At 42.0% G+C, this 288,358-nt stretch overlaps 5 protein-coding genes across 6 annotated transcripts in view; 3 read left to right on the plus strand and 2 right to left on the minus strand.

Annotated features, from left to right (window-relative positions):
• The first annotated feature begins 25,754 nt into the window (after positions 1–25,754).
• On the plus strand, positions 25,755–43,246 carry LOC117455145 (TGF-beta receptor type-2-like). Its single transcript, XM_034094533.2, has 7 exons — positions 25,755–26,084; positions 28,809–28,950; positions 30,100–30,290; positions 34,138–34,910; positions 35,627–35,768; positions 41,258–41,382; positions 42,110–43,246. Exons 1-7 carry the CDS (start codon positions 26,012–26,014, stop codon positions 42,287–42,289), a joined length of 1,626 nt encoding a protein of 541 aa, XP_033950424.1. The 5' UTR covers positions 25,755–26,011; the 3' UTR covers positions 42,290–43,246.
• A 28,306-nt stretch (positions 43,247–71,552) lies between these two features.
• LOC117454916 (dolichyl-diphosphooligosaccharide--protein glycosyltransferase subunit STT3B-like) lies at positions 71,553–174,029 on the plus strand. The gene is made up of 16 exons (XM_034094190.1): positions 71,553–72,074; positions 116,801–116,909; positions 136,224–136,511; positions 145,388–145,453; positions 153,685–153,784; positions 155,213–155,311; positions 158,790–158,936; positions 162,124–162,172; positions 162,776–162,930; positions 163,979–164,190; positions 165,375–165,562; positions 166,327–166,498; positions 166,941–167,114; positions 168,867–168,980; positions 170,586–170,792; positions 171,407–174,029. Exons 1-16 carry the CDS (start codon positions 71,809–71,811, stop codon positions 171,479–171,481), a joined length of 2,421 nt encoding a protein of 806 aa, XP_033950081.1. The 5' UTR covers positions 71,553–71,808; the 3' UTR covers positions 171,482–174,029.
• Positions 174,030–175,071: 1,042 nt separating this feature from the next.
• LOC117455185 (oxysterol-binding protein-related protein 10) lies at positions 175,072–243,457 on the minus strand. Of its 2 annotated transcripts, XM_034094582.2 has the most exons (13): positions 242,862–243,457; positions 232,196–232,371; positions 220,116–220,195; positions 217,595–217,663; positions 209,278–209,475; positions 200,623–200,854; positions 195,948–196,078; positions 186,097–186,246; positions 185,474–185,972; positions 180,754–180,940; positions 178,824–179,006; positions 178,061–178,214; positions 175,072–176,765 (listed from the first exon to the last, which is right to left on the minus strand). In XM_034094582.2, the coding sequence occupies exons 1-13, from the start codon at positions 243,110–243,112 to the stop codon at positions 176,721–176,723; spliced, it is 2,355 nt and encodes a 784-aa protein (XP_033950473.1). In that variant the 5' UTR covers positions 243,113–243,457; the 3' UTR covers positions 175,072–176,720. The 2 variants fall into 2 exon arrangements, with proteins under 2 accessions (XP_033950473.1, XP_033950474.1); XM_034094583.2 differs by lacking the exon at positions 209,278–209,475.
• Positions 243,458–279,745: 36,288 nt separating this feature from the next.
• Positions 279,746–284,097, plus strand: LOC117454725 (transmembrane protein 42). Its single transcript, XM_034093863.2, has 3 exons — positions 279,746–280,118; positions 280,695–280,841; positions 281,101–284,097. Exons 1-3 carry the CDS (start codon positions 279,942–279,944, stop codon positions 281,242–281,244), a joined length of 468 nt encoding a protein of 155 aa, XP_033949754.1. The 5' UTR covers positions 279,746–279,941; the 3' UTR covers positions 281,245–284,097.
• A 1,220-nt stretch (positions 284,098–285,317) lies between these two features.
• The window catches only part of LOC117454724 (palmitoyltransferase ZDHHC3-like), a 10,653-nt gene continuing 7,612 nt past the window's right edge, over positions 285,318–288,358 (minus strand). The window contains exon 7 of the mRNA XM_034093862.1: positions 285,318–287,852. Coding sequence (XP_033949753.1) covers positions 287,694–287,852 — 159 coding nt within the window. The 3' untranslated portion in view covers positions 285,318–287,693. The remainder of the gene's footprint in view (positions 287,853–288,358) is intronic.

A 288,358-nucleotide genomic window follows, 5' to 3' on the forward strand; every position in this document is an offset into this window, starting at 1 on the left:
TCGGTCCTCGGTCCTCGGTGTGCATTTAGAGAAATGAGACGTCCTTCAAAATGGCGCGCTGAAATTCATTTCCGGGTCACTACCGGAGGACCGAGAAGTCGAGGAGTCGAGGAGGGGAAATTTGAGTATTGAGAAGCCTCTTTATACCACGTGAAGACACGTTACGCTCGTGTTGTGTTCATGAACCTGTCCTTGGCCAGGAAAAACAGGTACTCGCTTGTTTAATTATTTTTGCGGTCTAGATTTCTTCTTCTTTTTTGAAGTGAGAAGTTGTCCGTCTGTCGGACTGACTCCCTCCCCCCCACCCCCAAAACGAAAACTCTTCGGTTCTCCACGAATTACACAAGTCACCCAAATCAGCGTTAAAAAAGCGGGAGGCGCCGAAAAATCCCCTATTAATGTATTGATTATAGCTCCGGGTCCGTATAGGTCGGCGTCTGGGTCCGGATCCGGACCGCGGTCCGCCTGTTGCCGACCCCTGTTGTAGAGCTAACACCAACACCAGGATTCGATAACCTAGCTGACGCTCTCGGGATACCGGGAGTGTCGAGAAGTCTAGAGGCTTGTCTGAGCCGGCGTGTTGCGCTGGTCTCGCGACATCCTCACGAGGAGGAGGAGGAGGAGGAGGAGCCACAATTTCTGGCTTCTCCCCGGACACAGCTTCATCGGAAAACACAGGCACAATCATAGACTCAGATAATGAGACATCAGGAACACTTTTACTCGCCTGTGCACGGGTATGGGTGATCAGGCCAATACCGTTTGGCGGAGACATATTCTGCCGCTGTTCTTTACGCTTCAGAGCTGCGCAGTTGGCGATGACATGTCCAAACTGATGGCAAGAGTAGCACTCTCAGTAGATGGTGCGGCTGTTACACGGCGCGATCTCTCAGTAGAGACCGGGGAAAACACAGATTTATGCGTCAGCACATACTCATCGGCTAACACAGCAGCAGCGGAGAGAGAGTTAACCTTTTGTTCATTTACGTACTCAGCAATGCGGTCAGGCAAACATTTCTTGAATTCCTCCAACATAATCAATTCCCTCAGAGAAGAATAATCAGTAGCTTTATCAATCAATCAATGTTTATTTATATAGCCCAATATCACAAATGTTACATTTGTCTCAGTGGTCTTCACAGTGTGTATAGAATATCAGTATGACAATACGACACCCTCTGTCCTTAGAAAACCCACAGTTTAAAGGGAAAAATGGGAGAAACCTCATGGAGAGCAACAGAGGAGGGATCCCTCTTCCAGGACGGACAGACGTGCAATAGATGCCGTGTGTAAATTGAAAAGATAATACATTTGCAACATAGGTAGTCCAAATGTTTGGAAATACATGTGTGTATAATAGGAAGATGAATCCACGAGGATATCCATCCAGGACCACAGCCACGACTCGCGATCCAGGGCTCGCGATCCAGGACACAGGACCGCAGGATCATCCATGAATCCGGATCCCGGCAGTAGTTATACTAATGCCGCTTTCATCACATTAGTATGCATAGAAAGTGACATGTGGACACGCCCCCAATTATGCAAATGAGCTAAGTCAGCCTCCCATTGGCCAATGAGCTAAGTCCCACCTCCCATTGTCCCGCCCCCCATTCTTTGATGTGTGTGTTATCAGATTGGAGTGAAAAGCCCCCGGCGTAGTTCTTTGATGTACTGTATAAGTGCTCTCTTTAAAGTTAAGTTATGTGACCCTTGCCCCTGAGAGTTGAGTAATTAGCCTTGTAATCAGATATGAGTGAAAAGCCCCAGGCAGTCCCTTTTGTTGTCTAGTTCTTTCATGTATTGATTAAGCCAGTCTCTTTAAAGTTATTTGACCCCTGCCCCTCAGAGTTGTGTAATTAGCCTTCTGATGTATGCCCTTTGATGTTAATCTCTGTCTAAGTGCCTACCCTCCCCCCTCCCTCCTTTGCCCCCCCCCCCCTCCTGAGGCTATGAGCCAGCAGAGGAGTGTATCGAGATATGCTCAAACTAAATAAAAAAAAAAGACAGACAATTCCGCTTACCTTTTTTTTTTTTTTTTTTTTTACCGCTCACCTTTTTCAAAAAAGAAAAATGGCTGAGAGACGTCTCGATAAGGGTTTAATCATCGAGAGGCCTGTGTAACAACTTACCACCATCCGTCTGAAGCGCCAGTCAAGAAACGAATGCAGCATCTGCGAGGGGTTCAGACGCCTACCTGCCTGTCAGCCTGTGCACAAACTTATCTCGTGCCCTCTTTTGGTCATGGACGCGTTCGTGGGGGTTGGAGGAGGGGCTCAGGGAGGAAGGGGCAGACTTTCCCCCGGTTGTGTACTTTCAAATTCTAGCTCACTCGAGATGGTTTCTCCAAAATGACCTACCCCCTACCTTTAAGAACAATTAACACACACACACACACACACACACACACACACACACACACACACAAACACACACACACACACACACACACACAAACACACACACACACACACACACACACACACACACACACACACACACACACACACACACACACACACACACGTTGGAGCTGGCCTTTTGATGTGGGGTAGAGATAAGCATGGAATGTATGCTGATTTAGGACACTATCTGTGAGATGAGAAGGAAGAGGGACGGGGGAGGAAAATTCAGAGGATGAAGAAGCAGAAAACATAACTTGTTTGTAAAACGGACAGCACGTCAGTTTCAAGAAAGATGACACCGTGTTTATGCATGACATGCAAAATATCTTGAAGCCCTATACATTTTTTTTTTAAAAAGGTACAAGTATATTGTGTTGAAAATATCGCAAAAGTCGTAATATTGTATAATGTATTAGTTGCATGTTGTATTTTTCTAGAAATCACGAGGTCGTTTTTTCAAAAAATATAATGGAAAAAAGGAGAGAATGTATGTTGAAAAAATATGAAAAAAGTAATGTTGTGTTTAAAATAACATGAAAGAAATCAAAGTAACGCCTTTAAAAAACATATATTTAGAAAAGTCATGTTAGTCATGTAAAGTTATCAAGACTGCTGTGTTTCATCGAAACAGTGTTAAATTCACAAACTTGCCTTTTAGAGAGACATAAAGAAAACGAATTCCTAATGAATATTTTACCCGGTTAAAAAGGTTTGCATCCATTAAAGTGTAACTAAAAGTATCTTAGTAACACAAGAAAAGAGAATAAAGCATTGATGTCAACAAAACTGGATTGCTCCAATGAAATAATAAATAAATAATTTCAAAAAAGTGCTTTTAAAGAAAATGTATTCAGATAAAGTATTTTATTTTCAGAAATGTTTTAAGGTTTTTGCATACATAAAAAGTGTATCTTACAGTTCCTTTGTGAGAGAATTACACACAAATCTGCAGAGTGTCACTAAAAAGTTTTACACAGTGAATGACATTCTGTATGGGGGGGGGGTTCACACCTGAGCTGCTGCAGGGGGAGGGTGTTGAAAAGGGGGTGAGTATGTTTGGCTCTCGGGGGAATGGTGTGTTAAGAGTCAGATTCTTAACGAAATCTTTACACATAAATCTGCCTTAAAAAAAAGTCTTAAAATCAAAGAACTTGCTTTTTAGAGTCAGAATCCTAACAAAATCTACGGACACAAAGTCTACTTCATTATCTACTTTTTCAGCTTTTTAAACACAAAAGTGTATCTTTCAGTAACTTTCTCAGAGAATTAAAGCATAAATCTGTCAAATGTTTCAAAACAGCCTTGTTTCACTGAAAAAGCCTCAAAATGACAAACTGCCATTAAGAGTCAGATGCTTGACGAAATCTACTAACACAGAGTACTTTCGTGGTAGTGGTCAGCTTTTAAACACAAAAGTGTATCTTTTCAGTAACTTTCTGAGAGAATTAAGCATAAATCTGTCAAATGTTCAAAACAGCCTTGTTTCACTGAAATAGCCTCAAAATGACAAACTGCCATTAAGAGTCAGATGCTTGACAAAATCTACTGACACAGAATACTTTCATGGTAGTGGTCAGCTTTTAAACACAAAAGTGTATCTTTCGGTAACTTTCTGAGAGAATTAAGCATAAATCTGTCAAATGTTCAAAACTGCCTTGTTTCACTGACATAGCCTCTAAAATCACAAACTGCCATTAAGAGTCAGATGCTTGACGAAATCTACGGACACAAAGTCTACTTTATTATCTACTTTTCAGCTTTTATACACAATAGTGTATATGCTTGACGAAATATACTAAAACAAAGTACTTCATGCTAGTGGTCAGCTTTTATACACAATAGTGTATCTTTCAGTAACTTTCTCAGAGAATTTAAGCATAAATCTGTCAAATGTTCAAAACAGCCTTGTTTCACTGACATAGCCTCTAAAATCACAAACTGCCATTAAGAGTCAGAATCTTAACGGAATCCAATAAAACAGAGTACTTTCATGGTAGTGGTCAGCTTTTAAAAAAGAAAAGTGTATCTTTCAGTAACTTTTTGAGAGAGTTAAGCATAAATCTGTCAAATGTTTCAAAACAGCCTTGTTTTACTGACATAGCTTCAAAATCACAAATTGCCATTAAGAGTCAGATGCTTGACGAAATCTACTAATACAAAGTACTTCATGCTAGTGGTCAGCTTTTATACACAATAGTGTATCCTTCAGTAACTTTCTCAGAGAATTAAGCATAAATCTGTCAAATGTTCAAAACAGCCTTGTTTCACTGAAATAGCCTCAAAATGACAAACTGCCATTAAGAGTCAGATGCTTGACAAAATCTACTGACACAGAATACTTTCATGGTAGTGGTCAGCTTTTAAACACAAAAGTGTATCTTTCGGTAACTTTCTGAGAGAATTAAGCATAAATCTGTCAAATGTTCAAAACAGCCTTGTTTCACTGACATAGCCTCTAAAATCATCACAAACTGCCATTAAGAGTCAGATGCTTGACGAAATCTACGGACACAAAGTTTACTTTATTATCTACTTTTCAGCTTTTATACACAATAGTGTATATGCTTGACGAAATATACTAAAACAAAGTACTTCATGCTAGTAGTCAGCTTTTATACACAATAGTGTATCTTTCAGTAACTTTCTCAGAGAATTTAAGCATAAATCTGTCAAATGTTCAAAACAGCCTTGTTTCACTGACATAGCCTCTAAAATCACAAACTGCCATTAAGAGTCAGAATCTTAACGGAATCCAATAAAACAGAGTACTTTCATGGTAGTGGTCAGCTTTTAAAAAAGAAAAGTGTATCTTTCAGTAACTTTTTGAGAGAGTTAAGCATAAATCTGTCAAATGTTTCAAAACAGCCTTGTTTTACTGACATAGCCTCAAAATCACAAATTGCCATTAAGAGTCAGATGCTTGACGAAATCTACTAATACAAAGTACTTCATGCTAGTGGTCAGCTTATATACACAATAGTGTATCCTTCAGTAACTTTCTCAGAGAATTTAAGCATAAATCTGTCAAATGTTCAAAACAGCCATGTTTTACTGACATAGCCTCAAAATCACAAATTGCCATTAAGAGTCAGATGCTTGACGAAATCTACGGACACAAAGTCTACTTCATTATCTACTTTTCAGCATTTGAATACAAAAGTGTATATGCTTGACGAAATCTACTAAAACAAAGTACTTCATGCTAGTGGTCAGCTTTTATACACAATAGTGTATCTTTCAGTAACTTTCTCAGAGAATTTAAGCATAAATCTGTCAAATGTTCAAAACAGCCTTGTTTCACTGACATAGCCTCTAAAATCACAAACTGCCATTAAGAGTCATATAGGCGTATATAGAAACCAAAAAGAAAGACATTTGGGGAAGCTGGGTTAATCGGAACATGAGAGTACACAGGTATAGACAGAGAGAAGGAAGAAGTAAGATGTCCCCTGACAAACTAAGCCTATATCAGCAAAACTAGGGGCTGAATCTAATCAGCCCTAACTATAAGCTTTATACAGGAACAACCAACAACCCTGCATTCTTGGAACACAATGCCCTAGTAGGACAGTAGGGTATAATGAGTTCTTTAAGGTAAGATGGCGCCTGCCCATTAAGGGCTTTGTAGGCGAGAAGAAGAATTTTAAATTCTATCCTGTGTTTTATAGGGAGCCAGTGTAAGGCAGCCAGAACAGGAGTAATGTGGTCCCTTTTCCTAACTCTGGTTAGTACACGAGCTGCAGCATTTTGAATCAGCTGAAGCGACTTGACTGACTTCTTGGTACTTCCTGATAATAAAGAGTTACAATAATCCAGCCTAGAAGTAACAAATGCATGGACTAGTTTCTCTGCATCGTTTTGAGGCAAGATATGCCTGATTTTTGCAATGTTACGTAGATGGAAGTAGGCGGTCCTTGAAATTGATTTTATGTGGGCGTTAAAGGATAAATCTTGATCAAATATAACACCAAGATTCCTTACAGTCTCACTGGAGGCCAAATTAATGCCATCCATAGTTAGTATATCTTTAGATAATTTGTTTCGTAGATTCTTCGGGACAAGTACAATAACTTCAGTTTTCGTCGTGTTTAACATCAAAAAGTTCAAGGTCATCCACGTTTTTAAGTCCTTAAGGCAGTCTTGAATTTTATTTAGATGATTAATTTCATCAGGCTTGATTGATAAATATAGTTGAGTATCATCTGCATAACAATGAAAGTTTACAGAATGATTCCTTATAATATTGCCTAACGGAAGCATATATAATGTGAACAAAGTAGGTCCGAGCACTGAGCCCTGTGGCACTCCATGGCTAACTTTGGTTTGCGTGGAAGATTCATCGTTAACACGTACAAACTGAGAGCGTTCAGATAGATAGGACCTAAACCAGCCTAAAGCAGTTCTCTGTATGCCAACTAAGTGCTCTAGTCTTTGCAATAGGATATCATGGTCGATAGTATCAAATGCAGCACTGAGATCGAGCAAAACAAGAATAGAGACAAGTCCCTTGTCTGAGGCTATTATAATGTCATTTGTGACTTTAACCAGAGCTGTCTCTGTGCTATGATGTGTTCTAAAGCCAGACTGAAAATCTTCAAATAAATCATTGTTTTTTAAGTAATCACACAACTGTTTTGCGACCGCTTTCTCAAGAATTTTTGAGAGGAACGGAAGATTAGAAATAGGTCTATAGTTGGCTAAAACCTCTGAATCGAGGTTGTGCTTTTTAAGAAGCGGTTTTATTACTGCAGCTTTAAATGATTGTGGAACTTAGCCTGATAATAAAGACATATTCATAATATTTAATAAAGAAGTGCTAATTAATGGAAACACTTCCTTCAACAGCTTAGTTGGAATTGGGTCTAACATGCACGTTGATGGTTTAGAAGAGAGAATCATTGAATTTAATTGTTCAAGGTTTATGGCTGAAAAGCATTCTAGTTTACTATCTAGTGTAATATTAGAACTTACGTTTCCGGGAGTTGTTGATAACACTATACTGGTCAAAGGCAAGAGGTCATTAATTTGGTTTCTAAGAGTAACAATTTTATCGTTAAAAAAGCACATAAAATCATTTCAAACCGGAGAGACGTGATGTAAGAATTACATATTTATTGTTTACACGTCATATGAATGAAATGATTGCCATGATAATACAACAGGAGAATGTAATGGTGTTTGGCGATTAGGCCCCGGTTTGCAGGATAATCATTTAGGAGGGAAAGCACCGCTCCGATGAAATCCCCGGGGTCTGGTGGTGGTGCTGAGTAGGTGAGACCGGTCTGAAGAAGGAAGGTTTAGCTTTGTCCTGGAGGAGACTGGAGGCGAGAGGGGTGGAGGCGGGTTGCGGTCATCTGCAAATGACAACTGACAGGGAGGAAGAGCAGGCATTTAAGGAATTTAGCATGTGCAGCTATTGGCTGCTGAAGGGTGACGCCCTCATATTTAATGAGGGGGGAAGGGAGCCATCGAGTGACGTGTAAGTGACTCGTGTTAGGTCTTCCTTATTGATCTTGCGCTAAGCTTCATTTCAAACCGGAGAGACGTGATGTAAGAATTACATATTTATTGTTTACACGTCATATGAATGAAATGATTGCCATGATAATACAACAGGAGAATGTAATGGTGTTTGGCGATTAGGCCCCGGTTTGCAGGATAATCATTTAGGAGGGAAAGCACCGCTCCGATGAAATCCCCAAAACCAGTGAAGTATGAAATACTGAGATGAACTGAGTTGCTTACCTTGTGGGGTGACTGGTGATCTGGGAAGGAAAGATAATAGATTAACACGTATATGAGCGACATAGTGCCGGAATCACTGCCGGAGCTTACGGGTCATGCTGAGACTCTGACTGCCGAAATCAGTGCCGGTCTTACCTGAAAACGACCTACGGGTCGCATGCCTGGCCAGCAGGGCTTGACTACGCCGAGGAGCGAGCGGTTTCGTTTTGTAACGGTGGCCTTCCGCCACGACACCGAAGTGTACGGTGGCCTTCCGCCACGCCTGACTTCGCAGGCTATATACATCTTTTTCTTTACTCTTTTCTCTTTCTTTCGTAACTGACACCGAAGTGTACGGTGGCCTTCCGCCACGCCTGACTTCGCAGGCTATATATATATATATATATCAGGGTTTCCGTTAGCCGGTAATTACCGGTTTTTAGCTGGTAACATTTATAAAAAACCGGTAAATTCAAAACCTGACGGTCAAAATGTCTGGTAATAATTAGGGAGGCTCCGATCGATCGGCCGCCGGTCATTATCGGCCGATATTCACTCTTAATAGTTTGATCGGTGCTCTCTATAAAGGCCGATCAGGAGAGCTGGATCTGATCGATATGGACATAAACGCGAGTGAAGTTTAACCGGACGCGAGAGAGAGATCAGATCAGCTGCTGAGTCTGACCGAGACACGCAGCTCTGTATAATCACCTGAAGCCCCGCCCTCTGTTTAGCGGGCTGCAGGAGCTGCATGAGAAACTGACGTGCTGTCAGGAGAGAGAGAGGGAGGGAGAGGGGAAAAGAGAGGCTCCGTTTCTACGTGTTATTATTCAAAGTTGATGTAAACTTCTGAATAATGTACGTTATCTACTACAAGTAGTTTGTTTGAATGTAATAATTATGTTGTTTGTTGTTTGTGGAATAATTTATTGAAAAATGTATCTGAATTTTTTCGATCTGTTACGATTATAAACTGAAGCAATATAAAAATGAGCCCCGTGAACTGAGTTTTAAACATCAGCATATCCGCTCATAGTCCGGTAAATTACCTGCTTACGGAAACTCTGCTACACAACTCTTATCATTATTATTGAAATATGACCGGTAAGTTTCAAATTTGTCCGGTAAAATAAATTCTGCCCGGACATTTGACCGGCGAGAAAAAATCCTAGCGGAAACCCTGATATATATATCTTTTTCTTACTCTTTTCTCTTTCTTTCTTTCCTTTGTTTTGTAACTGACATGGGGGTGTACGGTGGCCCGAGTCCACGCCTGACTGCAGGAAATACATTTTACACTGATACGTTTGAGCAAGGCCTGGGAATGAAATACCTGTGTGCCGGAGATGAAGCCCGTTACATGTAGTTGCAGCGTGAGACGAGACATTATTCCCTGTGGGCGGGGCCCGCGGAATTAGGACAGGAATGCAGTTTGAATATCAGGTACCTTAGTGAGACATGTATACTTGTGAATGTGTATATGAGCCACCACCAGTTATATGCATAGATACCATAGTTAGGGTCTGAGAGATCTTTGGGAAGCCGGTACGGCGCTGATGTCTGGGCGAATGTAGGTTGTGAAGGCGGAGGAGGACCACCGTCCTAGTTGTTGTAGGGATGAGGTAGAGAGACCTTGATTAGCAGCAGAGGTGGCTGCACCTATCCTGAAGGAATGTCCCGGGTATGATATAGGTGATAGGCCGGATTTAATGAGAACTTGCTTGAGGTAGAAATTGACGGGGGCCATGACCCTGCGAACCACTCTCCCTGGAAGAAACCCCCAAAACCCACGGATGGGGCGGCATCCGTGAAGAACCTCATTGAGTCAGAGGAACGCACGAGGTCATCGTAAAAGAAAGTAACTCCGTTCCAGTGGGCGAGCAGGAGGGACCAGAAACGTAGGTCTGAGCGGCAGCCTTCGTCTAAGAAAACGCAGTCATGGAGTTTGTCGACCGCTGATGCTGCGTCCAGGAGGCGGGAGATGAACGAGCGCCCCTGGGGGATGACATGCATGGCGAAGTTGAGGTGTCCGAGAAGGAAGAGCAACTGTTGTTTTGTGATAACGTGTTGCTCGCAGTATGACTTGGTGATGTCCCGGATGCGCTGCAATTTGTCGGAGGGGAGAGACGCCTTCATGTCTATGGAGTCGAGGATGATGCCTAAGAACTCTAAGCGTGTGTCGGGACCTAACATTTTCTCTTTGGAGAGAGGGACACCTAACTCCTGAAGCAGTGTTTAAGCTTGGCCAGTGAGATCCCTGAGCTGTCCTGTGGCGGGTCTATGGGGAAGAGTCGTCCAGTAGGTGAAGGACGGAGGGGATTCTGACGATGTTCAGCGGGATTCAGCAGGATCCAGCAGAGCGCTTCCGAGAAGGAATTGAAGATGCAGGGGCTGCTTCTGCGAAAATAGAGTTTGAACTCCCGAACGAATTCCACTGAGACAGATGAATGGGGATGATGTTGAAGGCATCGGTAATGTCCGCTTTGGAGAGCCGAGCTCCGTGCCTTGTGAACTTGATCATCTTTATTGCATTATCCACTGAGGCATGGTGAAGGGAGAACTGATCAATCAATCAATCAATCAATCAATCAATGTTTATTTATATAGCCCAATATCACAAATGTTACATTTGTCTCAGTGGTCTTCACAGTGTGTACAGAATATCAGTATGACAATACGACACCCTCTGTCCTTAGACCCTCACATCGTACAAGGAAAAACTTCCAAAGAAAACCCAGTTTAAAGGGAAAAATGGGAGAAACCTCAGGGAGAGCAACAGAGGAGGGATCCCTCTCCCAGGACGGACAGACGTGCAATAGATGCCGTGTGTAAATTGAAAAGATAATACATTTGCAACATAGGTAGTCCAAATGTTTGGAAATGCATGTGTGTAATAGGAAGATGAATCCACGAGGATATCCATCCAGGACCGATGATCCAGGACCACAGCCACGACTCAAGATCCAGCGCTCGCGATCCAGGACACAGGACCGCAGGATCATCCATGACTCCGGATCCCGGCGTATATAGACACCAAAAAGAAAGACATTTGGGGAAGCTGGGTTAATCGGAACATGAGAGTACACAGGTATAGACAGAGAGAAGGAAGAAGTAAGATGTCCCCCGACAAACTAAGCCTATATCAGCAAAACTAGGGGCTGAATCTAATCAGCCCTAACTATAAGCTTTATCAAAAAGGAAGTTCTTAAGCGCACTCTTAAAAACGGATAGGGTGTCTGCCGCCCGAACACAAACTGGAAGCTGATTCCACAAATGTGGAGCTTGATAAGAAAAGGCTCTGGCTCCCATTGTACTTTTAGAGATTCTAGGAACAACCAACAACCCTGCATTCTTGGAACGCAATGCCCTAGTAGGACAGTAGGGTATAATGAGTTATTTAAGGTAAGATGGCGCCTGCCCATTAAGGGCTTTGTAGGCGAGAAGAAGAATTTTAAATGCTATCCTGTGTTCTATAGGGAGCCAGTGTAAGGCAGCCAGAACAGGAGTAATGTGGTACCTTTTCCTAACTCTGGTTAGTACACGAGCCGCAGCATTTTGAATTAGCTGAAGCGACTTGATTGACTTCTTGGTACTCCCTGATAATAAAGAGTTACAATAATCCAGCCTAGAAGTAACAAATGCATGGACTAGTTTCTCTGCATCGTTTTGAGGCAAGATATGCCTGATTTTTGCAATGTTACGTAGATGGAAGTAGGCGGTCCTTGAAATTGATTTTATGTGGGCATTAAAGGATAAATCCTGATCAAATATAACACCAAGATTCCTTATAGTCTCACTGGAGGCCAAATTAATGCCATCCATAGTTAGTATATCTTTAGATAATTTGTTTCGTAGATTCTTCGGGCCAAGTACAATAACTTCAGTTTTGGTCGTGTTTAACATCAAAAAGTTTAAGGTCATCCACGTTTTTAAGTCCTTAAGGCAGTCTTGAATTTTATTTAGATGATTCATTTCATCAGGCTTGATTGATAATTATCATGATCTGGAGGGATGATGCTATTGACGCTGCTGAATGGCCGGAGCGGGGAGTGGACAGATCGAAAATCAGCCTTTTATTTACGTGTGGCTTATTCCGATGGGATTTGAACGGAACACTGAGGAGGGGGAGGAGCTAAAAGGGCAGATTATATATCCTTTGAGAAGTTCTTTGTCGATGAGCTGGGAAACTATGTTGGGTTCTTTAGCGGCTGACTGTAAGTTTCTTGCTACGAAAGTCACTGTGGGAGATGGGAGGACCCCTACCCTGAAGCCTTGGGAGAGCCCTGACAGAGATAGTCAACGAACGCGGAATCTGGGTGAGTAGATAGCGCAGCTGCTAGCTGAGGGATGATAATGGGAGTGGAGGGGTGATATTCCAATTATTATTATTATTATTATTATTATTTTTTTTTTTTCTTCCTCCACGAGGTTTCTGGCGCAGAGCTACTGTGACGGCCCGTCCACACGGTGGCGCGCGTTAAAGCTTCCAACGCTTCTGCCCATTCATTTTGAATAGGGTGACGTCACTTTTAGCAGGACTGTATTTTGGGAAGCGACGTGGAGCGTTGCTGGCGTTGCTCGCTTCAAAAGTTGAGCAATGTTCAATTTTGTTGGCGCCTCGGCAGAAGCGTCAGCCAATGAAATCCCGTTTATGCAAATCTGCCAGTACGAGCGCTAGCCAGTCGGACCGCGTGTATGCTGGGAGAGACTACGCAGGTCATTACCTCATATTCCAAAAAATGGAGGGAAAAATCATTATAGCGGTAGTGAATCACCCGGTGCTGAAAGATCGGTCTCTGTTCATCTACCGGGATACAAACCAGAGGAGCGAGGCATGGAGGGAGGGGGCAGAGACAGTGGGTGAAACTGGTAGGTTTTCGCCTGTTGGAGTTTTTTTTAGTTTTTTTCAGTTTACTTCGTTTTAACATTGCTATTGCTTTGTATCTCGGGGGCAAGAGATTCATGTGATTGGTTGTTGGTCACGTTGCTCTAAAAAAAAAACAGTAGCGTAGGCAGACATGTACTTTAGGGTGGGCCTGTAAAAATATAGGGTGGGCCAGATTTTTGGCAGATTACTTTTAGAATACTTCCGGGTTCCTTTCTTCTTCTTCTTCTTCTTCTTCTTCTTCTTCTTCTTCTTCTTCTTCTTCTTCTTCTTCTTCGGAATACTTTCTTTTTCATGACAGATGGGTATGTTTTGGTGAACGGGAGACACGTATTTTACTGTTTTATCAAGAGCACAACAAGACATCTTAGTGTCATTCTGGACAGCTCTCATCTGCACCACACGTAAAACTCACCCATACTGCATTCTTGTACAGTCTTAAAACCTTTCCTTGGAATATGTTATGCATTGTAAGGTGTCCTTGGGTGCTTTGAAAGGCGCCCCTAAATAGAATGAATTATCATTATTATTTATTATCTGAAACGATGTAAATAACTTCTTCTTTTTTTTTTCAGTCACTTGCCCTATACATTCGCAGGCCATTCACTTTGATTTGATCCCGTTATAAATGTCATAATTTCGACAATAAATAAATGCTACATAAACGTTATCTTCCACGTTTTATCTAACCATCTCCGTTTCTACCTTTCAATATATTTTGAAAGAGAACTCTCTCTCTCTCTCTCTCTCATCTGCGTGCGGGGGCGGGGCCTCAAGGACACGCTGCATCTCTCGTTTACAGACACGCTGCGGCGCTGTGCAGTGTGCACACGGTTCTGCTGGTAATGAATATTACATTTTGTGAGGAAACTTCTCAACCAATAGTTCCAATAAGTATTCACTTCAGGTTTACGAAAGTAACTGACTCAGATTACTCGTTTTTCAAATGTAACGCCCGCTGAATATAGGCTACATGATTTTTTGTATTTCTGATTACGTAACGCCGTTACATCTATTCCGTTACAACCCGACCCTGTGTGGGTGAGTGCAAACATTTTCGTTAACACTAGTACCTGACCTGAGTGCCACGGAAGTCGAAGCTCCTGTGACGAGTCTTCCAGCGCCTGGAGGCGAGCATCGATAGCTATCATGGAGCTAGCCGGGGATTGCAGGGAGCCGGCCACGCTACTCTCCATGAGGGGTGTTGAAGAGTTTATCGCCGGCCACAAGAGGGCAGCGTCACTGCTGTCGCTGCCCGGATATGCCGTGCTTTGACCCGGTAGTGCCTAGCGGCCATTTTAGTTCACATGTTGTTCATTCACTCCGCCTCGAGTTGAGACGTTCATCCACTCACTCATGTAAGACTGTTTCCACTACTGTTTAGTGTGTCTTTAATATATGTAATTTAATATATGTGTATTGGTCATGACATGCATGTATGTAATACTTTGTCAGCTTATCCTGCGGCATTGCTCTGTTTCAGGGTGTCGTCATCTTTGTCAATAAAGTACCAAGACTGACATTGAGGAGTGTGTTTCTTCATGACGACACCATGGTCATTGTTGGATGCCCTGTCCCCGGCTGCGAGTTCGAATCCCAAGACTTGTCTGAAGCACTCGTCATTGCTATATTGACGATTCATGGATTTAGCCACCAGCACGCAGCGCCTGTCATGGCCGCGCCAGCCCAGGCCCCAGCCCCTCACGGCCCGAGACTCGATCGGCCCAAAGTTGATGTGGGCGTGTCGATAGAGGAATGGAACGTGTTCATCCGCCGATGGGACGTATTCCGCGCCGGCTCAGGCATAGGGGATGCCCAGGCCCCCTTCCAGCTGTTTCAGTGCGCTGGACCTGTACTTGGAGACAGCCTGTTGAAAGCCGCTCCCGACACCGCTTCTGGACCCTTGCCAGACCTAATCACCGTCATGCGTTCCCTAGCTGTCATCCCAGTCGCTACATGCGTCCTGCGCACCGAGCTACTTCAGCTCCGCCAGGAACGCGATGAGACATTCCGTGCATTCGCTGCCAGAGTGCGGGGTAAAGCAGAGACATGTGCATATAATGCGGTATGCGAGTGTGGTAAGGATGTGGACTATACCGACCACATCATCCGTGATGTTCTGCTCAATGGCATTTATGACTCGGACATACGCCGCGAGACGCTGGGGACACCTGACGTCCTGGTTAAGCCAGTTAATGACGTAATTGCACTCGTCGAGAACAGAGAGATGGCCCGTAACGCTCTCCCGTCGTCCTCCCTATCAGCCATGTCGTCATTCCGGCACCTGAAGACGACTCCACAGACGAGCCCCGCCCCAAGCCCTGCGGACGGGGCTAAACGTGCCTCGTGCCCGGAATGTAAGAGCGTCTTTAACGTCTTCACGGAGGGGCCTCGCGGGTGGAATCCTAAGCCTCACCAGGTGTGTATCGGCTGCTATAGGGCCCGCCGACGACAGAGGCATCAACAGCCGTCGTCCGACAGTCAACAGGCCGCCATGGGGTCGGAGCCGGTCTCCCAGGTCTCATCGGTGCAAGCTGGGGCCCGCCCTGGCCGACGTCAAAGGAGCCATCGCCGACGCCGCGCCCCGACGTCGCATGGATGTGTCAACAGACAAGCACCTATCAGACTCGAGCACCACATCTTCTCCAAGGGCGAATGGAGACGGGCCAACCGCTCCCCTATATCCATCGAGGGGGCGTTCTTCTCTAGGCTCTCGACAACCTGCAGTGGGAGGCGTGTCACATCCTGCCGTTCCATGGTATATGTGAGCAGCTCGGTCCGGGCCATGTACCTCTCCTACGAGTCGTTGCTCAACCTCGGCCTCTTGCCCGCGAACTTCCCATCGGACGACGTTGCAGGGGGGCCCAAGGAAAGGCGTAGCCCTGACACGGCTGACACGCCAGACCAGCCCTTGTCCGTCAATGCGACTAGGTCAGCCAACGGCGGCTGTGTGGGGCCAGTTGACCCCCGGGACGCCCAGTGCACATGTCCTCAGCGCACGGTCCCCCCGGCGCGCCCCGTAGCACTGCCGTTCCCTTGTAAGCCAGAGAACAATAACAGGATGAAAGATTGGCTACTCGGGAGATATGCCTCGTCAACGTTCAATACTTGCCCCCATCGAGCACTACCATGCATGGAGGGGCCACCTATCGAGATGCACGTGGACCCCGCAGCTACGCCTAGGGCATGTCACACCGCGGCTACAGTGCCTCTACACTGGCAGCGGAGGGTCCACGATGACCTACTGCGGGACGAAGCCCTTGGGGTCATTGAACGTGTGCCATACGGTGAGCCTGTGACGTGGTGCCATCGTATGGTAGTCACTCGGAAGCACGACGGCTCCCCACGCAGGACCGTGGACCTCTCCCCCCTTAACAAGTTCTGCCAACGTGAGACCTTCGCCACTGAGTCCCCGTTCCACCTTGCACTTCCACTATGACACCGACCTGGAGCAACACTGGTGGAGGACCATCGACTTCCTGACGCGTGTCGGCCGGTCAGGAATCGTGTTAAACTCAGACAAGTTTCAGTTCGCGGAGAGGTGCGTCGATTTTGCTGGCTTCAGGGTGTCGGAATCTACCATCGAACCGCTCCCGAAATACTTGGACGCCATCCGGGACTTCCCCACCCCTAGCTCCACGACGGACATCAGGAGTTGGTTCGGCCTTGTCAACCAGGTGGCCAACTACGCCCAGTTGCGTGACACGATGGCTCCATTTAAGCCGTTCCTCAGCCCACGCTGTGTGTTCCTATGGTCCCCCATTCTGGAGGAGGCCTTCCAGGCGTCCAAGCAAGCCATAATGGAGGCCATCCGTGAGGGCGTGGAGATCTACGACATGCAGAAGCGTACCTGCCTCCGCCCTGACTGGTCCATGCATGGCATTGGCTACTTCCTGCTCCAGCAACATTGTCACTGTGCCTCGGGCATACCGGACTGCTGTCCAGGTGGATGGAGGATCACCCTCGCGGGCTCGCGTTTCCTGTCCCCTGCGGAGCAGCGCCATGCGGCCGTCGAGGGAGAGGCCCTAGCTGTGGCCTGGGGTCTAGAACAGACGCGATACTTCACACAGGGGTCCGACAACCTCGTCGTGGTCACCGACCATAAGCCGTTGGTGAAGATCTTTGGCGACCGTACGCTGGATGAGATCACAAACTCGCGTCTGTTTAGACTCAAGCAGCGCACCCTCCCATGGCGCTTTGACATTGTGCATCTGCCTGGCAAGAGCAACTATGCCGCTGATGCCACGTCGAGGCATCCTTCCCCCTCGGGCTCAGCGAACGGCCTCTCATTGGGGCTGCCGAGCGGGCCTGACGCCGTGGAGTCAACACTCATGGCCTCCATCCGCGACGACGCACGGGAGCTCGGAGCCGTCTCTTGGCCCCTCCTCGCACGGGAGACAGCAGCTGACGGATGCCTCGGCCACCTCCTCCAACTCATCGAGCAGGAGGGTGGGATTGACGTAAATGACCCTGCCCTGGCGAGTCTGTCATCGGTCTGTGAGTCCATCTACGCACAGGACGGCGTCTTGCTCTATCGGGACCGCATCGTGGTCCCCCCATCCCTCCGTGGGAGAGTCCTTCAGCATCTCCATGCCGCCCACCAGGGAACCTCAGCGATGGGGCAGCATGCCCGAGCCATAGTTTACTGGCCCGGGATGTCCGGGGACATTCAGGCCACCAGGGACGGATGTGCAGATTGCAACCGCAATGCTCCGTCACAGGCGGCTACACAACCCCTGCCGTCCTCACCCCCGTCCACGCCATTCGAGGCGGTGTTCGCTGACTTCTTCGACTATGGGGGCCGCCACTACCTAGTTGTCGGGGACCGTCTCTCAGGCTGGGTAGAGGTCCTGAGCTCTACGGCGGGTACTGCCCTGGCGGGCTCAGCTGGCCTGGTCCAACACCTCCGTTCATTCTTCGCCACCTTCGGCGTACCGGAAGAGCTCTCGAGCGACGGTGGTCCGGAATTCAAGGCGAGCCACACTGAGGACTTCCTCCGCTTATGGCACGTCAAACACCGTGTGTCGTCCGTTAGCTTCCCGCAGTCGAATGGGAGGGCAGAAGTTGCGGTTAAGACCGCTAAGCGCCTCCTGATGTCCAACACCGGCCCGTCGGGCGGCCTTGATCAGGACCGCTTCCTGCGTGCTATGCTGCAGCTGCGAAACACGCCTGACCCTGACTGCAACCTCTCGCCAGCGCAGATCATCTTTGGCCGCCCCCTTCGTGGCTCGCTCTCCTTCGTGAACCGCCTCGAGAAGTTCTCGAACCCGCACATCCGCCTGCTATGGCGCGAGGCATGGGCGGCGAAGGAGGACGCTCTTCGGACCCGTATGTCCCTTACCACCGAGTCTCTGGGGACTCACTCAAGACCGCTCCGCCCATTGGCACTCGCCAGCGAGTTTTAGTTCACATGTTGTTCATTCACTCCGCCTCGAGTTGAGACGTTCATCCACTCACTCATGTAAGACTGTTTCCACTACTGTTTAGTGTGTCTTTAATATATGTAATTTAATATATGTGTATTGGTCATGACATGCATGTATGTAATACTTTGTCAGCTTATCCTGCGGCATTGCTCTGTTTCAGGGTGTCGTCATCTTTGTCAATAAAGTACCAAGACTGACATTGAGGAGTGTGTTTCTTCATGACGACACCATTTCTTCAGGTGTGTTAGTGACGCTCCCGGACTGGCGAGCCTCCGCGGCTGCGGCAGCGTCCTCGCCCTGCTCTCTGGGGAGCTGACTGGAGCTGCTGCCCCGGACTGGGGAGCTGTGCTGGAGACCTGATCCGAGAGCTCTCGGAGCTGCGAGAGAGTGAGGCCTGGAGCTGTGGGGATGTCCTGCTGCAGGAGCCGGGCGATGAGGAAGTCTGCCTCTGGTGATAGGCCGCTGTGGGGAGCCGAACCGGGATCGAATAATTCCATATCAGGTTCGTGATCTGAATTGTCTGAGTTGGACATCTTGAGCTAGTTTTTCTAGTGCTTTTTTTTTTTCTTTTCTTTTTTCTCACGAGGAGGAGTATTTGTGGTACTGCTATTGTTTGCGGTCATCTGCAAATGACAACTGACAGGGAGGAAGAGCAGGCATTTAAGGAATTTAGCATGTGCAGCTATTGGCTGCTGAAGGGTGACGCCCTCATATTTAGTGAGGGGGGAAGGGAGCCATCGAGTGACGTGTAAGTGACTCGTGTTAGGTCTTCCTTATTGAACTTGCGCTAAGCTTCATTACTACTGAGTGCTATGGGAATAGAAGGCTCAATCGAGCTATGGCTCTCTGTCAGCCTGGCTATAGTGCTGAAAAGAAATCTTGCATTATTCTTATTCTCATCTATTAATGAAGAGTAGTAGGCTGCTCTCGCTTTACGCAGTGCTTTCTTATATTCATTGAGAATAATATGCCAAATTAAACGAGATTCTTCAAGTTTAGTGGAACGCCATATCCTTTCAAGTTGTCTAGACTTTTGCTTTATTTTGCGGGTTTCGGCATTATGCCATGGAGCTAATCTATGTTGTTTTATTTTCTTCTTTTTCAAAGGAGCAACAGAGTCTAATTTTATTCGCAGCGCATCTGTAGCACTATCAACAACATGATCAATTTGGGGTGGTGTACATTTTGTATAAGTTTCCTCCCTTACATGCAGACATGCTATCGAGTTAAGTATTGGTGGAATCTCTTCCTTAAATTTGGCTATAGCACTAACAGATAGGTTTCTGCTGCAAGAGCTTTTGACTAATGCTTTGTAGTCTAGTAACAGTACTTCAAAAGTTACTAAGAAATTGTCGGATAAAGCAGGATTATGCGGTTCGACTAATAGTTGCTCAATTTCAATACCATAAGTCAGAACAAGGTCGAGAGTGTGATTATAGCAGTGGGTTGGTTTATTTACACTCTGACAGAAACCAACATAATCTAATATAGAGTTAAATGCAACAGTAAGGCTATTTTTATCATTGTCAACATGAATATTAAAGTCACCTACGATAATTACTTTATCTGTTTTAAGTACCAAAGTTGATAAAAACTCAGAGAATTCTGATAAGAATTCTGAATAAGGACCTGGTGCACGGTACACTGTAACAAATAAGATTGGCTGCAAAGTTTTCCAGGTCGGATGCGTAAGACTAAAAACGAGGTTTTCAAAGGAGGTATAATTTAATTTTGGTTTAGTATTGATAAGTAAACTTGAGTCAAAGATTGCTGCAACTCCACCTCCTCGGCCCGTGCCTCGAGCAATATGAGTGTTGATATGGCTGGGTGGAGTGGCCTCATTTATGCTGACATATTCTTCATGTCTCAACCAAGTTTCAGTGAGACAGCATATATCAATATTATAATCTGATATTAAATAATTTACCAATATTGCTTTAGATGCTAGAGATCTTATGTTTAAGAGACCACATTTAATCTTCCTGTTTTGTTGCACTGTAGTAGTTGTTACATTTACTTTTATTAGGTTATTATGTATGACACCCCTATTAGGTTTTACCTTAAATTGTCCTTGGGCAGACACACACACCGTTAATATTGGGTATTTTATTGGGTTCGGGATTCCTATGGATGACTGCCTAGGAGAGAGCGCAGAGAAGCGTGTAAGACTGCGACTCCGCCTCCTGGTCTCAACTCCAGTTTGTCATGGATTAAGTCCACAAAGACTGCCGAAATTAGATCTGCACCTTCCAAAGTAGGATGAATGCCGTCTCTCTTAATCAGACCAGGTTTTCCCCAGAAGGCTGTCCAATTATTTACGAAGCCCACATTGTTTGCTGGGCACCACCAAGACAACCAGCGCAGAAATGATGACATGCAGCTATACATGTCATCATTGATCAGATTGGGGAGGGGACCAGAGAAGATTACGGTGTCCGACATTGTTTTAGCATAACTACACACCGACTCCACATTAAGTTTGGTGCATTCTGATTGGCGTAAACGAACATCATTACCACCGACATGAAAAGCAATCCTACTGTATTTACGTTTATTTTTAGCCAGCAGTTTAAGATGCGCCTCAACGTCGCCCGCTCTGGCCCCCGGAATGCATGTGACTGTGGAGGCTTCGGTCTCTAAATTCACGTGTCTCATAAATAGAGCTACCAATAACCAGAGTTGGCTTCTCAGCGGGTGTCTCGCTGAGTGGGGAATATCTGTTAGATACGTGAACGGGTTGGTGGGGACCTGCGGGTTTCGCGTTATGCCCCTTCTGAACAGTCACCCAGTCTCCCTGCTGCTCGGGAGTTGCCGGGGGACGGCTAAGAGGAGCTACCTTTTGCCGGTCCGCACTGGCTAACATGGGCTTTACTGTAGCTGAGTTACTTTCTAAGATGCGGAGCCGGGCTTCTATGGCTATGATTCCCGCCTCCAACCTAACAACTATACTACATTTAACACATGTATCGGTACCAGTAAAGGAGGTAGGGAAGTAACCAAACATGAGACAGGAAGAGCAGGAAATAACACCCGAGGGTGGGGAAAGAGCCATGGCTAGCTATCAAGCTAAAGTAGCTACCGTTAGCAAACCCGAAAGAGTGTAGGCAACTGTGGAGTTACAGTCGCTAAGAGAAGGAGAGTTGTGAGTGCTTAAGCTGTAGTAACGTGTGATTACAACGTCAGGCAGTTGCCGTGATCAAGAGTTTTTAAAACGATCGATTAAGTTAAGATAATAAGCTATCAGCAACAGAAAAGGCACACGGGATACCCGGAGATGACAACAACAACCGGAAGTTACAACATGCTTACCGCAATAGTGGTCCATGTAGAAACAGTCTCAGCAGGAGAGACTGCTTTACATGAGGCAATCCACTTATCAAACCACATCCCTTTTACTCTGGCCAACTCCACCTGAGTTTGGTGAGGATCCTTCCTAAGGTGTCTAAACTTTTGCCGGTAAGCTTCGGGAACGAGTTCGTATACTCTGAGAATGGCAACCTTCACCAAGGCATAATCTAGACTGTCCTCCAACGTAAGAGCCGCAACTGCTCCTTGAGCTTTTCCAAATAATTTGCACGTGACCATCAGAGCCCAAACTTCAGCCGGCCACCGCAATGCGGTCGCAATGCGCTCAAATAGGCATCCACCTCAGTCTCAGTGAAGGTTGGCACTAGCGAAATGTTGTTACTCACATAAAAGGCAGGTGAATGAGAAGGAGATGATAGGCTTCCTCCGACATGGCCAACAGCATCGGATGCGCGCAGCTCGGAGTCTAGCTCCAGCTGACGCATTCTGACTTCCTTGTTGATTTCCAGCATTCCAACTGAAACTGATACTGCCTGTCTTGCTCCTTGTCCTTTGCCTCTAACTGAAGTCGTGCTAGACGGACTTTGAGTTTACACCCTTCCAGAGAGTCTGAGCTGCCAGGAGACGGTGGACTATAGCGATGCGGCGCGGGCGGTGCTTTACACTGCTCGCTCCCCTTGCTGTCCCTACCCTCTCCTTTAGGAAGGACATTAGGCACAGTGAGCTCAGCTTGTGCAGGCAGCACCAGGAAACCCCTTTCCACCAACTCATCCACCACCAGAGCCTTTAATTCTTTTTTGTACTAACTGTTTTGCCACTGTGAGACCGAAATGTTGTGCAATTTCAAATAAGTCGTCTTTACGACACTGATCCAACTGCTCATATGAAGGACAGACTAAAAACTACTCCAAACCAAAAGTTGCCATACTCGGCTAAAACTGCACACCTTACCAAATTGTTTTTAGCTGTACAAAACCACTTATAACCCCCGGAAAGTATTTAAGGTATCCCGGACGACCCCCCACGTGTTACACTCCCTATTGGGCTAGGGGAACTAAAGGGAAGAAACACAACCAGATTGGTATTGGTATAATTATAAGTGATTTATTTTAAGTAGCAGTGGTAAACAAAATGGCAGGCAGGCAGCCTGAAACAAACAATAGAGCCAAAAGGGCACAGATTGACAAATAACCAAACAAAGGGAGGACTCTTAAAAAGGAGTCTGTTTACATACAAAGAAATAACACTCACACTAAATAAGGAACTAAACAAAACCTCACTTTAAAAGTGGTACAGACTAACACAGGGAATTTATACAAAACACACAGCTAAACTAAAGGCAACAGTCACAAAAACCTAAGCTACTCTAAGCACTATGCAAACTACTCTAGGCACTACTAACACACAAAATCACACTAGTTAACCACTGGTTACACATTTGCACACAAACGAGAGCAACAAGGGAGAGGCCTCCGCTCACACAGCAGAGCCTCCAGAGTGGTGATAGTCCGGGGCCTTTGTACTCCTCCCCAGCAGGTGTGCGCCGGCTGTGCGCTGCAATTGGACGACGTCAATCCGATCACCATCTTCAGAGGCGGACCAGGAGATCGGCAGCCAATGATGTTGGCGCAACCACACAGCTCATTTACATAAACACACACACAGCTGAAAACACTCACAGGCAGATTGATGAGCAGACAAACATCAACCGTAACACAGAAAGACAGACAGACAAAAGAATCACTGTCAGTGAGAGAAAAACGTGTCCTATTCCGGTTGCATAGGGAGATGATCATGTGCAATGTTACAAGAGAAGGCACTGATTTAAAGTACCTGATTGTTCTGTGCCACAATTCTCTCAGGCGATTTACAAGTTCTATTACATTTCTCTCTGCTGTGCAAACACACAGGCTCCTGGGACTCAAGAGCAGTGTTTAAAGTGTTTTTGTTCTTGGCACGAGCTGTTTTTGTGCATGTTATCCTGTATCAATGTCTTTATTGAAAGTGGTTTACAAAGACAGACGGAGTGTGGTGGCTGGCTGGCAGTGGGTGCAGTGATCCAGCAGCTGGCCTGCTCTTACAGCCAGTGGACCAATCATGGGCTAATCAGTGATCAACCCTTCTCTCGTGAGGGGGGAGTGCATCTGTTCAGAAAACTGTTAAAAAAGTGGGTAAGTGGGTAAAGTGTATAGTTATCAAGTTGCCTTCTGTGGACAGACAGACACTATTTACCTACGTAGCTCAACAACGGTATACTAATCATACCTGCCTTTAAGACTATGTTTGCTAATCTGTACGGACACAATGCGCTGAATTCACTATATTTAACAGAAATCAGCATCTTTCTAACTTTACAATACTTGTCTGGCCACAGCTTAGTATTCACTGATCAGTATTCTTGTGGGCCCTCTCCTTTTGTGGTATACCTCCAGTTGGAACCTAGTGCGGGGGAGAGATCTAATAAGAAATGTGCAAACAATATACAGTATGTATATAATCCTGTGTGTGGGAGAGATACTGCAGTTGTGTTACCACTTCTTTCTACAAAGATGCCGAGAAAAGTGCAAAGAAACTGACATCCCCTTTGTAATGTGCTGCACACAGCGCTTGTTTGCCACCCGCGTTATCTGAAGGCATGCGTCCAGAGATTTGTCATCAGGTTGCTCTGTTTACCTTTCCACTCGACCCGAGCACTTTACTGTAACGCCAAGCCCCTGCTATTGAGCATCACACCACTCAGGATGTTTGCCTGCCGCTTGTTTATCTGTGTGTGTTCGATGAGGTAAGGGGTAAAAATCGTTCAAAGGCAAAGGAACATTTAGAAACTTGTCTGGGGGAAGCTAAAAGAAACAGAGGCAGGTGAAGTGACACTAAAAAGATAATGTCTACAGTAAATGAGCCTGGGCACACAGGAGTGTTGTGTGTGTCCTGCTGAAATGAAGCAGAAGTTATACAGGAGTTTGTTTGGCTGTTGCGGTTAGCGAGCAGGATGTTGTGACCCTCTGGGAGCCAAAATGGGCTGAGGTCAGCAGGTAACGGCTGTTTTGGGTTCAGAGCGCTGTCGGATCTCCACCTTGTGGCTTGGACCCCATCTTGCAGTGCTGAACGACTGGTAGGGTTGAAAAAACAAAACAACTACCGAGAGCCAAAAGTAAAATAGGGTCAAACAAATGGGTTAAACAAAAACGTTCACAAACATGTAGAGACCAGGGTTTTTCAAAAGAAGCCTATATTTATCAACTTTTTTTAGCAGCATCAAAAATATACCCAGACGGTTTATATTAGTTCCTAAAGATGCACAAATAGATACACTGACAATTATCACGGTCTTACTTTTATATTAAAGACAACTTAAATACGTTATCTCAGGCAAGTCATAAAGTCATAGGGAGTGTCTTTTTCCACTCCAAACTCTGCCTACACTAAAACATGCTCACTAAAATCAATACAAGAGCTGTTAATAAAGCTCAGCGAGCCGGTGGTGTAAGAAGGAGTAGACGTCCTGTGAGGAGAGTTATAAGCTCCGGGGTCACAGGGTCAGGACTGAAACCTGACATCACGGCTTAAGTATGCAGAACAAAAACACATGTCTGCAAAGCCCCGGCAATAGTCCGGTAATTTATGGGTGTTATAGTGGACTTGACCTCTGTGTGTCTTCAATAAAATCCAACACAAGAGATAGTAGTGACTATCTCCACTTCTTATGTCATCTTTGATTAACTGTATGCCTGGAACCCTTCCAGAAAAAAATGAATTTAATTTAGTGACTTGGAATGGACACAACTAAATGAGTTAAGTGTGAAAAATATAAATTAAATGAGCAGAACCCAGAAGTTCTCTGTTGAGATCTGACAGCTCTAAATAAGATCTGAAAGGTGTGAATACTTTGAAGTAAATAAGGGTGTTTGCATAATGCTTGTAGCCTCCAGTAGGTGAAACTTCTGGTTAAGCTATTTTGGAGCATGTCATTTTCAAGTCTGCTGGGTTACAGCCTTTTAATGACATGGTTCAAGAAGAAGAAGAAGAAGAAAAAACTGTCCAACCCCTCTGAAGATTTCCTGTTTCATGAAAACTGCACATAGTGTGTGAGTCATATAGGGCAAGTCCTGCCTGGTGTGTTTACTCTGCTCCTTCTACCCGGAGCTGTGAAGGCGTTTTGGGGGAGCAACAGGCGGACCGAACAAAGTCCGCGGAGTGTGGATACTTACCCGCTAAAGGCTTCGGCTAATTAATGAAAAAGAGGGGAGGATATAGTTCGTTTCTAAATGGAGCTACTTCGGTTTTCCGCTTTTTGGTGTGGAGCGATACTCTTCGGTAGTTTTCAGCTCGAGGAGGCGGGTGAGTTGAGCTTTATACTTTGAGAAAAGTTTCTAAAGCTGCTAATGCGTTTTGTCACAGCTGCGGAGTGATTTCAGGAGCATGAAGCGTAAACTTGCACTACTAAATGCCTCATTTTCTCCGAAAATAATATGTTTGTCTCATTTTTGTTTACACAGGTGTTTTACACCGACCAATAGTACATTAACAAATCGCTTTTCATCATACAAATTTAAATGTATTAAAATATCCAAAACTCCTCAAGTGCGCAGGTTATTCTGCGTTATATTGTTGTCTTTTGGGGTTTTGTCTTGCTACCACTTTTAGGCTACTTTGTAATACGCATCCTGAAATTGAGCCTAATTTAATATCTGTTTACACTGCTAACCTTCAACCATTCACTTTGAATCCTTTTGGGAGTACATCACCTGTTGTAGGCCTAAGCCAGACCCCCCCCCCCCCCCCCTCCTCCCCCTCCTCCTCCCCCTCTGATGGGTTATCTCCATCTTTGGTGTGCAGACACTCTGCAACAGGTACCCCCTGAGGAAGACACTGTTTTACCTTCATCTGTGTCAGACTCAGTCCCAGCGGCACCAAATGGCTTTGGCTGCTCCTAATCCTCTTCCCCCCTCTCTGCAATTATATCTAGCCCTGGGTGACAATTACTACCATTCATCCCTTCCATAGCCCGCCTCCTAGGTTTAAATGACATGCTCTTTCAGAGGAGTTGCTCTAATGATATAATTACTTCGGCTCAACCACCTTCCCACCACTAGCACTCAGGCATGGACTATCCCCTCAGTGCTGATTTACTTCAAAACACCTCAACAGACCCTCCGGGCAGAGTTTTAAATTGCTCTTCCAAGTAGATTAGTTTGAAGTTTAAGTGTAATATTTTGATGATTTTATTTTGTGTGGGTGTCTCATTTAAGACAAGGCAACAAAGCAATAACCATCCCTAATATCCTGCTAGCTTCCTGTGAAAGTAACTCACTGGCACAGGAAGAAGAGGCCATCGACTCACGCTGCAGGTTGTAGCCTACAGTATTTCTGCTGCTGCAAGCTGCAGGTCTAACCCGAGCCTGCAGATTGGGTGAACAGCACAGTAGACTTTTTGTGCAATGTTAAGAGCAAACACACACGGCAACCTTTCCTCAAGTCAGTGTGAAGTCAGAGGCGAGGGAATACTGAACAGACTTCTTCACTGTCTCATGTCAAGACATTTGCTTTCACTTGCACTTCCTAGTCGAAAACATCTCACATTTTGGTCATGTGATCATAGACTTCAGTTCCATCTTTAGACAACGAGCTACCGATTCAGACACATTACACATGTTTGTTTACAATGCTTCTTCTGGAGGTTATATTTCACTACATGTAAACCTTAACCCACATTCTCTCTTGGTCTGGTTACTACTGTATAGTTGCAAGCATGCATGGGAACAGGTTCCACTTCCTGTGCAATGTCAGAAGTCAGCATACAGTAAAAGCGTGGTTATGTGATTTTACTGAAGCAGCAATGTCAAATGTTTTCCTCCATGGTGGCTATTTTGATTTCAGTTTATTTTTCAGTTTTTATTATTTCTCAACATACACTCTCAAGATCCTGAAAGACTGCTGTCTTCATCGTTTCTCTTTCACCCTCAACCTCTCCGTGTTTTTAATAGACTCACAGCGAGTGGCCAAACTTCATTGAGCCACTATAATGTGGACACACTCATCATGTATCAACAACATCATGTGTGATTGTACACGAGACACATTTCTTCTAGATGATTCTTCAACCACTGGTGCTAGAAGAAAAATGGATTATCCTCTGTGGGGGCCTTTCCCAAATCTTAAAACCGCAAAATCCACTTTCCACTTTCATGTGGTGGAGACTACTCTCTAGGAAAAGTAAAACCAGGTGACAGGTGATTTGTCACCTTCCTTGTTGCTCCATCTCTCCTTTCTGAGGCAGACAAAGGCAGGCTTCCTGGCTGGTGTTGTTTATCATTAATAGCCTCTCAATGCAAGGACAGACTGCGGTCGGAGAATTTCTATACAAATATAAACACTCAGCAACAAACACACAAGCACATTTATTTCTCTTTCAAATCTTTTACAGACACTGAAACTTAATGTCCTTCGTTTTTTTGATATTCATGAACAGAGTTGGAACAACACCTTTCTAGATGGGGAGCCAACTCATTGACTTGACAAATTAGAGACTCCTCAGCATCTCAGGAGATGCATCCGTGTTTCCTTTGTTTGTTGTTCTTGCCTGTCTGGCAGTTGTCTCCTCAGATGATTATCCAACCCACAGGCACTCATCACACAATCCTGTCTGTCTCCCTGATATGGGTTTGCCTCCCGGCAAAGTCAAGTCTGAACAAGACCAAAGGAGCTGGATTCCACTGCGCACTGCTCTTATTGTTCAGACTTCACAGAGAAAAAACTGTCCACCCCTCTAGCACGAAGTGGTTATGTTTAATATCTGTTTCTACTTATAGCCAGATACCAAAAGACTCACACCCTTTAATTACATTTTAGGTTTATCTTGCTTTTCATGCTAATAAATATCATGTGTAGTCATGTTACACTGTCATCTGTTATGGCTGTGTGTGTTCCCCCAGGAGTCTTTCGGAGCCAAAATGCATATACGTAAATGGGGATGTGTTGGTTTTATGTTTTTACAGAGTAGACTCACTTTTTTTTGTAAACTCAACTCAACATCTTTTTCCCCCTCACTTATTTTTCTTCCAGAGGCCTACACGCTAAAACTATCAAGGTTGTGCAAGTTCTGTGATGTCCAGCCCACCGCCTGCACGGGTAAAGGGAGCTGCAAGGTGGAGTGTGATATCACTGCCATCTGCCCCAGCAATGAAGATGTGTGTGTCAGTATCTGGTAAGTGTCCCTTAACAAACATATGTATGAAGAAATACAGGGTTATGATTAGATAAACAAACATTTAATTTAATTGACACAAAAACGTATATATGTACCAATCAACAGAAAGAAAATAGGCCAACAATGTGTTTAATCAATGTATCTTTCTAGTAAACGTTCATGCAAAAATAGCAGAAAAAGTTTCAGCCTCTGAAATACAGAGATTCCATATTTTATTTTAATTGTTATTATTATAAACTTAATATATTTAGGTTTTGGGCTGACAGAATAGTGGTTAAAATAAATAACTGTAGATTCACTTTGGGATTTACATTCTTTACTATTGTCTGATAGTGTGATAGTAAGACCGAATGTTTAATCAATGAATCTATGAATTGGTCCATATTGAAAATAATTGTTATGTGTTATGATGCTAAAGGGTTAAGTAGAGAATAGTAAGGACAAATAGCTTTTTATTTTATTACATTCACCTCCCAGGTGAATTTACAAACAAAGAATTGAGGAAATGAGGGCAGAAAAAGGTTACTCTTTTATTATTCAGATATGGCTTGATTATCTCCCAGTAGTCCTAGAAACTCTTCCTTGCATTGACCTTTACTTTGACCACTATGTGAGTCAGCAATCTGTTGAAAGCTGGATCATGTTGACACAAGAGCGCTTAAACATCAAATCTGACTCTGAATGTGAGAAGCAGCAGGAAGCAGATTTGTGTTGGTGTTAAAAGCTTAAGGCTGTGCTGCTGTTTCTCATTATATTAGCAATGTTGCAGGCAAGTTCTGAGCTGAGATCAGCAGAAAGCTAATGGCACATGGACAGCGGCACCTCTTTAAAATATTCCTCACATCTGCACAGCGGAGAAGCAACATTTAAATATGTATATTTGTGCAGGTTCAGGGTTTTCCTGTTGAATCGCTGTTTAGTGAATATGACCCTTGTATTGCAGTCATTTACATAATGCTGAGACTGTGGACTGAAAAAGACAAATATCCCATTTACAGTAACCACTTTATCACTGTTCAGCTTTAAAAATGTATTACTTGCAACTGAAGACCTGCCACCATTGCCTTGTTACATGATAATAGAGATCTCTGAAAAGAAAGTCAAACTTTATCCATTAAGTAACAGTATTTTCTATGTCTTTCAAAGGAGGAGGAAAGATGACAATTTCACCTTTGACACAGTCTGTCATAACCGGTATCTGAAGCTGGACGGCCTGGTCCTGGAGGATTACAACAACAGCAAGTGTGAGATGAAAGAAAGAAAGGGCATGGGCTCAGAGTTCTTCATCTGCTCCTGCTCTGAGGACGAATGCAATGAGCAAATCTTCTTTAACTCCAGTAAGTAGAGACACAAGTATTTCGCCTATCCTTCCCTCTCTTGAACTTAGTGATTTTCTTCAACCAAAAATACCACATGTTTATTAATGTTGCCTAAATTGCAATGACAATAAACTCTTGTCTTCCCGAAATTAAAGGAAAAGCCCAACATTTTGAGACATGAGCTTATTGGCTTTGCTGCAAAAGATGATAAATACCATCAATTATATCATTTATATGTGGAAGCAAATTGGCATACAGGCAGGACTATGTGAAACAGCTAGCTATTTTATTTGTTCCAGAGCAAGGCTAGCTGTTTCCCCTTTTTTCAGTATACTAAGTTAGGCTAAATGATTGCTAGCGAGCCTGACATTGAATAGACATACAGGAAGTCCTCATTGCATGGGTAGTGTGACAACCCCTGCCTCACTCCTTTCTGTAATGTTGCATCTAACGATTGTGTCTTGAAGGTAGCATTGTTTACCTGGTCGCTGCACTGCAGAGAGTAAAAGCCCTGCTCCAGTGTGTCTCCAGCTCGCTTACTGGCAGAACTCCTTCCTGAGAGCAACTACCTGTTATCTCATTTGTTTGGCATCGTCTTTGGTTTTGACATACATAAATGACAGTAGAAAATACTGTCAAAAACATATAAAACAACTGTCAGTCGCAACCTGTTGGTCCTTTTAAAAACACGTTGCCATGTAAATCAAAGGCATTTTAATCATGCAAAACCCTACAGTGTTGATCTGATTAATTTCGAAAGGAGACTAGCATTGTATGTTTGCGACCACATTCCACCCATGCAATTATTTCTTTATATGAGTATTTACAAAGTAGCATAAGTTATGTATCAGTCCATCTCACTTGCATTCTTTCAGAGTGAAGCAATAGTCCTGTTACACTGTTGTATGCATGTAGAAATGGGACTGTTTGGTTCTTACGTCTGCATAACATGATAACGTCATAGTATGGGTCGGCCCTAATATTAATAAAGCGGTTTCTATCAGTTTGTCATGTAAGGCGTCGTGCATGAATGCTAACATGTGTGCACTGTAATGCTCTCCAGATACATGATTACAAACAGGTTTTGGAGACATTAGCTTTTAGACTCCAGTTACAACATTGGCCCTGGATTCAGATGTATTTTGACTACAGCATCCCGGCAATAATAACAGAAGTACATTTCTGGGACCTGGCTCTGAACATAGACACAAATTGAAAGCATCTGCACAGTGCAACCCACGTAGTGGAAATACTTTTGCCTGATGTTGAGAATGTCTGTGCACTGTCTGTAAATCCTCAGTGACTAACATTGTTGCAATGAAGGCGCTCCAGCTCAAACCCCCAAGGCTACAATACCAGTAAATCTCGGTGAATCCACCTCTTCCTCTGCTAGCTAGGGACCAGAGTCTCATTGTGCAATAGCATTTTCTGTGATTGAGCTTTCACTTACAGTAATACTTTTCTCATACTTTTAGGACACTGCGAAAAAAACTTCTCAAAGCCATTGCTTCACTTACGGGCAACTTAAGTTGTGTGTCAGATAGAAGCTGAAATACCTCAGAGTCACCATGGTAACAGTAAACCTACTTTCCACAGACATCTACTGCCCCCCTGACAAGCAGGCTAATAGTGTTTTTTACTAAGTTCAGAAAAATATTCACACAGACTTTGGGAAATGCCAAGAAGAATACAAAAGGACACTTAACTTAAGAACAAGAAGCTTATGATGATTGAGAAATAAACAAAAGAGCAATGATGTTGAATATATTAACTAATCTACTTTGTATTACAACTAAAAGATGAAGTTATGCCATTCGTTCTGAAAGTTAGATATAAAATATAACTGCAGCTAGGAGGTGGTTAGCATAAAGACAGGGAAAGGGGAAAGGCTAGTCTGACTCTGTGTACAAACCTGAAATAAGAGTTGCTCTAAGGGGATTTATGCCAGATCTACTCATGTAATCATTTACTCGAGCCTCCGCTGACTCCAGGAAGTCACTGAGCTTTGTTTTGTTGCAGATTTTTCATCTACTGTATCTCAGTGAAATATCTGGAAAATGCACCTGTTTGCTTTCTTGCCCCACATTTCACTAAACTATTCCTTCTAAGGAATGTTCCTCCTCATCTCCTAGATTTACTGTACCTTTAACAGTTGATACAATCGTTTTAAAATTCACAGAATCTCCTTTAAAGTGAGGGTTTTGGCCAAAGCGGAGCAATTCCCCGAGGCACAGTGACAGGTTTGTTGTGAGAAATAGCTTCTCACTGCGAAAATAAAAACAAACCGGCTGGGGCCGTGTAGAGGATTTCAGACATGTGGTTTCCTGTTTAGAAAAAAGAAATGGGAGAGAACCAGAGGGCTGGACTGAGTAGTCTGCTGGATGCCTTCACCATTAGTTTCCCTTATTTAAACCAGACTCTCTACTCACAGCTTCACTTGACTCGGAAATGAGTTTCTTATCAGTTCCTAAGCAAAATGGAAAAGAAAGTGAGCATCATTCTGCTTTGACTGTTGCTATCCTATATTTTGCAACCAAAATAAGGTATTCAATAGATGATAACAAATCTTGTAAAGTTTTGTTTATTGACATATACTAGTATAACAGATATGAAATATACATGTTCATTCAGAATATTGAAAACACAATTAAGGGAAAAACAATCCGTGTGATCCTCTTACTAGGAAAACAAAAAGCTTTATAGGCGTGTGTGTGTGTGTGTGTGTGTGTGTGTGTGTGTGTGTGTGTGTGTGTGTGTGTGTGTGTGTGTGTGTGTGTGTGTGTGTGTGTGTGTGTGTGTGTGTGTGTGTGTGTGTGTGTGTGTGTGTGTGTGTGTGTGTGTGTGTGTGTGTGTGTGTGTGTGTGTGTGTGTGTGTGTGTGTTAGACAAGACAATGTATAAATGATTACATTTAGAACTCATCAATTTGGGTTTCCCTGTTCTGTATGTTGTGTCTGGTGATACAGATTTTATAGGTCTGTTTATGACTGCAGCTTAAAACACTGGGGCATAAACTTTCACTGTTTCGCTAAAACCGTACCAGACACAGCACCACCTAAATTATAAGAATACTATAAAGAGACACAATATGTGGCTGACTGACTCAGGGTTTGGAGCTCTTTGCATTTGTGGCCTAGACGCTAACTTTAACTGTCTGAGGCTCGTAGACATTCCTCAGGGAAGGCTCAGGTTCCTCTGCTGCTCTGACAATATTATTTTACTTGAGTTGAGTTTTTTTCATTTTCTTTTTTGGAAAACAAATTGTTTTATGACAATGCTCATTCCTTAAAAAGCACACGTGTTCAACACATTGCAAATCATATTGATACAAAGAAGAGACAATAATCAACTCTCCCACTTTCTGAAAGTATTTTGAATACTAAAGTGGCCGGCAAAATAAACTCCATTTAGTTGCTGTTGTTGATCTTAAAACATCTCAGTGGTCATGACATTTTTCAAATTACTTTTTCACATATGAAAACGGATGTAATGATCAAAAGATCCAAATGTAACCGAACATAATTTTATATTTAGTTTATTTTTGTATGTGTCTGTTTGCAAGGTCAAGAATAAACTCTAAAACCTACATATTATTATTATTTCTGGATATTGGAAGCAGAATGACTGATTGAAAACCACACTGTCATAATAGTACTTGTGTAGCACATGTGTGTTTACACAACCAGAGGCTCTGTACAGCTGAGAAGTAATTCAGGGTAAGGGGATAATACACTGTGGGATTGTCAATACCAGTATTTCTTTTCCATTGTTAAGGTAAAAATGTAATGGATTAGACTGGCTTTAAACTCAAGTATATAAATATGTGCATTTTCGTCCTCCTAATCCTTCGGCTTCTGTTCCCTCAGACTCAGATTCCCAGGTGGTGGCGGTCATCCTGGTGAGCCTGGTGCCTCTGCTGGTCATGGCTGTTCTCGTCATCACGTCCTTTTACTGTTACCGGGTCTACCGCCAGCGGCAAGCCAGCTCCAGACGCAAGAAGGGTCTTCCGATGGATTTCAGTGACGGTCGGGCCATCATGGATGATGACGGTTCAGACAGTAGCTCCACGCACGCCAACAACCTCAACCACAACACGGAGCTGCTGCCCATTGAACTGGATGTCCAGGTCGGGAAGGGACGCTTTGCAGAGGTTTACAAAGCCAAGCTCAAGCAGGGCTCCTCAGTCAGCGAGGAGCAAGGCTTTGAGACTGTGGCCATTAAAATTTTCCAATACGAGGAGTACGCCTCTTGGAAGAACGAGAAGGACATTTTCTCAGACGCAGACTTGAGACATGAGAACGTGCTTCACTTCCTGACAGCAGAGGATAGGAAGGCGCAGAGACAGTGCTGGCTGATCACAGCCTACCATCCAAGAGGGAACCTCCAGGAGTTCTTGATCCACCACATCGTCAGCTGGCAGGACCTGTGGACGCTGGGTTTTTCACTAGCTGAGGGAGTGGCTCATCTTCACAGCGACCTCTTGCCCGGTGGTCGCTACAAGGTGCCGATCGCTCACAGGGACATTAAGAGCTCCAACATACTCGTGAAAGACGACCTGACCTGCTGCCTGTGTGACTTTGGACTGGCCCTCCGCCTGGACAATGCTCTGTCTGTGGATGAGCTGGCCAACAGTGGGCAGGTAACGCCCTCTAATCTGCAATTTTGCTTTTAATCCCCTCAGAGATAAAACAAAAATATCTCCTGTAAGAATTTGCCTTTTCAAGTTCTGCCCTACATTTCTTTAAATATATTTATCAGACCTAGAACAGAGGCATGCTATCAATCAAACTGTTCATGTCTTATCCTGATCACGCAAGGAAACCATCTCCACATTTGTGGCATCGTCAATATTGGTCCCTCTTGAATAATACTGAGGTTTTAAAAGTCCTGAGGTGATCATTTTCTTAAGAAAAACAGGCTTGATTGATTCTTAATGGACGTTGATGTAATAGGCCAAAGTCAAACTAGACTCTGTTATGAAAATGACTCACTCATAAGAACGCCTCACCCTTAGCTTCCTAGCACCCGTTGTAATGCCCTAATGCATTCAGAGGAAGTGCCGGTGAACACATTTTCCAAGGTGGTAATTATAGCGAAGACAAGCTATGTGTTGTTGTGCTGGGAGCTGCCTTTGTTTTTCCAATTATTTTACGCATCAAACATGTTTTGATTTGGATGAATGTGATGCGGCAGCTTTCTACAGCACACAATGACCACCTGTCGTATGATTAATGCAGGTCAATAACTCGTACTCTAAGATGGTCTGCTTAGAAGGCTCTTTCAGCTGAACAACTCCTTTTAGGTTTTATGGACTTAAATAACATAGACATCTTTTTCACCCTGTTTTTTTCTCAGGTGGGTACAGCCAGGTACATGGCCCCAGAGGTCCTGGAGTCCAGAATCAACTTAGAAAACATTGAGTCCTTCAAACAGGCTGATGTTTACTCCATGGCTCTTGTACTGTGGGAGATCATCTCCAGATGTAGCGCAATTGGAGGTAAGATGTGATAATAAGACACATATAATTGCAAGATGAAATGCTGATATTGTCTCCAAGTCTCTACAAGAAAGCAAATGAGCATGAACAATGCCAAACTATTCCTTTAATTCTTTCCACTTTGCTGCCTTTGTGTGTTTATAATGATCAATTGGGTTGTTTAAACATGAGCATTGTGCCCTTGCTGTACTCAAAGTCAACATCACATGTGAGTGACCTTTAGTTAATAATAGAGATAACCGCCTCTTCTTTGGTAAATGAGAGATTAGCCTGGGCCCTTGAGTGGAAAGGAAATCAATAGATGCACTGATGACATTCCCTTTGGGGCCTGTGTGAATATTCTCAGAAATACTGTAAAAATACAAATTGCCTGCACAACTCGCCTGACCTCTGAGGAATACGAGCACATTGAGGGCTTTACCAATTAGGAGCGCAGTGACCAGCTTCACCTTGAGTTCACTTACTAGATGTGTTACACTGTGCCACACCGTGTGTCTTCCACGACCCATTTATCACGCTGGGAACAGAATCTTAGTGTCGAACACACAATCCATCTTATGGACGTGTCAAGGATCAGCGCTCACTTAACTAATGTACCATTACTTGTGTTGTCATTCTGTTGCAAAAACAAGGCCAGGATATGTGAAATAATAGAAATGGGTGATTATCTGAAGGCAAACTGTGCGGCAGTATTTCATGGCGACACTCAGTCATTTGTTTTCACTTCCCTTTAGTGTCTCTGTGGTCCAGTTTGCTGCTCCTGTCTCCATTGTGTCAGAAAAGTGATTGAAGGCCGGGTTCGAGCATGAACGCTTCTACTTTGGCGTTTTCCTGTTTTGCCCCCATGATCACCCCTGGGAGCCCTCCTCAAAGTGTATCGCTCAGTTACACTGCCCAGGAGTCTTCTGAAAAAAATCATGGCAGACTGACCCATAATCCCCCCTGCTTTTCTTTCCCATCAGCAAGAATATGTTCACCCTGTGGGTACACCTTTGAAAAGAAAATAGACTATTTCCTGTTTTGCAAAGAACACAGTACCCAAGACACACTGTTCTTAGTCTTAAGTATGGCCCCTTATGAGGATGTTTTGCGGCGTATGTCCCCTGAGAGCAGAGCAGACAGGATATATGTTGGTAGCGAGTTAGTCTTCTTGTTGTTTCCACTGGAGGGATTTAAGGGACAACAGCTTTATTCATCCCACTCATCCTCCTCCATGCATTTCATTCCTCTCCAAGTATTTCACTCCCTTACTGTACATGTGTTTAGATCTCGGCAAAAAGAACATTTGTACTCAGCAGCTAACATTCCTTTAAACCAGATAAAACACGTTTCTGCACTGAAACATCTGAACTTGACTCTTCCAGCTCAGTTTCTTAACATTCTTCTGCCCCTGTCTTCCCACCCTAAGGCAGGTGAGAGAACAGTTAATCACTCTCCCACTGCACTGAGACACTGCAGACAGCCATTGGGCTTTACTCGTGCCTGCAGAGACAGACTTGGAGGACAGGCTAGCGTAGATTTACTGGAAGGAGGGACGAACAGAGGGGGTTCCTGTCCCTCCCCTGGACCCGAACAGAGACGAAAGATAGAAGCAGCTGGAATAGTTCACGTGTTTTTCTGTGTATGTCTATCCACTTTTTCCAGACTTGGCATCTCTCCGAGACAAGCACAGGGGTGGAATCTGTAGTTCATTAGGGCCAAAACCCAAGGAGAGTCTCTAATGCGAAAAGGTTTGAACGTTGTGAAAACACAGTCAGCCTTCTACCTTGGTAGACCCGAAGAAAAGGTATAATTAATAAGTAGCTTAAATGAGATGCAGTCATTTGATTTTGCTCCATTGGCAGCTAAAACATGTCCTTGTTGGGTTGTATGCTGGCAGAGATCTACACCATGAGAGTAAAACTGACGTGTTTACAGAGCGCACTTAAAGAGTTTCATGCTTCCACGCTGCTGGCCGCCTGCTTTCCCCAAAGTTGCCAAGCTGTCAGTGTCCCTGGAGGTCGGTGAGTCACTAATGACACCCTGAGAACTCACCTCCATTGGACACAGAATATGAACACAGACATTCAGACACATCCCAGGGCATCATCGCAATGGCTCGGGTGCAGCCCTGGTTTTCTCTGACCGGGCCACCTGCCTGTGTGTGTCTGTGGCAGACAGATGTCTGATCAGCGCTCTGCGTCTCAGCGGCAGGCAGCCACACAGCCGCGCTGTCACAGTTCCTGGGGCCGCGGTCTGATCTGAGATCCGCCAGGCGAGAAGAACACAGCCGTCTGTTCGACAGCGCCAGTCAGCCAGCCATGAGCCATCACTTTGCTTTCTTTATCTTCCAAGACTACGAGGAGATAGAGTGAGAGATCAACACACCTCGGAGAAAAGGAAAAGCCAGATTCCAGGCTCAGGACTTTTTATCTCTCTCTCTGTTCCCTATAATGTCTCTGCTGTATAATTTAGCTGGTCTGGATTTAGGCCTTGGAAAAGACTACGAGGGCGTTTCTCAGGCGGGTGGGGCGATGTAGGGCGATAATAGTGGAGTGGTGTTGAATGTGTAGCTGCAGATGGAGAAATGCCTTCAGTCCCTAGAGGGAGAGGTTGGGCTAGACTGGAGAGGAGTGGATGTTAGGGCAGCTGCTGTCCAGATGTCAGAACATCAACTCCTCCAGAACTGGAGGGCCTGATGGTCCTATGTGTGTGTGTGGGGGGGGGGGGGGGGGAGGGATCTGCCATTTAGGGACACATTTAATTATTGATGTTGATGGATTAGGGAGAAAGTGTTTGTGCCCATTTTGGTTTTATTGAAAATGCATCCAGTGTGAGCAAAAAATAGTTTTTGGGTCGTCTTTACTGGGGTGAGGTGAAGGTTAGGGCATGTTTATCAGCTAGAGTTAATGGTAGGGTAAGCCTCCAGGGTAAGCCAATGCCATATGTACAAACGTCAACTCTGCTAATGTGTACTGCACATGCATACATCTGTACTAAATGACTTAACAACCTGTGAGGAACACAAAACAAGTGTCACAGCCACCGCAGCTAATGAAAAGCAGCAGAGGCTGGGAGTAGATTAATCAGACTGTGTTGTTGCAGACAGACTTTTGGAAACAGACGATGTGATTGCATTAGCCATTTATTTTCAAACACATGTTTGAAACTCTTGTGTGTTTTCTGCATTATTTATGTATTGAGGTGACAGGATTTCAGAGGTTTCCCCCCCACCCATTATTTATGCTTTGTTGTGCTTGATTAGACAAAAATGTTAACTTGAATAGACAGCATAACAAGAATATCAAACAAAATATCAAATGCTGGTATGGATAATGCTTGCTCTCATAATTTAGTCTGCTTTCTCTTTCTTGTTGTTTTGGTTCTGTTTGGCTTTGCTTCTGACTAGAGTTTGACTATTAATATCTAAACATATACGTCTATGTGCTAGGGCCATATACAAAACAGTAGCATGTGGTAAGTCCCTGAAAGACATGTCTTGGATGTTTATCACAAAGCTCCTTAAGAGTGACCTTCACTTAGAAGTTTCCCCAGTCTGCCATTGTGGCTAAATGTAACAGATTTTTTTGGGCTACAAATTTCCAGATACTTTTTACACGCATGTCTGACTCCTGGCATGGAACATAGGCATTAAGGAGGAGATATGTGCGAGCATGGCAAAATCCCCATCACTTCATGTCAGCTGTCGTAGGAGACAGTGTAACTTCCTCATTGTTAGTGTGCCGAACTTGTTATATTGCTCAGTACAAATCTTGTCAATATGCAGTGTGTGAGTTTTGCACACCGCAGCATTCCTCCCCCCTTGCACTGTGTTGTGTTTTTCAATAGCTTCTGCTAGTTTAGACTTTAATTTAAGGGTTGCCTGGCATAACAAGAACACATTTCCTTTTAGAGCAGGGTTGGCAAATCTTTCCATCCTGAAATACACACTTTTGTTTATACTGCAAAGTGCTCAGTAGTATATATTTTGGACCCATTGTTTGGAGATGAAGACATACACATGTGTGCCCAATAGTTTAAAATGTGGGTTTTTTGTCCAGACAACGGTCATACACTCCCTCCGACCTGTCAAAACAAAAATAAACATCTGTCTCCGTTTTTTGACTGACATTGACTGATGGTTGGGTGGGGTTGTGTTTAAACTTAAAACCAAGGCAGAGCAAACAAAAAAAAGTTGATGGAAGAGTCTTCTGTTGCATTAGTGTCCCCCCCAGGAGCCTCTGATTCCTGTCTGAGGGAATCATAACTTCCTGTGAGCAGCTTTTTAACTGTCATTTGGTTTATTTGTACGAACCGATACTGACAGGTGCAGTAGTTTACCGCAGTTTTCATTTATAACAATTTGACATATATCATGAGTCTGTAAACAGGATGTGTCCGTTCATTTGCAGATACAACATGCTAGTTACTCAAGAACTGGCATACTTTGGTACTGCTTTGTTTTAAGTGATATCAACTCCATGGGACATTTCACTTATGTTTGCTGTCTCTGTTGTAGCAGACTACAGTAATTGCCAAATGCCTTGTTGTATAGCTTTTAATGATATTGATAGCAGCTACAGTGTTTTTGTAAGAGATATAACTGTAACCCTATCTTTGTTTTTGAGCCCTTATCATTGTTAGTCATCACGTTTCCGACTTCTTGAATTACTTTTCCCATTATTGCGCAAGAACACATACTCTAAGTTTGACTCAATCAGGTTCAAGCTCATAGCTGAGGTAGCAATGAACTCTATTTACTTTAGAAATGTTTTCTCATCTTGTGGTCATCTTTAATTATTAAACACATTGAACTTTTCTCTTCAACATTCTTCACACAGTCATGTGCCTCATCAGGTTTCTCGATGGGTTCTCTGAATCTTGTTTCCTTAACACAAGCCATTTACGCTTCAAAGCAATTTGGAATTTGATTGTTTTTATACTCTAAGGACACATTCATTCATGTTAAGATCAATTGTCTTTGGAAATGTAACCTACTGTTTCTGGGCTATATTCTGCAGGCCAATGTTTTGCAGTCGTGCTCTGGGAAAACTGGCAAATTGCCTTTGACAAGCACTCTGGATTTGATAGTGTAAGAGAGCTGACACAAAGCTAGTGCTGCATTGGTGAGATACTTTAAGCCCACTGACGCTGAGGGTAAAAATGTGATAATAATAAGTGTGTCTCTTCAGCAAATCTCTCCCTCGGCCCCTCTATCAGCAGAGCAGGATTCTTTAGTTGTTTGTGCTGCTTCAGTGCTATTTAAAGTTTGCATCCTGCAGTTTTAATCTGGAGTGCACAGTGAATCCTTTGAGAGGTGTTGTTGATGAGTACGCTGAGGGGCACTGCCATCTGATCTCACCGTTCTATTCAACGGAGCTGTATCTTTCAGGAGATGGGAATCTGTTTCAAAGTGTAACGCTTGTAAAACATGACCAAAGCTCACCTGTTTGATGAGGTCACATGTTAATCCTTTCTGTACTTCCTCTTTTTTGTGTGTGTGCCCGCAGAGGTGAAAGAGTACCAACCACCCTTTGGGAACTTGAGGGAACACCCATGTGTGGAGAGCATGAAGGACAGCATTCTGCGGGACAGAGGAAGACCTGAGGTCCCCGACAGCTGGATCAGCCATCCAGTAAGAGGCACCACACACACATAAATAAATAAAGTCCTGTTGGACAACCTACAAAATGCATCATATAACATTTCTCAGCCAAGCTGTTTCAGGAATCATAGAACCAGAGAAACTTCAAAAGCAAAACTAGGAACTGAAAGCGCCCTTTTCACCTTCCCGTTTCTGGAAAAAGAATTAGACAAGTAGCTTCACGTGCATGTGGACACACATGCACACAGGTGACACTATACACTTTCCTGCCAATTATGTAATACACAGCAAGAAAGAAGAAGACTGTGTGTGAACATAGATGTAAACAATGCACATCCTTAAATACTTAAAGAATAGGCTTTGTTAAAGTTTCATGAGGTAGGAAATGCACTCAACAGTCTTATTATACATCAAGGATACACACAATGGCTTTTGTATTTACACTTAATGCAAATGTGAACACTAGAAATCTCCACAAGAACCTTAATACTTAGATACTTAGTGCTATTTCAGCTTTAAAGTGCAAAACCTCATTATTTCTATTTAGACTAATTTAATATAAAATAGGCTTTTTAACATGAAGGGAAGCTGCATTTCAGGGCTGCTGTACTGTGTCTGCTGCTACACAAATTGAAACTCATAAATGCACATGACATATTTTGTTTCAGCTTGAGTTGATGACATTTTGTCTCAGTCAGACCTGCCCCCAGTCTGGATTATTGACTGATTATATCTGTGCTCCTCTGCTACCCTACAGGGCATCCAGATGGTGTGTGCCTCCATAGACGAGTGCTGGGACCACGACCCGGAAGCCCGTCTGACAGCCCAGTGTGTGGCTGAGCGCTTCGACGAAATGGAGTACCTGGACAAGTTGTCGGTGCGCTCTGACTCAGAGGAGAAGATCCCTGAGGAAATCCTAATGGTGGATGAGAAGTAGAGCTCAACACAAACAGCGCCCCCACCAGGGCGGCAGGAGATTTACAACCAATGCTGCTGGGAGAGAATTCCAGTGGATGCATTAATTGCTATGGGTTGGTCACAAATGTGTGACAGAGGAGCAAATCATGGAGATGAAACAGAACTGGTACCAGAGATGGACACATGCAGAACACCAAAAATATAAGAAAAAGTGACCGGCTTGGTTTTCATCAACATGCTTTAAAGACTCAATCAAATCATAAACAAACAGGGAAATTACATTATAAAGCTTTTTTTAACCAAATACTATTTGCACTTTATCAATATATGCACACATCAAATGATATATATTCACTGTCTTTTTATCCTGACAGTACAATTCAGGTATAGGAAATAATGGGACAGTTTTAGAAAAGAGGTTAAAAGGGCGCAATGTAATATATTATGATGGTTAATAACACTAATACCCCCCTTATAGTTTATTTGATTGTAAACGTTTAAATGTTTGTCTTGGTGGTTGTGGATATTTGTCTTTGGGACCGGATTGAAGGTGCAAGTATCATTTCTTGAGGTAGGAAATGGAAATTGCAGTGAGGTAAAAAATGAAAATCCATCCAAGGCAGTAATCTACAGGGACAGCTGATATCATATCTAAAGGACCAAGAGCTTTGAAACAAATACAGCAAATTAAGCCTGAAAGGAAAAAAAGGGAACAGATATATATACTGTGTTTGTGTGTGTATACACATGTATTACTCAGAGGACTCAAATCTGTTTAATCAGACCAAGATAACAAAGGGAATAGAGATATGTATAAACACTCGCTGCCTATGTATATGCTTTAAAAGCTGAACTAGACTTGTTGTTACAGAAAAGGGAATTCTGAGACAGCAGTCAGACATTTTGTATATCAAAGTAATTTTGTATAAAAGTGTGTTTTTATATCAAAACTATAATTAAAAGTGTTACGATCTAAGTGTGTCACTTTGGTGTTTTTGAAGCTATCATGTGTACTTTGTCCGTATGTTCCACTTTGTTTCTCTAAGAGTGTGTTATGAGATGATTGGCAGTCACTGTTGATGCACATTGTGAACCACTTTCAAGAAAATCTGAACTGCTCAACCCCCGAAAAAATGGTTTTCAACTCCATTACAACAAAAAGAAGCACACTACTATCCAGCATCCTACAGTATGAAGGATTTACCAAAAACCCATTATTTTTTCTAAATTGAATCAAATGACACCTTTTATTTTGCAAAGCTGTATACTGTTGATTCTGTGAAGGATCAAAAGGTCTATGCAGCTTTGTACTACCAAAGTTCCTGCAGATTGATCAATTCCCCCATATCAAATGTGGTTTTTCATTGCAGTCATAAATATTGAGAACGATTGACAGCGGTGGAAGCTCATGTGGAAGAGGCATGGATGTATAATAAGAACATGCGAAGCCCCTCCCTTACCGGTTTCCAAGAGCGAGAGATTTTTTTCTCCAGTTGAATACAGTCTATGTTTGGAACTGTTATGCCTGCTGTGACGTTAAGTTGCCTCTTGTAATTATGCCATTACAAGCTTAAAAGTTGTTTTTATCATCTGAATTTGGCGAAACAAGTTTAATATTCTTAAAACCAAGACTTTGTTTATTTGAAATCAGATGAAAACAAACTGTCACGGACCCTGCCATGTTATCTATGATTACTACGCTTTTCATTCATAATTTCAGCGGGAGGGAGGGGGAGTGGTGCTGAGGAACAGCAGAGTGCGGGCTGACAGGTGTCTGTGTCGACATTCCCCTTATTGTGGAATAAGGGGAATGCAGAGACTGGCTACAAGTGTTTTAGGTTCAAGTTAGACAACTAATGTCTGGGTTAGTGTTCATAACTTCATGTGTATGTCATCTAATGGTTAATCTCAATACACACACATTTTCCGTGCTTTCCAATAGTTTAAAATAGTTGTATTCCACTGTTTAATAACCTGTTCAATACAAACATGCCACTTGTAAAAATGAAATAATATTTCTGTGAACTGATATTTGTTTTGTGAGCTTATTAGAGGATGTTGCCATTTTTTGGGGATGTTCCCTTTGATTGTAAAATGTCAATGAAGATGTCAGACTTAGTATATTTGTTAATAATTACATACAACACATGGAATTTGTGTGTGAGTGTTCCAAGTGAATCTGCGGCCCCCTGGTGGCCAGTACATCAATGATGTGGCCCCCACCACCATCAAAGTTGCCCATCCCTGCCATAGACTGTAGGATTCATGCATTTCTATATAGCCTACTGTCTATGATTCATACTCAACAGACCGTACTCATCATAAACAAACCAGTTTTTATTTGACTTGCTGTTGCTTTAACCCTCTATGGTGGTTCCCAAACTTTTTCTGTCCGGCCCCCCCTTTGGAGAAAAAAAGAAGTCGGGCTCCCCCCCAACACAAGTTAGGCTCAGTAGCGGCGCCAGAGATTTATTTTGGGGGTGCTGTGGGGTAGCTTGACGTTTCATAGAGGGTGCTCAAACATTTAGGCTTTCCCATTAATGTACCGGTCGCTACAGTGGAATGTTCTACTGCAACAATCCCCACGCAAATACACGGTGTGAAGGCTCGATAATCAGCTCACGGCAGGGGTAAAGTTTTATTTTTATAGGTAGTGTGTGGACCTTACATAGGGGGGTCTGGGGGCAAGCTCCCCCGGGAAGATTTATTTTTAAATATTGAAGTTAAAAGCATCAATCTGGTGCACTTTGAGAGCAAAATGAAGAGATCTATGGATACCTCTCTCAACACCCATATGAAACAGAACTGTAAACAGATTTTCTTTTTCTTTATGGATTTTACAAATCACCCTTTTAAACTTTTTTTTTTTTTTTTACTGTTGTAGTGCCAGGAAAAGGGAGTCGGAGGCGGTGTATTAAGAACAGAGTTCCAATCTTTATTAGCCATTAATAACAGAGAGGTTATCACATCAACTGCTCTGCTTGACGAGCTAGCAGGAATGGAAGCTAACGCTACATGTGTTCCCACTAAAGGGTCCGTGTGGCAACACAATACGAGAGGTGAATTATGTCCAATAACGTGTCACCAACCAAGCCCCCCCAGAATTCACGTGTAAACAAAATCCGTATAGGCGGGGAGGAACAATCCGCCTGCCCCCACGAGACCTGCGCACCGGAGTCGGTACAGCGACCTCCGCCCGTGTGGCCCCTGACAGAGGAGGGACCGGAACAACAGGTCCACACTCCCTGACAGGAATCAAAGCCGGGGGTCGGCCCCGTCTCGGCCGCCGAGCCAGCACCACCGGCCGGTCCACGTCCAAGTGAGCAGCCTTCACCCGGTCAACCGAGACGTGCTCAGCCTTACCGCCCATGTCGACCACCAGGTGTTTTTCACCGTGTTCCATAACCCGGAAAGGTCCATCGTAAGGGGGCTGCAGGGGGCCTCTGTGTGCGTCGTGACGAATGAAGACGTGCCCAGCCGAGCGTAGCTCCGCGGGAACTTGAGACCCTGGCGCACCGTGCTGAGTAGTCGGGACTGGAGCGAAAGCCTCCACTGCGTCACGCAGAAAAACTCGCTGGGCCGTGGCAGACCAGGGAGCTGATGCATTTGGGAGGAAATCCCCCGGAACTCTCAGCGGCTGACCGTAGACCATCTCCGCTGTAGAACACTGCAGATCTTCCTTAGGTGCGGTCCTCAGGCCCAGCATCACCCAGGGCAGCTTGTCGACCCAGTTACTTGAGGGCCGCCGGCCTTGAGGGCCAAATTCATGGAGCGATGAAAGCGCTCGCAGAGGCCGTTAGCCTGAGGGTGGTAAGCGGTAGTCCTGTGCAGCTTAACCCCCAAACCGCCTGCCACAGCGTTCCAGAGCTCGGACGTGAACTGAGAGCCCCTGTCTGAGGAAATGTCTGACGGGGTGCCAAAACGACACACCCACGTTGCAATGAAGGCCCGGGCAACGTCTGCGGCTGATGTCAAAACGAGCGGAACCGCCTCCGGCCAACGGGTCGTTCTTACCACCATGGTGAGGAGGTAGGAAAACCCCTGAGAGGAAGGCAACGGACCAACCAGGTCAATGTTGTTGACGTGATCAAACCTCCTCTCAGGCACCAGGAAACGCTCCAACGGGGCCTTCGTGTGGCGGTGCACCTTAGCGCGTTGACAAGCCACGCACTCCCTGGCCCAAGTCCTCACGTCCCTTTTCAGTCCTTGCCAAACAAACCTCGCCGCTACCAAACGTACCAAAGGTTTAACGCCGGGGCGTGACAGGCCGTGCACAGCCTCGAACACAGGACGCCTCCAGCTGGCAGGGACGACAGGCTGCGCCAGGCTCGTAGAGACGTCACACAGGAAAGTAATGCCCGCGTCGCCGAACACCACGTCCTCCAAGCGCAGCCCCGCGCTCTCCACCTTCAGAGCCTGGACGCCGGGATCTGTGACCTGGTCCGCCGCCATGCAAGTATAGTCCAGGCCCAACTGGACGGCACCGATGACGACCCTGGAGAGGCAATCAGCAACCAGGTTCGACTTGCCAGCCACGTGCTTAATGTCCGTAGTGAACTCCGATATGTAGGACAGCTGCCGCTGCTGACGTGCCAACCAAGGCTCCGCCACTTTTTACATGACGAAGGTGAGCGGCTTGTGGTCGACAAACGCCGTAAATTCACGGCCTTCCAGCATGAATCGGAAGTGCCGGACAGCCAAATAAAGTCCGAGGAGCTCCCGGTCAAAGGTGCTGTATTTGCGTTCTCTAGGCGTCAACTGGCGGCTGAAAAAGGCGAGCGGCTGCCAAGCGCCCTCCACCCACTGCTCGTGCACTGCGCCGACCGCGTAGTCCGACGCGTCCGTGGTGATGGAGATGGGAGCCGTAGATGATGGGTGTGCCAGCAAAGCCGCCTGAGCCAACGCGGTCTTGACCTCAGCAAAAGCGCCGTCCGCCTCTGCTGTCCAGTCGATCTCCTGGACGGGGGTCTTGCCTTTCAACGCTTCATACAGCGGCCGCATGATGTGTGCGGCCCGGGCGATGAAACGGTGGTAGAAAGTCACCATCCCCAGAAACTCACGGAGCGACCGGGCTGTGAGCGGGCGAGGAAAAGCCGCAACAGCCTCCACCTTCGCTGGCAGAGGAGTCTCACCGCACTTGGTGACGCGGTGCCCCAGGAAATCGATGTCCGACACCCCGAACTGGCACTTTGCAGGATTGATGATTAATCCGTGTTCGTTGAGCCGTGTGAAAAGGACTCAGAGGTGGGACAGGTGCTCCTGCACTGAAGCGCTGGCGACGAGTATGTCGTCGAGGTAGACAAACACAAACGGCAGGTCCCACAGCACCAAATCCATCAGTCGCTGGAACGTCTGAGCGGCATTCTTGAGTCCAAAAGGCATCCGCAGGAACTCAAAAAGTCCAAAAGGCGTTATCACTGCTGTCTTGGGAATATTCAGGGTGTGCATGGGCACCTCGTGGTATCCACTGCAGGTCTTTCAAGGTCTCCCTTGAAAAAGAGATCTATGATCTCAATGGGACCAATCTGGTTAAATAAAGGTTTGAAATGAAATGAAAAATCCACGCACCAGGTCCACCTTGGAAAACACTCCTGTACCGCCCAGATGCGCCGAAAAGTCCTGAATGTGCGGCACCGGATAGCGGTCAGGCGTAGTGGCGTCGTTGAGTCGGCGGTAATCCCCGCACGGCCGGAACCCGCCGTTCGGTTTGGGAACGACGTGCAGGGGGGAAGCCCAAGGACTGTCGGAGCGGCGGACAATGCTCAGGCGCTCCATGGTTGCGAACTCCGCCCTCGCTACAGCCAGCTTAGAAGGGTTCAACCCCCGGGCCCTGGCGTAGACAGGAGGCCCCCCGGTAGTGACGTGGTGTTCCACGCCATGCTTAGTGGTAAGCGCAGAGAAGGTGGGTAGCGACAGGTCTGGAAACTCGGCCAACAGTCTGAGAAACGTGTCTGCCCCTGACAGCGAGCCTGACAGCCCCGTTGTACGCTGCGCTGCCAAGTGTGCACACGAGGGAAGAAAACGTTAACGCATCAACCAAACGCCTATTCTTAACGTCCACTAAGAGTCCATGAGCACACAAAAAATCCGCTCCGAGGAGGGGAAAATAAATGTCCGCTGTCACGAAATCCCAGCTGAAACGCTGTCCTCCGATGCACAGACACATAGGCCTCACGCCGTACGTGTGAATGGGACCGCCGTTAGCCGTCGTCAATCGCGGTCCGTGCCCCCCACGGGCGACGTCTTCACTCGACGCTGGAACTACGCTCCGTTGAGCGCCCGTGTCACACAGAAACAGGCTCCCCGAAACGCTGTCGCTGACGAAGAGGAGCCTGCACGTGCCGCCGACGCTCAGAGCCACTACTGAGCGCCGGCCCCTCCGTTTCCCGGGGGTTTGTAGCTGCACGGAGCGATGCATCTCTTCGCCCTTGTCCCGAAACGTGCGTGGTAAACGCACTGTCCGGCGTCTCCACGCCGGCTCGCCACAGCCGTGTCCAGCCTCCGCCACGCTTTCTTGACTGCAGGTGGGCCGCTGAGCGTCGCGGCTAACGTCTCTGCACCGGGCTGTTGTGTAGCCAGGAAAAAACTATCTGCTTCCTCAGCCAAAGCACGGGGCTCCGTGACAGGCGTGTTGGCCAGCGCCGTCTGGACCCGGGGAGGCAAGTGATGCAGGAAAATCTCCGTGAATAAAATCCGGGGATCTTCCCCCCCTAGCAGATTTAGCATTTTCTCCATTAGCTGGGATGGCTTGCTGTCTCCTAGACCTTGAATGTCAAGTATCTGGCGGTCCCTCTCCTTAGCAGATAAGCTAAATGTCTTAAGGAGAAGGGCCTTAATCGCCTCATATTTACCATGATGTGGGGGGGCTGCGATGAATCCCACCAACCTGGACGACGCAGAGCTGCCCAGCGCTGCTACCACATTTCAGGTCCCCGTCACGAACCTGTCGGCAGGCGAAGTGCGCCTCCACATGTGCGAACCATGCCTCCGCGGCGTGCTCCCAGAATTCCGGCAGCTTTACGAACACATCGCGTTCAGCCATGCTCGTTAATTTCCCGGAAACTTTCTCGGAGACGTCAAGGTCACCAGTGTAGTGCCAGGAAAAGGGAGTCGGAGGCGGTGTATTAAGAACAGAGTTCCAATCTTTATTAGCCATTAATAACAGAGAGGTTATCACATCAACTGCTCTGCTTGACGAGCTAGCAGGAATGGAAGCTAACGCTACAGGTGTTCCCACTAAAGGGTCCGTGTGGCAACACAATACGAGAGGTGAATTATGTCCAATAACGTGTCACCACACTGTCATATATTTCATACCTGTTTTTCATTTATTCTCTTATTTTTTTATAATGATCATATAAACGTGTGCCTCGGAAATAATTGTTTACATTAATGGTGACCAAAACGTTTGAGACCCACTGAGATAAGTCCTTTAGTTCACTGAGCCTCTCAGTCTGACAGGAGAGGACTCTCCTCCACTTTGTTGTTGAAAAAACTCCTTATATCCGTTAGCGTAGCTCGCTAGCACCAGAAGCTAACAACAACAATCTTCGGTACCGGTGCGCCCTCTTTCGCTCGCGCAAGCACACAAAATGGCTCGTTTCACACACACACACACACACACACACACACACACACACACACACACACACACACACACACACAGAGCCGAGCTTTAATGAAACACAGAGACCCAGACGTAATAGTACTGTACTGTATCATATTATTTTCGAAACAATACTTTTTCAAATTATGATTTATTTTATTTTAATCTTTTTTTGTTGTTTTTTCTTAACCATTTTTCCTCCTGGTCTCTCGCGCCCCCGCCTGTCATGCCTCTGCGCCCCCCAGGGGCAGTGACATTGAGGACAGTGAAGGTCAAGATAGGGTTAGGCACACAGACACACACACATAGACACACAAAGACAGACACACCCACACACACACACACACACACACACACACACACACACCAACACGTTCTCACTCCCATCCCGTCACATATTGACGGACGGTCAGGGCCCCTCCCCGTCGCTATATTACGTACAGGGTACCCCTTGCCCGTCAGGCTTCTACGGGCATGGCGTCCCATAGACCTTCATTGCGGACAGCGGACCCCTTGACCGTCAGGCTTCTACGGGCAGGGCGTCCCATAGACCTTCATAGACCACGTGATCAACAACGATGGCCAACCTCCCTGTTATTCTCGGTGGAAAATGCCTATTTTAAGGTTCATTTGGCCATTAAAATGCGTTTTGATGTCATTTTATGCGAGTAATGAGTTTTTATTTCTGATTATTTGTGCAGTACATGTACATGATGTTTAGTTTGCTAGTTATGACGAAGATTACTTCATGAATGTGTACACATTCATGGTTGCTAAGGTGGTTGCTATGGACGCTGCAACAGCTCCCAGACCACGTGATCAACAACAATGGCCGTCCTTCGTGTTATTCTCGGTGGAAAATGCCTATTTTAAGGTTCATTTGGCCATAAAAATGCGTTTTGATGTCATTTTATGCGAGTAATGAGTTTTTATTTCTGATTATTTGTGTAGTACATGATGTTTAGTTTGCTAGTTATGACGCAGATTACTTCATGCATGCTAACGTTTTTTTGGTGGAAATGTGTTTTTTCACAGCAGTCACCCTCTGTACTTGGACTTATTGGGAGAATCTAAAGACAAGAACATTCCAAATATTCATTTAGGTCTTTATTTTAGACCTTTAGTGTTGCCGTCTGTGAGGAAAATACATGGGGCTCAGAGCCTCGTATTTTTAAAATCTTTTTTTCCTTCTAATTTGTTATTCTTTTCAAAATAACACACTGTTATTTACTCATCAATAACACACAATTATCCTTGCTTTTATTTATTGGTTTAATTCCATAATCTCGGTCTTTTTTGGCGTTCGTCAGGAACTGAATTTCAAAATAAAAATAACCGGAAACAGACGTCGGCATTTCGAGCGATTACCCAAGATCCTCAGCTACGCTGATTGGATGTTTTAGCCGCAATGCATGCTGGGATTTGGTGTTTATATTATATGAAATCCGGAAAACATTTTAAAAGAATAAAATAATACTTAATTCCGAGTGCTCTTGCTTTTCTCTTTGAAAGTCATCACATAACGGCATTGTAATACACGGTTCGGCTGCATTAAATATTACAGATCTGCCGTAGTTCTTTATGTATAGAGCCCTGATGAGAAGACCTTTGGAAAAACTGAAGAAATGCCGCCGAAACTGAATACTTGACGTGGATCATAAATATATCAACAATTAAAAAACATCTTCAATTTCTCTTCACACAATACGTCTCCTTGCAGTATCAACACTAATTCGGCTGACTTTTACATTTGATATAATTCATAGATAGTTATATTTACACCATAACGGTGCACAGCTGATATAAAAGGACTTGTAGTTTTTGAAAGATATTACTGATTTGAATTGGATTGAATTTTGAATGTAAGAATGTAAATACTGAGTCTGAACTATAGCAATATGCTGTAAAATTATGTGAAAGCATGAATAAAACTACACATCTTCAGATGTTGTACATACAAGTGTCTGTGTGTACCTTGTGTGCACCGCCTAGTGGTTAAAGCACGTTATTGAATTATTGTTTTTATGTGTTATATTTGATTAAAAAAATATTAAGAGTACATATACTTTCATAGGGGGAAAGTAGAAGGTCTGTGATAGAAATATAGAATATAAAAAATCAAGAAGATACTATAAGTGATCTCTACAATAAAACAGTTTAGTGCAGGATGTATAAATATATTAATAGGAGGTGCAAAACAGAAAAACGAATTAACCTTTATTTAAACATTAAATAACAGATTAATATCTTCTTTTAAATAAGAAAAAAACTTTGGGGGTATCTATCTACAGATAAATATTAAGCCTGAAAACGTGAACTTAACGTCTAATATATTGCTTTCCTGCAATGTTAACTATGTTGAAGCACTTATTTTAACTGATATTATACATATGGATTATACTCTTATGTATGTAGATAGAATAAGAAATGTGCAGAATATGACAGTTTAATGGTGGAGGTATACACATATTGATAGATGTCTTGTAATGCACTGTTGAGGGAACTGTGACCCAAGTTTTTCATTCATTGCATAACTACACCATAGTTCAATCAGGAGAGACATGATGTATGGAATACATATTTATTATCGGTCACATTATATCAATGGAACATAATGATGACAGTTCATCACAAATGAATGAATGTTGTTTTGGCGATTAGGCCCAGGTTTTAGTAGGATATCAATCGGGAAGGGAAGAACCATTTCCGATGAACCCCCCTGGGTCTAGACACTGGTGGTGGTGATAAGTGGTTAGGTCCGGTTGGAAGGGAGGAGGATAAGCTTGGCACTGAGTTGGAAGCAGGAGGCGAAGGGGTGGAGGAGGGTTGCGCGTTGACACCTGGAAGACAGCTGATAGAACAGGGGAGCGCATATATAGAGGGGTTAACAGGTGCGATGATTAGCCTTGTAAATGGAGGGGCGTGATAGGTTTAGCTGAGGAGAGGCGCTCCCTGTCATTTAGATGCAGGGAGCAAGTATTGCCATGACGCGCAATACGGAGTGTTAGGTCTTCCTGTCTGAACTTGCGTTAAGCTTCATTTCAATCAGGAGAGACATGATGTATGGAATACATATTTATTATCGGTCACATTATATCAATGGAACATAATGACGACAGTTCATCACAAATGAATGAATGTTGTTTTGGCGATTAGGCCCAGGTTTTAGTAGGATATCAATCGGGAAGGGAAGAACCATTTCCGATGAACCCCCAAAAGAATGAAGTATGAAGTACTGAATGTGAATCTTACCTTGCGGGATGCAGCGGAAATCTATGGATGAAAAGGAGAGGTTAATACATGTGAGGATTTAAGCGACTGATGCCTCCCGGGCATCCTTCCTGGACGTACAGGGCTTCCCGGCCGTACGGGGCATCCCGGACGTACGGGGCATCCCGGAGGGGGCATCCTGGCCGTACAGGGCGTCCCGGACGTACGGGGCATCCCGGGTGAGCGGGGACTACCCGGACGCACCGAGCGACCCGACCAGTGCCCCGGGTGCCCGGAACGTGCGAGGCTTCCCGAACATTTTGCGGGGCAACCTGCTTTAGCAGGGACACATTATACAAACCCGAAGGTTTTACAGCCTGGACATGCAGGTTTAAATATGCAGAATTGAACATGAGCCGTGGGGCAACATACGTGCTGACATGCTAAGAACCACCACCAGTTATATGCATACGTACCAATTTGTTTAAGGTTGGAGAGACCTTTGGATAGCCAGCACGGCATTGAGGTCAGGGCGAATGTAGGATGAGAAAGCGGAGGAGGACCACCGTCCGAGTTGTTGCAGGGATGAGGACGAGACGCCTTGATTGGCAGCGGAAGTAGCTGCACCTATTCTGAAGGAGTGCCCCGTGTGTAGAAGGGGTGATAACCCGGATTTAATGAGGACTTGTTTTAAATAGACATTGAACTGTCGTTGCGTTTAAAGGAAAATTCCCTGAGATAAGGAATAATGGTGAGAGAGGATTAGAGGTAGGTCTAAGCCGTAGGAACTTGATCATGGCCTTATAAGGGCAGAACTGGGAGTCGATGCGGGCGGCGATGACGGAGCAGGCGCCGCCATATTTGGAGTGTTTAAAGATATAAACTAAAGTGGCTAGCGTGAAAGGATATGTCAGAAAGCTGACGTCTCGATTGGAATCGAAAGTAAGGGAAGCTGTGGTAAATTCGCCTGGTCTGAGAAAGGCATAAAAAGCTAGGAGAAATAGAGCATCGAGTAGTGCATCGATATAAGGGGAGAATAACCCACTTCTAAGTTTGGAGAGCATGAGGCGTAAAGTGGAAAGCGTAATAGGGCGTCTCCGGTCTAAGACGGGGGAAAAGTTTTAATGAGACCTTTGAGGATGAGTTTGACTGACTGGTTTGCGAACAGGCTGGGAAAGCCGAGATCGGAACGCGAACGTTAAACTGAACTCCTGCTAAGAGGCCCCGGATGTATTGGGGTTTGAGGTGGCGATCAGTGGCGCAGTAGCACATGAAGGCACACACGGTGGAGATGAGAACAGGTTTAAGTGTGATGCCTACGGAAAAGCAAAATGTCGCAAACGTTCTCCAAGTGAATCATATGTTTTGAGGGTGGACGCGCTAAACCCTTCCTCATAGACCTGCTGATTCGAGGTGCCTTTCTAGGGGGCTTCTATTTAAGAGAGAGAGGAGATGCAGGGGAGGAATCCTGACGGGTTGAGTGCTGGCTCCTGGGCAGAGGTTCCGGAACGTCTTGTGGGCTGACTGCGGTAATCTATGGATGAAATGAGAGATTAACATGTGGATTAAACGATCTGCCGGAATCACTGCCGGGCTTACTGTACATCATAAGATGCTGACCCGAAGGTCGACGGCCGGAATCAGCGCCGGACTTACGAGAACGCTACCACTAAACAACGGCCGGAATCGCTGCCGGGCTTACTGTTCTCTGCTGGGCTTACTGTACATCATAAGATGCTTGACCCGAGAGGCACCGGCCGGAATCAGGCCGGGCTTACGTACTACCACTAAACAACGTCCGGAATCACTGCCGGGCTTACTGTACATCATAGGATGCTGACTCGGAAGTCGACGGCCGGAATCAGCGCCGGGCTTACGTGAACACTACCACTAAACCTTGCCGACACGATGGTCGATGACCTGCGATGCAGGGTTAAAATGCACAGATGAACACTACCACTAAATGTATAAATACCAGGAAAGAGAGATCTTGGATGGCCGTCTGGTTGTTGTAGGGATGAGGAATAATTACCTTGATTGCGGCAGGGTTGCTGCACCTATCCTGGACGAAGCCCTGGAATGCTATTAAGACACCACCACCAGTTATATGCATGTTTACCATAGGTAAACAGAGATCTAGGATTGCCGGCACGAGTCGATGTCCGGGGGAAGAGGGAGATGTAGACAATGTAATGCAGCTGTTAGCTTGAGTACAATGAGACATGAATGTTATACCCTGGCTTATCGTAAGCCATGTGAGCATGAACCAATATAAATGAGACAATATGCGCAGCATAAAATGATGTATGCCTAGGTAAATACTGAACCATGACCCATGATATGGGACTAGCTTAATTAGCAGTTTAATTACGCCACGGTGAGACATAGATGCACTTGATTGGGTGATTAGACTGTCTTCCATCATATTACGTGAGCTTCTCTTTCTCCCTGAAGAAACTCCCCAAAAACCCCACGGATGGGCAGCATCCGTGAATAAAAACGAAGACTCATTGAGTGTCTGAGTGAGTAGATACGGCCACTGCTAATGTGTGGCGTTAATGCGGGTGGGGGGGGGGGGGGGGGGTTGAAAGATTATTTTCCATGTGGTTCCTGGCGCGAGGTACTGGCAAAGCTGCGGTTGCGCCTGGGGCATACAGACCTTGGATGAGCGTCCTTGCAGGACTGCAGATGTGGAGGAATGTACGATATGGGTGGTAGCAGACGTTTTCGTTAAAGTTATGATAAATCTCTCGTCTTGCCTATGCTGCACCTGACGGCTTTGACTATTATTCCCGGAAAACAGCCCAACAAAATAAAATACTCAGTTACCTCTAATCATTAACCCATGTTTGTATAATTTAGTGAACTCTGTGTGTTGCTGCTAGCATACATGACACCTAACGTGAAAACGTTACTCGTGGATGGGGCTACAGAGCTGCTAGACAGTCGAAAACGGTGCATTCCTTTGTCTGAATGTGCTGCACTTTTGATAAATATTTAGACAAAAGCTAAACTCTTATTGCACTTAGGCACGAGCATTCTCCACGTCGAGACGGGTAAAGTTTAACCACACCTCGGAGCGCGTTCTCTCCGCCACCTCCGCAGAGTGCTCCGCTGCATGGAGCAGCTGCGTGGGTGTAAACTGCCCCGCCCCCTCGCACGCAGACCGGGGAGAGAGATCTCGTCTGATCGAAAATACATCATAGACGCATTTGTTTGTCTTTTGCATATTAGAAATGAGTTGGCGCCATTCATTTCAGGTAACGCTGTGTTGAAGCTTGAAACTGCGTTAGTTACTGAGCATTGTAATGGGTAGTAATTACCCGACTGCCTTGGTAATGCAAGTAATACGTTACTGAAACTCCATACTGTAACACGTTACACCCAACACTGCCTGGAAACTCACCTTACCCTGAACTAAAGGTAGCAATGCATCGTATTGAACTTCCTGTCGGCTCCCAGACCGTAGTCGAGGAAAGCACACGCTTCGGGTTCAATAACCCATTTTTTCGGAAAGACTGGAGAGAGGCGAGCTCTTCTTGGGAGGTCGTTGCATTTATTTAGCTCTTCTGTTTCGTAAGATCACAGAAATTCCTTTTTCTGCTGCCTTGTTTACTTCTAGAAAACATGAATCCCGCTCGCTCTACCATACCATGCCCAGCACACCTGCACGCGCCACACCCCTCTCTTAAAGGGGTAGTGATCTCGCTCTGCATGCCCCGAATGTCATGACAATATAACGAAACATCTCGTGAATTTGCTGCAACTGCCTCTTGCCAGCGCTACCCTGACGCCTGTTTTAGAGGTGATGCGCAGGAGGAAGTAGCTCCAATGGGATGTAGCTTGAGCCCTGCCTGCCTGCAGGAGGGGTTGTGGTTGAAGCCAGAATGGGTAAAGCTTCGCATGCGATGAGGACCCGTTCCGCGTGAAGCCGGAAGCGCCGCATTTGAGCGGCCATGAAGCCATTGATACCCTCTTGAGAGACTGAAGGCGTACGTCAATTGTTTGGGTGAAGTAGCCCGTTTCCATTAAGCTGGAGGAACTTCCGTGGAGCCCGATTTCCTTGTCTTTTCCTCCCACGTCCGGGTTTGCGGGGCGGCCGGCTGGAACCGCTAGCCGACTGGGGAATGCCGCCTGTAGCTTAATCCGCCAGACTGCGGAGCTGATGAATAATGCCTGGAGCTGGGACGAAACCCTGCTGCTGCTTGCGCGTTGACACCTGGAAGACAGCTGATAGAACAGGGGAGAGCATATATAGAGGGGTTAACAGGTGCGATGATTAGCCTTGTAAATGGAGGGGCGTGATAGGTTTAGCTGAGGAGAGGCGCTCCCTGTCATTTAGATGCAGGGAGCAAGTATTGCCATGACGCGCAATACGGAGTGTTAGGTCTTCCTGTCTGAACTTGCGCTAAGCTTCATTTGTGTATATGATATGTCAATAAACCTTTAAAATCTTGAAATCTTGAAAGGGATGTGCAAAATAGCCATAATATACAGTCTTTAATTAACTATTAGTAGAGAATAACGAGTAATTAATATACTTTATTACTCGTTTCCATTAATGTCAATTGCAGATACATGTTTAGTCTTCTCAAGCACCAACTATCAAATATCTCTCCTGATTGTTGGCACTTGACGATCACCTTCCCTGAATTTTACTCAGGTGTAACTAAAGTCTGATTTAAGGGTTGTTTATATTTCACATCATTAATCAGAATCTGCAAAGTAACTCAAATAAGTGTAGTGGAGTAAAAATACCAGGTTAACCTCTGAATTGTAGTGGAGTAGAATTACAAAGTATCAATGAGCTGTTATGTGGGTATATTAATGCTATATATTGATGCTGCGCATTATGGACAGCGATTTTCACCCATTTATTAATTATATGTTTTACCAATGTGTTTAATACTGGCAACTTCTAATTGTGGGAAAAACGAAAACGTTCAGTAGAGACATCCCATAGAACATTTTGCGAAACACAATAGTGTAGTCGTGTGTAGTTCTGGGGGGGCGTTCGATTCCAGTTTTGGATAGTCTGGCGTGGTTTCGTTCCATTTCACACAGCTGTTTGACGCTCTGCGTAAGGACTGTAGTCCTAAACGATAGCTGGGGATTATGGGTAGTGTAGTGTCTTCGGCCATCCTAAACTCAGAAATGTTGCCCATCGCAATGATGCTCGAAATGTCCCCTACGTCTGTTTCCGGTTATTTTTATTTTGAAATTCAGTTCCTGACGAACGCCAAAAAAGACCGAGATTATGGAATTAAACCAATAAATAAAAGCAAGGATAATTGTGTGTTATTGGTGAGTAAATAACAGTGTGTTATTTTGAAAAGAATAACAAATTAGAAGGGAAAAAAGATTTTAAAAATACGAGGCTCTGAGCCCCATGTATTTTCCTCACAGACGGCAACACTAAAGGTCTAAAATAAAGACCTAAATGAATATTTGGGATGTTTTTGCCTTTAGATTCTCCCAATAAGTCCAAGTACAGAGGGTGACTTTGCTGTGAAAAAACACATTTCCACCAAAAAAACGTTAGCATTCATGAAGTAATCTTCGTCATAACTAGCAAACTAAACATCATGTACATGTACTGCACAAATAATCAGAAATAAAAACTCATTACTCGCATAAAATGACATCAAAACGCATTTTAATGGCCAAATGAACCTTAAAATAGGCATTATGAAGGTCTATGGGACGCCCTTCCCTTAGAAGCCTGACGGTCAAGGGGTCCGCTGTCCGCAATGAAGGTCTATGGGACGCCCTGCCCGTAGAAGCCTGACGGGCAAGGGGTACCCTGTACGTAATATAGCGACGGGGAGGGGCCCTGACCGTCCGTCAATATATGACGGGATGGGAGTGAGAACGTGTTGCACACACACACACACACACACACACACACACACACACACACACACACACACACACTCACTCACTCAACCTCTGGTTGAGGGGTGTGGGCGGGTCACATTTTATAATTGATATAATATCAGGGACCCCTAAGCTCCTAAAACACATGGTGAAACATTTTTCAACGTTGTTGTTGTTGTTGTTGTTGTTGTTGTTCGCATCTGGTGCTAGCTAGCTGCGCTAACGGATATAAGGAGCTGTTTAAATGAAAACAGAGGAGCGCTCTATCCACACAACTGCGCCGAGCACTTGACTTTATGCAGGAAGCAGACAGCGGGACATTGTACGAGAAGTCAGCACACTCATGATTGCAGCAACATGATTGCAGCGTCCAGGCAGGCAGCTCCCGTTCGAGCATATGCCTTGAGTTGCACATAGCTCCAACGATCCAACGATCCAACACACACACACACACACACACACACACACACACACACACACACACACACACACACACACACACACACACACACACACACACACACACACACACACACACACACACACACACACACACACACTCAACCTCTGGTTGAGGGGTGTGGGCGGGTCACATTTTATAATTGATATAATATCAGGGACCCCTAAGCTCCTAAAACACATGGTGAAACATTTTTCCTCCCAAAATAAAAAGTCATGCCATAGAGGCAGGGGCGGCAGGTGCTGTAGGCTAGGGAAGGCTAAACCTTCCCAAATATTTTTGTCACTGCATCCTGGTAAAATAAAAGTATAGTTTGTGTCTTTGACATTAGCACTGCTATGCAGCCTCCTGTGCCCTGTACTACGAAGCCAGTTCAAACCCTGGATATGTTTGAGTGATCTAAATGAACCCTAACAAACGAGATCTCGGCTGGTTAATATCAACTCGGTAAATCAAGGCCAGGGCTTCTCTCACCAGCTGAGAGCGCGTTCACGTGAAAGGGGTGGGGTCAGCAACATTTGACCAATCACAAACAGGGACAAGTGTACTGACAGCCCAGCGTCATACTTCATTAATGAAAAGTAAACGTTCATATTTGTCTAATATTAGTCATCCATGACTTAAACATAATAATCCAGGATACAAGCCACCTGCAAGGTGAATACAGAACAACTGGTTAAAAAATAAATAAACTACCGAGTGTTTGAAAGCGTAACAGTTTTATGATATCACTGCCCCATCTAAAACACGAGTGGATCTGACTTTAATTACATTTGAGTTGAGTGTTTCGTCACCCTAATGTGTTGCTTAAAATAATGCTTCTGCATACAGTATATGACACTGTGAGTGTTGCACGGCCAGATACGGCTCAGTTGACTCAAATAAGGAGATAATATGCTATGATATTATATGATCGATGATCTGATTGAATGTGATATGAATGATAAGTGCGACACGTCGGCGTCTTCTCTGCATACAGCAGTTTAAACTGTATTTCCTTTATCCTGTAATATGACTTGATAGATTTAAACTCCGCACACTGAGCTCTGATTTTTCAGCAGGCGGTGCTTTCACTGAGTTGATCTCTTTTCTATAGACGCCGGAGGCGGGCAGCGTCAGGTAAAAAAAAGTGATTTAGCCTTCCCAAACCTGAGCCTCACGCGCCCCCTATGCATAGAGGGTTAATTGGGTAGTTAAGATGGTAAGATAAAGATATGTTGACAGGAAATGATGAGGGAGGTGACAAGTATAGGCATCTGATACAACAATGTAAAAGTGTAAACAAGTTCTTAATTTTAACCTACATGTATATAAGACTAGTGAATATTGGGCTGGATGTGTTTTTGTACTCTCCTGTGATTGAGAATGTCTATTGAACATTAATGTAAAAAACACAAGCAGCCTACTATGTGATTTAAAAAGTACACATTTTAAAACACTTAATGCACAGAAAATATGCTTTTAGCTTGAAGCGATATAACCTTTATTCATCATTAGGGAAATCTGCGCCTGCTGGATGACAAGCTCACTTAAATCATGATTGTGATAGCCCATCAGTTGCTCCCAGGCTTAGAGTAGGGAGTTTGTGTTTCAAACTTGGCAGGTTGACACTAACTTAAATCATTTCAGTGGGAGTCATGCATGCATATTCCTGTGCATCATTCTGGCATGTAACCTGCGTATCGTCATGCATAATGCATACACAAGACATTTGCATGCTCATGTTGGCACGCACACATCCCCTCACCATGCATCATCATTCATTCATGATTACACTAAGGCCTCCAAGATGCTTTACATTTCAGTCTATGCAAAAATATGACAAATCTCTGAGAATTCTTCACACATCTTAATAATGGCAGCTGTCCATTGATTGACACACAGTTATATTGAGTGTGTTTGTGCTTGATGAAGTTCAGGTAAGAGGTACAGCCGGTCCACAGAGTGTTTGGCACAGAGTGTGTCTGCAGTGTGTGATGCCGACAGTCCTGAGCCCAGGGCGGACTCAGGCATGTCCGCCTACCTGTCATGCCACTATCTGCTGCTTTTAATTCATACACTGGCTCCCAGAATCTATTTTGCAATGCTGTTAAAAAAGGCTCCACTAGGCAAAGTCTGACGAAACTGTAAATCAGTGTTTCAGTGGGATTAGAATGTTGTGAAGGGTGGTAATATATTGATTTGATATCAATATCGGATATGAGACGGTCTTCTGACTGATTCTGAAGAGCTGTCTTTTCTTGGTTGTAAAGACTGCATTACAATACAAGGATTACATTTTTCCGAATACACCAGCTGCTCTATCATTGGTAGCATAGTTGTGTACAGTTGTGTACAGTAAGTATTCATGTTAGCATGTCTGTGTTACATGTTATTAACCTGGTCTGAAGCTGTAAAGGAGCACCACTGAAAATGCATAAACGCTCTCGGGAACAGTGGGAAAGTGATTTATCAGCCACAGTGGGATGACTTGTTTTCTTGTAGGGAAGATTATCATTGCCCTTTCTACAGTTTTCATGCTCTCTAGATAAATAAACTGCCATGGGCTAACTCGGTGTGCGCTGCACTACAGATACATTGGACACTGCCTCAGGCTATGTATACTAATGATGAATGTTTTTTTTATTTTACATCATAAATGGATTAACGCAGGGCTGTCAAAAGGAACATTTTAATTCATTTTTTCAAAGGACAAAATGCATTTAAGAAAGTTCATTTGCTTGATTGCAGCTTTGCATTGCAGCAGCCGCAGAGTAAAGGTTTACACAGTGCAGTTTGGTAAAACCAGAAGTCAACAATAATCCTGTTCTGTTATGCACATTTCTTTTGCTGTACCTTGCGATTTAATTCACTTCATTTTGGATTTAGCTATTGGGGTCCTAACAATAATGACAAACAAATTACATTGTAGGTTGTGTCTTTCAGTTTGAGTTTGTTTATTAAACTTTATACCCTCAGTCAATTATGAATACTCCTGTCTGTGATACCATCCCAATTTGTGTTTTAATTAAGGCATCCTGGGAGCTTGTGCACACGTATTTACTTATCTGCCAGGCACCAACACTACAGTAGAATATTGCCTTGAATTAACCGAACACCTGCAGTTTGTCTTTTGACCAGTAGAGGGCGTAATGGTTCTACTGGATGCTGCATACAAAGACATCATGTGTGCTTTCTGGAGCCAACAGGGTGCTGAAGAGCAGGATCCAGAGAGCTAGCAACTATGCTTTGAGGGTAAAACAAAATGGAAAGGCTGGCATGTGAAAATGAAGGGGCTGAGCTCAAGATTTGACAGGTCTTTCCATTACTGAGAGTCAAGGCGCTAACCAGTATTCCAAAACTGGAGTCATTTTCTTGATGGGACCCTAATTGCATTTAAATCGCTGCTGTTGGCGAGCCTAACTTCACAAAATGTTCCCTCTCTGATTCTCTCACTCTGTTGATTTTCCCTTTTCATTTTTCACATTTTTCTCCATCACTCGCCTGTCAAAATGTATCACAGAGTATAAACTCAAGACACAACTACAGCTCTGTAAGAACTGGTTAAACTCCATCCCGGCGGCGTCATGGATTCTTGTCAGCTGCTCAATCTTGACACTTCTTAACTTGATTTAACCCTTCGAGTGGAAGGCGACATTATGAACAGCCTGTCATTGCCTACACGTTCACAAACAAAGAGGCAAACACTCACAACCAACCTTGAGGTGGTCTCAATAATCCGGAAGGAGATACTCTCCTGCCAAAATCACTCATCATTCCCACATGCTGGTTGCCATGGTGACGCCTCATACATCAATCAAAGTGGCTGAGGAGTGCGTTGGTTGGTGAGAGCTATAAACAATCTTTTTGAGCTGCAGTAAGGAGATGACATGAAGACAAATTGCTTTGAAATCACCTCCACGTCAGAGGCCATTTCACTCACCATCCCAGTCGTTTACAGACCTGTTTTCTTATTCCAAATACTCATATGATTTAGATGTTAGCTTGGCATGATAGCTTTGTTATTGGCAGTGATGGTTGCACCAGCAGGAGTCACATTCTCTGAGAAACTTTAAGGCCCTGAGCAACAATTGCATGCAGAAATTGTCCAGGGGATGATGTGCCTGTTAAGATAAGAGCAGCAGGAAGCCCAGGCCCAGAGATGGAATGAAACTGCTTCTGTAATAGGAGAAATCACCCCTGCTGTCCTCTCTCACATTTGTATCTGATGGCAGTGAACTTGATGATTCCGGTGTCACTTTAATCTCCGTATCTCTGATGGAGCAATTGTGTCATTATATTCTCCGCAAGTCACTCAGACTATCATGGACAAACAGATGTGTCACGAATGGCAGTTTGTTTGACCTGAAGTTTGTTTGTCTAGGGAGGGCATTCAGAGAGTTGTTTGCTTACATTTAATAAGACCAGTGCTTGGCAGTTTCATTGCGATTTCCCCTCCAGCAACAAGCTGGAATGATTTGATCATTTGGGCCAACAAGGGTGATGCCATTCCCCTTAATTCCCTACATCAATCACAGCCTCCTTGCATGCAGCGTGTGATGATGATGTGGGACTAATTTGGCTCAGTATATCCTTTAATCTGTGTTCCATATTAATTTGTCTATTAAGAAATCATTTACGGATTGCCTTCCTGTTCCAGTTAATGTTCATGAGAGACTGTGGCGAGCCTGATGTGATGATGATGTTAATCTCTGCTGCGGCACTGTACAAACCTCTTCGGACTTTATGAAGAGCTCATTATTAACTAATGTACAGACATGTTATCCTCAAAGGTGAACCAAAGTCACACTATAACAATGCACTTTCCTCCTTTTCATTAGCACATGTTAGATGCAGGATAACTTGTAATGTGAATGAATAACATCACAGATGGCTGCATTCCATTTCCAGGCTCTGGTGCATTGTCCTTCAATGACATGGCTTACCGGTTTGGGGATGAAGTTGACATTACTGTTATCAATTACTCCTGATTGGACTAAAAGTCTGCTGGAAGAATAGTCCCCTGTATTTAACTCCACCCACATTGTGTAGCGTGCAAATAACTAGGAACATAGAGACAGACAGTAGGAGTTACATTTCTTTAAAACAGTAAGGCAAGTTAACATATTCTAGAAATTCAAAATAAGTATGCACTTTAATTGAGCCTCTCATGTCAGTTAAATATAAACCTTAAACAAAGAGGAAGTAAATGAAGCTAGCTTAGCTTAGCATGAAGAGTAAAAACAGTTAGTCTGATATCTCTACGGTGTAATAAATATAGAATCGGAGGACGAAACCCTCGTTATTTGTCCCACACAACACACAGTGAGATGTGGCCTCTGCTTTTAACCCACTTGGAGCAGTTGGCAATATCAATCCCACCTGGGCTTTGCTAGGCTAAATTGTGTGCATCGACTAACAACATTACGTCATAGTTAACAGAAATAGCAAAGATTAGTTGGGTGGTGATGTGTAAGTGTGTGTACTCTATCCTTTTTCGAGGAGGCATGGTCAGCAATGTCACCCCCTCCCTCTGTCCCTTTTCTCATCCTGCGCCCCCCTCCCCCTCCTTCCACCACATCCCATCTCCCCATATTCATTGGAGAGTCGTGCTACGTTTAACTTTATTTTGTAGGCATGAATTGTGTTCTGTCAGATGACCAATGGAGGGCAACCAGGAGGATAATCGATTGGACACGGGGCTGAGCACAGAGATGCATAGTCCTGACCGAGGGGCCATTTGGTATTGAACCACCTTTAGAAAGTGCTATTAAGTCAGAAAATAGACCTGTGTTGGCCTTTAAGTTAATGTAGTCAAACATATAGCACAGCATCTTAAAACAGATTTAAGTTTGAGTAAATACAAGATGAGAGTGAGGCAAATGCAGTAAGAAGCTGTCTTGGAAATCAGCCCAAATATATACATGACAGGCATCTTCATACATTCAAAAGCTCTGTGTTAACCTTCTAAAAATGGGAAGGAAAAATGTATGACAACATTGTTGCTCATGTCTGCTCCCTTGTTTGGGATGCCTCTGCTGTAGTTGTTGTGCCATAGAAGTTCCAGAGCTGTCATTGAAGCAATATCACATACATCTGTCGTCTTCTGAATTGAGACAGCCCATGGGCTACTCATGGAGGTGAAAGAAGGGACCATTTGTCAAGCTGAGGCAGCTGGGAAATTGGGAAGCATACTTCGATTTACAACAAGTGAGTCATATTTTTTTTCTCCCTGCAGGATAATGTCAGACCAAGTTCCACTGTTGTTTGCGCACCTATATTTTTTTATATCTTAATGGAAATCCCCTTCAAAAGACACCGCGCAGAGGATGTTCGACCCATACCGCAACCAGGGAATGTTGATGAGGCAGCTGTTATTCTGAAGAGAAATGCATGCCAACCTTTCAGAAAATGACATTCTGCTGATAGCTCTGTTGAGCTCAGGTTAGCATCACTCTCCTTCTTATTTTCCCTATCTCTCTGGCTCTATCAGTTAAACTTTACCAACTTTTTATGCAGCCTGCCAATAGGATATGAAGCATCACTGCAGGCACTTTGAGCTGTGTCGACAGAATCAATCTTGATGCATGTGTTGAACTGTGAATGTTTATAGGCAGTTTTTCTATGCTGATGTGGTTTTGAGAGCTTTTCTCAGCCAAACAAAGTGTTATTTTCTTTATTAAAATGTAAACTCTGCTTTATGCACTCAGATGCACAATGATTGTCATTTCAATTGCTTAATTGGATCATTATTGTACAATTTTTAAGGCATCATTATTGTTATTAAAAGCCTGATTAAAAATCTGAACGAAATTATAATTTTTTTAATTATAATTTCGAGGTACAGTATAATGAAGTTCTTAAATCGGCAACTTACTCATTTGGTATTTCAATTGTCAAATAATTGAAGCTGTCATTGACAAGATTATTTATTGATTGCTTTGTTCCCGTCTTGGAGATGTGTTAGATGAAATTATTTTTGTAATCAAATGAAAAGAGATTTTCAATCAAAAACCGTCATTGTCTCTGCACCTCGCAGCCTCTTATGGAGAAATAACTTTTCGTATGCTTTGGAAAATGACAGATGAATGCAATAGCATCCCGCGGCAGGTGCAGCCTTATAAATTGAGCAAGAGTTCTTTGATCTCCGGGATGATAGATCACGCCTCACTCTTTTTCAAAATACAGAAATGTATCATACTCTTCCATATTCCAACACAACAAGCAATTTTCTTTACAGAAGCAGCCTGAGCGTGGGTTTGCATATAAATAGATAAGTAACGCAGCACTATAGATAATCATTGTATTGCCCATGACATTATCAAGATGAACTGTCCTATCACACAAGGTGAAACGCATGCCTGCACGCCTTCCATCAAAATCGAGATTAAGATGTTGTACAGTTGCAGAGTATCATCCGCTTGTGTTGCCTGGGTCTGAGTGGGTCATTGCCTGTTGCAGAAATGGGGGCTGCTCAGGGGGAAATGGTGTGTCACTGATGAGGCCACACAGGTAACCCAGTGGAAAGACCCCACTTCACCAAGAGAAGATTTCCCCCTAATAACACAGCACAATTTGCACATTTGAAACACACTTTCCTCATTGTATTTACGTTTTAATTAAAAAAATCCTGTAACTATTGCTCACTTGTCTAATAGGGTATGTTTTTATTTTAGTAATAGTAGTTTGAGCTATTATAGTGTATTTATTTTTTATTTTATATGTGTATTCTAAAGATATAACATATCGTTCTACTTTATCCATCTACTATATCCATCTATCTATGTACTCTAGTGTTTTAATGTTGTCTTCCAAATCTCTCACTAACTTGCACTTAAGATGACATTACACTGTGTTGTCATAGAAACCTCTTAAAACCTGAATACATCATTTTCAAAATTAAATAAGGATGCATCCATGCAAACAAAATAAAACTTGACCTTGAAAATTATTATGATGCCGGGCAGCTTCTTAGAGACTGTTAAAACAGGCTACCTCTCGTTGCCTACAGGTAAACAGATAGGTCATAACAGTTGGACGTCGCGCCTCATCAGGATGCTAAATGCTTTTCTTCTAAGTGCTCTCATTGCTGTTAATGATTGCGGTGCAGATGCGCTTGCACAGTGGCGAATCATTCTGTAACACTGGATCACACAGACAGACTCTGTGGAGTCTTTAGAACTTGCTGCGCTCACAATGAACAGACACCCTGTTCTGCCAGGCTTTTTGATTGAACTTACAGAACAGATTTCCCCCTGTTGGGTTGGACATGTAAATGATGCACAAGGTAGTTAAAGGGGAGCAAAAGCAAGTAAAATATTAGATTACATTTCATTTAGCTGACGCTTTTATCCAAAGCGACTTACAATAAGTGCATTCGACCAAGAAGATACAAACTTGAAGATTAGGTTTCATAGAGCCAAACCATTTTAAGTGCTACTCAACTGGCTTTAGATAAGCCAGTCCTTTGTTAGGATATAAGTGCTTTGTTGGTATGTAAGTGCTAAGTTAGTATATGAGTGCTTTTTATTTAGTTTTTTGTTTTGTTTTTTGTTAGAGGATAATAACAACTTAACTTTGTGCAAAACAAACCAATGATCATTTCAAATGTATTTTCTGTGCATAGATTGCAAGCCAGACATCTGGGGAATTCAATACTTTTCATAGATGTGAATGTGTTTGACTCTGTGTGATTCCCTGTCATGGATTGGCAATCAATGCAGTGTTTTCTTGCTTTCTACCCATTGCATGCTGGGAAAGAGTCAAGATTCAAGGCGTTATTGTCATGTGCACATTAGCTATACAGTATATGGAAATGAAAAACTGAAGTCACAGGCTCCTCCAACATTGCAACGTGAATATAGGACATAAAACAAATAAAACAGATACAATAGTGAAAGTCAAAGGGTCCCGTCCTCACTAATGAACCATAAGGAAAAGTATGTATAGTTAAAACAAGGCATTGCTTCCATTGCACAGCTGCAACTGCTGTGTTGCAGGGATGTCAGGAATATGGGGCGATGATGTGCCAGCTTCTCAGACATCCTCCACACTGCAGGCTGTGACGAAAAACAAATAACAACATCAGATTTCTTTCCCCTGTGCACTTCACTTGCCTACTGCATTATATAGTTTTCCTTTAAAACAATCCAGCAATTTAGCTTTCATCCGAAATAGCGTATTCACAGAGGATGCTGTGCTATCTCCAACATGCTTACTGTGCACAATTGACTGATATTCTTGAGATTATTATACATCTTGAGACAAATGACTGAAATCACTGAACACAGCAACCATTTTTTTAATTGTTCAGGATCCGCCAGTTGCACCAATTTCAAGGAGATTATTTCATGCAAAAATGTATCAAATGTGCTTTGCTAATAATTATAATCTCCTTGACCGGTTGTGACACCTCTCTCTTTCTCTTTCTATTGCTCTCTCACACATGCATTTATAGCAGAGAGAGATGACAGAGGTGCAAAGAATGTTTCATTCCTGGCATCTTAAACTTTTCTGCACGATTGGCCTTTGGCGAAGTAAAGAAGTGACACCTAAGAATGCCAAGCATAAACTCAGCGACTCTGTAATGTTCGAGGGAGAAAAAAGCAGAGAAGAAAGACAAAGCAAACACAAACATTCAAGCCTCTGGAGACGGAGGAAAACAAAGCTGCCTTGCCTGGCAACAGCACTCATTTTGGTTGGCTTTCATTTGGGCTTGGCCTTTTGACAACAGAAGCAATCTTCACAGCATGCATTATTATTTGTCTCAAAGGTCACTCATTCAGAATGTTGAGTTATAGGGGGAAGATGTGAAGGGGTAATGTGCTCATCCTGGTAATATACAGTATATAGAAATGTTATTCATTGGGATGAACCCCTTGAGATGCACCATCTCGTTTTCAAGGGGGTCCCGACAATAGAAAACAGCAGGACTTGATGAATGATAGAGGAACTGTGTACATAAAGATGTATTCATCAGTATGCATGTGCTGCATGTGGGATTACATGTGTTTGCCTGCACTGTATCTTTGCACGCCCGGTTGCCTGTGAGTGGTTGTGCATGAATTCGGCTCTGAATTTTAACAGCAGCGTATGCGTGCCTTACTGTCTGTTCTCTGTGATGTCTTCATGAACTCAAAACTTGTATCCACGTCTGCCACTCCATCTACTCTCCATGATGACCCCCATCAATTTCCATAATCATCCTTTTACTCTCCTTTATTATCGGTCTTCCATCTTCCCCGTCTCTCCAGCACTTTCTCATCTCCCTCTTATCTCCTCCTCGTCTCTCCAGAAGATCGCCTCAATGCACATTGCAGCAAAGCCGGCTCAAACTTCAGTCCAATTCTTCTACATGAATATTTCATTTACTTTTTGTAAATAGTTTTTTTTAGCTGTAAACAAAGTTCATGCAAAGTAATAATTGGAATTTGGCCTAATTTGTGAAGTTCACAAACTAGCTAATTGGTTACTCTCAAATCACAGGGGCTAAAACTGGACATGATGAACAACTTGTTTTATACTTTCAACAGAAAAAACATGAATTCCCTTTAAAACCAATACGTTCTGATTAGTAACATGCAACATCTGTTTAAACATTCCCATAAATTACCCAAAGCGATGGGTATTGAAATTGGTTGTGATACATTAACACAAACAAATTCTAATTGGAATTCATGATTTTGAAAGTCAGTAATTAAATCACATTGCTGCTTGTTTACAAACCGGTCCTCTGATTGTGCACTGCTCCAGGGGTAACCTTTATGGAAGATGAAGCAGCGTGCAGTGGGATAGGTTAATGCAAAAACAACAATTAGTATGAATATTAATCAGACAAGGAGCAATACAGTTTTGGAAAGCACTGAGCATAGTCAATATTATTTTTGTCTGGTGGATTTAAAGGTGGTTAAAAGGAGTGTCTCTGAGTCAAAACCTAGAGATAAAATCCTCTACATGCTTGCTTAAAACTGTTTTCATATACCTGTCAGAATTATTTAATATTGTAAAACACTCTTTGTTCACAGCTACTTTACCTCAGCTAAAGTAATATGGATCGGTCCGTTCTTAGTAACTACCGATATATAACCTCTCCATAGTTAAGATCAAATAAAAAGTTGTTCTTGAACAAGGTAATACTTTCGTCAAAAATCTATTATATTTTTGAGACTTCACAATCCGAGACCAACACAAAATAAAGAATAAGTGTTGAATGATATAAGAAATAACTCATTCAATTAAGCTTTCAGTCCTTTTTTTCTTTGACTTCTTATTAGTGAGTTCCAGTATTGGTTTCAGGTGTTCTGTTCTAATTCTGATGTATGTGAAAGTGTTAGGCCTACTATATATGCAGAAAATGTAAGAGGGGATGAGGAAAATATATTCTCTTCACTGTGACTTGTAACAATGTTCTTTCTATCTACACTTTTACAGCTGTTGCACTTTTGTTTTTCTACCTTTGGGAACTGAGATAAGTCAATAACACTTCCTACCGCTGCCTTATTGTTATATGTGCAAGCCCAAAATTGATGTATACTATAAATCTAAAACTAGAGCATTTGTTTGAAATGTTAAAACAAAGTTGTATTATTCCAGTATAGGCTTTCAAGGCTTCGGGGGAAGTTGGGAAAGTACATCCTGAGTTTAAGAGAATGATGAATGCTGTGTTCTTGTCTTTGCTGGGGGACACAATAATGATGAGACACATCAATCTTTATTACCTCCCAGTCCAGAACATCCAAGGGCAACATAAATGTTGCACTCACAGAGAACATTTATCTTCACACACCTGAGTATAGCTTAAGTTCTCTTTTAGGTTTTGAACTATGTGCACGTTTTTTTTGCTTTGTTATTCTTTATGGGAATCATTCTATATGAAGCCTACTTTAATCCGAGTAATTAAGGTTTTATTTATAGCGAGCAATAGAATGACTCAATCTTCATACAGAACAGGGGATAATCCTTATTTCAATCAGTAGCACATCATTTACTATGGTAACATTGGTGGACTCATCCGTCTATCTAGTCAGAGTTGAGCTGTGATTGGCTTAAAGACGTAAACCACCGCCCCTTCGTACCTGTCGATCTGTGACAGGTCGCTGAAGCTCTCTGACGCCCCGCCCACCGCGTCCCTCCCGCCCCTTTCCACCGGCGTTCAATCGTGAAGCGAATTGACTGTTGCAGGCTCGGTATGTGGCGCATGAGTATGCGTTTCGGGATGTAACGGCTGTTTCTCGGAGTACTCTCACTGAATTAAAACATATTTATATACCAGGGTGGCTCAGAAGATAGGAAACCTAAGAAGAGCGGACACAAACTAAGGGAGTTTACGACAGCGCGGAGTGGAGGGAGACACGGGAGCGTGGCAGGAGGGACGACCTAGCAAATCCAACCGACACCGCACGCAGAAATGGCGGAGCACCACGCAGCAGGCGACGGCAAGCACAAAGCGTCCACCAATGCCGGTGGCTCGGTGCACGGGAACAGCCGACCCGGCGCCGCGGGTGGAGGAGGAGGAGGGGGGAAAGTAGGCCTTTCTGGTGGACTCACACAGCCGGCAGGGTGGCAGTCTTTACTCTCCTTTAGCATTCTCTTCCTGGCCTGCCTGGCCGGATTCAGCTCAAGACTTTTCGCGGTGATCCGGTTCGAGAGCATCATCCACGAGTTTGATCCATGGTAAGCTAGCTCACGTCTGTCAGGTTGTTCAGGTTTCCTGGTTACAATTGCTTACAGTGACAAGCTAAGACAGAGGGGGATGTGTACATCTCTGTAAAGGGGGGGTCATTCAAAATTGCATATGTTTTTCTTTTGTTGTACTGTTTAAAAGTAATCAGCGAGTGTTTTGATCACCGATTTTAACTACTGTTTAGATGCCTGTTTAGATGCCTGTGATCGTTAGCTCCTCGAGAATGGTACGACCACTTTTGTTAAACGATGCTCCCGTCAAAAACGCTGAATAATAGCTGTAGTGAGCGGTATAAGTAGACTACAACTGCAGGGACAACTTTGTTTAGGTTGTAGGGAATCATTTATAAGTAATGTATGATTTATCTGTCCTCTGCGTGATTTAATTCATTGAAAATCCTGTGTGAGTGGGGGAAGTTGAAATGATCGTTGTTCCTTAAATGAAGATTATCGCTTCAGCGGTTGTCGATATGATGGATTGACTGTTTTTCCTGCAGGAAAAAAATCCTCTCAGAGTTTAACCCAATTTGCTGAGTTAGTAGACAACATGCACACTGGATTGTAAGGTTCTCCTGCAAATTACAGCCAGTGCACATCATAACAGGGGTCTGTTTATAACCCGGAAACCAAATGATCCGGTCTGGTGTGCCTGTCATCACAATGAGGATTATTCCGCTTTGTAACTGTGTCACATGGGCTCTCAAGTGTCCGCCGTCTGGTTGCAAAGCATCCCCTCGCTGCTGTCCTATACTCTAGTGTTGTCACGATACCAACATTTTGGTTTCGATACCGATACCAAGTCAAGAATTGCGATTCCGATTCTTTTTCGATACTTTTCTTAAAAAAATGGAAATATGGAATATCGGCTTTAAAATTAGGAATAACAGATGATTTTAGCAGTCAGAACAACTAAAGCAGCAGTGTTACTAAGAACAGAAACGCCAAAGAGTCACATCTAATATAAATATATATATAAAAGCATTTATTTTAATTGTGTAGCAGTGAGTTTAACATTTTGGCAGCACTGTTGAGCATTTTGAAAATGTATTTTCATGCCTCTGTGCAAGGCTTAGTCTTTCTATCTTTATAGCCACTGGTGTAAAGTAACTAAGTTCATAAGCTCAAGTACTACTTGGGTACAATTTTGAGATACTTGTACTTTATTTAAGTATTTCAATGTTTCTTTTGCTACTTTGTACTTCTAATCCACTACAGTTCAGAGGTACATGGTGTACTTTTACTCCACTACAGTTCAGAGGTACATGGTGTACTTTTACTCCACTACAGTTCAGAGGTACATGGTGTACTTCTAATCCACTACAGTTCAGAGGTACATGGTGTACTTCAACTCCACTACATGTATTGAATCCCTTTAGTTACTTCACAGATCTGGATGAATGATGTGAAATCTAACCAAGTGTTGAATCAGACTTTAGTTCCACCTGGAGTAAATCCACCAGCTACCCTGCAGTCTACAAAGTACTTCAAACTAGCTGCACCTTTACCAGCTTTGAGAACACTTTCATGATCAATCATTATAAAACATATCATATATATTATTCTGAAATGGACCAATCTGCACCATGACTACTTTTACTGTCGCTACTTTAATACTTTTACTTGAGGAACATTTTGAATGCAGTACTTTTACTGTAACAGAGTATTCCTACACTCTGGTGCTTCTAGTACAAGACCTGAGTACTTCTACTTTTACTGTCGCTACTTTAACTATATTTTGATGAGAATACTTTTGTACTTTTATTTGAGGAACATTTTGATTTCAGGATTATTCCTACATTCTGGTACTTCTACTTTAACTCAAGTACAAGACCTGGGTACTTCTACTTTTACTCAAGTACAAGATATATACTTATACCACCTCCGTTTATAGCCTATGAAAAAAAAACTAATAGAAAACGAAGGCTAAAGCTAACGTTAGCAGATAGTGATGCTAGTTTGCTAGTTAAGTTTGCTCAACGATAATATTGCGACAGAAAAACTTTTCAGTGCACATCACGCTCTGCCGCTCCGACAGGGAGCTCTGCTCTGAACGGCCCGTTCACAGACTTCTGGCGTCTTTTTTGTTAACAAGCCGAGGCGCAGCGGCAGTTGCACTCCCACGTGCAGCCATGCTTCTCGTTTTCTCACATGCTCTGGCAGCTCGCACGTGGCCACGTGCACGAGAGAGGGGAGGTACTTAGAGCGTGCTTGAGAGGAGCGGGACTGCAGGCACGGCTGCAGTGCAGGGAGTGGAAGCAGAGCGCTGAACACACACGGCTCTTATTAAAAACGGCGCTTCTTCTTTCGTATAACGTTAGATGTCCAACTCGGTGTCGTGTAGCCATTCCCGCATCTCTGGTCCTAGGTCGAAGAGGCTGGCTTCCGAGGGTGGTCTATATAAGGGGCAGATGGTGATTATTATTATATGGAAAAATTGCGCTTTTTCACGGGAGTACTTTTCCCCGTCATTCTTAAAGTACCGATACTAATGAAACTGAGGAATCGTACCGTTTTTAACGGCAGGGTATCGCGGTACCTTTCAAGTATCGGTACACCGTGCAACACTACTATACTCTGTGGCATCCAACCAGGCGGCACGACTGATGCATTCATTTATTAATTTCCAAGGACAGGTGCTCCATCTCGCTCAGGGTGATACTTGCCACTTCAATTATGTTGATAACTTTATTGCATTTACAGCCAAGGGCCAAGGCTTCCTCTTAGGAGAGGGTCCACACGGTTCAGAGGAAATTGATCCTGATTTAAGACTGGAATTTGCACAAGGACCTGACTGTTGATGAGGGGTCCCAAGTGTCACATATTCTTGTTTGCTTACAGCTTTTCTATTACTTATTAACAACCTGGTCAGACACTATTATTTATGGTATCCTTCTTACAATCAACTCTGAATTCGTTTTGCCATCAGTTCAAACTGCAGTTCTTTGGCTAGCTAGATGTCAATGAAAAGATAGAAAAGGGGATTTTTTTTCTCTCACAAAAAACCTTTCAGCTAAGTCTACAATCTACATCTGTTGTTCTAAAAAAAAGAAGGTGTAATGTAGTTTACGTTTTAGTGTGGTTCACTTGGTTATCAGAAGGAGCATCAGATACTGAATTACATGATGGGAAATATATTTATCCCTATCTTGCAACATCCAAACCCCCTCTTTTGACCCCATGTGTAACCCTGAGCTGCTAGCTGAGAGTCCCTACGTGTATTTTACAATCATTAACACTCTCAGGAATTCTAAAGTGTTTATAGCTGTGGATAACATTAGTTTTTGCATAGATTAACACATAAACCTGACTCCAGTTGATAATGTGTTTCCCAAGAATGTTAAACATGCTGCTATTCAAAGATGTATTCTGGTACCTTTTGTTGACTCTTAAATGCAAGATTGGTCTGCATCGCTCTAAAAAGCAGGTTTTTTATGATTATGCTGCATCACATATTATAATTTCCTCACCTTTTTTGACAGTGAGAAAAGAAAAACAGATTTTGTACAACTCCAGGCACACAGGATCCTGATTGGTAGTGGCCCTCACTCCCAGACACACATGATTACGGCTGTTGTCGTCTGGATGCTCTTATTGATTTTCCTCTGCACAGAGCTTGAAATCTTCTCCAGCTAACCATTACGTTAAATAAACTAGCAATTCGAAGAATGAAAATTGGATTTCAAAGCACCAAAATGTCAAGCTTATTTTGCAATATGCAAACACAAATATGTAGGCGAGCCCCCTGATATGACTTGCCTGTTATGGGCAAAAAAGTATTTAGTCAGCCACCAATTGTGCAAGTTCTCCCACTTAAAAAGATGAGAGAGGCCTGTAATTTTCATCCTAGGTACACTTCAACTATGAGAGACAGAATGGGGGGAAAGAATCCAGGAAATCACATTGTAGGATTTTTAATGAATTAATTGATTAATTCCTCGGTAAAATAAGTATTTGGTCACCTACAAACAAACAAGATTTCTGGCTCTCACAGACCTGTAACTTATTCTTTAAGAGCCTCCTCTGTCCTCCACTCATTAACTGTATTAATGGCACTTGTTTGAACTCGTTATCAGTATAAAAGACACCTGTCCACAACCTCAAACAGTCACACTCCAAACTCCACTATGGCCAAAACCAAAGAGCTGTCAAAGGACAACAGAAACAAAATTGTAGACCTGCACCATGCTGGGAAGACAGAATCTGCAATAGGTAAGCAGCTTGGTGTGAAGAAATAAACTGTGGGAGCAATTATTAGAAAATGGAAGACATACAAGACCACTGATAATCTCCCTCGATCTGGGGCTCCACGCAAGATCTCACCCTGTGGGGTCAAAATGATCACAAGAACGGTGAGCAAAAAACCCAGAACCACACGGGGGGGACCTAGTCAATGACCTGCAGAGAGCTGGGACCAAAGTAACAAAGGCTACCATCAGTAACGCACTACGCCGCCAGGGACTCAAATCCTGCAGTGCCAGACGTGTCCCCCTGCTTAAGCCAGTACATGTCCAGGCCCGTCTGAAGTTTGCTAGAGAGCATTTAGATGATCCAGAAGAGGATTGGGAGAATGTCATATGGTCAGATGAAACCAAAATAGAACTTTTTGGTAAAAACTCAACTAGACGTGTTTGGAGGAGAAAGAATGCTGAGTTGCATCCAAAGAACACCATACCTACTGTGAAACATGGGGGTGGAAACATCATGCTTTGGGGCTGTTTTTCTGCAAAGGGACCAGGACGACTGATCCGTGTAAAGTAAAGAATGAATGGGGCCATGTATCGTGAGATTTTGAGTGACAACCTCCTTCCATCAGCAAGGGCATTGAAGATGAAACGTGGCTGGGTTTTTCAGCATGACAATGATCCCAAACACACCGCCCGGGCAACGAAGGAGTGGCTTCGTAAGAAGCATTTCAAGGTCCTGGAGTGGCCTAGCCTGTCGCCAGATCTCAACCCCATAGAAAAAAACAGGGGAATGATGAGTCAATTTTCCCCCCCATCTCAGTTATGTCAAGCAATGCAGCTTGTTCTGACAGTACGATTTGACTGCACGATTTGGACACAATGAGCGGTGGAGCACGCGCGTGAACTGCGAGCCTTGCAGCGGCAAAACTGAGGCTCCGTGGTAAACTGTAGTAACAAGAGCCGGCTCTTAGTTGAGCCAAATGATCCGGCTCACTAAAAAGAGCCGTAATTCCCATCACTAATGTAAAGAAATATTATCTATAAGGGACAGCTCAATTCAAAATTGAAGTCACGTGACACAACGTGATGTCACAACCATATGCATATGTTATAGGGGTGTTGAAAATAATCGGTTCTACGATGCATTGCGATGCGGACGTGGACGATTCGGTATCGATGCAGTGACGGAAGATAATCGGTTATAGTGTAGTAACGTTGCTTCCTGATTTTTCGGCCGCGGCTTTACTACAACTTATTTTTTTCTGTCACTTTAATATCAAATCGGTCGGTGATGCAGAGATCAGGGAACAGACGTGACAGCGGCACAGCAACACCAAACACGTAGCAGTCTGCTTTATCCACCAACACAACACCACCAGTCCAGAACCAACAGCAGAAGGACCCGCTCTGAATCACTCCGTGTCGCTGCAGCTCAGAGACACAGGGATTTATGTTTTTCATAAATAATCGCGTTACAATCATGTCAGGTTTTTGGTGGATTTAATTAAGTCTTTGATTGCAAAGTATGAATGTCCTCTAGCAATTTTCAGACGATATATATACGTGTGTAAAGTTTGTGAAGGCAGAAGGAAAAAAGCTTCCACGATCACAGTCTCCTCTCCGTTCCTCCAAACCTCGCCCCCTCCCTGAAAATAATGAGTGACAGGCTGATAGTGACCCGATAGAAACTTTATTATTCACTTAATCACTGAGATATAATGAAACTAATTTAATCTCATACATTCATGGGATTTATGTAAGACAGAGAATGTAAGTGTGCACCCACATGCAGTATTTTTGTTTGTATATGCTATTGTAAATACTCCTGTTGTCTGCTGTGTTCAGACTCAAGTCCTGTGTGTGATGCCACATTCAGGACATTCAGTGTCCTTTCTTTAACAGAAGGCCGTTGCTAGAAGCTGCAGCTAGACTGCAGAAGCATTATTTTTTAGTTTTTGAGGATGGAACAACTTCACACACAGATATAGGGAGGCTAGACCTATACAATTCATTTATTTTGGTTTATAAATTAATGTCAAGACATTTATGTTGTTGATTTCTGAAGCACTTTCTAAATAATAAAAAGAGAGTTCATATGTATTCACTGCATGTATGCATTGATGAAAAATAAGCCATGTGCAGTAATATAGAAAATTGAGGATGCAACACATTGGTATGAATCGTGATGCATCGGGATATTGAATCGAATCGTTGACAGGATAATCGTAATCGAATCATGAGACCAGTGAAGATGCACAGCCCTAATATGTTATAGGGCTGTATCCGAATATTCGTTCGTTGGAGTACTATTCGGGTTTCAATTTCGTTATACGGATATTCGTTTTTTTATTTATTGAAATCTCCAATATCAACGTAAGAGCTTGTGCCTCTTTGGGGGGTACTAACACTTAACCATAAACGTTATTGTTTACTTTCTCTGGTTGCGTTCCGATAATCCAAAAATCAGCTCCTAAATTCTAACCCTATCTCCTATTCCTTGACCTCTGAGTGAAACGTTAAGGGATAGTGGATAGGAGAATTCAAAAGGACTTAGGAGAAGAGACTGCGGTACTTTAGAGAATCCGAATGCACTTTCACTATGCGACGTGTTTATGATGCGTCAGTGGACGTCATGAATGTGCGTCTGCTGCTGTGGGGAAACTATGGAAACTACAGTTTTCTATAGCGGACTACAACATGAATGTATAATAAGAAGGAGGGACTACTGTAAACTCATCTAGAGACTCTGCACTGTGCTCTGATGCTGTTGCTTTTTGCTTTATGAACGTGGACAACAGAGAAACATATTCTTCATGACCAAAGTTGGAATTGAAATAAAAAAGGAAAGTGAAACTTATGCTCGTCACCCTCTCCCTCCCGTCCACATTAATACAAATGATCCCAATACGTATGATTGTATGAACTATGAAAATATCTTAAAATCAATACAAATGTATTTATTATAAACGTTAGTCCTTAACATCTATCACTGTGTTTATCACCATTCAAACATCTTTTAAAAGTTGAACAAACTCCACACAGCTCAGTAAAGACTGTGAAATGTTGACTTTTTTATTATTTATTATTTTATCATTTCAGTGAAAACTAACGTTCATATTTCTCTTTTTGATTATAATACTGACGAACGTTCAGAACAAAGCACTTTGGCAACTTACCACATACGTTTTAAAATGCTTAATAAGCACCGTAACGTTCATGATATAATTTCTCGGTCATAATCGGTTGTTTCCGTGAACGGCCGACTGTTGTGTCACGGCAAATGCTGCGGCTGCAATGCATTGTGGGGCAGCATTTTCTCCTCTCCTTTCGTCAAGGGAGGTCCAGTGGTTCCTAAGCTAAAGGAGGTTATAAAGGAAGTTTGAAACCTCCTTTCCTTTTCATTTGGAGAATTGGAACGGCACTTAACATGGCTGCCACTGACATACTTCCGGGTCATTTCACTTGGTTAGGAACGTTCCTAAGCTAAATGGACTATTGGAACGCAACCTCTGTCTTTATATGTACACAACAACTTCCTGTCAACTGCACTAACTCTCCATAAAATAAAAGCATGTCCATACAAAATAGAAAGGCAAGCCAAATTACACTTAAGACATATACAACTGCAACAAAAGTAACAAACACAATGCAATATCCTTTTCCATTTCAAAGAACACAAATTGGGTTGTATACATTAACAAATAACTATAAAACAACAATACTGTAGAATAACAAAAAGAATGCCGTGAATAAACCGAAATACACGTGTCGAAGCGGTTCGCTGCTGATTACTACTACAACAAAAACATGCAGAGACTTCCCATAATGGCACTAAGTGGCCATTACTATTTTAATTGGTGTATATTTGTGATTTTACGGCTTTGGCTAACCAAAGTCCGACCAGGTGCACCAGGTTTGCAGTTTTCTACAGAATCAATGATCCAAATAACTTGACCCTCAGCACTGCACTTTATCTCGTCGTCAGCTACACACTCACCAAGCATGAAGAAGATCTTATAGAGGGTTGGAGAGATAATCGAAACTCGGATAAATACAAACATGGTTAATAAATTGCTTTGGTCAAATAAGTGATTGTCTTTTTATACAATATTAGACATCCATATATGTCTTGAAGTTGTTTTGGTCAGATACAAAATATATTTTGAGTTTAAGGTAAGAGACAGATGTGATTGTAGTATTTGTGCCATGCCATCTGCTTCTGTAGCATTTCTGTGCCATCTGCGTGCAAACTCACGACGGCGGCATTACCAGGTTAATAGAAGGTTTAGCCCAAGAGCCATTGGAAAACTGCCTAATGTGCTCTGAAATTATCGAAACACATTGCTTCGTTCCTCCTTTCTCTTTGAGCTGCTCCTGCTGCTTGCATTCATGCTCCCTTTTTACCTCTCCTCCTACCTCTTGTACTCTGCAAAATATGGGTGCTGCAGTTTTAAATATTCATTATGAACTTGTACAACCCACTTTCATTGGCTCTGTCAATCCCCCGATCATCCCAGGAACCTCCATCACTTGCAGCTCCAATGGCACCACCGATGAACGTGATAACAATTTTATTTTGGTGGCAGTGTCATGAATTCATGTAGGACACAAAGAAAAACATCCAGGAATATTCAACAGCTTTTGATTGTTAATCAGAAGACAAAAGATGTGTGATTTAGTATCTGAAATATCAGTTGTTTCAAGGCTACAATCTTCCACTATCTCAAACAACATTTTAATATCAGTTAAGGCCTCAGAAAATACTTGTATGTGTTTTTGACCTCTTTTATAACAGTCTTTGCTGCTGAAAGTGCTTTGTTATGAATTCAACCCACAATGCGTGCTATCAAATTGGCTTTTTAGTACCAGCTATTATGTGTGTGTTTTCTCCCCCCCTGCTTTTGACACACACAAATGATGACATGTATCTAAAAGTAGATTGGGCCCTACCAAAGGCTGCTGCTGGCACAGCACCACCTGAGCTAGTGCAGTAGTGTGGGAAAACTGAGAATAAGTCATGATTGATCTTCCTACCAGACATTTGGCTGCAGCTGTGATCCCTGCCTAAACTCCCTTGCCGACTGTCCAACAGCTTATGAAATATTCAGTGTTCGGACAGTGTCCAGTTACCTGCAGCCGAAAAGGTTCGAGTGGGTGCCCATCCTCGGTTAATATAGAACGGTTGCCTAGAATTACATTATTTTGTTTAATAGTTTAGAGTTACCACAGCAACGTATAAGCCATTTCACAGCAGTGCCAAAGGTAATGACTATTTTGGCTCCGGTTCTTTAGTCTCCACTCGAGCCTTGCAGGTCAGGACTCCTTCCACTCAAACTATATCACAACACTTACAGGACACGGGAAAGCTAACAGCCTAACACCCTAAAATATTTGTATTCACCATCGCAGAGTGTTTTTATCTAGGCTGGGCCTCCCTGCAGACTAGTGTCCGGCATAGTAGGGGAGTCTGTGAATTGAAGGTGTGTATAAGACTGATTTCTTTAGAAGTTTAGATGCGTTGAGATGGGATGGAGCATACAGCGCTAGGAGACAGATTATTACAAAGGAAACAACCCTATGTCATACTAGATTCAGACCCCATTTACACGGGAACATTTGCGTTTACGCACCGTATGCGTTTTCAAAAAAGTCTTCCGTCCACACGCATTCGGCTCAATTAACGTGTTCGTTCACACGAAACCGCTCGACTCGCTGGAAACACTGTAGTACATATGCCGGGCGTGTAAGTGGCGCTGCTGCTGCCACAAAATGGGGTCCGTTCAAAACTGCAGATAGGGGTCCGTTTCTATCGTTTTGTTACGGCCTCGTGTAAACGAAAGGGCTATACGCAATAGGGGTGCAACAACTAATCGACTTAATCGATTAAAATCTATTACCAAATTAGTTGCCAACTAATTCAGTCGTCGATTCGTTGACGTCATCACGTGTGTTTTACGCACCGTTAAACTCCAAAGTTATTGGTCTTTTTATCGGTACTGGAGACATTTAAAAAATATATGTCATGTATTATTGCTACAAAAACATTATATCGCAGTCATAGTGTCGCCAACTCGTTTCTAATGTGCAAAAAGACAAACAAATGCGTCTATGATGTATTTTCGATCAGACGAGATCTCTCTCCCCCGTCAGGGGGCGGGGCAGTTTACACACACGCAGCTGCTAAATGCAGCAACACACGGAGGAGATGGCGGAGAGAACGCGCTCCGAGGTGTGGTTAAACTTTACCCGTCTCGATGTGGACAATGCTCGTTGCCAAAAGTGCAATAAGAGTTTAGTTTGTAAGGGCGGTAACACGAGCAATTTGTCTAAACATTTAGCAAAACTGCACCACATTCAGACGGAGGAATGCACCGGGTTCGACTGTCTTTCTAGTAGCTCTGTAGCCCCATCCACGAGTAACGTTTCCACGTCAGGTGTTATGTATGCTAGCAGCAACACACGGAGTTAACTCAATTATACAAACATGGGTTAATGATTAGAGGAAACAGAGTTATTTATTTAGTTAAAGTTTCAGCTATTCTGTTTACAGTTCTGTCATCAGATTATTTTATACGATTTGTTAAAACACTGTTTATTTTGATGTGAAATATTATTTATTTAATTTAAATAAAAAGCAATGTTAATTTTGTTCAAAATGTGTTTAGTTAATTTAATAATATATGTATTTTTGAATCAAGTATTCATCTTTATTGTCTTCATTGTTAGTTTCCACATGCCTAAAACAACCTCAAGCTAAATCTAAAAGTTGATGGCTAAATAAGAGCGTTTGAGAAATTGTGCAAGGCATAATAGTCCGAATAGTCGATTAATGGTTTCATTAATCGATAGATTAATCGATTATCAAATTAGTCGTTTGTTGCAGCCCTAATACGCAAGATAAACTATGCGGATACAACCCATATCGTCCTCGTGTAAACGGGGTCTCAGTAGTAACCCCTATTTGTTCTAAAGGGGACTGGGTTAAATGTAATTTATCTTTAAGACGATATCCAATACAGTTCTTAAGGTTTGCTAATTCACACGACTACTCAGTTGACTGTCCTCCTCAGGTCTGGCTGTGAATTATGTGTAATTTTGGGCTGTTCAGCTTTTCGCATGCTCCAGGCTGCCGTTTCAGGACATAATAAAGGGCAATATACTGTACCACATAAATGTGAAGAGCACCGGTCGATTCATTCACACTGACTGGTAACTGATGCCCTAGTTTCTATCCCACAATTTGCCTGTCAGCTAATTTGGTGAGCCCATTCTCAAAGTGCTGGCAAGATTGCCACCTAACAAGAGGTGCTTGTCAGCAGCCCGGAGGGCATGAGAGTCACAGGCGCCTTGATGGAGGATAATGACACTGAGAGGTAGGCCAATATGTTTGCGTGATGAATTGCCTCTGCTGAGCATTCACTGCAATATTTGCGCTTGTGTGCTCACCCGCACATTATAAGCTTCACAGGTGTTCGGAGCCAGTGTAAGTGTTTGTTTAATATAACACTTAATTACATGGGGTGGGAGAGGTCCAGCGTAGCCTGCTGTTTGCACAAGCTACAGGACATTGTAGCGTTGGCTATTTTTCATTTCAAATGACCTTGAGGTGGTCCTTTGCCCCACCCTTAGCTCAACCACAGGCCTTTTGCTAGTTTTGGCAGCCATTGCTAATAAGATTTTAAGAGCATTGTCCTCTGATGGTGTTCAGGATTGTGTTCCAACTCTTTATTTGTTATTGGAGGCTAAATAATCTTATTGTGTACTACTATACTACTTTGAAACATGGCAGCAGTGCAACACAAGCCACCGATTACACCCAACCCTGCTTCTTACATCTCTGCGTTTAGCATGTAGACGGCAGTGCTTCCTGAACTCTACATTCCCTAAACAGCAGGCTTCCACAGTTAATTAGATTACTCTTTAACGCTGTTTCCACATTATTGAAATTTGGATGCCAACAGAGCAGATCACACTGAGAAGAGCACTGATGTGGATGAAAAAGTTAATGAAACTGACTAAAAAGAAATGTTGCTTTTGCCGTAGTAATAAGGAAGATAAAGCAGGTGTATTAAAAGATCTCAAGTTCTACACATTTCTACATTTTGACAAGCGCTCTCAACAAAATTCAGATACATACTCAAATTGTAAAAAACCAAAACAGACATTTGAGTATAAAAACTCATATTTCATTGTAATGAGGAAAACATTTATCACCACTGCACTAGGGTTGCCAGAAACTGACCATGATCAAAATCGATTATTCGGCAGCCCTGGCGAATAATAATCGATTATTCGAAAACCTACCAGTTTCCCCCACTGTCTCTGCCACCTCCCTCCATGCCTGGTTCCTCCGGTTTGTATCCCGGTAGGTGAAGAGGGTCTGGTCATACAAAACCGGGTGATTTGCTACGGCGATAGTTAGTTTCTCCTCCGACTTTTTTTGAAATATAGAAATGAACGGCGGGATATCTCTCCCAGCTTAGACGCGGTTTGATTGGCTACGGCTTCAGCTGTCAGATTTTGGGAAACGGGATTTGATTGGCTGGCGCTGGCTACTCCGGCGTCAGAAGTTGAACATTGTTCAACTTCTGTCGCCTGAGACGGACCGCTCTGCTACCCACAATTCAGTTCGGCGAAAAAGCGCGGCTACGTGACGTCACCCCATTGAAAGTGAATGGGCAGATTGGAGCTTTCGACGCTGTCGACGCTGTAGTGTAGACGGGCCGTAACAGGATCTAGTGATATCCAACAGAGCTTCATTTAGCATGAAAGAAGTATTGCACTGTGTGTATATATACACACACAGTGCAATAAGCTTCTTAGTACAATAATAAGCTACAGGGACGTTAATCTAACGTCGGTAATATTAACTTTATTTAATACAACATTTACGGTACAAGATTTAATCATACAGCCCATGTAGTATAATAATTTACAAATGATGAATTACAGCAAACATGTGCAATATATCCATTATCACAGCTCCGTGGGATGGCAGTAAGGCGATATGGGTCCGTTCTTATTGTGCATCCATGGGTAAAGATAAACGCATGTAGTGCTGAACACGTAACATGAACGTGCCGGGCGGTGCGGTCCCGTGGGTCATTTTTACAACTTGAAGAACGAATGTTTTTAATAAGGGCAAAACAAGTGTTCATACTGGGTTGTTTATTTAGTTTAAAAAAAATTATCCAACGAGTTACAGACCACTCTTTCCCAATGTAAGTCAATGGGAAAAAGTGTTTCTGGGCCCAGCAACCTAAAGGAAGTGTAGTACCGCCGTTTGGCCACACCTAATACACTCATCAGACTCCGGCGTACTTCCTGGGGGCTTGGTTTTGACACTGGAGTTTTCTTCAGATTGTTCAGCTTTGAAAATGCTATACTTCAAAGGTAGGAAAAATGCTGACAAAGGAAAAATAAGACTGAAATAAATTGACTATGCAAGTTGTTTTATGTTGAATTTCAAGGTGTGCTTTAGAAGGTAAACACTGACATTGTGGTATCACAGCCTGTATTGTTGCTCTTTTTTATAAAAGTGTTAAATGAAATAGCATTCTGTCTTTATACTGTATCCTCCACTGGAACTGATATTGGAGTGAGTCCAGGAACAAACCTCGATAGCAGAACTAAGGTTATCCCTCGTGATCTCATCTACAGAAAATGCTTCAGGAAACAGCGGACAAACTTCACTCAAACATCTGTGTGGAGATGTGCGGTTGATGCTGCTTTTGTCAAGCTGTTAGTTCTGTGTTGTCATGGGCGCTTTGATGTGATTGTTGTTCCATGACCAACCCGGCCCGCAGAACCCATCCGACTGGGGGTAAACCGAAGGAGCGACGCGTCCTCTTGACAAATGCAATCTCTGTAATTGACGACACTCCCTTTGAATGCGAGTGTGTTTTCCTAAAGCGAATGTTCAGTGCATCAGAAGTAGAAATGTGTGACCAGTCGGCTGTCAGTCATTATGCTTTGAGTTTCATCCAAAGACAGCTTTACACTCTTCCGCCTCTTTGAAACGGACTAGTAATATTGGCCCACGTTTACAGGATCTTTAGAAAAATGCTTTGTGAAGATATCCTTGCATGTTTTCACCCAGAATGTCGAGCTCTGTAAAAGAACAAACATTAAAAGACTGGCATGTGTAAATGATGCATGTGCACAGTGGAGTCAGTAGGGCTTTTCCTGAGGGGAAACATGTGAAACCCAATATGTACTTGTTATGAGAGTCTTGGTCTGTGCTTACTGAAGAGTATTGTTAGTCAGAATTGTCGAATATTGGATCTCTCTCTGGATGGCCGTGAGGCAGAGGGAACAGAGGGGATCTGTGCTTATCATACATCCCCTTCTCTTACTGACAGGAGTCAGCGTATAGCTCTGTGGGCGAGCGCACCTGCATACAGAGGAGAAGAAGGAGAGAGAAACTGTGGTCGGATGGTAGGAGGCGGAGAGGAAGAGAAGAAATTACTGCCTGCCAGGCATCCAATCTGAGGGAGGTTTTAGTGGTGGAGCCAAAGAGATTTCATTGTTCCAAGAACTGCCTCATCAGTTTGTTTGGGTGTGCATGTTTACGTGTAATGTTGGTGCTTAATGTTTTTTTATGCAGGAAGGATAGGGTTGATTTGTGTTTTTGTCTGCCTTTCGGCCTCAGGTTAAATTGAATGTCTTCTGTAGCTAATAGTCTACTTACAACAGAGCCCATTTAATAAGATATGCTGCTCAAAGCATCTCTAAAGCATTACTGAATAATTCAACTGGCTCAACGCAGCTTATTCTTGAGTAATTTCCCCCCTTTATATTAATCCCTTCCTCCAACATTTAGCAGGAACTCCCTAGGAATCCAATGTTTAGCGTGCACAGCTAACCCAGGTAGATAGCTAAGAGCTGGACTAATCGGATGATTCCTAAAGCGGGAGTTATTATGAAAGTGAGGCAGTTGTAGCCACTCTGAGCTGTTTTGTGAAGTTACCACTGCATGGTTCAGTTCTGTCTGTACATGGTGTCCCCTGGGATTACATGGATTTAATAGGGTGCTCTGGTTCCCTCTCCTCCTACACCAATAGAGAAGTATTACAAATGAGAGAAACCATGCTATGGCCCTTAACAAAAATATCTCATAGCTTTTACAAAATTAAGACAAACCAGATGCAGAGGATGACTCTAATTGAAACTATGTAACTTGGACTCATTTTCTAAGGGTAGTTGATATGTCTTGGGCTGCAACTAATGAAGCTTTTCATTATTGATTTATCTGCCGTATGTTTGTTTGATTAATCGTTATATATGCCAGAAAATGGTCCATAACAATTTCCAAGAAGCCAGGTGACTTATAAGAAGTTCTATTTTGTTTGACCAACCCAAGAGCCAAATATATCAAGTTTACCAAAAAGGCCAGCAAATATTTACATTTTAAAAACTCCAACCAGTAAATCTGAATTAAAATAGAACCTGTTAGGCCCCAAGCCTGTTTTTCAGGTCTCAGGCTCGAAAATGACATTCCCAGCACAAATGACCATATCTTCCCTTCTAAAAGGGTTAAATTAATAATCTTTTTTCTCAAAGTAATGATAAACCTGTGAGTTGGATGTAGAAAAGTCAGAATCAATATAGATGTTTTTTATTTTAAGGAAAATTCAGATTGAACATGGTAAAAAACTGTAAATTATAGTGTCCGTCCAAAAAATATGTTGTACTTATAGTGAAAACTAACCTTGGATGATGGGTTAGTAGACTAAAAGCTTTAGGAATCCAAAGTACAACATATAATAACTACCCTGTATCAAGATTGATGCAAAACAAGTGATATTTGACCTTTTTAAAGACAGATTTAGCAAAAAAAACCCTCTTCTGGGGCCATTTGGATGGATTTTCCATATCTCTGGCCCCCCTTGTTCGATTTTGACATGTGACATCTCTTTCTGACCGTTAGAGCCAATAGAATCCAAGGGAAATTGTCCCGCACACACTCATGTTAAAAAAGAATGGTGGTCTCTGCGCATGCTAGCTTGCAGGAGAGGGGAGAAATATCGCTGCTCTGATATCAAGCAACGGAAAAGCTGTTTTATTGCTTATGGATTATCAGAACATTTCAAAGGGGACGCAGTTACATTGGATTAACCTATGGATTAACTACACCATCGTTTTTTATCGTTTTAATGCCATTGAAGACCAGTTTAGATCAGACAAAGACGAAGGTAAGCCATGTTAGCGTTGTGGGCTACCTAGCGCCACTTGTTTTGATGTACGTTTTTGTTGATAACGTCGCAAGTTTGTATCTTTCAGTGTTGAGGTGGGCACCGTTAGATTCTGTGTCTCCTTGCGATCATAAACGATGTGTTGGATGTGCACCTAGGATAAGTAATAAGGGAGCTAGGAGTGATTATCGGTGCAGTAATAGGTTAGCATTTTTCGCTCGGGTCATTTAGATGCTTCTTATGAGACTTGTTTTGGTAAAAATGGTTTGTATCGTCAGTTAGCTGAGATTATTCCCGTTAATCTGGTATAACACATTAATAGGTTGTTAAATATTAAGATCCCCTGAGACACAGTGTCCTGAAAAAAAAACTAAAGTACCCGCCGGCGGGGACTTTCGGGCTTAACATGTTAAAATAGTTAATATCTTTAAGCCCACATAGAGTTACAAGTAGCTTGCAACGAGAGGGCCATGTTCAATTTATTACTGGATCAGTGCGCTCCATGAGATACTGACTGGCTGTCAGGAGAGGGAGAGAGGGGGGGAGAGAGAGAGGGAGAGAGGAAAAGAGAGCGCTTCCGCTCATTTCTCCCGTGTTATTATTATCCAAAGTGAATGTTAACTTGAATAATGTACATCATTTGAATGTAATAATTAAGTTGATTGTTGTTTGTGGAAGCTCCGTGAATGAGCCCCATTAACTGAGTTTAAACATCACTTTAAATGGAAGATTTAAAGTGATGTTTAAATCTTCCATTTAGGCCCCGCCCACTCGATCGGATCGGCGATCGGTATAGGCCGATACTGATTCCAGCGATTGGCGAACGGCCCCGAAATTGGCGATCGGAGCATCCCTATTTGAAACCTTCCTCTGCCCTTGCACGTCTGCCAAAGGGACATCTGGGCTCTCGTTCCTGGTGCAGATGTGTCCTTTGTTCAGCTGTTAGTGTTCATTCTCACTGGTCCATTGAGAGGGGATGACTTTATTGTCACTGCAGAGCCACTGGCAAGCCCATCTGGTGTGACATTACGGAGCATTATGTTCCGAAGCCACAGCTTTGTTATAGGTTATCAGTAAAGCTGACTTCCAGGCAAGGACACAACTGCCCAGGGTGATGCTCTTTTGTTGCAGAGCGCAGAATAATGGAGGTGTAGTTGAATGGAGGAATGGGTGGGTTGACGAGGCCTCAGGGCAGGGGGAAAGAAATGAAAGATTGGCAAAATGGAGTGGTGTCGAGCAGGACTGAGTGGCAGCTGGAATAGGTTGTCAATCTGTGAGCGGCCGAGAAAGACGAGCCCATCATGCAGCTTTTATATCATTGTTCTTATCAAGACTGGTAGGTAGACTGGAGAGCAGCTGTGGAGCAAGGGGTCTAGGTTGGACCTGTTCAGAGGAGGGAAATGGCCCTCAGACTAAGATTACGGTGGACAGCAATGACTTGCTATCCTCCCCACTATAGTTGGTCTTCAAGCCACGATGAATCTTACAAGCAATAACCAATTAAATTATTTCACAACAGATAATTACAAACTCAACATTTTAAACTTTTTTATTATTGGCACATATAAACTGCATTTCATCGTCCTAGTATACAGATGTTACCTATGTTACGGTTGACTTCTAAAAACAGGTGACAGTTTTGGATCTCTGCTTTTCAAAGGTGACATTCCTGCTGGTTAGGAAAAGGAAGGGATATTGAGATTAAAATTAATCATCTGCAACAATTTAATCATGAAAGTTAAAAGCCCCTAAAAATCCATTATAACAGTTTTATATTCAATGTGAGTGTTAACCCCTGCAAGGATAGACCTGGAGGTGTTTGCTAAAGCTGTAGTTGAAGAAGTTCAGCCAGAACTTTCTGAAAAATACATTGAGACATAGTATTACTGCGAACTACAATGTCATAACCACTTATATGTGGAGAGGTATTGTTGCTCTCCTATTTTGACATTGGATTTGCTTATATATTTATTCATGAGGAAGTACCGCACAGATATCCTTGGGGTTCCTTTTTATTTCACCTGAATCCTCCAGGTTGGTGTCTTTATTCAAACAGCTGCCTCCCACCATCATCTCAATGCCGGTCAGAGTTGCAGAAGGCCCAATGTAATGTGATCGCTTGCTGAGCACATGGAAACTGTAGGCATTGTTGGCATGCAGCTAACCTGCTGCTATAAAAAGTCCAAGGAGTGCTTTGAGAATAGCATGACTCAAGCAACCAACACAGCAGGCATCAGTGCACTTACAGGCCGGCAGATCAACTGTTTATTTCTGCCTTAAGACATCTCTGGGAAGAAAAACAAGCTTTAATCTTTCAAATTCTAATAAATGATTATAGGAATTGCTGCATTTCCTTGTTAAAAGCGAGATGAAACGCCCCCCATGAAATAATTGTTGCCCATATGGCTTAAAATCTCACAAATGCAACAAGATGATGTCAGTATTAAATGTTTTCTAATTCCACTTGTAGTCTCATCTTGCAGCATTTCAGCCTGCAGAGACTCAACTCTGTCTACTTGCTTTGCTTTTTATGAGGCCTCCTCCTGATCTAACAGATATTCTGAAAGAAAGACATATTTACCCCCCCACCCCCTCATCCAACTCTTCAATTGAATGTGTCCTTGAGACATGTAGCACCACAGGAGTAAAATGGTGTTTCTTTCCAAATGCTTATCATTGTCCCGAGTGCCTTCTTCATTTCCCGACCCTGATGGACTGACCCAATTGATTTATAGGCTGAAGTTGCCCTCACATTGCACCTGCGAGTAAGTTTAGGACTGCACGTTGGGGGCAAGTGCTTATACCCTATGCATATTTGAGCCCCTTCACATATTGCAACGATTGGAGGCAAGTAACTGCCTCACCATGTAAAAGCCCCATCTGTCCTTTGCCTTCTGCCGGTATCCTGGTCATTTGCTGCGATTCTTTGAAGCTCCTGGTTCCATTGTTCAACATTTTGTCAAACTGTTTTTGCTTGGTGGGGGAGATGTAAAACAAGCATTTTTCGACTCGGTTGTTATTGAGTCACAGTGGCAGTGTGGCAGTCTAAATGCAATACTTTTCTCCGCATTGAGCCACCATACAGATGTCATGGTGATGCCAACATTTCCCTTGTATCTTTCTCTTATTTTGTGTGGGGAAATGCACTGTCTGTGTAGGTTGTATACACTCTGAACAGACTTGGACAGCACACAAGCATACTGCTTTGTTTTTGATACATGATTCATGCATGGGCAAACATTTTGAGCCACATGTGAATAGTCTGAACAGATATGGGCAAATGACAAAGTGTACGTCAAGGATTATGCTCTCTTCCACTGGCTATGAATTTTGCTGTTATACTCATTTGTCAACCGAAAAATTGGTTGACTCCCAAAAATACTAACTATAAAAGGGAGTCTGATGTTAAAAGCTCTTCAATTATTTCTGCAAAAACATGATTAGTGGCTATTTTTTAGTATGGAGCCATATAAAGTAAGATAAGAGGTCAGTGAGAGGAATCCAAAAAGCTGCATAAGGAATAGAAAAGAGGCATATCTCTTTACATAATTGTGCTGATGTTTTATATGGCCTAGTTTGACCACCCTAGATAGCTAAGCTATCACTGCCTCCTTTTAAAACGCAATGTACCAATAGTCTTAAAGTCAGTTTAAGAATCACTTTCATGAAAAGCTTTTTGGTCACATCCACCTTGGGTGCAACATTTGAGTGGTTTTCCCCTACTATCCCATTCTACCGAGGCAGTGCTTGAGTGAAAACCAATATCTGCTACTTTGTTGAAGGGCTTCCTGTAGCATGAAATATGAGATGATGGATGCTTTTTTGAGGGTACTCTTTTAGAGTGCATGTCTTGTAAAGCACCCCCCTGCTTTCCTCCGTGTCATTCAAAATATAGCTTTAGGTATTTATCCGGATTGGTTTTTACCTTTTTAACTAAACTATATAGTCAAATTAAGCCAGTGCTCTGGAATTAAATGAAATTTCAACTTAATGCAAATGTCTACGCCACATATCCTTCAATAGATGTATTATTAATGGTAGTGTTTTTACTTTTAAGTACTTCCAACCTGCTTTTTCCTCATTAGTCCTTTTCATGTGACATATACTGTGAAGTAAATGTTGCCTGTGATGGGTTCATCTTCTTTCCCGGGGTTTTTCATCTCAACCTGTGACCTTCAAGGCATGTCTCCTTTTTAAGAGGGTGCACCCTAGTTAGTGAGATCAAGGAGGATATTTCGACACTTAAGGAATTAATCCAGCTCTGATGGTGGCACACCATAGGGCTGCACGATTTTGGGAAAAAATGTAATTGCGATTTTTCTGACAAATATTGCGATTGAGATTCGAATTGCGATATTTATTTTTAAGCGACCCAACGGAAGTTTATTGTAAAATGCGGCCATAACTCTGGCTAGGAAGGTCGTATCAACATACTCCCGTCTCTAGTAGGGCTGTAGCGATACACTAATCTCACGATACGATACGATACACGATATTCAGCCAACGATACGATATATATCACGATATTCAGCCAACGATTCGATATAATTCGATACACTTATATCATTTTCTGAAAGATTTTAAAGGGACAGTGTGATTTTGGTGACATCTTGTGAGTGTTCCATTGACTTGGATTGAATTAATTCAACTGAAAACTGAAAGCATCAATTATACAATATATGGCTCTGACAGAGAGTCTACAGCTTGCAAATGCTGGACAAAATGAATCAAAAGATGTGGTGAGTGAAGTATCACAATGGACAATGGAGAATTAAAAGGTGCTGCAGGTGGCGGAACACGGGGGATTTGAATGGGACTTGTTAGAAATTAAAATCAATGTTTTGATGGCATAAAGTACCATAAACATACCGTCAGTTTAAATGCTGTTTTATACTGAAAAACCAGAAGTTCTTGTGCACAACCAGTTGTTAAGCTTTTATTCTGCAAATCCTTCATCTCCGGTTAGCATTTAGCATGTGGCTAATATACCATTCCCTATAGAGGTGAATTTAGTAGCGATATGACACGGAGTGTTGCACACCGAAACCTACTGATTTCAACACTACAACTATAGACGTCGAGATATTATTATTGCTGAATATTAAATGAAGGTACAGTTTATTTGAATACGTTTGTTTACAGACGTGGGTAGCATGAGACAACATCCGGAAATGATACCAGCCGTGAGGTATTTTTGGAGTATTGATTATAGCGTTTAAAATGTATTAAATGAAAAGTCATGAAAGAGATAAGGAGGAGAAAAGGCGTGTTTAGTTATATATTTAATGTGCAATGTCTGAATCCTCTGTAATGCGCAACAACGAACATTGGAGACGTGGAGGGCCGGTCCCCAGCAGCGCCAACCGGCCCACAGGGAGGAGCCAGCAGAGGATATTTAACAGCTGGAAAGGTGGAGCTCGCTCTCTTCCCTTTGCTCACGAGAGCCAGAACACAGCTGTTTTTCTGACTGAACCATCTTCTGCTTGTAACATTACCGCGCTTTTTATTAATTAAAGTATACATTTGAACATTCTCAGAGACTCAATTAGTCTCCTTTTTAAAGCTTCTCTCCTGGACGCGAGGATAACGAACACAGTTATCAGACTTAATGTATCGATACCCGCGGCTGAAATATCGATACTTTCTCGGAAAACTAAATATCGATATATATCGCATAGGGGTGTAACAGTTCACAAACATTTCGGTTCGGTACGTACCTCGGTTTTTAGGTCTCGGTTCGGTACGTTTTTGGTACAGCAGAAAAAATTATCACAAAACATAACATATCTTTTTTTAATTATTATTAAACTGTGAATAAATATTAAAACTCAAATAAATACAAAATATAATAAAATAAACATTAAGGTGCAGCATTTCGATGAACTGAAATAATCTGTATTTGAACTGTACTGTTCTAGTACTCACAAAACATAAACTATTAGTTTTGGGTTTTTAATTATTATTAAATTATGAATATTCACTCAAATAAATGCAAAATATAATAAAATAAACATTAAGGTGCAGCATTTCGATGAACTGAAATAATCTGTATTTGAACTTTACTGTACTAGTACCTAAGCAGCCAGCTTGACATTATGACTTGCTTGTCATTGTATTTTCATGTTTTTTTAAAGAAAAATGTACTTGTCCACATTGCTTGCCGAAAGGGCAGATCTGCTGGCACTAGCAATGTCTCCTGCTGTGGAGAAAACCCTCTCGCTAGGGACAGAGGTAGCAGATACAGCCAGGTAGCGCTTTGCTAACATGGCAACATAAGGATATTTGCCGTTTGTAATAGCTTTGGCTCGGTCTGAAGTTTTTGCGAGTGGTGGAGGCTTAAATGCTAGCGGGAGTTGGGTTTGCACTTCAGTCTTTTGGTACCGGTGATATTCACGTTCGAGTGATGCCTTTTCAAATGAGTGTGCAAGTTTGATGTATTGCCAGCTGCGTAACCAATTTTAGTTGAACAATGCCGACAAACAGCTTTGGTTCGGTCCACCTGTCTTTGTCCGTCATCCTTGTACGTAACTGCGAAACCAAAATGTTCCCAAACCGGAGACTTCAATGATGCTGGAGGATTTTCGAGCTCAACTTTATCTGCGTTCGCCATTTCGACAGTTCCTCAAATTACTGACTACATTTGAACGCATCCCTCTGACCAGCTCGTCCAATGAATTGACTTGCTCGCTCTATGCGTTGAACACAATGGGAGCAAATTACTCTGAATGCTGCGACGCAGCACCTGAGATTACTTCCAAGAAGTTGTTCACGTTCTCAATTTTTTACGTTTAACGTTATATTAGTTCGGTACACTTCGGTACACACGTGTACCGAACCGAAGGGCCCGTACCGAATAATTTCGGTACGTGTACCGTTACACCCCTAATATCGCAGGATCGATTAAATTGCACAGCCCTAGTCTCTAGCACCCCCGCAGCCCGAGCTACGAGTGAAATAACTAAACTTACATGAAACTTCCGTTGGGTTGCTTTAAAGTCAAGCTTCAGTTAAAGATTCACCCTGTAATAGATGTAGAACATGTGATGGAGCATTACTAACCTGACTCAGATGGTTTGTTTCACCAAACTATCTAGGAAAGCTCCATTGGAAGCCATTTGGAAAGGGCAGGCACTTTCAAAAGCACTTGGCAGGTGATTGGATCAATCTGTCTATCACCTTGTATCATGGGCCACTTCTGATTGATTAACAATGGCTGGTACATGTGGAGCACAGCACTTCTGATTGGTGTGGATGACTGACACACAAGAATAAGAAAAAAAATATATATATATTGTAAAAAAAAAAAAAGGTTAAAAAAAATCGCAGGCTTTGCGATTTGATAATCGCATCATCTCGAATCGCGATTTCGATTTAAAATCGATTGATCGTTCAGCCCTAGCACACCACCATTAGAAATTCTGCCAAAGCTCCATTGGAATATTTGAATGAGATCATTAGGCAATAGGCAGTTGATATGATTTCACTCAGGAGAGATGAGTGACCTCAGACTTTTCCCCCGACATTTCCCTTTTCAATATAGCTCCAGCAATTTGTCAATTACCACAGTCATTAGTATTTCATTTACCATGACTGCTTATCTTGACCTTGAAACACACTTTTTCAATCCAAGATGCTAACTGACATGGTACTCTCCTCTCTGTCATTTACGGTTTCTTATTCACTCGTTTCTTAACGTGTTCTCTGTACTCTCCGCAAGAGCGTGTAACTTAGCAAGCAACTCTTGTTCTCAAACTGTGATCTAACTCCCATCTGCTCCTCCCAGCCACCCGTAGTTTCATTTTAATATAAGAAGAACTTGTAGAAGCCCTGCAAAGCTGTCACTAGGGATGTCCCGATCACCTTTTTTTGCTCCCGATCCGATTCCGATCATTTGATTTTGACAATTTGCCGATACCGATTTTTCCCGATCCGATCTTTATGCAATGCATTAAGAAAAAAAAAAGGTAACAGATAACGGCTGGTCCTCCAATGCGATGAATTCAGCTATCTAGTTATTTGTTTGGCCTTTTCACTGTTCTGGGGCAGTTTCTCTTTCCTTTTAAAAGTCTCTGAAAGTGTCGGTTGTTTCAGTGCCGTTACCTGAGTGGCCGCTGTGTACTCGCCGTGTTGTTGTTGGTGTTTGTTTCTCAGGTAGCGTATTAGATTGGTCATGTTGAACGTAGCTCTGTTCTTTCCACCACGCGGAACCTCCGCCTTGCAAACATTGCATCTGGCTGTTACACTGCCTTCGCTTTCAATTTTATAATACTTCCAAACTCCTGACATTTTCTCTGTCCCGACTCCCGAGTCACCAGCTGAACGTAGTCTCTCGTTAGCTTACTGCTACTATTAGACACTGCGCCCACTCTGTTGCCAGATTTCAGAGAAATAAGCAACCAGGTCTATGAAAACAAGCCCAAAGAAAGCAACACATACATGATGTTGTGTAATTTTAAACCAAAACTAAGTCCTCAGGATGACTTTAAGACGTGAACATGGTAATTTTAGTTTTGTAACATTAAATAATAAAAAAAAAAATTATATAAAAAAAAAAAAAAAAAAATCCCGATCCCCGATTTTTTTCTCCCGATCCCCGATCTTTTGAAAATCACGTGATCGGCTCCGATCCCCGATCACGTGATCGGATCGGGACATCTCTAGCTGTCACCTGTCATCCTGGTAGCTTCAAAGGTGACATAAATGTGAACCCCTCTGTGTTTTACACTGTACACAGTGCAGTTTCGTTCAAGTTTGAGTCCATTTCATTCCAACTTTGATTGCTTACCCCCCACAGTCAGTCAGTGCGTCAGTGAGGTTAAGAAATATAATGTTTTGATAATGCTTTGGGATTTGACAACAGCAAATTGGACTTTTTAAAAACCTTTAAAACAACAGGTAATTTGTTTATTATCAAGCTAACATGCTAATACACACTTAAAGAATACAATTTGACTGCTTTTTTTGAAAAATTAAGCATCGTAGTCACTCATTTTGACGGGCATAGTTCACCATTTTCTGAAGCTGAACCTCTTATTTATTTTGGATACACACAACACTGAAGGCTTTTCTCACTTGCGAAGATGTTTTCGCCCTATTCTCTACTGACTGACGGTGATAGACAGATGGTTCATCCAATCCCCTGCCAAGTATTGTTTTTGAAAGAACCTGCCCTTTTCCAAACAGTTTCAAATGACAGCTCCTCAGATGGTTCTATGTAACCATCTGGTGCGTTATCATTCCACTGCAGGCAAAATAAATTACAGCCAAAGAGGGACTCAATTGCATTTTCTTTTTTTAAAGCACTGTGTGCTTATTTTTTATGTGAGTAGGGTTTAACTACATTTGTTCAGACATAGACCTTGATTTATGACCATGTAATACAATTGTTAATAATAAATGTGGCACGGGTGCATGGGTGTGCATTTGGATGAGGTCATGGTTTAGGCCAGTAGTTAGCCATTAGTCAGATGGAAGGGTATGCCTTAGAGGGGATGTTTGGGGACAAGTCTGTCTGCTGTAGCCCGGCTGAGGGGGTTATAACTTCATTACATTCAGACTCAGTGTAAATGAGCCTCATCTACAGAGCTGTTGCTGGAGGTACAATGTTTAAGGCGAGACACGGCAGGCAAAAACATCGTTTTTCAAGTACCGGTCAATTTTGAGATTTTGTGCTATTTTCATTCTATAACCTGTTTTCTTTCAGGCTTTTGGAAGGAAAACGTACAAAATACACATTTAAGTGTTTATTTTACTATAGTTTGTCTATTTGCGTCTGTAGATTTCTCCTAAATTCACCAAAAGTTAGCATTCTAACGTAACATAAAGTACCGCGACCGCTGTGTGCACCATGTCAACAGAGATATCGTTGGAAAGCTGTGTCTCTCCTGCACAATCTCATCAGATCCAAATATGGTCATTTCCTTTGTATCAGCAACCAATCGTGAAAGCACAAAGGGGTCTTAAACCAAGAAACGAAATCTCATTGGCTGGTGTCAATTTCTGACAACGTGATTCGTTCAGATGCGTCACGTGGTGTGCTAAAACACTTCCTGGTTAGCTTTCCGCTAGAAATTGAAATCTCAAAATGGCAAAAGAACGGCGAAAAAAACGTTCACAGAGAAGACGACAACAATTGTCACTTGCACGAAGCAAGATTATACAAAAAACAAATGACCCCGAACATGAAATACCTTCACGGAGTGCGTCGATGCACAAGCTATCATCCAAAGAACAGGAGGGTTTAGCTAGCGCCTCACTGCAATCTTTAAAGGTTGTTTTCTCAAAATGAGTTTTTTCTCCTACTCTGAGTTCGAAATTTCAACTTTAGTAGCACGTACATACACCAAACCTTCCAGTTATATTCCTATCAATATTATGAAGGCTTTTACAGAAGGGTTTGTTCATATATCATTCATAGCCTGAATTATACAACATTGTATACCTAAAAACATGGCGAAAATTGATATTTTAGGGCTGTTGACAGTATTTTCTGATTTATGGAGTGATAAAAAGAGATATCCAATATCCCTTTTGTAAAAGCCTTAGATGCTAATATGACTACAAAATGAAACCAGAATTTTGAACCTGGCTTTATCCAAAGTTCAGATTTCGATTCCTGTAATGTGTTAAAATTAGGGCTGTCAAGTTAACGCGTTAATAACGCGTTAACGCAAACAAAAATTAACGCCACAAATTATTTTAACGCGATTAACGCATGTGTATTTTTTTTCCTCTGCCGCCCCGTAGTTTCAGAGCGCATCGAGTTTAAAATATCATCTACAAACTGATGCTGCTGACAGCCCCGCTCCTGCCGCCCGCTTGTGTCAGACCACACTTCCACGCTCACCCGCAGGCACCGACTGGCCATCGGGAGGACCGGGAAGGTGTGTGTGTTTGTGTGGCCCGAGCGAGCGAGAGAGAGACCTTACGTGCATTGTTGTTGTTGTTGTTGTTCGCATCTGGTGCTAGCTAGCTGCGCTAACGGATATAAGGAGCTGTTTAAATGAAAACAGAGGAGCGCTCTATCCACACAACTGCGCCGAGCACTTGACTTTTTGCAGGAAGCAGACAGCGGGACATTGTACGAGAAGTCAGCACACTCATGATTGCAGCAACATGATTGCAGCGTCCAGGCAGGCAGCTCCCGTTCGAGCATATGCCTTGAGTTGCACATAGCTCCAACGATCCAACACACACACACACACACACACACACACACACACACACACACACACACACACACACACACACACACACACACACACACACACACACACACACACACACACACACACACACACACACACACACACACACACACACACACACACACACACACACACACACACACACACACACACACACACACACACACACACACACACACACACACACACACACACACACCATTTGTATTGTATGAGAGAGGTTCCAGGTTGAATTGAGGCGAATATTTGTAATGTTCAGAGGTTGTTGTGTTTAATATTCATGAGAATATTTGTCATTGTTCAAATGATAATAAACATTAGCATAAAGCATATTTGTCCACTCATATGTTGATAAGAGTATTACAAACTTGAAAAATATTCCTCTAAGGTACATTTAGAACAGATCAAAAATGTGCGATTAATTTGTGATTAATCGCGATTAACTATGGACAATCATGCGATTAATCGCGATTAAATATTTTAATTGACTGACAGCCCTAGTTCAAATGTGTGCATATTTAATGAGATAATGGATCATTTGCATATTTAAACATGCTATTTCAGAAAACTTGTAATACAAAAAACAATTGCCTTATTGCAAGTAATTAACTGGAGAAATTTCTAGCTGATACCTTTAAGTTACCCTATTCACCTGGGGTGTCTAGCCTTAGCTGAATACTACTGTACCATACTACAGCTAGGAATATTGGAAAAAGATGAATACTCACATTGTTCCACTAAGATGTCTCTCTCCTTGACTTTATAGGGGGTGCATGTCTCTTTTAGAAGTGCTGGCTGTACAGCTTGTGACATTAGTCTTGCTGTCTGCATCAGCATCATTCACTTGCAGAGGGAAATCAGAGGGACGATTCCCCCTTCTGCATTTCTGGGCTGCAGTTCAAACGGGAGTCAGGCTGAGAGAGTCATCTGTCTTTTTTCTCTTTGTCCTTCTCCATCAGCCTCTCTCTTTATCCAGCGTGCACACATACACCCACCCCCTACCTGCATTGGCTGCAGCTAGAGCTGGCGTAATGTCATTATGGCACTCACAGCGAAGGTTGGGCCCTGTTTGATGTGGCCTGCTAAACAAAAGCTGAATTTGGCTGCGAACGAACTGCAGTCCAGTCTTTCAGGCTCCCTGTAATATGGTGCTGGATCTGTTTCCCCCTCTGGCTGGGATTTGGAGATTTGCTACCCAGACAAGCGAGCGAGAGGAAGCCTTTGCGGAGTTCCCACTCAGGATGAGCTCGTTGTTGCCTTTTATGTGTTGTCTTTGCCCCGAGCACCGTTTTCTACTAAGATGCTATCGCTGTGCATTTCACACAGGTGCATTATCTGTGAGTGCTTGTCCTGCTTGATTTTTGTCATAGCTGAAGTTTCAAAGTGAGATTATGGCGACTGTGTTTTTTCAGTGAGGAATAAGTGATTACATTTCTTTCGATATGGAGTTGGTACAGACTATGTTCAATCCATACATGGCAGTGCTGACTGCTTGCCTTTTAAGTAAGTTGTATCAATGTTGACGAGTATACTTTTTATGTTTTAGGGACAACCCGAGGCAGTAAAAAAAAAAAAAAAAGAGGGAATGGAGACGCACACTGAAAGGCATCAAATGTATCCATATGGCTGCCGCAGTGTAAGATTTCCACTACCAGATCATCTTGGCCAAAACATCTCATTGTACCAATACCATACATATATTAAATAGTAATGAGTTCAGTCTAATTCATTTAACTTTGTTTTTTTTGCATTTGTTTTTTCACCAATATACTAATGGATCATTTTATCCTTTCCCAAGTCGGTGTAAACTGCCAAAAAAGATAAATCAGTTGTCACTTATTTTCATGCATAGAGGGAATGGTATAAAAGCCTATTTTTGGATGATTATAAAATGAATTAAAGTCTTTTTATTTGAACATTTGCTTTGATTAAAGACAACGTATGCATAAGTAATTTGAATTAGGAATTATGAAGCTACAGCTGCATTATTCTACATTTAGCCGAGAGCTACATCCTTGGCGCTGAAGCCCTAAAGTGTGGGAGCTTCACCATGTCTTGGGTGACTTTTAATTGGAGAAATAACAAAAGGCTCATTGTCTGTCCTCGACTAGAAATTACAGCAGCCATTGTGCCCCCTGCTAAACAAATCAATGTTCTCTTCAGTGCCGTTATGAATGCAGAGTCACAGTTATGACGGATTAGCTTTTCCAGTGTATTACAAAGTTGGGAAGCCTCCCATGGTGAAATCTGTATTCAACATGGCTGCTCATTATACGGCATGAATCATTAAGGGCTGCTACATCAAACACGCTCTCTTAGGGTTGCATACTCTGAGCTCAGATGCCTGTGTTGTCTATGCTCCTCTCCTTTGTCTTCTACAAAGGACACCCGATATGTTAATAGATATTCGAGGCAGTCTTGTATTTGATCTGTTTTGTGTATATTCGTATAAATTGGCAATTAATATGACTTCAAAGTAATACGTGATTTGTTTTTAAAGCCTACGATGCCTAACAGTACCTTCAACTGTTTATCAGTCTATCGAACGGACTGATTAAACCACCTTTAATTGCTGAAATGGTTGTTTACACAGAGTCACTCAACCAAATCACTGAAGATCTTTTGTAAGCTTGAGCAATGTACTCTGTCACACTAGTTTACTCAGGTTAAATCACATTTAAGTAAAAGTTATTGTGGTCTCAGTGTGAATGGTATGGTCTCAAAACCTCCACTGTTTCTCTAAACATAATTCAATAGCGCATACATAAATGCAAACATACTGTCAATGTTTATTAAAGTAATATAGAATGCACATTTAGTGTCTATATAAGAACTTTGCATTTACAGCTAGGTTGCTTTCATTGTGCTACAGATAACTAAGCAACGTACCTGCCCTGGAAATCTTAAAGAGTGCTTTGGTTTGCTAGCTTGGTTAGGGAGCCAAGTTAAAACACTAAAATGTGCCAATTATTGTTGGGAAATGAGGGACTAAAAAGTGTTGCTAGATAGTTAATATTTGTCTACGGTTACCTTTTTGTTTGTCTCTGGCGGCTGTCTGGCAATCACTGTTAATCATCGAGATAATGGAGGAGTTGCTATTATTGCTTCAACATTTTTCAAGCTGAGGAGCCCTAGCTGAAAGAAAGACGGAGTAGGGACCCTAACAAGGAAATTAAACAAGGCCTGGCTGCCATACAATGAAGTGCGGCCTTAAGTGCCATGAATAATCATACCCTTTCAATGTGCATACACTAAACCATTAAAAGAATAATATGCAGTGAACTAGTTCATTGATAAAGACCCGGTTCTGGCTTTAGCACAGTTTTTTTTAGCAAAACGGGTACAACGAGCGGATGGGGCGGTGGTGGCGAAGTCGATAGGGACTTGGCTTGGCAACTGGAAGGTCACCAGTTCAAGTCCCGGCAAGACCAAGTGCTACCGAGGTGTCCTTGAGCAAGGCACCGTTCCCCACACTGCTCCCCGGGCGCTGTTCAGAAATGGCAGCCCACTGCTCCTAACACTAGGATGGGTCAAATGCAGAGAAACAATTTCCCCACGGGGATTAATAAAGTATATCAAATCAAATCAAATCAAATCAAAAATAAAAAAAATACAGATTTGCTGCCGATCTGATGTCAAATCGGCAGCGGACCCACAGAAAATTGCTATCGGAAACATTGCCTGACGTGTTTTGGATATAATCTCGTCTTTGTTTACATTAGCAAGCCTCGCTAACACTCAGAGCTAACCTGTGCTGAAGAGCAATAATAAAAAAAGAACTCACCTTGTCATAAACCTGCACTCCTCTTCAATGGCTTCAGTGCGAAGTTGCTGGATATTGGCAGGAACGGGAACACACTGTCGTATACGCCGATCCAGAGCATCCCAAACATGCTCAATGGGTGACATGTCCGGTGAGTATGCTGGCCATGCAAGAACTGGGATGTGTTCAGCAACATGAGGTGATGGTCGTGGATGAATGGCACAACAATGGGCCTCAGGATCTCGTCACGGTATCTCTGTGCATTCACAATGCCATCAATAAAATGCACCTGTGTTCGTCGTCCATAACATACGCCTGCCCATACCATAACCCCACCACCACTGTGGGCCACTCGATTCACAACATTGACATCAGAAAACCGCTCACCCACACGACGCCACACACGCTGTCTGCCATCTGCCCTGAACAGTGAAAACCGGGATTCATCCGTGAAGAGAACACCTCTCCACCGTGCCAGACGCCATCGAATGTGAGCATGTGCCCACTCAAGTCGGTTACGACGACGAACCGGAGTCAGGTCGAGACCCCGATGAGGACGACGAGCATGCAGATGAGCTTCCCTGAGACGGTTTCTGACAGTTTGTGCAGAAATTCTTTGGTTATGCAAACCGATTGTTGCAGCAGCTGTCCGAGTGGCTGGTCTCAGACGATCTTGGAGGTGAACATGCTGGATGTGGAGGTCCTGGGCTGGTGTGGTCTGCGGTTGTGAGGCCGGTTGGATGTACTGCCAAATTAACCCTTTGGAGACGGCTTATGGTAGAGAAATGAACATTCAATTCACGGGCAACAGCTCTGGTGGACATTCCTGCTGTCAGCATGCCAATTGCTTGCTCCCTCAAAACTTGCGACATCTGTGGCATTGTGCTGTGTGATAAAACTGAATATTTCAGAGTGGCCTTTTATTGTGGCCAGCCTAAGGCACACCTGTGCTATAATCATGCTGTCTAATCAGCATCTTGATATGCCACACCTGTGAGGTGGGATGGATTATCTCGACAAAGGAGAAGTGCTCACTATCACAGATTTGTTCAGATTTGTGAACAATATTTGAGAGAAATGGTTATTTTGTGTACATAGAAAATGTTTTAGATCTTTGAGTTCATCTCATGAAAAATGGGAGCAAAAACAAAAGTGTTGCATTTATATTTTTGTTCAGTGTAGCATAATAGGTCACATGTCATGGCCATTTCCACTGATCATAATTCCATTGTTGTGGTCTACTAGAATAGATTTATACTGTGCAATTTTCCAAACTCACATTGGTTTCGCATACAGCATCTCTGTAAAGTATGCGTAGAGTATTCACTCTCTCCACTAAACGGCTCGTTGCAGCTCTTGCCCCCCCCCCTCCCTGTGAGCACAGTGTGCTCCGATTGGTCGGGACCAGTCGGGACGTGGAGGTGTGATTTCCTTGTTTAGCGAAACACAGCCAAACTCACCCTGAGCACACACAAAGTCACAGCCGAAGTAAAAACAATAAGTGTGGCTTGATATTGAGTAAGAAAAAGGTTGAGAATGGGTCTGCAGAGAGAATTTCGCCGCGATCCCAACTGTCTGTCATCAGCCTGCAGCCAGGGAGGAGAAATCAGCAGAGCTGCATGCACTGAGTGTGTGAGGAAGTCCGTGGATTGGTCAATTTGGACCAATCAGCGGGGGCTTAACGTAACGGCTCCGCGGACGTAACGTAACGGCTCCACGGATTGGTTCATTTCGTTCCGGGGACGACATGACATCATGATGTGCCCGGAAGAATCAAATGGACAGTGACGTATCTCCAACGAGGCGTTTTGGGGAGGTATTTTCTGTTTTAGAGTTTTACTCCCTACATGGTGTACTTTGAGGGTTTTGACTCTGCAGACCGTTTACATGCATAAAAACCTTCATAACACACAAGGGGACGGGCAATAACCGGAAAAGCATGACATGTCACCTATAAGTGTTTTTTGTTTTATTACAAAAAGGCCCTTTTATCTTTGCTAGAAATATGTTAGCAAAGTAAAAAAAGATGAAGTGTCTTTACCTGAAAGCCAAAACTTAGGTAAGCAGGTTTTTGCTGGTGTTAACACCATCACTTCATTTGCATGCAAGCTAGCTAGTGGGTTGGACAGCTACAACAGGAAACACAGACTTCATGTGTCACTGCTCTCTGTGCACTGAAGAGGCTGTGAGATTTGGGAGTTTACATCCCCAGAAAGACTCCCCTGTGGAAAAATGAAACATTGTTTGTCACCACTGTAGGAAAAGAGAGCAGGAGAGAAGCACTCCCCCTGTTCTCTTCCATTATCTCACAGCCATAGATATGAAACAGCAGATGCAGCTATGTGCTGTGAAATAATGATGAAGGGACCACAGTGGTACAGGAGACAGTGTATAATTACTAAGCCCTGGCAGTACATTTCGACCCCTCAGGATTTCGGAACCACTATGGCAAGCCCATTCATGCAGATACGGCAGCTTTGAGGCAGCAATAACTTGTGTTATGATGTAGGCGCACTGTATTAATGATTGTTGAGTTTGCAGAGAGGGGTGGTGTAAAGTGCTCAGAATGGTTTTGACTGGAGTGTTATTAAGCGCCTTGCACCGATGTGTAAGCCAATGAGGTGTACGTGTCTTACCAGCTTTCTCGTCTGTCTCTGAGTGACTGTACAGCTCATAGCAAAACAATAATGCATAAAGGCAGAGCAATAACAACTTTTTGTGATGTAGACCTTATTGTCCACAGCTGTGTTTTTAACATCCAGGTTAATGGTCTAACCCTCAGTTTACCCTTACTGCAGGATTTTCAGCCTAGAGCCTCACAGTGGGAGGGATTTAATTTTGTGTGTAGCCCTAAAAGGTGCTGGACGCTGTAAGCACTACAGCCTTGCAGTTTTGTTGCTTTACATCCATGATGAGACTATTTTAAGGGTGTGTACAAGTTAGTGTTGTCACGATACCAACATTTTGGTTTCGATACCGATACCAAGTCAAGAATTGCGATTCCGATTCTTTTTCGATACTTTTCTTAAAAAAAGGGAAACTCGGAATATCGGCTTTAAAATTAGGAATAACAGATGATTTTAGCAGTCGGAACAACTAAAGCAGCAGTGTTACTAAGAACAGAAACCCCAAAGAGTCACATCTAATATAAATATATATAAAAGCATTTATTTTAATTGTGTAGCAGTGAGTTTAACATTTTGGCAGCACTGTTGAGCATTTTGAAAATGTATTTTCATGCCTCTGTGCAAGGCTTAGTCTTTCTATCTGTATAGCCACTGGTGTAAAGTAACGAAGTTCATAAACTCAAGTACTACTTGGGTACAATTTTGAGATACTTGTACTTTATTTAAGTATTTCAATGTTTCTTTTACTACTTTGTACTTCTAATCCACTACAGTTCAGAGGTACATGGTGTACTTTTACTCCACTACATGTATTAATCCCTTTAGTTACTTCACAGATGTGGATGAATGATGTGAAATATAATCAAGTGTTAAATCAGACTTTAGTTCCACCTGGAGTAAATCCACAAGATTCAAACTAGCTGCACCTTTACCAGCTTTGAGAACACTTTCATGATCAATCATTATAAAACACATCATATATATTATTCTGAAATGGACCAATCTGCACAATGACTACTTTTACTGTCGCTACTTTAATACTTTTACTTGAGGAACATTTTGAATGCAGTACTTTTACTGTAACAGAGTATTCCTACACTCTGGTGCTTCTAGTACAAGACCTGAGTACTTCTACTTTTACTGTCGCTACTTTAACTATATTTTGATGATAATACTTTTGTACTTTTATTTGAGGAACATTTTGATTGCAGGATTGTTCGTACATTCTGGTACTTCTACTTTAACTCAAGTACAAGACCCGGGTACTTCTACTTTTACTCAAGTACAAGATATATACTTATACCACCTCCGTTTATAGCCTATGAAAAAAACTAATAGAAAACGAAGGCTAAAGCTAACGTTAGCAGATAGTGATGCTAGTTTGCTAGTTAAGTTTGCTCAACGATAATATTGCGACAAACACTTTTCAGTGCACATCACGCTCTGCCGCTCCCACAGGGAGCTCTGCTCTGAACACCTGAACGGCCCGTTCACAGACTTCTGGCGTCTTTTTTGTCAACAAGCCGAGGCGCAGCGGCAGTTGCACTCCCACTTGCAGCCATGCTTCTCGTTTTCTCACATGCTCTGGCAGCTAGCGCGTGGCCGCGTGCACGAGAGAGGGGAGGGACTGCAGGCACGGCTGCAGTGCAGGGAGTGGAAGCAGAGCGCTGAACACACAGCGCTGAACACACACGGCTCTTATTAAAACGGCGCTTTTTCACGGGAGTACTTTTCCCCGTCATTCTTAAAGTACCGATACTAATGAAACGGAGGAATCGTACCGTTTTTAACGAAAGGGTATCGCGGTACCTTTCAAGTATCGGTACACCGTGCAACACTAGTACAAGTACATCATTGTTGTACATGTATGTTAATTGACTCCCTCATTACACCATGTCAATATTTACTCTAGAAACCTCAGGGTGCTGTTATTTTATCCAAACATGAAGTGTTCAGAGTTCTTATGAGAATGCCTTTTAATAGAGATCTCAACATGCGATGATTAGCCCCGTCATTATTGCTGCTGTTTGTCCTTAGTGTTTGTGGTATCCAATTGATTAGCCGCCCGTTATGACAGCAAAGCTCTCCGTGAGCCAGTAATGACTCCCTATCTCTGGAATTCACTGCAGCCTGCTGGTCCTGCCCGGCTCTCCCAATGCGTTCCCTATTTTTGGTCGATGGTTACAGTGGGTTTTGATAAAAGGGAAGCCTCTGCCCCAGTGGACTCCTTGGCTGAATGTGGAATTGGCGTGCCTTTCATCCACTCCCTTTGATTCACATACTGCAGTTTAAAATTCAGTGACTATGTGCTGTTGGGAAACATCACATGTCTTAACCTCCTTCTTGCCTACTAAATGATGTACTCCTGTTCTGTAGATGTTAAACACAATTTTAAATCCTGGACTGTGTGAAGCTTCACCTTTTGCCCCCTCTAAAGAGTTTAGACATGAGACGGTATGAACATTTCAAACAAGAAGCAGGAAGTACAACAGTTTCTGCAGGAGGTGAACTCTGATAGTTTGCCTTTCTCTGTCAATAGCACACAAATGTGTTGCGCCAATCTGCTAACTTCATAGTCACCTTTTAACACGCTATAAAGACAAAAGAGATGATGACTAATCTCTTTAGGTTCATCACTTCGACCGCCCCCTTGCACAATGTCGTATACCTTTCACATTTTCCTTTTATTGCACGGTTATAAAACAATTATTATTATTGCCCCCTTTAGGAGTCGAAGCATGCCTGACATTTAAATTTCAGTGACAAAAATCATATTTGACTTTATTTCTCTCTTATGTCTTTACGTCGTCTGGGTTTGTGGTGTTTGATATTAAGCTAAGCATGCAGATGAGCATATTTGATGTTGGTTTCTGCTAACGGTTATTTAGCATTTAGTGGGATCTGGATACCGCTTTTGCCTGCAGCAATTTTTAATTGTATCCATTTTTCATTATACGTTTAGTTTACCCATAAATTAGTTCAACAGTGAAAATCATCACCTCCACTTTTAAAGGGCCATGGCGAATGTAAACATGTATACATGAAAGGGTCTCCCTGTTTTCACCTCCCTTTTCACAGGTTCACCATGGAGCTGCTTCCGTTTGTTCTCTCAGTGGAAGGCATTCGACGGTGGCTTAGTAAAGTGCTGTGAACTTTCAGGCTGTTTTTAGATGTAATTATTATAGGTTTTTGGAATTTACAGTGTGAACCCCTCGGGTGTGTTTTTCTCTACATTTTCATTGTATGGGGTAACAGCTATATAACATTGATCCATGTTGTAGGCACCCACGGTTTCCATATTGCAGTTAGTGGCACTCATCTCTGAGCACACTCCTAATCTCCAGCGCTAAGAACCACACTTCTAATTTTCCATCTGCTGTCCATGTAGTGTGCAGAGACCGTCACAGAAACATCTGTTACAATTAAAGTCCGCTCATTTATTGTCAGCCCAATATATTCATCACTCCGGATTTTCAGAGGCCAGAATTTGAGACCCTGACAAATGGGGACAGGCTTCAAATGAAATATTCATCAATTGGTAAACTGCTGACATTATTTGTTGGGGTTGTTACTGTAATGTGTGCTTGTGTACATGCTTAAAACTAGATGAAACTATACTAATAGTTGTTGTGGTATATGATATTTCAGTTGCAAGTAGAACAGTCAACAGCAACCTACTTCTGAATCTTGCCTTTTACTGAGGTGAACACAAAGATGACCCAAATACGTTTAGTAAATTAGCATGAGAATGTATTTCTGGAAGTACGTTTATCATTAATTTTTGACCATCCTTTGTGGGATTCATGTGAGAAAGCTTTCCTTATGTAACTACGGCTTTGTACAAATTTCATGTCCTGTCGAGGTTCATTTAGGGACATTCTCGTGAGCTGGGAAGCTAAGCCTTTTGGGTAATGCTCAGTATTGCAGCCCACACCAAGAGAGGCTTAATCCTTTTTAAAAGACGATCAGTTTGTTTTGAACACCGACTGACATTCAGCTGCATTTCTTCAATCACGCATTGAAATTTCAAAAGTATGATGGGAGCTAATTAAAGACAGATCAAGGGAACATCAGTGAAACCTTCTCTTTAAGCCAAGTTGTAGTTTACATTTTGCTCACTATGTACTTATTACGGTATAAGGGTGTTAGGAAGGCTGCCTCATCTTGTTATACGCATACCCCCATCTCGCCTGAGCATGCATTCTGCACAGTCATTGCTGTGGTGTTGAACCGATACTTGTTGTGCTTCAGATTCTCATCAATCTTCTGTAATTACTAATCAATTCTAACCTAGCTCCAGTTGGTTAATTGTATGCCACATGGCCACCTCTGTATAGTGTTATTGAACACACACGGCACAGTGGCCTAATGGTTTTGTCTTACTCATTTATGAATTCCCTGCACGTCTGCCTATAGTTTTTGCAAATGCTGATTATCTCTTGACCCCTGCCTTTAATGCTTGCCCCCCCAATCTCAGTTTAGTCCCTTTTTGTTATTACAGCATCTATTTCAGAGCTTAACGGTCTCCCTCCATGCTCTTTAACATATTGTGAGAAATAATTATTTGCACTCGGAATAATGAATGAAACACACCTTTGTGAAAAGTAAGTACCTGCCATGTTTAATTCTTCTACGGCTGGAAAGGACATGGCAAATTCTCAGGTGTGAGTTTGTGGTGGACTATTTTATGTTTTGCCCACCTCCATTTACATATAAATTCAGAGACACTTACTTCTTTCCTTTCTAAATTCACGTCCCCCACTGCATTACTAACACAATAAATATACATTCGATCAATCCTACATTTAGCTGCTGTGTATTACTCTTTGTGTTTTTACTCTGACGTAAATCATACATTAGTTATGACTGCAATATGAAGAGGCAGTGTGGAGTGTTTCCTCAGGCAAGGTTGCACAGTTAACCAAGGTTATTTCCAAATATATACTCGGGTGTAAATCCCATGTAGGAAGTGGGAGTGTTCCTGTTGTCAGAGCATCTCAGTTGTCCTCCTTGGACTCAGTTACCAGGCACATTGTTCTTCACCACCCTATCATGGCAAGCAGTTAGATCACACTGAGCGACTCCTTTGTTTAGATCAGTAATCTGCTTGTAGTTGTTTATTTCAAAATGTAGGAAGCTGTTGGAGTGTGAAACAATTCGGTGTACCTAATAGACCTCCCCTGCCCTTTGCCCTTAGCTGGGTGCAGCAAGACTCCATCTAATGCAAGAAGATTAAACTTACTCCACATTTTCTCTTTCTTCCAAGTTTTGTACACATCGTTTTAAAGTTGTCATTTGCTGCTGAGAAACCACTATAGTGCAGTTTCCAGTAGAGCTTGCCTAGCCAGTATCTTAGCGTTTTCCTTTTAATTGGAACAGTATGGCTGTGCTCTGTAGACCTACAACTATGGGTGTACTTACATTGATACAGCATTAATAATCTGAATTATCCCTGCCATTGGTATAAGATGACCCAAAGTAGGATTTTCATTAACAGAATTTAATTGATCATGCATTAAATTAAATGGCAAAGATAATGCCAAATATGTTTTTTTTGTATTTTGAAGACCAGTTTATGAAAACAGTATTTGTTGCATCTTTTTAAAACCTACATTTCATGTGATAATCACTCCTGGCCTATCATTAGTAAGCAGCAACAATTCATTTGTTTAATGGTACAAAACAAAGAAAATGCTTGCGTAAGCATCTTGTCTAGCTTGGCTAAGAAAATAGCCTAATTGTAGATTGATTGTTTCATTAGACCCACAGGCCATTTAAAGTCTGTGTCATTGTGATAGATATTGCTAACCTGTTCTCATACAGGTGTGAATAAGAGTGTGTGTGACTGTTAGAAAAGATAATTAGGATGTCAATGGGCATTGACTCTGCTTTCCAAAAATCTGGTGTCAGTATAATGTAGAGCTCATTGGCTAATTGCCTTTGAATAACTCAGAGTGAGTATTTTTAAAACAAAGAAGGACATTCTTGAACAAACTTCAATCCACAGGCTGCTTTACTCTGGTGCTAGTACACTCATTGACACATTCACAGAATAGCTCCTAGGCAAAGACACGTCTTTATCTGACTGTACCCCATTTCAGAATGTAATAACTCTGCTCATAACAGCCTTTTTTTAAAACCCCAACAGCTTTACGTGGACCTCTTCTTTATCTAGGCTGTCAAAATGTGAGGCTGGAGCAGATAAACAATGCCAGTTTATGGCTGTTGTGTGTCTGTCGGGTATGCCGAGTTAAAGGTGGAGCACAGTGATGTGTCATGAAATATTTTCCCTCTGGCAATCAATATTTATGCCATTATGTTCCTTTAGCCCGAGATGCATCTCATTTTTAAACTTGTATTCATTAGTCTACTCCCAACAGGCATTAGTTTGTCTCTTTGCTAAAACAGAAACCATCTGCTTGTGTTACCCTTGCCATCTGGTTCATTCAGAAAAGCTTAGATTAGGGCTACTTTTTGGTGTAAATCCAACGCCAAGCACCGGTCCAAATACAATTAGAAAATTCAGTGTTGAAATGTTTGTTGGATGTTTTTGCCAGGCTCTCACCTTCCCACTAAGTTTGAGTGCCACTGCCACTGCAGTCAGCATGTCCTTGTGTCCCTGGGCAAGACACTTCACCCCAAATTGATCCTGTGGGGATTGCCCACAGTATTGAGTATGTAGGTCGCTTTGGATAAAAGCGTCTAACAAGTAACATGTAATGTAATGGAATAATTATCTTGTTTTGCCTGTTCAGAATATTTGGAAGTGATAAAATAATAACTGAATGTTTGGGATTTATCTCCCACTGATACTGTTGGTGTGTTTTTGCTGCTCATATTTCAATAAACAATTCTACATCAACTGAGACAGGGCCGTATTGAACCTACTGCGTAAACTGCCAGGCTAGTAATTACATCCTATATTTAATTTCAGATTAACTAGGTGATGTCTTGTACCGTGTGCACAATATTGCTTTCACACATCCCCAGAATGCAATTACCTGACTGGGTCAATGAGCAAGCAGGAACACAGTCAGACACACACCACCCTTCGATTAAAGTGATACAGCCGCTACACGATACGCCAGGATGCCTCACCTTGCCAGATGGCAGGCATGCAGGACACTCGGCACTATTAAAGCTTTGTGACCCTTACTGCCAGCTTGGAGGTGTTGGTTTTTGGGGCAAGATGAGAAAGTGTGCAATGTAATGATAATTTACTATCCTGCAATTGTCAGGTAATCCAACACAGAAATCCTATTTGGGGATTATATCAGGTACAATTCTGTAAAGTGCAAAGCTGTAATCCTTTTCAAGTTATGAAAAACAGTAAAAGGCTTCTCTAGGAAGCTAATCAGAGAAGCACATCTATAGCTGGTGTCGTGGAATAGACTGCTTTTCCTATGTGATGTTGGTTTGCTGTAATGTCCCGTAAATGGACCCTGAATCTACTATCTACTTCCGCTACACTTTACTGCCTAATAAACAGTGAGCTTAGTTGTAGCTTGGTTTTTGTTTTGGTCATGCTGTCTTTCATACATTATTACTTGTATCAATTTCCCCTTCCCACAGAAATATCCTTTTTATATATAGTATTCTTTGCATTAGCCTTACTTTAATTGTGTGTTTGTTCCTGATATAGTGATATTGACCTGATCCATCAAGGACCCCTTCTTAAATGGCAAACCCTTTAAAAATGTCATTTGTTCTGCTCCTTTTCATTATTCCCCCAAGGCTGACACTATTACAATTGACAAGAAAATAACACCTCGCCATTGCTCAAACATGGCCCCCTGATGGCTGTCTTCTTGTGTGATGCTTATGTAGTGTCTGCTAACTTGTCTTCCGAGTCCTCAATCAGTTTATCATTTGTTTGTTAACCATACAGAGGTGCCTACTCTGTCATGGTGGTGATTACACCCCTGCGACCAAAAGTCTATTTAGACATTCACCATATCGCCAACCAGTGGGGAAATAGCCAGTGATGGATCTGATTATGTAGTCGATACTGAATGAGGCATTACTGGCTTATAAACATCAATGAAGCCCACTTAGTCATGCTGATGATGGCCCTGTCTCAACAGGAAACTGGTAATCAGTGAAACGGACCTTGATTAAAAATAATTACGATGCCTCTAGGGGGCCCTGTGCGATCTAGAGTGCACAATATGCCACTCTTAATTTAAATTTTTGATTTGAGATATTATCTGAGGGGTTGATATGGGGGCCCTTTTCCCCCATTCGTCCCCCCTAGCTATCCATCTAATTCATTTTTTCTGGTATTAAAATGTGTTGCTCATTTGCTGATGCTTGGAAATGTTGCAGTGGAATCACTAGTCATCATGTGCTCTGTGTCCTGAGACCATATTGGCAGCTATGCATTAAATTGCTAATGTGCCTGGAAGAGCTACATTACCTGCCCCATCAAAGTGACAAGGGCAAAGATAAAGCACTTCGCTCGACTGCCCCTGAGATCATTGGAAAATGGGTTTCGTGAATATGGCTTGGCAGAGCGCAAAGTTGTCTTTTATAATGCTTTCTTTGAATTGGTTGTGATTCTGCTTCGCTGGTTTGACAGCTGCAGAACAATGAGGCAAAAGTGTTCGACCAGCTCCACCTGCATTCAGAGTGGTAAAAACCTCACACACCGCTGGCTCTGCACATTTGTAACATTATGTTTCTTTGCAAACCCTTGTATTTACGAAAATAGTCTCACAGAATGGAAGAACGGTATATGGCCAGACCACACGCTGATTTTAAAGAACAGTGTTGTTGGCCACTGCAGATTGTATGCATGTATTGCATGCAGTAAAATAAGCCTGGGTGGATGGAAGTACTAAGCTCAGATGGAAAAGATTGAATGAATAAGAATACAACAACTGAGATACAACTTAGTTGAGTGTATTCTCTTCTGTGTGACTCTCAGATGGAAAATAATGTTTGTTGTTACCAAGTTCAGGGCCCTTGTCCTAAGGTCTAATAATTTGATTCAAGGGATAGACAATATTGCACATCTAATTTACAATCATGTTACTCCCATTGAGTAACTGCTTTTATAAAGACATTGAACAATCTCTCTATTGAAAGATTGCTTTATATTCCTGGACAATCTATAAAGAACATCATCTCATTGAATTGTGTGGGTTTTCAGGTCAAGTTATCATTTCTGTTGAACTTGACTGCTTCAGAATTCAAAACACTTTTTGACATGTATGTCAGACACACAGTTGTTGGGTTGTTTACAGCGGAGTCAGTTATTGTAAAAGTTGGATCTTTTAGGATGCATGGTGCTCAAGTTGAACACAAGACACACGGTTTCAGCATTTGGTGTTAAAATGACTAATGTCTTGCAACTGCACACTCATTCTGGAAACAAGGGCTGACATGGGGGGGGGGGGGGGGGGAGCTCTGGCTTCAGGTGCGATGTGAAGGAAGGGAGAGCTCCGCGCACTGTGTGATGATTAATGAGTCGCACCTCACGCCAGCACACTGTCTGTTCATGAGAGTAGTGGTCCACACTCCAGCAGCTTTGCAACAACTCTGCTGTTGCATCTCCCTAGCACAGAGACACACAAACGCACACACACACTACTGCCCACTGAATCTCAAGCTGTTGAGAAGATTGAAGTGAACTGAAATGCTGTTGATTTGACCAATTTATTGTATTAACTATTTCATGTGCATGATAAAGAAATGTGGTACTTACTTGATTTTGATTGTCTTCTTGTGCACTTTGATACAGATCCACATAGTAATCTATACAAATATTTACACATTACATGTTGCTTGAAATGTGCAAATGTTATACACAATTGTACATTTGGGTTACTATATGTATGATTTTAAGATGTATGTGAATGTGAGCAATTGAATAGAATGTTCAGTTCCTCACTGCAACCTTTCTATCTTTCTTCACTATAGATATTTTTTACCTCTCTCGTGTGTAAAAGAGCTGATTAGCCTGCTAGATGATCGCCTATCCTCTCTGCTATACGTCTGACATCACCAGAACAGCTAATTGTCCGTTAGCAAACTGCTCTGCCTTGCTATAGGGTCTATATGCATGAGGCGTCTTACATGAGGTATATGGCCCTCTGAACATATTAGGAAGCAACCTACATTAATGAGCTGTGCAGCGAGGAAGGTGTGCAGAGCACTGGCAGCAGTCTTCTTTATGGTGTCAGCTCTTCGGCAGCTTGACAGTGTTCCAACCCTCTCGGCTCACCACAGCTACAGTGTGAATCCTGGCATGTTTTCTGGGATATTCCCTATATTTATTTTCACAGGCTCTTTTTTCTCTCTCCTTATTTCTTTATTCCAACCCTATTCCAAAGGTACGCCTTTGTCACTTCAGCACATGGCAAGGGTTACGGTTAGAAATGATCCGTGCAATAAGCAGGCTTTTGTTCAGAAAAATGCCACAGTATGTGCGAGCACCCTTCATCTCCATTATTTAACCAAGGGCTGACCTGAGAGTTGTTGGCATAAGCACAAACACGCACATAGTGAATGAAGGCATTATTTTCTCCTTTTCTAACAAGGCAAATTCTCTGCAGCTTACCCAATCAGACCGCCTTCAGAAAACCTGGAAATGAAATAACTAAAGTGTTTTTGGTCTGTCAATGGGTATAAAATGTTTGCAAAATATGGTCTTCAAATGGAAATGGATATCTCTTTGTGTAATGCTGTTATTTTGTGCTATACTCAACTCGCCCTCTTCTATTTTTCTTCTGTCATTTTAGGTTCAATTACAGATCAACACACCATCTCACCACAAATGGATTCTACGAGTTCCTCAACTGGTTCGATGAAAGGGCTTGGTACCCCCTGGGCAGGATCGTTGGTGGCACCGTGAGTTTCTCCTCAAATAGATGCTTTTAAACATCTTCTCTTTTTGTTTCATTGTTCAGCAACTCAACGCTAAATTTAGAGGAATACACCCTTACTCGGGTTCTTGTGAAGTGAAGGAAAATGCATGATTGAAATAAGATGAGACAGTGAGAGGTGGTTTGCATTCTAAAAACAGTGAGAAAGATGTGCTCCAGCTCTCGGTGTATCACACAGCTCAGCCGCTCCAGGAGGTCTTATTTAAGGGTTCTGGAAAGGACGCTCCAGGCGATTGATGAACCACAGTTTGAGGAATGGCAGCGCGGCTTCCGCCCTGGTCATGGAACCTCTTAAATCTCTTTAATCTTGGAAGAATACTGGTGTCGTCACAGAGCTTGCCCATCAATGTGTGTTTTTTGTATGTGGAGATTCCTTAAAAGCATGCCCTGCAGTGTCGTGTGTGTGTGAGGAAGAGATATAGGAGATGCCTGGGCAACTGATGCAAGACTAGCATGCCAGAACCAGAGCTGTGTACGGATCCACAGCAATAAGTCAACAATATTTTCAGAAGATGCCCTTCTCTGCCAAGGTTTTTCCCTAATGATTTGTTATGGTAGAATCTAAAAGCACAGCTGAGGTTCCACTTGGTTTAGGACTGTGTTCCCACATTTTGCTGATGATGTAGCGTCTTTGGCTTAATCAGACTTTAACCTCTGGTGTGAACTATCTTGCTTTCCATCAGGCTATAAAACGGGAAGAGAGTCAGCAACTCTCAGTCTTAAGCCATGCCACTCTGCTAAATTGCCCCTTTAAGGTTTTGAGCAAGTTGCTGGCTTCGGTGGGGGGGGTACATTGATATATTTTTTCATCAGTGAGGGTCAGTGCTTGAATTGGGCCGGTACTCACCGGTACGCAGTACCGGCACTTCTAATTTTTACCCATGTGGTACCGGCACTTCTTACTGAGTACCGGCAAGGTGCCTCGAAAAAAGCGATACTGAAAATGTTTCCAATAAATGAATAAAATGATTTTTGACCACTTTGTTGTTCACATATTTGTAACTAAATGATACATTAATTGAAAGAAAACACAGTATAAACTGAGGAGTGACTCTCGTGAGTTTCATGTATTTTCTTCACTCCGCTGGGAAACTGCTCTCATGTCAAGAAGCATCAGATCAGTGCATGCGCTGCATCGTCCAATCAGTGAGCGATACACAGTAAGGGGGCGGGGCGAGTGTCTGAGGATTTCATCGGAGGATGGTCTGGTGGTTCCTCGGTTCCTCCATTATCGCTCCTCGCTCCTCCGGCAGAAATAAGCGCCATGGGACGCTACTCAAGATGGCGCAGACAAATCAACTTCCGGTGATACCAACGACCGAGGAAATGAAAATAGTCGACCTGAGACGCATCTATGAGGCGCCGCAGCGATAGACTAGAGCAGAAAAGACATCACATAACGTTAGCATTTCGAAAATGTTAGCGTGGCTTAATAATAGTGCGAAAAGACAGCGATTATCGCCGGACAAGGATTCCCTCTCTCCTTTCCTGCTGAAAGATGGTGAGTGTACTCAGGGACACCAGGTGGCTGGTTAAATGACTTTCTTTTATATCCATAAAGACAAACTTTCTTTTATATCCATAAAGACAAAGTAAATCTGTTTACAGTTGTTTCATATGGATGTTGAGAGGTATCCATATATCTCTTCATTTTGCTCTCAAAGTGCACCAGATTGATGCATCTAACTTCAATATTAAAAAATAATAATAATAATCTTCCCGGGTGTACATGCCCCCGGACCCCCCTAGTAGGTGTCAGGTCCACTCCCCACTTATAAAAATAGTACTTTACCACTGCACCCCCTCTAATCTCAGATGCACCCCGAGTCATTTTGTCTAAGTACAGTGAGCCTTTTCTAACTATATGACTTTGAGCCAAATACTTGTTTTTGGGCTGTATAAATAAATTGACTTGAAACAGTTGCTGATTTAGAGTACTGGCACCTTTTTTATTCCAATTCAAGCACTGGTGAGGGTAGTATGGATCCTTAGATCCACTGGCAAATTGGTACCGAATTCCCAATGTTTTGGCTGTTGTACTTTACACAGATCAGAGCTAAGCCTGAAGGCAAAGCTCTGGATTTACTAGTTGATCTCTGGCCTGTGGTCATGAGCTCTAGGAAGTGACTGGAAGAATGCAAACACATATTCAAACTACTTTATCAATCAATCAATCAATCAATGTTTATTTATATAGCCCAATATCACAAATGATACATTTGTCTCAGTGGTCTTCACAGTGTGTACAGAATATCAGTATGACAATACGACACCCTCTGTCCTTAGACCCTCACATCGTACAAGGAAAAACTTCCAAAGAAAACCCAGTTTAAAGGGAAAAATGGGAGAAACCTCAGGGAGAGCAACAGAGGAGGGATCCCTCTCCCAGGACGGACAGACGTGCAATAGATGCCGTGTGTAAATTGAAAAGATAATACATTTGCAACATAGGTAGTCCAAATGTTTGGAAATGCATGTGTGTATAATAGGAAGATGAATCCACGAGGATATCCATCCAGGACCTATGATCCAGGACCACAGCCACGACTCAAGATCCAGCGCTCGCGATCCAGGACACAGGACCGCAGGATCATCCATGACTCCGGATCCCAGCGTATATAGACACCAAAAAGAAAGACATTTGGGGAGGCTGGGTTAATCGGAACATGAGTGTACACGGGTATAGACAGAGAGAAGGAAGAAGTAAGATGTCCCCCGACAAACTGAGCCTATATCAGCAAAACTAGGGGCTGAATCTAATCAGCCCTAACTATAAGCTTTATCAAAAAGGAAGGTCTTAAGCGCACTCTTAAAAACGGATAGGGTGTCTGCCGCCCGAACACAAACTGGAAGCTGATTCCACAAATGTGGAGCTTGATAAGAAAAGGCTCTGGCTCCCATTGTACTTTTAAAGATTCTAGGAACAACCAACAACCCTGCATTCTTGGAACGCAATGCCCTAGTAGGACAGTAGGGTATAATGAGTTCTTTAAGGTAAGATGGCGCCTGCCCATTAAGGGCTTTGTAGGCGAGAAGAAGAATTTTAAATTCTATCCTGTGTTCTATAGGGAGCCAGTGTAAGGCAGCCAGAACAGGAGTAATGTGGTCCCTTTTCCTAACTCTGGTTAGTACACGAGCCGCAGCATTTTGAATCAGCTGAAGCGACTTGATTGACTTCTTGGTACTCCCTGATAATAAAGAGTTACAATAATCCAGCCTAGAAGTAACAAATGCATGGACTAGTTTCTCTGCATCGTTTTGAGGCAAGATATGCCTGATTTTTGCAATGTTACGTAGATGGAAGTAGGCGGTCCTTGAAATTGATTTTATGTGGGCGTTAAAGGATAAATCCTGATCAAATATAACACCAAGATTCCTTACAGTCTCACTGGAGGCCAAATTAATGCCATCCATAGTTAGTATGTCTTTAGATAATTTGTTTCGTAGATTCTTCGGGCCAAGTACAATAACTTCAGTTTTGGTCGTGTTTAACATCAAAAAGTTTAAGGTCATCCACGTTTTTAAGTCCTTAAGGCAGTCTTGAATTTTATTTAGATGATTAATTTCATCAGGCTTGATTGATAAATATAGTTGAGTATCATCCGCATAACAATGAAAGTTTACAGAATGATTCCTTATAATATTGCCTAACGGAAGCATATATAATGTGAACAAAATAGGTCCGAGCACTGAGCCCTGTGGCACTCCATGGCTAACTTTGGTTTGCGTGGAAGATTCATCGTTAACACGTACAAACTGAGAGCGTTCAGATAGATAGGACCTAAACCAGCCTAAAGCAGTTCCCTGTATGCCAACTAAGTGCTCTAGTCTTTGCAATAGGATATCATGGTCGATAGTATCAAATGCAGCACTAAGATCGAGCAAAACAAGAATAGAGACAAGTCCCTTGTCTGAGGCTATTAGAATATCATTTGTGACTTTAACCAGAGCTGTCTCTGTGCTATGATGTGTTCTAAAGCCAGACTGAAAATCTTCAAATAAATCATTGTTTTTTAAGTAATCACACAGCTGTTTTGCGACCGCTTTCTCAAGAATTTTTGAGAGGAACGGAAGATTAGAAATAGGTCTATAGTTGGCTAAAACCTCTCGATCGAGGTTGTGCTTTTTAAGAAGCGGTTTTATCACTGCTACTTTGAATGATTGTGGAACATAGCCTGATAATAAAGACATATTCATAATATTTAATAAAGAAGTGCTAATTAATGGAAAAACTTCCTTCAACAGCTTAGTTGGAATTGGGTCTAACATGCACGTTGATGGTTTAGAAGAGAGAATCATTGAATGTAATTGTTCAAGGTTAATGGCTGAAAAGCATTCTAGTTTACTATCTAGTGTAATATTAGAACTTACGATTCCGGGAGCTGTTGATAACACTATACTGGTCGAAGGCAAGAGGTCATTAATTTTGTTTCTAAGAGTAACAATTTTATCGTTAAAAAAGCACATAAAATCATTACTACTGAGTGCTAAGGGAATAGAAGGCTCAATCGAGCTGTGGCTCTCTGTCAGCCTGGCTACAGTGCTGAAAAGAAATCTTGCATTATTCTTATTCTCATCTATTAATGAAGAGTAGTAGGCTGCTCTCGCTTTACGCAGTGCTTTCTTATATTCATTGAGAGTAATATGCCAAATTAAACGAGATTCTTCAAGTTTAGTGGAACGCCATATCCTTTCAAGTTGTCTAGACTTTTGCTTTATTTTGCGGGTTTCGGCATTATGCCATGGAGCTAATCTATGTTGTTTTATTTTCTTCTTTTTCAAAGGAGCAACAGAGTCTAATTTTATTCGCAGCGCATCTATAGCACTATCAACAACATGATCAATTTGGGGTGGTGTACATTTTGTATAAGTTTCCTCCCCTACATGCAGACATGCTATCGAGTTAAGTATTGGTGGAATCTCTTCCTTAAATGTGGCTATAGCACTAACAGATAGGTTTCTGCTGCAAGAGCTTTTGACTAATGCTTTGTAGTCTAGTAACAGTACTTCAAAAGTTACTAAGAAATGGTCGGATAAAGCAGGATTATGCGGTTCGACTAATAGTTGCTCAATTTCAATACCATAAGTCAGAACAAGGTCGAGAGTGTGATTATAGCAGTGGGTTGGTTTATTTACACTCTGACAGAAACCAACAGAATCTAATATAGAGTTAAATGCAACAGTAAGGCTATTTTTATCATCGTCAACATGAATATTAAAGTCACCTACGATAATTACTTTATCTGTTTTAAGAACCAAAGTTGATAAAAACTCAGAGAATTCTGATAAGAATTCTGAATAAGGACCTGGTGCACGATACACTGTAACAAATAAGATTGGCTGCAAAGTTTTCCAGGTCGGATGCGTAAGACTAATAACGAGACTTTCAAAAGAGGTATAATTACATTTTGGTTTAGTATTGATAAGTAAACTTGAGTCAAAGATTGCTGCAACTCCACCTCCTCGGCCTGTGCCTCGAGCAATATGAGTGTTGACATGGCTGGGTGGAGTGGCCTCATTTATGCTGACATATTCTTCATGTCTCAACCAAGTTTCAGTGAGACAGCATATATCAATATTATAATCTGATATTAAATCATTTACCAATATTGCTTTAGATGCTAGAGATCTTATGTTTAAGAGACCACATTTAATCTTCCTGTTTTGTTGCACTGTAGTAGTTGTTACATTTACTTTTATTAGGTTATTATGTATGACACCTCTTTTAGGTTTTACCTTAAATTGTCCTTGGGCAGACACACACACCGCTAATATTGGGTATTTTATTGGGTTCGGGATTCCTATGGGTGACTGCCTAGGAGAGAGCGCAGAGAAGCGTGTAAGACTGCGACTCTGCCTCCTGGTCTCAACTCCAGTTTGTCATGGATTACGTCCACAAAGCCCTGAAATGTTTGCCGAAATGAGATCTGCACCTTTCAAAGTAGGGTGAATGCCGTCTCTCTTAATCAGACCAGGTTTTCCCCAGAAGGCTGTCCAATTATTTACGAAGCCCACATTGTTTGCTGGGCACCACCAAGACAACCAGCGCTGAAATGATGACATGCGGCTATACATGTCATCATTGATCAGATTGGGGAGGGGACCAGAGAAGATTACGGTGTCCGACATTGTTTTAGCATAACTACACACCGACTCCACATTAAGTTTGGTGCATTCTGATTGGCGTAAACGAACATCATTACCACCGACGTGAATAACAATCCTACTGTATTTACGTTTATCTTTAGCCAGCAGTTTAAGATGCGCCTCAACGTCGCCCGCTCTGGCCCCCGGAATGCATGTGACTGTGGAGGCTTCGGTCTCTAAATTCACGTGTCTCATAATAGAGCTACCAATAACCAGAGTTGGCTTCTCAGCGGGTGTCTCGCTGAGTGGGGAATATCTGTTAGATACGTGAACGGGTTGGTGGGGACCTGCGGGTTTCGCGTTATGCCCCTTCTGAACAGTCACCCAGCCTCCCTGCTGCTCGGGAGTTGCCGGGGGACGGCTAAGAGGAGCTTCCTTTTGCCGGTCCGCACATGCTAACATGGGCTTTACTTTAGCTGAGTTACTTTCTAAGATGCGGAGCCGGGCTTCTATGGCTATGATTCCCGCCTCCAACCTAACAACTATACTACATTTAACACATGTATCCTTACCAGTAAGGGAGGCCGGGAAGTAACCAAACATGAGACAGGAAGAGCAGGAAATAGCACCAGAAGGTGGGGAAAGAGCCATGGCTAGCTATCAAGCTAAAGTAGCTACCGTTAGCAAACCCGAAAAGAGTGTAGGCAACTGTGGAGTTACAGTCGCTAAGAGAAGTAGAGTTGTGAGTGCTTAAGCTGTAGTAACGTGTGATTACAACGTCAGGCAGTTGCCGTGATCAAGAGTTTTAAAACGATCGATTAAGTTTAAGTTAATAAGCTATCAGCAACAGAACAGGCACACGGGATACCCGGAGATGACAACAACAACCGGAAGTTACAACGTGCAACGTGCTCACCGCAATAGGTTCCTCCTGTGGTTAGGTCCGGTTGGAAGGGAGGAGGCATACAGCTGTTAATGACGTGTTCACTTATTCTTTGGGAATCTGATAATGAATGGTCCTGCATACCTCTCTATGGAGAACGTCCAAGACTGTGCACATGGGAAAGGATCCAAAGCAGACCCAAAACATTTTGAAGGGATTACACATCCCACATGGCTGGTTATGCTTTGGGAGATGCTGGCTGGGAAAAGGAAGTCTGGGCTTCTTTGCTAAGCAAGCTGCCATTGTGAATTTGACCTACTTAAAGAGCCTGTGACACGGTTTTCCCCCATCATCCAAACCCATCAATTTGAGTACATATTGTCCCCTTGAAAACCGTTACTGAACTGATTTTGGATATTTGTACTTTGATAACCATTAATCTGCCCTTCAATGTTGACAATTTTCTGGATCTTCTCGCGGATTCTTCAAGTCCCGCCAAATGATGGGTGACGTCATTGCGGGCACAGCGCTCCAGCTGCACCGTCCAGGATCCCAGCTTCTGCATGTAAACCTTTATTTATATATATATATATATATATACAGTCAGATGTAAACGCACGACGGTGCACACAGCAGCAAGCTCAGACAGCGATGACAGGTTAATGTTGAACGTGTCTGAGAGCTCATATGAGGCTGAAGGATCGGTTTATGTTGTATCTGTTAGAAGTTTAGGAATGAGGTGCGTCAATATGGGCGATCATACGGTCATGTAGCCAGTGGTGGAATGGGACTAAAAATCATCCCGGGACTCTCGACCGGCCCACTTCGGTACCGCTAGTAAATTGTCAACGGGGGGAGTGGGGGATGTCAGGGGCGGCGGGTGCTGTAGATAGTAAATGTAAATATGTAAATATTTGTGTCACTGCATCCTGGTAAAATACAAATATAATGTATAATGTCTGTGTCTTTGACATTAGCGCTGCTAGCCACCTGTGCCCTGTAGCCTACTACGAAGCCAGTTAAACAGACCCTGGATATGTTTGAGTAACAAACAAACTAACAACAACAAACTAACAAACGAGATCTCGCTAAGCGGTCCTACGACGCTGGTTATCAACTCGGTAAATCAAGCCAGGGTTTCTCTCTCCAGCTGAGAGCGCGTTCACGTCTAAGACACGAGTGGATCTGACTTTAATTACATTTGTCTCGAGTGTTTCGTCAACATAATGTGTTAAATAATACTTCTGCATACAGTCTGTGACACTGAGTGTTGCACGGCCAGATGAGGCTGGAGAAGCTGACTCAGATAAGGAAATATATGATATTATATGATCGATGATCTGATTGATGATGTAATATGAATGATAAGTGCGACACGTCGGCGTCTTCTCTGCATACGGCAGTTTAAACTGTATTTCCTTTATCCTGTAATATGACTTGAGAGATTTAAACTCAGCACACTGAGTTGATCTCTTTTCTATAGACGCCGGAGGCGGGCAGCGTCAGGTAAAAGAAGTTATTTAGCCTTCTCAAACCTGAGCCTCACGCGCCGCCTATGGGGGATGTGCTAGTTACTTATCCGACCGGCCCACTTCGGTACCGGCCCATCGGGATTCGTCCCGATGGCCAGTCCGCCACTGCACCCAGCCCACGTAAACTGTCAACGGGGGGAGCCTCGCTGCGGGGAAACGGTGGACCTAGTGTCCCGATCGGAGTGGGAATAATAATAATAATCCGTGCATTTTATCCATTCATTTCCCCAACATTGTGGTAAAAAAACCACACGTTTAATCCATGTTGGTGTACTACAACTACAAAAAGCATCGGTTTGTTTTCTCATCAGGAAATGCAGACCGGCTCAAACAAACGATTTTTAATCATCATCCTCACGATCATTTAATGTGTTCATATGTTCGCCGAATTGACATGAAAGCACTAATAAATGTAGTTTCATCCACTTGAGTTTACAACTACAAAAATAATCGATTTGTTTTTATATCACATCTGACGGGAGGAAATTCAGCAGCTCTCACTCCCGATTTTTAATCCTAATGTAATCATCTTCACCACGATCATTTATGTTTATGTTCGCCGAATTGACATGAAAGCACTGACAAATATGAATATACTGTAGTCAACTTCATTAAAACGTTATTAACGTGCCTAATCTCAGTAATTCACCATTTCTACGCATGACAACACACTTTGTCCGTGTTTGGCTCTCTCGCCGCACAGTGAAGCGTTCCCGCATTTACGTCACTTCCGGCTTCCCCCAAAACTTCAAAATGAGTCGAAGGAATTTCCCGCGATGTTCGAAATTATTGATATTTAACGGAACGGTATCGCTTTTTCTTTTTTAAACTGACTGTTCGAGATTACTAGTAGCCCAATATTTCATTGCACAACAGTTGTTGGGATGCTGTCACAGGCTCTTTAAGTGGCAGAAGCTGATAGATTGAGTCTTATTTTAGCCACGGTAGGAACTTTTGGGGGAATTTTCTTAATATTCTGTCTCAATCCCTCCTCATATGAAATGATTATTATAGCACCAAAATGGCCCCAATTCATCAGTAGAGTCACGCGCGTGCGCTGAAGGGGCTGCACAGTGAGGACAGGGTGTCCTGGAGGGGGTGGGACACATTGTCCAGCAGGGAGGACAGCTTGGCTGCCATTCTCCTGTCTCCCACCACCTCCACAGTGTCCAGAGGACCAGGGCTCTCGACTAACTTTTTTCCCCATCCTCCCGGAACCGTCCCGAAATACAATCTAAGCCGTCCCGAAATTAATGTGGACCGTCCCGAATTTAAAATGTTAGTTTTTCTACATTATCATTAGTTAAAATCATTCAAAGTGACCTTTAACATAAATAAAACATCATACAAATCATTAGATGATAATTCATCAACCTTTTTATTTGAGTAAATCATTCAATCACATAAACAAAGGCCAAATATATTTAATCAAACACACAAACGAGAAAATTACTCTAATATTGAATCCAATCAAGTCCCATCCAATTAACAAAAAAATCCAACACTGTCCCAGAGTAACTACTAACCAGGATGACTGTCTGTAACACAGTCAGGAGACCTTTACAAACTGCCCCGCCCCCTCGCACACAGACTGGAGAGAGAGATCTCGTCTGGATTGGAAAGCTCGAAAATACATCATAGACGCATGTTGTAGTCTTAGATATATTAGAAACGGAGTTGGCGAAACTAAAACTGTGATATAATGTTTGTGTAGCAATAATACATATGACATATATTTTTTAATGTAATGTCTCCAGTACCGATAAAAAGTCCGATAACGTCGGAGCTTAACGTTACCACTGTCTTTAATAATTCCGGCCCGCGGCCCGTTTAATACCGGGGCTCGGTACCCATCCCTACATAGGGAGAGCTGCAGCATATTGATAAGGACTAAATACGATGGAGGGTTCTCTTCCTTATAACTCATAGGGAATGAAGAGGAGTAAGTAAATAAAGAGGCCGGCGCTCCAGGGTCAGGTTCTGCTGTGCGTATTTGTGATGTAACGGTAAAACATTTCAGAATTCCTCCACGGGATGCCATTGTTCATCACTCAACCCACAAAATACACACACTCAGTACATAGCTAGACCCGCAAATTTGCGGGCCAGGAATTCTCGGGCACAGCCAGCTGGGCGGCTGACTGACAGCCAGCGGCACAGCTGGAGCTACATGTGTGTGTATTTCGTGGGTTTCTAAATGTTTTTCTAAATGTTTTTCGATTTCATTTTCATCGCCGTTTGTAGTAGAGTTAGCTGGGTATTTTTATTTTAACTCTCGTCCCAAATTCGTCCCAAAATTATTTGTTATCCCCCCCGACACTATTTTCTTCGGCCCCGGGACGACAGGACGTCCTTAAGCTCGAGCCTTCCTTACCAGTCTGTTGTTCATTCTCTTCCATATCTCTTCCATATCGACATGTAAGCAATTCTACAGTTCACATGTCAGATACATTGTAAAAGTAATACAATTTGCCTATACCTGTTGTTGTTTTTATTCATAAGCACATCAAGATTACTCATCGACATTGAGTAATATCTAATGTAGTCAGTATGTATGTCCTCAATAGTGGTTCATGCAAATAACTAAAGTAGGTATTGAGTCTGTTGTCATTGGTATTCTCAGTACTGTATGTTTGTGTTTGTGTGGGGTGGGGGGGTAGGCTGGGGTTATCTGGGTTTAGGCAGCAAGGTGATGCAAAGATACCATAAGCCTCCACCAGGCAGCATGGATTTAAGTCACAATCCAGTGGCAACAGTGAGCTGTGAACCTGACCGATTCCCCAGGCTGCTACTGTCTCCCTGTTACCAGCAGCAAGAGCAGTTGTGAAGCATTGACCCTTTTCAGTGAATAATGTGCCAATTCCACAAAATCCATCTCCCATTTCCCATTTCCCACGCCCCCTGAATATAGTATGAACTACTGCACCAAAGACGCTACAAATTGGAATTACAAAACCCCTCCCTCAACATGTATCTGTCATGACTTAACTAATTGTAATTGTACATGACAGGCCTTGATTGTAATAATGAATGGGCTGGTTCTGTCACAGTACATGAATACTTGGGTTGTGCCCTTTACCCAATGGGTGGAGGCTGAAACTCATGATTAGACTGGTAATCGAAATTGGAAGGCGAATAGTTTGAAATTAATTTGTATGACATTTAAAAGATCCCTGGGCTGCACAATTCTTTGTCTTCTGCATGCAAATAAACGTACAAGGCTTTCCTCTGTTAATTTCTATTTGCATTTCATGAATATAGGCGGACAATGAAACAAAGGAAAATGCATTGTTATTCATACATACTGTTCATTTGATTAAGTTTAATGTTGAGTTGTGCTGATTTCTACTCAATTTAACTTTCACTTGCAAGTTATTTCATGTTCCAGTCCATTACTATAATTGTTTTAATTTGCTTAGCAGTAGGGATATAACCTATATAACCCTATATCGTATCTATTTATATATTATAACTACGGCTGTCAAACGATTACAATTTTTAATCAGATTAATCACAGCTTAAAAATTAATTAATCATGATTAATCACCATTCGAACTATGTCCAAAATATGCCATTTATTTATGTATATTGTTGTGGGAATGGAAAGATAAATGAAAGAAGGCGGATATATCCATTTAACATACAGTATCTATGTTTATTATAACATTTTTCTGCATGTCAAAATGAAAGACAACCCACACACCTATCAATCATCAAACCGTGGGGTCTTAATTCATTACGTGTTGATTTCTATCAACGGGGGAGTACTTCAGGAAAGTCGACAGAGAGAGGGGGGGGGCGCGCTAGTGGAGTACTTCGTGACCACAGAGTGTGAACGTTGTGATCAGCTGTTTTAGCGCAGTTCTCCAGTGAAGGGGGGAGTCTCCCTCCGCAGCCGGTTGGCGTAGTTTTAGCACAGTTCCGTTGTACAGACCGACGTTAACTGTCGTCCGGTGATCTAACCGCCTTATGGAAAAGCTTCACAAGTACGTCGGTACGCAAATGCGCTTTGTGACACAAGTGACGGTACGCATTTCAGATTACGCACATAACCTGCGTACCAGTTATGTGCACCCCTGTACCAGAGCCATATTATTACTATTATATGGCTCTGTCCTGTACTACAGCAAAAGTTGTCTCCGTAGGGACTTCCTGCAACAACACCACGCCGTTATCAAAGATGTTCTATTGAGAAGACGATCACTACGTGACAAAAGTTTTCAAAACCGTGGCTACTGAAATCAATCTTACTAACTGCTGTGTGTGCAATTTACTCCGCGAGTTGGCAGACTTTATTTTGCTTACTTTAACATAATTTTTCATGGTGGGGCTAAGCCATTTCTTGGTATGGGTGTAGCCTACCCCAGCCATACCCTGGCGCTGCCACTGGTGGCACGTATGAGGCGGGCCATTCTGCACATGCGTTAAATGCGTTAAATATTTTAACGCAATTAATTCAAAAAATTAATTACCGCCGTTAACGCGATAATTTTGACAGCACTAATTATAACGTTATTATGAGGTGTTAAAATTAGGGATGCTCCGATCGCCAATTTCGGGGCCGGAATCAGTATCGGCCGATGCCGATCCGATCGAGTGGGCGGGGCCTAAATGGAAGATTTAAACATCACTTTACATCTTCCATTTCTAGTGATGTTTAAACTCAGTTAATGGGGCTCATTCACGGAGCTTCCACAAACAACAATCAACTTAATTATTACATTGAAATGATGTACATTATTCAAGTTTACATTCACTTTGGATAATAACACGGGAGAAATGAGCGGAAGCTCTCTCTTTTCCTCTCTCCCTCTCTCTCTCCCCCCCCTCTCTCGGGGGATCCCTAGTTAAAATGTAGTCTTTGCGAGAAACTTGAATAAATGCAGTAGTTTGAGGATGTTTTTACAGCAATATAAAATAGATGTTAGAACGTTTTAATTTTCCTAGTAAAACACTAGTGTATGTTGTACATGGGATATATTTAAAGGGGACTTATCATGCAAAATGCACTTTTTGATGTCTTTTATACATAAATGTGTCCCCGGTGTGTCAGGGAAGTCACGCAGCGTCAGAAAATAAAACCCTCTCTCTTTTCCTCCGTACCCAAATCTCTAAAAACGGGGGTACAACGGAGCTGATCCAGATTTGCGGCGATTTTACGTCATATCGGAAATGTGGACCCACGGCACTATCAGAAAGTTGCTATCAGAAACAATGCCTGACTGTTTTGGACGTAATATGGTCGGTGTTCACATTAGCATCGCTAACACTCAGAGCTAACCTATACTGGAGCGCATGTGTGTGAAGAAGCGGGAAATAAAAAGGAACTCACCTTGTTGTATAACCGGCAAGAGAGCAAGCCTTTGAGCTCCATACTGTTTCAGAAATAATCCATGATATGGTGTTTCATCACGGCAGTATTTAGTTTAGACAGTAGCTGCCGGGTCCCGCATGAGCTCAGCCCCCCCCCCCTTTTTTTTTTTTTTTTTTTTAAATAGAGGGATATGAAGCACTAATATAGCCTCAAGTTAGACCCACATGCAAATAAAGGACGAGAGCTTCTGCTTTATCAGAGCAAGAGTTTTGTTTTTACAATAGATGCTGTGATGAGCAGTTACGCCATTGTATTCCTTCCTCTTTAGCAGAACTGTCTCCAAAAAAGTGTTGAGTGTGAGTCATTTCAGTGGGTAGCATTTGTGAGGAGATTGCCTGGTCAGGATATGTCCTGCAATGCAATTACCAAGCCATTACGGTAGTAATGTTGTCCCTGCATTTGGTGTTATTATTTTGTCGCTGGATGATTGCATTCACACTTCTGCTGCTATAGGGATGACATTGTTCTTATTGGAATCAATAAATGTAGTATACTGGAACCAATGGGTTGCTTTACATGTCAATTTGCCAAACTAATTGAAGTGATTTGACTGTCCTGAAGTAGGGCTGCAACAAACGACTAATTTGATAATCGATTAATCTATCGATTAATGAAACGATTAATCGACTATTCGGACTATTCCTGTATGCCTTGCACAATTTCTCAAACACTCTTATTTAGCCATCAACTTTTAGATTTAGCTTGAGGTTGTTTTAGGCATGTGGAAACTAACAATGAAGACAATAAAGATGAATACTTGATTCCAAAATACATATATTATTGAAATAACTTAAATTGTGAACAAAACTAACATTGCTTTTTATTCAAATTTAAATAAATAATATTTCACATCAAAAGAAACAACAGTGTTTTAACAAATCGTATTAAATAATCTGATGACAGAACTGTAAACCGAATAGCTGAAACTTTAACAAACTAAATAATAATAATATATAATATTTTTATAGCGCCTTTCAGGAAACCCAAGGTCGCTTTACAAGTCGGGTAGGGGGGGGGGGGGAGCAGGGGAAAAAAGGCAGACAGGTTAAGGGGGTGGGGGGGGAAGTAGCGGACAAATAAACCTATTAAACTAACTATACAGTGGGGAAAGCCTTGGTAAGAAGGTGCGTTTTGAGGGCTTTTTTGAAAAAGTCCAGGGTTGGGGCGCTGCGGATTTAGGGGGGGGAGAGAGTTCCAGAGGGTGGGGGATGCCACACTGAAGGCTCTGTCACCAAAAGTCCGCAAATAACTGTTACCTCTAATCATTATGTTTGTATAATGTAGTTAGCTCCGTGTGTTGCTGCTAGCATACATAACACCTGACGTGGAAACGTTACTCATGGACGGGGCTACAGAGCTGCTAGAAAGACAGTCGAACCAGGTGCATTCGTCCGTCTGGATGTGGAGCACTTTTGCTAAATGTTTAGACAAATAGCTCGTGTTACCGCCCTCACATGCTAAACTCTTATTCCACTTTTGGCAACGAGCATTCTCCACATCGAGACGGGTAAAGTTTAACCACCTCGGAGCGCGTTCTCTCCGCCATCTCCCACGTGTGTGTGTGTGTGTTGCTGCATGTTGCAGCTGCCCGTGTGTAAACTGCCCCGCCCCCTCGCAAGCAGGCGGGGGAGAGAAAGATCGAAAATACATCATAGACGCATTTGTTTGTCTTTTTGCATATTAGAAACGAGTTGGCGATACTAAGACTGCGATATAATGTCTTTGTAGCAATAATACATGACATATATATTTTAAATGTCTCCAGTACCGATACAAAGACCAATAAAGTTAGAGCTTAACGGGGCGTAAAACACACGTGTTGACGTCACCAACGAATCGACGACTGAATTAGTTGGCAACTAATTTGGTAATCGATTAAGTCGATTAGTTGTTGCACCCCTATCCTGAAGTCAGATGCACTACAGCAGAATGATTGGGGATGTTGTTAAAGGATGTTAAAGGCTGGTGAACACGAACAATGAACTGAGCCTAGTAAGTTTTACCGGTATTGTGTAGCTGAAGCTTGTTTTAGTGTATTTCACTGTGCCATTCTTGTCCAAAAACTACTTAAATATGGTATTTAGCAGCACTTTAGCACAGTATGACTTATTGTATGTTTTACTCCCAATTGAGTAACATGTGCTAGAAACTGCACTGATAGTCTCTCTCAGGAAATAACTGTAAATGTGTGTTTTTCTCCCCCCTTTTTCTTTATCTTCTTAAGCTTTACATTTTCAATTGGCACCAATGGGCTTGTATACAGTTTGCCAGCGCTGTCCTTTTAACAGGCTACTTCTGCTTTCAAACTACATTTGACTTGGATGAAGTTTAATCCCAGATGGTCAGCCGGTCACATTCAAACGGCCAGCTGCATTCTGCCTCTCAGGAATTCTGATAGCAGGTGGACGGGTCATTCGGTTGGCCATGCTCAATGAAAATGAATCCATATAACATGCAAATCTATGCAAAGTGGATCAAGATCTAGGAACTGCTCCTCGGACATCTGACAGAGCTAGAGCACAGGTTCAATACATTTCAGACTTTCACCGGCTGTTATTTCTATATAAGAGGCTGAGATGGGATCGTTTGCTGGAACAATCTGGTTCCTTTTTTCAAGGGCACCGTGATGGCAGTTGCTGGAGTAACAGAAAGCCACTCACTCATTTGTAGGCTAATTGTCAAAATCCCACTTGTTTGCACGACTGAGCTGGTTCTTTTTCTGAACATAGACAGGCTCCAGGGAAGAAGGGCATTTATTTTACTCCCACACTGCATTCGGTATCATAAAACAAATGTGTGCGAGCGCTTATTTGCATCAAACATATGCTTGTAAAACAGGGAGGGGTGTGGAGAGAAACTGGTTTTGATCTCAGATTACTGCATTGTGCCTCTTTCTTAGCCCATAGTGCAGCCACAATCCATGGCTTTTGTAGGAAAAACAAAGTTATATTCCCTCCTACACCTGTCTTGGCATTATAAAAACGTCAGTCTCCTTTCTCATAAGGAGATATGTTTCTGACCCTTCAAGCTGGAGATGGGATTCATAAAACCACCGTTGCTCTAACACTAAGTAACAAGACTTGGATTTTTTTCCGTTGCATGAAACCTTTGCTTATGCCTGCACTCTCTTCGACATACCCTGGCCGTTTCTCAATGTCGAGTAAACCTGCTGCAGAGCCACTATTTAAAGTATACTACGTCATCGAGTGGCGCCGAAGGACTGTTTAAATGCATGTTAAATGCCCAGCATTCGGCGCCACTCGATGACGTAGTATACTTGAAATAGTGGCTCTGCGGCAGGTATACTCGACATTGAAAAACGGCCCCTGTCTTTCCTTTCATTCTCTATAGTTCATTTTTCCTCTTTTTTCTCCCAACCTCTCTGCTCCTTTATCTTTCATCTAGCCTCCTGTACTGTCTGCATCTGTCTTTCTTTAAGTGTCTGGCTGTCTTTTCTCACCTCCATTGTGCCTAGTTTATTTTGCCCTTTCTTTCCTTACCCTTATCCTGTCCCCTCCCCCACCGCATTTTTTTACATTCAAAATCAGACCGATGATCGTGACAGTCCTCATTAATTGTGTATAATAGCGTTAAGTCTCTGAGCACTCGGATGGGTCACACCGTTTGGAAGATGGACGAGCCAATATCAGTGAATGTGACAGTTCAGTGCCTTTCTGCATAGACCAGTCCAGCTGCCCTCACCCTTTTTATTCCCCTTCACACTCCCAGCCACCCTCCCAAAGCTGTCAGTTGCTCTTTCTCCTGAGCTGTAGATAAGGAAGAAAGGCTTCTCTAATGTGACGGTGCATAACAACAGCGGCCTGTCAAGCCAATAAACAACTCTTTGTTGCCATAAGGACAATGACTCAAGTGCATTTTTCGTAACAACTTTTGTCAGCCCTAGTCGATATTTTCATAACGAACAAGCGATGTGATGCATTTGGAATCCCAATTTAGCAAGAAGTGCTGGTAAATTATGCGCAAAGGTGTTATAGCCATCCAATGCGCGCTGTAATGAACATTCCCAATCATCTATGTAATGTTTTCAGGACCCGGACCCTCCCACAGAGTTTAGAGTGGCTAATTATTACAAGACTAGTTTTGTAAATGAGAGGAAACGGCTCCATTATACAGAATCCAATCCTCAGAGGCAAGACATGCTTGCTTTTCATTGAAGAAGATTGGTTGATACCTTGCCTACCAGACCCCAGCTTCCACTAAGTGGAGTTTTAAAATGTGTTTGTCAAAGAAAATTATAAATGGCTATTAGGGCTGCACGATTTTGGGAAAAAATCTAATTGCGATTTTTCTGACAAATATTGCGATTGTGATTCGATTTGCGATATTTGTTTTTAAGCGACCCAACGGAAGTTTATTGTAAAATGCGGCCATATCTCCAGCTAGGAAGGTCGCATCAACATGCTCCCGTCTCTAGCACCCCCGCAGCCCGAGCTACGAGTGAAAATACTAAACTTACATGAAACTTCCGTTGGGTTGCTTTAAAGTCAAGCTTCAGTTTAAGATTCACCCTGTAATAGATGTAAAACATGTGATGGAGCATTACTAACCTGACTCAGAAACCATCTAAAGCTCCATTGGAAGCCATTTGGAAAGGGCAGGCACTTTCAGAAGCACTTGGCAGGTGATTGGATCAATCTGTCTATCACCTTCTATCATGGGCCACTTCTGATTGGTTAACAATGGCTGGTACATTTGGAGCACAGCACTTCTGATTGGTGTGGATGACTGATACACAAGAAGAACAAAAAAATGTTAAAAAAAATCGCAGGCTTTGCGATTTGATAATCGCATCATTTAAAATCGCGATTTCGATTTAAAATCGATTAATCGTTCAGCCCTAATGGCTATATTGTTTTGAAATAATAGAATGTCATTTGAAAAATATCAAACGTGTTAGTTCCAGATTTCCATGAGCTGCTTTCTTTGGATCAGGGGAATTGTGATTTTTCAACCATTCACTTACATTTAATCAACAACAAGTTTACAACAGCTCTAGATGACTTGAGTTTTATCATACACAGTAGGAACTGCTTGAGCCTTGGAGCAGGACATATTAAGCCTTTTTATACAATGTAATCTATAAGCTCCAAAGGACTGTTTCTCAATCAATCAAATGTCTTAATGATAATGCAGCTTGTCATTTTCTCATGTAAGTTATCCTCAGAATTGTCGTCATCTCTGTTTATGTCTCGGGCTGCCTCAATAAAAAAAAAATGGTTGCCAATACATTTTCTGTAGCAGGCTTATTGTAGCATGATATACTTTATTACTTTATTAATCCCCGTGGGGATTGCATGCATCTCTCATTGCGTGTCAGTTTAACATCCCTCCCATCCATTATTTTGCTCAACCTGTCTCTCTCTGCCCCCCCCCCCCTCTCAGGTTTACCCCGGGTTAATGGTGACTGCCGGCCTCATCCACTACGTGCTTAACCTGCTCCACATCACCGTCCACATCCGTGACGTATGTGTCTTTTTGGCACCGGTGTTCAGCGGTCTGACCGCCATCTCCACCTTCCTGCTGACGAAGGAGCTGTGGAACCATGGTGCAGGGCTGCTGGCAGCCTGCTTCATCGCCATCGTCCCTGGCTATATCTCCCGCTCGGTTGCAGGCTCTTTCGACAATGAGGGCATCGCCATCTTCGCCCTGCAATTCACCTACTACCTCTGGGTATGTACACTCTTCATTTGATGGAAAGATGCAATAGGAGCGTATAGCTCAAAAAATAAAAATGTAATCCAGGCCAACATGTCATTTCTATTGTGGATGTACACCTTCTGTGAATAGTGTTTCAGGTGTTAGGAATCAGAATAAAACCTGATACATGTCCTCTTAAAGCTTCTAAACCTGAAAGATATGTCAACATTTCTACCGCAACAGTAAGGGCTTTATGTAGCCCTATTTTCAATCTTATTTGGTCTCACCTTAGATGTTGAATTATTTATCCAGAGGATGAAAGGCACACTGGGCATCTTTGCAGAGCATGTGGAGCCCAGGGAATGGTATGCTCCACAGTAAAACCTTCACAATAGGATGACCTTTAAGAGCAGACTAGAAAATGTTGTGGTTTAAAAGGTTGAATAACCCCCCTCCCAATTTACCTTCCTTTTTAAAATACACAAAGTAAACACAGCCTGCAGGCCAGCTGACCTTGTTGAGTTTGCACCATCATAGTTCTCAACAAGAATCTGTAATATTTTTCCTTTAGATAATCAAAAGACAATTTGTCAAGTAGTAGACCTTGACCGCATAAATAAATTCCACTGATGGAGAGAAAGTGTTTTCAATGCAGCTTGGATGTTTGCACGAACCACAGAGTAATGGTCTGATCAATGTTCTTCCACAAAAGATGGAAGATGTCTGAAACAGCCATTGTTAGCTGCCTTACAGCCCTGCAGATAGTCTTACCATGAATGCCTCTTGTGTGTGTTTGTATTCCTGTGTGAAAATGAAGAGATCTGCTTGGCAAACATCCCCCCCTCCCCCCCACTCATTCTTCTTTTTTTTCTGTATTGAACTGTACCAGTTGAGTAATACCCGCTTTTTCTTTACATTTATAAACTTGGAATAAGAATGATGAACAGGATTTAGAAAACATTGAAAGGACATTTAACATAGAACATATTTCCAGCCAACCAGTTAAAATAGAAGTATTCCGTTCCTACTTCTGCTAAACTGTTGATCTAAAGACATCTACCGATTTAAGAGGAGTGAACCATCCATGAATTGCCAATACAAAACTTGCTTTCAATTAATTCCCTGCACCATCCCTTGCAAAGGAGACAAAGCAAATGTTGTGTGTGTTTCCTTAATAGGAGGCAACGTGCCAACAATCCCAGATTAAGTAGAACAAAGAGGACCCTTTGAACATTAGAGCCTCAACCATCAGTCGGACATTCAATCTGAAATTAGATGCTACAAAGTAATAAACAACTGGGATCTTTAAAGACCGAAAGGGATTTGGAGTTTGAGTAAGCTGTTACAAACCAAGGTGACATACAAGATAAACACTTGGATTCAACATTCTTGACTAGCAGTGACAGCAGGACCTTTGTCATTCATTGTTGCATCCCAGTGGAGAAGATGTCTGATACACTTGAGAATTCAGGTAGGTGACTGCCAGGCTAGTTGCTACTCTTAAGGGAATCATTAGTGGCTTCAACTTAATGCAAGTGGAAACAGGGCGCTAGTGGAGACTAATGATACATGAATTGTAATTTGTTGCTGTTAATGCTGTAGCCCTGGACTTGATAGACATAGACTTCTAACAAATGTCTTCTCCTGTCGTGCAGAATATGCTTTTAAATGAACAGCTGTGGGCGGTACATGATGTCATGACGTAACGGTTAAAGTAGTCATGTTTCTGCTACTGAGGTACGGGGCATTGCTGGATGAAAACTCTAAATGCATGGTTATTACTGTGTATAATTAGAACGCCTTGGGCATATTTCTGAGTACAACATTATCCTGTCATCTCATGGAGTCTATAAAATGATTTTTTTTCAGCAAAATGGCCACATGTGTCTGTTGATTGCAATGATGGAATATAAAAGTAAGAGTTGAGGGAAGCAATTACAGTCATCCCTGTGAAAACATTTCACACCAGCACAGTAAACCTGAGCAGGTGTTGAATGAATATGGATGTCAAATTCCAATGTAATTGTCAATGTATGAATGTAAAAGAGATCAAGCAGCTAATTTAGGTGATATTAAGGAGTTGACAGATTTGATAGGACTGAACTAACAAGAAGCCAGCTGTGTTCCCCTGTAAGGCATTCAATCTCCCCAACATGCATGCAGCATGGTTGGGGACAACATAAGTCCCTGGGATTATGATCTTTATCATTGCTTTTACAAATATTAGGAATAACCAAAGAAATACCCTCACTTACTACTGTTTCCTTTGTAATGCTTCTTTGTGTCTATTCATGTAACGTAAACCTGAGCTGCAGGCGTAATGCAAGTATATAAATATATTATTTTCAAATGCTTTTTTTTTTCTAACTCGGAAGCTTTTGGTATTATCTTAAAAACAGTATGCCATGATAGGATGGCGCTATCTTATTGGAAGTTAATGCAAATAAGCCAAATGCCTATTGACCAACCACAAAGTAGCTGTCTAATTTGAGATAAATAGGTCATTTATGGCTCTTTCACATCACCCAGTTACAGAGATGAGGCAGGCGAATCAAACTCCACTTCATTGCTTCATACCTGCATCGTTCAAACACAACTGCCTGCAGCTGCTAAAGGGTATCATCATAGCATGAGACTGAGCAAGACCCACAGGACTTCCACATTATTGCAGACATTTGAAAGGCCATATTACCTTACACTTCAGCAGCATTCATTGAAAATATTCTGTCTTACCTGTGTCATGCTAAAACGACTCATGTCATCTAATGGTGCCAGAGGCAGCAATACTTTAGAATGAACCAATTAAAAGCTGTTTCTAACCACCTTAAATCAAGACACACTTGTGAAAAATTACTGTGGATCATCACAGCTGATAGTTTCAAATACTGCAAAGCACACAGTTACATATTCAAGGCCTTCCACATGCCAAATATAAGGTCATGTTTTTATCTTCACAAATGTGTATTTCTTCAATGGAAATTGAGGTTTTTGCACTTGGTGTTGTGCAAATGATCTGTGTTTGCAAAATAATTGTCTCTTTCTAAGGGGATAAAGTGAAACATAACATTGTTGTTGTAGATGCTGCCAAACTCTTGATCTGCATTGGCAATTATACGAATAGAAACATCAGTTGTAAAAAGGCATCAACCTTTAAAAATGTACTTTATTCTCGTTTTCTTTTTTATCATTTTTCTTTTGAGTTATTTTGAATAAAACTGCATGTTGCAAGGTTCACTTTAGATGTATTATTTAATTTTCATTTAACTCATTGAAAACTACAGAGTCAGTTCCTACACACACAGATTTGTATAATAGTTGCCAATGTTAGACAGGCAAACTGGAACTGTAAGTGCCTAACAGTCCTCATCCAAGTGGTTTCACTGAGTGAACAGCTTACATGTTGCTTGCCAAAGGCAATGAATGGTACTATGAGTAGCTAGTAGGCTATTTATCCAATTTTTATTTGTGCTTCACGGCATTGATTTCCCTTTATGCTCAAGCGTAAAGACATGCTGCAGAGTGAAGCCTTTCATCCAGGTAGTGATGCAGGTATTTCCTCATGCCATGCCTCAGCACTGTTTGTCACTCAGTAACACGCTTGGAAGTAAAGTTGCCGCAGGGTTGAAAGGGAGCTTTTATCTGTTCAAGCATTCAGCCATCCCAGTTTATGTCACTTTGACAAATTGTGCATGGGTGCATGTCTACGTGTGGTTCGGTTTCATGGTGGTATTGGTCACTATGCATCCAGCTTGCAGACAATTATCTAACTGTTGCTGACCTGGCAACGACGTACACTTTGGTGTCCAGGTGGCTGGCTGAGCATGCCAGGTGTGTTTACAGTTGTTGTCCTGGAATACATCTGGCTTTGTGCCTTGTGTGAGACAGTCTAACCCAGGGGTCGGCAACCCGCGGCCCTTTAAGCCCTCTGCTCTGGCTCCCTTGAGCTTAGACAAAAATAAGAAGGATATAAAATAAAAGTATTTGTAGGACTATTTATATTTTGTTGCATGGTTGAAAATGTTTCGTATCTTGTATTTTGAGGTGATACTGTGACACATAAATAAAAAACAAAACGGTTTTAATTAGGTCAACTAAAATATGCGTCACATCCTGCTACAGTCCCGCGCGAGCGCCTTTTCTTGGAGGCGAATAACCCCCGGCTCGATGAGCGAACTATGGATAAATCAAAGAAAAGTACCGGAGGAACACAGGATTTAATTCTGTGTGGACAGAGTTATATGCTTTCACAGCAAACGATGCTGGTTTACCGGTATGTTTGATATGTAGAGAGAAGTTGTCAACGGTGGTGCAGCCTTTACGTATCGAGGAACAACAAGGGAGAGGAAGACAGCTGACGATCTTCAGTCATAATTCAATGGGGTATGTAATTTCTTTCAGAAAACACTTTTTGTTATATTCCATGGAATGCTCTTAACGTCCCGATAGCAATGAATATATTAAATGCTTTGACAATAAATACAAAAATTAATCTGTGGAAGCCGTAGCGCTGTAAAAAGCACGACCAATCATCTGAGCCGGCCCGGTTAAAGTAACTGGATGGCCTACCTGCCTGTCAGCCTTCCATCTGTGCACAAACTGATCTCGTGCCCTCATTGGTCATGTGCGCCTTCGTGTGTGTTGGAGGAGGGGCTCTGTAAGAAAGTCTGAAGGACGAGGCATATTTTTTCCGGTTTTGTACTTTCAAATTCTAGCGCACTCGAGCTGGTTTCTCCATTCTTACCTACCCTACCTTTAACTCTTTTTAGGGTGCAGCTATATGTTTTATTTATTTCAAAGTGGGCCCATTTTAATAATATTTTTTTTTCCTTCAAATGTGCAGAGGACTCCCCAAGTGCTGTGTTTAATTTATTTTAAAGTAGGCCTGTGTATTATTTTTTTAATTCTCCTTATAAGAGTTCTTTGTTTCTTATTAGAGGTTAACAGTTTTATATCATGTAATAAATAGCCTAATAAATGCAAAAAAAATGTAGTTTTTGTCTGATATAACAATAAAAAAACTATGAAATATGTTTTGCGGCTCCAGACAAAAAAATGTTTTGGAAAAAGGAGCAATATGGCTCTTTTGGTCAAAAAGGTTGCAGACCCCTAGTAACAGGTTATGGTGTCAATGGGACAGTTTACAACCTCAAACATGCAGTGCATATTTGGAAGCCAAACACAATTAGGAAATGTGTATTATGCTCATCTGTATATACTGGCTTTTACATGTGAAACATTCAAACCATACATCATTTAAAATCACTGGCATTGCAGAGACTTCTAAATAATATTTGAATCAAACCGTTTTATCTTTATTTAGTTTTAGATTTGAATACACCCTCAGATTACTGACACCAACAAAGAAGTACACCCAACATTTAACAGCTGTTTCCACCACCATATAAAATGTTTGAGAGCAGTATGTAACTTTGCAACGCTAGAAAACTCATGTTTGAGTTGACAATACTAAAAATATTCAAATGTCTGCATATAGAGCAAATGAATAAAGAGATGTCAGTCATTTTAGCTGAGGTGAGACATATTATGGGAGTCGGGCAACACATACTGAAAGCTCTGTAGAACAAGTGAAAAGTGTAAAGGGTGAAATGAAGGTCTCTTCACTGAAATCTGGATGAACTGCTTTATACAATAATGATGAACTAATGCGCTCTAATCCCAAAGTTTCATTTCTTATAAATGTTTGAAATAGTATAAATATCACTGAGTAAATCATGAAAAGGATCACACCTAAATTATAAAGGTTATCTTCCCAACAATCATAATGTTTGTCTGCCTCTTTTTATAGACAGGTAGACTTTCCTTATGTTTACAGCAGGTATTACAAAGACATAGTATAGGGAATATGGCACATGTAAACATTAAACAAAGAGCAAATGTGTTGTTTAACTTCTAAGACATATCATATAAGATTTTCCCACTTGTTTACCTCATCATTTTTTACTTTGAACGATCCCCCGAACCTCACCTTTTAAGTTTTGAAGACCAATCTGAAAACTGCCACCGGTACTATTAGATTTAGGAACAGGAATTGTGTGTTAGGGACATCTGTCACTACGCTGTTCTAATGGCTTCTTGTCACCCTGTGTGTACGGACATTACATCTCGAAGTGAGGCAGGTGTTCCTTGCAGCAGCCATCACTGCCTCTCAAGGTGATGTGTCATCAGCCAAGCAGTGCCATCAAAAAAATCCCCCTCCACTCACCGACCACCTCTCGTGTCTTCTGTTCTACTTGGCAAGGGCCCTGAAAAACAATCATCGCGGCCATGCACCACTGCTTCCCATTATCAGTCTCATTTACCCACATTTGTCTTTGCGTTTGCTTTCCTACCCTCCGTGTTTTTTTTCCATCTCATCTCCCTTTAATTGTCTCCTTTTGTCCCTCCCATTGTTTTGTTATAGCTGCGTTCGGCTTTTTCTTTCTTGTTCTTTCTTCCTGTATCTCATTATTGCTCGTTCTTTCTTCCCCCCTCCTTCTTTACACCTCGTTCTTTTCTCCATGTGGCAAAAATGCACATTCTTTTAAATCCAAGTCCAATCTTCATTACCCGACTCCTTCAATTCACCCGCTAATAACCCATTCAACTCAACTCGCTTAATCTGTGTTTACCCAATCCCAACACACACACACACACACACACACACACACACACACACACACACACACACACACACACACACACACACACACACACACACACACACACACACACACACACACACACACACACACACACACACACACACACTCACACTTGCAAACCCTCCCATAATCTATAATTGAATCCCCCTCACACCCAAGAGAGATGCTTTTTTTAACATCACAGCTCTTCTTTACATGAACACATACACACAGTCACACTGCCTTGCTCCAGCCCCATGCCTACATTGTTGCAGCAGTAATTCCACTCTTTCTTTCAGGCTCACATTTAATTAGCTGGACAGGCACCACGCTGTGTGACTGTGTGTCTTGACAAAGAGAGTGGAGACTGGGGGGCTGGGGCAGTTGGAAAAGGAGGTTAAGGCACCAGTTGCCACATGCCTCTGAAAGGGCAACGCTGCACGCTAGCTTTGGCTCAGCTTGAGTGGGAATATTGTCTGAAGAGAACACATCAGCTTGCACAGAAACTATTGTCATCCTTATCACGCTTGTTTTCACTCTCAAACAATAGAAGCAAAGACTGAACATGGAGCTATTTATGGGAAAAGTGTAATGGGGGTTGTGCCTTTGGCAATGTATACTCAATTTGCCAGTTAACACCTTGCTTAAGCTAATTTAGTCTAATAATACAGCCTTCCAATTTAGCATCCGGTCTGTTTGATATTGTGTCTTTCGAAGGCCAAGGAGATTTGGAGAGAGGATTGCTGGTGTTGTTATAGTGTGTAGTGGTACAGAAAGCGTTAGCTAAAAGATTGTCAATGTCACGGCTGAATGTTTAGCGGATTTCAACAATGGGAATGAGGCCGTACCCTCTTGACATTTTAAAACAAACTTTCTCCTTGAGCGAGACTAGGTTATACACAATGACAAACAGACCGAATTAAGGGAAAGTAGATAAAAAAACATTTTATTTCTCTGTAGGGTCCTTTCCATAATATTGTCAGAGACTTACAACAACAATGTAAGCCCGTCAGTGGCAAAGAAGACAAGTATATTTGTGGAAATTGCCCAACAAGATTACATTCTGAAAATATCGTCTCGGTTGAAAAATACTGAAGTTACCCTATATACAGTAAATATAGCTTTGTATAAATCCCAGATACACTTACAAAGAGTGTCTCTATACTGAAGTCACAGGACCAGTACATGTTCTGCAAAACAGTAGGGAGTTGGAGCTGTAAAGGTTTCTGGGATGTGACAAAATATGATTTATATGCTCTAGATTTAATTAAAATGATTGACCTTTGCTTGTAATATTAAAACAACCCACTTCTCGCATAGAAAAATAAATCTCATAGTTTTAGTACTGTTGACCTAAACAGAGCAAAGAGGCCATAAAACAACCAGAGCTGCACCTTGGTACAGGAGAGAATGATAATCAGGTCACCACTGACCTACTTACTGTGGCCACTGCGTAAGGACGTTTTAGTTTGTCATCGTGTAGTGAATTGATCGGTCTGTCAGTGACGCTCTGCTGGGTATTCAGGCTAGTCGAGACTATCTTGGCCCACGATCATTGATCCACCCCCATCAGAAGATCTCAGGCCTTGTTGGATATGATTATGCTACATGACACCCTCCCCTCCTCCACCTGACTGGAAAGAGCACCATTTAAATGTGTATCTGTGTGCGTGTGCGCTTGCAACTTTTTCATTATCTCAGTGTGTTTCTTTTTGTAAATGTTAATGTGTACTCTTGCCTGCTTTATCGGCCTGTGGCGGGAAAGAAAGCTTGTTTACAAGATGTTTTTGTTGGCTTAGACTGAGCTTCTCTCCCCTCATCCGCTCTCTCCCCAGAGATGAATGTTCTACACCCTCCATGATCATTAAACTGTGATCAATAAACTGCTTTTGAAAGACTAACACAATGTGAATGTAGCACACTCGCTCCATCTTATGTGTAAGTTTGTTGTACACACACACACACACACACACACACACACACACACACACACACACACACACACACACACACACACACACATTTCATTTCACGTTAGTTTCCGAATGTCGTGACTCACTCAAATCTGTTGAATCACAATGTAAATACAGCTTTCAATGGGATAATGACTTGGAAAACAAAAGTAGATCCAGATTTTTAGAAAAACAAACATCATGTTATGATAAGGTTCATCCTAGGGTGCTTTAGTTTCTAATGTCCCTACACTTTGAGTCTACATGAAGCATCTTTAGATATATTTAAAGCATATTCTCTTTTTTTCTCTTGTAGGTAAAGTCGGTGAAGACGGGATCTGTATTCTGGGCTATTGGCTGTTGTCTCTCATACTTCTATATGGTGAGTGATTTCAACTTGTATTGCCATTTTACCAATTTATTTGTAAATATATGACTTGTTTGTGTGATTTGTGTTTATTTTGCTTTTGTTTGTTTCACTGCTGTGCAACAAAACCACCCTTGTGGAACTGAAACAGGGATTGTCTGCCTGAGCCACTGTTTTGGTTTTTTACCTTTTCAATCAATTGTTGTTTTCAGCTTTTATCAACTTCTCTTTCTTTTCTATGATTTGAGCGAGAAATAAAAAAGCTTGGTGTAAAAAAGGTGCAACGTCATAAACATCTGTTCACCATAAGCAACACGGGATTTGGTGTTATTCGTTTTCAGTAAAAATGTCTCTGGTAAACTAGATTTAAAAAGCATGTTTCTCCAAACAATCCAACTTTATATGTATTAAGAGCTAGTTTCAAATTCAGATCTGGTTCTTTATAATTAACTGTGCTTCCGTGACGGTAGTATTGGGGGGGGGGGGGGGAGAGAGGGTTTCTCTGTCCAGGAAGCACATGGCAAGGATTGTAAAAATAGGAGGAGCGACTCTTGTCTGCATTATTTATGATTTCAGGCAGAAACCCATCAGGGGATTGATGAGAGGGTTGAGATAAAAAGACGATCCGTGCGCATTGCCTCAGCGCCAGATTGTTTGCGTGCGTGTGTGTCTGAGGGAGCCCGAGATCCAATGAAAACCTCCAGCTTCTTGCTCATTCCAGGCTTAATCTCAGTGGCCGGCTTCCAGACAGATATCAAATAAAACAGATTACCGAAATCCAGCTTTATCGATCACACTGGGCCACAGAACGCGAGGGGCGTGGAGAGGAGGTGGGCGATATAGGAGTTGTGGAAAGATGAATAGAATTGGAGACAAAACAGAAAATGGAGAAAAGGCACAGACAAAAGGATAAAGAGAGGTGTGGAAAGATAAGGGGGAACAGGACATGGTGGACAGAGAGATGGGAAGACATGTGAGATGTGATGCGTAACTTCCTCACTTGCAATGGGAACATTAAGTCTCCAAGCTTCATTCTCCGTAATACCACTTCGTCTCCCTGACACCCTCTCTCTCCCTTCCTCTGTGATTTGATGTTTCTCTGAACTGTATCTGCAGCCCACCCACTGAAGCAGATGAGTCCTCTGGCAGTGAGCCGCAAACTAGTCTTGTATGTCCATCTTAAACGCCTCCACTGTCCCCTTTGGTCCCACACACCAAGCACTGCATCCACTTGTTGACCCGTCCTTTCTTTATCACCTTACACCCTCATTTTAATCAGGATGAAGCCAAGGCTACCTTTCCTGTTAGGAATTAATTGAATGCGACACTTGTAAAGCAGATATGGAGACGGAGAGGGACAGATCCCCCTGCCTGGATATTAGCACTATCAGCAGGGACAGGACAGAGGGGGACAGGATTAAGACAGGGTTCCAGCACAGTAGGACCTCACTGATGGACAGAAGCCACAGGAACCATTCGGGCAGCTGCAAAGCATCCTCCTTTCATCCCTCCAGGGGTGAGGGTGGAGTGAGGGGTAAACAAAGGACAGAGCAAAAGCAGATGCACTGCACTCATTCCAAAAGCTTTGGCTTACTTTCCTCTAAAGCCTTCAAAGTTCCCTCGAGCAGAACAACCTGTAACACCAAAAGCTCCTTTGCTTAATGAAGTATTGATTAAATGCCCAGAACAGAAGACTCCTCTGGTGATTAAAAAGATGTCCCTTTGTTTAAAAATGTAAAATACTTATTTTACTTTGTAGTGCTTAGCTGAAAGTACAGCGAGAAAGATCTCCTAGCATGGCTGTTGACTTTAAGGTGCTACGTTTTTGACAGATTTATCCCCGATTAACCCCTCCTGACAATTGGAGTGCAAATCTGATTTGAAATCGAAAAATCAGTTAGGATTAGAGTTCCATTGTGAGCAGGAAACTGGCCTATTCCCAAGAAGCTATCACTACCTGACTCGTATGTAAGAATACATACACACAGATTCACTGAGCCGTCTGTGTAGTAACCTCTTTGTTCATCCTCTATCATTAAGGGTCTTTTATTCTCAATGTCATCTTAAAGTGTTTCTAATGATCCAGAGAGTCACTGTTGGTGTTGTAGAGGGTGGCGTTAGTAAATGAGCGCACAAGAATAAATCGCATGAGGCTACAAACACTTGCACACACACACACACACACACACACACACACACCAACACACGAGCAGAGTAAAACCCTTCTTCTTGTTGCATGCTGTGTTCTCTATATCGTCTTCAGAGTGGCCTTGCGGTCATCAGATAAGACCGGTTTAAAATACAGAGTGATAACCGCCCCAAACATTTTCTAAATCCTGCCCTCAGCTGATGGCCTGTGGCTCGGGCAAAGGCCTGGCAGTTTGAGCCATCATTTGAAATAGTGCTTGTTCTTGCACACTCACACACAGCCTTGCTTTTCTGTCTTGAGCATTCATCTTTGTGTAGTCTTGTAATATGTCCAGATGGCAGGTTTTTCTTTTGGTTGATTGTACTGGCATGGTCCCAAAACTGGAGGTAAATCTGCTCTCAGGTTGCATTGTAGAGTTTCCTGAATCAAAGATACCGTTGTCATATCACGGTACATATTGATATCTGACTTTAAAAAAGTGTACATTGCATGTTAACGCGCTGAATTGAGAAGGGTAACATGTATGCAATATTAATGTGAACATTCTACTATGTTAATCTTAAGTTATAGCACCACTGTACTATATGTTCAAGCTGCTGCTAAATACAATACATCACAAAAAGAAATTGATACATTTTCACATCTAAAGCCATATTTTGACCGCTATAATACCATTTTTGTAAGTGAGCTATGCCCCCATGACAAGCCCGGTTTTATTTTTCCTAAACCCTTGGAAATAGTAACCATGTGAATATTTTTGATCACTATCTTCCATTTCTCCACCATGGCATTAAACCTCTAAACCCAGTTCAGTGTTTCCCCTAGGATGGAGTCATAGCAGCGGTGCTAAGGCACGTGGGCCCAGCATAATGTGAGCGTGGAGCGCGTGGATTTTTTTAGTGTGTGCACGTGCGAAGTGCGCCCCGCCAATTTGTTTCTATGTGTCAGCACAAGAAAGGCTCTTGAGGCCTAGTACCAGGGCCGGTTCTAGCCAATTTGCTGCCCTAGGCGAGATTTTATATATAAAGAATAAATGAAAAATCTCTACAAAAGGCAAATACACTACAAAAACAGAAACTTATTGACATAGGTCATATACTTCAAAATAGCTTCAAATGTATTCCTTATTGTATGAACATGTTTGAATTGGAGGGTGGTCACATCCTCTAGGGGGTCTGGGGGTATGCCTCCCGGGATTTTTTTTTGTTGAACATTTTAAAGTAAAATGCTTCAATCTGGTGCACTTTGAGCACACAATTACTAGAGACCTGATCTAGGGGAACTCTAAAACACCCATATGAAAAAGATCGGTTTACATTTTAATAATCAAATAAGTATATGAACATAACCAATAACCTACCATAGCCAATAACAAATAAATGTAGCTTATTTGATTTTTGTTGTTCATTCATATCTTATTTGACCTAGTTAACTTATTTTACTTAATTTATTTATTTATGCATATTTTTCTCTCCAACTTTAAACGATATTTTTGGATTACTGTCCTATAGTATACATTGGAATGATTTCAAACCTGTTTTTATTTATCCGAATAATTATAAAGGAGTGCCTTGGAAATAGTGCTGCACGATTCTTGCTCAAATGTGAATCACGATTTTCCTCCATAAGAATTGAGATCACGATTCTCACACGATTCTCATCGTTTCAATGAAAATATTTATTGCACTCTTACACGTCACGTGAGTACAATGAATTTAAACAGACAACATTTGTCTCTCTTGTAACAAAAACATAACTTTGTCTTTAGTCTGTAGTTGCTGAATACTGAACAAACATTACTACATTCAAAATGTGGCACCTGGAGCCAACTATTGTGGCTTTAAACAGACACCATCAACATCAAAGTGCTGGACTTAAATCCAAGTCTCAGTTTCTTGTAGCAAAAACATGGAGTAACTAAAATGAATTTGACAGCCAACTACTGTGGCTTTAAACAAAGTGCTTGACTTAAACTCAAGTCTCTCTGGTAACAAAACATACAGTAACTAAAATAAAGATATTGCTGCTGCTTGAGTGCTGAACATAAAAAATAGAATTGTTGCAGCTTTATAATAACAAAATGTAAACTTTGCAGTAGCACCTGTCCACAGTGACAGGACACCCAACTACTGTACAACAACACCAACCTGTTTGTTACAGGGAGGAATGCACTTCAGTTACTCAAAATACCTCACCACAGTGCTGAATATAAAAACAAAACATTCACAGCTTTAGAATAATAATATAAAAAAAGCCTAGCCGGCTAGCACCCAGTTCAACTACTGCACTTAAAGGTTCTTGTACTGAAAAAAACATAAACTTAAACAAAGTGCTAGACTCCACTGACTAGTAATGTCACTGAATCAAAAGGATTAACTTAAATACTGCAGTCAGTACTGAATATAAAAACGGAACAGAACATAAAGTTACAGCTTCAGAATAAATGTAAATAAAGCCTAGCTGCCTAGCTACTAGCACAGTCCATCTACTTTTTTCGGCACAAGCACAACTTCCCTCTCACTCTCGCCAGAGTCGCCACCGGGATTTTCATCGGTGTTGTTGTCATTGTCCTCGACCTCCTCGTCACTCATTTCTGTATCACTCATTTCTGTTTTTCTTGTACTACTAGTAACTCTCGTCACTCTTTGCTAATCAGTGCTAATGCTAACGCTTCTGTAAACATACTGCCGGCTCCTGCCCTCACGTGCTGCAGTCAGTGAGTGTTGCCAGGTATACTTATTATAAGCCACATTGGGCTTATCTTTCTGTAAAGTTGCTTGGTAGTAAGTAATAATGGTTGTTGCGGTTGTGTGTAGATAGGTTATTTTCAAATAGCCGACCCGACGTATATAGGTTTAAAGTGCTCATGTTCTTTTGCGCTTGTTTTCATATACCTGGTTGCTTATTCCTTCCGCAAAAACTGGCAACACTAGTGGCTGCAGCGTTAACACTGCATGAGAGGAGGAGAGACGGACAGAACACTACCATTTGGATGCGATCATGGTACTTTAATGTTAAATGTATAGAATATATTTGCTTTACATCGTTTAAGTATGATTGACATTGCAAGTTGGTATTATTCAGAAGCAAAATAATAAAAAAAATCCCCAAAAAAATCAGCTTGACGTCATAGGATCGCCGTAATTTAGAAATGAGATCGCATAGGTGTCTGAATCGAGATCACGATCTTTTTTCGATTAATCGTGCAGCACTACTTGGAAATATGTGTTTACATAATTTGTGGTCAAAACGTTTGAGACCCACTGAGATAACTTAGACTAAAATTAACTTATCTAAACACTCAGAGAGTCCTTTACCTCACTGAGCCTCTCAGTCTGACAGGAGAGCTCTCCTCCACCCTGGTTGTAGAAACATCTACTTCTTATATCCGTTAGCGCTACGAGCACTAGATTCTAATAACAACAGCGCCGGTACCGGTGCTCCCTCTCCCTCGCTCGCTCCCACACTCGCACTTTGGCTGTGAGCTGCGGGCGCCTGATAAGCCAACATCCCCAACTTTCATCACTTACAGCGCCCATCATACAGGGCAAATGAAAAGTGTAACCGGGATGAAAAGGGTGTTACATTTACTTAATTATGAATGTTGTTACATCAAGGCCGAAAATTTGGATGAGCGCCAACGGTCAATGTTTTTTCCCTCCCAGAGCTACCAGCGCATCGCCCCCCAGATCAGGCACCCAAGGCGACCGCCTGTTAATACCAAAAATCGGACCTGCCTAGTACATACAGTGGCAATGTCTCAACATTTAGCAAAAATACACCTTTATTGAACATACAGTAACAAAAATACTACAAATCCACATAACAAACAATCAAAAATGAAAAAGGGTCGCCACTTATTATTTTAATTTAAAAAAAAAAAAATTACATGGCTGGTGCCCCCTAGCAGCGGCGTACATATTTCAGCGCTGCGCTGCCACTATTTGTATATAGAGGAAACACTGCAGTTATACCCCAAGGGAAAACAAGCCTTACATGTAATGTTGACTAAGTCAATAATGCCCCTTAATGACGCCAGAGAGTCTAACTCAATATTTTTAAAACATTCGGTTGGAATGTTTTTTGTGACATGTCAAACTTGTCTTTGTGCCTGCAGCCAGTTTTGATCAAATGCAGAGGAAGAGGGGGTTGAATTGCAGTTTCCTCTTTCCTCTTTCTGTATCATTACATACTCACTAGAAATTGAAAAGTGTTATGGTTTTGCATCCACAGTGGCGCTGCACACTGCGTTTCCACTTTTCTATTTGTAGTCAGCTCCAAGTCAGTCAGCTCCAAAGACTGGATCAGTCTGTGAGTCTGTAGTTCAAGTCATTTCTGGTTTTCATTGGAGATACTGCCCCATGTCACTAATTGGCTGTCACCATCTGAGAGAAAAGATGCTCACCACTGCCAACATAGAATTGCTTCTAATCGTTGAGCTTGGAACTTATTTAGACTGCAGGAGTCTAAATGCTCCTTATGAATGCTCCTCATCGTACTGAGCAGGTGCAATGTGGCTCTTTCTGACGAGCTGTTCAAAACAAACGTTGCTCTCATGCAATCCCTTTTCCTGTCTAATGCATTCTCTGCTGTCTCTCCCTCTTTCTCGGTTGCACTTTCTAATGCTTTTCAACTGTCTTATCCCTTTGTCTTTCTTTCTCTATCTCAACACCCCTTTTCTAAGCTCTCCTCTCTGCCTGTATAGTGCTCTCACACTTAACATTTGCCTTTTTACTGGTACTTGAAAACTTGTCTGATGTTTTTTGTAGAGCTCTTGAACTGTCCGAAAACCAGCGTTGTGATATTTAGCGTTGCTCAAAAACAGTTTAGGTATCATTTTAGCCGAGCCTATATCGGTCCATCCTGCATGAAGAGTACGATTGCATTTTTATAGATTCTTTATACGTCAGGTTTTAATTAATGTGAGCATAAGCAGTACAATGGCTGATCTGGGATCATGCTATTCAAGGCCTTTTCATTCTTTTCTTTTTTGCAGGGGTCACTTGTGTTTTATATCCGTACTTACTCTCTATTTGATTAGAATGATGTTTGAGAATGGAATTCATTACAATTTTTGAATTGAGCTTCTCTTATCCTAGCAGACACATAAAAGTGATTCATAACATAAGCCAGTCCTCACCCATTCACACACTTGCACAGTATAAGGTGCCACCCGCTTATCAGGAGTGATGAACATTGACACACACACCCACTGAGGTTCAGTGTCTTGCCCAAGGACACTTTGACATGTACCAAACTTCTGTTAAGTGTAGGATCCTCGGCCACAGCTGCACGGAACAAATACATGTTACAAAGACTTTCTGGTTTCCTTCCCAAACAATTTCAACATATTGTGGCAGCTCTGTGATAACCGTTTATCTTCAGGTCTGCTTTCAGTTTTGAGGTTTCCAGGCAAACCTTTCATTTTTCCTGCAAAGCTGATACAGGGGGTCCGCGGGGTCTTAAAAAGTATTAAAAGTTGATAAATCCATTTAGCGAAAATTAAGGCTATTAAAAAGTATTAAACGGCATTTTCCAAGGTATTACATTTTGTAGCTTGTTTTCAATAAGTATATAAATGGTCAGCATAAGAGGTTGTATTCTACAGTCTGCCTGAAAGTAATCATTGCGTAGGTGTGTAGTGTGATTCTGTGTCGTTTATTTATGGCATCCCGTTGGATTTGACGTCATCTGAGCAGGACATGGCACGCTCACTGCTTGATAGCGCGCGAAGGTCCGTTTACGCCGGTTGTTAAACAACATCGTTGTGGGGAAATGCAAGTTTGCGTCCAAATGGTTGGAAGATAAGGAGGAAGGACAATCAATACTGTATATAGTACATGTGGGGTAAAGTGTGTCGCCAATGTAACCGGTTAAAACTGGAAGTAGCGATGAGGTCTTAAAATGTATGGAAAGGGTCTTAAAAGGTCTTACATTTGACTTCAGGATTCCTGCATGTACCCTGTGATAAGTAACCGAATAACTCGAAAGCCTCAACTCAGCTTGGTGACCTTGTTTGAAATAAATAAATGAAGAATGTTTGATCATATGAAATTCAGCAGTCTGACTGACATTACTACTTGAATGTGTGTTCCAGGTGTCCGCATGGGGAGGTTATGTGTTCATTATCAACCTGATTCCTCTGCACGTGTTTGTGCTGATGCTGATGCAACGCTACAGCAAAAGAGTCTACATCGGTAAGTTACGCACACACATTAACTTGAAGTACTTGATGTTTAAAGCACCCCCACAAACTGTTGTTGAAATTGAAACTGACATTCTTTTCAGATCCTCTTCCATTAGAATAGAATTGTATGAAATAAACAGAACAAAAACCACTACTCCTTCAGTTGTGTTTCCCAGCATCGTTGCCGAAGCATTTGACCCTGAAACAAGCTCAAATGCTTGTGCTCATCTTTCACAACCGTAAGCGTTCCATCATCTGCAGTGCAGACGTGATCCACACACCCACACACCACTTAACAGTAAACGCAGCCACCTGCTACCTGATCTATTCGTTTTTGTGTGTGCAAATACGAGAGGCAGAACGCTGGTGAAGAGGGTAGGCTTATGATTCCAGCGAACATCCCAGTGTCACAGCACACCGACCAGCCTTGGCACATTATGTGTTGGCTCAGAGAATCACCACACATTCGTCCTCAGCTTGAATACGAGCTCGCGACAGGCACTTCTGTTGTGATCAAGAAAAAAACCACGGTGTAAAGTATATTTTTCACATGATTATATGTTGTATCTATTGTAACTGCAAATCGTGGTCCTTTGAAAATAAATGACGGTCTCTCCACAGTGAGATGGTTTTTACCAACCTCTGCTCTATCTCCAAACCATTATTCAGCCATGACATTGTACTTGGCGATGCGGCGCGGTTATATGAAGTGGAAAATATCCCTTCTTTGTCCCTCAAAGATGTCTGCAGCAGAAATATCATCCTGCAACTTCATGCACCTTTTGGTAGCTAATGAGAGATGGAGAAATATGTCGACACGAGGTGACGGAAAAGACATTAGGTCCTTATCACATTGCTCACCTTCTCTCCTCTTTACATATTGCAGCTCCCCTCTTTAGAGTCAGGAGTCTCTCTCACTAAGAGGAAACATGAAAAAAAATCCCGGTTTAATAAAATGCCTCGCGGTCTATGTTCCCTCGCATTTCATCTCTCCCTGTCTTGAGTCAATAGCAGATGTGTGAGTAAGAGTTAGCTGAGGGCGACCACAACCTCTTCAAAAAGCAGGCACACTCTTCAGGAAGAGTATGAAATCTTAATTAAGATGGTGCGTCTGCGAATCGGTTCCCCCCCCAGCTACAAAGGTGGGAGGGAGTCGCACTGTTCTCAGCACCGTCGTCACACTCCAGGCCTCCCGTCACACCGCACAGAGCCAGCTGCCGTTTTCACAGTAAATGACATTAGATCAGGTATTTTGTATTTACTCACTTACTTTACTCGCGGTAAGGCCGCGGAAATCAATAGACTTTAAATACTTCTGTTGAGGTTGATTTCCCTTAGAAGCATCCAAACTGCAGTAGTGGAACAAAATGGAAGGTTCAAAGTGCAATATGTTATTTTGATTGCTTTATTTCTCATTGTGTCTCTTCTCTGTTTACAGCTTACAGCACTTTCTACATTGTGGGTCTTGTACTGTCGATGCAGATCCCCTTTGTGGGCTTCCAGCCAATCAGGACCAGCGAGCACATGGCTGCTGCCGGTAAGTCTCACTCTATCTCCTTCCAGAGTAGCTGATCCGGCGTTTCTTCTTTGATGAAGAAGTTCACTTCTGGAAAGTTTTAAGATGAGTGTCGTTCAGAGTGCACTGATGAAGTCAGCGTTTCTTGGAAAATATCACTGCCTTATTTTTTCCAAGTTATGACTCAATAATACCGTTATCACCAAATGTCAGAGCTTCTCACAAGTAAGACACATAGCAGCCATCAACTTTACTGTTATTTTCGTCCTCGTCCTCCTGTATCCTACGATCTAGTGTATGATTACATTCACAAATATTTTCCTCAGGAGTTGGAGGGTATTTATTTGATCTCAATAAATGCTAAAATCGCTCCAGTCAGTTACATTTTCAGAAAAACAGTTTACTATACTAACTTTATTAGATAATATGTTGGTGTTTTCAACACAATCTATTCATTCAGGTTTGATGGCATATTTTTATTTTCTAAAAGATAGTTGTTTCAATGCTTATCTTGAATAACATCAAACATGTTTTGACATTATATGGAACAATCCTATTCCAAGTTACATAGGTTTCTGAACTGAGTGAATTCTTTATCCAAGGACACATAGTCACAATACAGAGATTGTATTCATGTTCACTTCTTCCACTCTCCTGATGTATGGTGCAACACAAGAGAGGTTAACCCCTAGTTTCCACCGGGTCCGTCTGCGTCGCGTTATGGCTGCGCCGTGGTTTTGATCCGACATCCTCTAGCGTCATAACCCACCGGGCGCATTTCAGAAGCGGAGCGTCTTGACTGCCGTTGTTGATTTGGGCATATTTCCTGGACAGGCTACTTTGTACAGACAAAGTTAATAATAATAATAATATTCCAGTTCTAAACGACATTAATCAAAGATGTGTTGCTGTATTTTAGTGGTACAAAAATGCATTCATCATCATAATTATTCTATATATATAATTTACACAGTGCCTGTAAACCGGAGGAGAACGCTGGCATTTCTTACTCCTACTTGAAAGACTACGGAGGGATAGGGTCTGCAAAATAAATGTGTGTGTATATATATATATATATATATATATATATATGCTCTGAGCGTTCCACTTCCTGCCTGCCCGACATTACCTTACGGCTGCGTCGCGTCAAAAATAGGATTCATCCTAATTTTCGAGTTTCCCTGCGCCGAGACGCTCCTGGGACGCTTCTGAGCCGCGTGTGGTGGAATAGCACCCATTGACTAGAGTGGCCGCGATCTTTGCGAACGGCGCGGCCGTAACGCGACGCAGGCGGACCCGGTGGACATTAGGGGGTTATGGCTGACTGCTGTAACTCGCGTATTAAAGGTGACGTTACATAAGCCACTAGCTTGTTAGACCCTCCAGAAAAACGCGGGCAAAAATCCTTGATTATGCGATCAAACATGCGGGGTTTTATGTGATTTTATGCGGTGAAATTGCGGGAAGTTGCAAAATATGCGGAAAGTTGCGAAATATGCGGAAAAAAATCAATATTGGGCTGTCTTATTTATTTATTCTCTCTCACACACAACCTGCCACTAACGTTAAACCCCATTACTATTCAATTAAACACATTCAATGTTTATTTATTGTAAAAGCAATTGGGCTATTTTAATCACACTCTCTCTCTCTCACACACACACACACACACACACACACACACACACTTCTCCGCCTCATTCTGTTTTCATTTACTCGTTCGTTATCTGACCAGCTTCAATCTTGTAGGCTACTCACTTCGTTTCTTGTAGCCCTCGAAAGGGTTTTGGAGGCCGATGCCTCGGTGAACGTGAGTTGTTTGGATTTCTTGTCCGCAGCAGCAGAAAGCATTTTCGAATCTTTGAATGAATCAAAGTGGGTCGTCACCGTGGATTTTCTCTTATGCTCCAACACACAGTTGCACGGGGTGCAGAATAGTTTCCCCCCACTGTCATGCAAGACATCGGGGTACTGCTTTGCCCGGTCTTTAGCAGAAATGTTCGTCGGTAAATGAGATGGATTCGATTTTTTCATCGTGTGAGCTCCACACGTTCACTCTACGGTGTTGTTTACCTTCTGTGATGCGCGAGCTGATGACGTCGCGCATCATCATCACTTCACGTCAAGATGAGGTAACTTTTTTTTTCAACTTTGTGTGGAAAAATGCGGGGATTATGCGGCCTTTTGATAAATATGCGGCTTTTTAAAAATCTGCGCCATTTTGCTGATTATGCGGAAAATTCTGCGATCGCAGAATCGCGTTTTTCTGGAGGGTCTAGCTTGTTATCTAAAGCACCTCACACTACCATGGATGCACACACTTTAAGATTGTTTGGCTGCGGCAGAGGCTTTGAATCCCCTAGTGCTGACAGTGTTAGTCATGCTCTCTGTGGAGAACAAACACAAGACCTCCTCGGAATATATTTACAAAATAGAAATAAGTAAGCCGCTTCACAAGCCACCCATATGGGTTTAGCACTTTAAGTACTTTTCATTTTTGGCTTGTGGGTAGTTTATTAAAGCTTGTTCAGTTTCGCCACTCAACAGTGGGCCCATCTGCTGCATGGAGGCACGAGTGGGTGCGTTTGTATGTGCATGGTTTGTGTGTTTATTTCCATCCAGATTGTGAGAGGACTGTCGTTGGCAGCTTTAGGAGCCGAGCAGCACCTTTTTGGAGAATTCTCTTAATACGGCAGCAGGCTGACGATGAAGTGTCCCTGTTTTCTGGTGTTTGTACAACACAAACCGCATTATGAGAGGCACTTAAAACATGCACCATCAAAAATCTCCTCTGCCTCTCTCAGTTTTCGGCTCCCTGCTCTCTTTGAGTGTTTTTCTATGTCATTTGGGTAGCAGCTGCTCTGAACATCTGGTGGGAGCACAGTGGGAGACAGGAAGAGAGTGACAGAGCTGTGGACCTGTCGATAGCGTTGAGAATGTCACTCCCTGAGGCGGGGGGGGCAGAGACTGACAAACGTGTTGGCACCACCCGGCTCTCCAGGAGACAGGCAGCACTTTAACCTTAGAAATGGGTGAGACCTCCTGTGGGGGGTGTTGAGTGAGGCGATTTCGTGATGTTTTGTCATAGAATGGGAGGTGACGAAAGAAGGAGAAACCGGACTCTTTTAAATGTTTTATATCGAATTCACCAGACAAGCAGAGAAATGTTTAGGAGGAATTGGCTCTGAGAAAGTGTCAGAGCAAAGGAACAACGTGTAACCAAAGGGGTCAGCTGAAAAGAAAGCAAGGCGAGGGAAAGAGAAGAGCTTATTCACACAATCTGTCTCATGCATTCGAAATATGTTGTCCCGCAGTATTTGCCTTTCACATCTGCATGAACTGCCAAAGGGGCTTTTCCAAACTGCTTTGTAGAGGATTCTGCCAAACTGACAGCAGCACTTCTTATCCACGTAAACCTGCTCCCATGACGACATGAATCAGATTGAGCTTCTTCTTGTACGTTTGCTCATTCTTTTGTTTCTGTGTGTCTTCTTCTCAGGTGTGTTTGCACTTCTCCAAGCCTATGCCTTTCTGCAGTACCTGAAAGACAGGCTGACCCGACAGGAGTTCCAGACGCTCTTCCTCCTCGGAGTGTCTCTTGCCGCCGGCGTGGTCTTCCTCACCGTCATCTATCTCACTTACACAGGTCTGTATGTCTGCTCACATGCTGTCACCGTTCATATCATGTAGACCATCTCATTTGTTGGCCTTGCCTTTTAAGTAGAGCAGAAATAAATAATGTGTCACTCGTAACAATGTTTAAAGTGAATTATGTACTAAAAATATCAAACAATTAAGGTTTCAGCCTATCAACTTGAGTGTTTGCTACTTTCTTCTGTTTTGTGTCATACATTGTTTTCAGGTTAGTCTGACAAAACAGACAAATGAAAGAAACATTCTTGTCCAATTTGAATTCAAATGAAGTCGATAGATTCATGTATAAAAGAGATAATTATTAGTTGGAGCCCTCTTTGGAAACGATTAATAATGGTTGCAACCAATAAACAAAGCAGCCAATCCATCAAGGTTAGAGAATACAAAATGAACAAATCAATCCTTTATTAATTAATGCTGAACCACAGAATGTTTTTCATTAACTATAATGTCTTTATAGTTTACCTGGCTGTGTGCTTTCAGTGAATGTTTCCATGTAACCGGCCTGCCCAGTCCAGAGAACAAAACATTTGAGTCTCCCAAATGTAGCCAGAACGTTTATGTCAATGTCAACACGAGGAAATTAAACAAAAATGGCGATGAGCAGATCATCTTTCATGATACGTCAAGCTACAACAAATGAATGTGTCTCTCACTCCCTGGCTTTATTTCCTGCTAAATATTATTGCGAAGATAGCTCATCGTGATATAATATCTCTTTTTAATGATAGTTTCATTGGCTAAACAAATAGTGGTTTTGTTTTGAGCCCTGTCTTTTTATTCTTACAAATGGAAGCAGTTAGCTTTGATTTGGCTGGGATTGTATGGAGCAATAGCATTTTGTGCAAGGATCAGTTGACTAGATTTAATGATGCTGATCCAGATCTGGGATATCAGCCATTTCAAATTGTGTTTTCCTTATTTAGCCAGAAGTTACATTATGTTTATACACTATCCCCCATTGGTCTGATCTGCAGGCCTCCCCAGTGGGCCGCTAATCAGTGTTTGGTTCGTCAGAAAATGAAACCCGGAAGGCACATGATAAGCAAATAGAAACAGATAGGGATGCTGCAGCCTCGCAAGTTGTAGGACTGTGGAGCAGTAGTGGAAGATCGTGCTCTTTCCAGGGCCTTTTTCTGGAGTTGAATGTTGTTTTTGACTGGCCTGGTTGAACCCCGATGCGCACAGCAAGCCAGTTGAACTTTGCCCTCAGTCAATGTTTTCTCCATTATTTTCAGCTCGGCCTGCGTTTGTGGCCACAAGGTTACAGACCTTTGAAATGTTGCCTCCTTGCTATTTATTAATTCTATTAGTCTCCTGCTGAAGTGTTCAGATTCAAGTTGACATGGTATACCATCTTTTGGTTCTTTAAACACTAGATTTGCTCTCCCTATCTACAGTAGTGGTTCATTACCTCAGTCTGGTCCCAGGAAAGCTAATATGTGAAGGAAAAAGAGCGCTCTCGTATCCCCTTAGGCTGTGTATGCACACGTTTTCTGCAGTCTGTAATGAGCCTAAATAAAGCATGTGGCTTTTTTTAACCCAACATGAGAAATTGGTTTTCTCACCTTAATTAAGGCAACAAATTATTTACTAGCCTTAAACAGCAATCTGACATTCTGTCACTCCAGATCATGTGAAAGCCAGGCCTTTTGTGCAAAACGATGGTGTCACATTACATCTATGGTTATATTTGGCGTCCTCAGATATTCCGCCTGCCTGCTTTAGAGCTCATTGGCCACTCATGCGTGCGCAGAAGTCTCGTGAGAGATCCTGGACGTCTGGTAACCGCTGTGATGTGTCAGCCATCTGAATTGAGCAGTGGGAGTCAGTGACTGTTTGGGGATATGCCAGTTTCCTAGCGAAGCTGCGCATGTGATTCTCTGGTCTATTAGACTTTTTCATCTCTTAAAAATCTCTGCAACTCAGTAGCCGGGTGGGTTTCCTCATTATATTGAACTCAGAGCCAAGTATTGATTGCTTAAATCAGTGTCATCCTTTAAATAACTCTCAAAATATATTCCCATTTCAATTGTATTACTTTTTCATGCCTGCTTCGGTTCTGACATCTTATTTAAAGAGTTTTTTCTGATGGTAGTGGTGCTTATTTCATCATAAATGCTTAAGAAAGGATCTCTCCAAAGAGCTTCAAAGGACAGGATACGGCTACATGTTGGTGCAAACCTGCCACAAAATGTGTAATGTGGGGCTCAGGCTTTTGTTTATGTTAGTGTCTGTGCACACATGTGAGTGTGTGTGTGAGAGCCCCTAGGCAACAGTTCAGAGCTGAAATGTATTCCACATCAAAGCCTTACCAAAATAAGACATTTGAATGCTCACATAAAATGCCCTGTGCGGTCTAATTTGCAGCTTAAATGGTTTCAGTTACATTTATAAACAAGTCAATTTCAGTAGTTAAGTACCATCAATAGAATACATTTAAAGCATCGACATGTTCTGCATCAGAGTTCTCTTGGCAGAAAAGGTTGGTTAATACAGAGCCGTTGCTTGGCTATATAGGTTGTTTGTAAAAAACTATTTTCTCTGGTAATTTCAATCAGATTAGTTTATAAGCGACGACAGGATGTAAATCGTGCTGCCTTGCACTCGTACATGTGTATCTTCTTGCATCTGCACATAAATAACAGATTGAAAGACCACATTTTTACTGCAATGTGTTGCAGGGGTGCATTTCAACTTTTAAATAAATAAAAAGTAAGGGTATTTCCTTCCTCACTTTACCTTTTATTGTTGATTATTTTGTCATTATAAGAGAAATTGGTAAGATCGCAAACCAAGTTCAAGCTGCGCATTCCCACAATATACAGTAGTTCAGTTTGGTTTCACACAGTGAATAGTAACTGTATTGCAGACATCCATTGTTTTGTCCTCAGGCAAACTTTGCAACTCGTATACATTTTCTAGGCCTTTGGGTCAGATAGTGTTTTCCATTTTTATTTATTCAAAGCTGCACAGTTGGGTAGAGTTTGCTTTATAAATAATTGCGTTTGGTTGTAGCAAAGGACATTCTAATGAGAGTATTTGTACGTTGTTTTAAATGATTGTTCCTTTCATTCGGTCTTTATTCTGGTCTACACCTTATTCATCTTCCTGCCCCCCTAACAGCAGACGCTATATTCAGATGCTCGAATTAATAAACAAATCCTTTCTTTCCTCAGGACACATTGCTCCGTGGAGTGGTCGTTTCTACTCTCTCTGGGACACCGGGTAAGATCTGCTGACCTTCACACTCTCACCGTCGATGGAAAACATGTTCAATCAAGTGTGTGTTTTCAAATCCGACTATAAACCCCACCTGCACCGTCCCAGAGGGGAAACTGTGCAGCTCAGGCTCGGTGTTGAACTATTGTCTTCCTGCCAAACAGCACCAGGCACCCTGTGTTCTCCAAATGCACTACAACATGTTTGATATTCCAGCACACCCAATCCACCCCCCCCTTTTGTTTGCTGACTGGAGCAGTATGGGATAGTTTTCCCCCTCTGGAAGCTGATACTAATTCCTTAATGTGTTGTGTGTTTTCTCTTTCCCAGCCGTAATCACTAAGCACTTTAGAGAAGTATTAGAAACGTGTAGAAACTGCTGTGTAGAAGCCTGTAATGAATAAAAAGGGAACACACAGCTTGGGGAAAAAAAGTACTCTTTCAGTTCTAAATGTGTCCATTTTTTTATCATAAGCATGCAGGGAGGTACATTATCTTCTTTCCTCATAACTGGAGTTAATCAGAAGGATCTATTGTACCATTTGTCTCAACGCTCAGCCCAACATGAATTACATTCTGTCCGTCCCTTCCCCTCCCCTCTGTTTCCAGCTATGCTAAGATCCACATCCCCATCATAGCGTCAGTGTCGGAGCACCAGCCCACCACCTGGGTCTCCTTCTTCTTCGACCTCCACATCCTGGTCTGCACCTTCCCAGCAGGCCTCTGGTTCTGCATCAAGAACATCAACGATGAACGAGTGTTTGGTAGGAACACTTTATTAAAAGCTCTACAGTTTATGAGCTTGGACATTCTCTGACATTTATTTTCACCTCAGCATGAATTGGAAAGACGGCAAATAATTGAGTCATTTATCCGCTCAATAAACAGTAGGCTACGTTAACATGCATGATTTGTAAATGGTACATCATACGTGGTCGTGTTGACACATTTACTGAAAAGACTTACCTTTACATGTTCTAGCCAGGAGTCCACGCTTAGCCTGAGATACTTTCAGAGCAACTCTGAGCAAGGAAGATTTTAAAAGCTGTGATTGGCTGATTAAGAAAAAATGCACTCCTGGCAACAAATCGACCGTGACTTGATGGGTTTCATCATAGATTTTATTCTTTTAGACATAGTGTGAATACAAATATGAACATATCTGTTGAATACGGTTTAAGCCATAATTAGAAGTAGCCTACAAAATGTTAAAAACCATACTGCCTACTTGTGCAGTAGCCCATTCACGTGCTAAAACGTATCGATTCATTTGCTCACGTTTATTTATCATGCTGAAAATTGCATGAAGTTATATTTTTGGTTCAGTTTATATTCGTAGCCGGGTTGGGTGGCATGTCGAGCTAGGAACCAGCGAAAGAAAAGCACCAAGGGGGACTTAAAAAAAACCCAATCATCTTAAACAAACGTTTCTGTTTACAGAGAGAGAGACAGCCAAGATCAAGGGCAGAAAACCTTACCGCTCAGATTCCGCCCTCCAGCAGCCCGACCTGTTTCTCCCTCAGACTTAATCAGCCAATTACAGCTATTGATTAGCCATGCACCTGTTGAGCCGGGTGTTCACTCTTCAAGGACGGAAAGCAGCCGGCGCCCTCTCTGTTTAGGGTTTCAACTCTGCAGAGCTGCTGATTATGCTGCATTACAACTCATTTTCTCTTTTTCATGTCCTTATCTCCGTCTCACACACTCGGCCCAATTCCCTCTGTCCTTTACTTTCACACCGTCTTTCTCCTTGACTGACCTTTCTATATGTTGTGCTCCCTCTCTCTCTCTCGCCCACCTGTCCCCTTGCAGTGGCCCTGTATGCCATCAGCGCGGTGTACTTTGCCGGTGTGATGGTGCGCCTGATGCTGACACTGACTCCGGTGGTGTGCATGCTGTCTGCCGTGGCTTTCTCCAGCGTCTTTGAGCATTACATGGGAGACGACACGAAGAGAGAGAAACCCCCCGCTGAAGACAGCAGCGACGAGGACGACAAGAGGAATTCTGGGAACCTTTATGACAAGGTCAGGACAGGAGAGAATGATCCAAATGTACATGAAACGCATAAAGGCAACCGTGAGCTCCTTATTGACTTTACACCTTTGGATGTATCATTCTCATGTTTGTCAGCTTTCCTCACTCCTCAACAGTTTAGCTTGCCAGTTTGGGTAACGTGTGATTCAACTGTGATTCAGCTGCAACTGTTGGATGCCGTTGCCATCATTGTAGCTGTCTCACTTTGTCGAATGTTGATCCCACGGCTGTCACTTGCTGAGCCAAACTGGCTTTGTCTATTCAGGTCCACCTTGGCATCACATCACTTCATGCATCACCCACAGATATCCATCCTTAAGGAGAAAGCTATGTTGGGCATCTGCATATGGTGACAGATTGCTCCACATCATTGCTGCTCTGTATCGGTGGAGAAATGCAGTGATGGACATTTTGGCTATGCTTGGAAGCTTTGATGTTAATACAAGCTGCATAACAACAAATATGGAATACACTTTGAATTATTTGTTGCCAACATAGAGGAATAATAGAACAGAAGAAACTGATGAAAATAATCTAGCTTTCAAAACAAAAGGCTTTAAAATAATGATATATACAATGTTTACAATGAAAACAACAGATACAGTTAAGACAGGCATTCAACCTTTTTATATGTATTCAAGCATACAATTGATCATTGTGTATCAACCTATGTCCACTTTTTGTCTAAATATAAATGATTGATAGTTGATTTATCAATACAGGAAGTCAATCTAAGATCACGAGAACACATCTGAAAACAAGACAAGACAAGACAACTTTACACATCCACTCATTAAAAACAAGTAAAACTGTACAGTCCTTCCGTTGTTGAGCTCACTTTAGGCCCGATGTCATGTTTTATCTACATCTCTCCTCGCTCACTTCAAGCCACAGTTAAGGTGTGAGAGCAAGTAGTTGGAGGTGTTAGTAAAGACAAATGTTCCCATTATGCAGATTTCCTCCTCTCCAGAGTTTGTATTGCCTGCTGGTGTGAAGTGATATTAACTCATCACAAGGTCCATCTCACAATCCTTAGTGACTGAAAGCACGAGGCTGCTGTAAGATACTTTGCTCAATTACTTTATTCAATCATTTGTTCCGCTCAATAATTCATCTCCCTGGAATGCTACAGACTCTGCCGTCCATCATAGAAAGTGTTTGTCTCCCCCTGCAGGCGGGTAAGGTGCGTAAACATGTGTCGGAGCAGGAGAAGGCAGAGGAGGGTCTGGGTCCAAACATCAAGTCCATCGTCACCATGCTCATGCTGATGCTGCTCATGATGTTCGCCGTCCACTGCACATGGGTCACCAGCAACGCCTACTCCAGCCCCAGCGTGGTGCTCGCCTCCTACAACAACGACGGGTACGGATCAAACATGCGCACAGTACACTTCAGCTCTTCTTATGTTAACCACCAAGTCATTTTTTTAAAGTCATTTCAAAAATACAGAAAAGATTGGATTGCTCCACCTTGCATTCAAATGAGCACACGTGTGTGTGTGCACGAACACAGAGCAGCAGGATAGAGGAAACACATTCATATTTCATGTTGTGGAAATATTGATATGTGCACCTATGAGCTTTAATATGATTGCTTTACTTCGTGTTTCTGGGTCACAGAAAAACATCTGTGGACCGTCTCTGAATCTACAGAAAAAAGCTGATATATTATTCTCTCTGAGGTTCTTTACAGGCATGATTATTCTCCTAAGCATCAGGGAGGAAATATTGAAGGCCAACACTAAGTGGTGGTTGCAAGTCCTCATGCCTATATTAATGCTACCACGGCAGTTCTCAGACAATGGTTTTAGCTGTGCTACTGGGAGCAGCATAGCTGTCACTCGGCTCTGTTCTCGCGCACACACACCTACACAGTCACACCTAAAAGCGCGCACGCACACATGCATAAGAAATGATTACCATACCTAAAGTTAATTGGTTGTTTGGCTTTACGTCTGCTCCTCGAGGTCAATTTAGGACATTAGTGTTCAGAGTGTGAGCTGTTTTTTAACCCTCGTTTTATTATGCATGGCTGGTCTAAGTCTTGACTGAATTATTAATTGCCTCCGCTGCTTCATGTATATACCTGTCAACGCTGTGACCTGTCAACCTTACTCTCTTTGTTAGGACCCGCAACATCCTGGATGACTTCAGGGAGGCGTACTATTGGCTGAGGCAGAACACAGAAGAGAACGCTCGCGTCATGTCGTGGTGGGACTACGGATACCAGATAGCGGGAATGGCCAACAGGACCACACTAGTAGATAATAACACGTGGAACAACAGCCACATAGCCCTGGTGATCACTTGCTTTCTTTCTGTTTTGATTCATTCGCATGCATAAAAACCTGCAGCAGTCGAGATGATTAACAAGCTCCAGTGATTTATTTATTTGTATGTAGCATAAAACCGCTCCTTCCAACAAGCCAGATAATCTTGTTTGCTCCAACTATTCCCATTGAATCTACACTGTGGGGGAATTGCACTTAGTTGTTGTCAGACGCGGCAGGTTTGATTTATGTTTTGTGTCTCTCTGCTGCCAAATGTAGTGGAATCATTTTGTCTTTAAGTCTGCGAAGGCTCTGTAGCTTTGTTCTCTCTTGCTTCCTACTCCGGCATCTGTCCACAGAAAACAAGATTGATGTCTCTTTAATAAATCCTTATTTTCCTTTCCTATTGCTGTATTGAAGCATCCTGTTTGTAAACTCCAATTAAAGTAGGACTTCTTTGCTGTTTTTTAGGTGGGGAAAGCCATGTCTTCCAACGAGAGCGCAGCCTACCAGATCATGAGGTCGCTGGATGTGGACTACGTGCTGATCATTTTCGGAGGTGTAATCGGTTACTCAGGTGACGACATAAACAAGTTCCTGTGGATGGTGAGGATAGCAGAGGGAGAGCACCCCAAGGACATCAGGGTGAGTTTCTGACCCGCCTGTCACTGCAGCTTTTCTCCAGGAACTCACAGCAGTGAAATCTCAATGTAGCCCTCTTCACTCTTACACACTCGCTCTCTATAATCATCCCCACAACAGACTCCGTTGAGACCACGGTCGTGCATTCCTGACTTGTTTTCCGGGACTTAAAGGCTAACACTGAATTGCTACTTTTCTTATCATTGTGAGAAAATACCACTTTTCAAGTTTGTCCCCATTTTAGTTTGTTTTCTGTCTTGAAATAACAGCATACAACCAGTGGCGTTTCTATATGTGCAAAAGTGGTGGGGCACAAAACACTTAGATGTCTATAAGCTTCTGCAGTGAGGTTCATGGCTGGCGAGGCACTGGCACTGACTCTTCAGGTTTACAGATATTATATTTTGACCTAAATCAAAAATATTATTTTCAAAAGCTTTTTTTGTCTGATGCTTCAATTAATTTTAACAGACAGTTCAACAGAAGGATACCCAACACAATTTAATTGTATCATTTAAATATTGAATTGTTCTCTCTCAGTAAGATCCCATTTTCAATAAAATGCTGGTCTTACCTTGACTTGAAGGTGAAGTCCATTTGCCTATCCTTCTGGACAAAAATCTCTATTACTTTTTGTAAAAGTCCTCCTTATGTTCTTGTAGTTTCAAAAGTCGATCATAAATCTAATCGATAGATTTATGATTCCAAAATGATAAAAGTGGTATATTATCCGGCTGAACAAAACGTGCATTTATCTAACAGGTTTGTTTCCCACAGATCTTATTTTGAGCTATTTTCTAAAATCCTATGGAGAAATCTCATTGCTTTTTTTGTGGAGGGAAGCCATGCGCAGCTTACTTCCTGGTTTCTCCTCCTCTTCACACACCACACTTTTCGCGGCACACGTACTTACAGTCAATCAGCTCTGAATTATGTGAGATGACGTATGGTGGGGATGGCAGCACTTTGCCCCTATGGTCATTATTTTTTGCCACACACATTAAATAGGACAATACTCTGAGCATGCGCAGTGTAGTTTTTGCAGTCACCGTTCACTTAGACAGAGAGAGGGAGGGGCAGGATCGGGTTTTGTCCCACATGGCTCTAAACAGCTCAATAGGCACACACTGTAGACACTAATTAGAAGAACACATACTAAAACAGCAATGTACAGACGAATCAGATGATTAAACATGATCTTAAAATATATTTTAATTTATTTTTTGCATTTTGTTGTAATCATTATTTTAATACTTTCTGCTGACACTAGGTGGGGCTGTCCCCTACCCCTAATGACCAGTCGCCACTGCATACAACTCAAGTAGGAGTCACGAAACCATTTCTCCATGCAGTGGAGACACGGGTTTTTCAGAGAAACAAGAACACGTTGCTACTCACAAATCCACCATTATGTACCATCCATCATCTCTAAAGATCATTCATTATTTATCAGTGATACAAAAACCAAATAACAAAAGTACCTGCACAAACACTGGTTGAGGAGAAGCTGGATTTACATACTTTCCGATGAATGTTGTGAATAGCAGCTGTAGCACTACATCACACAACAAACTGTGGACTATTATCTTTCTCCGTGAAGGGCAGTAAACTCTAGAACACATAAACAGCAGGACAACACAAGTGCTGGTACCTGAGCTGTACCCACTGTTAGTCAATGACCAAGGTGTATTCGTGAACTTTGTGGGTTTATGACACTGACCTTATCCTCCCATACTGTCTTCTCGTCCCCTTCAGGAGAGCGACTACTTCACCCCTCAGGGAGAGTTCAGAGTGGACAAAGCCGGTTCACCAATTCTGCTCAACTGCCTCATGTACAAGATGTCCTATTACCGATTTGGTGAAATGCAGGTTAGAAGAGACTCTCTCGTCTAAGATTCTTCACATGGCAAAGAAAGATTTGCAACAACTGTGCAGGTCTTTGATCATTTCTCATCTCCAGGTCAGGGAGAAACTCTGAATTCAAAAATATGTTATGGGGATCCACTTCACAGGCATCGATAACTTTGTGCAGAGATCAGAAAGTAACAAGCCGCTGCAATTGGCAAAGAATTAAAAAGCACTACTGCTAGATATTTCTTTGCAGCCTGTGGCTTGAACACAGAATAACAAGCACCACCAAAGGTGTAAAGATTCTTGCAACTGTATCTTAAAAGCGGAGCCTGCTGACAGACAGGCGGAAGAGGATTTAAGGAAATGCCTTGGGGAGCTCCTGAGGTTGGGAGAGGTGGGTGTTTTGGGGTAAATGAGATGGAGGCAGAGTATGAAGGATTGGTGGAAGCTTTCAAATGTGCCTCGGCTACTTCTGGAAGGCAGCAGAGGAGAGATGAGAGGGATCCTTCTCTCCAGGTGCTTGCATCCCGCTGCAGATGAGGCCCAGCCAACAGCTCAGCAGAGACGGGAGAATCAGTGCAGCCACTATCCAGAGACAGACTGCCAGAGCTGTGTGCGGCTCACAGCTCTGTTACGGGGGGACATAGGTGGAGAGACTGAGGCACAGAAGGAGATGAAGGACAGGAGGGAGGGGAAAAGAAATGGGAGAGTAGGAGGGATAGATTAGGTTCACGGAAACAGGATGTGACGAGGGGAAACGGACGCTTAGATGACAACAGGAACAAGACAATAATAGATGGTTGTGGATGCTGCTTGTAGCAGGGAGAGGAGATTAAAGGATTATACTGACAGTGTATAATACAGTACGTATTATTAAAGTATGTCACAAATACAACCAGGCTGTGGACATGGTATTGCCAAAAAACATCTAATAATGTGTATATATTTTCCCTGACAATGAAATGACTAGTTGAACAGCAAGACATGCAGCTATTGTGACTAAGATGGTGTCGTATTTCCCACTCTGTGTCCTCTAGCAGCCTGAAGGCATACACCAAATGCCAAGGTGTCCTGTAGATGGGAACGTGGCACACAAAGGGAGAGTGAGAGTGAATACTAAAAGAACAAATAACAACAGAAGAAGGTAGAGGGTAGCTTTGAGAGTAGATCTGTGGGAAATGAAAAGTAAGAAGGACACAGTAAGGACTGTTAGAGCAGAATAACAGGAACAACATGCGGTGAGTGTGATGTCATGGTGGCCTGTTATCATGAGGCTTGTTGTTTTCTTTGGTACATTTTAGTCGATTATGAAGTTTGAATTGTGTGTAACTTATAACGCTACTTAAGTATCAGGTTAAATATGAGTTGAGCTTAGCATTTGGACAGAAGACAAGCTGTCCAAAGGTAGAGCACACTAAATAAACGTTATATCTTGTTTCTTTAATCCCAATAAAACCTGAAATGTAAATGGACAAATTGTGCCACACTATTTAGATTTCTGTAGACAGGGCTAGCTTGGTTAACTGTTTTAACTTAAATTGCAATAGTTATTTCTTGAAAACAAAAATATTTAGCATGCAGCTCTGTAATATGAGTCAAATGACGTGCTTCTCCGTCTCCCAGCTGGACTTCCGGACGCCTCCCGGCTTCGACCGGACACGTAACGCCGAGATCGGCAACAAGGACATCAAGTTCAAGCACCTGGAGGAGGCGTTCACCTCGGAGCACTGGCTGGTGAGGATCTACAAGGTGAAGAAGCTGGAGAACCGGGAGCCGCTGGAGCACAAGCTGCGCAGCGTGGTGTCCAGGCAGAAGTTCACCTCCAAAAAGGTAACTGGGCACTTCCTGTTTTGAATACAGAATTCATGCCTTCCAGTTTTAGAAAGATGCAATTATGCTGCCCTGAATTTCCCTGGTTATTTTGCTCTAGAGGACAAGATGACCTCAAGAGCAAAATAAAAATGCAATCAAATGGTTTTCCTCGGAGAAAGGCAGAACATTTGTTTTGAAACTCTTCTAATTCTTCTTCTAATTGTCATCCCGACCGATAATAAGGCACGCGGGTCTCTTGGGGCCCCACTTAAGTTGAATTATGTAAAATACATTTTGAAAGAAACTAACCAAAGGATATTTCTTTGATCTAATGGTTGTAGTTGGTCCCAAGTGGACTTTTTCGCTAGTTTTATTAAACATTTAAGGTGCTGTTAATGTATTATCTTCCTCACCTTTCCACATTGTTGTTCTGTACACATATGTGGTAATATTCGTAATAACCCCTTACCATGGTAAATTGTATATTTTTAATTGGGAGGGACCCCGACTCCCCCTTTCACAAACGTAGGGAAATGTTGCTCTTTAATGAATATATATATATAATAATGAAAGCTCTCCAAAGGTTTGTCATTAGATTTCACTTCTTTCTTTTCTTCTGCCCCTTTACCCAGACGGCCAAGAGGAAGCGTGGACACATCAAGAACAAGCTTGCCCTGAGGAAAGGCAAGAAACTGCAAAAAAAATAATGGTGACGATGAACTCTTCTAGGAAAACAAACAACTGCGAAGAAACCTCCAACAACCAATGAAGAAGAACACAGGGGCCACTTATCTGGACCTTGGTCTCCAGCACTTCTCATTAGAGCGCCCCCGTGTGTTGAGGAAGTGTAACCTCTGGCTAGCTCCAGAACTGTTGTCCGTTTTATCCTGAGGATCTTTTCCCCCCCGTTTAGTTCTTTCTTCTTTTTGTTTTATTGCTTTGTACTTGAATGTGTGGCGAGGCATAGGGCTGCTCTGCTTGGGTCGGCGTCGATTATTTTTTGTGGTACGTTTAATTAACTGCTTATCAGTGCGGGGATCGGGGGTGTGAAGGGGAAACGAGAGAAGACTGGGAACATTTGCACCAAAGACCCATCGACCTTGCTCCATGGCACATGTGAACTCATTACTGAGAGTGAGGACGCCCGGGGGGGAAGCTGAGGACTTGTTCCTGACACGTGTACAGAGGACAGTATGCGGATGGAGGAACGCCACTGTCTGTAATATGAACCTTTTTATCATCGTCCTCTCCTTTACGTCTGCCTGGCTCCCCGACCTTCTTTTTCAACAAATTCTTTAGAAAACAAATTGGCCTAATGTGTACATATGTTATGTAAAGAATAAGTCTAAAAAGGATGATAATATATTGGATTATTGTGGTGATTTTTAAATATGCAGTTGTCAGTTTTTCTCTTAAGTTCTTAATGTGATTGTTCTGTTGATTCCTTTTTGTTTTGTATGACAGCAAATAGAACCGTGAATGCAATAATTCTTGTACAAAGGGGCTTGAGATTTTGTTGGAAGAATGAATGTGAATTTTTACAATGTTCCCCCTTCACATCTCCCTGTTTTCATGAATTGCATAGATTGTACATTTCTGCTGCTAGGGTTTTTAAAGACGGAAGCAAGCAACTGTGTAAAAAGTAGTGATAATGAATTAGGCTTCGCTTCCTGCAGAGGGAGCTCTCTAGTTGAACGTGCAGAGCCTAGTGCCTCATCGCCGGTCACATCGCCTCGGTCCTCTGGGACTCTGTTAGTTTTTCTTTCAGCTCATCATATCTCTTTCACCAGACTGAGGCAGTGACTGGTGAACTGTGCAGGGGTTAGTTAGTTGGTTAGTTAGTTAGTACACAGGCACTGAGACTAGAGAAGGGCAGAGGTCAGGAGACGCTTCATCACCTTCTGTGACTGCGTGGCCCTTTAGAGCTGTGTCCTCATGTCCATGCTGCACACAAGTCTAAACAGGTTTGGTTAATTCACACTATAGTCAACCATTATTCTCAAATGATCCAATAAACAATTGGGCTGCAACCAAGGATTATTTCCATCATTGTATCTGCTGATCATTTTTTCTCAATTAGTTTTTTTGTACATAAAGTGTTAATTTCTCAGAGCCCAATGGGATTTCACTCTACTGTATTTTTTTCTTGACCAACTGCCATAACCTCTAAAATCATTTTAAATTAGAAAAACAGAGAAAGGTTGAAATAAGTAGCTTTTTGCTTGAGAAATGATTGAAAGATGCATCCTACAATTCCCATGATGCACCCCGAACGCTTTTTATGAATAGACTTCTCATCCACAATCTGTAACACAAATTTGGAGTGAGAAAAATGAAATGAAATCTGATAATACAATTGCTTCATGTGTTAAATTAGCGCAACTGACTAATTACAATTCTAGCAATCATGTGATGCATTCATCTGAATAGTGCAGGTGGTGTATATTATGTAATGAGTATGGAGTGCAAACCATCATTTTAATTGGTTGATTATGTTCTTAATAAATCTTCACATGATAGAAAGAAATGCCCAATTTTCACATCTGACATATCGTCAAATAAATGACAAAGTAAACCAAATAAATAATTTACAAAGATGCAGCTACTTGTGCTTTAAAATAATAACTTGAACACTATTCCAATATAAAAAAGATGTTACATTTTCTTTCAGTTGACATATTCGTTAAATAGTTCCAGCCATATAAGGTGCTTTGGACACAGCTCTAAGGAGCGTAACCTTTGACCTGTTGTTCTGCGGGCACTGCAGGTGTTTATGTATGTGCACGCTTCAGTAACTTTCATTTTTTATCAAGTGACTAACACATCATTGTTCTGTCACTTTCACAGAAAGGTGATTTTATTAGTATACGCTGTTTTTTTTACACTTTTTGAAAAAATGTCTGAATCGCTTTGTTCTTTTCTTTGATCATCTCTGAAACTTGAGTGTCACCATTTCAGACTTTTGACACAATGCCACATTTTTATTCAGTCACACGAACGCCTAAAACTGAGTCCTGTCCTTCCTGTTTCTCATTTGTCGAGAGCTCAGACCAAGCCTTAATGTGATGTACCGTTTTTCGCCCTCTTATGTTTTCATTTTGTGTGGATTAGCAGCGGCAGAGCGGTTCTTCCTCGCTAAGTTTACTCGTTTCTTAGTAGCTCAGTGCCGTCTGTCCTAACACCGTTTGTTTAATGAAAGTTTACATCTCTACATGTTTCTGTTCAGCCATCTTTAAATATACACTCTAATGAAAACATGTGTGTGCGTTGTTATTGAGGTGTTTGAGTCCTTTTGAACATATTATGAATCAGGATTATAATTGTGCTGGTGTGTAACCCAGGTGAACACAAAGCCAACCACTTGATGGCAGCATTATTCTTTAGATGAAGATGAATCAGAACATCTTACACAGACTTACGGTATTTTTCCAGTAAACTTAACAAAAATCATTTAAAGGCACAAATAGCAATTGTAGAGAGGATGGCAACAGAAGCCTTGTCCTTTTGTTATTGCGTGACTGATCGGTTTCGGCTGTTCTTGCTCATGTGTCAACCGTTCGCACATCACTCCAGTATTCTAACTGGATGTTCATTTCCGGGTTAGCTACAGTAGCCATGCTCGCATGCTTCTGTTAAATAGTAACACTTCAGTTAATGCTACGTAATGTAAGGACTTGATCCTGCTATCAGCTACATTTGATGGCAGGAATAATCTTCAAGAGGTTGACAATTATTTGGTCACCGTTTGCAGGATTCAATATTCCACCTTTTGGAAATAGCTTACTTCCCCAGTTCTTTATTCTGTTGGTCTAATGTGACCTTGAATAATATCCAGTTTATTCGATTGGGACCGTGCTTCCAACCAATCGTTTACCTTTCATCTGATTTTGAAAGTGTCTAAAGATTTGTTCATCTATGGAGTTCCAGAGAATATGAAGGGCCTTGATCGGTTTGTTAATAAAAAAAAAAGGTCAAACTCCTGTTCAGTTTGAGTTTGATCCTCAAACCTACCAAGAATATGTTCTTGCTACGTGCTGCACCGATGTTCTCTGCGGGTCAGATTTGAAGATTTAGTTATCAGGTAAATAAGGTTTTATGACCACAACACCACAAACATCCAAATGGATTTGAGGTTTCACGTTCGTGTTTGATTTGTTTTGTTGGCTAAAAAAAGAAAATGATTCAAATTTGACCCGAGAACGATAAAGGTACAATTCCCTTTACAGCACTATTTGAGCGTAAAGTTATCTTTTCTAATGAGCTGGGGGACAAAGGAATAAACCTGAGTGAGTCGATGACTGCCATGGCACATTTATTAAAACAAAATGATCTCAATCTGTTCCTGCTTTGACCTTTGTGATGACAGACGTTTCATTGGTCCTCCAGCGGTTTACATTTTGATAATAATCACATGGATGCAGAACAGATATACATTCAGGACATCATGAGAATACATGTTTATTAAAAAATCAAAAAATGGAGAAGGGTTTCATTAATGGGACAATCTTGACTTCCTCTGGAGCCTTTCATAACAACAAACTGCTTGTTAGCGTCAGGTCAGGTAAGTGATGAAGTGGCTGTAGATGACATGTTTTCTAAATGGTTGCAGGGCTATTCTTTATGACAAAATAGGCCTCTAGGAAATTCACCTGGATTTAAAATGGTATTCATATTTGAGAATGTAAGTGAAGGAACGCCTGAGGAATCGAGCAGAGAATGCAATGAGGGATAAATGAGAAATACTTGAAGACAGCCAACATGGTTTGTCAAACGTGAGAGAAAGTGATTACCACGGTATTATGACCCGACACGTTTCCTTTTCTCTCCAACAGTTCCCAGGGAGTGTTATTCTGCCGGATTATCCTCTCATCTTCACCGAGGCAACCTCCCAGCAAACCCCAGATGTGAGAACATGGCTGTGTGTTTTCTACAAGCCTCTTCATCCATACAGTATTCATCACCACGGGCGACCTGAGGAGAAGTGTTCAACTTCAAGAGGCACGGGCTGCCTAAATACACAAGTGCCATTTTAGGGGCATGAGTAAAAAAGGATAAGAGGACCCAGAAGCATTTTGCAACAAACAAACCAGTATTCTCTGTTTTGAAGAAGAAGGATACAAAGTGACTAATGGCTGAAATAGCCGAATTAGAGAGGTAGTAATGGAAAGTGTCTGTTTTACAGAGGCGTCTCACTCCACGGGTGGAATATTTGAAATGGAGCAAATATAAAAACACAAAGGGCATGTGTAATAGACAGTACAAGATGGAAAAGAAGCCATTAAAATGTGCCCAGATACATTCATAGTGCAGACAAAACAATCCTTTACTTTCTAGAAGCTCACTGTAATGATAATATATACTAACACCGTACATTTAACTCTTTACTCATATCTCAATTAAACGTGGTTAGGTATTCTTACTTCCTGTAAAGCTTTTAAAAGACCACCCTGATTAGTAAAAGCCATAGATATAAAATATTAAATATATTTCTATGATAAAAGTGCTTTATAACAACTCTTTACAGCTACAGTATTATGTGTTACAGGGAACTCGTATCAACTCATTCTAACGCTGCGTTACAAACTAAAAGCTTGGAACCAAACAATTACAATGTCTGGAACAAAAAAACAAAACACCAGTGGCAAACTTCATTACAGTGCATGTGCAAAAAAATGCCTTGGCAAGGTGTAAAATAGAAATACTCTACTTTGATAGTAATACTATTAGCTGTATATAAAACGTACTATAGTCCCAAGAGATCCAACCACCATCTTGGTTTTAACAGTGGAAATCGCTTTGGCACCTTGCTTGTTTCCTTCATGTGACTCCATGGTGTCACAGAGTCTGCAGCTCAGGTCTGAAGGTCATGGCTCCCTTCTCTTGACCTCTGACCTCAGTGTGGAGGGGGATCTGTTATTGTCCGTCAGTAGAGACGTTAATCTGCTGTCAGGTAGACTTCCACAGTGGGTTGTTGTAGATCCAACCTTCTCCCTGCGTGTGTGAGAGGAGAACAAATGGAGAATTGGAAATGAGGTAAGTGAGAAAGTGTCCATGTTGTGTGTTTTGGTAAATGAACCATTTAAAAAGACCACAGAATGTGTGTTGGTACTTAGAAGCTACATTATAGAGTGTATACATATATATGTGTAGACACATGTCTTGTCCTTTTGTAAGAACTGTTATGAATTCTAAGGTGTCCTTGGGTGCTCTGAAAGGCTCCTCGAAATAAAACGTATTATTACAATCTCAAAATTGTGGACAAAAGAAAAAAAAAATGTTTTATTGATAGTTTAAAACATTCTTCTTTTGTCTCCCTTTCAGGGGTTCTTCTTTTATATATGATTTTTTTCTTTCTTAAAAAGTTCCTTGTCTTTTCAATAGCTTCCATATTATGTCATCACAAATCACCCTCTTCACTCCTCAGTGCATATATGGAAATGCTCCCTCCTACATCAAGGAATTGCTCACCCCACAAACCTCCACGAGGAACCTACGTTCAGTAAAGGCAAACCTCCTCATCCCACCAAGGACAAAACTGAAGACCATGGGAGACGAGCCTTCTGCTCCGAGATTGTGGAATGCCCTCCCAAACCAGCTGAGGACACCACAGACTGTAGATGCTTTCAAAAAAGGCCTAAAAACGCATCTTTTTAGAATAGCCTTTAACTAGATTTTTAAATCCCCCACATTATGCCATGCCGGCATGAATGTCACAGCTTTTATTGTTTTTGTTTCACCCTTTTTAATTTTTAATTTTGTAGCACTTTGAGTTTTGTTTACGCAAATGAAAAGTGCGCTTATAAATAAAATATATTATTATTATGTGACCTAATGACTCGACTAGACGTAAGTCACTTCTTTTTCTATTCTCTATTATTACCTTCATAATATATGATGCTGTTTTTATTGAGAATTCTTGATTCTCCATGTCAATGCAGGATTGTATTGCTACTTTTTGATATAAATATTTTAATGATCAGTAATTTTTTATCAATCTATATCATTAATTTGTGACGAATAAAAAAAAAAAGCCTAACACAACATCCTTCTGTTTTATAATTAATTGCGTGTATTTTGTTAGATTCCAAATGGCAGACTAAAACACTAGCATCAGATATCTGCAATAATATCTGAATCATACAATTGCAATGTAAACATTTACCACAGTAAATACTGTTTTGTTATGTTTCCCACACCAAGTCATCAGCCAAAAACCATGGCAACAACAAGCGTTCCTCTTGAGTTCCAGCCTTATATCACAGCGTTGTTGATCTCCTCCACTGTACCTCTTTAGTGAAGTATTTGGGGGTCCAGGGTTTGCTGTCAGCCGTTCTCTGCCTCTCGTCTCCTCTCTGCCGCTCCTCCAGCCGGTGTTTATGCTCCGTGGCCTTGTCGATGTTCGCGTCCTTTAGCGACTTGGTGACATGTTGCCATAACCGCCTAAAGGCAAAAGTAAAACACACAACAAGAACATTTAAAAGCTGCCATATCCAGAGTAACTAAGTACATTTACTCAAGTACTGTACATAAGAAAATGTTTGCAATACTTGAGTATTTCCATTTTATACTACTTTTTTCTTTTACCCCACTACAATTCAGAGGTGAATTGTGTACTTCTACTCTACTACATTTCGTTACCTTTCGTTACTTTACAGACTTTGATTAATTATGTGAAATATAATCAACACTTAAGTCAGACTTTAGTTACACTTCACAAGCTAGCCTGCAGTTCACAAAGTCATTAAAACTAGCTGCTCCTTGACCAGCTTTGATAACACATGAATGCATCAATAATTATTATCAAACCACATAATATATATCATTCGGAAATTTACCAATTTGCATAATAAGTGCTTTTACTTTTTGTATTTTGATGCTGATACTTTTGTACTTTTACTTGAGTAACCTTTTGTATGCAGGACTTTTACTTGTAACAGCCTATTCCTACACTCTGGTACTTCTACTCAAGTACAACATGTGAGTACTTCTCCCACCTCTGGCCACATCTAGCAGTACCCTACTTGTTGGAGAAAAGCATTAATATGTCACCTGGATTCTGTCCTTGACTGTTTCTCGGCAGGCCGCAGCTTCTTCCTGGTGACCGGGAGCTTGGTGGTGTCGATCACTTTGGTCTCTCCGCTGCTGTAGGTGAACTCCAGCGTGCCGTTCCACTCGCCCTGAGCTTTGCACACGATGGTGTTGGTCGGGTTGTGTTTGACCTCGGCCGTCACTCTGAGTCAGCAAAACAGAGACATTGTCGTTGGGAATTGTTCTGTACGTCATATGTATACCTGCTTTCTGCATTGTTAAATGTGATAAATAAAATAAAATACCACATTGCTTACAAACACTAGCTAAAGATGTTCTTGATATGAACCTTGTCTCCTAAGTTAATAATTATAAACTACAACTGATTTTAGTTCTAAACGTAGATAACGTTTTACCTGCATTAAGTTTTTAAGTTGTTCATTAAATTAAGTCATTAAAGTAAAAAAAGAAAAACGGAGATAAAATCACTGAAATGTGTTTTTCTGTTTTTATCCTAAGATCTTAAATGTCCAAAACTCGTGACATAGTATGCCATCAAAAATCATAAAGGTTCATAGTAAATAATTTTTTTTTAGTATTCAATAAGAATGTGCTGCAAATATAGAGTATTGTATTCTATCAAATGTCTTTAAAAAGTAATAGTAAAGTAGTTTTAAAAAATGTAAAAGGTCATGGTATTTGTTTCATAGTTTAGTAGCCATAACATGCAAATAAATATTGTTGTGGAAATATTTTCCAAGGCCCATAACTTTGACCCAGTTTATCAGTTCAAATTGTCCTGACTGAGCACATGCACCTCGTAACCTTTGCTGCTGTGCTCTCAGTGTTCTGTCTCCCTGCTCCTGCCTGTTGGCGTCAGCTGATAGAGGTGATATGATTTTATCTTGTTATGCAGCATCATGTTGATGATGCTCTCAGAACTAGCTAAATACATGCGTCTGAGGTAGAGTTCTTTAGAATTGACGTGGCAATCCACCCGTGCAGTCAGACCGTGACTGCTGTGACTTGTGATGTGAATCCTCCGGCCGTAACTCCAAATAAACCTCCAGTGTTTGACATCGAAGCTCCTGCTCTACCGTGTCTCCTTCCTGAGTCGGTGACTCCCACTGCATTGCTACACAGAAGTTTCCCTTACAAATATCATAGTATAATGAGGTAGAAGAATCATAGTATATTATGTAAAAAAAGTATCTATGCAATAAAAAATTGACAAAGTGAAAGAGAAAGAAATCGTGGTCTTATATCCCAGAAAATATTGAATAACACATTTCTAAAAAGTATGACTGTCAGAGAATAATACGCATAAAAAGATTATAGTATGCTATCAGATTATCTGAGTAACATATTACAAAAGTAATGTGCTATGTTTTTAATCTTTTTTCATATTTTCTAGATACAATACTATGTCGTTTTTTCCGATATTTTCGACATATTTCTCTTACGTGTGTTTTCTGATATTTTCAACATACTATTTTGTTTTTTGTCAAATTTCGAAATATAATACTATGTTGGATTTTCAAATATATTTTGGACAAACTACACAATGTCGGGTTTTATTAATATTTCCGACAAACTATACTATTTATTTTTTTATATATATATTTTGGACATGCTATACTTACTATGATTTTTGTGATATTTTCAACATTCTATACATTACAATTTTCTATATATTTTAAACATATTATACTATGTCGTTTTTGTAATATATTTTCAACATTATGTCGTAAATATCAGAAACTATTAGACTTAGTAAAGTATTTATTGTGTGTACGTTATTTGTGATAAACTGTTATTCAATACAATAACATTCTTGCAAATATTGAACTATTTGATATATTATATAAAAAAAGGAAAAGACATATCAGCCTTTAATGTCAGCTGTGAGAGTGAGATGTAATGTTTGAGGGCAGCAGGAGAGAACCCTCACCTGTGGACCTTCCCTCCGTAGAAAGGCTTGGTGTGGAAGGTGACGGTGGCAGAGTAGCCGCTCTTGACACAGTTGATGGAGACTTTTCCCCCCAGCTCCACCCAGGGCACGGTGAGGATGGAGCGGGCGTAGGCACAGGGCAGCGTGAACACGTACTCCTCGTCATGCTCCAGGAGACAAAGGACCCCTGAGAGCCAAGAGGAATACATAGAAGAGGATGAAGTCAATCTTCAGATGAATGTAAAACATTGAGAGAAACCTGAGCTAATGACTAAATGTGGTTTGGTAACAATTAGCTGAGGTATGTGGAGCTAGCAGATGTCTCTGCACACAGCCTCTCTTTGTCTGAATGTATAATCAAATGTTGAAATCATTACTAGGGTTGCAAAGGGGCGGAAAGCTTCCGGTACATTTCCGGAAAGTTTCCATGGGAAGTTAAGCTGGGGAATTTTGGAAATATGCAATGCAAAATTAAACAAAAAACATGACATTACATTTCAACAGATTTAAAAAAAAAAATGTTTAAGTAGAATAGAACAAGTTTGAATTATTCTATTAAACAATTATTTGTTTCATTGAAGAACGAAAACAGGAATGTTGAGTTAAATATTACTCATCCCCCCCAACCCCACTCATTAAAAAATGAACAAAAATGCACCCCCATCCAAAAATCCCCACAAAGTCCCATTCAAAATGTTAAATGAAAAGAGCCCCTCTCCCTCCAAAAAGTCCCATTAAACATGCAAATCTTCCTTTAAGCGATCATCTGCATTTTTGCTAAACCCTTTCAGTCAACAGGCTCTTCCTGGGCCTCATCAACATCACACTCTTCCTCTTCCTCTTCAGTGTCCAGCTGATGAGGATGGCTCCGTGTCCGGCTCAGAGAGCCTTAGGTTTGCCGAATGCCAACCGGTTGTTCCACTCTCACATTTGTGAGCCTGTTGCGAACCTTCGTGTGGTCTCAATAGCCATGCAGTAAGCAGTGTGCTATGGCATGGATATTCAAGTGTACTTGAATGGCATCTGTTTGTTTTAGTCAAGATTATGCTAAAATATACTTTCCCCAACTATATTTAAGTTCCCTATGAAGAGCCAACCTTCAATTTAGAAAATTCCCAGTTTATTCCCATGGAAAGTTTCCATCTTTGAAAATTCCCGGAATTTTGCAACCCTAATCATTACTACTAATTCAATCTATGTATGTAGATATGTTTTATTCCAAGCCAGTTATGTGCATGATCTTTATTATGCACTTGTAAAACACAGCAGGCAGTGTAGAGGTCAAAAAAAGTACCAAGGTCGAGTGCAGAGACTGAGGCTGAAGTCGAATAGTCCATTTAGCTTAGGAACCTTCCTAAAGGAGTGAAATGACCCGGAAGTCCCTCAGTGGCAGCCATGATAAGTGCCGTTCGAATTCTCTAAAATGATGAGAATGAAAGGAAAGGAGGTTTCAAACTTCCTTTATAACCTCCTTTAGCTTAGGAACCACTGGATCTCCCTTGACGAGAGGAGAGGAGAAAATGCTGCCCCACAATGCATTGCAGCCGCAGCATTTGCCGTCACTCAACAGTCGGCCGTTCACGGAAACAACCGATTATGAGAAATGATATCATGAAAGTTACGGTGCTTATTAAGCATTTTAAAACGTATGTGGTAAGTTGCCAAAGTGCTTTGTTTTGAACGTTCATCAGTATTATAATCAAAAAGAGAAATATGAACGTTAGTTTTTACTGAAATGATCAAATAAAGTCAACATTTCACTGAGCTGTGTGGGGTTTGTTCAACTTTTAAAAGATGTCTGAATGGTGATATACACAGTGATAGATGTTAAGGACTAACGTTTATAATAAATACATTTGTATTGATTTTAAGATCTTTTCATAGTTCATACAATCTTTGGGATCATTAGTATTAATGTGGACTGGAGGGAGAGGGAGACGAGCAGAAGTTTCACTTTCTCTGTTGTCCACGTTCATAAAGCAAAGCAGCAGCATCAGAGCACGGAGCAGAGTCTCTAGATGAGTTTACAGTAGTCCCTCGTTCTTATTAAACATCCATGTTGTCGTCCGCTGTATAGGAAACTGTGGTTTCCATAGTTTCCCCACAGCAGCAGACGCACACAATGACGTCCGCTGGCGCATCATAAACACGTTGGATAGTGAAAGTGCATTCGGATTCTCTAAAGTACCGCAGTCTCTTCTCCTAAGTCCTTTTGAATTCTCCTATCCACTATCCCTTAACCCCGTGACGTTTCACTCAGAGGTCAAGGAATAGACGATAGGGTTAGAACTTAGGAGCTGATTTTTAAACTATCCGACTGCAGCCTGAGAGAACACAAAGAGGTAGTCAGAACAGCACATCGCACCGGCCTTGACTTTGTATGGGAGCCGCGCTCCCCCGCAGAGCTAGGAAGCAACATTATGGTTTCCCACTATATCTGAAGAAACGTTAGAGAAAACAAATTAGTATGATGGTGCCAGAGTAGGGAGGGACTTCCACAGGCCGGCTGAATGCTGATTGGTGTTGCCAAGAGACTCTATCTGAGTCTGTGCACCAACCAAAGAGAACCAAGTCTAAACCGCGGTATCTCTTCATCTAGTCTTGACCAATCATAACGGGCCACGCCCTGTGTGATAAAATGTACGAGGTTCGAGGCTCTTTACGGATTTGGTAGTTACAGATTACAGCTTTGCTGCCTGTGATTCCCAAGGACGTGATGAGTCCTTGGCCAAGTAATATATATCTTTTGCTCTCTTTACAATAAATAGTTAAACTTAGAAGTTGTCTGTCTTTTCTGGAATTCTGAACCCAACACACTGCAGTGTGCTCCTGCATGGAGTTAATATGTAAGAAATAAAGAGTACTTTTTGCTAGAGTTTTCATATCTTGTGTATAGGCAATACAACCAGTTTATTTATGTAACCACAATGAAGGCAGCATTCGGCCTAATTGTTTTCTATACTATGTAATGCAAAATACTCAGCAACAGTTAATATCTTCTTCTGTGTTTGCAAGTCCATGAGAGTCTTTACACATGACCGACACCAGCATCATCCGTGTCCTTCAGCATGGATTAGTGTGTAACAAACAACAACAACAACAACAACAACAACAACAACAACTCTAATGCCCGTGAGATGATTGTCTATCTGTTTGTCATAATCACGTTTCTCACCAAAATGTGCACACAGATAAGCTCTATGCGGCACCAGTGGGATGACAAAAAGCCTTGATGTGGTTCTGAATAGGCTATTTTCTACAGTAGGAGTACCATGATGAATTATTATAGAAAAGCTCAACTATATGTGTGACGTGTGATAAATGGTATCAGTATGTCACCCTGTAAGCATAAACACGAGACATGAGTTGTTGTTTTTTATGAAGGAGCAACCAATCTGTGAACAATACTCTTTCAAATAAGTTAGTCGTGCATTCATAATTCTACCTGAGCTCTAAACTTGCATTATCTCCAATAACCAGCAGGCAGTGATTCCACAGTTGCAAAAATATTGTATAAAAGTCGATTAAAAAAGAAGTCGACAATCAAAATGCCAAACTCTATACAGCATACCAATTATAGAGGTGAATATGTGCAATACTTATAAGCAGTCTTGAGCTGCATAATTAGTAAAGGTTAGAAAAGGTCACTAACTATTGTAGGTACTGACAATGGTTTCAAAGAATGGATAGCATAAATGAACAATGTTCACATGATGGAAGTAACATTCATCTGACCATATCGCCCTCTAGTTTGTGTAGCTATAATAATCATTGTACTTTAAGCCATAGTATGACCGTTAGAAAGTGTACATTATGCCTGTGCTGATTGAAAAGGCCGACTTGAGCCCTAATCACAATGGTGTAAAGGTCCAATCAAAACCCATCATTCTGGCTGAATCAGCTGCTGTATCCCTCTCTGTTGCTGACTCACTGCCAATCAGTGAAGTCCAGGCTATTCCTAAAACCCTGTATCAACTGCTATCAGGGTTGCAGCCCTGGTAAAAGAATATCCAGCAATCAATAGTTCCCGGGGTGAGGGTCAGAATGTGCTCTAATAGGCAGCATCAGGCAGCCGGTCGGGGGGGCGGTGAAGCCTGAGAAAGCTGTACTGTCTGACTGGATGAGTTCAGGTGTCCAGAAACAGTCGATCGGGCTCAAGGACTTCCTGTGTCTGTGCTCAGGGTGACTCATCCCCAGCAGCGTACTGTACATGGTGTAATGGTGCTAAGAGAGGACTGGATTATTGACTGCCATGGGAGCGGGATCATCATCTGTGTGGGTTTCGATATGCCTGTTTCATAAATGCTATGACATGAATCCTGATACGTGATATGCAGCCTTACATTCCCTTCAGGACAGGAGGCTGTGACGGACTGTAAAGTGAGATTTTCCAGAAGAAAACAAATATTTGAGAACTGTTTGACCTTTTGTTCCTTCAGCTACTAATGCTACAAACGTGAGCTATATTTAATGGCAGCATGTTTTGGTTAGAATCCATTTTTGGAGCAAAGGTTTGAGCAAATATTACAGCAAATGTGAATTACATTTATTTTTGTTCAGTGTTGGTAAGAGTTACTTTTGAACTTGTTTCCTGGTTTAAACTCATCATTGTGACATGATCAATATTGCATTATGTTTGCAGTATGTTCAACTGGATTGCTGTTATATTACTGTATTAAAAAACGTTTTTACAGAGAGGTCATGTTGTGATGTATCTCACCTTCTCCCACCATGGACACTCCTATAGACATTCCCATGAACTTGCTCTTGGTCCACACGTGGGCGTTGACGCACATGCTCTTCTCCCGGCACTCGCAGTAGAACCCAGACACAGGTGGATGATGGGACACCTGCTCGGCCACAAACCGGACAGTGTAGCAGTCTGCTGGTGAGTCAGCGCCCTGCTGCGTGTTGTTGGGGCCCCTGCTTGGCTCCCAGGAGGACCCCTGGTTGGATCTGACCAAAGGTTTGACTTTGTCCCGAGGCACTTCCCAGGAGCAGTGGAAGGTCTCCCCCAGCACGGGGTTGTAGGGCTTCTTGGCCACGGCACCTTTCCGGCCCTCGTGGAAGGCGGTCAGGTAATACTCCACAAACCGGACTATCCGGTCCTCGGCTGTGGCCCCCGCTGTGATTGACAGGAACATGTCAGGGTGGGCCATGAAGTTGGCGTACATCTCCAGGAGTGATCGCTTTTCCAAAATGAAGGTAGGCAACACCACCTATGAAACCCCAGAGATTTTAAAGGAAACCATTTCTTAGGGGAATGGCTCAACAAAATCTCCTTTATGACCAGAAAACCTTATTTTCATGAGCCTGCACAGTTTATTGTTGGAGTTTCCTTACCCGTGTAAGGTCCATGCCCAGTTTGAGCTGGGAGAGCAGGTGGAGGATGATGCTCCGCTGGTCGTCCAGGACTCCCAGGTCCTCCTCTTCATTATCCTCCGTATCTGTCACCTCTTCAGAGGGGCTGATGTCTTCCAGCCCTTGGTGGTGCTATGGAAACATGGACAAAGAGGAACGTTAATGATTTCACTTTTCAAAACTAGATTGAATTGAGTGTCTGGAAGAGTTTATTTTTTACTTTTAGAATTTGCTATTATCACAATACGAACTTAATATTTGAATTGTTCATTTCGAGCTACTTTTTCATTGCGCTACATTGCTTACAGACAAGCATTCAGACATGATACATCATGAGATGATTAAAGGAAGACATTGGCATTATTGTATAATTGTATTGTTGAAAATAAAATAAAAATCCCATTAAAAGAACAAAACCAACAATGAATTAAGCTAGTTCGGGCTTCATATTTCTTAAAGTTAAAACAGCTAAGATGTACAGTATATCGTTTTGTTGGGGGGAAAAAAGCATTTAATAAGATTTTTCTGAAATTTTATTTTTTCCGGTTGCAGAACTCTTAAGAAAAGATTAAAATGGAACAATGTAAGAAGTCATTGTCCCTCTTCTATACCCACAAAGCAAGACATATATTATTTGTGACAAGGAGATAAAATGTTGGGAACCATTGATAGAAGTCTGATGAATATTCTATATTAAATCTCATTGTCACTTTAAATGGCTAAGAGCAGAATAATTCCGGCCTTTTCTAACACCGACATCCAGCTGTCAATACCAATGAGAAGGTCACTTCACTCATTAAGAGGCCAGCATTGGACATCTTACAGAAGCAACCTTTAAATACCAAAGCACACAACCTCATTTCATCTTTACTGCAGCCCATGCATACTCCATTCAGCCTTTCAATTTGAGTAGGGCTTAAAAAATGGATGTTCCAAAAAAAATCAACGAATTAAAACAGTTGATATTCTGTATTCCTTTTCCCGTGGAAGCATTCATCTTTAACCCTGTAAGTCTTGTGTGGTCAGCCTTTTTGCACATTAATGTAACTACCTCAATGTCAATTATTCATGTGAACATTAATATTTTGTATTATGCAACAGGACTGGTAAGAGTGGTTTATCTTACTTCTATGCTAAGTTGGTGTTGTAACTCAAATATAACTTATCGATCCAATATCGAATCGGAAATTGAAACAAAATTGGAGATCAGTTTCAGTGTTTCACATCAATATTAGCTTCCAGCCCAAAAACAACTCAATGCCTCATGGGTGTGTGACACTTGGTGTTGGTCAAAGAGCAGAGAAGTTATTTATTCCGTTTGTGTTACAGCATTCAACCGGAAACGGATCCAGTGGAGGATAAAGAAGCACTGATGCCTTTGATATCTCTGGGCAGGAAGGAAGACACAAAAGAGGGTGATGTATAATGCAGGACGTGCTCTAAAGCCTGTGGGCGGGCAACAACAACAACTCTTTTGTACAATCCCCCAACTGCTCTACATCTTCTGTTTCTATATGTGGCAATAAGCTGTAATGCATATGTTTGCACCTTCAGGATGTCAAATGTTAGTCAGCAGTGGAGCTGCTGCTGTAACTGAATGAGGGATCTGAATCCAAACTGAAGCTCCCAGCAGCATCAACGCATGAAGAAAAATAGATTTCCAGGACCAGAGTGCGTGCCTGATACCTGAATATTTTATTTCGCACACACACACACACACACACACACACACACACACACACACACACACACACACACACACACACACACACACACACACACACACACACACACACACACACACACACACACACACACACACACACACACACACACACACACACACACACACACACACACACACACACACACACACACACACACACACACACACAACACACACACACACACACACACACACACACACACACACACACACACACACACACACACACACACACACACACACACACACACACACAAAGAGGGAGCTTGCTTGAACACACAAGAACAGGACTCCCAGGAGCTGCTTGGTTCTCAGAGCAGTGATATATATAGAAGTGTAAGGAGGGAGAAGAGGGGAAGTAGGTAGGGGGAGGTGTGTTGTGATTGCAGTGGTTCTAACTAATTAAAGAGGCTCTTGACAGCAAAAGGAAATTGCTGTTGAAGAGGGCAGAGCAGCGGAAACCCTCGAGTGGATTTATCGCTGGACTTAGTGGTTGTCATTAAGACGTTTTAATGCAGTTTAACATGTCCTGAAGTGGGTAATAATATACTCCGTGTAATAAATAAGTACGAGGAGTGTTTGGATTCATACGAGGAGGAGACCACCATAGTAACCCAGTGGGTGTTTGTGCCAAATCTGAAAGTAATTTCAACAAGGCATTCCTGAGATTTCACATCACGATAATGGGATGGATGGACAGCCCCAAAATATTATACGTCCAGTCACAGCTTGTTCCTGCCTAGAGACACAAAAAGGTTTCAGAATTACTTTTGATACTAATGTTGGATATTAAAACGTGACTGAATTAATTATTACATCTTTTAACTGTTACTACTCTCTGTTCTGACTGCAGTCATAGCACAATAATACACTTTGAAAGACTAGTAGTATACAGTAGTAGTATACAATAGTAAGATAGTATGAATGAATATGATCTTGTGATATAAGTATTAATAGACTATAATGTCTGACATAGTAATCTGATCTGGCCTTGCCCCCCCCCCCCCCCCCAAAACCACCAGAATTGAAGAATTGTGCTCCACAATCGGCGACTTGCAGAAGGATGATAGTTGTAAGTGGCTCGAGGTACGTTACAGGAACAGAGGTACAGAATCCTTAGACATTGGGAATGTGGACATTTGTAATGGGGCACATTATGTATTTGGTTAATATGTTGCAACTACATTATTAGCATTATTATACCTTAATAAGTCACTTTAAACTTTTTAAATATTAGTTGTAGGATATTTACAGGAGTAGTGGACAAATACCTTGACAGTTGGACTGCTCACAACCAACATCCATGTATTGGGGTTGTGTGTTTGTAAATGCATGGGGCACGTGGTTGCTGCTATTGCAATTTTACACTTGTCTCTAAACAATAACCCTTTTTATTACTTTTGAACATGCTGTTAACTTTAACCACCAGAACTTCCCCTGAAGGCCAGTTTGTTCTATATTTTATGAAGTAAACAAAAGCTTTTCATCGTTGGAGGAAAAGGGTGCTTCCTTCCCTAATCGGATCATCTTTACTGCAAGCCGTTATGCTGCCACTACACTAATGATCCAATATCCAAAACAGAAGCAAGACCAACAGCACACCATGCACAAACACACAGAGCTGCTGTAAACACTCACGCTGCATTGCTGTGTAGCTACAGGCTTGACCTGCATTGAACTGGATCTCATCTCCAAAAGGGCAGAAGGTAAGCCTCAGGAAAACAAAAACAATCCAGCCAAGGGATAGAAGTTATAGCTTGTGTCCCCACAAACAGGAAACGAACACACAAGGTTCAGTGTGCAGTCCAATTAAAGAGGTACTCTCCATGGAAAACCTGTCAAAAACGGCCTCTTTTGACGAGTTTGAGGCTCTGATGGCCACTGCAGACAAACACTCTTCTCCCTCAGCTGACTTTGCTGACTGAGTGAGCAGCTTTCCGAGGAGGAGTCCTGGGTCTTGTTAAAGAGACGTACAATGTGGCTGAGTTGAGGTGGTGAGTTCCTGTTCATGACTTAAAGAGAGAGTCTCTGCCCACCACCCACTCTGAAGAACAAGGGGGAGGGGGGAGAAAAAGCTCAGGGAAAGTCCCAGTGACGTTTCCCCTCTGCGTCCTCCCATCATCCCTCTGCCTTGTTTCCCTGCATCTCTTTCACATCCTCTGGTCTCCTCCCTCTCTCACGTGGCTCCCCTGCCTTTACCCCTCCTTCCACCTTTCCTGATTGTATCTAGGACAAGTGGTGGGAGTAGTTGTATCAGCATGGAGTAGTTATATCAGCATGCTTAATTACCACTACTGTGGCAGTGGGAACCTACAGTCTTTTTCTGCAAACTCTTCAACACATTTTTACTGCATGTCCTCTCCTTTCTATTTCACACTTCTTCATCTTTCTGTTACTATCTTCTTCTCTACATCTGTTCCAGCTCGACAGTCTTCCTTTTTAACAGACTCCTTTGTATTCATTCTTCCTCACTTCCTTCACCCTCGCTCGGCTTTTGTGTCTTCCATTCACCCTGCCTTCCCTTATCTCCTCATTCATGCCATCCGCTATTCTGTTTCATCGTCATCTTCCTCCTAAACTGTCCCCCCCCGCCCTTCCTGTTATTTTCTCTCATTCGGAGTACTTTTTCTTTTTTGTCCACCTCTCTCTCTCTCATCAGGGGAGAGTGTGGGCGTCTACAGAAGGCTTAGATAGGACATGTCTGCTTATGCTCTCACTTCAAAGACTCCTTTACTTCCTCGGTTTAAACAAGCCTTAACTTTAGCTTCAACGGCCATCCTCTTCATCCTCTATCATCATCTTTTCCATCTGCCCTCTTTTTTTTGTAGTGTTGTTGTATGAGACTCAACATCCTGACCCTTTTGCTATAAGAAACCCCCTCTGTCTGAGTGTTAATCTTTCTAGTTTTACCTTTGAAGCTTGTATTTCAGAGTAAAGTGGATTTCTCCTCTTTATACTCCTTCGAGGAGGCATATTGTTAACATTAATCGCCAGTCAACACCAGTGCCGAGAGAACAGCTTTGTTGTGCAAAATACAAGAAAAGGAGATTTTAATTGGTGTGTTTCATGCTGTTTTCCCGCCTGCTTAGATGTTAAACTTGACACCAAACCCTGAAGTCTTACAGAGCCAGTTTACCCCGTCACAAACGCTCGCAGAATAGTTAAAATAATTAGAAAACCAATCATTTCACACCTCAACAGTATTGTAAAAAACTAATTATAAAGACTTTTTGCGAAGCAGTAAATCTTTGGCATTTGTGATAATAAATAACCGGCTCTGTAATTATCAAATAGGTGTTAATCACAACACGTCAGTTAACCCTCAGTGAGCTGTGTCTCAAGTTTAACAGTAACATCAATCCCAAATCACTCACAAACACCTCCTGCTGATGTTTAGACACTGTCAAATAATCACTAAACAACTTCTAAACGACAAGCTGTCCATGGGCTCTATACAGTACTTTCTGGATTGAAATGTGAATCCGTACCTGGAAGAACACGATGTATGAATACATTGACGGGTTCGAAGTAACAATAGAATGTTCTTTATCTTCTTATCTTCTGGTGTTTTTTTTTTTAAATGTCACCCTCCAGAGAGATATTGAAAGTCTATAAGGTCTTCCAGTTTGGCATTTATCTCAAAGTAACAGGTTGTTTATACTTGAATTAAAACGTCTATTTAGAGTATAATGCCACTGCGCCACATATAGCTCAAGTAGCTTTGAAGCTCACATTAGGCACATTCACTTTCATTCAATACATGATACTCTTCAGATTCAAACAAATCACAAGGGTGTCATACTGGTGTGGCACGGGGGGGGGCTTCAGAATCGGACCCCCCAAATCTCTCGCGCTACTTCAAAAACATGAGGCTGTTTGAGCCCCTCGTGTGTCAATTATAACGAGTAGTTTCATCAGCACAGTATCTAATGAGGGGATATATGCAGACACAGTGGTTACAGAGACATGCTTACACAACGATAAAACAAACGGTACACCATGACACTTGGTGGTGAGTCATCCTGAAGCTGAAGTCATTTAAAAATGATAACTCGTCACACCACGTCTAGATTTTAAAAACACAGAGCACAAAACAATAGGACTGTTCCATTTTCTTTCACAAAAGGAATATTTGGGTTTACTTTGGGCTATCCTAAAGTTCTGTGGACCAAACCAATAATCGATTAATTCAATCAATAACTGTCAGATTCATCCATATAAACTACAGCCCTTATATGAACATGGCGACATGTTCTTGTATGTGTTTGGAAAACAGTATGAGGGAAGTTTTAATTAGAAGACTGTAATTCCTTCTGCGAGACAAAAGAAAGTATTTTCCGACAGGCATATGTCATTTCCTAATCCCTAATCTAAATCTAGAGTTAAGTAAAGAGAGTGGATTACAGAGTGAGTCATGGGTTGATATTTTCCACACGGAGCTCAAATGTGAACACTCTACTCTTTGATGTTTTCACTACAGGATCTTTAAACCCGTTAATAAAACCAAAAGGAGCTGACTGTAGTGAGCACGTTTAGAAGCAAAACAAATCCTATTATTTCAGATTAAATAAGGGGAATGAACCATTAAAATAAACCTAGAAATATAGAGATTGTTATACAGTGATGTCATTTGTATTAAAGTCTTACAATTATTTGTGTTCTAATAAATCTCCCCTCTGGCAGTGAAACAGCCTAATATGAATCGTTCAGAATAAAAGATGGACGTTAGAGGACGTTGCTGCCCTCTGCTGGAATTAAGAATACACAATAAAATGCCAAAAAAAAAGAAGAAGCAAATAAGACTTATAAGGAAATATTCGTATGGCTTTCTAGAGGATTTCCACATTAAATCTTTCTCAGAAGAAAAGGGAACATGTTTTCTTTTTCAAAATCCATCTTTAACAGAAAAACCATGATATCAGAAAAGAAGATTTCCCTTCCCATACTGCCTTTCTTTGTAAATGAAGCCATGATGCCATGGACTTCCTGTTCTCCAGCAGCAGTTTATATCCATAGTAATGCAGTGGACAGGTCTTAGGTGTGTCAAGGGAGTGCACTGGTGCAAATGCATCGACCATCCGGATGTATGCAAACGCTAGCAACTTCCCCAGAGTCACGCGCAGACCCCGTGCTCACCCTTGCTGGCTTCATACTAGGTCTGAATATCAAACATTACTGTAGTGCTACATAATTCAAATAGCCAACCTTTATTATTCTGGGGTAATGTAGTTTCTGCCTTGCACCCAAGACTACTCTGAGATTACAGGGAGAATGGAAACTGGAAAACTACCAAGATTAGAAATTGAAGATTAGATCAGGAACCGGCCTTTAGCAACATTGGAAAAGGAAATTATTTTGTTCATGACTTAGGGTGGGGTGACATCCGACCAAGAAATACTGAAATCAGAGATAAATAAGACCATTAAACCAATTTGTTGTTGCATACTAAAAACATCAAGTATCAGTTTTAAAAACGTCTTGATCAGAAACCCCCTGTGCACTTGTACCCTTCCACAAGATGGCAATAGAAATCTCACCAGATCTAACTTTTCCCTGCCGAACAATACACATGCGTAAATGTCATCCAAAGAACACGCCCTATTTCTGTCCTTCAAAATCGAAATGCAACCTTTAGTATGTGGAAAAATCCCACGTCACTCTGACTGGACATGCAGTGACGAAGCTGAATCTCATTAAAAGATGAATTGACGGATCAAGATGGACTAAGGCGCCTTAGAAATCTGCACCGCACCTCTTCTGCTTCAAGAGCCAGCCAGAACATCTTTGAAGGCTCGAATGAAATCTGGTTTGAGCTGCAGGCGGGAGGAAAGTGCAAAATACTACAGAGCAGAGATGGGCTGGAGTCAAATCTGAGAGTGAATCAAAGCCATAAAGTTGTGCTATAAAAAAATAACAAAAAGAGCCGGAAGACCAAAACACCAAACCGAAGGAGTCAGGTCTTTCGGAGAGCTTACATTACAATGTTTTTTCACCGTTAACACAAAAAGTGCAACTTAAATGTTATTTGGTGACATTTGTGGGTATAACAGCTTCATTCGTACCTCTTATTGTTGTAGCTACTGGTGTGGCACAAGTCTAATATTTCTTGAGGTAAATGTTTTCCTCCTAATCTTTCTGCCGGTCCTTTATGGGTCTCCATAGTATGATACAATTATGTAAATCCACTCCCAGATGATAATTTGTATAGTTTGCTCAATGCCTTTATCGTAATTTATGACAGACATTACTCATTACTGGATCACAGCATCCTAATGGCACACTTAGATGGGCAGGAGTGTACTGACAGTGGCAGGTCATTGCAGACGGTTGGCTCAGGCCCTCTGGATCATAACTGCCATCCCACTGATGGTCTGAAATGTCTCTAAAACATTATGAGCTGCCCTCCCTCTCTGCTCTTAATTGTGCTCCATGAAGTATGTTGAACAATTAGCTAGAAATGGGTTGACACTGCAACGCTGTAATGCTCATGTTACACTCAAATGTCAATAGAAAATGATCATTAACATGACAAATGACAACTCTACGCCTCAAGATTAGACTGCTGCCAGCACAGTGGAGTCCCTCGTGGCGGTGAGTCAAGGCGCTGCTTCACTGCTCACATGAGGGGTGAAATGCACCCCCCCGCACCTTGTTTTGAGGTTAGATTTAAATGTGTGTCAGCCCTTTATAAGATGTGTTAACCTATGTCAGGTGATCCATTATATGTCAAACGTTTAAAACAATAGCTTTTATGATGGTATTATATTTGAGTGAATATCACTTGTTACTTTTACCATAGCTATGGTCTAACCATTTGTTATGGTATTACCAGCTTTCAATGTATGGTGTTTTAATCTCCTTTTAAGTCTGTATTAATGTTACATTTTTATGCTGGTTGCCCTTATTACTGTTTGAAGCCCTTTGTGACGTTCTGCTCTTTAAAAAGGTGCTGTTGTACATATACAGTTACTTACCGGTACTTAATGAGGAAATCCATAAGGGCAAAATAGTAAGTCATAAATAATGGTGCATACTGTCCTTTGATGTTAACAATTAGCATTTTCACAAAATTATTGAGAAGTCTGCCTTCCAATAAGAGAGCAAAGCCCTCTAAGCCTCACACTTTTACCCAACTGGCACAAATTTCCTTCAGTGTCACTGATACAGCGGGATCGGCTCAGTTCCAGTTCTTTACTTTCTGACCCACTTTTTTGACAGCAGCTCTGTTCAAACTCTCAGAAGCAATGAGTGCTTCCCTTGCTGGGCAACAAGGTCGAACATGAGAAAATGAAAAGAAAGTGGGGCAGAAAACCAGAAAATCACTGCCTCAACACGACTGCTAGCACTGATTCGTTTCTGAATCAACTCCAGTGAATGTGAAGTTTATTTAATTCAGGTTTTTTCTACCGTCTCCCATTTTGCAAGTAGCATTTTACATTTAATTAACTTCACTACAGCAAGAGAATAAACTCACATAGCCTTGAAAAGATCAGATATATCCATCATAGTACTTTTTAACTCAGCTTCTTTTGTTCTGTTTTCATCAAATGTTTAAGCATTTAAGGAAGCACAGCTTTACAAATGTCTTTGTTAGATTTGAGCGCTTACATCATACTCACGCCTTGTGCTTAAAGCTTTTATAACTTCATGGCTAAAGTAAAGCTGAAGTAAAGTCTTTTGTATATGTGTTTGCATCTAGGAGCAGAATAAAATGATCACTGATTTCTCTTGTTGCTCAGGTTTTTTTCTGCAACCCTTCTGCATGTCAGCGCCCTGGAGAACAGGGTGTACTAAACAATAATATGCTATACAGTATATTCTCCTTCACAGCTTCACCTTTTGTTTAAATGTGTTTAAAAAACCATGATGGCGTCGGCTGAAATGTCAAAACTAACAGTAATCAACAAACCAAAATGTGATGTCTTGGTGACTATGTCCACTTCTTATATACTGTACACTATCTCCTAGATTAATGGCTCAGTCCTACAGTGGTCTGGTCCCACATCTGAGACACTATCAACTCAGGTATCCAACAAACCAAGACAAATAGGAAAAACAAGATGGAGGATTTAGGTAATATTTGTCAACATGACGTATCGTTCCTCACCTCAGCACCATGGGACAGGCTCCTTTTCCTGAAGGTCGGAGAGGGCTCGGCTGATCGTAGAGGCATCAGATCGCCGTTCTTCAACTGCTCCCCTGAGGGTGACTTTGGTACAGTCCACACAGGAGCAACATCTGAAAAAACCACAAGGTCAGTTAACAACAGAGTTTACAACAGTGAGAAGGAGAAGCATCTGGAAGGATCTGATCTGTACTGGTGGTTTGTGTGAATGCATGTTTGATTCTGGGTCAGGTGAAATGTATATTAATGAAAGGTACTAGGGAGACCACTGAATCACACTAACAGACTGAGAGGTTCCCATCAAGTATACTGTGTTATTGACAGATGCTACACCTCAAGATACTGCGTGTCTCTGTTAAAATGTAATATTTGTTCATTGTTGTTTCCTGGCCTGTTATATTGCCTGAACTAAAGTCATACAGAAATGATGATTCATTTTGACTCCGATCCACAAACAATAACATTTTCCGCATAAATATTAGAAATCTACATCTTCTACAGTCCATATCATGCTGTAACTGAGCTTTGAAACCACTCCATGCCAGTTCATGTACAGCCATTTAAAGATAAATACCTAATCTGAGAGTACCCGTCGTCACATACAGAGGATGAACTGTCAGAGGGGATAATTCAACCTTTTGAGGCCACTGATAAGCGAAACCCCTTTAAATGTATTTCAGTCAGTGTTTGTAGCTATGTGGTATTGCAGCATGCTAACCTTCTTGGAATGATAATGCTAACATGCTACTGTGATGTTTAACATATTAAATGTCATCCTTTGCTACACCAAACTCAAAGTCTATCTAAAGCTGATAGGATTGTCAATAGTTCTGCAAGCGAGTCTTGGAGAAATTCTCATTTTTACCTGGTTACGGCACGCGAGGGAATGTGGATCCCCATAGTTATTTCAATTCATTTGGTCTTGAACATATTGTATTCTTGTTTTTACAAAATATTGCTATGCAAATGAATGTTCCAGAACTGAAATTGATTGTTTCCCATGAGATTGTGCAAATAGAGTAATTGCCAAATTGTGATTTGCAGATGATATGAGGAAGAAAACGTCCATATTGAATATCAAGCAGAAATACTCTGTCGCACATCTAGCAACTGCAAATGTAGCTTCAATCAAATAAAAAATAATATGTGTGGTAGTGATAAAAGTTAATGACACACAGGAAGACAGAGAGCAGGATTTAAGATACTGTCTTAGAAAGGCTCCTTAATGGATATCTGTTCAACAGCCTCAAAAACATCTCTATTACAGCTATTGCACTAAACCTATTTTACATCTCCTGTATGAACAGACTCATCAGAATCTCTAAAAAACTATAACCAAGCTACAAGTTTCTTCATGTAAAGGCTTCTTTCATCACAGTATTAGATCGCATTTCAAAGCACTTGTAATGGAGCACTGGCCCTTCTCTCTAGCCCCGGTGCTCTATTGGGTTAAAAGTGTAATGCACCAAGAGGCCGTTCTTTGATACCCATTAGTGAGAAGCAAGCTGCGCTGACACAGGTTGACATGCTGGAGAGCCTGAGGCGAGCCTGTTTCCACAAAATGAGCAGAAATAGCCCAGAGGACGGGTCTCCGCCTCGGTCAACTGACAGTTTATCTGACTGGAACCAAAAGTATTACAAGTGAACCTCCTCCAGCTGGCCTCCCTGTCCAATGGACACATGAGCAGGTGGTGCTCTGCCTGAAGGCAAGTGAAATGTGAGAGTTGTAGACATAGAGAAATGGATACTCTAAAAACATAAGGTTATTCTCAAGACATTTGGGGGTCAGAGTTTATTTTATGAAAATGTTTTAGGGAAAACATTCTTAAAATAAATGTGTGTGTGCAAGTAGCTAGTTTACAAATACATCTACTGGTACTGGTGCTAGTGAGCAGGGGGTATCTGGGCCATTGGATAGGGGCATGCAGGTGAATCAAAAGGCCGTGGCAAATCAAACAGTGGAAAGACAAACAATCATGCAGTTTCCAATGGCTTTACTTTCCATTTCTGGGCTTTGAGATTGACTCAGATATTGTGACGCTTTCCCATCGGATTCTCACCCTACATGTTCCTCTTGTGCGCTCTACTTTTAGTTTTAAAAGTATCTGCTCTTTCTTATTTTGTTATGCTCCAAGGGGTTTGCAAGGTAAATGTCCTTAAAAAGGGAAATGTACTGCGTGTGGGGTAAAAGAGACAAAGGGTTGGGCTTCAAGCAAACATATTGCAGTGAGAGAGGGAAGCTAGAGCGAGCAGCAAAGATCCTCTGTGATCAGCTGATAATACGCCGTCTGGTTTGTGACTGGCAGCTTTTTGGTGGGAGTTTGCAAAGATCTTTCAAGTTCCTTGACTGTCTTTGTGATAACTAGAGCTGACTCAGAAAATCTGCTCCTGTTGTGTAATAAAAAGAGCCTGGAGGGACAAGCGTGCCAGCCAAACTCTGTCCAACCTCATGCTCGGCTCTCTACCAAAGAGTCAGTTGCCCATGCAGTGGCAAAGCTTTCCTGTGTGGGCGGAACAGATCCATTCAACCACCCAACCGACCAGACAGTCACTCCTTTATCAGCTGCATCAAATCTGGATGCTGCTCATGCCGGTGAGCCTCAATACCCATCACTTGACATAACTGAGTATTCGAACAAAACATCTCCTCACTGAGGTGTGGGGGGGACATGCCGGAAGCGAGGAGCAGCTGGACCCCCACAGGAGTTATCAGCCAGGCAGCGTAAGGAAAGAGGTTTGTACTTGCGGCCCGGTGGTCCCATTCCACACCACCCCCTGTCAGATGAACAGGTACAGGGCAGCGTGACTGTTGGCGCAAAGAGAAGACCAACAAATTGTGAGGACGGGCAGATTGGCGAGGGATCCGGCACCCAACCAACCAAGACCCGAAAAGATACTCCCAAAGTCATACAGTAGATGGAGTTTGATCAGACTTTCTTGGCCTAGATACTCCACTAAAAACAAATGCACCTGTAGGGCTTAAAACACAGCAGCTGTCATATGTTTGGATTTACAGAAGTTACAATGGATTCTAGTCAGGACCCGTGAGATTAAGGTTAAGGAAGCTAGCAAACATCCATTTCCCTAGTCTTGTCCTCCAGAATATCCAGGGGAAGTTCAAAGGGTTGCCTAAGCCAGAAGGGACTTCAACCTTTCAGCATCTACTGATCTACAGGTTCTACTCCAAGTTGGAAGTAATTGGAACACCTTTACAGAGAGGCATCCAGGAAGCATTCAAATTGGATGCCTGAACCGCCTGATATGACGATTTTTATGGAGAAGTAGCAGTAGTGCTACACTGAGTTGATTTGGGATGTCAAAGCACCTCAAAATCATCTCCAAAGGCATCTTCAGACCAAAAGGGGGTAAATTATCATACGGCAGCATGAATTGAGACAAACATGCATACACGCTTAATCCAGGAATTACGTAAAGAACTATAGTTCCTGGTGAGTGCACCACACACACAGTAAATGTATTCCTGGCTAGTTTACAGCTAACATCTGTCAGTTAGTACACAACCTGTTTAGTGTGAATAAGCTGCAGAAACTAAGTATTATCTTCTTCTTCGGCACACTTAAAACAATCGACCTCTCGAATTACAAGGAGGCAATAGTGTGTAGCAGTAGAAAATAAAGGTCAAGAAAAGCTACATAATGGAGATGAGATGGTTTTGTCCACAGCAGAGAAATTGAATATGCTGCAGATGTTTGTGAAAGTTTTACGGGTGAACTTTTTTTTGTGAATTACTGGTGGCCATTGTAACTGCTGTGGATCCAAACTGACTACATCTGCCGTCTTCCAAAAAAGGAGCAAAAAACACACTCCGAGCCACCTTTCAGGCCTACAGGTAGTGAATGTTTGGGGCTCAACAGATTTTGAGTGGAGTATTACTTTGAATCATACCTAAAATGGTCTACCGGTGGGTCTACCTTCCACCTTTGGGAACTATTTCCTAATCCTTGGATTTAAGCCAATAGAACCACCCTTAGGCTGAAATTATTTAAATTGAAACAACTTTATTGGATCCATAGTGATCTGGCACAGAGAGGGTTACACATGGCAGAGGTCTGACATTTTAGGCACCAGTGTGGATTCCTTTGGCAAAGAAGTAATCCTTTGAGAAGATTTAAAAGTGCATAGTATTAGTCGTCATTATTATTAAGTCATCATTCACACAAACTCTTTTTTCTTCTGACATGCATATGGGGAATCAACCTGGAAGGCCTTCAAGGATTATGTGAATAATATTGACAGTAAAACCAGAACATACACACTTCACATTCATGCTTGTACTTGGCACTACCGTTTTAAGGAACTATTGGTATTTCAATGCAGTTGACAACATTGAAGACACACAATAATGAACTGAAAAAAGGCACAGAACAAGACCAACAACAGTAAACTATGACAAAAAACATAAAAGGAATAAAATGAAACTATTTAACACATGAATGCAGCATTCAACAGCATTTACTACAGACATTGAAGTTCATGGTACCCATCAGGCAAGAGCCGCAGTCCAGCTGCCCTGGAAGGCCCTTGCCACTGGGGCTAGGCTCAGGAGGGAGGCACTGGAAAAGCAAGAGGGATGGGGGAGATGGAGGGGTCGGGGGCTCCAGTAGCAGCACTGGAACAGGGCCGGGGGCGGACTCACCGGAGGGGGCTCCGTGGCCGGCGTAGTCGCACTGGGACTGATGCGGTGGCTGGCTGTGGCTCTGGGTCTTTTGGAGGATGTTCAGGCACTCTCCCAGGCAGCTGAGTGTGGCGGCTGACGTGGCTTTGAGCAACAGCAGGTCCTGGTCCAGACAGGAGAGAGGCCCCCGGGGGGGGAGAGAGTCTATGGTCTGGACCAGGTTCTTCTGCTGGCCCTCTGCTTGGGACATCACCTGGGGGGGAAGCAGAGTTAACAATAAACTAAAGAAACCACACCTTTAATTTGGACTGTAGATTGTGAGGATTTACCCCTTCATGATATTGGCTATTTCAACTTATTAACTTGAAAATACAATAAATTCAGTGAGTAATTACACGTGTTTATTTTCTTTCTTAACTATCCAATGAAAAGACCAAACCCAGCAATGACATAGTTTAAACCAGTTTCATATACACCTTTCACCACCTCATTCATTGATACCGTTTTATTTGAGTGTAAGAAGTGACACGACTTCTAATAGTATCACCTCTGTCACCTTGACAGCTGAAACTCTTTAAACCAAAAAAGCTCTTCGCTGTGCTCCACAGAACATTTCTTACTGAGAATTTGTATCTGTATGACTCGCCTATTGGAGTCTAAATGTATCACAAAAATGAAGACGACAAAGTTGGTTCTCGCTAGCGGGTAATAAGCTTCTCTCGGGGCTAATGAATCGGGGTTGTTTATCAGCCTGGAAATGTTGTATTCATTAATATTGTATGGCTTCACAAACACTCTTCCTTGGCAGACACTTCCATAGCACATCTGTCTTCCTGCATCAGTACACAGAGCTATTTCTGAGACACAGAGCTGTTGCAGTGAGGTTATATGTGCCATAGACATTCATGCAATGGAATTTAAAAACGAATAAAAAGCACAGAGCTTGTCCTACAACTCTATTAGTTATTTACTTGGATCCCATGTTGAACTCCTCAGGCAGTTGGAGATCAAAAGGTTGTCTCCAATGGTTGTTATAATTAGATTCCCATTGTTCAGCATGCTGATAACATATAATTACAGTGCCCTTGAAATAATAAAGGCTTCATTTCATGCGCCCCTCATAATGAGCATATGTTATGACACTGTATACAGTCATAAAGTGTTGGATATATAATCATGTATTGTTGAAATGTCATAGCAGCTAATCAATTTCATTCCTAGGTGAAACAATAAATCCAACCAATCTGTTGCAGGTTCTTTGGGAAGATTCCGGATATTTGATTTCCAAAGTGATAGGGCAAAAAGTGTCCATCAGACTAAGAGAGTTTGAAAGGATTAAGAAAGAAACATACAATATACAGATTAGTCTGAAAATACTAAAGGAAAACTGATGGACAACAGAGGGGTTGATTATCCTGCTTGGGTGACATAATCATGTTGATTCTCCAGGACACAACATAGATACATTTTAGGTAGTGCTTTATCAATAAAGAGACACAAATTAATACTGAAGTTATATCATTCTAGCAAAGCTGCACAACTGTAATTTTCACTTGCTAAAGCAGGCAGAAAAGTAGAGATGCAGAGGAAGTATAACTGCATCAGTGGTGCACTAGTAATAACACACATCAGCTGCCTCAGGGTCTATATTTCTTATAGGGGTCTGTGAGGGTGCAATGCAAGTTTTGAGCAAATCGTGTTGTTATGCAACCTTAACTCAAAAGAAAAGAAAACATACAGTGCTCAGCAATAACACAGTTCAATGGGTTTTATGATGTACAGTCAAATGCTGCCACCTTACTTAATATAAGACAAACATGAAATGTTTGCTCATACACGGAATGAGGAAAATGATGACATGACTCGTGAGAGACACAAAGAAGATAAGAAAAAGAGATAACTTAGTGAATTAAAGCAAAAACATAAACAAGCTTATTGGGTGCCAGAGCAAACTATATAATAAGGTATCCTTTGTCAGAATACATAAATAAATAGTGACACAAACTCAAACACACACACAGCCTTTTCAAGAGTTCTTTTTGACAAACTGTCAGCAGGTGAACATCATGAGTACAACCCAGCCTCATCTGGGCGACAGGGTCAAGATGAGGGCAAGAGAGGATACCTTCAAGTATAATTCAACTACACCTGCATTAAATCTGAATCAGTGTTTACCACACATTCATTTATGTGTGTTGGCGTGCCACAATATCGACACCGACTGCCAGATATTGATTTCTGTTCTTTGTACTATTGAAAATAGGTCAGATCTTATGTAATGTAGAGCTGCAAGCAACACATTGATTTGCACAAACCCCGCCTTTACCCTCTCTCTCTCTCTCTCACAAACACATTGACAACAGACAAGTCAGTCAATAGCTCCTCCTCTCCGTGCGCACTCAACATGTGCATACGCTGGAGGAAGAATTTTGGTTGGCAGGCCATTCCTGCATGTAATCAATCAGGAGGTCTCAAACGTTAGCATCGTGAACACCTCTGCCGAAATCACACACACACACACACACACACACACACACACACACACACACACACACACACACACACACACACACACACACACACACACACACACACACACACACACACACACACACACACACACACACACACACACACACACACACACACACACACACACACACACACACACCACACACACACACACACACACACACACACATCACACACACACACACACACACACACACACACACACACACACACACACACACACACACACACACACCACACACACACACACACACACACACACACACACACACACACACACACACACACACACACACACACCTCTGGAGCCAACAGGACCAGTGATGCTTCCAGAAATAGCCTAACCCCAGTGCTCCAGCTCTGCAGTGCCCAGTGGTGCTGCTACACTGAGAGTTGAGGCGTTTGATGAGTTCCCATCAGCCGTGACAAGCTGGCCGAGGAGAGACGGTAATGTGGTCTGACTCCCACCGCCACCCAGCCAGTGGAGAGACAGATACATGCATGGATGGTCAGATGGATGGGAGGTGACAGCAATATGTATTTTTTTGTTATGTTCCATCGTTACATTTTTCAGGACTGCAATTGGAAAAATGAAAATGTTCCTTGTTTTATAATGACTCGAGGTTACTCCTATACAGAACATATCTGTGTAACTGGATTGCTGTTATCATTATTTTGATTTCAAACAATACACTATGCTTAAAATATGGCTGTTTGGTACAGCATATATATTGTGATGTTACTGTTGCTTAAGATGACAATACAACACATGCAAATTGCAATGACGATGAAATAAGGAAATAGGTTGGCGCTAAACAACATAAATGCACCTAAAAACCAAATAACCATGGATCATAGCGTATCATCCCAGCTTTAGTGTCAATTCACTGCAATCACACTACGATTTTCATTTGTCAAGTCATAGGCATGGGAAGATTTCTCATCTCTACCATCCATTCCCACATTTCATACACACAGGATTAATTAAACAGTGCGGGAATGAGTAAAAATAACCTGCATATGCATAGAGGGGTAATCGACGCAGAGAAGAACAGGAAAATAAAATGGTCACCATGTTAATTTACCAGTATTGTAACATCTAGGCTGTGTTATAAACTTCTGCATGTTTTGGAGACTGGAGACAAACTATGAATCTGTAACACAAACTCGCCCCGACAGCATCTCAATCCTTCCTGGAAGGAATGTTATTGTCTTGACACGAAACAACACAAAGACACATCAAATTCAGTTTGTCCCAAAGCGTTCTATTAAGTCTGGTGAAACATAATCTCTTCTGTGGCTGAAAGGGAGCTTTCCAAAGTTTACAATTATGTTGTTAGGGTTATTGGTTTGTGGCAATTTCGCAGAAAGCCTGTGACAAGAACTAGGGAAATGGAGATAGGACGAAATTGACATTTTGCAGAGCCTTTGAGCCAGGTGAGCAGTAGAAACTTTAATCTTGTGAGACAACCATGAACTGGCACAACTCTAACTCTGTGCTGCTGCGCTGCATGTGTGAGCCTCCTGCCGGATGTGAGGACGGTTCAGTGAGTGCTGGCGGGTCAACATGGCTGAGCTGAGGAGGCAGAGCATGTGGAGGTTCACTGAGCTGCAAAGACTTGTTCCCACCATGAGTGTTTGAAAGAGAGCTACTGCATGAGCATCTGTAGCTGGGGGAATCAAACATGAAAGTATCAAGACTGGTATGTAAGAAATGGGATGAACGCAACAACATCACCAATGCTGGTGTTTAACCATAAATCCTCTGATAAATCAGCTCGGAGCAGCTTTCTGGTCATGCATAAATCATGGAGCAAGCACACTCCTTTACTGTCGACTCCAGCCTCCCCCGGCCCTGCGCCAAACCTGTCAGACATAACAACCCGTTATAGATAAAAGGAAGGAGAACAACAAATGACATGAGGAGGGAGGGAAGCGGAGAAGGAACTGTGGAGAAGCTAAATGACGGCAGATATGAATCAAATCAAAGGAAGCAGCAACCCAGTTCTTGTGTAAAGTAAAAATGAATCACACATCACAGAGGGCCTTGTTCTCTCCATGGGAGCCTGCCTGCAGACCTCCACTCTCAGGACAGTTCCGGTGCAGACCTCCACTCTCAGGACAGTTCCGGTGCAGACCTCCACTCTCAGGACAGTTCCGGTGCAGACCTCCACTCTCAGGACACCTCCACTGTCAGTTCAGGAAGTGACGATTCCGACGCGTTTTTTTTCCCGCCCACCGAAGGACTCGTTTGATGGAAGTTTTCAAATCACAATGGAGACTCATCACGGAGGTGATGAGTCCGACCACCGTGCACTTTGGGTCGGCCTTGGTCAAGCCTGGTTCTCGTAAAAAATGTTCGCTCAAATGACACCATGGAGGAATGTAACGGAGTTGACAGGGGACTCTGCCCGCCTCACGAGTGCATATTTTCGGACACTTTTTTTCACTTTTCCCTGGTTTTATTATTTTTTTGGCTATTTCACCCGGTTTCCACCGGGGACATTGCCCGGTCTCGGGTGTCCCCCCATGGCCTGTGTCACTCATCCATATATTAATGGATTTTGACCATTTTTGTTGCATTTTTCTCCTCTCCTCTCACTGATCGAATGGCAAACGCGACCCACTGTCGGAGGGCCTCCGCGCCGGCCGATATGAAGCGTGACCAAGACGCACCGTCCAGGGGTCCCACGGGTCCCGCAGCGGGGTGGAGGTTCCCAGGTGGAACCTCCCCAGCTCCACCGCGGTGCACCCGGCAAACACGGTTGTTTCTCGAACCTTCCACTGTTGTCTAGCGGGTGTAACTAAAATACAAGATGTCGTATTTATATATATAAATAAATATATCTATATAGATATATATATGATAATAAGTGTCAGTGCTATTTTATGTTGTATTAGCGTGCATTTCCTGTTCGGAAAGTGGTGCTGTACTGAGAGTAAACAATACAAGGTGTCCATATTTTTATATATATCTATATATACACTTTATGTATATAATAAGTGTCAGTACGATTTTATTTTGTATTTGCGTGCATTTCCTGTTTGGAAAGTGGCACTGCGGCTGTACTGATAGTAACTACAATACAAGATGTCCGTATATATCTATATATATATAGATATATACATATGTATATAATAAGTGTCACGATCCAATTTTATTTTGTATTTCGTGCATTTCCTGTTTGGAAAGTGGCACTGTACTGATGGTGATTTTATTTTGGAATTCTTAGTGTGCACTTCCTGTACTGACAGTGGAGGTGTCCTGAGAGTGGAGGTCTGCAGGCAGACCCCTCTCGTTTTCTCCGCCTGTAGAGGAACCACAAGCACCAAAGCAGTGTTTGTTTTGCTTAATGATCACACCATCTGCTCAGTATTTACTCAAACTTTCCCGGGTTCGCTTGAGACAGACTCTTCTAGGGAGAGGTGAGAAATGACTCCACTCGTGACTCTCTTTCTGTCACAGTGAATCACTTAGGCAAGATATTCTTAGCGAGAGCGGGCAAACACACAGCGTGGTGCATCTGAATGGGGAATTTAACAACTTGAAGCCAGCCAGGTCTTCAATGAGCAAGAAAGGCATGAAAGAAAGATCTTTGCATGAAATATTGATGCGACTCCAACGGCGTCATCAGAATGACAAGCCGAGGAAGCAGATGATGCGGTGAGGTAAATGCCAAGTTGTTTTAACTGTTTATCTGATGGTGTGGTGCTCACATACTGTTCCAGGTGGAGACACCAATCCTACTGTGAGCTCTCAAATTAAAATTAATAGGCAAGCAGTATTTTTTAAATAGACACAAATGTGTAATTTTGTATCTAGATAAGATGCCAAACATTCACTGGTTGCAGATTTTCAAATGGGAGGATTTGCTGTTTTTCTTTATCTTATAGACATTTGAAACTGAATATCTATTAATGCGTGTACCTTCTTTAGGTCAACACTTTTGGCTCACTCGTGATGGGCAGTTTTTGCTTTTTTTATAGAAGGATAAATTAACAAGATATGCAAACAGACAACATATTAATTGATAATGTAAAAAGAAATTGGTTCGAGCATTTTGTAATTACGACATAGCAAACAGACTTAATTACACATAGAACAAAAACAGCTACAAATCAGTATTTTAGAGCAACATTTGTCCTCTTTTAGCTCTGTTTTTGGTCACCATCAGCTCCTGAGGGGCTATTCAGCAAAACACACACACACACAACATAAAACTCACCAATTAACATTAATTAAAGTCACCAACTGAGTCTTTCTGAAACGGTTCCACTGGATCAAAACAGAAACTGCTAAGAAGCCAAAACAATGAGCTGAATGAAGCTGACGTGGAACTGCCGAGTCCAAAAAGCAACATTTTTCACTGCTTCTGTCTTCGACGACTTAACGACACATCATTTTTCGAAGTATTTGAAATGTAACTTTATCGTTTTGTGAAGATGTGTCACAACTTATGGGAGAAAAAGCCCTTCGTAACTTTATCTTTAATAAAAGGCATAATGGATAATAAAGGAAACAATACAATGAATATGTTAGCAGTGAACCCCCTAACACCTTCAGCAGCTGAAGGACAAGCCAATCTGGTTAGGAAGGATTTATTTTCATGATGGCCTACATGAACTATTCTCTGTCAGCTTCTATTTTTGTTCTCCGCACCAACACTTTACATGAACAGTTGTGTTTAACATTTAGAAAGCCTCTTGTCTCTGCTTGTCCATGTTTCTTCCTCCTTCCTTATTGCCAAGTCATCTTATTTCCATAATTCAGTGTCAAGATGAACGGCTGCCTGGCAACGATTCAAAGAGCCCATTTCATCTCTAATCCAAAGGGGGAAATCTAAGATACTGCAGGTAATGGCTCCAAAGTGTTACAGCTACAATCATGTCTTCATCATGTTTTATCACTTACTCTTCAAAAACCCAACTTCAGGCCTAATCTATGTCATTAATCACTATACAGTTACTGCAGACAGGCTATTAAGAAGAGACAGAAACAACTTTCCTCTCCTGAAAGATAGGCAGAGAGTGAAGCTGGGCTGAGAGTATGGAGATGTGGCAGATGAGGAAGGAGTAGTCCCTACAACTGGCAGGTCTGTTAACTGAGGCGAGGAGAATTAATGAGGATTTAAAGCTCAAACTAAATCAGAAACTGATTGTAAATGTAAAGTAGAGGTTTTTTTTAATTAGCTCAAGAGGTGCTTGCAGGTCTGTGAATGTAAGCTCTTGTTGAAATAGAAATCAAAATGTATAAATTCAGGGATTAGCAGTGATTGAGAACATTAACATATCCATATGGGCCACTCGCTGGCACTTACAATTTATCTTTTTTGCACACATGGACACTTAAAAACCTCATATGTTGATGACTGCACACTGACCCTGATTCAACAACATACGCTCCACCAGCTCTTCCCTCTGTCAACAGCCATGTTAATCAGTATTGATATATACCATAAAAATGCCAACAGAGCTGAATTTACAGTGAAGACGGAGCGCACTGCAGTCAGTGTCAAGGCTGCCAGGAAGCCAGAAATATCTGCTGAACTCACTGCACCAGTGTCCCACCTGAGACCTGATCTGTAGAGGCTCTGAAGGCCACGCAAAATACAAATCATCAGAATAACTCAATGCCTCACTTGACTTTCTCACAGAACATCAGTTTTAGAATTTGTATGGGAAATTGTATCATCCATATTTAAAAGTCAGGGGCTTTTTTATTAAAATGACCTCCATTATGTTAATTTCTTTTGGCATGATTAATAGAAAAGAAGCTGAGTTGTGCTACAGGAAGGTAACCTTCTTTTTTTAACCCAACGAACAAATAGTAAATGGAGTATTAGCTGATCAGAGGCAGAGCATGGCAGGCCCGGTCATTTTGCATTATCAGTATGTGCTACTGTTTGTTGCAGAGCCATGGCCTCGTGTACAATTAGCCTTACTTGTGTGTGCTGCTGTACAAGACATCATTGTGCAGTAGATCCCAAAGAAGAATTAGCGTGCTAGTGGTCATGTTGTCTAATAAAGTGCATTTTCACCTGTTTACTTCCTTTCCTTGAAATAACGTTTAAATCAATTGCCTATGCCTCCAAGTAATGAAGCCAAGGGTTTTGTAAAAAATACTGTTATGCCTTTGACACCCACCTCTTTGACCTCCAGCAGCCGTTCCGGGTACAGACTCTTGGCCCGCCGAGCTGCAGCCGGAGATTTGTGGTGGGTGATGGTTACGATGTTGCCGGGTGAGGCGGCGTGGCTCAGATGCCTCTGAGAACCCGGGGATGAAGATGGGGTTAGGTGGGGGAGGAGGGAGAAGCTACGGGTCCGACCAGAGGTTGAGGAGCCCTGGGGGGAGCAGGGGGTGGCACAGAGAGGGAGAGAGAGTAGTGTGGGAATTTTAATGTGGAAGGAGCATGATAATGTAAAAGGAAGAGCATGCTCTTAAAAAAAGGTTTATATTCCCCAAATAAAATCTTTGTTTAAAAAAAAAAAAAAGAAGTATATGAAAGTGTGCCAGTTAAATGTCAGCTAATGCTAGCTGTTAGCTAATCATGATTTAAACTACTAACCAATCTTAGCTAGCAAGCATTTTGCTTTATATATTTTTTTTTTTAAATGGGTCATAACACAGCATATATATTTATATATATATATATATATATACTAATGTGGCTTGAGGAGTATGCCTACTCTCAGATTTTATAAAAAAAAGCTAACATTAGCCAAACCTGTAAGCCTTAAGAGCAGGATGTGTTTTCCTATTCTCACTAACTTTGGACCACTTGCTCTCAGGCCAATGATTCCTTGAATCATACAACCTTTAATTAAAAATGTTGAACTCGATTATATTGCTATTATATGTTAGTCAGATGTTGACAAAACGTTTTGGTGCTCAGTTTCTGCGAGAGAAGACTGTGAACTGTGCTGTAAACACTGGAAAGCCTAACCATTTCACTACCACCAGTATCTATAACAATTCACAGTAAACCATAGAATAAAAAATATGCCATCTCTTCATTAAGTCTACAAGGGCTCATCAGACGGACACCAAAACAAATGTCTGAGACTTGTCTTAATCAGAAACAGTGAACAAATGTAATCTTGTTGGAGAAGCTTCATGGCTTGTGGATGCTGGTTTGTTTTGCTGTTGCCATCCTTTTTGTTATTTCGCTCTGTGCCGAAGCTACAGTAAAGTCACATTACATTCTTCATCTTGATGCATCTTCCGATTCCCCTCAGTGACTCTTGTCTCTTCAGTTCGCTGAGCTATGTGCTCATGCAGACATCTCAGACCAGTACCTCTCTCTCTCCTGTCTTTACCCTCCATTAGCTTACAGTAGTGCAGACAACACACCATAGATTTATCCCTCAGAAACGCACAAAGGTCATGGCAGCGGGGAAATAAAATAGATTCAATAGATCAAATAACCAATTCCACCACAGGATATTGCTCACTAAGTGGGAAACCACCACCACCGATTGTGATGTGGTAACCTAGGAAACCAGACCTATGACCAACATTGTGTGTTATAATGTCATGTCTATGATCAGGTGTGAATTGCTTGTTATTCGCTGAATTCGAAAGTCTTTAGAGAGTAGTAAAGACACCGTATTTGGAAAAAATAAGAGCATTTTCTTTGTGATTAAATGCATCCAAATCCATTCAGAGTATAATGAGCTTACAGTGAGAACACTGTTGTATTGTGAAAGGCAGAGCAACGAGGCGTGAGTAAGCAGAAAAGGAGATGGGATTTCAGTGTGCAAACAGCTGAGGTTTCGTCCTCCAAAACTGGCACAAAGCCCCGAGCATTTCAAGAAACTGGAGTGTCAGAACAAGAAAATGCAAGGAGTAAAAGTAAAGGAGGGGGAGTGATGGTGGGAAGAGTGGGAACATGCTGAATATTGTAAGGGAAACTTCTGTGTAGCAGCAATGCAGTGGGAGTCACCGACTCAGGAAAGAGACACGGGAAGAGCAGGAGCTTTGATGTCAAACACTGATGGTTTATTTGGAGCTTCGGCCGGAGAATTCACATCACAAGTCCAAGAGCCAGAGGTTCTGACTTCACGGTAGAGTTGCCACGTCAATTCTGGAGTGCCTCTCTCTCGTTAGCCCATTTAACTGGTTTCGCAGAGAGTAATCAACATATTTGAGAAGATAGCCTAAACAGTTGGGAACACTGAGTTACTTGTGTCTGACACTTATGGCCTCGAAGATTTCACACCTTGGAGTCCACAAACACAGAGAAGGAAGTGTCCCAGTGTACCCACAACAATAAACCATCTGTGACCTAGGGTTGCCCGGTCATAGAATGGGAACAACAACATTATGGCTGAAGCAGCCTATCTCCGTAAAGGAGATAACAGACGTCAGGGTTGGTCATGCACGTCATATCTAGGAGTCTAGGATTTCTCAGATATAGGGTCAATATATATCTGACAGGGAATTGTGTTCCATCACCTTTGACCCTTTCAAATCAATCGGTGTCGACTTTTGAACCACGGACCTGTCTTTTTCTCTATTATTCAAATGATTTTATAAGCCTAGAGACGTGCCAGTATCCAATATTTGGGAAGAAGAGAAAACAATTGAAAACTTATCATCATTCCAGTTTAAAATCAAATTCTTAAAATGTTGTTTTCAAAATGTAAGCTTAATTAAATTCTAATTCAAATTGTTTAAATATTTCTTTTGGAAATATCTGTGTTTTTATAGAGTAAGAAGAAGGCTGCCGGGATTTTTTTTTTTTAAAAAGGTAAAGAAAAGAAGATATCCTCACTGCACTGGCAGATCGTTTCACTCTGAAGGACATGACGCTCCAAAGGCTTAAAGGACTCAAGTTACAAGGAAATATGACTGGGTAATAAGATTTCTGCAGTAATCTTGTGACATTCAGAGTTGTGTTGCAGTCAGAGCTAAACACATCAGAAACATTGTGAAAATGTTGCAACAGCTTGATAAAGAATGCAATATACAAACACACACCATTACTGTGAGCTCTACCCCTTAATGTGAACATTCATGATAAAGGTTTAAGGCCTTGATACATTTAGGACCACCTGTCTTCTAAACGTTTACATATAAGGATACTCCCAGCTTGACTAAACTCAGGTTTAAAATGTGTGCGGCGTAAGAATCACAGGTGCTGTGCTGTCACTCGGTCGAGGGTGGACCTGAGAGAGGCAGCGTGGGTAGCTGTGCAACGGTCAGCTGCTGACCTGTCATGTTCTGCACTACAGGGGAAAATGCTAATTACACACAATTAGCTTCTCAGTATTATATTATCTTGGTTAGAGGGTATGAAAATAGTTTTTAAATACATATACACAGATACTAGGGCTGCAGGATTTGGGAAACATATCTAATTGCTATTATCTTTGACTGATATTGCAACTGCAATATTATTTGCAATAGGTTAGGTGAGGAGGTATTGATAACGATTTAATATTATACAACATTATTCACATTATCTTTGAAAAAGTCTGTACTTATTCATTCAGATATTGTCACATATTTGTCCTTTACCAAACATTGTGCTTATTGTGATTTGGATATTGCACTATAGTCAATATTGTGGTTTCAATAAATGCTGCAGCCTAAACAGATTCATATACACAGATACAACTATTTGTATCATGTAATCATAGTAGAACTTTGAGAAAATCTGAGTTTAAAAGACAAAGACAGCCAAACACAACAGCAGGTGCAGGAGCTGCTTTTTTCCATTCAAGCAGAAAGTAAACAACATGATGAAAGACAGTCAAAGTCCACAGCCTGACTTTTACTGCCCTCCCTGTCCAGGGTTACGTGTGCATATAGTTACGTAGTTACTGGCCTATTTATCATGTTGCTTATTAGCTTGCAGATGTGCTCACTGTCTGACCAGGGGTGCGTTTTCTTGCTTAGGAAGGTTCCTAACTGAAATACAATGCAATGACCCAGGAACACGTCAATGGCAGCCATTGTAAGAAGCTTGCTTCAATGCTGCGTTTCTTATCTCCTTCAGCAAAGGGAACAATGAACCATCCTTTATGAATGGAATGGAGATAAGGCCTTGCAACAATCCTTCACTTGCTAAAAAAAAAACCGACAAATTTGTGTTGTTGTGCTGGACTGTATTGTATTGTTGGGCACTGATATACAATAGCTTTTTTATCCAGGACTAAAATCTACTTGCCTACAAATCATTGACAGGCTTTGCAGAAGCTAGAAAAACTATTTTTGGCCATTTTATGTTTCTTTTAACTGGTTTTAGCTGAAATTATGAATCCAGGAAAACTACATTTGCCATCTGAAAGCAGCTACCAGAAAAACCACCAACTGTAACCGGACAATCTGACAGAGAAAACTGACTGATAGATCGGTGGCGCAGAAATGAACAAGGTGAAGGTCTTGTACTGAACCTGATGACAATCCATAGAAATCTGCAGCCACAGGGAAGAGTCTCCACAAATAATAATAATCCAAAATTCAGATTGTTGTTAGATGTAATGGTGACAACACGTTAGTGGGGTCGCTAAAGACGATGTGGTTATGTCATTATGCAGATATAAACTGTTAATACTAAGGGAGGAACATACTTTCCTATGTTTTTCTTGTATACTGTAGATCAGGGGTCTCCAACCTTTCTCCACCTGAGAGCTACTTTGAAAAAATGAAAGTGGCCAAGAGCTACTTGCATCGCATCGCTTACATTTATTCACATAGCACTCATCAGTTGAATTAAGCTACTTTTGTGTGAAATTGCAATACCTAAAGCTTATCTAAAATCTTAACTTCACATCAAGGTCCAAGAAAACGACAATTTCTCACATATTAATATGGACAACATAGTAAGTACTTATTATGGCCCACATAGTAAATACATCGCCTTAATAACCACCTTGCAAGCATCTTATGGCACGTGTAAAATAAGTGCATTCACTCTTTTTTACAGTTAGTGAGATGACTGGCGCTGCATGGAGTCCACGATACAGGTGTATGCTGGACCCACTTAGGTTCACTCTAATGGAGTCATTTACATGTTGATCAGTCGGTCTTGTTCTGTATTTAGATTTCATTCATGTCATAAAAAGCTGCTTCACAAAGGCAATTAGAGCCACATAAAGCAGACATGTTCAGTGCTGCTTGGTGATGTTCTTATAGTTGTCTGGGCGTACAAGGCTCCAGAAATGTTGTGAGTTTTGCTGAGACTTAAGCTGAACATGATTTTGGAGATTTATAACCTTCATCTCCACAGGATTGCCACTGAACAGTGCAGCCATCTTTTCTTCTTCTTCATGTTGACATGAAATTATAAACCATAATTAATCAATTGTATAGGTCTAGCCTCCCTATATCTGTGTGTGACATTTTTCCATCCTCAAAAACAAAAAACTAATACTTCTGCAGTCTAGCTGCAGCTTCTAGCAACGGTCTTCTGTTAAAAAAAGGACACTGAATGTCTTGAATGAGGCATCACACACATGAAGTCTGAACACAGCAGACAACAGGAGTATTTACAACAGCATTATAAAAAAAAAAATACTGCATGTGGGTGCACACTCACATTCTCTGTCTTACTGTTACATGAATCCCATGAATGTATGAGATTAAGTTAGCTTCATCATATCTCAATCAGTGATTAAGTGAATAATAAAGTTTCTATCAGGTCACTGTCAGCCTGTCACTCTTATTAGTAGTTATTTTTCAGGAGGGGGCGGGGCTTGGAGGAACGGAGAGGAGACGGTGATCGCGGAAGCTTTCCTCCTGCCTTCACAAACTTTACACGCGTATTTATCAACTGAAAATAGCAAGAGGAGATTCATACTCTGCAATCCAAGACTTGATTAAATCCACCAAAAACCTGACATGACGATAAAGAGTGTTTTTCAAAAAACACAAATCCCTCCCTGTGTGTCTCTGGGCCGCAGCGACAGGGCCTGATTCAGAGCGGGTCATTCTGCCGTTGGTTCTGACTGGTGCTGCTGGAGAAAGCAGACTGCTCCATGTGTGGTGTCGCTGTGCCGCTGTCACGTCTGTTCCTTGATCTCTGCGTCACTGACCAATTTTATATTCGTGTGACAGAAACAATTCTAAAATAAAAACACTTTATTGTGTGGCCGAAAAATCAAGAAGCAGCGTTACTACGCTATAATCGATAATCGAGCGGCGAGCTACTGAAAAGCTGCCCGCGAGCTACCGGTAGCTCGCGATCGACGTGTTGGAGACCCCTGCTGTAGATAAAAGGATTCTGCTTCTACCATTAAAGGAGATTAAGTTCAAAGCAGGTGCTGTAAATAGAAACATTACCATTAAAGAGTGAAACAAGGAAATAATATGTCCTTTCAAAGATACATGAAATACAGAAGTTTTAAATTATTGAGTTGAGTGTCAAAGGTAGTTCTGAGACAGCTGATGAACACTTCCTGAGGCGAACCAAAAAACTAGCAACCAAAATATTCGACCTTGTTCTTTCACCACATTAACTTCATAATAAATGCATCCCTAAAGCCTACATCACACTGTCCCAAAATTGACACCAGATGGACACACGATAAAGGAAATGTTCAAATTCGGCTCTGATCGTAACAACATCGGGACATTCGCGAAGGCATCTTAAGCCATCGTATGACCGCCGGTGGAGTTTCTCAGGCTCCGGCAGCAACTTCGTGAGCGGTGGCAAAATCTTTGGCATGCCAAGAAATTGCCGAAAGACCTTTGCGAAGGTTCATTTTCGTGTTGAATTCGTGTGACCATTTTGCTCTTCGTAAGGCCATCGTGAGGGCATCTTGTCAAATTGTGTTATCTTCTTCTTTACTTTGTGTGATCATCGGGCATTTTTTGCCTCACGAAGATAATACGAAGGAAACAAGAAGCTGCCCGATTGTCTTAGGAAGGCAACACGACTACGTGAAGCCCTCACAATGCCGTCGTGTAGCCATCGTATTATAGTGCGATGACATCGAGATGGGACCACGGTGTCGGCGAAGACAGCCGAATTTGAGTAGCTCAAGTGTTTCCTATGTGTCATGGTAACGTGGACATATAAAAGGCCAGCCTCAGAGCATCTTCCTCAGTCAGTCCTGAGCAGAGGCATGTGTAACTCCCAAAGCTTCAATCACAATTCAGTTCCTGCAGAATGGCAGACTTTGATGATGAGACAACAAGGAAAAAGAAGGCAGCAGCATTGCTTCTTTTGATACACCTCAGAGAACATGATGAACAACTCTTACAGGCCCAGCACCTCCTCTTACAGGTACAAATGGTCTTATTTCACTTTGTCATTTCTTGCTATTTGTGACCTGCTCTATCGAAATCAGTAGCAGTGATGACACCTGTATTAAGCAGGTGAAACAGGAACATGAGGACACGGTGTGCTATGTTTCCTTGCAGATCGCTTCTCTGGTTGTTTTATTGCACAACAAAATCATGTAAACATGTAAATAACCCAATTTGTGTTCTGAGAAACTGAAAAGGATATTACATTGTTGTAATCTCCGATCAGCAATTTAATTTCCCACGTGCGGCCGAAGGTTTTATACCATCGGGAGGTCACGTGACGCCTTCGTGACCCAGTTCGAACGCATCCTACTCTCAATACGATGTCGTGTGTCCTGTGGGTGTAAACTACTATAAAAATGCACATCTTCGTGTGGCCTTCTGTAGGCATCGTACTTCGGCTATTGCTTGGCTGTTGACCAAGTTCGGGGCCATCTTCGTGCGAAATTCACAATTCCATATTCGTGTGTCCATCTGGTGTCAATTTCGGGACAGTGTGACGCCAGCCTAAGGCAAGTCCAATAAATGTTTTTACGGCATCTGTGTCGATCAATAGTATATAATGTGTCAGCACTTTTTCACTAACTTTCTTATGAACACAGGGACAATAAACCCCAGTCCTTTTATTTTTGGTGATAAATAAATCCTGCTACACCTATCCTGTTATCAGGGATGTAGCCACCGCTCCGCTGCTGATTGTCACAGAGGAGCTGCTATTACGATCTGAGAGGCAGACAGAGGCTCAGGGACGGATTAGACCACAGCAGTGGGTACAGTAATAACAGCTGCTCCCGTGGTAATGCCCCACAGTCGACCAGCAGGAACTAAACGCCCGTTCAGCTCCACACGGCAGGAAGAAAATGAGAGAGACCGTCTTCCTTCCTCAACTTTTTCCTTGATTATCCAATTTTCTCTTGTGTTTTGACTGCTTTCTCTCATCACGGCTCAGCAGAGTAATTGGACTTTCCCCTCGCTCCAGCTGTGCAGCAGTTTGAAGAAGAGCTACGTGTTGAATGAGCGAGTCAGTGATGAGGCAGCACAATGAGGCTGCCGTGATTGTTTAAAAGCACACATGAAAAGGGGTTTTTGCAAAGAGTAGTCTAAATGTGGAAGAAAAGGTGCTCTGCAGTACAGAAGTTGGAGTTTTCCATGTCCTTTTTAACGTTTAAAAAGGTAAAACTATAGGTGAATCTGCGTTTGACTCACCAGCAGCTCCTGGCCTCCTCCTGCTCTCTCCACACTCAAGTGTTCATCGGAGCCCTTCAGCTTCCTCACCTGAAACCACACACAGAGGCAGAATAATGAGAAATATAATACATAAAGTGAAGTGAAGCAGGAAGATGAAATCATATGCTTTAAAGCAAGGCAAAGAGGAAGGTGCTTTATAGTAGAGTAAAAAGCTTTGCTAGTTTATAATGTCTGACAGAGTTTGTTAATTTGTATACTTTTTATAATATTACCTACAGATTTATGTGAGATAACAATGAGTCACACACACTTGTCCTGTTCTGATAGTGACAATGAATTGAAGCAGGGTTTTTTTTACGACATAGGCTAGGAACAATCCCACACCTACAATTCAACAATATCTTTCAGTCCAGGACAGATTTACTGTACAATGAGAGTTCATCCTAAATTAGCATAATCAAGGTGTGAAATCATGGAAACTGTGTTTTTAGCCTGAATCAAGAGTTTTTAAGAAGCCAATTTGCAAAATAGATCAAGATATTTTACTCAATAAAATGCTATCTCACTTACAGTATATGACGTATTCAATTAGGGTTTGACTAAACCGTAGAAATACATTTCAATATAAAGCAATCAAATACAACCAAGCAAAACATTTTGTTTACAACCGTTACAGAGAGTTCACTCAATACCTGTCTGAAACTGTCAATAAAGAAGTTGTGAGACACACAAAGTGGGATTAAGAGCTGCACAGGTTAAGTATAATAGACTGTCAAGATTGTTCACAATTATAAACAGATATATGTTTATCCTACACACAACTTGAAATGTCCACTGGCATTTCTGCAATAGTTTCTACAAATAAACACAAAATAATCATCAAATGAACTCGTTCAAAAGATCAAAACATATTACAAGCATCCTACAATTAGCTTGATCCTTTACAGCTGCGGCCGGCCAACAAATATACCTTGACAGCACATTATTAACTTGAATACCAAAAGTTGCCAAAGTAATAAAGTTGGAATAACTTGACTCCTCATTCTCGACTGGATCAGGAAAATGGGGCTACGTCACACCCACAGATGAATACCTTCAAGTCCTGGCAGAATATTCCCCAAATATGAAGCCATGATATGCTAAAAGACTGGTTGTGGATAAAGATAGTTATTACTGCACCCACCACCGTCCTTTTTGAGAAATGAGGCCACAGAGACATGAACAGGACCATAAAACCAGGAATATTAGATACATTCATTCTCAAATAAGGCAGCAGAAGCGTGCTGACATATTTCCCTAAATCGCTAAGTCTTCTGTCAATAGAAGTGCTAAAAATATTCACAAATTATACAGGCAAGAGAAGTTGCACATGACACGTTAAAGCTGAGCTCTGTGTGGCGTGTAAGTTGTGGATTTTCACATATTTTACAGTTTATACATTATTTATTACATTTCAAATTCATCAAATATGCAAGGAAAGTGGTCTTCACTTTTTTTTTTATCTTGCATTATTTGTTAACTATTTGAACAAAGGTCGGATTATTTATTTCCTGTTTAAATTATATTCACAGACAGATTTAATTGATTAGGCGTTATTTGTTGTCTGCAGGGACTTGGCATTTATTTGGTTGACATTTATCAAAGTCTGTAACTGTGGATTTAATCTCCCTGTGAGTTCATAGGTAAAGAGTGAAGAAGGAGTCAGAAAATGAAAGAATACTTCGTTTTGTCACTCACATCAGTTATCTACAAACAGATACAACTGGCATTTACTGGTTGTCAATATTAAGCAATTATTCAACAACTAATTTATAAGTGAAAATCTAGTTTGTGTGGAGTGTAGATGATTAGTTGGTAATTATGTAAGAACTTGGCTAAGTATTAAGAGCTGGAGCTGGAGGCTGCTGCACGACTTGGAGAGAAAAGGTAATTTTAGCAGGCCAGGATGATGAGAATAAGGAGGAGAACTTTATAACTCCAGAGGGAACGTTAAATGAGTCTCCTGTCCTGAGGAATGATGCCATTTGAATTGAGAAATGGCATGGAAAGATGTGTCACCTTTAGACTCACAAGAAATGTCAGTAAACTAAGGCAGAACAGAAACAGAGAAAGGCTCACACACTGACTGAAGATGGTTTTAACCTGGGGGGGGGGGGGGGGGATCCTTTCCTGTGCAGAATGACAAACTGTTGAACTCAATAACCTGACCTGAGTTTACTGAATTCAATTCTCCCCCTGAGGAACATACCTAAAGCTGGGAACAGTGTCATGTGTACAACTTACTTCCTCTGTGTGTGTGTGTGTGTGTGTGTGTGTGTGTGTGTGTGTGTGTGTGTGTGTGTGTGTGTGTGTGTGTGTGTGTGTGTGTGTGTGTGTGTGTGTGTGTGTGTGTGTGTGTGTGTGTGTGTGTGTGTGTGTGTGTGTGTGTGTGTGTGTGTGTGTGTGTGTGTGTGTGTGTGTGTGTGTGTGTGTGTGTGTGTGTGTGTGTGTGTGTGTGTGTGTGTGTGTGTGTGTGTGTGTGTGTGTGCGTGTGTGTAACCTTGGCACTGCTGTCAGAGTGACGCCTGGCACACGCTTGGAGCTGATGGATCCAAAACTGCTGCTCCTTGGCGTCGGAGGCTAAAAAAAACAGAACAAAAATAAATTTGATTACAGAACAAGCCTTAACTTCCTTTCCACACACAAGACATTGAGAAACACCAATCAACTGTTACACAAGTTCACAGTCAGGTCAATAGGCTGTTATAAGAAAGCTGTGTGCCATAAAGTGTCTCTCCACATTCATTCAGTTTTTATTATTATTGTACTGTGGATCCCATTTCCTCAGATGCACTTTGAAATCATTGCCCAAGGTTTTTACACAGCACTAAACATCAGCACGAGGACCAAAGCGGCAGTTATCACAAGACCTATTTTACATTTTAATCTCTTTGGAAGAACATTATTTAATAAACTGTCACTGTGTTAGTATCAATTTACTGTGTATATGCTTTTTCACAGCTTTTCTAGAAATCCAAGGAATAAAGTTAGAAGAGCAAATTATTGTCCTCAATATGATTACAAATATTTTAGGAGTTTTGGAAACCAAGGTGGAAGAATACAGGTCATAAACAATCATGGGTATTCAAATTATTGTGGACAGAAAATGTGCCTATTTTTACCAATTAATCATAAAATCACTGTGCCTGCATCAGAGGTCTATTTACTATTTATATATGACAACAAGTCTTAACAATTGAAACAAATTCAGATTTTCTTTTTAAAGTAATTGCTAAGGCCATTTAATGTCAGAGGATTGTTATATAGATATCTAGAACAAAATGCTACTTTAAATGTCTCAGAGCCTAACAGAAAAACAGAACATTTGAGAAATGTAAAAAAAACACTACACATTCTTGCTTGATTATAACACATTTGTTGCATATTTTGTTTTTTTCAACTTCCGACACATGAGTTCAGTATTTATTTAACTCCAGGTTTGGAGGATCAAGTTCAACCGGTCTGAAACGACGCAGTGAAAAGTGTTTGACCCCAAACTCAGTTCACTGAGAGCCGGACACATGGCATTTAGTGCAGGTGTCGAGTGTGTAGGTTTCACGTGTGGTTTCCTTTAGGCACTAAATTAGTTTCAAGTATAAGATTAACACTAACTCAAGGCTCAAACAAATAAATGGGTTCATAATGAACAAACAGAAAAACGAATACAAAAGAACATTAGTATTAACACTGAACACGGGTAAAACCTAAAAAAAACAATAGCCATGTGCTCAGCTAAGATGACAGATTTCTGGGACCGACATGACACTGGTATCAATCTTCTCATCGAACTCTTCCACTGCTGTGAATTAATATAAAGCGCACAGCCCATAAAATGATCAGGGAATCAGCATAACAATTACAGAGCAGGCTTGAAGCCGGAGTTCATGATTGAATGTACCTAGTGACTAGCCTAAGCTGTGCTAAATCAGTGAAAGCCCTCCTGCTGGATGTCAGTGATCTCTTTGGCAGCCAAATGATTATTCAACCTGTGTGACCCTGACATCTGAACCTCTTCATGTTCCCCCCTGTCATAAATTGAACATTCAGTATTCAAGGGGTAGAAGCAATTCATTTGGCCGATTTGCCAGCAGCACAGGAAGCAGCTTGACACTCTCTGCATGCTTGTGGTTTTTTCCCCCTTCGGCACAGAGACAATACCCCCTGTTACCTTCACACAAATAGCTGATTGAAGCTTGGAATTGCTGACTAACACAGTGAGCTGCAACCCTGACATTCGAAGGAGATGCTGACTGTCCGCTTGTTTTGACCTGCTCCAGGTCAGACTGGAAAATAATATCCTTCTGATCCCATTTCACTGACTAATTATCAGAGAACGATGTCTTTGGTGTGTCTGATAACACAGGCTGGAGGTCAATCCCAACTGTAGGACCATAAAATAATAAAATAAAAAACACATGTTATCACTTGACGTATACACGTTCCGCCCGAAGTCGGCGGGGACCCTGATTTTTTTTATACACACTCACACAAATATTTTTTATATTTTTTTAAGAATCTTTTTTTTTATTTACATTTTTTTAATGGAATGAATACCTATAGTGATTATTCAATATAATACAATGATTTTTATAGTCTGGTATCTGAAAAAGGTCAAATGGCACTGATGGGCCCAAATGGGCCCAAATGTGCCCAAAGCTTATTCCGCCTGGACTTTATGTTCATAAACCTCTCTAAAAAGGTCAAATGTCACTTGTTTTGCCTCAATCTTGATACAGGGTACTTATTATATGTTATAATTTGGATTCCTAAAGCTTTTAGGCTACTAACCCATCATTCAAGGTTGGTCTTCACTATAAGTAATGGGTTTTCTTTAGGCGGAGACAGGAATTTACATTTTTTTGCTATGTTCCATCTGAATTTACTCTGACACAGAAACATCTATATTGATTCTGACACTTCTACATCCAACTCACAGATGTAACCTTGCTTTGATAACAAAAAAATTCATATAAACCTTTTAGAAGTGAAGTTACAGTCATTTGTTCTGGGAATGTCATTTTCGAGCCTGAAACCTGAAAAACAGGCTCGGGTTTAACAGGTTAAGATAATAAACTCTTTCTCGCTGTTTTATTAATTTAACATTTTTCCCCCTATTTTTATCCAAAGAAGAGCTTTAAACAAATGCAGCACTTTCTCTTTTAGAGAATTAATGGCTTTATTATAAGGAGTAAAATGCACACTGAAATGACACTTGTAATTCTCCATATATGCAAGTGTTTTTTTCCCAGTGCTGCTGAAAGGGATTTCAACGTATGGAAAATTCAATTTGCACTTGTCAATCAATCACAGCTGAGACATCTGCTGCAGTCATGATGAGAGCACCTACAAAAGGCCTCTTTAAGTAAAGAGGCAACTCTGAGAAAATGAGACGTTCACAGACCTCCTGTCAAGTGCAGCGCTCGAGCCGATCTCTCCCACTGGGAGCGGCAGCTCACCTCTCCGGGGGAGAACACAATATTCACACAGAAAACACCTGTGCCAAGCTCCTTCTGCAAAAAGTATACCTTCCCACTTATACCTCATCATCAACCAAAATCTGTCTCTCTAAAAGGAGCTACTTACCCAGAGTGTGAGCCTAAATCTGATATTTTTTCTGCAATTTGCACAAGCATAGCTGTGATTAAAGATAATTAGCAGAGCAGAGCAGTGTTGCTATGCTAATATGCACCTGTTTGCATGGTGATGCAAGAGATATGCACACTGCTTTAGCTCAGAGCAGGACGTGCTGTTCTCATTCAGAGAGAATATATGATATTGATGAAAAATTCAAAGCTGGGTTTGTGTCACATGAGATGCAGCCTCAGTGGTAACATGCTGACAGCTCTATTCATGGGATGAATGCATGAGGGTTTGCGCTTTAAACTGAGACATGAGAAACTGGTCTGCCTGCACATTTGAAAAAAGCAACAATACACACTCATATGGGTCCATGTGTCTTATTTAAATGTATCCCAGGGAGATGGCTGAAGGATATATATACCTGATATATACACACCATATTATATTCAAAATAAATGTCCTTTTAGGTTTGACTTTAGGTTAATTAAATTTGCTCTTAAAGGTGGGGTAGGTAAGTTTCAGAAACCGGCTCGAGTGCACTAAAATTTTAAAGTACACAGCCGAAAAGAATCCGCCCCTTCCTCCAGACTTCCTTACAGAGCACCTCCTCCAACACACATGAACGTGCACATGATGTCAGCAGACTGGTGAAAGTGGCCGCCTGTTGCTGGCGAGTCATTGAAGTACTGCTGCGATGCACGCCCAATGACGGCACGCCCAATGAGGGCACGAGATACATTTGTGCGTACACGAAATGGAAGGCTGACAGACAGGGCGGCAATCCAATCCGTTTAGCCGATTGGTTGTACTTTTTACAGTATCACGGCTTCCACAGATTACATTTTTTTATGGATTTGTTGTCAAAGCACTTAAGACATTCATTGCCATGGCCGTATCTACCATTGAGGTCACCGAGGTCCGGACCTCGGTAATATTTTCCGAGCTGTGTATAACAAAACTTGTGAAAGAATTGCACTAAACGGGGTTATTTGTAGTACTTCCATTTACTGACCATGGGGGCGCTGCATAACTACGTAGCCTCGACTAAAGCAAACAGTAGACGACGACATGTATCAACAAACCTCCGCAGCCCTGTATCGTAGCAGCGAAGGAGTGATGAAGTATCTAGAGATCTGAGTCCAGCGGGCTGCTTGTGTTTCTGCTCATCAGGACATCATATGACCAGCAGATCCTGTGTGAACGCTGTACGTTAGTCAGTGGACGTCCGACAACATGCACACTAACTTATATTGCAGCTATAGGCTATACTTTGGTTTAAATTGCGTGAATAAACTAGCTAGAGAGCTAAAGTTAATTTCGTTCATCCAATGTCAGAAGGATTACTTTTTAACAAACGTTGTAATGCTTTTCTTTCATTTCAATTTGAGTAAAACATTGAAGATATAACATTGTATTGTTTTCTTTTTACACTGACTCAGATATAATGAAAAGACTACGTCAGTCTATGCTCAGCTTTGGTAAGGAAGAGACAGGACAGGCAAAGAGAAAGAGAGAGAGAAACTGATGGAAGTCAGGGAGGAACTGGAGTCACACAAAAGAATGTAGGCTTAATAAGCCCATCTATTTATCTATCTATTTATCTATCTATGTATCTATAACAATAGTCTTCATTTACAATAGGCATCATTTTAAAACATACATCTATTGCAGTTATGATGTCATAATAACATACAATTGTATAAAACACAATTTGCTTACATCTTTGTTCTCTTTTGAGAATCAAACAAAACAGATTTAAATAAAAAAAGAATGCAAACAAACAAGTGAAATGAACTAAATAGCTGAATTGCTTTTAATTCACTGGCAGGAGAGACAAGTGAGGAGGAGCAAAAAGTGAACAACGAGGGAGAGATTGAGAAAGTGAAAGAGTAGAGGACAGAGAGAGTAAAGGACAGGAAGAAGACAGAGAGACTAAAGAAGATGGAAGAGAGGCTGCAGGTTATGGAAAGGAGAGAGACATGGAAAATGAATGTTGACAATGTTTTGTGATCATTTTAGCCTCTTCTGCATGTCCAGATCATTAATAGTAACAATCAACTGATTATTATGTATTACACTTTAAAAATAATTGATGCTGACATTGTCAGCCCACTGACATGGTTTGAAATCAATATATTATCCAATTTGTGACCCCCCACAGGACTTAAAAAGCACCTAACTAGATCATGAAAATCTCGGGGGGTATCCCCCGAACCCCCCTAGCATGTTTGGACCTCGGTATTTAGGAAATCCTGGATACGGCCCTGTTCATTGCTATCGGGATGTTAAGAGCATTCCATGGAATATAACAAAAAGTGTATCTCGAGCCGGTTTCTGAAACTTACCTACCCCACCTTTAAAAACTTTAACTAGATTTAAAATGTCCAGCTCCTCTACCACAACCATCAGCAACAAGTGGACATGGAGAACTACATGTTGCTAAATCCACCGCGGAGAATAAACAGAAGGGCAACAAGGCAACCATGGCAACCATGCTCGGGGGTCTTCTTCGCTGCTTTTGGTGTATTTTGTTGCGGAAGTACAGCGCCACTTACAGGCCCGGCATATGTACTACAGCGTCTCCAGCGGGACGCGTTTATTGAGTCGTATCCGTGTGAACGAAAGACTTTTTTGATATCGAATTTGGTTCGTTTGCGTTTTGTTTGCGTTCCCATGTAAATGGGGCCTTAGACTGCTGCACCTTGTCTGTTGTGTGCCGAGTTGTTTATTTAAATATGTATGCAAGGAAACTTGAATGTCATGTGTAGGCAGAAAAGTGTACTTATACATTACTTTACTGAACTACGTTATAAGATAAACACTATGGAGGAAATTATCATGAGGTCAATTTATTTAATTTTGGAACCTCTAAAGATCACAAAATATGTTATATGCTAATGAGCAATCTGTTTCTCCTGTTCTTTTTCACAAATGCACAAAACTATAGTTCAAGCTTGTTTAAAACAGTCAGAATGTAGGCTCATACATTACTGAAAGGAAATGTTTACATTAGCTTTCCTTCAGAGAGTTAGAAGAGATGATTGATGCCACTCTGTAGTTAAATATGGATACCAGGAAGCTTAGCTTAGCATAAAGACTGGAAGCAAAACAACTACCAATCCCTGTAAAAACACAACTTTACATTTCTGGTTTTGTAAGGATCAAAATACAAACTGCTTTCTTAAGATAACCATCTTCTGACATGGGATTGGTGTCTGAATTGTATTACTTTCAAAAAGAAAGCCCAAAATGTAAAATCACATAATTACCAATCAAATTGTTTGCAGTAGCAAAAGCTAGACATATTTTGGCAGATTTGTATTGAACAATGTTCACGGTGAGGTTGTAATGCTCGACAACAACAACAGATGTGTCCATAAAAATGTTGCAACATGTTTTTATTATTAGGATGCGTAGTGATTGTGTCAGATGTCCTAATGAGCCACTCAGAAAGCTGAACACATGCTGACCCGTAGAAAAAGTGATAAATAGCTTAATTTGCCATCTGTGCAACTAGACATGTTTACAATCCCACAGCTCTTGACCTTTGCTTACATCAGAACACGAAGCCGATAGTCTCCCAAGATCCGATTATCAAAGCCTCACTTTAAATTACTTTTACATATAATGCTTTGGTTTAGAGCCAGAAAACCATTCGGGCGACTTAATGTAATTGCTGTGTTAGATGTGAAATGCAAGACTTCTGATGGATCACAGTATACATTTTGCATTTATAATGAGACATTATTCAAAGCTGAGAACAACGGTTGCATATAAGACACAAAAAATGGTAAAGGGGGTCATTCAACAACATCAAAAAAGCCATTCAAATGATTAAATGTATAGCTACCAAATAATAAATTATAGTTAAACGGGAAATCATGCTTTCCATAATGATGTTTTAGACAAAAAAGCCACATCACCAACTTTTTTCTGCTCTAATCCAATTCTTACCAATTATTTCTTTGTACTTTCTGATGAATACTTTTATGCCATATGTTATGAAAAACTTTTACCAAAATACTTGAGAGAACACTCATTAAAGGAATGGTATGCTCATGACACTCATTTTTAAATAATTATCATCCGATAAAACAGACCAGTCTCTGCCAGTCTTTTTTTTTTTTTTTTAATCCGATGACATTATCAGTGATTTTAAACTGATTATATACCGAAATAACATCAACACTGTGGGCGCCGCCATTTTCCGGACGTGACGTAAACCATGCGTTTGGTTTTCGAAGACACGTTGATCTCCATGTTATTTACTGTAGTTTCTCTCTTCAAATATGCCTCACTGTATCGCGAAATATTGCCACAATTCTGATAGGAACAATCCACGGAATGCTCGGTTCCATCTGTTGCCAAAAGGTAAGCGTAAGAAGTACATTCGGAGGCAGTGGCTAGCGAAATGTGGCCGGCCCGAACCGAGAGATTTACAGGCTCATGTATGCAGCGAACATTTCAAATTTCCGGACGACTACTCTGAGAGTATGATAAAACATAACATGGGATTTATGGAACAACCATTACTTAATGGAGATGCAGTACCATCGGCCTTTCTGGTGTCATCACCGACCAGGACACCAGTTCGGCCAGTTGAGAAATCGCCCTCTGCAAGTGTGAAGCGACGGAGGAGCAGAAGTAGTGCTCGGAGTCAGAATAAGGTATGTTATAGCGCATTTCCATTGCAGCGGCTAGCCCCGTTTTAACGTCCTTTAGCGTCCAGGCCAGGACAGTTTTTGGTGGCCTTTCCATATAGTGTAGTACCGGCTAGTGTGTATTTTCCCCCAGTTTTTTCCGGCCCCATAAAATCGTGATTCTATGGCCAGGGACAACGAAGCTGAGTATGCTAAACTAGAGAGGGAATCGCTAGCAAGGGTGGTACTACATGCATACATATAGTATCTTATATTAGTGATGGCAGTTTGACACTGAAGCTTCGAACGGAGCTTCAACCCTGGACTTCCTATTCCATAGAAGCAGTGCTTCGAAGCTTGCTTCAAATCACGTGACATGTGACGTCCGAAGCAGCAACTGCTTCAAGTCACGTGACATGTGACGTCCGAACCAGCAACTGCTTCATTTCCTGAATGAATCACTTGACTGGTTCGCGGTCCATTCACGCGATTCAATGCACTGCCTCGTCTCGATTCTGACAGGTGACAGGTTGAAACAGTTTCAAATTTGAGCGCTTCAACACTTTATAACCGCTGTAAACACTGCGCAATGTGTGGGTTGTTGTTGCTGTTGAGTTGTTGTTGGCATTGCATTTGAATTGGATCATTATAGAGCAAGCCAGGAAGAAAGATAGGTCGTTATGGCTCGTGAAACACTTCGAAATGTGGAGAAGCTGTGAACAAAAAGAAAATGAGTAATATAAAAACACTTCAATGGTCTAAGGAATACATAGCCCAGTGGATAGAGCCGGCGGCCAGGGTGCGACGATGTCCTCCGCGCAGCTGGTTCAAAGCCCGGAATAGTTAAACTTTTAATCATTGCTTTTCAACTGTAATAACTGATAAAAGGCCCTCTCAGCCCAAAAAAATGTCTAGCACTCTCTAGTCTCTTCTCAATAACCCAATACACACAATTATCAATCTTTAATTGAAAATAGAACCTGATATTTAGTCTTAGTGTGTGTGTGCATCGAATATTTTTCAAGGCAAAGATACGTTAAACCCACTGCAGCCTTGCACTTCGCCAGGAGAGGTCGCTGTAACTGAAGCTTCGAGAAATGAACCTATTTCCGACACAATTGTCCAAGTGGTTCCGCTTCATTCAAAGCTTCATTTTGCCATCACTATCTTATATCATCTTCCTATTATACACACATGCATTTCCAAACATTTGGACTACCTATGTTGCAAATGTATTATCTTTTCAATTTACACACGGCATCTATTGCACGTCTGTCCGTCCTGGGAGAGGGATCCCTCCTCTGTTGCTCTCCCTGAGGTTTCTCCCATGTTCCCTTAAACTGTGGGTTTTCTCCGGAAGTTTTTCCTTGTACGATAAGGACAGAGGGTGTCGTATTGTCATACTGATATGTATGGTTGAATTCCCCCATCCAATCTCTTCACATTGGTCAAAACTTCTTCCTCTGCTGACGAGTCCGAACTCAAATACTCCGCCATGTTTCCGTGTGTTGACAAAGTGAACGCATGGATGACGTCACGACCATCACGTGACTACTGAAAATGGCAAAAATGGCGGCGGCCAGACGGAATATACAGGTTTTGATAAAAAAGACCTATAAAATCATTATTTACCGGGGAATATCGCAGATTTCTTCAGGGTATGATTTAAACATAATGTTTCACTAAATACTGAAGTTTGGAATAATTATCTAATGAGTGGACCATTCCTTTAAACACACCAGCTATAGCAGGGGTGTCAAACTCAAATACACAGTGGGCCAAAATTAAAAAGTCGGTACTAGTCGAGGGCCGGACTGGTTCAATGTTTATTGCAAAACTTATTGAAATGAACTTATTGCACATATTAAACCTGGAACTAACAAAGCTTAAATGATTGCCTATAAAAACAACATTAAACATTACATAATCAGTTGCATTCATTTCTTATGGCTCTATCTGCAGAGTCCTTTCTTATGATTACATTTTTCCACAGGCCAACAACAGCTGAAAAAAAACAATTTCCCTCAAAGAAAAAAACAAACATGCCCTGTTGTTGTCATGAGAGAAAAAGTGCAAAAGGAAACATCCATTAAACTCAGTGTGCTGCTCTGTGATGCTAGTTCAAGCCAGATACTTGGCATCTCATCTTGGCTGCAAGTTCATCAATGTTTGGGGTGAGGCTCAGGATTGAGCGAAGGTGTGCGTGCAATATACCAGCGGGCCAGATCTAATAGTAATTAAAAATTATCCTGCGGGCCAAAATTAAATCCACCAAGGGCCTGATTTGGCCCCCGGGCCTTGAGTTTGACACATGTGGCCTATAGTGTTAAAAAAGTGTTATTGAATCTAAACTCAATGAATAATGTTGTATTTCATTCTTTACTACACTCACTTTTACTGCATTGTCTTTAATGGCTGATCAATATAAGCGTCTTTTTAGGATAAATAATCTGTATGATCTGTTATTAGTATGCCAAAGGCACTTGAATTGTGAGACTTTTTTCAGCTCTAAAGAATCTCTCCTCTTTTCTCACCAGCTGCATAAAGTCCAATCAACATCCAACAAAAGAAGATCAACAAGTACCCTGCTTGAGAGGGAGATCTTGGGCAAAACATGTGAAATATTTTGCTGAAGGATCACAATTTTAACATTTGTATCAACTTCGACCTTAAAACAACTTGTTTTGGTGGTTGGGTGTCAGATAGCCTTTTAGTCTTTCAAAAGCTTTTTAAAAGATGAATCACTGTGACACTGAAACTCCCCTGCCTCGAGGTAGCTGCAGATTAGCGTATCCAGTATCTTCTTACACAAGTTAACAACAAGGACATTTTGTACAAGCCTCTTGAAAAGGTATCAAAACTAGAATAAAGGTGGCATTTAAAGCTTTAGACAGACCATCAGCTTTCAAATCCCGGAAGATGACTCCTGACTGAACCTTGAAGTTACTCTTTTGCTACTGCAAGGTGAGCTACTGGGGATTCGCATGGTAACCAATACTAGATCTGAACCATACTGGCTTACGTCCATGTGAGCCTCTTTGTCACTGCTGTTTGAGCAAATTTAGGTTTTGAAAAAAGTGTTGATATTTAACCGCAATTATTTTCAAAGGAATAGTATTTAAAAGCAGTTTAATGTTGTTGGAAGTCTTCAACTTCTAAACCGGCCCAGTGTTTATTAAACTGAATGGTATCAAAAGATAACTTTACTCTCACAGGACTTTCTTGATCTTTCTAAAATCTCACTGAGGCATTTGAAACTCAACCCAACTTCATCTTCACTGATGGATCATTGTTTCCTCTCAGCTCGATACACATGGACCACTAAGTTATTCGGGAATATAGGCCAAGTTATTATGATATCCTCCCCCTCGAGAGTGAAAGGGGACATTCCAGCAGCTCAAGTGGAGCAACGGTAAAAAGGAGTTTCTCTCGCTTTACCAGATACAAGTCACTGAAAGCAGGGGCCTTCAACACAGCGACAGGCTACAGGCTCTGTGTCTGGCACTGGGTCTTAAAGCTATAATTCTCTTTAGTGTAAATGTTATGCTTTGGCCAAACATTTCACTCAATATGCCGCTTTTTACGGGGAAAAAACACTGATTGAGGTTGGGATGCCAATATAACAACTATAATCATAGAGTATTTGTATCTAAAGCTCTCTGCATTGCACCATATTGGAATAACAACTCGCAAGAATAATGACTATTTAGTTGATAAAACATTATTCTGATTCTGGTATATTGCTTGTTCTGTCTGAGCTATTCAATTTACAATCCTATAAAACAGACAGAAACAGTAAATCCGTCCTAATAAGCAGCTGAAACTTAATAGGTTTGATCAATTAAAAAAGGAATTATAAGGAGCTTGTAAGTTAATAATAAACCAATACCAGACATACTCTGCCTAAACTCTGGTTTTCTTACCAACTAAACTCTAACTGTGTTTGTCTGCTGTTGGGGGCAGGTAATGTAAGCTGTTTTGCTGAAAACAGATGCCTAATGCAACTGGAAACACAGCTATCAGAGCAGTGAGAGTTAATCAAAACAGTAAAGTTGTGGACCATAAAAACATAAACAAATAGCTATAAGACAATAATGTGCTCAATAGAGCTGAGGGAAATAATAATAATTCGTCATGGGATCCATTGTTATTCTAAAAGTAATGATGAGCTGCAGCTTTAAGAGTAAAACTTACTTTCAGTGCACTCACAAACACTCTACAGAAAAAAGTTAATTTCATTCATAACACTCCAGTCTGTTCACACTGCACCTCGAGCGACTCCAACATTAAACACACACACTGCACTGAGTGTTTGTACGTTCCCATATACGGGCAGCCTGCAGCGGGCATGAGGTCTCACCTCTGAGTTTGTACAGCTCTCCATTGACAGAATTGACAACGAACATGTGCGGAGCTTCATCGCTCGGGGTTACCGATGCACCGATTAGAGGAAGGGACCCTCGAGGCTTCTGGCTCTTCCCCTGCTCGTTGACAAAGTACTGCAGCTGTCCCAACTCTGGATCCAACACAAAGTACCTGCATGGGAGAAAAACAAACACAGACAGTTAGGAAAGTAATGGGCCAGAGAGAAGGAAAGGGGAGAGGGAAATAGCAGAAGCACCATTATTATCATCATTTTGTTTTATGATCTCATTATCGCGGCTTGTTTGTTTTGCCAGTTGTTTACTGGCAAAACCTTTCTTATACTTCTGTTGCGCTGACTTGTGAGAGAGATTAGGAAAGAGAGGAGGATGGCTATGAATGAGTGTGAAGTGAGGCAAAAGAGAGCTGCTGCACAAAGACACAACAGCCATTCTCACCTCAATGCCTGCAGGATGTCATTTACACCAGCTTTCCAAGCAAAATGAGTGGAAATACCCTCCTGTGCACATTAAGCTACCACCAACATCCAGCCGGCAGCTCATTTCCAAATTACTCAAGGTAGCGATTAGAGTGGTCATCTTGAGCAGATGCCACAGCTCGAGGCGGTGTGGGAAATTAAACCCCACATTTTTCCCTTTGTGATTAATAAATCACATTCAATCACTGCATAATTGAATCTCTGCCTGGCTCACCGCAGGCCTGAATATGCAATGCCAGCCGGAAACATAAGAGAAGCAGACACATTTCATTTCCTGTGGCCAGAAAGGAGTGCATATGACATTCAAGAAACCAACCTGTCTGCCCTGCTTAACGCTTTAATTTCGCTTTGCAGTTCGACACGGGCCAGAGTGGCACTGGGTGGCTTTGGCTGACCTTTCTCTTGTTTGTGTTCAGTGGCCCAAGGTAACAGCGGTTCTCTTTGTCCTGTCTTATGATCCATGTATCGGCCTATCTGATAATCCCCGTGTTCACAATCAATTTTCTCTTTCCAAACACGACTACAGTAGCTGCAGTATTGATCTGGCCTTTACCAAGAAGCAGCGCTCTTCACATGGACCTCTGATTTTTCTTACTATCGCCACATCATGGGTGTCTCTGAGGATTGAAGATTTACAACCATGTCAACTCAAGTTTACCAAGGCTGTTGATTTTTCAATAGCCGTCTTAGAGATTGCCCAAGTCACACTACTACACTTCACTACTACTACTAGTATTTATTTTCATCTGAAAGGCAAACCTCTTTGTATACGACCAGACTTAAGATTCTTTCCCACATGCATTACAACCCTGAAATAATATGGAATACCTAGATGAGCTGTACAGTATGTGTCAATGCACATTTTGAAACAGTCGTACCAGTCATTAAACAGACTTCACCCAGTCAGCTCCCTAGCACTACATTAAGTAGCAGGCCCAATATTTTCCTCAAGTCATTAATAAAATGTTGGATAACGAGAAATGTAAATCAAACTTTCCTAAAGCTGGTCGAGCAAATGTTGACCGTTCAGCCAAACGTGATTGTTCCATACTTAACACATTTGAATATGCATGTCATTATAAAAACAGTCACATCATTTCATTAATGTTAAACCACCAAACTGGTTTTAGACAACATGGTCTCAATTTGCCTTGTATAAAAAGTATCCCTATCAGTACCACAATGAGATGTAGAAAAGGTTACATTTGGGGATAAGGGAGCATTGGCCTTTTATCGATAGTCCCAAATGTTTAGAAACTCACGCAGTGTGAAGCTCAAGGTACAATGTTGGTCTGACAATCCTTCCAATTCTCTGGTCTACAGTGAAATCTCTCAAAAACGACGATCCCCGTCTGACTTGCCACTTGTGCCACAATCTGGTCAAATCCTTGGTCCAAAACATAATGGCATTCCGATGCAAATTGTGTTTAGTGCACTACTAAACACAACAATAAAATAAGACAGTTAACAGTGACCATCATGGTAAACATCCTTTTTGCTATCTATCAACATGTTAGCTTTGTCATTGCTGATACTGCTAATGATAGCATTTAGTGCATAGCATTGCGATGTAGTAAAGCTTGTTAATGCCGCTAGTAGCACTGTAGACTCTGAGTCTTGTTTTTTACTCATCATTATAGTCTATAAAAAGGAGAACACATTTTATGAAACAGAGCAGCACATCTTACATTTTCGACGATGGAGCAGGCAATTATTTAACATTTAGCTTGATTTAGATCAGATGATTTACAAATGTATTAATCAACTACTAACTGTTTAGCACATCATGAATGGCTTCAGTTTTTGCAAATGATAAGAGGACAAAGGAACTCTGTGACTGCCTCCTTCACATCAGGCATTTTCCCATGAACCCTCCACAGTTCCCTAGAGAGGATGCAGCGAATACTGTTCTCTGAAAATTGATCCCACTCACAGCCTTGCCCGCTTCCATCAGGAGGGCTGGAGATTTATGTCGACCACAGCCAACGATCTGCCTTAGTCAGTTTGTATCCAGCCATCTCTTTTTCTCCCTCACATACACACTGTTACTGTACATGAAGTCTTATCCCCTGTTCAGTCAGCAGAGTGGAGGCTTTTACCGTTGACCCCCCCAGGCAAAGTCCTTTCTTTAGCATCTAAACCACAGTGTAGACCTTTAACGTGATGGATGGTGCTGGATAACAAACCAGCAGCTTTACATTCAGCCTCTAGTGTTATAGCAGAGCTGATAATGTTCGACCTGCAGTAACATTTTCCCTTCTGGTAGCATGAAGCTGCAGCAAACTGGGCCAAATCTGAATATAATGAAATGACAACAATGATGAGCAGTGTTTCTGCCCTTGTAAAGCTGCATATCAGGATTTGATGACCTTTAATCAGGATCAATGTGGAAAAACATCAGGAAAAAAAATGCTAGATTTAACTTTGGTTGCTCTGGTGATTCTCCATCTAAACCTACCTCTGAAATGTTATCACTCACACACACACTAGAATAAACATCTGTAACAACAAAGCGCCTTCAGTTACTGATCTTTTTTAGTTTTTTTGCAGATATCATCCAAATCGGCACCATAACAATAACAACACTCTTAAAAGAGCTTAGTCACGCACATTTATCCTCAGCGACAGAAACACAGCCATTTCCTAATGCAGGAAATAGCTTGTCAGCAGAATTTGGATCTCCTGAAAGGCTGTAAATCATCCTTAGTATTCACAGGAAAAGGAGGATGTGTGCATTGGATTGTCAAAAGAGGTCAACACTTTATTCAAAAATGTCATTGAAGAATCCTAAAGCTGTATACATTTATATCTAACCACGACTAGGCAAAAACTCCAAAACAAAAGATGCTCTACTTTTCACCAGACACTTCCTTACTTGGGCTCTTTGCGGTATAACTTGAATAAAAAAAAATGTCTGACTTTTAACACGACACAGGTCTGAACTGAGTGCTGCAGATAATTGTAAAACCTGAACAAGATGACATGCAGGATTTACGCTTTAACGGACAGCTTTCTCAGATCAGATCAGTCTATAACAGGTATTCTTCCTCTAATGCAGATTTTCCACTACATGGTACACCTCATCTCAGATCCGCTTTAGGTAGCAGCTACTTTACTCAGTTTCATTTTGTAGGAGGAACTGAGTTATCAGCAAACAAAAAGACTATTCGACAATGAAGACAAATTCAAGCCACCTAAAAAAAATCTAAAGAAGGGCAACAAAAGTACACCAGGCTGAGCTTTCTTCCTGTTTTCTGCTACAGAAACACCACACAGATCCTCTCAGCTTTGATCAAAGCAGCACAGCAGTGCTCCTTTTCTAGTGAACACATCTGCAAAGAAATGATTCATCCCATAAAATGTACTCCGCACCAGGCCGGCCGCTATAAAAAAGACATAAAATGTACTATCTACACATGTAGCAATCTTTTTGGATCCAGCCTGATATTACAAGATACCTGAAACGGGAGACAGAAAGCTTTGCATTTGTATTACTCTGGGATCTGCATGCATATGTTGCACCTAGATGTGATCCATAAACACTCATCAGTCTAAGAAAAAGATTATAAACAAAGAATGGACCAATACCTCTTTGGCGTCTACACTTTGAAAAGCAGAATCACCACACACAAACCATGACTGAGCTGATCACACACACACACACACACACACACACACACACACACACACACACACACACACACACACACACACACACACACACACACACACACACACACACACACACACACACACACACACACACACACACACACACACACACACACACACACACACACACACACACACACACACACACACACACACACACACACACACACACACACACACACACACACACACACACACACACACACACACGTGTTTTCTTTAAAACTGTGTGATAAAGTTGTTTGAATGAAGATGTACCTTCCTGATCCACCACTGCATTGTTTCACCTCTTTTGTAGTTTTCCAGTATCCTCTGTTGTCCCATAACCAGAAGGTCAACTGAGTTTGCTTTCAAATGGGTTGACTATGTGAATGCAAACGCAAAGAACTGACAGGGCTTTCTGTTCCGTCTAGTTTTCTATCCACGTTAAGAGGACTGAGTTTGATTAGTTTAAAGAGGACTATGTGTGAAAACACCATAACACTTCTCTGACAAGTGAGTCAAAGGGATGAATAGACACATGCAAACTCACATCACAACATCAACAACAGTTTAGACAAAAATACATCACAGTGCATTAACAAACCAACAACATGTAGAAATGTTCTTTTGGTTATTTGAAGAAATAGCTCCAATCTAGACCATGATGGAAGTTAGCACCACTTCCATCATTTTAACTTTAAAGGTCTCCTATTATACTCTTTTTCATCAATATATTATAGGTCTCGGATATATACAAAACATGTCTCTGAAGTGTTTGACTTGAAATACCAACAGATTGTAGCATCCCATAAACCTGTTTCAGGCCTTTTTCAAAAGCGCTGATTCTTTGTCTGTTACTTTAGATGAAAATAAGGAGCCACTCCCCCACGCCCCTCTGAGAGATATTTAGATCAAATAAAACACAATAGCCGCGTTCACACTGCGGTACTTTTCCCACAAAGGTTCATGCGAACTTAGTTCATGCTCGCGTTCACACCAAAAAGAGCCGGTACTAAAAGTAGTTCATGCGAACCTTTTAATCCCCTCGAAAGTCCCTGCTAGAAAGCAGGGACTTTCGAGCGGCTCTTTTTTGAGAAAAGAGCTATATTCCTGATTGGCTGGGCGAATTGCAAACCACGCCCCGTAAAACTCCCAAAAAGTTTTGTGAAGCCGCCATTTTATTATCCTCGCATTAGCATTAGCATTAGCCCAGCGCAGAAACGCAGAGAGACTAACTTATGGCAACACAAAATAAAACATGGGAGCGGTGGAGATGAGGAGGTGTCGGCGTTCTGGCGATTTACTCGGAAGGCTTCAGTAGAAGCTGCTGGGACTCCCAGCAGCTTCTACTGAAGCCAGTCCCCAACTCCGGGGACTTCCGGCCGGGGACTTTGGGCGGCAGTATACGCCGTGAAGTGGGTTGCGGCCTGCCAGTAAATCCAAAGCAGAAGAAGAAGAAGTGAGGTCAGCGGCTTCATTTGCCTAATCCACCCTAGGGACTTTTTCTGGTGTGAACGCGATCTGTACTTAGTTCATGCGAACTAAAGAGTTCGCATGAACTAAATTCGCATGAACCTTTGTGGGAAAAGTACCGCAGTGTGAACGCGGCTATTGGTGCTCTAGGAGGAGATTCAGGTGATAAGGTGGGGGAGGGTTACCTTGGTTGGTGATTGGCTAATGGTTACACAAGCCAACAAATCGTTATGACATCATAAAGTGGCCAAAATCTGATCAGCTTATTTTCAGACAGGTTTTTCTATCAATGGATCAGGACAATAAGTGAGCAAATATTTTTTCCTGAAACTTTCAAAATGTCTTTACACAGAGGGGACACATGCTGATGTATAAAAGACATGAAAATTGGATGTTGCATAATAGGTGACCTTTAATATCACACTTATTAAGGAATGCATTATGCCAATGGGGTCCTCACAGGTACAGTATAGTGTGTATCTGTGTCTATAGAAACAATAAATGGCTACACCAGGATCGGCGTCATGGGGGGTCATTCGCGGGCCATGCCCCCCCAAATGAGTCACTGTGCCCCCCCAACGCAGGGTGGGCAAGCCTTGCCACTTTGCCGTTTTTTTTATTTTTTAAATCATAAGTGAAAACATTTCCACTAAAGTTTTGTTGTGTGAAATACATTAGAAATCAATAATACAAATATAAACCACAGCCTGAGGTGTGCTCACTGCTGCTCTCTGATTGGTGTGTTGCTTGACCAATGACCCCCGACCTTTGTTTTGTTATCATTACATGGCTGTGTGTTTAGATGAAAGCCGGTGGCAATCTGTTCAACTGTTACACTGATTATACAGTAAAGCCATCGAAAATAATATGATATACAGTACAGTACAAGTAGCCTACTTCTGGGTCTCTGTGTTTCATTCAAGCTCGGCTCTGTGTGTGTGTGGCACGAGCGCATTTTGTGAGTGCGCGAGTGGTAACGTGAAATGTTGTTGTTAGCATCTGGTTAGCTAGCTATGCTAACGGATATAAAGGGCTGTTTCTACACCAAGGTGGAGGAGAGTCCTCTCCTGTCAGACTGAGAGGCTCTTATAACGTCAGCTCAGTGAGGTAAGGACTCTCTCAGTGTTTAGATAGTTCACTTTAGTGTAGGTTATCTCAGTGGGTCTCAAACTGTTTGGTCACCATTTATGTAAACAAGTATTTGCGACGAATACCTTTATATCAGGGGTGTCAAACTCAATTTCATCTCGGGCCACATTAGCATCATGGTTGCACTCAAAGGGCCAGTTTTATATATAAGACTATATAAAAATACATATATAAATATTTAATATATAAAATAATGTATTATATTACATTATTGCCTTTGCATTGGATTATTATCGGATAGGGTAATAACTTCATAATTAACTACGTCTGAAATCAGAAGTCTAGGGCAAATCATTGCAAGTCTCTTCAGTGAGAATGTCACAAAATGAGATGCATTGTGGGACATGTAGTTTATGGGCAACGTGCTACTGTAAATCGGCATGTAACCGTATAATAAACACATTATATTCTTTCAGAGCTCTTGCGGGGCCGCATTAAATGAAGTCACGGGCCGCATTTGGCCCGCGGGCCTTGAGTTTGACACCCCTGCTTTATATGATCATTATAGTTATTAAAGAATAAGAGAATAAATGAAAAACTGGTATGAAATACTATAGGACAGTAACACAAGAATACAGTTTAAAAGGGGAGTGATTAGTAAAATATCCATAAAGAAAAAGTAAATCTGTTTACAGTTCTGTTTCATATGGATGTTGAGAGATGTAGGCTAACCATAGATCTCTTCATGTTGCTCTCAAAGTGCACCAGATTGATGCATTTAACTTCAATATTTTAAAAATAATCTTCCCGGGGGAGCATGCCCCCAGACCCTCCTAGAGGAGGTTAGGTCCACTCCCATCTAAAACATGTTCACATGGATAGGATACTAAATACATTTGCACACTTTTTATATGGTGGCCTATGTCCATATGTTTCTGTTTTGGTGGTCGTGCCACAACCGTGCATGTATGCACAGGTCACAGGTACGCTAGAAAATAGCACTACACCCTGCAATGTGTGTGAAAGACAATAGACTTTACAGCATGTTTTTAGAAGTTACGTTGGTGTTTGTGTGTTGGTTGTTGACGGCAGTGTGTGCCCCCCCTTGGTAAATGATTTCCCCCCCCATTCGATTTGTTCTAGAGCCGACCCTGGGCTACACACTCTCTGACAGAAACCTACACACAGCACCTACACAACATAATAGCCCTTCACGCTGACACATGGCCACCCACACAGCGGCAGTATTAGCTCCACTCAGGTCTACTGCCCACCACGGCAACACCTGCCAAACACACGATGAGTTCCTCCGCCCGATAAATATTAGAATGTGACTGACGACTGTAATTACTCCAACAGCGCCAGTCTCCATCAGTGCACCGCCTCTCCTCCTTCAAGGGTTTCTATTTATAAATGCTGAAGGCACTTAAAGATATTAACTTAACACAACCTGAAAAATGATTATTCTCTTCTGCCTAGAATGGTTAAGATATTTCAAGTCATTTTCAGTACAACAATCTTCATTTTATACATTTATTTCACCAACTCTGGTAAAAACTCTAATTTGTGGCAGAGAAAGCCCTCTTGAGCAGGGACTAATTGAAAACAGAATACTTGTGCATGTTCACACACAATCTACAGACAAATGTAAACAATTGCTTTCAAATTGAATTGTAGGGAGATTGAACGCTGATAGATATTTTAAAACAACTTTAGACAAAATGTAGATAATATATGTTTTCTGGTTTGTTTACACCAAGGTCATCTCTAAACACAGGCCTTTATCTCTATCTTATTAAGCCGTGAAACACATTTTAGAAACTAACTGACAACAAGACCCAATTTTCAAACTATAGATAGAGGCGTGTAAATGAGTAGCATAATGGCTTAATAAAAAAGAATATATACAACAATTATATCATGACTCCAGGAATCATCCATTTCCGCTTTCAATTAGTCCATTTAAAAACGGTTAATTTGTTTTATTTGAAGAACAGAACAACCATGCATGAAGCTAAATATGATCCATAAACACTATGGCTTTGTTCAAAAGAGCTACATTTCCAGGATGTGTCAGACAGCATTCCCCCTCTGCCTCTCACTTTGACTTGGATCTCTCCTTGAAAGCAAGACCTTCCACTTCAGGCACTTTGAAATTGAAAAAGGTACCATCACCCCAAAGAACAAACAGCTTCTTTAACATACCTCAGCTTACACCCCGCTCAGAACACTCTGCACATCTTATCAATTGTGTTGGTGTTCAAGAGTTTGTGTGAGCAGCATAGATATTATTCCTGTGGGTGAATCAAGATGCAGTTCATTGTATCTCTGCCTGTCAGCTTAATGTGAGAGCAGGGAGCAGCCATTCTTTCTCTCCACCTCCGCCTCCCTACCTCACCCCTCTCTCACATATACACTGGCTTCCAGCCCAGCTCAAACAAACTACAGTCTCAGCTTCCTTCATCTCTGCAGCACTGCAACATCAACAATGGGAGAGTTATTTTTGTGTGCCTAATGGTGAAAAATAACAAATTTCATTATCAAATCTGACGACAGCTGCAGAACAGATATTTTTGCATAATTCATGTCGATTGTACAGAAGTTGAGCAGCTTACAGGAACTTCACTAGAAAACTCTTTACCTCAGAGAGATGTTTTATTTTTGGCTCACAAGAACAACAACTGTAGGCTTTGGTATTTTATATAATTAAACTCAACGTTTTTAATAGAAACTCTCATATTGTCTGGTGCACCCTATGCTACATGAAGTACAGTGCTGTTGCTTAGATATTCGGCTCTTCATAATGAGAGCGACTGCAGTAATTCAGAAAACAAGAAATATGTTTATTTAATAGAAACAATATCAAACATGTGTCGTATTAAACCCAGGGATGCCTTTGAAGATGTGTCAGGCTAAATGTCTGCCTACATTCAATATAACAGCACTAAAATTAAGCCTATTTTTAGGAATCTTATAACTAGAGCTAAAAGCTTATAACTAGAGCTAAAATGAGTCGTCAATAAAAGCAATACAGAAACACTATTTTGATCATCTTCTAGCTGGAAAATTACAATATCTGATGGAGAAATTGTCTCTTATTTAGCAGCATACTGCCAATCCATACACTGATACCAACATGTTTGTGTCAACATTGACAAATGATTGGTCTAGATTTATTTTAATAATCATTTGATCAAAAACTCTAAATATTCTCTAATCCCAGCAGCCCAAATGTGAATAATTACTGCCTTTACTGGATATTGTTGTAAATTAAATACCTTTGGGTTGTTTAATTACAAGATGTCAGGGCATCTGTTGCTGTTTGCTGAAGTTTTATAGAAAATAGAATCATTAAACATTCAATAAGGAAAATAATCTTTAGTTTCATCGGAATACTGGGATCTGCATAACTGGAAAGTGTGTCTGATGTCTGTGGCACCATAACATTAGAAAAAATACATTACAACAATTTCAATTTTCACTATCAATGAATCTTCTGATATTGCTTCAAGACTTCTAAATTGGACGTCTCCAGATTTTTTATTTTGTCTGAGAAACAGTTCAAACCCCTGTGCATTTTTAGGAAATGGTTTACCAACAAAAAAGTTGTCATTTCAGCTCCAAACACAACAACAACAACCCTAAATCCAGCCTCAGAAATGACTGTAGAGTTGGGTCAACACACCAACGCTAGGATATAATTCAGGATTTGTAGCTCAGTTAGATACAATATACAGCCCATAATCTGAATGTTTTAACATATTAGTCAGTAACGTAGTCCATTAGCAGCCCTACAAGTCATGTGTGCAGGCGGGTTTTAAACCCACTCACCTCCTCCCCCTCCCCCTTCTCACAGTGACGTGGAGGTAAAAGTGCAACGTGGACGGGGCAAATAACAACACTCTTGACACCTGAAGTGAACCGTGCTCTCTTTCATCCGTGCCCTTACCTGTTCTGCCAGCCCTGGATCAGGTTGGTGTATTTGCTCAGCACTCCTTCCAGCTGCCTCTTGCGGGGCTGCTGTAGATTCATGCTGTTCCCCAGCACCGCTCCAGCCGGGCCGCCCAGGGAGCTGCAGCCCGGGCTGTGAGACCCGCTCCTCCCGGGCTTCCTCGTCGATGAAGAGTTCCCGCGGTCCGACGAGGAAGAGTTGGGTTTGTTGGGAACGGGTTGCGGACTGCAGAGCGTCTTGTTGTCCATCCTGGCGACGGGACGGCAGAGAGCAGGAGGAAGAGAGGGGAGGAGGGGACAAGGATGGACCAGCAGCAGCAGGGAAGATTTCAGCAGAGCATAAGTGGCTAACAGGGGGATGTGTATCCGCTGAACTAAAGCAGAGGCAGTGGGTATGCTTTGACTGAGCTGCGCCGGTGGTGTAAGCGTCCCTTGGTGCGTGAGAAAGCGGACATATTCCCCGGTGGTATGTGTGTCCTCTGCAGTGCGTGGCTGTGTGGCACTGTGTGCTCCTCCAGCGTTTTCCTGGTAGGCAGGGACAGCAGAAGCAGACACTCCCCCTCCACTCAAGAGCGGCCCCCGGATATTACAATGCAATCATTACACACATCATCATACCGAAAAAAGTAACCCCCTCCCTGTCAAAAAATAAAAAGTGCTGCAAATTCCAGCAGGAAAACCCGGAGATGAGTCATGATGTAAGGCTCATACAAACCGACACTTTCTTATATATTTTCAAGGGCATTACCCCCAAAAAGCTAAAAATAGTCTCCTGTTGGCAATTGATTATCATACAAGTATTAATGAAAAATAGAAAGGCTAGTCTTACTGCTACACTGTGGTATTATTAGTAGCTAAGACTCATTTTTAAAACACTGTTTAATTATATCTCTTTATCATATATAAACGCAATATATGTTTTCCTTCAAAGTAACAATTAAGAGATATATAATTGTTCCCAGCTCTGAGTCTCACCTGCAGTTTTCCTCTTAGGGTGAAAGCACAACATCCACCATTGAGAGGGTATCTTCTGTAGCCTGAGAGACCAAACAGAGGGAAAACATGGCAATATATAAGAATATGTGCTTTTGACAACAACATTTAAACATATGTTATTATCTTATCTTTTATATTATTTTTTATTTTGACAAAGTTAGAACTAATCTTACATTTAAATAGGAAAAGAAAATGATCATAATCATAATCATTATATCTTCTGTTTTAAAGTGAAGTTAACCTACACTCTACCAAAACTCTTTCTTTAAAGACATAAGAGACAGTGGCTGGAAACACAGTATCCTTGGTACACATCAAAGTAGGATATAACCTTTTCAAGCATACACATGCGACCATGACAGCAGGAATGAAAAGTTCAAACCAGAGAGACGTGATGTATGGAATGTAATATCTTGGATATTAACAGACAACGGAACAGTTGGTTATTTAACAGGACTCTTTATTGCTCCCTCCGGTGATTCTCTCGCCACCCCCACTTACTGTAACTGTCGTAAACATGCCGTAACGTATATGACAACTCCCCTTGTAGTCAGTTAACAATACTATGACATCTCCCTTTTTCCCTTTTAACAATATAACACATATCAATAACTTAGATATCTTTTCTCTAACAATTCAACACATATCAATAACTTAGATATCTTTCTTTAACAATATCAACACATCAATAACTATGACATCTCTCCTTTTTTTCTCTTTTTTTTTTTTTTACAATAACAACACCCTTTTTTTTTTGTTATTGAACTGTCCCCTCACAGGTCAAGTCTCTGGACAGGTCTAACAGGTCTACCAGACCTGGTTTGGATCAGTCCATCAGTGTTCCTTGTTGGACCAGGCGAGCCATGTTCTGGGCTCATCTGAATGTCTGGTGTGTTATTCCTGGGATTTGTGTCGTCGTTCGCTGGAGGCCCCCGCTACGGGCACCGCTTGGAGATGTCGACGGTTACGTCTGTACAGAGCACCCTGCTCCGTCTCGATGAAATAAGACCTCTGTGTAACACTCTCACCTGCCACTACTGCAGGTGTGGACCAGGTCTTTTGATTGTCCAGTCTGGTGAGAACATGGTCTCCTCGCTGCAGTGGTGTGAGCTCTCTCACGCCATGGCGCTTGTTATAGTAGAAGGCCTGTTTGCTCTTCTCCGCAGCATCTCGAGCTCTGATGTGATGTCTGCTCGGCCACTTTGGTTGCAGGTTCTTGGCCAGAGTGGGCAGCGTCGTCCTGATTTTCCTGCCCATTAGGAGCTCTGCCGGACTGACACCCGTACTGCTGTGTGGAGAAGAACGGTAAACCATTAAAGCAAGTAGGGGGTCCTTTTGTCTCAGAATCCCCTTTGCCGTTTGGACTGCACGTTCAGCATAACCGTTTCCTTGTGGGTTGTGGGGACTAGAGGTTGTGTGTGTAAAGTCCATGTCACAGGCAAAGCCTCTGAAGACATCGCTGCTGAACTGCGGTCCGTTGTCACTGACAACCTGCTCTGGTATTCCGTGCCGGGCAAACGTGGCTCTCAGCTTCAAGATCACATGTGCACTAGTCGTGGTAGGCATGTGGAGTATCTCCAGGTATCTAGAGTAGTAGTCAGCTATGACTAGGTAACTCTCTCTCTCATGTTCACATAAATCTATGCCAATTCTCTTCCACGGCCTGTCTGGGAGAGGTGTTGACAGGAGAGGCTCTCTGTTCTGTGCTCTCCTCTGCTCACGACAGTACATGCAGTTCTCGACTTTGTGTGTGATCTGTGTGGCTATGCCAGGCCACCACACCGAAGTGTTGGCCCTGTCTCTGCACTTGTTAAGACCTTGATGGCCCTCATGTATGCGTTCTAGTATCTCTGACCTCAATCTCCCTGGTATCACTATTCTACTCCCTCTGGTCACTACCCCATCATGCATAGACAGTTCGTTCCTAACGGGAAAGTACTCCCTAACACAGGTGTTTATGTGTGCTAGGTGTTCAGGCCACCCCGCTTGTATGTACCTGATCACTTCTTGGAGCTGCTCGTCCGCTGCCGTCTCCGCGCGGATGCTGTCTATCTTTTTCGGCGATGCTGGAATGCTGCTCATCACAGCTGCTACGTAACACTCTACGTCTGTGTCTCTACTGAGCTCCTTATCTTCCTGTGGGCTCCTGGACAGTGTGTCTGCCACCACCAGGGTTTTCCCCGGCGCATACTCAGCCTCCGGGTTGAACCTCATCAACCGCATGAGGAGTCGCTGGCAGCGGAGTGGCACATTGTCGAGATCCCTGGAGTTCATCAGTGGGATGAGGGGTTTGTGATCCGTAATCAGTTTGAATGCTGGTAGGCCGTAGAGATACATCTGAAACCTCTCACACGCCCACACGCTCGCCAGGCACTCCTTCTCTATCTGAGCGTACCTGGTTTCAGCGTCGCTCAGTCGCCTTGAGCAGTATGCTACCGGTCTCCAGTCCTCGCCATGGAGCTGCAGCAGGACACCGCCTATCCCATAACTGCTTGCGTCTGCTGAGACCACTGTGCTCCTGTTAACATCATAGTACACCAGGGTAGGTGACGTTGTGAGGAGCTCTTTAACTCGCTCAAAGGCTGCTTGTTGCGCCGGACCCCACATCCACACTGAGTCTGCTTTTAACAGTGCATATAGTGGCTGGCCCACTGTGGCGAGGTCTGGAATATATTTCCCCAGGTAGTTGATCATGCCGAGTGCTCTCTTTAGTTCCTGCACGTTTTCCGGTGGTTCAAGTTTTCTGACTGCAGCCACTTTGGCCGGGTCGGGTCGTACACCATCTTTGTTGATCACCTGACCCAGGAAGTGCAGCTCCTCCTTTCTCAGCACACACTTCTCATTGTTCAGCTTCAGGCCTGCAGACTCCAGCCGATCCAGAACCTTCTGCAGCCGCTCATCATGTTCGCTGGTGTTGCTGCCATGGATGATGATGTCGTCCATGTAGACGGCAACGCCATCCAGCCCTTCCAGCGTCTCTACCATCTTCCTCTGAAATATCTCAGGTGCGCTGCTTATCCCAAAGGGAAGACGTTTAAAACAGTACCTTCCGTACGGCGTGATGAAGGTGGTCAACCTCTGGCTGTCTTTGTCCAGTGGGATCTGCCAGAACCCTGACGCTGCGTCAAGTGATGAGAAGACGGTGGAGCCGCTGAGCTGAGCTATCATCCCCTCTGATGTCAGCAAGATGAATCTCTCCCTTTTGACAGCCTTATTAAGCTTCTTTAAGTCCACACAGATGCGTGTTTTTCCAGACTTTTTCTGGACTGGCACCATGGGTGCGCACCACTCTGTTGGGTCAGTCACGGCTTCAATTGTGTCGTTGGCTTCCATCCTCTCCAACTCCTCTTTCACTGCACCCAGGAGCGGTATGGGGACCCGGCGTGCTGTGCATACTGCATAGGGCTGGTTATTGTCCTTTAGAGCTATCTTCACAGGCTGTGTTTTCAGTAAGCCAAACTCCTGTTCACTGGTGTTGACCTCGCCCACTCGCTTTACTAACCCCATAGCTACAGCTACTGGCCTGCTGAGTAGGTTATTCACACTCTGCCCTCTAATGACATAGAGCCTGCATGTGTATGTTTTTCCCTTGTAGCTGGTCTGAGTTATAAACTGCCCGAAACAGTTCAATCCACCCCCGGGACCACTCAGCACCTTCTTTGGCCTCTGTAGAACCCTTTTTGGCTCCAGTGTTTTGTACACAGTTTCGCTTATGATACTACAATCGGCTCCAGTATCTATTTTAAATTCTACAGGTGAACTGCCAATCTCTAATGTGACTGTCCATTCATTATCATTGTGAGGCATGCTATTAACTGAGCCCAGATAATAATACTGTCCATCTTCTGATCCCTCGCCCTCAGTCACTTCTCTCACCTGCTTGCTCTTGCACACCCTTTCCCAGTGTCCACTTTTCCCACAATTATTGCAAGTAGACCTCCTTGCTGGGCAGTCATCTTGCTGGCTGTGTGGCATTTTGCCGCACCGCCAGCACTTCCTGTGGTCATTCTCACTCTCTCTCTCCTGGCGCCTCTCTCTCTGTGGATGCCGCCACTTCTGTGTTGCACCTCTGCTATGCCGTTGTGCTACTTCCTGCACGACGTAAGCCCGCTCTCCCTGCTGGTTAACTTGAGCTTTTACCTCCTCTGATTGACGTGCCTCTTGTACCGCCATCTCCAGAGTGAGGTTAGGGATCAGCTGTAGCCTCTGAGACAGATCCTTGTCTAGAATTCCCACCACGATTCTGTCTCTTATGTTTTCCTCACGAGCCGTTCCGAAGTTGCAATGTTCCGACAGCTCATATAGTGCGCGGATGAATGTCTCTGCGCGCTCTCCCGCGCGCTGCACTCTCTGGTTGAAACATGCCCGTTCATGTATAACGTTGCGTCTCGGGATGAAATATGCGTCAAATTTCGCCAGTACAACATTATACTGCGACTCATTTTCCTCTTCCCCGTAGGTAAAAGAGCTGAGAATGTTCTCTGCTTCCTTCCCGAGCGCATACACCAGCGTGCTTACTTGAACTGGACCTTCTTCTTTGTTCAACTTAGTAGCTGTCCTGTACCGTGTAAACCGTTTCTTCCAGTCTGACCATTCGGCGGGTTTCTCGAAACAAAAACTCTCTGGTGGTTGAAACTTTGCCATCCTCGACCACTTCTGACACCATGTAATATCTTGGATATTAACAGACAACGGAACAGTTGGTTATTTAACAGGACTCTTTATTGCTCCCTCCGGTGGTTCTCTCGCCACCCCCACTTACTGTAACTGTCGTAAACATGCCGTAACGTATATGACAACTCCCCTTGTAGTCAGTTAACAATACTATGACATGGAATACATATTTATTGTTACACGTCATATGAATGAAATGATTGCCCTGATAATACAACAGGAGAATGGAATGGTGTTTGGCGATTAGGCCCCGGTTTGCAGGATAATCATTCAGGAGGGAAATAACCGCTCCGATGAAATCCCCGGGGTCTGGACACTGGTGATAGGTGGGACCGGTCTGAAGGAGGAAGGTTTAGCTTTGTCCTGGAGGAGACGGGAGGCGAGAGGGGTGGAGGCGGGTTGCGTGTGGTCACCTGAAATGACAACTGACAGGGAGGAAGAGCAGGGCTGCAGTCGGATAGTTTAAAAATCAGCTCCTAAATTCTAACCCTATCGTCTATTCCTTGACCTCTGAGTGAAACGTCACGGGGTTAAGGGATAGTGGATAGGAGAATTCAAAAGGACTTAGGAGAAGAGACTGCGGTACTTTAGAGAATCCGAATGCACTTTCACTATCCGACGTGTTTATGATGCGCCAGCGGACGTCATTGTGTGCGTCTGCTGCTGTGGGGAAACCATGGAAACTACAGTTTTCTATACAGCGGACTACAACATGGATGTTTAATAAGAACGAGGGACTACTGTAAACTCATCTAGAGACTCTGCTCCGTGCTCTGATGCTGCTGCTTTAGGCTTTATGAACGTGGACAACAGAGAAACATATTCTTCATGACCAAAGTTGGAATTGAAATAAAAAAGGAAAGTGAAACTTATGCTCGTCACCCTCTCCCTCCGGTCCACATTAATACAAATGATCCCAATACGTATGATTGTATGAACTAAAGATCTTAAAATCAATACAGATGTATTTATTATAAACGTTAGTCCTTAACATCTATCACTGTGTATATCACCATTCAAACATCTTTTAGAAGTTGAACAAACCCCACACAGCTCAGTAAAGACTGAAATGTTGACTTTATTTGATAATTTCAGTGAAAACTAACGTTCATATTTCTCTTTTTGATTATAATACTGATGAACGTTCAAAACAAAGCACTTTGGCAACTTACCACCTATGTTTTAAAATGCTTAATAAGCACCGTAACTTTCATGATATCATTTCTCGGTCATAATCGGTTGTTTCCGTGAACGGCCGACTGTTGAGTGACGGCAAATGCTGCGGCTGCAAGGCATTGTGGGGCAGCATTTTCGCTTCTCCTGTCGGTTAGGGAGGTCCAGTGGTTCCTAAGCTAAAGGAGGTTATAAAGGAAGTTTGAAACCTCCTTTCCTATCATTCTCATCATTCTAGAGAATTCGAACGGCACTTATCATGGCTGCCACTGAGGGACTTCCGGGTCATTTCACTCCTTTAGGAAGGTTCCTAAGCTAAATGGACTATTCGACTTCAGCCCAGGCATTTAAGGAATTTAGCATGTGCAGCAATTGGCTGCTGAGGGGTGACGCCCTCGCATTTAATGAGGGGGGAGGGAGCAATAGAGTGACATGTAAGTGACTCATTGTTTGGTCTTCCTTATTGAACTTGCGCTAAAGCTTTCATAAGACTTAATGAAGACCTGACTGAGGAGCTGCAGGCTATTAAGAAAAGGCAGAGATTGCGCTGAGCAATTGAAGTCATGCCTCAATGAATCTCCACAGGACACTTAGCAGAGCACGGATAGATTCCTGCTTCTCGTCAGCAAAGGCAGCCACAAAGCAAAGATCAATAGAAGAGAGTAAAACAAATCCCTGGGCAACAGAGTCAGAGAGATTTGTTAAAAGCTTGTGCTGAGAGTCAAGCGTGGGTCAGCAGCATTTTATTACTAGAGGTCATGTCTGTTTGACTCTAAGGCCTTTCCTATTAACTTTCAATTTAGAGTGTGTATAAATCAAAGACAAAGGATGTATCATGTACATCTTTCAATATAAAGGCTGTTAACTAACAGTTAAAGATTGGGTTATTTGTTTCATAGTTTCTAAAAAAGAACTCTTCTTTGACATTTGCATCTCTCAGTTTCCTTAATATGGATTTCTCTGCTTTATATTTTTATGACATTTGCAGCATTTTTCTGACCAACTAGCCAATGTTCTCCATATAGACCTAGCTTGGTCCAACCAATTCTTACCCTGGTGGTCACACATAATACCAAAACTAATAGCTAGGCTTTCAATAAAGTTATGTTTTCAGCCTGGGTTGTCTGTTCATCTGTTTGGTTTACAATAAAACAACTTGCCTGATTAACATGATACTTGAAGCGAATAACGTACCAAGAAAACACCCAATACATTTAGGAGCAGATTCAAATTACATAGCAGACACTAACATTACTTTGAATATTTCTCGTCTTGGTTTTCGAGAAGACCCCTAATAAATGTGTCCTCTAGATTCCAGCCTCTCCCGACTGTCTTTCTTTATCTGTTCTTGAATGTACTTTAGTTATCAATAATAATATTGCAGCGAGAAATGGAGATCAAGCTTAAGGGTCTCCAACACACTGAACAGTGTCTACATACAATATTACTATAAATACATCTAGTAGCTCTAAAGAACATGCACTCAACAATGCTCTTCCATTGGTTTTTCAACAATACACTCGCCAAGTAGGAAGTCAATTGGATGAAGAGTTGATGGGAAATTCCAAGGACAAACATACTGAATGTCAAAACACACGGCTGCCCTTGACGCACATCACAACAGTTATCTATTATTTTACACATTTGTTCTCTGCTCCTGTGGCAGCTCTATCCTCTGCTCTCCTCTTGCTGTGTCTCTCATGTTTGACAAAGAATGTATGAGGCTGGTTGTTGAGGTGGAAACAAATCCCAAACTATATGAACCAGAGTCCCTTGTTAGGCTCGTTTTCTGTAACCAGTGTCATGCAAGCGACCATCAATGTTGACTTATCTTAGTCCTATTCCAAGATTTCCCATGCTGATGCACTTGTTTTTTTAATTCAAGCTGTATATTGTTTTCTTATCAGTGATCATTAAACTGTACAGAGTTTTGAAAAATAACAATTGCTGCAAATGCCGATTTGTCTTACATATAAATTATACAGGGGACACATTTTTTTGAACAGAAAGAAGAAAAGAAAGCTGACCGAGAGATCGCTTAAGACTGACCTAAGGACTTTGGCTCTTCTGAAAACTCTGCAGTATCATCACATTTTAAATCATCTTCACCATCATAATTCCTTTCTTTTAAAGGTCACCTATTATGCAATATCCACTTGTTCATGTATTTTATAAATAAACATGTGTCCCCTCTGCATTACGAGATTCTGAAAATGTCAGGAAAAAAGATTCGCTCACTTTTTGTCCTTTTCCATTTATATAAAAACCTGTCTGAAAATGAGCTGATCAGATTGTGGCCACTTTATGATGTCATCTCTATCTGTTAATGTGTTTCATCGTTTAGAGCAAGCATCCTCAAAGTCCGGACTCCGGACCGAACCTCAACTGTCTCTGGACTCTGAGCAAATTATACTTTTCATATGTATTATCTGTATTATCTACTGTGAGACATCGCCACAACGCAACGAGTAAAAATTCTCCGCTATTTCCAACACACTCTCACTCCCTAAGCGTCCAATAGCGACGTTTGGTCAGTGTCCGTGGCGTCCAATTGTGACGATCCTAGGCTCCTTCAGCGTCATAAAGGGACGCAAATAGCTTTCAACTGATTGCAATGTATTCCCATCTGCGTCGGGATTTGACGCTCATGGAAGCACGGCATTCGTTTATGTCGGCTGCCCTTAAAGGTAATGTGAGCGTCCATTCCCAGGAGTAAAGGATGGCAGAAGACACTACACTACCCAGAATCCCCAGCTATCGTTTGGACTACACCATGTGCTCTTGACAAACCCCGTGATAGTCCTCAAGCTCTGTGATTGGAGAGTGTGCTCCGAGGGTTAAGCCGATTCTCGAACAGCACTTGAAATGGGATGGAACCACGGCAGACTGTCCAAAACTGGATTTGAACGGGTCCACCGCGTCCCCCCTCCCCCACCCCGTCCCCAGAACTACACATGCTGGCTATTCTGTTTCGCAACATGTTCTCTCTGGCACGTCTCTACTGGGAGTTGTAGTTTTAAAAGACGTTTTCGTATTTCCCATAATAACAAGTTGCCAGTATTAAACTGTGTACATCCCTGGAGGTTTAGGGGACAGGAAACACTCACATTTAAAACATATAATTAATAAATGGGTGAAAATTGCTTGTGCCCAATATGGGCAGTATTAATATACCCACATGTCAGCTAAGGTCAGAAGAGCTTTATTTAACAGCTGGTCTTATGTGTGTGACCCCTGTGATAACATTACATTACATTAATTGATAAGCCTGAAACATGCACTTGTCAAGGTTCAGAGGCACATTTTGCAAATATGGCAGTAGCCATCGATCAGCTTAAGATAAGATATACTTTATTGATCCCAAGTTGGAACATTTGCGTTACATCAGCATGTGTAACAGTTAAATATGCAGTTGTGTTTATTTGAAAATCATTTAGTATAATCACATAAATTCTGTGTTTTATATTCAACAATTCTGTGTTCTTTATTTATTGATTGTTCAATACCTGACAAGGCCGGAGATGAAATATCTACATACATCTTATAAGAGTAATACATTATGTATAATATCAGTTAAAATAAGTGCTTCAACATAGTTAACATTGCTGGAGGTATGCACACATATTGGTAGATGTCTTGTAATGCACTATTGAGGAACCTGCAACCCAAGTTTTTCATTCAGTGCAGAACTACACCACAGTTGTGGTGGCCTATATGATGTCAATAAACCTTAGAAAATCATGAAATCTTGAACGGGATGTGCAAACTAGTCATTACATACAGTCTTTAATTAACAATTAGTAGAGAATAACGAGTAATGAATATACTTTATAGGGATCGTATTAATATCTAATAATACAAATATTGAAATTCAATAACATGCTTTAACCACCAGGTGTCCCTTGATATCAGCTGTGCACCTTTATGGTGTAAATACAGCCTATCTACCAATTGGATCAAATATAAAAGTGAGCCGAATTAGTGTTGAGACTGCAAGGAGACGTATTGTGTGAAAAGAAATGTAAGATGTTGTTTAATGGCTGATATATTTATGATCCACGTCACGTTTTCAGTTCCTCATGTTTGTCTTCTCATCAGGGCTCTATAAATACAGAACTACGGCAGATATGTAATATGTAATGCAGCCGAACCGTGTATTACAATGCCGTTATGTGATGACTTTCAAAGAGAAAAGCAAGCACACTCGGAATAAGGTATTATTATTATTTTGGTCTGTTTCCGGTATTTATTAATGACGATGTGCTCTGAGATGTGAGACTGGAATTGCACAGGGGGGAAATAACGTAGGCTATCTTTAGATGCGGATTTTGTTAAACTAATATGTTTAGGCTGTGGACCAACACTATACATTGACGGGGAAGGGGGTAGCAATAAAGATAACACCATTAAACAGTTACACAACATAACAGAAATAATATCGATAGCAGCGTCCCTAGCAACCACCTTGGTAACAATGAAAACGTCGCGATTTCCTGAAGTAATCTTCGTAATAACTAGCAAACTAAAGATCATGTACATCCACTGCACACATAATCTGAAATAACAACTCATATTTCTCGCATCAAATGACATCAAAACGCATTTTAATGGCCAAACTAATTTTAAACTAGGCATTTTCCACGAGAATAAAACGAATTTCGGCCATGTTTTCTTTTTCTGCAGGGAGAAATTTGAAGATCATGTGACATAGACGCCAGCCATCGGAATGAATGGTGAAAAAAACGTGGTTTGTCAAACAGAGCACATGGTGTAGGCCAAACGATAGCTGGGGATTCTGGGTAGTGTAGTGTCTTCTGCCATCCTTTACTCAGAAAACATATTTGTTTCTCCGAATCGAAGGGGAAAAATACAAAAGCATTGCACACAATTTAAACCAATCAATGTTGTGTAATTAACAAGGATAATCTGGTGTTTTTTAGTCGATGAGTAGTGCAGATATCACTGTAAAATCAATCGACAGTAAGAGGAGTACTTACTTCCGGGTGTAAAATTCTCCGTTATCCAATGGGAATGGATGCTCACATTGCCTTTAAGGGCAGCCGGCATAAACGAATGGCGTGCTTCCATGAGCGTCAAATCCCGACGCAGATGGGAATACATTGCAATCAGTTGAAAGCTATTTGCGTCCCTTTATGACGCTGAAGGAGACTAGGAGCGTCAAAATTGGACGCCACGGACACTGACCAAACGTCGCTATTGGACGCTTAGGGAGTGAGAGTGTGTTGCTATTTCCACTGCAAACAGTGCTCTGCAAGTCTGCATGTCCGACTGTTCCACTGTCTGTGTGTGTCCAATCACATTCAGCATCCCGTCAGCGTTTTTTTCCCCCACCAACAGTCTGCGAATCAGAGGTACAGTAGGGCGGGTCGGAAAAATGCGTGTGTCGTCTCTTTCAACCTGTCTGAGACAGAGCGAGAGTTTTAAAAAAAAAGTCAGAGCGAGAGTTTACAGCTCATCTAGTTGCATCTGTACTGTAGCTAGTAGCCTAGTTTCACCAGCAGGCAGCTATTAGAAGCATGTTCAAAGATGACCAGTAAAAGGAAAGTCGACAGTGAAAATCGGCTATTCAAAGATGAATGGACTGAAAAATATGCGTTCAACCTCCTTCCAGCGAGCACCAAACCAATGTGCCTAATATGCCAAGAAACGGTAGCTCTTGTGAAGAGTGGCAATTTGAAACAGAACTACAAAACACAACTCTTTTGAAGCAACCTTTCCTCAAAATTCAGCAGTAATCATCATATCAAGCTGCACTCAGGATCCTTGTTACATCTATGTCACAACGAGAAAAGGCAACTGAGTCCTCACTCAGAGTGGCATGGGTGTTGAAGCCATTCTCTGATGCAGAAATAATAAAAGAATATGACTGAAGTGATGAAGGCAAACAAAAAGAGGAAATAACAGGTAAAATCAAGCACATCCCCCTCTCAGATTCCACAGCAACCAGAAGAACATAAATACTGGCTGGTGATTTGATTAATCAGCTTTGTGATGGAATAGCTGTGGATGAGTCCACTGACACCACTGACAATGCTCAGTTGCTGGTGTTTGTGAGTTTTTATGATGAGGCAAAGGGGGAGTTTGTTGAAGATGTGTTGGACCTGACGAACCTCAGTGGACACACAAGGGGGAAGACATTTATAAAGCAATATTGGGAATGCTGAATGAAAGAGGGTGCTGCTGCCTTTATTCATAACTGTGCAGCTCTTACACTGCGACTCTGAGGGATCAAGCACAGACACAATAACAATGAAAACTGCTGCATACAGATACCTTTAAGATTTGTATTTGAGTACCCCTGGTTTAGAGTTTATTTGGCATCCTTGCTGAGAGTTGGATAAGAAGACCAATACAATGCTCAGTTATGTACAGTATATTAAGCTTAAATCAGCCAGGAGAGTTGGTATGTTTTGGCTTGTATGGATTAACCAACAAAAGTTTTTGGACTGAGGTGTTCAACATGAGTCATTTGAGTTTATCTTTAATTGTCAACATATATTGGACCATTAGCAGTACTTATAAGTACACCTTTTGTAAGGTTTTTCGAAAAGCTACTCAGGAGCAGTGTTGGGTGTAACGCGTTACAAAAGTAACGGAGTTACAGTAATATATTACTTTTTGCTGTAACGAAGTAATGTAACGCATTACTTATGAAATGTCTGTAATATATTACCGTTACAATGCCCAGTAACGCAGTTACAACATATTTCAACCCGAAATTAAATGGTGTTTTGTTTTTTAAGAATGTAGGCTACGAACATAGCGAGACATTCCGACACCAGACAAATTGTGCGGGTAGATTAGTAAACCTGGTGTGTTTACTAGGGATGCACGATAATTATCGGCCCGATAATTATCGGTCCGATATTAGGAATTATGACGTCATCCCGATAAACCCGATTAATAGTCCCGATAATATACAATATATTTTTTGGGTAAAAAAAAAGAAAAAAAATACTGTGGTGTGGGTGGATTGGGATGAGGGGTGCTTGTTTTTCACTCGGCTCCTCCCGTTTTGCCAGTACTGTGGTATTAGTGGTTTAGGAAGAGGGGTGTTCTTCACAAATCCAGCGCTCCCTAATACTTCGAACCTGATCAGTCACCTGAAACATCGCCATCGCTACGATGGTGTGTTAAAATGGTGTGTGTGTGTGTGTGTGTGTGTGTGTGCGCGCACGCGCAACTCAAGGCATATGCTCGAACCGGAGCTGCCTGGAAGCTGCAATCATGTTCATGTATTCGTGCTGAGTGTGCTGACTTTTCGTACAATGTCCCGCTGTCTGGCTTCATGCATAAAGTCAAGTGCTCGGCGCAGTTGTGGCGAAATGTCGCTCCTCTGTTTTCATTTAAACAGCTCCTTATATCCGTTAGCGCAGCTAGCTAGCACCAGATGCTAACAACAACAATGCACGTAAGGTCTCTCTCTCGCTCGCTCGGGCCACACATACACACACCCTCCCGGTCCTCCAGATGGCCAGTCGGTGCCTGCCGGTGAGCGTGGAAGTGTGGTCTGCCACAAGCGGGCGGCAGGAGCGGGGCTGTCAGCATCAGCTTGCAGATGCCATTTTAAACTCGATGCGCTCTGAAACTACGGGGCGGCCGAGGAAAAAAAATACACATGCGTTAAAATAATTAGTGGCGTAATTTTTTTTTATTATCGGTTATCGGTATCGGTCTTGATAAGCAGGAAGTTATCGGTATCGGTTTCAAAAAACCAATATCGTGCATCCCTAGTGTTTACCCTTCAGGCTTCGCGTCGGGATCTTCGGGGCAGTTGAATGTTATGCACCCTCTTTTAAAAAAGAGAACGGAGCGAAAAATACAAACAACAAATTGTGTCAGGTGCGCGTGACCTGCCCCGCTGCGCGTGCATCATTTCCAAAGTGCTTTCACGGCAGTGACCAGAGTTGGGTGTAATAATATTACTTTTGTCGGTAACAGAGTAGTGTAACGCGCTACTTTTATAATTCAGTAATCACACTACAGTTACTAACATTGCCCTGACATGCGTTACTTCGTTACTTACTAAAATCAGTCATAATAAAATCTCAACAAACACCTGCAAAGAACACATGCTAAGGTGAAGCTAACGCACAGCTATTTGTTGTTTGTTTATACCACGTAGTCTGTTCTTCTTCTCTGTTTTCCGGTTGTTGCCTGTTTTGAAGTTTTGAATGATGAATACACACTACCGCCGCCTGCTGGTAAGGAGAGTTATTGCCAGTCACGCATGCGCAGTTCGTACGTGCTCGGCTGAAGATTTGCGGTGTCTGGTTCCAGTGCAACACATGGCCAACACGCAGGAGAACACGCAGGAGAACACGCCGACGCAACAGCGTGAGCAGAGATAGACTGCGCAAAATATACAGATAGCAGGAGACAGAGGACAGCCACGGTCAGATAGGAAAACATTCAGGATCTGGATCAGTCTTATGCGACAATGGAAACTGAACTAAAGAGAACATTTGAAACTTTAGCAGTCTGCGTGATCTGCCTGCATGGAGGGGCGGGCTGGCCCTGCGAGTAAAGTATACGAGTTACTTTATGTAGAGTTACTTTTTTTTAAAAGTAATATGTAATATGTAATATATTACTTTTTTTTAGTAACGACCCCATCTCTGGCAGTGACACACATCTGTGGATAATTATTTATACGAAAATGGTTAAAGCAACCATCACTAAAGGCCAGCAACACTGCATCTACTGCAGACAGTAGCAACGGGTCAGATGGGGACATCACGTTACCCTCCGCTGTGGACACTAGCTTACTCCCGCCTGACTCGCCCCCGGAGCAGCAGGCTTCGTCATCCGAAACTACGCCTCCCCTCTGCGGCCCGCAGGTGCCAGGATACCACGGCAAAACAGAGCCTGCCCAGGTATATCTAAACAAGTACCCGCCTGTACAGTGGGGTTCGGCGGTCATTTTGCAGCTCGTGGTATACAAATAGACAAGGGCTAGAATATTCATGTGAAAATAGTGCCATATTCTGCCATTCCTGTAGAAATGTTGGGTCAAAAATAATGCATAGCACAGATGCCTTCACCACGAATGGCTACAAAACTATCTCATATCCCTAGCTTCTCAACAAGCTAATGTTGCAGCTGAAATGTTCTCCAGGTCACAAAGTCAACCTCACATGATGATGTGATCCAGTTTTCAAGCACAGTAAATATTCTCTTCCCTGCGTATATGATGGGACCAAAGTGATGATTTAGTACATGGTTTTAATAATACTTTTGCTTTTCAATGTTTGCCATTTCAAACCATGAGCTGGTTCAAATAATATGTGCCTTGATTTACAATATGTTCTCATTTGTTTTATCAGTAGCCTACAGCTTTGAAGCTTTTGTGCTTTTCTTTGCCATAGTCCACTTTGGACTATATGAAATATTTCAGGATTGCACTTTTAACTCACTTGAAATGTTCTCACTTGCTTGGTTTCAAAACATAACAAATGCCATAATCTGTTCATTGGGGACCATCAATGCTATTTTTCATTGCTGTTGCCGGCCACTATTGCTCATGTAAACCTGCTACTGCTGCGCCCCCTGTAATCTCAGAGGCACCCGAGTCATTTTGTTATGGAACCGGGCCTGTACACGGCCATATACTAAACACACTACAGAGCCCATTCCGTGTCCTGTTATTGTTTACTTCCTCTCTGCCTTCTTCTGGTGATTTATCTGACGTCCAGCGCTCCGTCTTTTAACTTCTTTTCCTTTCTCTGTCTGGATCCTCCTTAGCAACCTTCATTATAGTCCTTGACAGTGGTCTGTACTCTATTAACAACGTGTCACATGTTAAGAATTTACAATCAGAATCTAGTATTCAACTAAGCTGTGTAATACTAGTTGTTAGTAGCCTTAAGGGCCTACACAGTTGTTATACTATACCATATTGCCCTTCACTGGATGTATAATGAGCTGCACTAAACTACATTTTTTGAAATGTTTTTGCTCTATGAAGCCTGATGTACTTATATTATTCTGTTTTCTTCAAGTTTGTATTTTGTTGGTCGAACGCACTTATTGTAAGTCGCTTTGGATAAAAGCGTCAGCTAAATGCAATGTAATGTAATGTAATTTTAGCATTTAAAATACCTAGCCATTCCTTTGTGGTTATTTTAGTGAAAGTAACTAAAAAGTAACTAAAGTAGTGTAACTCATTACATTTCAGAGACAGTAAGATTGTAATGTAACTTATTACTTTCAAAAGAGAGTAATAAGTAATATGTAATATATTACATTTTGGAAGTAACTTGCCCAACACTGCTCAGGAGAAGGCTGTCAACATTTGAGTAAGGATGTGTATCTTTTCAGTGCTATTGTCCGTTTGAGCTTGTGAACACAAAATCCACACATATCCCCTCCTCTGATTCTGAGTTGCAAAACCAAAATCCAACAATAACGTACAGAGAGACACATCTGACCTTGATTTCTTTTTATGTTTCCGCTGACGCTGCATTTCCAAAACTGGATCAGATTACACCTGGCCTAGTTGTTCCTGGCAAAAACAGGAAGTGAGATTATCCTGAGTCTGTTTATTTTGGGACATTTTATCTGCTTGTAAACTCGGCCAATATGTCGCCACAAAATGTCTTTTGACCTTCGCTCTTTGGAAAGAAGCTTACTTGACTGTAATGTAATCTAACAATTTTTCAGTTTATTCCGTTTTTTTCATTTCTGGGTGAGTTCAGTCTGTCATGTGGTGATGCTTGGCTTGCCAAAACCTTGCATATGTTTGCACAACAGCATGCATTATTCACAAAAACCAGCAACCACCTAATGGACTGGAAGGGGGCTATTGACCCTGTATGCTAGGTCAGCAGACTGTGTGTGTGTGTGTGTGTGTGTGTGTGTGTGTGTGTGTGTGTGTGTGTGTGTGTGTGTGTGTGTGTGTGTGTGTGTGTGTGTGTGTGTGTGTGTGTGTGTGTGTGTGACTAATATTTGACTTCTCTGCTTGCTGGCTCTTTAGATAATGTGCTGAAAGAGAAGTTATGCATATTCATGAAGGCAGCTAGAGTGTGCTGCAGGGATGTCGTGTAACAGTGTAACCGCTAGCCAACCAGGAAATTAGTGTTGCGCAGGTTCCCTAGACAAAAAAAAGGGATTTTCTATTGGATTCTGGATTACTGCTGAAAAGAAAGTTGGTTCAATATGTGTGATAAATATCAAATATTTGGAGGCACAGGATAGTAACTAAATTCACAAAAACTCACCCCAAAAACAACTATCTTACAAAGTGGTCTTTTACTGTTCTTTAATGCAATAACAGATAGCAGTGTGTAAGGGTATTTTTCTTATTTTTGTCTCTACTATAGTGTTAATGTTAATGTTGCCTGTGGCAAGTTAATAGCTTGCCACAGGCATAGCTCAGTTAAAATAAAGCACAGCTATTGTGCAATACATTTGTATTATATGTATAACTTTTATTTGTAAAAATGTCAGTTAAAGCTTAAAAGAATAAAGATATCTTTGTTATCTAAACATTTGACCTCTTTCTTTTACAATTTTGGAATCGAAACGGGGTATCGATAAGAACCGGAATCGATAAGCAGAACCGGAATCGGAATCGGCATCGATACATTTCAAACGATACCCATCCCTAGTTACAGCCCACTTCAGTGCTAAAAACTCCAGTTTCCCTGAATGCAATCGATAGTTTTTTTCTGCTGGTGTCAATGTTCGTGAGCCATAGCCTATAACTCTTAGTTTGCCTTCCTGTGTCTGATATAGAACTCCTCCAAGCCCCTCTTCCGAAGCATCTACATGCAAGATAAATGGATCCTCAAACCTGGGGTAAGCTATTACCGGTGGGTTAGTTAAAACATCAACTAGAAAGTCTAAGGCTTTCTGGTGGGTGTCACACCAAACTATTTTCTGATTTGGGGGAGCCTGACCCTGTCTAGCTGATCGAGACTTACACTTTGAATTGGGAATTGGAGTTACATTGGCTGAGAGTAAATCATACAGACACTTTGCATGGCGAGAGAAGTCTTGCACATAGCCTCTATAATAGCCTAGGAAACCAAGAAGTTTACGCAGCTCTTTAATGTCAGTGGGGGGTTTAACCTTTAGTGCTCTAACTGCGGATACTTCCCTTTCGTCCATTTTGTAACCCGCAGCAGAGATCACTTTTCCAACATAACACACCTCATTTTTGAACAGTTCACATTTGTCTGGTCAAAGCTTAATTCCCCAGGCTTGCTGTCGCCTGAGAACAGAGCGCAAGTCCTCCACATGCTGTTCAAATGTTTTGTGTTTTGCATTGCATTTGCATTGTGTTTTGCATTCACACCTAATAGTCCGTTTTCTGGTGCGCACCAGACGACAGTTTGTTACATTGTTTCATTTTTCAGAAGGTTCGGTTTGCGTTCACACGGGCAAAACTCAAACGGACTATAAACTTTAAACACAAGTCATGTGCACGGAAATGCTGTTCAACCATTGGTCAGACATTAAGGGGGTAAAAACGCAAATCCCGGCAATTTCTACCGAAGCCTCCGCCATGGAGCATCGGCACTTTCGGCAGGTTATTCTCATGTTGCTGTTAATCTGGAGATCAACAGACACTAGCGGCCCGCGCATATGATTATATAATCAGACAACGTCCGTTAAAAAACATTATAACATAATGAGAGACGTTCTGCAGTAAGGAGGGGGTTTCACAGACGACAGGTGTTCTTACTTTTATGTAGTTGACGGAGAATTTTTACTTTACACGACACTGTTCAACACTTCATTCTGCTTCACTCTTTAACTAAACAACCGCGGATGTCTTGAAAGACTCTTTCGCTGAAGATTTTAGAAGACATCCGCGTTCTTGTGACACGTAAATACTACGCTTCGTATGTTTTGGTGCGGACTGCGTTCACACCAGCAATGAACCGCTCCAGAGTTCGCAAGCAAGCGTTCCGAGATCACCTATTTTAGCGGACCAGAGTCCGGTTGTTTAGTTCACTTCAGAGGTCTCGGTCTGTTTTCACACCGACCCAAATGAACCGCACCAAGCGGCTAAACGCACCAGGGTTCGATTCAACCGGACTATACAAGGCAGGTGTGAACGCACCCTAAGATATAGTCTAAATATGGAATGCATATTTTGTCTCTGAGACCTTCTAGGCTCTCTTCCATACTGCGCTGGAAGGCTGCAGGTGCATTTGTGAGGCCAAATGGAATTATATTCCATTCATACTGTCCCCATGGAGTTGTAAAAGCAGTGTACTTCTTTGAGTCTTCACTGATGCTACCTTGGTGGTAAGCTTTGCCTTGGTCCAGTACGCTGAACCACTCATTTCCACCGAGTCCATCAAGTATCTCCTGTATGCGCGGTATGGGGTGCCTATCTGGCGTTGTCTTTTTATTCAGCCCCCTGTAATCAATACAGTCTTAGACTTCCATCCTTTTTTCTCACACAAACCACAGGTGGTGAGGCGGATTTACGAATGAAGCCTTTTTGCAGCAAGTCCTGAATGTGGTTCTTTACTTCCTCATACAATGGTCGGGGTATGGCGTTATACGTTTTCGCTACTGGAACATCATCAGATAACTTAATGTCCTTATTTAGGTTCTTTAGGTAGCCTACCTCATCTTTGTGTGTAGCAAACGCACCTGACTCCTCCCTGAGCATTTGTTTAATGAATGTTTGTTGTTCACTTGTCAGGTGGTTCACATTAACAGGTGGATCCCACAGTTTGCCTTGGCCATCACTCTGACACTTTTCTGTGGTTGGGTTGGGTGGAGTTTGACAATTTTCAACTACCACCGAGCTAACCTGATGTTCCTCTGAGTAAACAGGGTAGAAGTCTGTTATTCTTTGTATGCTCCCTATCACAATTTTACCTGGCACTGTGATGTCACGATGAGTGGTGTTGCTCACGTAGATGTTCACTTTGCGAGCGGAGCAAGATACATTTATCAACTGACAGGTTATTTTGAGTCCCTCCTCTAGCGAGAGGTTCTCGTCAGGTTCAAACAGCATTTCGGTTTTAACTTTAAGTTTGGTTCCGACAGAGCAGGTAATGCACTGCATTTGCCTCCCTGGAACTACCACAGATTTGTGCCCTGTCCTGACTGGGTGGGTGGGTAACATCCTGATGTGTAGCTCCCTGAATGAGGTTGAGTAGTGCTTCTGCCTTTGTTGTCCCCAGCCTTAGTGAGTTTCTGAGCAGAGCTATTCGTTCACCAAGTTTACTCTGATCCTCCTCTCCCCCTTTCAAAATCTCCTCAATAGCATAAAAACCTATTATGGGTCTCTGTGCAATGTCCCTGCTCACTATTGGAACTAGAATCTCATCAGAACATGCTGTTTTAGCTTATGGATTACATAGGCTAAGACTAACCTCAACCCAACCCTGAAAAAGGATTTCAGAGCCATTGGCCGCTCTCAAGTCCAGCAGTTCATTTTCACTCAGAAGGTCACTGATAGGATGGATTGTCAAATCAGGTAAGTTCTGGGACTTCCATGCTTCACTCACGATGGATACCTGTGTACCTGTGTCCCACAGTGCTTGAGCCTTGATGTTATTTATTTTAAACCAAGCAAGACATTTTCTGCCTATCAGCTGTGCAACTCTCTTGCGTTTCATGCCAAGGTTGTGTGAGTTAGCTGGTTGGTCACCATGTTTCATATTCGGTTTCAAGGGTACTGAAGTGTGGCTGGTGAGGTGAATGTTTTTGTCCTCCTGCCTTCTTTGTGAGCTTTTGGGCTTAACTGGTGAGGTATGATTAGGATGTGGATCATTGTGGGACTTGGATTCTAAGGTCATGACATGTCCCTCAGTCACAGCCTCTTGCAGCTTCTGTTTTTCTCCAACTCTGCAGTCTTTTGCCCAATGTGTTTCACTGCCACACCGGAAACAATGGTTGCAGTCTTTGTTGTCTTGCTTCACTCTTCATCTTCTTCTTGGTCTCTTAACAGCATTTGCAGGGGTTTTATATTGAAAATCATCATTTTTCCTCTGATGCTCAACAGTTTGCAAGAGTGAAGCTACTTGTCCTGTAAGCTCTCTGATTGCTGTATTGCTCTCTTCTATTTTTGTAAATAGGGAGTTATCTTTTGTTGGTTTGCTAGTTTTAGCAGATTTGGGAGTTGTTAAGGGGATGGGGATGCTTTCATCCTCACACTGCTCTACTGAGTTCAAACCTGCTCTATGACTGGCTTTGGTTGTAGCTTTCATCTTTTGAGCCCGCTCATTTTCATTATATTGAGCATTTTGCATTTTCTGCAGCAGTAACTATAGGTTACTTACGTAACCCCAGTCTCAGAGTAACATGAAGTGAGATGTCTCACTATGGGATGCGCCTCATCGCGGATCAAACAGAAGCATCAATCTCATTACGCCAATCCTGATTGGCTGGTGATGTAGCCAGGCCCCGATTCGAGTGAGCCCGCAGACCCGAAGGTGCTTGCAAACTCTAACTCGTATAGGCCAAAGCAATTGCCTCCACAATCCAGTGGGAGAGCCGTTGCTTAGTAACAGGCTTGCCCTTGTGAGGGTTAGCCCAGGACACAAAGAGTTGGTCATTAAGACGAAGCTCCTTTGATCTGTCCATATATGTGTGTAAAGCCCGGACTGGACACAACAGATCCTGCTGCTGCTCCCCGGAGGAAACCAGCGGCGGAGGAAATGCCTCAATGTCAATTGGGGTACACGAACCAACCACCTTTGGTTTAAAGGCAGGGTTGGGTTTCAACAACACTCTCGTTTGCCCTGGGGCGAACTGAGTGCATGAAGGATGTACAGACAGCGCATGAATATCACTGACCCGCTTGGCGGATGCCAGGGCCAGTAACAGCACTGTCTTGAGTGACAGATGTTTCATGTCAGCTCCTTCCAGGGGTTCAAATGGGGTCATTTTGAGCCCATTTAAAACCACTGCCAGGTCCCATAAGGGCACCAGTGACCTGGAGACAGGGAGGAGCCTGCGCGCTCCCTTCATAAAACGGCAGACCAAAGGATGTTGGCTAGCCGTCTTACCCTCAAAGCCCACATGGCATGCAGCAATAGCAGCCAGGTACACCTTGATCGTGGAGAAAGCTCTGTGTTTATCGATCAAGTCCTGTAGAAATGATAAAATCACCCCGACGGGACATTGAAAAGAGATGTGTCCTTCTTGAAGGCACCACTCCTCAAACAACCTCCACTTACAGTCGTAAAGAGACCTGGTGGAGGAAGCTCTCGCACTCTGAATAGTGTTTATCACCTTCTGAGGGAGTCCCACTGTATTCAGTTTGTACCACTCACGGGTCAGGCCCATAGTGCCACGCGCTCTGGGCGTGGGTGAAGGATCGCCCCCCCCGCCTGAGACAATCTGTCCCTGCGTCGTGGGGGCTGGCATGGCTGCCCGCACAACAGCTGATATAGCTCCGCCAGCCCGTACGTTGCGGGCTAGGGCGGAGCCATCAGGATAAGTGTGTGGCGTTGCTCCTTCACTCTGGCCAGAGTTGGGGGTATCAGAGCCAGGGGTGGGAACGTGTACAGAAGACCCGGAGGTCAATCGTGTACGAGTGCGTCCCCGCCTAACGGTGCGTTTAAATCGTGCATTAAAGAGAACAGCTGTCATTGAGCATTTTCTCTTTATGCGAACAGATTTAACGCGGCTCTGCCGTAACGCACCCACAGTGCTGTCCCGAGGTACATCACTCCTGGTACATGCGTCGCTCTCAGAGAGAGGAGACGTCTGCCGCTCCAAGGGATCAGTTTGTGTGCCAGTGTGTGTGACTGGAGACAACGCAACCTCCCTTGGCGGTTCATACACGATACTGTGGTCGTGTTGTCTGTCCTCACGAGGACATGGTGTCCTCTGAGAGAAGGCAGAAAGCGTTTTAGGGTGGGGAACACCGCTAAAAGCTCCGGGTGATTTACGTGCGCCCGCTGGAGGTCTCTGCTCCATAGACCCCTCACCGGGCGACCTTCGTAAATACCCTATCAGCCTGTCAGACATGCGTCCGTGGTGACCACCTTCCGTGAAAGGACAGCACCCGTAGGCGTGCCCCGTACTAGAAAAGTCGGGTGCGGCCAGTGGTGTAGTGCCTCTACGCATTTCATAATAACCAATACTCTCGGCGTGCGGGGTTTAGTTTTATTATGAGACCCATGTTGAGCAGGTGCTTTACGAGGACATTTGTCTGCGTAATCTGACTCTGCTCGGCGGGCATTATAGATAAAACCCTCCTTTCTAGGAGAGAGAGAACCTGTCTCTCCAGAATATGGGTTGACTCTCTCCGGGCTTGTGAATACAGATAGCCCGAGAAGCGAGGGGGGGTGAGTCTGTAGCTCCGTGTAACTGTCTTGAGAAACCCAAGCAGATGTCGTGAGCATCTCCCGCTCTATGCTCCTTAGAGCCAGCTGAGATGTCACGTCTCTTCCCCTCTGAGTCTCTATTTGTTGTGTTATGGGGCCCTCCAGTGTCTGAGCACTGTGGTGCCCCATTTCGACAATCCCCACTGACACAGCGCATGCGTGTGGCGGTGGTGCCTTCACAACCCCAGCCGGCACTGCGCATGCGCGTGACGGTGGTGCCTTTACAGCTCCAGCCGGCACTGCGCATGCGCGTGACGGTGGTGCCTTCATGACCCCAGCCGGCACTGCGCATACGCGTGACGGTGGTGCCTTCACAGACCCGTCAATTGTCCGCCCTTTGAGAGAGGCCGTAGCTGCTCTCAGAAGGGGAACAGTTGACGGACTGGTTGCTATGCTCACAACACTGCTGAAATTCCTTTACAGTCAGTCCTAACAGTTTTTCTCATTTAGAAAATCTTCTCTGTGATCTGACATCTGGTTTCTGACCGTACGCAGTTCGACCGGACTTTTTCACGGGAAAAACAACAAACGAGGCAGAGCCGTATTAGCTACACTACACTTGAACTGTTAGCCTAGCTACGAACCACGTTACCCGTCGCTCTCCAGTATCCGTCTTTACCGTGCTTTTCCGGGAACTAGTGATTGCAGTTTGACACTGAAGCTTCGAACGGTGCTTCAACTCTGGACTTCCTATTCCATAGAAGCAGTGCTTCGAAGCTTGCTTCAAATCACGTGACATATGACGTCCGAAGCAGCAACTGCTTCAAATCACGTGACATGTGACGTCCGAAGCAGCAACTGCTTCATTTCCTGAATGAATCACTTGACTGGTTCGCGGTCCATTCACGCGATTCAATGCACTGCCTCGTCTCGATTCTGACAGGTGACAGGTTGAAACAGTTTCAAACTTGAGTGCTTCAACACTTTATGACCGCTCTAAACAATGCGCAATGTGTGGGTTGTTGTCGTAGTTTGCGTTGTTGCTGTTGAGTTGTTGTTGGTATTGCATTTGAATTGTAGTATCATTATAGAGCAAGCCAGGAAGAAAGATAGGTCGTTCTGGCTCGGGAAACACTTCGAAATGTGGAGAAGTTGTGAACAAAAAGACAATTATCAGTAATATAAAAACAGTTAAATATTTCAAGGAATAGATAGCCCAGTGGGTACAGCCGGCGGCCCGAATGCGGCGATGTCCTCCGCGCAGCTGGTTCAATGCCCGGAATGGACGTATTTTAATCATTGCTTTTCAACTTTAATGATCGATAAAATGCCGTCTCCGCCCAAAAACATGTCTAGCACTCTCTAGTCTCTTTTCAATAACCCAATACACACAATTATCAATCTTTAATTGCAAATAGAACATGATATTCAGTCTTAGTGTGTGTGCATCGAATATTTTTCAAGGCAAAGATACGTTAAACCCACTGCAGCCTTGCACTTCGCCAGGAGAGGTCGCTGTAACTGAAGCTTCGAGAAATGAACCTATTTCCGACACAATTTTCCAAGTGGTTCGACGCTTCATTCAAAGCTTCATTTTGCCATCACTACCGGGAACCTTTCGCCGTGAAGTTAATAATCTCGGTAGTGTTGGAGCAAACACAGTAGTGGTGGCTTAAAGCCCATCTGCTCCGCGCCGTCCGTTAGATGAGCCTGGTCAGATTAATAAAAGAAGGAGTTCAAAACACCGGCATAAAAGTTATAACAATAATCTGATTTTAATGGTAAAAAACACAATACGAAAATACAGAGTGCCCTGTAACAGATAGGGGTGCAACAACTAATCGACTTAATCGATTAAAATCGATTACCAAATTAGTTGCCAACTAATTCAGTCGTCGATTCGTTGGTGACGTCAGCACGTGTGTTTTACGCCCCGTTAAGCTCTAACTTTATTGGTCTTTGTATCGGTACTGGAGACATTTCAAAAATATATGTCATGTATTATTGCTACAAAGACATTATATCGTAGTCTTAGTGTCGCCAACTCGTTTCTAATATGCAAAAAGACAAACAAATGCGTCTATGATGTATTTTCGATCTTTCTCTCCCCCGCCTGCTTGCGAGGGGGCGGGGCAGTTTACACACGGGCAGCTGCAACATGCAGCAACACACACACACGTGGGAGATGGCGGAGAGAACGCGCTCCGAGGTGGTTAAACTTTACCCGTCTCGATGTGGAGAATGCTCGTTACCAAAAGTGGAATAAGAGTTTAGCATGCAAGTGCGGTAACACGAGCAATTTGTCTAAACATTTAGCAAAAGTGCTCCACATCCAGACAGAGGAATGCACCGGGTTCGACTGTCTTTCTAGTAGCTCTGTAGCCCCGTCCACGAGTAACGTGTCCACGTCAGGTGTTATGTATGCTAGCAGCAACACACGGAGTTAACTACATTATACAAACATAATGATTAGAGGTAACAGAGTAATTTGCGGACTTTTGGTGACAGAGCCTTCAGTGTGGCATCCCCCACCCTCTGGAACTCTCTCCCCCCCGAAATCCGCAGCGCCCCAACCCTGGACATTTTCAAAAAAGCCCTCAAAACGCACCTTCTTACCAAGGCTTTCCCCACTGTATAGTTAGTTTAATAGGTTTATTTGTCCGTTACTTCCCCCCCCCACCCCCTTAACCTGTCTGCCTTTTTTCCCCTACTCCCCCCCCCTACCCGACTTGTAAAGCGACCTTGGGTTTCCTGAAAGGCGCTATAAAACTATTATATATTATTATTATTATTTAGTTTGTTAAAGTTTCAGCTATTCTGTTTACAGTTCTGTCATCAGATTATTTAATACGATTTGTTAAAACACTGTTGTTTCTTTTGATGTGAAATATTATTTATTTAATTTGAATAAAAAACAATGTTAGCTTTGTTCACAATTTAAGTTATTTCAATAATATATGTATTTTGGAATCAAGTATTCATCTTTATTGTCTTCATTGTTAGTTTCCACATGCCTAAAACAACCTCAAGCTAAATCTAAAAGTTGATGGCTAAATAAGAGCGTTTGAGAAATTGTGCAAGGCATACAGTAATAGTCCGAATAGTCGTTTCATTAATCGATAGATTAATCGATTATCAAATTAGTCGTTTGTTGCAGCCCTAGTAACAGAGCACTCCGGGCTCCCTGCTCTACTGCTGTGCGATACAGATATCGGGACCAGCCAGTCAGAAACAGGGGGCCTCGTGCATGAATAAACAACAGTATATATGGACATATTTGGGGCGGAGAGTCACTTCTTATCTTCCATCGGACTCCACTCCTTTAATTTCCCAAGGAAGGTTTCACACAAACTATTCTTTCCCAAACAATCAAACATTGTACACAGATATATTGGTATCAAACATTGTACACAGATATATTGGTGCTTGAGATTATATTGGCCCCAGAAAGAACCTTGAAAATAACCTGTGTGTGTGCTGGTGGGGGGAAGTGTATGTGTGTGTGTGTGTGTGTGTGTGTGTGTGTGTGTGTGCTGATTTCTAGGTCAGGGAGTGTATGTGTGTGTGCTGATATTCTGGGTCAGGGAGTGTATGTGTGTGTGGCAGGGTGTCTGGGTCATGGAGTGTAAGTAAGAAGATTTATATATATATATATATATATATTCTCGGAGACTTCAACCTCCAGACGGGGAAGATAGATGAACTAACATCTCTGTTAACCGCCTTTGCTTTCTCACTGTCTCCGTCCCCACCAACTCATAAAGCTGGCAATGTCCTTGATCTCATATTCTCAAGGAACTGCGCTACTTCTAACCTCTCTGTAAACCCGCTCCACACATCCGATCACTTCTTCATTTCATTCTCTCTACCCCTTTCCAAACATAACAAACATATCTCTTCTCATCCTGCACCTGTCCGCCGTAACCTCCGTTCCCTCTCCCCCTCTACCTTTGCCTCATCGGTGCTCTCAGCCCTCCCTTCCTCTGACTCGTTCCAACTCCTGCCTCCAAACTCTGCTGCAGAAACTCTCCTCTCTACTCTCTCATCCTCTCTGGACTCTCTCTGTCCTCTCACATCTCGGCAGGCTCGTCAGTCCCCTCCTGCTCCCTGGCTAAATGACGCACTGCGTGCTAATAGAACCATCCTTAGGGCAGCAGAGCGGAAATGGTGGAAATCCAAACACCGCGACGACCTCCTAACCCAGGGGTCTGCAACATTTTTGACCAAAAGTGCCATTTTGCTCCTTTTTCCAAAACATTTTTTTGTCTGGAGCCGCAAAACATATTTCATAGTTTTTTATTGTTATATCAGACAAAAACTACAGTTTTTTTGCATTTATTATGCTATTTATTACATGATATAAAACTGTTAACATCTAATAAGAAACAAAGAACTCTTATAAGGAGAATTAAAAATAATACACAGGCCTACTTTAAAATAAATTAAACACAGCACTTGGGGAGTCCTCTGCACATTTCAAGGGGAAAAACATATTATTAAAATGGGCCCACTTTGAAATAAATAAAACATATAGCTGCACCCTAAAAAGAGTTAAAGGTAGGGTAGGTAAGAATGGAGAAACCAGCTCGAGTGCGCTAGAATTTGAAATTACACAACCGGAAAAAATATGCCTCTTCCTTCAGACTTTCTTACAGAGTCCCTCCTCCAACACACACGAATGCGCACATGACCAATGAGGGCACGAGATAAGTTTGTGCACAGATGGAAGGCTGACAGGCAGGTAGGCCATCCAGTTATTTTAGCCGGGCCGAGGCAGATGATTGGTCGTGCTTTTTACAGTGCTACGGCTTCCACAGATTAATTTTTGTATGTATTTATTGTCAAAGCATTTAATATATTCATTGCTATCGGGACGTTAAAGGTGGGGTAGGTAAGTTTGAGAAACCGGCTCGACATCGCTAGAATTTGAAAATACACAACCGGAGAAAATCTGCCACTTCCTTATAGAGCCCCTCCTCCAACACACACGAACGCACACATGACCAATGAGGGCACGAGATAAGTTTGTGCCCCGATGGAAGGCTGACAGGCAGGGAGGTTGTACTTTTTACAGTATTACGGCTTCTACAGATGACATTTTTTTATGGATTTTTTGTCAAAGCACTTAAGATATTCATTGCTATCGGGATGTTAAGAGCATTCCATGGAATATAACAAAAAGTGTATCTCGAGCCGGTTTCTGAAACTTACCTACCCCACCTTTAAGAGCATTCCATGGAATATAACAAAAAGTGTTTTCTGAAATAAATTACATACCCCATTGAATTATGACTGAAGATCGTCAGCTGTCTTCCTCTCCCTTGTTGTTCCTCGATACGTAAAGGCTGCACCACCGTTGACAACTTCTCTCTACATATCAAACATACCGGTAAACCAGCATCGTTTGCTGTGAAAGCAGATAACTCTGTCCACGCAGAATTAAATCCTGTGTTCCTCCGGTACTTTTCTTTGATTTATCCATAGTTCGCTCATCGAGCCGGGGGTTATTCGCCTCCAAGAAAAGGCGCTCGCACGGGACCGTAGCAGGATGTGACGCATATTTTAGTTGACCTAATTAAAACCGTTTTGTTTTTTATTTATGTGTCACAGTATCACCTCAAAATACAAGATACGAAACATTTTCAACCATGCAACAAAATATAAATAGTCCTACAAATACTTTTATTTTATTTCCTTCTTATTTTTGTCTAAGCTCAAGGGAGCCAGAGCAGAGGGCTTAAAGGGCCGCGGGTTGCCGACCCCTGTCCTAACCTATCAGGTTCTCCTCTCCTCTTTCTCTGCTTCGATCTCTAAGGCAAAAAGCACTTTCTTTCAAGATAAGATCCAATCTTCCTATTCCAATCCTAAAAAACTATTTTCCATCTTCTCCAACCTCTTGGACCCTCCCAAAGCCCCTCCCCCCTCCTCACTTCTGTCAAGCGACTTTGTTAACCACTTTGAAAAAAAGGTTGATGATATTCGCTCTTCTTTTTCTGACTCACCTTTACTCACCGATGGGTCACCAGACCCTCCTTCCACCCGCACACTAACCTCCTTCTCCCCTCTCTCTCGCCAAGTGAGGTTCTTACCCTCATTACCTCTGCCCGCCCTACCACCTGTCCTCTGGACCCTATCACTTCAAACCTCCTTCAGACTATCGCTCCTGATATTCTACCGTTTCTCACCCATTTCATCAACACTTCTCTAACTTCTGGTCACTTTCCAAACAGTCTCAAGGAGGCAAGAGTAAACCCTCTCCTAAAGAAACCCACTCTCAACCCGTCTGATGTTATAAACTACAGGCCTGTCTCTCTCCTCCCGTTCCTGTCTAAAACACTTGAACGCGCTGTCTTTAAACAACTCTCCTGTTATCTCCATCAGAACAACCTTCTGGATCCGCACCAGTCTGGTTTAAAGGCAGGTCACTCCACAGAAACTGCTCTCATTGCTGTCACTGAGGAACTGCACACTGCCAAAGCAGCATCCCTCTCCTCTGTCATCATCCTGTTGGACCTGTCTGCTGCATTCGACACGGTGAACCATCAGATCCTCCTTCACACTCTCCAAGAACTTGGAGTTTCAGGCTCTGCACTTTCCCTCCTCACCTCATACCTCAAAGACCGTACCTACAGGGTAACTTGGAGAGGGTCCGAGTCCGACCCTTGTCAATTTACTACAGGGGTCCCTCAGGGCTCTGTTCTTGGTCCCCTCCTCTTCTCCTTGTACACAAACTCGCTCGGATCTGTCATTAGCCCGCATGGTTTTTCATACCACTGCTACGCTGACGACACCCAACTAATTCTGTCCTTTCCCCGCTCAGAGACCCAGGTCGTCACACGCATCTCTGCTTGTTTAGCTGACATCTCTCAGTGGATGTCCGCTCATCATCTCAAGCTCAACCTTGACAAGACTGAACTGCTTTTCCTTCCGGGAAAAGATTGTCCCACTCTTGACCTAACAATCAACATTGGCTCCTCTGTTGTTTCCCCGACCCAGACTGCAAGGAATCTGGGTGTGATCCTAGATAACAACCTGTCCTTCACTGCAAACATCGCTGCTACAACCCATGCTGTAGATACACGCTTTACAACATCAGGAAGATACGTCCCCAGCTGACCCAGAAAGCGACGCAGGTTCTGGTCCAGGCTCTCGTCATCTCACGCCTAGACTACTGCAACTCCCTCCTGGCTGGTCTACCTGCATGTGCCATCCGACCTCTGCAGCTCATCCAGAATTCAGCGGCTCGTCTGGTCTTCAACCTTCCTAAATGTTCCCACACCACGCCGCTCCTCCGCTCCCTTCATTGGCTTCCGGTAACTGCTAGAATTCACTTCAAGACACTGGTACTTGCGTACCATGCTGCAAATGGATCTGGCCCTTCCTACATCCAGGACATGGTTAAACTGTACACCCCAGCGCGTGCTCTACGCTCTGCATCAGCCAAACGACTCACTGCAGGGGGACCCAAGTTCCCATCAGCAAAAACACGTGGGTTTGCTATCCTGGCTCCAAAATGGTGGAATGAGCTCCCCATTGACATCAGGACAGCAGAAAGCTTACACACCTTCCGGCGCAGACTGAAAACTCATCTCTTTCGACTCCACCTCGAGCGATAGAATTACTAACAAAGAACTGCTAACAGAGCACTTATATACTAATAAAGGACTGGCTTATCTATAGCCAGTTGAGTAGCACTTGAAATGCTTGGCTCTATGAAACCTGATGTACTTATATGATTCTGTTTTCTTCAAGGTTGTGTCTTCCTGGTCGAATGTACTTATTGTAAGTCGCTTTGGATAAAAGCGTCAGCTAAATGCAATGTAATGTAATGTTATATATATAGGATTACTTTAAAACAGTCCCAAATAATACATGTTCACTTCAATACAGTTCAAGTTAATACCTGTTTACTTTAATACAGTTTAGAACAATATCTGTTTGCTTTAGTATAGGACCTCCAAATTGTTACACCACTCACACCGCAAGGGTATTATAGGTGTAGAAAACGTTCATTTATTAAATTCCACAAGGCACATGTGCAAGATGTCAGCATCTCAAAACGATCTCCAAGCACAACACACACAGACACACTTCTTCTGTTCATCTCCAGCATGAAACAATGATGAACCATCAGGTGATCTGCTCTCTTGTGGTATACATATGCATGTGCAGGTAGACAACCTCAACCTTATGGGTGCTACATTAGCTTTACGTAGTTTTTGTCACTTTTAGTTTTAACCGTCACTAACTGTACTTGCAGCAAAAACCTTTTAACAGCTTCATGCCTAAAAACGTTTAAATAGCTACACCATTTGTCGAAGGTTGTTACTGTAATTGACTGCATCTCCAAACTGAAATAAAGATATTTAACATTAATATTTGATTATGTAAAATGATGCAAAGTTTAAATAAAATTGTTTAATTGTCCTTTTCATTCGTCAAAATCTATTTCAGTCAGTCAGCATTTGACAGCTGAGTTAAAGGTCAGTTAAAGTTGCTGTACTAATTAACCTGACACTTCATGGATGGCATTTTTCTTTCTTAAAACACCTTACAGGACCAAATGCACTAAGGTAGACAAAGACACAAGAGGCTGTGATAGATCATCTTTGTGTGTCACCAACGCTCTCTGTGGGCTCAATTAAAGGGGGCCAATTTGCACTCTAACTTGACACTTGTGTTTGTCAGAGGAGCTTCAGGCTGGAAACTACAAGAGGCTATATAACAGCTAATGGCTCGTCTTGATCTCAGACTTTTCCTGTTAAGCAGACACTCCAGAGGTATGGCAGTGTCAAAATGTGACAAACCGCAGGACGTAATTTCCCAGAAGCTTGTTTCAGGGGAATGGAAATGGAGGACACTGTGACAGAAACACCTTAGCACTGTCAATGCTCTCCTCTCTAATATCCTTTATCATGACAACACACCTGCAACAGTCTGGCCCTGCTTTGTTATGCTTTTTAATTCTTAAGTTTGATTTCCTGTTTTTTAACTTCGGATTTATTTTAAGGACACTGTGATCAGCTTCGTTTATTAAAAGAATACTCTATAATTAAAAGTGAAGATCTGTTTAAAGCAGCAATAATGCCAAAATGGCTTATTTACTCTCTAATTAAAATTGTGTTGCTTTAAAAAGTCAGGAGGAAAAGGCTAAATGAGTTGATTATGTTCAATTGTATGTATGTAATCAGCTAAATAACAACCTAATTGTTGAGAATAACATCCACAGCAGGTTGTGATGGGTGTGCATGTACTGGGTCATTCTACAGAAAAGGTGGAAGTACTGTCACTTACTTTTGCAGACACCAAAATACATGACGTTGACCTAATACTCACATTCATTATATATGTTGAATAAATAGAGATTGTCTTTGCAATGGTACTAAATAAAAAATAAATAAAAAATGGTTTTATACATAATTTGCAATTTATTTAAAATGCCAAGTTCAAGGAACTGCCTTGTCACTTTGATCACATGGTAGTGGAGCCTATAGTTTTAATTTAAAATAAAAAAATTTCAATAAATAAATCTAATTTATATTTACATAACATTACAAGCATTAAATATAACACTGAAATGGTAAGAAACGCAAATTATTATTAATAATATCAAATAAATGTCAGTCACCCAAAATTACGTCATTGGTGTTACACAAAAAGCTTTTATTTTGAAGTAATGTACTGTCTCTGAAGTGCCTCCTGTAACAAGAGATCATTTGAGGCAGTGCAGTGGACAAAGACATAAGGAACGTCAGATACTTCTTACTTTGTTTGTTAAAGGTGTCATTTTATCTTCAAATTTTACGTGCGTCTTTCAAGTCTGTCATTAGTGTTACTAATTTTTTCATAGCCCTAGGGGTGAACATTGGAATGGGGAAATGTATTGTATTGAAGAGTTAAACGATTTTGATATTGACTGAAGCCATATTTGGTCTGACACATTGCAGCCATTTTGTTAAAATGGTAGTGTTTTCTCCAAATTGTCACTGGTGTTACCGTCACTGGTGTTACTCTTCTTCCTGGTAACACGTAACACCAGTGACGTTCCTATACAAATAAGCTTTGTATAATGTATACAAATAATAAAAATACTTTAAGCTCTACTTGTTGTGGATTCATCAAGGTAAGAGTTAGTTATTGCTATTTAACAGGCTTTAGATGTGTTTAGAAGGAATATATTTCAGCAGATTTGTATCACCCATATTCCACCTTTTCTGTAGAATGACTCTACTACTCTGAAGCACATTAGAGACATCTACTGGCCAGAAAACGAATTGATTGAGAAATTGATGAGATCAGAGTCAAAACACAATACTGGATTCAATATAATGTTTTTGCACCCCTACAGTGCATGATACAAACCACATGTAAACTGAAATTAGCGATTAAAAACCCCCCAAAAAGAATAAAAAAATAACAATCAGACAGAGAGACCATCAAATACATAAAATCATGTTCAAGTATGAAGAAAAGTAGGTCGTGAGCTAAATAATAAAAATAGCAGCCTGATATTTTCACGGTATTAGGCTTACATCTTTGATTTTTGAAAAGTCAAAAGGTTGCTTTTTTTTATTGGAAGTTAAAAAGCCTAAATTATATATTTGTATAGTAACAATGTAAACATTTTGACAATGTCAAAAGTACAACACCCTGTTCAGTGAATTTAAGTCCTGGATGAGTTCAGTCGTATATGTGGTGATGGATGACTTGCCAAAGGCTTTCACATCACAGCCTCAGGTGTCAAAGAAAAATCTATTAAATTGACTTTTCACAACCTCAACAGCACCAAACCACCCAAACACACATGCACACACAGTTTCGGAGCATTTAGCAGCTAAAGGAGTTAGTAGCCTATAGACGGAGATGTCCAGATTCACGCACTGACTTGGAAGAAAGGTCTTTATGTCCATCATTCATCTACCCTGCTGAGTCTGATGAAGAGACGGACGTCTGCCTCTGATGAATGTCTTTATTACAATGTTCAGATGAGTACAGTCCTTACAGGCCCATATGCACACACACACACACACACACACACACACACACACACATACATACATACATACATACATACATACATACATACATACACATACACACACATGAACACACACTCTTACCTCACCAGCCCACTTATACCATGTGTTTTAACCCCTATGGTTTAATGCAGGGACGTGCACGGGCTACTGTTGCCCGGGCAACGGCCCTTTTGCAATTGTTGGCTGACCTGCCCCTCTGGAGAGAGCAAGAGGTTTATGTTTCTTCTGTTGTGGCCGAATAAACATGATAAGCCCACAATTAGTATTGTTCCGTCTCGCTGCGATAAAACACACTTTGTCAGATCAAAGGACAACCCTCCGGCCTCATATGGCTATGGTGATCATACCAAATACCCACCTGGCTTTGGTGACAAATCCCCGGGTAAATCTGTCCTCGGAAATGTCCCCGATTTTAAATATACTTAAATTGATTTTGAGTTTTCTCATGGCAGTTAGAGGGGACACACCAGGGGACTTTACTTCCTCTTGACACGGTCGGTTATTTACACCCAAAAATCTAAATAGGCTATAGGCCTACTTGTTATTGTGCGTCTGTCTTTCTGTGTATTTTACACTGCTCCGTAAACTCCCACAGCTCTCTCTCTTTTCTTGATCGCCCTCTCACGGGTGAACAGTTCACTGCCCCACTTCATTCTAGGATGTCTGCCATGTCTCTACTTCAGTTTGACCATCTCTGTTACTAAGTTATGGAATACTAAATAAATAAGTAATTAGATACCGTACCGTTACTGCGCTCATAGAGAATGATAAGAATAAGAATAATGCGTATTGAACTGGTTTAATTAATTAGTGAGTCTAAGGCAATTATAGAAGCCCTATTTTATCAGTATGTCTGCACAGCAGATGACCAAACTACATTAAATCATAATTGCCCCCATTTTTTCTTTAATAGTAACATTAGACATTTTAATGAGATATGGACTGCAAAATTAAACATTTCCCTGGATTTCATTTAGAAAAAAATTCAAAAGGTCTTGTGTATTTTTCGGGGGGGGGGGCTTTTTCTAGTTTAGAGCAATAGCCCCTCCAAATGTCTGTGCACTTCCCTGGTTTATCGTAATGAGCCTTCATGATGCAGCTCATCAGTATGCTGAAGGGAACAGAGGTCTGGTTCAACTGAAGTAAAATTGAACATTAAATTAGCATTGATTGTCCTCTATGCCACCCAGTATTTATAGCACAGAAAAGTATGGGGGACTTCAGTTTACTGTCTATTAATGATCTGCTTAATTTACTTCACTCAAAATGCCTGATTGAAATACAAATATGCATATCTATCTATCATTATGTAATGTAATAAGAAAAACCTAATTCCCATTGTAATAGCCACTTTAAACAAAGCCAACTTTCATTGATTTGACGCAGATTTGCTTACTTGCTCTTATTCATTTGTGATATTGTGTGTTTTTAATGTCATATTGTCTTTTATGAGTCTATGTATTCTTGTTTTTGGTGAGGCAATAAGCTAAGACATTTTTTTCTATATGTATGCGATTGACAATCAATTATTTGACTCGTAAATAATTTTGTTTATAATGATGACAGTATTGGAGTCACCTTACAGCTAATGCATCAAAGTCATCATTCTCTCAGCTAAGGTTATGAAATTATAGAACCACAACTCCCAGCATGCAACAGGGGATTTGTAATCCAACCCCAGCGCTGCTCCGGGTCGATCATGTGTTGTGTGACTGCCACCGGACGGCTGTGTGTAGGCAGTGCAGGGAAACGTGCCACACGGTGACACACACACACACACACGCGCACGCACGCACACACACACACACACACACACACACACACACACACACACCATGCAGCAGGCAGCTCAACAAGAACCGGCAGCAGCAGCAGAAACGTAAAAGATGGACTGAAAATTATGTGCCTCCGCCTCGGATCATCATCAACATGCTCCCGGGAGTTGTCTATGCACTGCTGGCGGGTTTCCTCGGAGCCGTGGCGTCGTCGTCTGCCAAACTGTCCCTCGGAGCCGACTACCTGAAGGGAGTCTGTGAAACCGGACTACGGACGTGGGGAGAGCAGCGGAAATTTAGACAAGCGGACGAAACTACCGCCTGCGACCGGGTGAGGCATGGCTCAGATTAATTATTAACACAGTGAGGCTGGCTGTGAATAATACAGCGTGCATGCCTGCAAGCAGGGTGGTTTCTAACGGAGGAAGTTGGGGGGTTATCCCCGCCCGCCTCTCCTCTCTGACTCCCCGCAGCATTAGCACCATCACTCACCATCACTAAGGGGGAGCCCATGCAGCTGCTGCGCTCTCGTGCTGTATCCTCATGCTGAATGACATTGCAGCTTGTACGAGTGTATGTGTGTGCGTGTATTGCGTTGTTGTGCAATTGTCTTACAGTGGTTGATGTGTTGAAGGTTGTGGAGAAGAGGCTGGTTTCTGTAAAGGGGGATCGGTTTTCTGTGTGACCTTCACGCTCTCTGCACACGTCACAAGATGATGTCAGAAACATCTGCAGGCAGCTGTCTGGAAACAGTGACCTTTAAACTGATGGCTATTTGAAATAGCAAATTAAGTATGCAGCCCTGGTGAATGCAAAACATATGATTTTGTTATGGACCATGAGGTTTGATGCGTCATAAGACTTTCAGACATAGTGTCTTTGCTTATAACACTCATGCTGTTTTCAGCTCCATATCCCTCTGAGGCTGCTGTGTGGGGGGCTGCTTTTCACCTGCAATGCTGTGATGTGGACCTTTCTTGCCAAAGCACTTAGGTACTCCTCTTCCTCCACCCAAACCACTGTGACCACCACGGCCTCTAACTTTATATCTTCCGTAAGTAACCGTTTATTTTACAGGATCTAGCCTTACCACTTGTCCTCTAATCATAATACTTGCTGTAGTGGAGTATGTTATTTTCAAAGTGACCTTTCGTCCTTATACTGTAAAAGCTGCTTTATTTTAGAAACTAGGCTAGGAATATTTTCAGAAATAACTAAGTTCACCTCCTTGTTTGACATATCCCCTCAAGGCATCATTAAAGAGACTGATTTACTTTGTTAAAAAATAAACCCTAATTTGTTTCTCCCGGCAGGCTTTCCTGGGCCAGCTGATCTTTGGTGAAGCCCAGATAACGTTGTGGTGGGTTGGGATCTCCCTGACCTTCTCTGGTCTGTTGGTACTGCAGAGGGTTTCACCGCAGGATGCACAACATGACGCAGGACACAAGGACGAATGATATGACTGGTCTCCACTAGAGTTGGGCCTGGCTCCAACTGGCCTATTACTGTGGTAATAGGAGTGTTTTGGTTGGCATCTCCTCTGATTTGATCTAGCCAAAGAAAATGTCATTTAAAAAAACATGCTGTCTTCCCTCCCTCAAAGTTTTATTAGAGAAATTGTATTCAGAATAACTAAATGCCCCTCAAAATGAATTATTCTTTATGAAAAGCAAATGCTTTAGTTGTATTGTTAATATTTATCCTTTAGGTTGCCGTTTGGCTGAGGAATAGCATTGTTTAGGTCTGTTTTCAAATCAGAGGAGGCGTTGGCCTTTAGCCAGTCTGGCCATGCCCAGCTACAATCTGGCTAGTGGAGACAAGATAATGGATGTCTGTGCCCAGTTTCCCAGATGCTCTAAAATTATCTTTGCAGACGAGCTTACAATAAAGCAAAAATGATACTAGCTTTATGCTACTTTTGGGGAAATGTTTCTGTCAACAGCAGCAAAAAAAGCGTGTGAGCTAACAGAAAAGGTGTGAGGCAATGGAAAAGGCTACAAATAATTTGACATTTTGGGAAATGCACTTCCGACAGAGAGTTAGATGAAAACATTGACACCATGCACTCTTATGTTTGTACAGTAAGCTTAGAATAACAAGTGGCAGAGGGAGAGCCTGGTTCTTCTTGAACTTAAGAAGATCTGCCTACTAGTATCATCAAATCTCTGTAGTTAACATGTTATACCCATTTTTTTAATCATTCGGTAAAACCACAAAGTCTTTGTTTTTCAATATGGTATTGTATGGATTGAAAAACAAGTCAGATATTGTTAGTTTTGTACAGAGCCAGGCTAGCTATTTTCTCTTTTACTGTCTTTGTGCTAAGCTAAAGTTCTTTAGCAGCTTTGTATTTGACAGACAATTGAGAGTTACAATCTTCACAAATCTTCATCTAACTCTCTGCAATAAGGAAGTCATTGCATTCAAAACTATTTCATTAAAGGAATAGACACAACATTATTAACAGATATGTAGCCTATGTATACTTTGAAAACCTGTGGCCATATGGTCAGACTGATCTCTCGTCAATCTTTGGTGTTGTGTTCATGAGAAATGGACGAATAGCATCATTGGCCATGCTCACGATGTCACTATTAATCAGCCAGTGCATTATGTATCGTAGCCGTCAAATCACCAAAGCTTTCTTAATTGTGACATTTCCTCAAATAACTAAGACAGTCACTGTAAACATCTTACACTGACGTTGCATTTTATGCATGCTTGAGGCAGGTTAATAGTGAAGCACTTAGCTGAAGAAATCTTATTTTCACAAGAAATAATACTTATGTAGCTTTGAAAGTTTCATCCTTTGGTTCTTTAACAAAAATATGATTTGCCTTTCTTGACAGCTTGAACCTCAAGATAGGAGCATGACACATTTTATGATTCAGAGGAAGATGCTCTTCCACTTTATGTTGGACGTTGCATGTTTCTACTGAAAATTGAACTAAAATCTCTCACACCAAAGCATCCTGGAGTGTCAGTCCACATCAAAGGGAAGTCCCTGTGAGCTGAATAATGTTATTAAATTCACAATCATGTGACTAAAGTGTCCAAACCGTCTCTTAAGCATCAGAGACATCACATGGCCTCTTTAATTGCCTGTTGAGCTTTATGCGTGCGCCATGCATTTACAATCTTATATTTTCCTGTCCATAGATAGACCATCATCACTCTGGGTTTAACCTGGCTTTATTAAAAGCTCCCTCGACATCCCTGGAGTTGTCAGTGAGAGTGCAATAACATTATTCACCTTTAAATCTCATAACACTGTGATGTGTATAAAAGTGAATGATGCTTTGAGTATTCATGATGTAATGTAGAAAATGAAAATACATGCTGCCTGCTAGAGGGACGTTTCGGTAAGCGTAAATCAGCCAAGTACAGGGGTTCGACTGAATATGACATGAAAGGTTGCTTTATTGAACTATTTGAAGATCACACTTTGCTGTTGTCTAGATACATATCATAATATAAATGCAGAATGGTAGCTCTAATACCTGTATGTAATGTTCCACAGCAGCAATGCACAAATATATCCTTCCAGCTGCTGCTGTGTAGGGTTTGTATCATGTGATTTACATGCATCTCTATTAATGTGACTGCAGTGACAATGTGATTATGAAGCTCTAAAGTTCAAGGTTGGCTGAGTGTTGTTATATTTCTTAAACAGTGGAGATAACTCACAGCCACAGAGAAGTGAATTTGCTTTCTTGTAGAGAGTTAGATAAGATTGATACAACTCTTATGTCTGGTCTCACAATATAAACTGTAGATGTTAGCAAGTTAGCTTAGCTTATCATCAAGACTGAAAACAGGGGAAACAGCTAGCCTGTCTCTATTTAAGGGGAATAGGAAGCCTTCCAGTATTACCAGTAGGGTGTAATTTGGCATTTGAACAGAGAGACAGGCAGTTTAAATAGTCTATGCTAAGCTAACCAGTCTAGCTTCCTATTTACTTGACAGTAGGGCTTAATGGGAGGTTATCTGCCAGACTATTTCTCACTACTTGACAATTTGACAGTTTATTTTGTATTTGTGGACTACCGGATTGCTGCATATAACTTGTGAATATATGAGTTTAGGAGGTGCTGTTTGGTATGTTACCACAGGCTAGCTCTTTACAGTTGTTCTGATAAGCTAGGCTGCTAGCTGTATAGCATCAAAGTAACAGAAAGACATGACAGATCTTCTCATCAAACTCTCAGCAAGAAAGGAAATAATTGCATTTCCAAAAATGTCAAACTATTTCTTTAACACACCTTTGATATCTGTAATATTTTTCTTTACATTCTGAAGGGTTATAATGTGCCTGGCTTTTCCTCCAGTTATTGGCATGATATGATGTTAAACCATCTACCTGTGAATCCACTCCCACTGTAATATAACCAGCTGGAGCTTGGCAGTTGCCACATTTAAAGCTCCATGACAGCCGCATGGCCCTGGGTGTGATGTATTTATGTGCACTTAAACTGTAGATTGGGTTGTACAGAGAGATTAGAAAATCACTGAGTTACAACGTGGACCTCACACGGTGTGTGTCACATTGATGAAATCATCATCATGAAATCAGTTAATGTCTGAGAGCACATAAATAGGTAATAATATATATGTTAAAATATATTTATTTCAATTGTGTAATGTGCTGCACTGCTATAAAACAGTAAATGTACGAGTCCTTTTTCTGATTCAGTAAAGTTTTGACTCATCTCATGGTAGAATAAACGGAAAGACACCGATTTTGCAGTAGTTTGTTGGTACAACTTAGATATAAAGATTAGTTATCAATTTATTCTGAAGGTTTGTAAAAGTGTAAATATAATTCTCTTAATAGGAAACACTTTAAAGAACGTATCAATTGTCATCCTCACTGAGAGAAGAAACACTGTTGAATTATTAAATAAAACATCTTATCTGACTAACAAGATTCTCGTCTCCATAACTCAGATATTATTGGCTGTGAGAAGATGTTAAGTACGTCTTCAAGACAGCTTTCGTCTTTAAACAGAGTAGCTTTATAGAGCCATTCTACTTTCCAAGGTTGAATAAGTAAATGGCCTGACTGTTTTCCTACAACAAACAGGGACATTATACTCATTGGGCTCAATTTCCTAAGTAATGTATGAAATGCGTTCTCACTTTATAGGGCTGGATGTGATGTTAGCCCTGAGCTAGTCTACCTGTATTCACACGGTGATGCTTCATTAGACCAGCCATTTATTTAAATACCTCTTGGAAAAATGGCAGATTAAACTTAAATCCCTTTAAAGCCTTTTCAAATGCCTTGCACCCCAGTAACATGGCAGATAACAGCTTGGACAGAATTGTATAATTTACGTGTTTGAATATAGTTATTTGACAATAGTGTCAAGTATAATTTTTTATTCCATCCCTGTAATAAGCAAGCCAATTATCTCAAAAAGGAATACCTTTCTCTCTTTTTTTTTTTAAAACACCCGAATTAGTCAAAAATGTTCTGCCAAAATATAAAGAAAACGGATGGCAACAATCATTAACCATAACATTTGAAGAAAGTTGTGTCACATACCATTTTATTTCATTCCCCTTTAAACAAATGCCAGTCAAAAAGAAAATGTGGTCCACAATAAGTACTAAAAAAGGCTATTCATACCTGACCACAAAGGACATATTAAACAATTCTAGAAGAAAGCTGGTGTACAGTATGTGTAAACTAGACAGCAACCATCGCATCTCCATATGATAAAATGTTTGCATTTCATAAAACCTGTTCAGATAAAAAATCTTTTTTTAAATCGTGAGAATATCTCGATCTTGAAATGGTTACTTCAATGCATCCCTTCAATAAGCATTCAATTTGGCAATTTGGTCCTTTCATCACCCTTAAAACACGTTTAAATATAGTAAGGCTTTCGAACACATTTCAGCAAAGGCATTTTTAGTGTTAAATGCTTTGAAGTGGACTATTTCCTATCTGCACCAAATTATTCCCAACAAAAGTGAAACATCCTCCTCACACTGGATGCTCCAGTGCTGTTAAAACGTGCATTCCTAATATGATCTTTCAGGCCTCGGTGAACATTTTACACTGGCCTAAATTCAAACCAACATTTTATCCTGCAGGCTTTTCCCCTCTAGTCAGGCTCACAACTACAATCTATGACAAACTGGATTATCGAAAAGAAAATTCCATCAATTGCTGGTGACCGATTTAAACTGGTACGAAGCCAAGAGGTCGACCAGATTCGCTACAAAAGAGTTGTCAGATAATCAAAAAGACACTGGTCAAAACAAACTACTGGATTATAAATACGATTGACATTTAAAAGCTGCAGCGCTTCTTGGACTAGACACAACTGCTTACCTTCCAAGTGATTTCAAAATTATAATCCATAGGATTTCCATGAATTTCAGCTCAAGATTTATACCAAGTAACCATTTGATGTAAATTAATTCAGTTATTACCACTACGTAGTGTTTTTCTTTGTCAGAGGCAGGTCTGCCTTTCTTGCCACACATTGAAATTACCAATAAACGACTCAAAGCGTTTAATCTTATTTCATTAATAGTCACAGTGTTTTTCGATAAAAAAATTCAAGGAGGAAAAAATATATTGCTTCAGATTAAAACTCAGGAGTAGTCTGAGGAAGGCTTATGTAGGGGTGCAGGAAACGCTGAAGGGGCCAAGGTTAGCCCTACTTTACACCCCTGAACCGATTTGGCAGTGTGTCTGCTGTGATCTGAATCACCAGATGGTTCCTAGTTAAACTTTAATTATGTTATCATGTTGCCTGCTCTCATCTTCTCATCCACTACTCCTGAAGGACAAGCCCCACACACTGTTTATCTTAATTCGCTTGAGGTCCAAACATAAAATCAGAGCACAGCTGATTATGGTGCTGATTGTTCATTTTGTTTGGTAGCTACTGCTGCTTGTTTTGGTCGTATTTCTGACAAAATAGCTGCTTAGCGAGGGTTCACTGTAGTATTATAAATTGTGCTATGGAAACCATTGACTGTTGCCATATCAACCAGAGTATAACTTTAACTAAGGCAGTGAACTGTCCTACAGCCTTTGGATGTCCTTCACAGCTCCGGTTTTGGCTGGAAATTAGCTAATGGCCCGTCCAAACAACAAAAAACACATACCTAACCTGTTTGTATATGATAAGCCAGAAAGGGGGGATAAAGTGCAGACTAAAAGTATGTAAATCAAAACATAAATTTGATAAAATGTAGTGTCAAGTTAAAGTTCCTAAAATACCTGGATTTATCCACCTATCTGGCATCAAAGAACAACAAGACAATCTCATTTAATAAAATATTTAACTAATATGATCCTGTCTCACCCTGAATGTCTTAAGGCAAAAATAATAAACATTTCTTTAAACAAAAAAGCAGAGGCCAACGTTCACTAATGCACTGTTCTAAGGCAAATCACCCGCAGCATTTAGCAAAAGACTATTGGAACAACAGGAATACAGCATATAAAGAAGTGACAGGATTACAATGTTTACAGGAAGACAAACTCCGGAGTCCAGTTTGTCACACGGACAGTGAAACTTTCTGGACTTCAGTTTCGAGTTCACATTATTGTCTAGTTTTGGAAGCAGGAAATGATCAGACATACTGCAGGAAGAACTCCGCCTCTGGCTGTGGTTTAAGTGCTTCTTGTCAAGTTGTTGCAACAACTCTCAGTCAGCACCAGCCAAACAAAAATAAAAAGAAGGTGAATGTTTTAAAAACCAACAAATCTTTGACAACGGAACTCACAACAGAACACCCTGATAATATTGATCAACAAAATATCCATAAATGAAAGAAAATGAAGAAGTGGTAAAGAGGAGTTCATGCTCGTTGAGGTCCAGCCAATAGGAAGGGATATCGGGGAAGTCCACAGCAGCAGAGCTCAGCCAGGCTTCAGTTTTCACACAATGTACTGGTACAAGTCTGCCTTGCCGTGGTCGGGTGTTGCAAAGGGGCTCAGCCAGGCTATAGAGAACGGATGGCCAAACACCACCTTCAAATTCATCCATTTGGACCTTTTGGCCCATCGTCGCTCCTCCTTCTTAAGCTGTTCGATACCCTGCAGGTAAAGAAGTGACAAACATCAGAATCTGACAATCTCCAGAACTGATTAAAGCTGAACATATAGCTGTGTATCCAAATGTTAAATGAACCATTATAAAGTAACCAGTGACAGGGATGTTTTGTATTTGTACTTTTGTTTGTGGTCTGGTTCAGCCATCAGTAACTCCCCGTGTTACCTTGAATTGAAATTCTTGGATGCCTCCACGGTGAACGTAGAATCAGAAAAGCAGAACAAATAAATACTTTGCTCAACCCTTAGATTGTATTCATCGGAACCATTGGATAAAAAAAGTTTTCTTCAAGAGTTACAGATAAAACGGGGTAAGTAATATATTTTAAAATAATCAACAAGTATTCCTTTAAGTATGATTATGGTGACTCACTGTCAGCATTCCCTGGTGTCAAAGAACAGCACGCAGGCACAAAATGGACTGAAGTAGATGATCTTTGTATAGAAGATCAAGCCGCTGTGAGTCATTGTTGTGGGTGGTTGAGCCGACA

The sequence above is a fragment of the Pseudochaenichthys georgianus genome, chromosome 11, assembly GCF_902827115.2.
Source record: "Pseudochaenichthys georgianus chromosome 11, fPseGeo1.2, whole genome shotgun sequence".
Taxonomy (NCBI): domain Eukaryota; kingdom Metazoa; phylum Chordata; class Actinopteri; order Perciformes; family Channichthyidae; genus Pseudochaenichthys; species Pseudochaenichthys georgianus.

Coding starts and splice junctions, on each gene's coding strand:
- LOC117455145 (XM_034094533.2), top strand. CDS start 26,012: ATGGAGCTACTTCGGTTTTCCGCTTTTTGGTGTGGAGCGATACTCTTC. Junction 26,085..28,808: donor TTTTCAGCTCGAGGAGGCGG/GTGAGTTGAGCT, acceptor TTTTTCTTCCAG/AGGCCTACACGCTAAAACTA. Junction 34,911..35,626: donor AGCTGGCCAACAGTGGGCAG/GTAACGCCCTCT, acceptor TTTTTTTCTCAG/GTGGGTACAGCCAGGTACAT.
- LOC117454916 (XM_034094190.1), top strand. CDS start 71,809: ATGGCGGAGCACCACGCAGCAGGCGACGGCAAGCACAAAGCGTCCACC. Junction 136,512..145,387: donor AATTCACCTACTACCTCTGG/GTATGTACACTC, acceptor TTTCTCTTGTAG/GTAAAGTCGGTGAAGACGGG. Junction 166,499..166,940: donor ACAACAGCCACATAGCCCTG/GTGATCACTTGC, acceptor GCTGTTTTTTAG/GTGGGGAAAGCCATGTCTTC.
- LOC117454725 (XM_034093863.2), top strand. CDS start 279,942: ATGCTCCCGGGAGTTGTCTATGCACTGCTGGCGGGTTTCCTCGGAGCC. Junction 280,119..280,694: donor AAACTACCGCCTGCGACCGG/GTGAGGCATGGC, acceptor TGCTGTTTTCAG/CTCCATATCCCTCTGAGGCT. Junction 280,842..281,100: donor CCTCTAACTTTATATCTTCC/GTAAGTAACCGT, acceptor TTCTCCCGGCAG/GCTTTCCTGGGCCAGCTGAT.
- LOC117455185 (XM_034094582.2), bottom strand. CDS start 243,112: ATGGACAACAAGACGCTCTGCAGTCCGCAACCCGTTCCCAACAAACCC. Junction 220,196..232,195: donor AGAGCTGTACAAACTCAGAG/GTGAGACCTCAT, acceptor TGTTTTTTTTAG/CCTCCGACGCCAAGGAGCAG. Junction 179,007..180,753: donor TACGGAGGGAAGGTCCACAG/GTGAGGGTTCTC, acceptor TTGCTGACTCAG/AGTGACGGCCGAGGTCAAAC.